A 288,358-nucleotide genomic window follows, 5' to 3' on the forward strand; every position below is an offset into this window, starting at 1 on the left:
GGAATACCTGATATTAATTTAAACCACTTTTCATAGCTGTTAAAAAACACAGTTCTCACTGGTGGGGGAGATCAAGTTTACATAATCTCAGTGATTTTCAGCCTTTTACTTAATGCCTGAATATTCAAATACAAGCAACATAGCATCACAGTCAAAATAGCTCCAGTATCTGTTTTGTTGTAGGACAGAAGAGATTCCTAAGAAGCCCAAAAAACTCAGTGTGCTAAGTTGCAAGAAAATGTGTGCTAACTACTAACCCACTGCTCCTGAAAACTCTGCTAGGGATGGAAGTCTAATTAGAAAGTTTCTTGATTTAAGAGTAAGAGGGAAGGGATTCCCATTTCTGATATGCCTTTACTGAAAGTGCCTTGGGAGCATGGGGAAAAGGAAAATAAAGGTTGTGTGAGTTTTCCTTGGAGAAACAATTCTGGAGAACTGTTTGAAGAGAAAGCACAAGGCCCTGTCACAGTTATCAAAGTATACACATACCTAAGGAGTGAAGGGAACTTGTATTTAGAAGTCTTAGAAGAATATGATAACAAAAGCACTGCAAACATCTTAAACGAGGCATTTCCTGACATTGTGGTGTAACCTCTTCGGCTGGATAATAATAACCTAGGAAAGAAATACTGGTAAAAAGGTACATAAAAGGTAGCTTTAAGATAGTATGAATTTGATTGGTACACGATATTAGCAACTTTAGCTGTGTTTTCAGAAACAGCATGGTTTTGTACTCACCTCTGCAATAACAACACTAGTGAAAAAGGCAGTTTAAAGAAAAGAACATACAACGCCCATGAAGAATTGAGTCTATTTATTTTATTCCATCTTGCATTTGTATTGTTAAAGCAAAGCATTCTATACATATTATTTAGCTATTTACTGCTGTTATACACCCATTATTGACCTACTTGCAGAAAGACAAAGGCAGGGACAAACTTGTTAAAACGAGCATATCGATAATGCTTCTCTGACAAATATTTATTTAGAAATAAGCTACTGCTCATGGGTTTCTTTTATTAACAGTTAATGGCTCAATTCACAGAACTTTGAGACACCATGGAACATGTAGCAAAACGCAGTGCTGGTAATAGGCAACATCTCTTCTCTTCACTAAACATTCTTCCTCTGTTATGGTAACAGCTGAGCTACTGATTCAAATACCTAAGTGAAAAGAATCTGGCAAGTGATGGATGACAGCTTTTAGATACAAGATGATCCCATATTTATTTATGTAAGCAAAAAACCTCAGTGTCACAGACAAAGAATTATTATCTGAAAAAACCTGTATTTTAAAATAATGTGTACCAGCTTTATAGCAGGCATCATAGTATGCTTGCAGGTTAGATATAGGAAAGATCTGAAGAAAACAAACAGTTAATCCAAATGTTTTGATCTGTTTCAAAGCCAAATAATATTGCAATGGCTTAAAAAAAAGAAAAAAACCTATAATTAATTTTTATTTTGTTTCTTAACACTAGCTTTAACTGTGCGAAATCATACTACTGGAGTATCTTTAAAACCACTCCTGTGAGATGTGGAAAAATGAAAATGAAATAATAGTGTGAGTCAGAAAGGGAATTTTACTGCACAAAAAATATCTCAAAACACTGCACTAAAATATTTTAATAGATCACTTTGTTCTACAGCTTCTAACAGATAAAGTGTATGGTCAGCTGTGGCATCTATTGATAATACCCAGGGAAAACAAAGTGTATCTACCTCTATATTGAAACCAGTTTAACTAATCTTAATGTCTAATAGATTCTCACTAATAGGCTGATTTAAAACAAAAAATTGTAAGATTTTCAATCTGAATACATAGTTCTTCCATTATGACTGTCTACTAGGCTGGCTGCTTCACTATACCTGTAGGAATGCATGAAAGAAGAGTTGCATGAGCTAAAGATGTTTTTTCCCTCAACATGTATCCATTATTTCCCTCTTACCTTTTAAAAACAGGAAACACTTTCAAGTACTTTTGGAGCTCTACACTTACTTCTTGAGGAACTATTGCTATGGTAAATTGTACAGAAATACTTCAAAGGAGTGTTATAGGTGCCATACTTCCAGTCCAAGACATGCAGGTGTTGGAACTAAAGCAAAACAACAGAATTTTAACAGACTGAGTATTCCTTTACAGTTTTGCAGATAGAGGCACAGATTTTAGAAGATTCACTTTTGCAATTCACACACCGAAAATGATTTTAAAGGATTTCTGATTGCTGTGTACAAAACAAAGAGGGCGACAGAATTCACTTGCTCTCAGGAGCACATGGCACTGACAGAACAGGTGCAGGCCACAGAAATGCATTATTTGGAATAACACACAAGTGGGCACCTCTGCCAGCTGCAGAATTCCAGGCTCTTGGCCCTTTGCAACTATGTGGCCTTGAAATTCTTTGGATATGGAATGTATTTAACCAAGTTCAGTTGTGCAAGACATATTTGAAGTGGCAGACTCACATTATGCTATGCCCCAAAACCTTACCATTAAAAGTATGTTTTGCTGTATAAAACCCAATTCTGTTTAAAATTTCGTATAATTTTAAAAAGTCAAACCACACAATCATATAAAGTATTTGAACAGCAAATAAATAGGCTTCCTGAAACTCAGAGAACATGTGCATTCAACTATCATAAAAACAACATCAGGTATTAATCTGTAATCTCTAGACTATGGTGGAATGGTGAGACAATGTTCCCAAACTGACCCTAATCACACTGGAAAGTATGAACATTTCTTTTAAGCAAATTTAGTGCTATAATGCTGCTGTTTTTTCTTTTCCTGCTACTATTTTCTTCAAAAACATGGGTGAAGCTGAAAGAAAAGAAAAGTAATAAAAACACATCTTAAAATTAATCACTGCAAGTCACAGTTACATGAACAAAGCTGTGCTCTTTTTAACCTAAAGAAATATTTTTGAAAGCATCTGGAACTAAGTATTTTTCTCTGCAGCTTGGGAGCTGTGGAAGGGACATCCTCCTCTTGGAGAAAAAAAACTGGAGAATCAAATCCTGTTCCCTCTGCAGTGAGGGTAAATACTGCCAGCTACTACAGGCATGGGTGGTCTCCTTAGTCCATCTGAAAAACAGTTTCCTTCAGCCCTATCATTTAATTTTAAAGTGGAATTTGTTTTATCCTGCAGACTAATAAGTACCCTAGGAGCTTGATTGGTTGGTGCTTAATGAAATTGCTTCTGCTGACATTAGATACATTAGGATACTGATTAAAACACTTAATGATCCCTCTTGATTTTAAATTGCTAGCTTAGATTTGTGAGATGCCATCAAAGTATCTTTTTCCTTCCTTTCCTTCATCCTAATCCTGCTTCTCCTTGCCCTTTTTCTGTTCATGATCCTTAAAGGTTGTGGCTCATTGGCAACAGCACGGTCACAAACCAAATGATAACACCATGTTGAACACTGCATTGTTTAAAATATGCCAAACCCCAGAACATAAACACTGAAACACAGTCATCCCTAAAATACAATTTCCTGTTTCAAAGCTCAAACTATTCTTAAATGTGGCAACAATGAAGATTATTAGTATGAAGGGAAAGTCAGAGTAAACTTTAACTTTGTAAAATATTTGTTGAGGAAAGATAATTTTGTAAATGTAAAAACCAGTATAAAAGCATTACATTTGAGCTTGAATGTGGAAGACAGTAATACATTGTCAGAAATGGTGTTGGAATGGCATTCCTATGACAACAAAGCTGTTTTTCATGCTCTTAGACAAAACTGCATACCGTATCACCTTCCAGTGGGAAACATGTATGTATTATGGGCATAATGACAGCTTATCCTCAAATATTATACACTATAAATACCAGGTTTGGAAACTTTACCTGAAAAGGGGGGGAAACCACAATAGCTGTAAAAAGTTCCATTTTCCTCAACAAATCTTATCAAGGCTCTTGAGATGAAATTACATTTACAAAACAAAATTTACTTATATACTAAAACCTGCTGTGTCAGAAGCTTTTACGAAAAAAAGTGAGTATACTGAATTTTATGCTTAATACAAACCTTAAGACCACAGAAAATAAGAAAGTAGAAGTTTTTGTACATTTTAGCACCATTATGAAGTCAGACTCGAATGCCGGTTCTGTCACTGCGGCTGTACCTTGCAGCTGGTGGAGCTCATGTGAAGCTCATTGACTTCAGCCACCTTTCAGAGAAGAAAAACTGGATTTGCCGACCACAACAAACAATATGCTTGCCATTTTTTCCTTTTTTTCTTTCTTTTTTTTTCTTTTAAAATTAATTTTGAACTTGATTTTTATTGGGCAGCCAGAGTGCATCTCTGTCAGCTAAATCCAAGTCCAAGTCCTTTGGGTCTCTGGATGGCTCGTATGGGCTCCGCTATCCCTTTGCCGTCTGGTCCGAGGCCTGTGCCTGGGGTCCAGCCCATACTCTGAAGCATTCTGTTTCCAATGTTGTTTTCTGGGATTGGTTGGGTGTTTTCACCTACAAACCCTGAGATTAAAGAAACACACAGCATTAATCAGCACTGCCTGCCATGTGGAGAAGAGCAGGATAATCTCCCGTAAAGCTTTAAACCTTCTTATTCTCCTAATTCATCTAACAGGTTTCTAGAACAGGCTGTCTTTGCACATGTTGACCTCTTGACTGCATATGATTCTAAATAATACAGTCTTATGCTTTTGTTTTCAATGGTTTTGAAGACTCAGCCCATTTTTACACATAACAAATATTGTCACAGATCTTTTATATTCCATTATGGTGGATTTCACATTAGCCTCAAAGAATATAAATCAGCTGCAGGTGTCTACCAATACATTGTCAAGAACACCTGAATTTCTAGTCCTATGCAGTTACTAAGCAGAGACACGTCATAGTAACATGACCATCACAGTTCTTAGTAATATTTATCAATGATCTCCTTCAAGAAAACCCAATAAATAAGTTCTGATTAAACAATTATAGCTGTTAAAGAAACAGTACAGACAGGTGTTCAACCCCTCTGAAATTCAGCTGTACATTTACTCAGTTTCTCTTTTACTGAACATTGTGAGATTTGATACGTCCAAGTTTACTTTTGATGTTTTCAATGTTGTTAAGTGTTGTTTACACTCTTCTCTCCTTAGCATCAAGACCTCTCAGAAAAGCTGCATACACCACAGAAAAGAGCACCAACATTCCAAGTGTTAGTATATGTTTGTTAGTATAACATTTTCTTATATTTTTATTTTCTTATATCTTATATTTTCATTTTCTTAATAGTAGGGGTTTTTTTTTCCCATGAATGCATAATTAAAAAAAAAAAAAAATACTGAAGTCAAGATAACAAAGCTGTTTTTTCCCCTTCAACAACCAAACTCCCCAAGCCAGAGTTTGGAAACAATGCATGGATAAGCCTTCTATATATAAGTATCTTGCATGAGGGATATTTATTTCAAGAATTTGTGTTAAAATTCATCAAGTTCCCCCATATAAACAATTTTAAAAAGGGCTGAAGTTTTTGAACACAAGCAGTTGCAGGTAGACAGCTGGATTTTGTTTTCAGCATTATTCAACATCTCCCTGCCCCAACAACAGAATAAAAAAAAAAAACCTTTAACGTGCCCAGCTTCAAAAACTATCTGTTTAATTTTCTACTTATTTATTCTGCCTGCTACTTTTTGAAAAATACTGTAGTAGGAGACTGTGGTTTTGAGTTTTTGGAGACTATAATATCTTCAGCCAAGAACTGACCATTGACAAGCAGCTGGCTTATCATTATACTAACTTACTAAACAAGAACGCAAAGAAGTTGAAGATGAGCTTCTAAAAAGCCTCATTTATTGCACACACAAAAAACCCCAAAGTCCCACAGTGGAAACTGCATACACAGAAATTCAAAACGAGGTGAACATTAAAAACCTCAGGATTATTGTGATGATGAATTTACAGTACAGCAGCATTATCCACTATAGATCTGTTCATAGTCAGTAAAACACTGGCTACATAAAAGGCAGACTGCTTTCTAGTACCTCAGTTCCTGAGTCGAAGCAAAAAGGGAGTGCATTGAAGGAAGGCATCCTTTAATACTGGTTTGAAGCTATGCTTAATGCTAGGCTTAAAATAAAGGCTTTTAAGTCAGCAGCCTGCAGTCCCCGAGAGGGTTCCTCTTGAACTGACCAGCACAAAATTCAATGGCCAAGACTTCCTTTCTTTTCAGACCTCCACAGGCAGAGGCAATTTTCATACAGATGAGTCCCTGGCACTGCCTGGCATACACAACACTGGCTTTGCAACCTTCCCAGTTATACTTTCTAGCTCAAAATAAAAAAAAGCAAAAGAAGAAAGGGTACTGTTTAACAACATTTCTGGTAAGCCTCACAGGCAAAACCCTGGAAGTGTGTTTTGGTCCACTTATTTTAAGAAGTAATGGTAAGAAATGAAGCATCATTCCAGTAAATGTTTGTGGAACAATTAAGGGGAAAACTTCAAGGGGAAGAAAGATCCAACAGACCTACCAAGCAGGAAAGAGCAGGTACAAGAGTGTATTTTATGACACCTAAAAACTGGAAACGTTTAACCATTCATAATGCTGCCTAGGCAAAGGCAGCAATGCTGCTGGAACAGTATGCAAGGCGTAGCCTGAGACAATGTAAACAGCTTTTTTGTTTTAGTCTGTTCAGGGAAAAACCCACAGACCTCTTCCTGTAACAGATGTACCTTTCTATATGAATTTCAATTCTCGAGACAGCCAGAGGAACCTCACAAAGAAGATATATGAAAGAACACTCTGTACCCTGACACGTTATTTAGTAAACTGGTGCTTCTATTTTTGATACCTTTTGAAGTAGTTCAGTGTTTTTTCTGTGACAGGATAATTGGAATAATTTGTTTTTAGAGACATATAAGTACTTTGAAAATGTGTATATGATAACTATTTTTCCCTCCACTGTACATACTTTTCTATCTCCTATTAAAACACAGGCTCTCCCTAAGAGCTGTTTTACTCTTGCATATCATCAGATTTAAAAAGAAAAAAAAAAAAAGAAGAAAAAAGAAAAAGGAAGAGAAGAGAAGCCACCATAAACTTGGTTTCACAAGCCACTTTTGGGCAAACAATCAAACAACATACACTGTCCAAAGGATAATGTGTTTGGAGGCTTTGTATTGCAGCAAGAATGAAGTAAAACCAAAACCCCACCCATCTTGCCTATATTACTAATTGACTAAGTACTCCTTCTTGTAAATGAGGTGAATACGGATTGCTTTTACTTGAATTGTGAAAAATATTTAATAGACACTGGCCATTCTTTCACAGTATAGCCAGTTTTTATATGAATACTATCTATGTCTGTCTTTAGGATTCCTGCAATTTTCACCTATCACTTGAAAAATTTATCTGTAATGCAACATATTTTACTTGAATCTAAAGAATACAGATAGTGGTACTGCCCTCTTCCTCCATTTCACGTGCAATCAGCAAGTTGGAAAAAAACCCCAACATTTGCATTGCTGATTGACTGCATGACGGGAAAGAGCTCTTAAAAATCGTGCTACACTGTGTGCTATTCCCCTGACCCCCATTCCTGTGCTTTGGGCTTTTATTTTCTAATTAAAAGCAGTAATTGTCCTTGCAATATTAATCTTCAAGTTTAGTTTTTAATTCATCCCTATGGCACTTCTTGGACTAGCCAGTAGGGCCTGTTAGAGAGAGCGGTCCAAGCACATGGCCTTGAAAAGGGCCGTGCTACCTCTGGGACGTGTTCAGTCTTGACCCACCCAGGAGCAAGAGCAAAACCAACCCATTGTGCTGTCGCACAAAAAATAACTAGGCAGAATCAGATTACAAAAAAAAAAAAAAAAAAAAAAAAAAAAAAAAAAAAAAAAGTGGGGATACATTTTTGTAAACTTATTGCTGTATGAGGTTTCCTGGGGTTCCAGGAGTTACGAGAATGTCTCTACAGTAATAATTTGTAGGAATCTCCTGTGCAGTACCTTTTATTTCTACAGACTGAAAATGTTATTAGCAACCCTAACAACTGGTTTCTGATCTACCAGATGAGTAGTCTGCATGGAGAAGTGGCTGCCATTATACAAGGGAGGAGCAAACATGAACGTACAGTAACTTGTTTGAAAAGACAGCGCTGTAAAATATCCTCAGCTTATGCTCCTTCTCTCTGCAATACTGCCAGCTGAAAGAAAAAAAGGCCAATCCTCAAATCTTTGTGTATAAGAACAGAGACACTCCAAGGTCTACATGTCTTATGCATATGACCTTACATACATGGAATATGAAATCGATGAGTAGTAAGTGACAAAACTGGGAAGGGGAAAGCAAAAAACTCATCACATTTGTTTAATTCTGGTATGATATTTATGATGGCATTAAAGGCAGATTTCAGTGAAAAATAAAGGTATGTAATTTTTTCTTAACAGCTGTTGAGACAGGTATATCCTGGTTAAACAGTACACTAGCATTCAGTGCCATACCCTTGATTTTACAGTGATTGCCATGAATTAATTTAATTCCATCTGTAAGCTAAAATCAGATCAGAGGTCTAATGCTGCTGCGGGCTCCACATCTGTTTAATCATTTTTGGATACAGCAGCTTGCAAAAGTTCAGCTTTTAAATTTGCTTCATATTTAAGAAACAATGCTACACCAGCTTACAACACTGTCAGCAGGAAACAAATGAGCCTATGAAGAGTTTTGATCTGACAGACCCATTTTATTTGCAAAATGCTTCTACAAATTCAAAGCTCACCATTGAAGTTATCATTTATTATATAATAATAAAGGAGTAGTGACCTCATAAACCACTATTGTGAAAATATTTATTTGTATGGTCCAGTTGCTGGATAAGACTAACATCAAGCATGTTTAGCTTATATTGGGCTGAATAAAACCAGAATACAGCTAGGATCAAGCTCCCAGATAACCCTTATTTAAGAAAATGTGTGCGTTTTTTGTTGTGTCTCTTTTTTTTCCCTCTCAACCCCCCCAAGCTGCAAGAAACAAATGAAGGCATTGTGAAGTAATTTCATCTCTGGCCACTGAACTATTTCTGATGTTAAGAAAACGGGGTTTTAAACAGTTCTGAGAAAATGACACTGTACATAAATATAGTCTTGCCCTTTCATCTTTCTTTTATATGATTAAGACTTGTGAGCAGAACAGCGCTGCCTTCGCAGAGCATACCACAACTATTATTTCCTCTTCTATCGCTCCCAGCAGCCTTAAATCCTTTAAATCCTTTCCTAGAAGGATCTCTTTTTGCTTGGGTAATTTTTGCAATGCATGGCCTGCTAACCCTAACCCCCTACCCTGGATCTCACTTATGTCTATCACAGCAGAGCCAGTCTTTCTACCTCAAATCTTCCAAGGAGCATTGTGGATGGTAATTCACTTGCGTAATTGGCTCAAGAGATGAAAATCTTGTATCTGCCTCTCTTAGCCACTAATCTATCCAGCTGACTGCAAGCCTAATTGGCAGCTTGTTTAGTAATTTGGCTCCTAAAGTGTTGTATTGATGTTGGATAAACAGCCAATGGAAGCAGAAATGATACATGCTGCTTCTCTTTAAAAGCTGGTGCACTTTCCCCCTCATTTTCTGAAAACATTTAATATTTCATCTATTCTTTTTCTTTTCTAACTCCTCACCAGACAGATGAGCTCAGAAAAGTAGGGACTGATCCTGATACATAAGGAAAGTAATCAGAATAATACATTGCTGTAGTCTATCTTTTTATGCCAGCTCTCTCTAACTAGCAAAATGGGAATCAGACTGCCTGGATGTTTATGTTCTTAAAATTGTTTTGGGTAATTGCACAGACACAGCTTCAGAAGTACAGCCAACAGCTGTATGGTGATTTTAAAACTCAGTACCTGCAGTGGTTTTCAAAATTCAGTACAGGATGGCTTTATATCTATAAAAATCCCCCACAAAACACCAAACCAGAACTAAAACAACTCAGCTAAGAATATGCTACGAAAATTATTTAGCTAATATTTGAGACTGCATTATTTCACCAGACTTTTACACATCCCTCACACTGAGCTATCTAAGACTGCATGAAGAATAACCTTAGAATTATTATATTCAGGTGAGTCTGCTTGCATTGAATTTTTTTCTAGCTAACAGAGAGATAAGAATAGGAGAGAGGACATAGCTATGACTTCAGGAGGTGCTGGAAGTCTCTGTATTTATCCTGTATCCACAGCAGAGTTTTGTTGATGTCTGCACTGCCATAGTTTCATTCCTACTACCCCATCTCAAGGGGTATTAAATATGGCCTGGGTAAACACACCTTATCTTAAGGCATAGACTGTAGATTTAAATCTATTTTCAACTCCTCTGAATATATAAACATAAATTCACACACCAATGAAGACTGTGACACTGAATTTTAGGTACAACTGGTTATCCAGAAACATGGATCACTTGGAATTGGATTTGCAATTGGTGCTCCTCTCCTTCCATTCTTTATTGGATTACACTGGGTGTGGAGTGAAACTTCATGCCCATTCAGTCTTTGCTGCTATAAAATTGGTTGGAAGAGTTTGTATTTTTAGACTGTCATTTATCCCTCTGTAAAGGGAATCTCTTGAATACCCAAAACTGTCTTTTCACTTGAGTCCAAAGAAGGTTGTTTTGCCTTTGTTTTACGCCTTGTCTTTGATGACAGAAACACTGTCACTGGATGGCACTTTGGAAGGAGCATTCTCACTGGGGGACATTCCAAAGCTCTGTTTAAACCCCTCAAAATTCAGCAAAATGGATCCCATCTGATAAGCATTCCCTCAGTTTTATAGAAAGACTTGCAGCCATAGAACGAAACCCAGTGGAAATCCAAAGCAAAAATTTTCTTCATGAAATCCAGAGTATGTACAACAGATTTTATCAGGAACTTTTCCACCAACTGCAAAGCTTTTACAGAAAGACAGAAATCCAAACTTGCCTGCTCTGGAAACCTGATCAATGAATTTTATTTTCTCACATGTTAAACAGGTGTTTTTATTCCTCTGAAGTGCCAAAACCTTCTGCATAAAGCTATCCAGTTTATGGACAGACCTCCTCCCTTATTCAAAAAGTGAATCATGTTTTGAAAAACCTTTAAGAAAAGTGTTTTTTGCATAATCTATACCAGAGACTGTTTGCAGCTGTGCTCCCTCTTTCCTCTGGAGAAAGAAAAGCTAGTCACCATCAACCAAGAGCTTGTTGTGGAGAGCTGGGATAACAAGTTATGTTGACTGAGGAAAAATTACACATTTTAACTGCCAAACCATCCGTGTTTTAACAAAAATCCTTTGGTATTACCAACCTAAAACAGACTGACAGAAACGCCAGGTACTTCTTCTATTGGTTGAGTTCTAGGAAAACTACAGGACATCCATCTGCCCATCTGAGGAAGGTGATGGTTCTAATAAACTGCACATAAAAAGGAGGTGGCCCCTCTCTGTGGGGAACCACTTTATTATGGTATCTGGCAGAGAATGTGCAGAACTTGCAGAGCACGTAACTGACCTTGAGGATGAGTCTCCCTACTGACATCTCTGTTTCACTCAAAGCTAGTCCTCAAGTGTACAACGGTTTAATGAAACATACCTTTGGAACATGAAAATAATGCCTGGTTTAGCCTTTTTTTCCCACAATTTCCACCATATTAAGGGTGCTCTCATTGGTTATATTCTCCATTAAGCTGGTTTATGGTTCCTGAGAGTGATGTCCAAAAAATCTACGGAATCATAGAATATCTCAAGTTGGAAGGGACCCATAAGGACTGTGAAGTTCAGCTCCTAGCAGAGGCAATTTGAATGGTTTCTGCAACCAGAAACAACTTTCTTAGGAAAGACTCCCAGAATAATTTGGGGAATTGTTTTTGAAGCTTACACATTTCAGAAGACAACAGCATGTAGAAAAGACAGGTACAGTCATCTTCTACAAATCCGAATGTTTCTTCTTGACTTTATAGTGGCTGTTTGTACAGCCTGTAGAATATTGTCTTCTCTCTAGATCACAAGAAATCCATCAGCAATTTTCCAGGACAAGCTTGCTCTGGTTCAATTGCAGGTCTTCTGAAGTTTGTTACTGAACTTTCTGAATGCTGGTGCTTATATGTAAGACACCTTGCCTGAACCAGCTACCTCAAGCTCAACACAAAAGGCCTTTTGCTCTGAAGGGACAGCAGCTTCCAATACTGGATGCTGCTATCTATCTTTTATCTTTTAGTTTAGTGCGACAATACAGTAGAAGAAACAAAGAAACAGAAAGAAGTCACTAAAATTTAACCTGCTGCAGATACCAACCAAAGAAAAACAAGCGTCCATGGGCTGGGCAACCAAGCAGGCATGAAGCATATGCCAGGAAGGACTTCGGCAGACTAAGGATAAGAAATGGTGCAATGCAATAAGGGAAAGTGTTCACAACATGCCAATGCTGTATTGCCCCGTGACAAGGGATTTCTGCTATAGAGTTGTACATCTGGTAGACAGAAAAGCAGTGAATCAAGCTAAAAAGAAAGTAGGGTTATAATAGTTTGTCTAGAGCTTTGGAAATTTACGGCCAGCTCATCCAAGTATCCAAAAGTTTACCTTTCCTCTGAAACTACTGCACGAAATTGACCTTCACCACAAACTTAGCCTCAGCCACCTCTGTTATCACACTGTAATCACAATCTTTTTCAAATCATCATTTTGGTTCTGCAGATATTCAGGTCTGATTTTTAATCACTGACATATTAAGCATCAGCAAAATAGTTTGCTTAGCTGTTCCGTTGGCAATTTTTAAAAAGGAATGAAAACATGTACCCTTTTGATTACCTTGTTAAAGTGAGTCATGATGGCATTATAGCAGTGCTCAGAATTTCTGCTGTAATTAAGAAACTGTCATATTTTTCATTAAAACACATTCTTTAAAATGAGACTTTTAACTTGGTCATTTCAATCAGGACGAGCCTGAAGTGTAGCATGTGCATGCAACATGCCAACTAGATAAAGAATATGACATCTGAAATTTGTTTTTGCAAAAGGTAAGTATTAAAGTGCCCATAACATGCATAGTAATTTACCTATTTTATATACACATTTTCTACATTTTAAGTATAAAATAGCTTTCTTTTTTTTCTAATTGTTTTTTGCAGGTTTTTAACACTGCTCCAAACTGTAAACCACACTATGTAACACCACAGTAAAAAGATTGTTTTGAAATAAAAATAAATGGCTATTTACAAGGCATACAAATATGAGATGTGAAGCAGAATTTGATGATTTTCCCCCAACATTTAAGAATTAGAGGTTTGTTATTTAAAAAAAAATCTAGAAGATTTCAGGGATTTAACAGGAGATAAAAAAACCCAAAAATCTTCTACAGAAGAAGAATCAATTGGAAAGGATCTGGGATAAATACATATTCAGTGTATGGCATCTACAATTTTGTAGCACCTACTGGTTTGATATGAGACTTAAACTAGATAATCTGAGACTGAAATAACTGCAACTACTCCCAGTGCATGTGTTTCAAGTACTAACAGTACCTTGCAAAGAATGTTCTTTCTCTAGCATAAAATTTTGTTGCTGTAGTTGCTATTTTGCTATTATTTTCATTACACTGGACCCAGCTTTGGTAAGGCTATTTCCATGACAATGGATTAGTTTCTCTAAGAGGTTCTTATACAAACTTCAGAGCACTGTATTGCTGCAGTGAAATATGTCAGGGTGTCACATGAAATAGCTCTACCACTCAGGTAGTCAGAGGGGGCAGAAGGTCATTGAGAATGACCTGGTCCATATGTGAACAGACTCACTGGAATAATATTGGTTTCATCGAAGAAGTAATGCAAAGGAGTATTTAAAATGTACAACACCTAATTCTTAAATTGTAGGAAGTAATCAATTTTTACTAGTATCAGTTTTTAGTGGATTAATTAACTATCTATGTTCAATACACAGATGGGATATATGAAACATCCACAAAACAGAAAATTTATCTTAGCAAAAAAGACAAAATATGGCACTCCTGTATCAGTACTGTCAGTTCCTAACCATCCATGCCTATATCACATCCCATTTTCCTCACTGCTTTTCAACACATCTTTTCTTCACCTTTACAAATGACATTTTTGAAACTATAAAATGCTCTGTGCTGCTCAAACTTTCTTGCTTCAGTAGTTTCTCAATGCTGTACAAGTAAAGCTACATCCCATGTTACTAATATACACAAACCTATTGGTATGTGACTTTGACTGCAAGCTGAGAACAGGCTATAAATTTAGAAATCAATATCTAACTCTATCAATATTCATTTTACTTTTTCAATACAAAATACAAAGGTGAAAGAGCAGTAAATAAGCTGGAGTACTGAAATAAATTGGGTGTTCTTGTCACAATTAATAAATGTTTAACCAATCACACTGCTTGCTACAGAAGTCTGTGGCTTTGTAAGGTGTCTGAAAGTAGCAGGTGCTACCCTTGTGAGACTCAAACCCAGGCAAAATATTTTGATACCTTGTTAGGGTCACCAGTCATTCTCATCACTACTACTGAACCTAAAGGTATAAATGACCATTTCCAACACTGTGCAGATTTTTACAAGAGTTAATTTACCAATGTATTTTTTTTTTTCAAATGCAGATGAGAATTTAGAAAATACTGTTATCAACACATTGGCTCATATTAGGTGAAACTTTGCAAATTTGCAGTCCATATAAAGAAAATGCTTGCAGTAAATGAGTCATTTACAGACAGCCTTTCAGGTTTCACTATGGTATTAAATACAATTATTAGGAGAATGCTTTTTTCATTTCCAACTTCTGTTCATGTGAACACCTTCTGTCCTTATTTTATTTCAAGGAAAAAGTTCACATATTCTTCTACATAAAATCGAGTCCTTCTATTCCTATATCTTAACTAACTCGAACTACTGAAAGAAGAACAATCAAATAAATGACCTCTTATTTTAATCCAAATTTCCAAATGTATGTTCATTCTAAAAGAAAACCCTGTTTCTTTCATAAAATCATATGGAACACTGACAAAAACCAAGGCCTGTGATGGATAAACAATAATTTAGCTGTAGGAAGGTTAGCCTTTGAGAAAACTGTAATAATCTCTAGAATGCTATACATTACCTATACATATGTACAAGCTTATTTAATGTTTACCAAAGTTTCTATTTGCTTAAAAACTCACAAGGATGAAGTGTATAAAAAACTTCCATAAGACCACAAAAAAAATTCTCAATCCTCCTGATCAGAACAAAATTTAAAAGATTACCTTGAACTTGAAAAGAGAAAGAGGCACATTAGTTAAAAGGTACTCATATGATACCTTTATCTACCATTATTCTCTGTTGCTCTTCATATAAAGGCAAACTCTGGGGCAAAACAATCTCTAAAACTGTGACTACAGGGACACATAACATTGAATGACCACATATTTGCCTTAGTATCAAAATATTGGCTTTGCAAAGTTATGCAGAGGAGCCGGCTTGTAAAATAAAATTCTGAATGCTGAAAGCCCAAGGTAAAGTGAATAATAAAATTAATTTCACTATACTTGATAACCTCTCAGTACAAAATGACATCCTCTAGTACTTGAAAGTTGTGAAGTGAAAATTACCTTGTAGAAATAATTACATTATTCTCTCTTCAGCCATTAAGTATTTTTCTTTCTCAGTTCACATATGTTCAGAGTCTTAGAAGCTGACCCATAGATTCTCTTTTTTTCATACTGCTGCCGCCACTAAGGTGCTTTTATAACATTCTTAATATTATTCCTGGTCTGTTTCTGCCACTGAGGTTTGAAACAAAGAAGTTTCAGGAGGGGGAATTCAGTTAGAATACAAGTATTAGGCTTCTCTAAAGACATCCACTTGAAATATATTCGAAGAATTCTATGTGTTGCAAATGTTGCTGCAGTAGTTTATGTATGCCCAGGACATGCAATCCAGATTTCTATATTAGAAATATATATAAAGGCTCACATGGGTACACATACAACCTAATCCATCCAGTATGCACATATATAATTAATACAACAGACTGATGAGAGTTCTATAAATCACTGCTAAGTATTGAAAAAGTCATTTCACAGCTGTGACATCAGCAAAATGCATCCAATGGTTGTGACCTCATATCTGTAAAAATCTTTCAGAAATGTGCTTGCAAGTGCTTCCTGTTTAATCTACAGCACTAATTTTAAAGCTGTGTTCCACAGCCTTACCACCACACTTTCAGTCATTTACCCAAGAATTCACATCCTAACTTTATTGTGCAGGGTATTTAGAGCATTCATATGCAGAAAAAAAGATGCCTCAGGTCTCCTTCCCTTGTAATGTTTGAAGACATAAGCAGTAATCTTTGCTGTCTCAGTACATGAAAAAAAGATATATTGTCTTTAAAGAAGTGCTGTGCTACAAAGGACTGGAAATTGGCAATGTTTGCAGGAGAATGGAGAAAGCCTATTTATTTCTTAATCTTTATTAATAAATAAGGATGGGACAAGTCTGAATATATTGGGAAGTTACTGAATTTATCAAGCTTTTCCCCAGGTCACTGACCTACTGTTTTGTATTCAGAGATTTAACATCTTGTGGTTTATGCTCTGTCCCAGGGAAATTGGTTACCTGTGGGTCCTGGCAGGGGAGCAGCTTTCCTTCTCCGCTTGATGTCTCCCATGCACAATGATCCTAAATGTACACTGGTTTGCCTGCAAGTAATTATAGGAGAAAACTATTAACAAAGGAAGAAAACTGCCACATAAATACACAGCTTGTATAATCTGAACCTATATCAAAACATTCTCAACCAAGATGAAGCTGCACAGTCAAGCCACCAATCTTGTTTATATCGAAACATAATTATGTTTGTTGACAAGCGCTCAGTATCTAAATGCAGCATCATAAATTGTTACTGGAATGAATAAATATAAATATAAAGGGAATGCTTTTTAATTTTCAAAACCGGCAATCTTTCTAGCTCAACATAAAACAAAAACACTGTTGCTCCTGACAGGAAAATAGCCAAGATTAATTATCTAAAGAGATCACAATGCTGTTTGTAGGTTATCAATTGGCTGGTAATGCTTGACTGTCAGAGCAGCATTTATTACATGGAAAATATTATCAATTTTTTTTAAGGTAAGATGAAGAATGAATGAGAAAACATGAAACAGTAAACTCTTCAAAGGTGCATAAAATAAACTTGTAGCATAACAATTTATCCTCTTCTAATTCACTGGCAAGTTGTGAGAATACCATGGAAGCACAGTATCTGATAGGCTCCTTGAACAATATGAGCTTGCACTTGGAGACTGGAAAATTGATGGAGATGCAGAGGATGGCAAACAAGCAAATGCTACTGTGTTAAATCCAGCTATTAGAAGTCAGATACCACAGCAAATGGTAAATTTGGAACTTTCAAGTGTTGACTTTTGGAATAGGATCTCAAAGGACAATTACAGTTATTATTTTTCTTGAAGTAATGTACAATGCCTGCAGAATTGAATATATGTTGCTGACATTTTTTTTTTTCAAAGAACTAGAACAAAAGGGGGAAAAAAGCAGTAATTTCTGAACTGCACAATTTTAATATGTCTCTATAAATGTTACTGAGAACTGCGTTTGTTGCCACGTAAATGTAGTGAATTTTGATAACATTACAAGCTGAAAATTGCATCTGACAATCTAGTGCAGCATAGTAACACTATCACTCATGGGATCTGGTTTCAGTGTGGATATATGACTTACCCTTTACTGCATTTATAAACTTTTTAAAGCTAGGCTGCTTCTAAATGAATAACAAATGGTCACATACTGTTGAGAGACCTCAGATTTGCTCAATAATGTAAAAGAGTGACAACAATGCCTTGATGAATAAGATGACAATGTACAATCTTCTGAATATTTCTTCTAAAAAGACACAGCAGATTACAAGTACCACAGTGCTTATATTTAAATAATAAAATATTCCAAGAAACTTACGTTTCACAGAGATGTGCACTCTAGCTTCACCTAGTGAACCCTTATTTCAACACTTCCTTTTAAGACATGTTTTCCTAGCAATTCCAAGATGAAATTTCATCCTATTTTAATATCCAGAAACTCAACACAGTTGAACTAGTTAACTAACAGGATGATAATTTTCAGTTCTGAATTTAGAAAGAAATCATGAAGTGTAACCCTTTAATAATTGATGGTATGATAAAGAAAATGAGTATTTAAATACAATATGGGGAAACAATTATTAGAGAAAAGATACCTGAGATGTTTGATCATCAACAGATCAGTATTTAACACTGGTATCAAACATGCAGAATAAGTTGTGTGATAAATTATATGTTCTACAGTGTGAAACTCTTGTTTTCTGAATGAAAAAGGGAGAAAGTCTCCAGGAATACAAGTAGGATGAAAGATAAAAATTAATAAAGTCAGGCAATTGAACCTGAAGACCTGAGCCACAGCAGTAACAGTGAGCAGCGTTTGAGTTATTTTACCAGAATTGATTATCTGTTACACTACATTGAGATATCTAGATTATTGATCTGTAAGATTATGGTGCTGGGGTCTCCCCACTTTTCCTCCAGGCACACGGAATGGAGTTGCAACAAATAACACTAAGTAAGGACTACTTTGTTATTGTTGTCACCCTTCATGTAGAACACAGCAGTTACTTTTTAATTTAAAATCAATGAACGTCTGAGAGGCAGCCTTGTTCCTTCAGCATAAATGAATCATTTGCCTTTGCCGATCACAACAACCCCATCACCAGCCAAGGTGAGAGTGGATATTTCTTTGTTGTCGTCAAAAATTCCCTACACCACAAATAAATAACAATATGCTGGAGCACCAATTAAGCTTTGTCAAACCCAGTTTTATGGCCACTACCATCAAATGTTCAGCCAACTTGCGATTGTGAAGTGGCATTTGCCTTCATCAGGGCTTAACATTTGATATGCTCTGCCAGTGTAAATCACAGCAAAACGAAAAGCTCTTATTTATTTATTTATTTATTTAGAGAGGACCAGACAAGAACTATTACTGCTGTGGAACTGGCAGGTTAGACAAAAATAAGCAGAGTTGTGAAGCTGCACAATACATTTTGAAATGCCTGTAATGGGGGTATTATAAAGTAGAGAGAACTCTGACCCTCAATCAGGCTAAGTTCAGCATTATGTTTCTTAGCATTAAATCACAAGAGCATGGATTACAGAAAGGAAGAAAGCTATTTGCCTGACTTCTCTCTACTTACCCCTAGCTTGCTTCCAGCTATCATTTATAAATAGTGCTCTGGAGGGAAGCTAGGCATTTTATTAGGGAAAAAATAAAACTTGTTAAGACCACCTTGCCTGAAAACCTGGCTTTTGACGTGCTGGTGACAGGGACTGGAGCAAGCAGTGTCAAATGGAATAATTTTTAAGGAAAGACAACAGGAACTTGTCGCCTCATTGTATGCATTTACAAATAGAGGCTTTTCAGAGTATTAGGCCTAGTTAAAGCTGCCCTCTGGATAAAAAGTGTTCCCAAGCAGCCTCAGACAAGCTTGGGAGACAAACAGATGTGACTATGGTCCCTGGCGTTTGGCAAGAACACTCACTGTCAATAAGAAAAATATGAGCATGGACAGGGCATCAGCTGCACCACGGCCGAGCAGGCCTGCAAGTGTCATAGCAGCGGCAAAGTTGTGGCAGAGGGAAATAAGAGGGCTGCAAAAGCCAGGCTGGTGTGAACTTACACTAGCTTGCCAAGAATTTTTGTTGTTGTTGTGTCATGCCTCAACGTATTAAACAAAACACTAGAAAAGCTGCTGTCAATTTTTATTCATTTTTCATCTTGCACACAGTGTTTAGATTCTCCTTTCTACATGGTAAATAAGAGCCTCAAAAACGAAGACAGACTGGGAAGGCAGCAATAACAAAAAAACCAGAAAAAAGCTATCGAAATATTAAATAAACCCCACAAAATCCTGTAAATAAACCCCACAGATTTGATACAGCAAACGCTTTTATAGAAGCAATGACATGCAAAGCAATTCACAAGCATCTCTGCATTTTTGTGAAACTTTTCCTCTGATAGAAATTTTGCTATTTCCTCCTTAAATAGTTGCAGTCTCTTTATCATTTATTTTTCTCAAGGTAATTGCCCTTACTACAGTAAGATGTCTAGAATTGTCTCTTTAAGCTCCCCTAACACTTATATCCATGCCTATACAACACAATCTCTTTTTCTGTAATTTTCATAGCTCCACAGGCAAATCTTTCTGATTAATTCCCTTTCAGCAGTTACACACATTCACCTCTCCAAGACGTTTGCAACAGGCCATGTCAGATTTTTATCTACCTTGACCTCTGTAGTCCATGGACCATGTGGTTACTTTCTCCAAATATACATCTTGCTCTGTGGGGGAACCTACAGCTGAGCTGCTTTAAATGCAATCCACCTTCTGAGGAACTGAGGATCCACCAGGGTTCTTCACTCTATCACTGGTAGATATCACCCTTGCCATGATCAGAGTTGAAAGTCACTGAGAAGAACACCATAATAAAATGGCTGTAGGACAGCAGATATTCCTGAACATGTGTTCTAGTTCTCTGGTTTATTATTTGCTTCTGCACTCACTATCATCACAAAACGAAACTTACTAATGAAGGCAGGTGTGAAGGAGTGTTTTTTGTTTAACAGTTTTTACCAAATATCTGTACACTAACTTGGAAAATCTGATGCAGCATATTATTATGACGTAATAATATTTTCAAGAAGACTGATTTCTATTCCATAATTAGATGAATTGGTAATGATCAATACTTGCCTATCCATTATATTGCAATTAACATCTCTCACCTGAGGAAGAAACACACAGTAAACAGTGACACTCCGTTCTGCCACAGTATCAGTGCATTCCTGCAGATGGCTGTAGAACTCTGCAAGTTTATCACTACTGAATGCTTCAGCTAATGCAGAGGCTTGATGAAAGTTTTTAAGTCAACTTCTTTCATGAGACACCACAAAAAGACCAAAGTTAACTGGTTTGCATTTTAGAAGGGACTTGAGAGAATTATTTTGAAGGGGAAATCTAACTGAAACTGTCAGTTCTCAGTCTTAAAACATGGATAAAAAATACATATTCATATGGGAATGATTGTAGGAGAATGCAGTAGGGACGACAACTCACTTTTAAGCTTGAAATTCCTGGGCAATTTCTTACAAACTGAAATAGAGTAGGGAGAGTGTGAAGCAATGTTCACAGCAGCAGTTAAAGATGGAAAAAACAGAACTCGATTGTGGAAGAGAGAAACAAGCCAATAAAATGATTAAAAAAATGGAATGTGTGGAACAGCTCAACTTCATAAAAATCAAAAAATACTCTGTTATTTAAGTACCTTTCACACAAAAATATCACATAAATGATTCTCCTTACACAGAATGGACCTGTAGCACAGCCTATCTTGTTTTTACATGGCTTAAAATGCAGACACTGCTGTATCTGGTGTCCAGTGGAACACATCCACTAGTGCTGCTTAAATAAGGGAGTTTGGAGGAACTTTAATTCTTCCTGTACATTCCGAAATTACCACAAGTGACAGACAATGGCTTCAAGAGCATCAGAGTCAATGGAACAGTTTATGATAAGTTTAGAGGTAAACACCATTAAAACCCTATTATATATGTCTTTCCAAACATCTCATAACACTAATAGCTAATTAAATTAAGACAAACATAAAATTCTACATTTCCATTTGATTGAGTCTCCAGAAGTATGGATTACATTAAAAGGTATCACTCCAAATACATGTACTAAGCGACTGGGGCTGTAAATTTGGGAAGACTACTCTGTATTATCTAGGTATAACAAAATACTTAATCTTTGCCTCTGGCATGTGTATCAATCTAACCACAGAAAAGATGCATGATGATTTCATAATATTACACTGAAACATGCAAGGCAGGTTTGTTTCTGAGGAAAAATACATAAAAAAAATGGCTAAGGAATTTTGTAAGGAAAGATGTCTTCTTTCCTTTGTGGTACACAGCTTGTCAAAACATGAATGCAGCTCCTGGTGTCTACTTGAACACCCAGAGAAGGGTAGCATGTGCAGTAATGCATCTGCCCCATGGACAGTTAGAGAGGGATGGTTCCTCGTCCATTCTAAAGAAGGCACCTGCCTTCTTTTGCTCTTTTGCTTTCTTGTCACTTTTCTCAGACAATATGAAATCAGTTCCATGCATGATTCCTCCTCACCCTTTACAAACAATAAAGCTTTTCTTCAAATTTGTCTAAAGAATGACATCATCTATATAATAGATTGCTTCACTTACCTCTGCTAGTGTGAAAACCATTACACTAACCAGAAGAGCTATGCACTTTATTTCCCTTTTATTACATCTTAAAAAGATGTGATAAACCCATGCAACTCTATCAAACTCCTTTCATACAATGTCAATCTGTTCACAACATAACTTCAAGCATAAGGGTGACACACCTGTATTATTGAAGGTCCTAGTGCAATCCTGTTATGACTAGAATACAATCTTTCCCTGGCCCATCAGATTACCTCATCACTTAGTAAATACAATATCCTAGCACACTCCTTTCTGTTATCTTTAGCAGCACTTTTGTCGTTCAAACACAGTAGTTGTCCAAAATTTATCTGAACACTAAAAATCGACACATTCAACTTCACACTGGCATAATTTTAGTGCACATGATGGAAAACAAAAACCTGCATCACTACGTATGTTCTGACACCCATACTCAAGTCACTTATGCACTTTATCTGTGAAAAGAGACCCTAAAAAATAATTCTGTAGTAGAGGCCTACTGCCCTAAGAAAGGATAATGCATTGTTTTTTCTTGGTTCTAATTAGTAATTTAAGCATATGTTCAGCATTTAACTCTAAATGTTTGCCTTTTCCCCAAGCTCTAAGACAGCTGTCCAAGATGTGAATGCCAGAAAACATTTAAATATCAACATCTGTTGAATTATGTTAATTTAGTGTAATATAATTGGGCATGAGTTGGAATTGATCAAAAGTATATGAATTACACAAAGGCAAATCCAAACCAATATCTTGGTGTACAAACAAGTCACCAAGGAACACTGAGGAAATAAACCCAAAAAATACACTTCTGTCAAAAATTACACAGCAAAGAACTTTCAGTTTTCTTCAACAAATGACATGATTTCACATTTTCAATACAGGAAATTAATATTTATACTAACTCAGAATATAAATTTCATATTCATTTAGAATATTTCTAAATATTTTTGATGGCAAGTTCCATTATTGTTTTGTGTTAAGCAGTACATGATTAAAAAAATGCTCCTATTTGTGCAATGGTGAAATGCAGTTTGAAAATAGGTCACAGTAACAGACTGTCATCCTGTTACAGGACAATATTGTTTCACAAATTCTAAAGCAAATATTCTTTGGTTTCTTCTTCATCTTGCAACAACACTGCTGCTATTTGAGAGATATGGGCCTCGATCCTCCACATCCAGAAGTGTTTTAGAAAATATCTTTATGACTTGAGCAGTAAACATGGATTTGAACAGACACTTTAATGGAAGGACTTGATAGTGTACTCAGCTACACCATTTCTTCCAGGTATTTCTGGATACATATTTGTTTACCAAGTATGATATTCACTAAATAAACTTAGCATGGGACAAATGTATTTTGTCAAAAAGATTTTAAAAACCACATTTTAAAGTTCTGGATTACAGTCATATAGAGTTAGGTTAAATTATTGCAAACATTAGTGTTGCATTCAAAATGTTTTATAACAGGTAAGGAACAAGAAGCAACATTAAAAATCCAAGTATGTAATACAGTAGCTCAAAAATGGAGGACAAAACATGAAAATTGTATGTAATTTGAAGCAAACTATCCAAATTTTCATCTAAACTCTTTCTCTCCTTACACAAAACCACAGTCTGGATAAAAGTCAGTGTGCCTATGCCTCAGAATTTTAATGAATGTGCACCAGGGGATACTGATTTACACATATGAGATTCAGGGATCCTTTTTAGTTTAGTAGGAACCTGATGTAAGACTCGCACAATTTGATGTGCAATAAAACCAGAAAGAGGGAAGCCCACCCTTCCTTCATGCACACCTATTCATCTTCATCCTTATGGTATGCAGCTTTAATGTGCCTTTATGGTGGAACACAGAGACACAAAACCAAATTTCCCATGGTGGGGGAGACAATGGGACAAACGAGTAGTGGAAAACCAGAGTGCAAAACAACCTCCTTGACTGCAGTGCTGCCTAACCACAGCTTAAACAGTTTGGGGAAGGACAGTGCAAGTCCCTGTGCACAGCTCCTCCTCAGACCTTACACAGCAGGAGGGGTCTTCAGACCTCTGGAGCGCAAATTAAGTTTATCCTTATGCCGTTAGTATTTTAATAGGTAAGCTGAGACAAGCAAAGTTTGAGCTGTGGAGCACAAACTTATGCAAAAAGACAGCAAGACAGAGTATCTAATGCAGGTGAATGTGAGAAACAAGCACACCATGTGCTAAAATTTGGTTACTTCAAAGTGAGAAACTTGCTATCAGTTCATTCAGGGGAAAAATTCAATCCAGATAGTACATGAGGAGGATCCAGAGGTACATAATTTTTAGAGGTCATCTGATTTTTTTACTGTAAGTGTTTTTAAAATCAGGAAATATTAACTTCCTGTTAAATACATGCTCTTCATGTACCTGGAATTCCATTTTAAATGACAAATTTTCAGTATCATTTAGCAGCTTGTTTATGTACCTTATTATAAAGTATATTAGATTCTAGTGCAAGAACAACAAAATTCAGCTTGTGGTTTTGTACCTAATTTTGCATTAAAGATGCCAAAGAAATTGCTCTGATGGAATTAATGGAAAAACGTATTTTCATAACAGAGCCTGGTTCAAAATTTCTTCTATTTTTGTGAAGTTCTCATTATGGAAGTCCAGTTAAAAGGCAACAGTTTAAAGACATTAGGTGATTAATAGCTATTTATTCAATAGATACTTTAAATCTATCCATGAAACACTACTGAAGCTCAAAGATTTCCACAAAATTAAAGCATCACACATTGGCTACACTTTGAAATAACAATTAAACTCTCATCGCCCTGTCCTCCTCTCCCAAGTGAAAATCCTTCCAGCACCTTAAAAATAAGGCAACAGTACAGAAAACTCAATCAGGAATTGCTGTCTCCCAAAACAGCACCATCTTTTATCCTTTCCAGAGAAGAAAAATACTAAACTGATGGAATAATGTTGTCCCTGAGGGTGACAGCAAGGGAGGGAAGCAATGTGTCCTCAAACATTCACATAATTTAATCTGGAACTGCAAATATTATTAAGCAGCAATCATAACAGCACAGTTACTGCTTCATGGCACTCCAAAGAGGAGATAAAACTGCTTAGTTGTTAATTTCTAATGATGTAAACACATTTGGATTTTAATGTTGTATCTGAATCTCCTGCATTATTAGCTCTGGGGTTACAAGACATTAACTTACTACCTTTAATAATTTTACACTTGAATTAAAAGGTGTGTTTAAATATGACTTTATTTTAAAGTATTTTTGTTGAGAATATGTGTTCATGTGATAGCAGAAGCAAATCTCCTAATAAAACAGCTATGCATTCCTTTGCTTTTCTGCAGTGTAAGTATGTGCACGTGTTCGTGTATAATTTTCAAAAACTGGCTGAATTTACCTCCTCTGGTATTGTAATTTCATTCCACAAAAGCTACATTAAACAATTACAGTTCTTGTAATTAACCAGTAGTCTAATGTACAGTTTTCTTATCCCAATCCATTAACAGCTGCTCAAAAAATGTAGTAATTAATGGTTTCATTTATTTTTGGCAACCTGCACCTCGACAAATAGTTTTGTATCTGTTGCAAATTAGGACTCTTTCCCAAACAACAGATGACATGATGGGAAAGAGGGAGCAGGCAGAATCCTTGCACATCTTTGTCCCTTTAGAAGATCAAATAAAGAGCAGCTGTAATGTTATTTGTCATATCTGTGTAAAAAAGTACCGTGTTCCATATCATCAGATGAAAATGAACAAGTGCTCTACAAATGCACGAATAGGGTTTATTCTTTAAAACTGGGACAGACAAAAAGCTGCAATTTTAACCAAAACAATTACAGTCTTTTGTAAAGCTCTCCTCAGGTTTGGTGCCATTTTATCTATTACAAGCTTTCTTTAAATACTAATTCCCAGAGAACACATTTATAAGAAGTGAAAAGACGTGAGAGTCGTTCTCTTGTATCAGCACAAGCACAGAATTAAACTGGACTGAGAAAAACTAGGGATAGGAGAGAAAGCAAGAGTTGCAAAAACCACAGGGAATTTCCATCAGTGTTGTTTACCATGGCAGGAAAAGACTTCAAAGACTTCTGGCCAGCTCAGGTGATCACTGGAGGACTGGCACACAGTCCTCCTGCCACACTACAGTAAAGGCCAAGTAGGGAGCTCCTGCTGATTTTTAAAGAAATATCAAGGTACTATCTCTACCTCAAGCTATGGTCTACTTTGCAGCCACAAGAATTGGCTAACTAGCTCATGCTAAACTGCTGCTACATAGATTAAATTCTTAACACAGCCTCAGTTAGGTAGCTGAAACCTGACATGTAAAATTCTACTCTACCTTGAAACCACTTTCATGAGTACGACTTAATCTTCTTTCAAGCCAGGAATGAACTGCATAGGAACTAAAAGTAGATTTTTTTTTTCCTCTTTTAGACATCTCTGGGGAAAACACTGGCATGTGGAAAGACAACAAAGAATTATCAAGATTCAACCCAAAAAAATTACTAAGTGGTAAAAATTTGGGCGCTATTTTCCTTTCAGTTTCTCAATTCAGGCACGTATCAAATTACAGTTACAATACAGTAAAAAAAAAAAATACGTAGATGAAATAACTCAGGTACTTAACAGGAGCAGACTACAAAAGAAATATGACACAAGACCTCTATGTAAAGGAAATGATTCCACAACAGTAACTTATTCAGAGTCCACTGTTTTCCCAACCTGCAATTCTCTTGCTTCTAGTTACCTAGTTATGGCATTGACTGTATGACCAAAGGCAAAATATGAAGTTGGTTAAGTATCCTGCTTATTCTGTTAAATGAGGATAAAAGTACTTCCCCTCTTCATAAGGGGGCTGTGAGGATAAGTACATGAGGTATTTAAAGACAGAGAGATAGTTGTGTGATGGATGTCCCCCCACATAGTTAACAATGCAATCACATGTTCAAAATCATGTTACAGCAGTTCAGCAAAATATCCTTCAACACTGTCCCCGTTGCTGATCAAAGGAATCTTAGCCATGGGGAATCTCCTTTAGGTAAAACCCTTCTTTTGTAAAATTTTAAGGAAGTGACTTAAGAAAACGTATTTTACCTCATGAGGGGAGCAGGCAAAGAGCCCATGATCAGCTCTGGCAGTTCAGCTGCCAAGCAGCAACTTGTTAACTCCCCGTAACTCAATCATGTTTGCCCACTGCCTCGGGCTACAGACAGACATTTGGTCTGCTAACAACTGCACCAGATGAAGACATTACTATCCCAAGCTATTTGTTATCACGCATCTGCTGGAGATTATCAGCTCCACAGCTCTGCTGGAGGAAGAAATCGTGTGAGCACGCCTTCATATGGTTTGTACAAAACCAGCCAATTTAATTTAAATAGGTGAGTTGAGCTAACCAGGCTGGTTTTGCCCAAAGCACATTAAAAAATTCAGACAAAAAACCTTCTCTACTGGCAAAAGAATAGGGGATGAAAACAAGGAGCTGGAAGAATTATCTATCCTTTAAGCAGTGTAGCTGATTTGGAGAGGAGACCATTCCCATCCTAATGCAGAGAGATAATATAAACAGAGAACATTTTCCAAGGCTCTAGAGGAGAAAGAAATGCAACTTTTTAAAGAGCCTTTTTCAGTACTGTTAATAATCTAAATAATGAATGGGAAAACTAAATATTTGCAGATTAAATCTTACCTGTATAGGTAGCATAAATAGATAGATATATTGAACTGTATCAGTGTAATATAACCTATCCAGGTTCTAAGTTTTGTAGTGCAGGACTGTCCCCCACATCTGGTCTGCCAGTAGCCATATCAACAGTTCTCTACAATCTATCTTGGCACTAGCAAAAGTTCATGTTAGTTTGTACAGGATTAGATAATTATCATTAATTTTGACAGAAGAAATCTAAGACATTAAACCCAGTACAGTAAAGCTCATCCCAGACAGTATGATTCCACCACAATGCGACAGCTGCAGACCACTGCTATGTTTAGAGCTCCACACCTTTCTGATGTATTTACACAGTAAATTATTCCACAAGTCACTGATCTAATGTAATAAGGGTATTTACATATTGTCTACATGCTGAGACAAGAACTGTGTTCAGTCATCCAAAAGGGGTAAGAAAAGTCAAGGCAAGCATAGAAAAATGTGTGTGTACACATCTCAAGACACATATGAAAAACAAAAGAAAGGTCTACCAGAATAGCAAATGAACAAGAAATGCCATTATCTGAAAACGATACAAAAAAAAAGACCCACAGAAATTCAGTCTTGCAATAAAAACAGCTGTATTCTGGATAAGTACAATAATTTTATAGAATGTCCAAAACTTGTCCACTGCTGCTGTTCTCTCACTGCATTTAGCAACAAAGAGCAAGACAATTTAAGGTCAGAGCCACTACTTTTTGTACGCCTCTTTTTAAGGGATTGCTCATCTGAAGTAGCTGGAAGTGTCCATATATGTTTAATATATACCATGTAAACAAGACTGTATGCTTTCATATTCTAAGACAGCAGATGGCCTATTAAAAACATGAGTTTTGTAGTACTTTGAATTTTTTTTTAAGTCACTTCAAGTTTCTATGGTAGACAGAGAGAATGGTGGTTTTCTGAAAGAGCACAAGTAATTATTTTGAAATAACCTGACTTATTTGGATGAATCTGGACTGCGTACATCATGTACCTTGTAATACATTGTAACAATAGTTTATGTAAGTGCTACTTTAACAATATGGGTATTTTTTTGAAAATGCTAATCTTCACTTATCTGGATTTGACATGTATTACTTCTACACAAAACTGCCACATCTTTATTGGGATAAGAGTCTATTAAGGTACTGTTGACTGGACACGAAGAGAGGTTGAAGATCACTTCATGTATTTAATGCCACTTTACAACTCTCTCTTCTAACTGCTTGTGCAGGTAACAAACAGTTCCCAAGAGCTTCATTGGCCAGGATAACATGTAAGTTATGATTCTGAATTCCTCATACTCTGTTTTATTTTGCTACAGCATAAAAAAGACCCTAAAATGACTCTGAATATAATCTGTTCCTTACTGCTCACTTTATACCCACTTTATACTCTCAAGTTTCCTGTGAGCACTCTGATAGTAAGAGTGCATTTATGGTGAAAATTCTATCTAAAGTTAACTCATTCAAAAGTTTCGAGTGAAAATATCATTTACAAGTGCACTTGCAAGAAAATTATGCAGAAATTTTCAGAATTTTAATATAAAAGGTTTGATAGACAAAGATAATCAAAATTTCTATAGATGAATGACTGACACTTCTGTAACCTATGTTTGAGAGCATGTAACCAGAACTTCTATACAATGAAAAAGATTCATATTTAATATGCATATTTAAAAAAAAAAATTGGTCTCCCTTTCCAGGTAATCAGCAAGGCAAGTATCTAAGAATATTAAAATCTTTGGTCTGAGTGACTGCATATATACTAAAAAACAACTGGTTGACAGAAAATTGTCTCAAGTGGTACCATAGAATCACATGATGATATAAATTTATTACAACTTTTTGAAGAAAGTAATTTAATGGCACATTGCCATCTTTACAGGACAACATAAAAATTGTGTAAGGTGTTGTGCATAGCATGGGAAGCATTTCTGTAGTTTCTCATTTGAAAAAAATGCTAAAATTAAAATAATTACTTGGTAGAATGGATTCAGCAGGTGACTTGCACATTAAAAAAACCCCTCTAGAAACAGACTCCTATATCAGTAAGTTCAGTCTTGAAGTTTTTGTCTTTTGAGGGGAAGGAAAGAAGATGGAGATAGAAGTAGATTTGTTTTTATTAAGTCTTCACAATGAAATGTTTATTGTCAAAATATACGAACAATTTAAGTGTTACAGTATTTGAGTTATCTTCTTGATTTCAGATATGCATAATATAATTTTATATGTTTCCAGCACTTAACTTACATGCCAGAAGCACAAACCTTACTTTGGCATCCATTTAATTCTGATGTTCTAGAGATTAAGTTTGGCAAATGCAGTTGCATTATAGTCACCAAAAAAGGTCAAACACTCATACATAAGGCAAAGATTATGCCATTCAAAAGAAATTCTTGAAAGTAAGTTACAAATAAACCCAGGAGACCTTTGAAAATACCCCAAAAGAATAGTGTAAGTTTTATATAAAGATTTGAGGAATCACCAAATACATCAAGTGTACTAAAGGCAGCTGTGCCACATTAACTTACCTGCTGGCTGTTTTTACAGAGCTGTTCTTCTTGTGTCCCCTCTCCGAGCGGTTGTCTCGCAAGAGCTGAAGCTGTTAAAAGAAAACATGTTCAGAAGAGTCTCACAAACAGTGCCTTCATTTGCTTTTTAGAATTTTTATTCTGACAGTGCAGTTATTTCCTCTCTTGAGTAATCTGTCAATAGTTTTCACCCATGACTTTGAGATGGACATTAATAGAATTTTACAATAGTAGCTAATATGTAAATATATATATCCCACCAATTTAAAATGCCTGAATAATTGAAAATGTAAGAATTAAAGCATTTTCAAAGCATATTAGAAAGCCATGCAATCACAATTTCACAATTAACTTATCTGTAAAATGTTACAATTTTCACAATTTCAATTAAAATTTTTGAAGTCATATAATTAGAACTGTTTGGAGGACACTTAACTTATAAAAAAATTGTTCAGGTTAGCACTTGTATCTAAGCAGTTATGAAACAGTTGTAAACTCTTCTAAGCCCCAGGAGCTTTAGTAATTTGCAAGTTGCAGAATCAACAAAAATACAGTATTAAAGCTTCCTGTAATAGTGAGGAAGTAGGAATAGTGAAGGATTTGTTTAACTGAAACGGTGACTCAGCTTCTGAAACAAGCTGTGATTTATTTTGTTTATTTTTAGACAAATAAAGGAAGACTTTTCATTCAGATGCCAACACTCAAAATTGTATTTCCAGCATTATGACATTTGTCAGACAAGTCAAGGCACACTGACAGTAAAAAATAACATGTACATGCATGAGAATGCTATACTAAAGAAATTGAAACTGGACAGTATAAAAACTCCACAAATGTTGTTTGAAATGTCTCATATATTGAAGAAAAATTAGAATGAAAGACTGTTTAGAAACAAAGGAGAGGCAAATCGACCTAATATTCACAGCAAAGACACTTGAAAATCCTGTGGAAATTAGGAAATGATCAACTTTAAGACTTGGACAACCAACCCTTAATGTTGTAGATGACCATGGACTCCAAAAAATGCCACCAGTTTGAAAAACTGAACAATTTCTCCTCAACTCTCTACAGCTTCCCTCTTGTACAAGGAATGCTTCTTGTAATTTCAACTATCTAGTTCTCAGACGCAGTAGTTTACTATATAAATAAATTTAGTGAGAATTTTATTGGTTGTCAAAATTACATTACACCATCACACTCATTTCTTTTCTTCCTCTGTCTTAAAAAAAGCTCAAACCCATTATGTACCAGTAACATCTATAATTAGTGACATTAGCTTTACTTCACCATTCCTTAGTAATCTGTAAATTACAAATTCAGTTAACTTCAGATAAGCTCTGAAAATACAGCTCTTAGGAAAGATGGAAAAACCCACATAAAATATAAAATTAACTCAAATCTGCTATTACAGAAAAATTGATTAATTCATCAAACTCATGGTAACCTAGTTTTTTTTAGGTGATCCTTACACTAGAAAATTTATTTCAAAATAATGAGAGTTAAATGTGAATTATATAAAGCTGTCTATTTAGAGGTGAAGTGTCAGTCAGCTTATTGTAACATGCTGGAATCACAATTTACAGCTAAAACTACTGTGCTTTATCCACTCTGGCAGTTTTGGGTAAGTAGTATTGCTTGCTCTGGAGTTCAAAAGAAAGGGGAGGGAACAGGAAAGGTTTAAACTATGACTTACTGGAGCTACAAGAGTTCATGATGGATCACCTGAAGATGAACCTTCCAAAGACTCTTCAGACTTTCTTTCCTTTTGAAGTTTCAAATCTTATTTACATTTGCAAAAGTACCAGCAAACTGGCACAGATCTAATGCAATCAACTGTTAAATCAACTTTTTCCAACTTAAAAAAATGGAAAGTTTGTGTTAAATTTCAATGTATTAATGATATTTTCAGCTACTTTTATTTAGCAGTTGAAGTTAACTATACATCTATGGAATGAGAGCAGATTTATTCTCACATTTTATAGTCCTGGACAGTATGTTCTGTTTAGACCTCACTACCATCCACAAAGAGAGGTATTCCTCCATGTCTGAAGACAAGCTAAAGAACTAAGTGCCATGTTGCTAATCAAACATTAAATATGGCTTCACATTCTTGCAACCACATCTCTAGGCTTGGATCTCCCAGGGACTGCACTGTAGGGGCTCAGCAGACAACATAGTAAGGTATTTTCACCAATATCTGCACCATGATGGAGATGTAACAGTTCTTTTTTTTACTGCAGTAGGCATTTTAACCAATGAAATGCAGAAAAAAGGAATTGAAGATCATCCTGTAGAAGGCTCCCCACTTGTGTAACTGGTTCTGTATTTCTTGATTTTGGGAGCGAAACATTTTGCTTTCCAGCATTTTAAGAAATGTAACATTTGGAGATACCACAACTGACAAAATCATTAAAAAAAAAAAATCAGAATTTTCATTTAAACACTAAAACCTCAAAAACACTTAAGTGAAATTAAGTGACTAATTAAAGATTTTTAATTAAGAGGATTTTGGAAATGCACTGCTGTTAATATGTTTGCTTAAAAGAAGATATGAAATTATACCTGCTTTGTTTGCAATGTCTTAAAATATTAGCCCACTACCTCTGGAGTAGAGGTAAAGTTCTTTATACATCTCAAGTAAACTGTTCTTGATCAAAGCAGTTCTTACCTGGCTGTGTTCCTTTCTAGCCCCAGGGCTAAACCAGTGACTGTGGGAGAAAAAGAAAAGACAGGTTTAACAATATAACTAACAAAGCACATGCTATCATATGACCAGTCTGTGCATGCTTTTGGGTATTTTATTGCCTGCCAGGAAAATACAGCCGTTGGCTATGCTTTATTTTAATGGGGTATTTTTATTGAATGCTTTAAGTTTGTAACAGTTCTGAAAGAATGCATCACAGTTTCACTTCTGAGCAGCTGCTGGCTTTATAGGTAATTATATTTTGTCAAACAAGCTAAAATAATACGTAAATGATGGTATTTTAATATACTACAATGCACATGCTATAAACTAAAGTAATTCCATATTTAGTACTGAAATGGTACTTATTAATGATTATAGCTGAAAAGACTTTAAAGCAGTTTGGACTACCTGATAGCTGTTAATGTATTATTTCACAAACTGAGGTCTGAATTTGAAACTAAAGTGAAATGCCAAGTCTGTAGTCAAAACCTAGTGGCTTCATATCTCCATACAACTGCAAAATTATGACTATTGGTAGCTTTATTTCATAGAGATGGAAATTCAGAGTAAGATTTTGACATACAGGGATGTCACAATGTGCCTCTTCCCTCAACAGCAGTAAAAGCATAATAATACTGGCTCACATACACACTGTGGTCACACAGAACTGAATTACCATCTGAATGGAGCTGTAGCAAGCATCATACAAACCTGCACACTTGCAAAAGGAAAAGAAGAAAGAAAAAAACCCCCTACAACAAGGGGGTCTCAAGTTACATACATGTAGTATCTACACACTATTTGTGTAAGCAAGCAACAGGTTTTGGTCAAAGGATAAAATAATTCCATCCATTGAAATACTGCACAAAAAGAGCATCCCACTATCTGCTATTATGCTTGCACGTTCCTCTAGAAGTGTAACCAAAGATTATAAGCTTAACTTAGCCATGCTTTTTCTGAAACAGTTCCATTCAATGCAATTTAGCCCCATTTTCTCCCCCAAGCAGCCACATAATTACACTTCAATTTTTACTTTAATTAGTATACTGAAAAGATTCAGATTCCATGGAACTGTCTGGTTTAAATCCCTTTTAATTTTCAAGTCACAAATCTGAAAGTTTTGTGGCTTTTTGTCACTCAACTTTTCTGAGTTTGATAATGAGCAGCCAACCCTCTCATTCTTGCATAAAAGACCAGCTGTCACCCAAACCTCCATACTGCTTTTTCTACTTTTAAGGTGATTAAGGAAAAGGAGATGGAAGTGAAAAAGGAACAACAGCAGTAAAGTAAAAAGTATAGCTTGAGACAAGGTAGACATCTATGTATTTTGGACATGCAACATTCATCAATTTTACTCAGGAGTTCAAAATCTGGTGAAAACTGGGAGATTCCATGTACACACAACTTTGACACTGATTTTTACCATTTTGTCCATTCCCTTAATTACAGTATTATTTGTTTGCTTGTCTTTTTAAGTAAAATAAGTAAAAGTAAAACCCATAAAATAACAGTTGAATTACTGGTAGAAATCGGTAGAAATAACTTACAAAATCACAACCTCTTGAATTTACACACACATTATCAAGTTATGAGATGAAACAGAGGTGGATTAGAGGTGTAAAACAGTTGGTACTGAGGAGCTGATGTTTGTAGTACCCCTGGTTTGGCAAGTTTTGTTTTAAACTGTGGATGATGTATCTAGTAGCAGTTAGAACATATAAATATATCTCCAAATATACAAATTATATATAATTTCCTCATCATGTATGTCTATGTTTTAGAGTTTTGTTTTGAAAAATAAAGGAAAATATTATCTTCCAAGTGTTTAAAAGATGTAACCAATAAATAATGCTGCTAATGTTGTCAGCGGAAGAGAATAAGAGTTTACAGTAATGACACACTAGTGTAACTAAAGAAAGTGAATTACATTCCCTATTTACAGGTGTTTAAAAAACGAATTCAATATCTTTTTGTGAAAATTATTATGAACTTCTTCCTCACACGATACATCATGTGAAAGACTCGATATGATGCTTGTGTATTTGCATACATTCAAGCTTGGCATTTCTGAATTTCTCTTTAGAGAAAAACAAAACAAGTATTTTCAAAGAACCCATTTTTGCTATCCAGCCTTAAACAAGTTTGCATTTTAGGAAAGGATACTTAGAAAGTTCATAAAAAGACATTTACAAAGACCTGAATTTCATGTTTCCTTAAGAAACAAAAAATGAAATAAAAAGGATTTTAAGTACTCTTATTAAATAAAGACCATCAGGTAAACTGAGCTGCAGCTCTCATCACATTTGTGCAGTTGTAAAATGTGGCTTTGAGACAGAGGTACCATTGTAAAGCAAACCATAGCAAAAAGTTGTAACTCCCATCACTGGTACTCACTCATGGTGAAGAGAATCCTGGGACAAGTGAACTGTTTTCCTGCTACCACCTGGTCCTGGAGTTATCTAATGGAAACATAAAGGAAAAATGTCTTTGAATAATGGGGCAGCATATGCACAAAATGGTTGCTTATTAAGAAAATACATCACAAACATTAAACACAAAATAGATTATACTAACACATTGTACTAAATACAGTAAATGCAATTAGCAATATCTGCAATTTTAAAGTAAAGCCTGAGTGCAGAAAGTGCTATATGAGATTAAGCAAAATCCTTTATGTGTAATTCTGATTGGATGTCAGACATAAAGACACAGACATCAAGGACCTAAGTTACTTTTCTGTAAAGTCCATGAAGTACTTTACTTCCAAAAAATGAAAATTAGATGTTTTGAAAATCATCGGCAATATACTGTCCTTATTTATTGCTCATACAGCAAAAAATTTATTAAAAAACCCCCTCCCAACACAAAACTTTTGAAATTCAAGTTGACAGGGGATAGAAAGCAAAGGTTAAATAATTTTTACCACACCGTACTGTAGTCCTTGTCCAGTGCTTTATATAAGCTGAAACCTAAGATATGTGATAGTGTCAACTGAAGAATGATCTTCAGAATGCACGAGAGCACACGCAGACTTTTGCTGATGATGACATTCTGATATTGCTCAAGAATGGATTCAAACAGCTTTATTCTTATTTTTGCAAAATGCTTAATTCATGCCCATGTGTAGATAGGTAAAAGCAGAAGAGTAAGAGACAACACATGAGACACATGCTCAAGGAACTAGAGCAGCAGGCAAACTCTTCCTGATGGAAAGAATGAAGGAACAAACTTTCAGTTCCTTGGAGACAGTTTTATAATCAGGAGATAACCAGAGGTGGAATGAAGTCAGATGTTGGGCCAGTTTTGACAAGAGACCACAAAAGCTCAATGGTAATATATTTACATGGCTCAGGCTTGCCAAAAGTACGTAAGCTGGAGATTCATGGATAAAAGCAGCCTACTCGTCATTAGAAGAATAATGAGCTCAACTCTTAAGTGAAAATATCCCTATTAATGTGGTTTTGTAATGGAGAAAAGGCAGGGCAGTCAGAGCTCCAAGTCTGGAAGACTTTCAAAGAATGCTCGCTGAATAATTTGAGAGCTCCAAGTGGTTAAAGTATTTGAACAAAATCTGCTTCTTTGACCTGAAGAATGATGTCACTCTAGGCTGAATTGAGAAACAATAAAGTGCTGTCACTTTTCTGGCTGACGGGGATTAAGAAGAATTGGTAGTATCTTACCACTGAAAAATCTATGCAAGCATACAAATCATAGTAGAGGAAATCACGGCAGCTACCTGGGAGAACATCACCTACTGCTTTATGCCCATTTGGAATTTACTGTTTTACTAGACTGATCAAGGCCTTACACAGCCACGGGATGATAACAAAACATTGACCAAATGCTACTGTTTCAATGTCATGGTTCATCTAATAATAAAACTGAGAAATGGCCATTCACAAAGACAGACATGGAAATATAAACCAACATTTTAATATGTAATTTCCAAATTTTAAGATTAATAACTAAACTGTTACTTTAACACTACAGGTAAGCATGCAGCTCAGCTCTTGAGAGTTATATCCTGCATTAATCTCAAAATGAGGTTTTCATGCTATTCCAGTGGGTATCCCTGGAATATAGTAATCCATTTTCTACACTGTGGCTGTAAGAAAAGCCGACCGTGCCTATGTCATGCTTTGTTAGAGGTTCATGATCACATTATCTCATGGTGGACCTGACACTTTTATTCAGTTTACAGTATGTTCTGTGTACAGGCAACTTATTTCCTTTGCCAGGGCTGCTGACAACCTTTTCCACACTATATTAATCTTGTTTACAGACTTTATCTTGGTACAAATATCAGAAAACTGAACTTTTTATCTCAGGGAGAAAATAAACAACATGTTGACAGAAGCAAAAGCTATTTTCTGGACTAAAATTGGTTGTTTACCTGCAGCCATACTTATGGAAACAAGTTTAAGTTTCCAGCTTACTCAAAATACATAATCTGGAATTTAATAAGCATGGAAATTTCAAGAAAATTCACTTGATAAATTGCCAGTTTTAAAATAATACAGAAACCACAGAAGTATGTTTTTCCACCAATTTATATGAGAATATGAACTTGCTTGGAATACAGTTACAACTGATCACAAAGTACAGAGTTCACATTTCTCCTGCACACTCCAGATGGCTTCAGCTACCACACAGCCACAGAATAGCTGTAAAACTAAACTCATAAGGTACACACATACAGACCTTTGCATGAAGCTCAGTGCTGATTATTGTAAGATTCCCAACATGTTAATACAAATTAATTCCTGTTTGCAAAACTTACCCAGGGTGTAAAAAGCTAAACCAAAACCCACTGCCCACCTTCATCTGCTACCTCCCTGTTACAAAAATCTCCAAAGATCTGCTGAATGTCCGCAGAAGTGAGCGCCAATGGCTCCAAAGTGACAGCAGGTTACAGGACACTAAAATCAAAACAAATACCCTCTCCCCTGTTCAGATTCTGCATTCATGCAAAAAAAAAGCTGTTATCTATCTGTTCATCTGTTAGATGATGATTTGTAATAACATAAATACAGTAGATTTTTTTTCAAATCTTTTGATGGATAAACTTTTGTGGAAAAAAGCCATTGCACACTTAAAAGTGTGCACACACAACATGAACAGAATTCTGACTTCAAAAGTTCCTTCCTATGAGACATTAAAATGCCTAAGAAATTCCAGTATCTTTCAACCTTTTTAGTAGATTTTTAACTACTTAACAGACTATTTAACAATCTGTGTATCTAGAAGTCACACTACCCCATAATCAAACATAATGATAATACTGGGACGTAGGTAACTTAACTAATATAAAAAGTGAAACTATTTATAACTTTTTCTAATTTAAGACTAGCAGTTTTTAAAAAAGATTATTAGCTGTAGCAAATCACTAGGAATGACATCCTAAGGGATGAGGAACAATATTGACCTCTAAAAAGTGCAAAAGACACAAGTCTTCACACAGACCAATTGTGTTGTACCTCTACCACGGCTTAGTTACATAAAGCCACAATAAAAGTAGGACTGCAAACAGAAATCAGGCAAATGTTTGAGCTTCCTTGCTTGTCATCTTCCTCCTGGGAAAAAGTCTCTCCAGGAAGAAATACTGCAAACTTACAGTTAATGTAATTGTTTTAATATTAAAAAAAATTAGGGTTATTTTTGGAACACTTAATTTCTTCTGGCTACAGGTCCTTTCACCACTGCTTGAATAAAATGACAAGGTGATGGCTGCATCCTGTTTACAGAATCCCTGAGACACAGGTACTTCAACTCAGAGACAAAGTACTCCTGGTTTGCAAAGATTGCTTTGCCTGAGAAACTATGACCTAAACTGATGGACACAGAAAAATGGAACAGTATTTAAGTTTTGCCTCAGAATACACAACTCTATAAACTGCTGCCCAAGACCACAGAATTACAGAATCACTACGGTTGGAAAAGACCCCCAGGACCATCAAGTCCAACCTTCAATTGAGTACCACCATGCCCACTAAGCCGTATCACAAAGTGACATGTCTACTCATTCTGTGAACACGTCCAGGGATGGCAACTCCATCATTTTCCTTGGCAGCCTGTTCTAATTCTTAAGCACTCTCAGTTTTTTCCTAATATCCAACCTGATCCTCCCCTGCCAGATACTACACATGACAAACTTCAGAAGTGATACAAGGAAAAATGTTGGGATTAAACAGAAAAACGACAAGAAAGGCAGAGGATTTCACTTTGCAAAAATAATATTGAGCACCCCAACTTTTATTTTAAAATGCTAATAATACAGAATAGAGTATTTCAGCTGGAAGGAACCTACACTGATCATCTAGACCAACTGCCTGACCAATTCAAGGCTGACCAATTTTGAGCGTGTTGTTAAGGGCATTGTCCAAAACCACCAACAGGTTTGGGGCATCAGCCGTCTCTCAGAATCCTGCTTCAGTGTTCCATCACCCCCTTGGTAAAGAAATGCTTCCTGATGTCCAGTCTGAACCTCCCCTGGCACAGCTTTGAACCATTCCCACATGCTGCATCACTGGGTCCCAGGGAGAAGAGATCAGGCCGTCACTCTCTATTTCCTCTCCTCAGGAAGCTGTAAGAGGTCATCCCTCAGTCTCCCTTCCTCTAAACCAGACAAGCCTGGTGTCCTCAGCCACAACTCACAGGACATGCCTTCCAGCCCTGTCACCAGCTTTGTTCTCTCCTCTGGACATGTTCAAGGACCTTCACGTCCTTCTTAAACTGTGGGGCCCAGAACTGCACGGGAGGGGAGGCTGCACCAGTGCTGGATACTGCGAGATCATCACCCCATTTGAGTGGCCCACACCACTGAGGGACAGGGAGCAAAGAGGCCACAGCTCAGTCACGGGGTGCTTGAACACTGCCACTTTATATGAACAGGCTAAAGGGTGTCCAAGACTGGAGCCTGTACAGAACATTATTTCATAAAAAATAATCGATTTACTGGATCAATTTATGCATCTTCTAATTGAATATGATAGTGCTATTTTAATTTACATGTGCTGTTTAAAGTAGTAGTTTAAAGAAAAGGTACTACTGTGCGCCAACAAAAACCCACAACACGTTAACACAAAACAAAAATATGCTACCTGTTACTTAACAATTCTGCTTCTCATTTGAACTGTTTTAATGTTCAGTTACTGAATTGCCCCAAGAAAATCATTAATTATTTTTTAAGACATCTATGATAGAAAGCTCCCAAGTATGGATGTGTTCAAGACTCAGTATTCTCTTAATATTTTAAATAATATAAACAACCCTAATATGCATACTCATCCATACTTCTTGTGCCTTATTTTTTCCCATGTTATCACGCAATCAAGTGAGCAAATACATTCCCTGTTTATAATTTATGTTTATCATAGGGCATAATATTTTTGAAAAAACACAGACTATGTCCTATTCATAACTGTTCCTCAGGTATATTTTCCATTACTGAAAAAGTAAGTTTCTCACAGATTAAGTAATTTTTAAACACTGAAAGTGGTATTTTTGCCTCTTGAATTAGATTTTATGCCAAGCTCTCTGTAGCATATGCAATGAAAAGATACTACTGAGCTCATTTTTTACAGGATGTTATTTCCTTGCTATGATTTGGTGGACTTGGCAGTGCTGGGTTTATGGCTGGATTCAATCTTTCTTACAGGTCCTTTCTAATCTAAATGAGTCTATGATGTGCTTAAAAGAGCCACATAAATAATTATGGAAGTATTTGACTCGAAAGCTTAGCTTAGTCATCACAATTATGGCACATTCATAGGAGGCAAAACCAGTAAAATTCCAGTAAAATTTTGCTGGACACTAATTACCCAAATAAGCTAGCTGCTTTCCTAAATGAAAGAACAGGTTCCTTTTTCTGCTCTATAAATTAACTGCTATGATCAACTACAGCTTAAAAAGTTGTATAGAAAATAAAATTTTCTCAGGCAGGATTTTCGGCAAAGAAGTTGTTTTCCAAAATGAAATGCAATTAAAATCAAATTCTGGAGAACAGGATTTTGCAGAAAATTACAGCATGACAATGTCAAATTCATAATTCACATATCTGCAATTGTCAATTTATAGGAAATTAAATCAAACTATATCAAGGGAAGAAACAGAGAAAAATCTATTCTCCACATTTTATTGCACTGATCAAGAGCAATACCTATTTATTTTCAGCATCTATTTAGCATTACTCACTTTATACCCCTTCTTCACTAGGAACCTTAGAAAGTACATGCATGTAACAAAGTTCTGGATTTAAAATACATATTTTAAAAAAATATAGATGCACATTTGACTTAGAGCAATATAGAAAATTATGAAAACAAAAATAGCTATCACAGTATACATTACTGGAATATTACCATAACCCTTGCTTGACATTACCATTACATTTTTATTCCCTCTGAAAGCACACTCTTGCTGAAGGGCCCAAACTGACCATTCCAGAGAAGCATCTCTTTAATGTACAGATTACCTTTAAGTGATGCGCAGTCAAACTCCACGAAGTCTCCATGAAGACATGGCTCACTGGCAGAATAGTTCTATACCAGTTTCTTGCTACTCTAGTCATATTTCTTTAAAATTAACCTCTTACTAACACAGTCTTGCAAAAGTCAATGGATCATTGCCATTCTGCTTGCAAAATACATGCAAGTGATATGGAAAGAAAAAAAACTATAAGAAAAATAGGTCAAAAGACATGGACTTTAATCCTAAAATAAACAAGCACCTCCCTGTACATGTTTTCCTGTTTTCTCTTAATGTATTAAAGAAAAAGAGAGAAAATAAGAATCAGTAAGTTTCTTGGCATGACAGAATATGTCCCAGCTCCCCAATCTCTCCAGTGATTCCACACACCGTTAAGAGTTTTCTCTACATTTCTTCTCACACAACTGATCAAACTGCCTCTATCTTCTGATATACAGCTTTCAACTGAATGATTAACAGATCGAAAAGGAATACCATGATATCAGAGACCAAAAGAAGAAAACCCTACCATTGAATCTAGTTACTTCAGAGAAAAATGGAAAATGTAAATCCTATGTATAAAAGCAAAGAAGGGAATTTCTTTGTAAACTTTTGCTATTTCACAGTTTTTCTCTGCTACTTTTAAGATAAAACCTGACTTTGAAGTTAAATAATATAACTTTAAAACAAAAAGGTACTTTTTGAAAAGAGACTGGCCTGGGTATAATTTTTCTGGTTTTTTTTAAAATTGTAACATTGACAGAAAATATCACACATCATGTTTTGTCTTAAATCTTTGGGATTTAAATCAAAGGGACCAGTTTTTACATACTATAGAATAGGGAGAGTAAGTTAAGTGATGCACTGCAATAATATATATATTAGTGCATTCCTGCTGTTTTTAGGTCTGTAATTCAGTAACACTGGAGGAGCTATTAGAGGAAACAATACTAGTGTATAATGTAACAAAAAAAATTGGTGTATGGAGAAAGCATCACGTAAACTGAAAATTTTAAGTCTCCCATCTGCAAGGAAGTCAGTATGAGAGTTTCTTCTGAGATTTCTAATATTTCATATGTAATAGTACTACGTGGCACTATTGAGCCAACAGCAGCTCACAACACTGCAAAAAATGGACTGACTTGTAAGTCTCGAGAAGAAAATATAAACCAGAAATTCTCAGTTTTTATATTTAAATTAAATCAACTCCTTGTAAAAAGGCAAATGTAAGCTCCTCCTGACTGCAAAATCACACTAGACAGCACCACTATTTCAATATTTTATATTAGGAAAGGGGAAATCTTCAGGGTAGCTGTGAAACAAAACAATGGCCAAAAGTTTGCTACTTCGGTACTCTGTAAATAGCTAGTATTTAACAAATTTCATTTTAATCAAACCAGACTTACCTTATTTGGGAAACAGAGCTACTAATTAAATGCTGCAATAATATGCTGCATAAATATAAATATATATATATATATAAATCTTTATTATGATATTTTAGCTGTCTGTTTAGACATAAAACTTATTCTTAGGTGAAATCTTCACTAAATCAATGCAATTTTGATTTCAATAGTGTTGGGACTGTACCCTTTTTAGATAAGAATAATCTAAAATGCTGAAATAATGTATTAACTTGTAAAATTATCATCAATAAGTAAGTTACCCACACAGTCATATAGAGGGGAGGAAGGAGCAGAGCAGTGATTAATTAGGCTGCTAGCCTTGATCTGGGAGATGCTGGTTCCATTTGGGAAAAACAGGAAAAATATTTAAACAAGACCCTCCTTTCCCTTCCCCCAAGCAATCTGTAACAGTATTTCCTCACTTTGTTAAAGTAATATAATATAATGACAGTCAAGATTGTACCAGCAACAAAAGATGTCATCTAAGCAATTGCTTTGAGTTTGCTTGAAGTACGAAAGGCGATTTTTATTCCTGCTGCCATGGGACTTATTATAGGAAACAGAAAAACATCAATATTAAATGCATTTACATATCTGAGCAGAATTACTCCTAGCAGAGCCCTTTGCAGGTACCAGTTGTACAGTGACAGCTCATGGCAGCCTGAGCTGGCTCGGCGTGGATTCAAACCCCAAGCACACAACAAAACCCCCAGTTTCAAGTCGCCGCCCAGCTTCAGTCGCAAGCTGTGAGTGGCCTCTACTGGCTGACCAAAGGCTACAGGAGCCACCAAGCTTTTGCTCTGAGTTACAGCTGAGGTTATCTAGGGTGGGAAGAAATGCAACAGAAAGAATACGCACGTCAGTGCTAAACTATTCACTTAGGCTGTGGCTAAAAACAAACGGCAAACATAAGATGAGCGATACAACAGACAGCGGGAAAAATGCCTTTAATATCTGTGCTCCTGAGATTTGTCCAAATACATGCTGCAAATAGATACAAGCAGTAGTCCAGCTTCTAAAATCACAGTGGAATTCAGCAGGATGTACTGTGCTAGCTCTAAAGGTGGACACAAACCTGAAACTCAAGTAGTGTATAGTCTGTTCATAAATTACATATTTTGTATGAAGACCGAATAACTTCAATTGTGGTATCAACAGTTTGATTCAGATGCAGAATTAGAAAGCTTGCTGCATCATCTGAGACATAGGAAAACAGAGAGCACATAACTATTCTCTTCAGAATAGTCAGTGAAACAGATTTGGCCTTTTCCTTATATAGAAAGTTAAAATCAGTAAAATACGGAGTAATAAAAAAAAAAAAAAAAAAAAAAAAAAAAAGGCCTGAAGTATGAATGTGTGTCTATTGCCACAAAGATGACCTACAATTTCCTCCAAGTACAAAAAAATCATATTTTGTGAAGAAGAAAGGAGAATAAACTATAAATTCTTTTTAAAAACCACAATAAATGGGGACAATGTGCCTTGGAGAAAAGCTGTCCAAAATATGACCCCAAAAAAAAAAAAAAAAAAAAAGGGCCAGTAGCAAGGAATTTTTTTTTTTACTTCATTTTTCTTTTTTCTAGGAATATGTACCTGATTTGCCATTCTCTCACATCTTAATTGCAGCTTATCAAGAAGGATTATTGTCAAACACAAGTGACTACTGATGCCAAAAGGTGACTGCCTTCATGAGCAGCCGCATGGTGCTCATATGCAGCCCTGTACCCTGTGATTTCCAGCTCCTGTTCTGAATTCTGCCCCATTTCAGAGTTCTACCTCATTTCAGAATTCAGTCCCATTATCTCCACTGCTCCAAATTGTTCATAGGGTTATCTAGCTGACATAGAAGATAACCCTCCATCTCACTAGACACCACTGGGATATGACATGCTGACCCACACTAAGCCCTGATTATTAGCTTGAAACATACACCATATAAATGGAGCTTTGAGCCAAATAATTTGCTTTAAAGTCCTTCTATTTTACTTACACCTTAAAACTCACTTTAAACATGCTGACATGAGTTCCATTAATCTATACACTCATAAACATATTTAGACACATTGTTGTTAGATTCCATCATCAGAAAACAAATGAAAAATACTGACAAGAATACAGCCTGCAAGTAATGCCTTTTTATTTACAAAAGAGACAAGGGATTTTAGTTTATAAACGAAACAAATATCAAATGGCCAACCACTGCAATCAAACAGAATGACCCGTTGCCTGCTGTGCACTGAAGCCCACAGTCTTCCAGAAAAACGAGTTGCAGTAAACAGAAGAACAGCGAGATCCCATCTTTTCCATACCACTATACTTCCAGTGACTGGGAAACAGGTGAGGATCAGTAACCCCTGACAGATCTACTAGGATAATTCTCATCTTCCTCTCAGCCACCAAATGGTTTCCTATCAAAACACCTACAGTCCTGCATGGTTTTAAAATCTTGAACTGTTACAGTTTCATTTTCATGAAAAACTTGTTACCTTTTGTTTTTCCCAAGGGGCACCCAATGAGCTGTATTACAGCCTGGACAACAAAAACCAGACAGTACCTGAGCTGTAATTATCAGGAGAAGGAGGTGATAAGAAGACTGACCACAAGAGAATCCTGATAGCAGTGTACCTCAAAATTTCCCATGTGAAGAAAATAGTTCAGGGATCAGAAGACTGTGGATTAAAAGGTTACATTTTGCTAAGACTTGGAATAAAACACCTTTCAAAATCCATGCAGTTTGATCAATAACAGATGTTATAGAATTTACACATTTGAACTGCTAAAATAAAAGCACCACCTTTTGCCCTTTAGGTTAGGTAACATTTAAATAACTAGTGCCCACAAAACAATTTTTCCTCATTTCAAGTTAAATTCCCACCAGAAGGGCTCACAACAGTGGTAAAACAACAGGAAAAAGGCTATAGGGGAGTCTCAGTCACAAACTTGGACAGTTTTACTGTTGACAGTATGTATGTGGATGACATTTCTCATTATTTTGAACTGGTCTGTACATAAATGTTTCACAGTACAAGCTTACACAACTAACAGATTTTAGAAATCCTTCTGTATTCGCCATTTTTTCTGCCATCTGAACTTCTAATACACAATTATAACCATTGTTTCAGATTGTAAATGCCAGTAGAGATGAACAGGAGAAGCATGCAGAAGCTCAGAAATCAACTTTCCATCGGGCATTTTTAAGGTCAAGCTAAATTCAGGCTTAAGATATATTTTCAACTTTTCTCCCCAAGCAAAATGACATAGAAATAAAATGCATTTTAAAACATGTTACAATAAATATAATTTCTCTTAGCAAGACATTCTCTAGCTTTTCCATCACCTTGTCTTCAAACATAAATAATTCATAACTTCTACTACAGAAAAAATGGAAACAAGGAGGTTCTAATAAGAAAAAAGAAAATCAAAAGTGGGAATTCCACTCATACATTTTAAAAGAAACTCTCAAGCTTCTTAGGTTTAAAGCAGTGCTACACTAGGATATCAACACTTGAATAAGGCTGCATTGCATTTCTTCATTTCTAATACAATGCAGATCCCAAAGATATATCCTTCTGATTGCTAAGCTCATGAATGGACTGTGCAAAATCATCATCAACTTTGATTTTAAGACTAAACTGTATTATCTTACTCTTAAATCCCTCCTTATCAGTGAGAGCAGTCCCAAGTTCTTTTTGTAGGATATCAAGCCCTGTACGATGTAAAACATCACAGTATGATCCTAAGAGAGCCTAGAGTTCCTTACGGTGATTTAAACTTGCAATGCATTACATTGATAACTATCCCAAAACATTAATTCACAAAGGAAGGGAAGCCTGTGCTCCTGGAGCAGAATGCTGCTTCTATCTGCTATCCTCTCCTTCAGCAAGATGAAGTAGCATTGCAGGTTTTGTGCTGTAAACAGAATTTTACAGTGTTTCTGTCAGAAAGCTGTGTGCAGCATGTGAAAAACCTTTTCTCTTAGAAAATTTAAAACGATGTACAGAAGACAGAGTTTAAGTACTGCCTAGATGTGTGCTGGTGTGAGTGACGACAGAGGCCGAGTCTGTTGCAGGACAGAAATCAGGGCACTGTTCTCATTTACAGGCCCTTCCCTGTTCCTGGAAATTACATGGGGGAAAGACAATTCACTTTCCCCAATGACTCTGGTAGCATCAATTTTACTTTTCTGGCCAGATCCATGAACACAAGTTTTGGTCACTCTGCAACACATTAGTTGCCTTAGGCTTCTGAAATTCCTGATAAAACCATGTACAGGAAATGTTTTCCCAGAAAAACCATATCTTCTACTTTAAAAGCATCACTGTAGAAACAAGAACAAAAGGAGTGCCTGGTTTGTCGGGTCGTGATGATATAGAGGATGAAGTAAAGAACATTTTTCCTTCTGTTGCAAGTGTTTAATGTGTTGCAGGCCATAGAGAACAGAACTGTTTTTCAGACACAAAGCTGTAAAGCACATTTTGCCAGGTCCTGGAAAAGACTGACTTTCTACCTGCCTCATACATGATAGAATTCTGGCCTGTGGTTATCAGGAACTCCTATCAAAACTCCAAGGAAAACCTAAGTTGCTCTTGAGGAGTTAGAACATTATTTTCCCTGTTATTGAGGGATGAAAAAATCACAAGGCAGCAAAGAGAAGATCTTTGCCACAGAGAAGATCTTGGTCAAGACCCCAACATTTTACGTTTTTGGGAGCATGTTACTACAGAATCACCTAGAGCTATCTTAGTCCCTAATAAAGACAAATTGTCCTTAAAACTTACAACTTATACAACACTATGACATGACTCACCAAAACAACATCCAAGACAGTGAGATGGAAGTACATTGTGTTCAGCTACTTATGAGTGACAGTTCTTGTGCTTAAAATTTATACAAGTCCAGAAGCTTTCACAGACTATTCATGGCATGTTCTGATGATCTCCATGATGTAAACTCCACCTTCAGTCAAGGGAAATATTTTTACTACCAGTACAAAAAAATAAGCATTCTCCTATGGGATTCTGGAATACAGATTGCATTTTAATTGGGGAGGCAAGGAATAGGAAAATTAACCAGAATGAAATTCATGTGGAAATATTTCTATAAAAAATGAGAGTATTTGGAAATGTACACCTTCACAGAAATCTTCAGTAAGATAAAAAACTAATGGACTGTTGAAAGATAATAACTATCTCTTCAAGAAAAGGTGTCTGAGGACTTCTTTGAATCCCTCTGTTTTGTTCAAGGCTCAAAGATAACAGGTCAATGTAATCAGATTCATGTTCTCTGCCATCCCCAAAGATGGCTGAGTAAATACCACCAAAACAAAGCCTTGCTGAACTCACTGCTTGCCAGTCAAGTTGGTTGTGGTACAAAATTTTTAAAGTGAGTTATTATGTTTTTATTTCATTTGCTGCCAAAGCATATCTGTGATGTTTGCTTACTAAATGTAACTTTCAGCATCAGTACCTTTAATTTAGCTACTGAAGCAATACTATGTTGATAGACTATTCCATTTCCTACCAAACACCTAAAAGTTTAAACAGCAGAATACAGGCTGAATTGAGGTAACTTGGCACATTATTAAGCCTGGTTTAGTGTGCAGGCAGGCTTAACACTAGAAAACATGGTAGGCTCCAAACTGTTAGTAAGATGCGCAGATTTCTCCTAGAAAAATCAAAATTGCTGGTCAAGATAAAGCTCACCTATTAATTTATTAACTGGACACTAAAAGCATAAATACTGCATTCCACAAAGTTATCTGGAAACTGTAACATTTACGAAGAGTTAGAGGAACTCTGAGTTTAAGAAGAATTTATAAACAGCTCAATTCATGGGGGGAAGAAACCAGGCACATCTGCAACTTTGGCTGAATCTCTTATGAAATTAAATTTGATGGCAGCATTCAATAAATTGTGTATATTGGCAGAGAACTCTGCTGTATGTATCATATGCTCGATAGCATTAAATTGTGTAGGTTGCCAAGAAGAAAAATTTAGGGAGACAGTCATTTGAATTTGGCATTATGACCCAGAAATATTTAAGTAGAACAAATCAAAATAAACTTTGACATTTTATAAACTATTTTAAAAATAATAGAAGTACAGTGATTAATTAAGCAGAATGCTGCCAGCAAGAAATAGATGTTCACTGAAAAGGTGCCATAAGTGCCATGAAATATTTGGGAACATTTTCAAGTTCTTTCGGCATATAGCCATGTACTGAGGAAAATATGGAATGGAAAAGAGAAAACTTACAGAAGATTCTGGAAAGTTATCAAAGCCATTCATATTCCTAAGGAATGAAACATCTTACTATTAAATTAGAGGTCACCTGCCCATTGGAAGATGGTGCATACTGAGGGAGTGCCCGTTCCGTGGGGTGGGGGAAAATATGGCATTAATTACATGGTTCAAGGCACCTTCCTGGAAAAGCAACATTTACACACAATAATCTTTAGGAAAAAAAAAGAAAAAAAAAATCTTTCCAACTCTGAAATTGAGGGATGCAGGCATACATCCTTTGCCTAGCTTATCATCCATAACATCAACTAAACAAGGTTCAGACATGATGAAGTATCCCGAACCCTGAAAATTTCATATTCATCTAACTTGACACACAAAGAAATCCTCTGTTTTCTTTTTAAAGACACCACTAAAAATACTTGCCTCATCTCCTTACACAGCTAAATAGTTTATCTCTGGTACATAGTAAATTACTATTCCCATGAAACCTTTTCAGAAATGTATTTGATTTCAGTCTACTGCAGGAATTAGGAGTTATTTCCTGCTTTTACTTGCAGATCTGAGATCACCTCTGGAAGCTTCTGCTCTAACCAAATATCTAATTATTTCTATCATAAGATGTGGGGAATATACTATTATTTTCATTGATTCAAAGTGAAAGCCTATCAGCTACAGAAGTTTTCATATAAAATGATTCAAGAGATATTTTGTGGCTAAATTATCAAGAGTGTATTTTCCATTTGTATCTTAAGTTTAAAATCTCTGAAGTTATTTCCTATAATTTTGTATGATCCACCATTATAGCACTTTTTTACTGTGATGAAAAACTCCTCTTTCCTATTGTAGGATTTTTCCACACCCCTGGAATTCTTTGAATAGGCTTCATTCATCTTTAGGTGAGATCATAATTTACCATGTAGAAAACATATCTACTGAAAGGCAAAATAAATAAACAACACAATGCAGTGCTCCAGATTGATTCAAGAATTATGTACCGTTGTGGTTTGTTAAACCTGAATATTTGTGCCTTTTCTGCCATTTAAAAAATATTTAGGAAGACTTCAAGATTTAGTGTTTGAAGTCAAAATGGTAAACACAGAAACAGAATAGCAGGGAAAAAAATCCTTGATACATGAAGACTGAGACATGACATCCTTCCAGTACATCCTCAGGCAACTGGAGTATGTTTTCTTCATCATGCAAACAAGCTTAACATTTTACAATTTAAAAGACCAAGGGTTGGGAGCAAGGGTCGGGAGGACCAAGGGATTCGGATTCTGTTTTGACTCTGCAGGTATATCTATAATAATAGTTTTTCAAATTATGGTTGGAAATTACTTCAGTTTAAATAAAGGAGCCACTTTTAAAACCTAAACGTTTCAGTGTCTGTTCTTCTTCCACCTGACAGAGCCAACCAATGAATGCCATCATGCCAAAACAATAGTCTTCTCTGTATGAATAATATTTTCTCCCATAAGTGCTTCAGGATTCTGATCAAGACAGAAGTAAACACCCTTTTTTGCATCCTCTCAAAAGGTTTTGGCTTCTATTAAAAGACACTTATTTTTTTAAACTAGGTAAAATACTGTCAGAGGTCTATGGCAGAGTTACAAAATTCTTACTGATGAAATTAAGTAAAACATTACAAATATGGGACCTCAGTAAAGAAACTGGACACTTGGGATGAGTGTTAGTTTCCCATTGCCTTCCAATTGAACAATTCTGGAAAAGCAAGTTCCCAAAAGTTCAAGTTTGCACAGTTCCTCAGGAATCCTCATTAAATAAATGTCTACCAACTTTTGAGCAGAATGAAATCTGACCCCTAATACAATGGAGCTCTTTCCTTTCAACTCTGGAATACATTTCCTCACATAGCAAAAACATAAACCTACAGACAATAGTGCCGATAACAAGCACTGCAGTAGACTAAAAAAACCCAGCAAATCCCAAACAAAAAGCCCACTAATTTCCCCAAAGCTGCACCCATTTATTTTAATAGAGCACTTAGGTTTTCACCAGGTGTCTAAAAGAGAGTAAAAACCAGAGATGAGACAATATCCTTCACAATTGTTTTTAAAGTTTGTTGACTTCAAAACCCATAAAACTTGAGGCTGATTAGGACAGGATGTACTTACAACCCTTTGCATGCATTAAAGCAGTCCTCATCTATTATTGAATCATCACTCAAATTTGGCTCTTAGAAGTGAACCTGAAGTTCCAAACATGAAGTTTTAAAGATGCTGCACGGTAACAGAATAATAGGGTGGGTAATCTTCAACATACTTGAAAATGGAAAGCCCTAGGAAAGCCTAAGCAGCAGTGTCACTTCTATTTAATGTACGATACACATATCTTAAAAGCTGGATTGATCCTAATAGACAAAAAATGCAATTCCACTACGAGCATTTAATTTCTCAGCAATATGACTCAGATCCATAAATAAAAATGCCTCCTTTGAACAGTAATTTCCTAAAGCAGACTTTGTTGGACATCTTAAACAGATCTGTACTATTTTAGGAGGGGAACAAATATTAACTTTATTTTCTCAAACCTACCCTTCCTGCTGGATGCCTGGAGTGGCTTTAGGCCAAAGTGTTGCTACTCACATGTCAAGACAAGCCTCTTTTCATACCAGAAATGTTATTTCATCTCCACTTGGCTCTTCTTTTAACTGAATCGTTTGAGGAGAGAGGTAGCACATCAACACATTCCCAACATACCAAAGTTTCAACCAAGGCATTTTCTGATGAAATAATTGATTATAATACATATTTTCCTTAAGATTAAACTTAAAAAAAAATAAAAAATCAAGTAAGACAGTAATAAACATACTGGCATTATCACTGTGGCATTTAAATTGGTGCGTTTACTAGCTTTAGAGCAAAAATACAAGCATGCAAACAACAAATGTCTTGTTTTACAAACAGCCTTGTACATCGTGGCACCCTGTTTGCAGACCTGCTGTTGCTACCTGATGAACAAATAAGGACCAGCATTTTATCAGAATTTAATTACTTGAAGTCTACATTAAATATAACAAGTTTATTCCAAACCAGAGGGGAGATATCTTTAAGTAGTAAATTACATTCTCACACACTAATACCCCAGACTAAGCCCACAAAACTGCCAAGTCCAACATTTTAAAGTGTAAGTTGCAGTTATTTGACAAAATCCCCACTTTTAGCATTTCACTAGAAAGTGAACACTACTACAGAGACTCTGTGTGGATATGGCATTTCCAGCTCTGTTACTTCCAATTTCTTTCACTTATTTACTTTTCTGAAGGGACTGGCCTTTCAGCTGATATAGATATGCACATTAAATGAGCTACAATTAATTAATTGATAAAGCTACCATCCTTCTACTAGCTGAGGAGTCAATTCTAAAATGTACATCCATAAATATTTAAATTTTCAGGACAGCAAACTTCAAATGGATTTGAGAAAGGAAATGCCAAGATCCAGAATGCCACATCTTCTTCCACATTGCTAGATTGTAATATTTGTATTTAACAGTTAATTATATCATGAGGAGAAAAGGCTTATTGGTTTCCTTTTTTGAAGTAGTTAAATGTATTTAAACTATAAATATCTGTTTGCTCTTCAGCAAAAACAAACTGCTACATATTTTAAAAGGGCAGCTGCCACATTGTTCCCTGGGTGCAACAATGGCAGGTCAAACTTTTGTTCCTCTTGTCCTACAAACAATTTTCAAGCCCATGCTCAATAAATAAATTTGGTCTCAGCACTCCCAATCAGGGCAGCACAATCCCCTCAGTAGCAGACCTATGATAAATGGACTTATTTTCCCAAATCAAACACTTGAATTTAAATTCAGATGAGTTAATGCAAAGGTCAACATTGTAATCAGTTCTTTTGATCTTTATAGAATTTCTAGAGTAATACATAATAAATCTGAAACAAGGCAATTTGCAGCTCTGTATGTGTGGCTGGTAATAAAAATCTTAACGATTAGAGCCTTTATGTACTTAGGGAACGTTTTATAGTAATAGCTATAGTGAGAGCCTCAATGCATGGGGAATGATGGCAATAGATAACACTGGAAGACATGATTGCTTGATTCTTTATATAGTTTATACAGTATGTATAGATTATACATTATAAATTAAAGCACAATGTATCTGAAGAGTCTCCCAATGTTTTTCTAACATTCTATTTCAGATTTGTATCCTCCACAAAATATGGCCTTGATAAAAACTTGTGAATTTAACAACAATCTCATATATTGAGATTTTTATTGTTTCATATACTAGGATGTCACCTCAGTTAACTGTAAAAAAGAAGAAACTAAAATGTTTAAAATGTAAAAGCGTGTATATATGTCTTTTTATCTTTTCTCTAAAAAGAAAGATTCCTTTTTCTGAAAGTATGTATTCAGATGTAAAGTATGTTGTATTCCTTATGAACAAAAGATTATTATTAGACAAAAAATATTTCCATTGAAAACTGGAACATGCAATTACAGAAGCAGACTAAAATCTCAGCAGTCATAAGAGAAAATACTTAAGAACAAAGGGGTAATTTTTTTTTTTTCAAGTCCCTAGAAGTTTTTTTTGATAATAAAAAGGTAACTACCTAACCACTAAAAGCTGTAAAAACTTCTTCTTTTACAGTATTCATAAACTGAGACATTTAAGAATTGGTGTCAGAGAACACCTTCCATAAACATACAATTATGTAGTAGAGTGAAAATAGGCTCTAGTTTAGGAACTGAAGGAAGAATACTTTTTCAGACAAACTAAGACTAAGCAGCTGTCAGCAATGACTGTACAGGAAGGACCAAAAATTCATCCATGGAAACTGTGACCAAGGATCTCACTATCAGGACGTATCACTTGTCCACAGCCATTCAGTGAAGCTGAGAGATAAATAAAACCGATCATTTGTTTACTCCCCCTACCCAGAAGTCCCCTATTCTCACAGAACATATACACATCTCTGGAAAAAATAAAACTCTTCTTTATCCAACTCCAAATTCTCTTAGGTGTTAATTATACAAATTAAGCAAACACACTATCAGACACAGCATTACTGATACAAAATGGTGTTTGTGGAAAAAAAAGGTGAGGCTTATTGTTTGGTTTTGGTGTGAGACACCATCTCTTAGGTAACAAACAGAGCTGTGACAGTGATCCTCTTGACATGCTTGGAAGAATGTCTTAAGTCTCATCAACAGAGATAACGCAACTGTTTTAAGGTGACTACACCTGCTGCATTATATAGAGGTTATGAAGTACAGCTAAGTCTAAAGAATCCTCTAAAGAATCTGACTTGATACTCCATGACAGGTCTATTAAAAGTTATCATTAGTCAAAAATCAATACGCCACACAGCATATACAATGGATTAAAATCACAGCTGATCATCTTCAGAAATAATTACAGATGGGGAATCTTTTTCCAATAGATACACTCCTAGCAGCACTCCACAGTCTGATTAAGATACTGAATAGCAAAAAGCTAAGAATGCAAAGCTGGGGAAAAAAGCCCAGTAAGTCACAGCAACTAGCACACAGGCAATCTGTGACAAGTGCAAACAAATCAAGCTTTCACAGCTCTAAAGCTGTCCTTTTGAAAGAGGCTGCTGGGTTTTGGTGACTCTGAATTATTTTGTTGAACTCCCATCTCCCCTCCTGGGAAAACACCGGTTTATCAAAACTGTTCAAGGGTACGGACTGACATTTGTAAAACTACCCCCATGAGCGCTTTCTCCAGCCTTTCACCATTGTTTCTGATAAAAAGCAGTGGAAGCTGTGTGCTATGGAACAACTGATAAATTCACGAAGAGGACATCATTCTAGGATGACCCTCCTTGAACAGGGAGGTTGGGCCAGATGACCCACTGTGGTCCCTTCCGACCTGACCCATTCTGTGCTCTGGGAACACACTGACTGAACAGTGGTGAAAGGACTTTGGTTCCTCGTACCACAACTTCCTCACACACCGTATTGCACCATATTGGTGGCTCAGTGTGAAGAAAACAGAAGGAAAGAATGACATACATGCCTCCAAAGACAGTAAGAAACCATGTATATTTTAATCTCTGTTAATGAATGAATGAATGAATGAATGAATGAAATTCAGGATTGGAAGAAGGTAGATTTAGATACACGAAAAACAACTTTCCTAGGATAAGATCATGGAACCATGTGGCAAAATGCAGAGGGAGACTGCAACGATGGAGGTTTTTCAGCTTTATAGAAAAACACCCAGGAACTGTTTTATTTTGAAACTGAACGTAAAGTGACAATACAAAGAAGTATGACTGATATATCATCATATTGGAGGAACTGGTTTTGCTTTTGCTTTAAGATGTCAGTTTGACTACATTCATTACTGGAGGAAACTGATGAAAGAAAACACAGGAAAATGAAATTATAGTCTTAGTACCTTGTACATTGAGCTACACAGCACAGCTGACAAGAGAACAACAAAAGAAACAAACCCCATATAAAAGCCCTAAAATCTTAAACTACATTTTAAACTCAGAAACCTTTCCGTACTGGAGTGCTGCCTGCAATAAAAAAACCTGAAAGGATCTTATGAAAAAGAAAAGCACCTTAAATTTGGAAAAAAAAAAAATTGGGAAAGGGAAGGCAGTGGAAGGATAATACTGGAAAGACATTCAGCTAAGAAAACCACCTTTGTCACCACATTCTAAATGGATATAAACAGGCAAAAATGATTTTGTCAAGGCTAGACAAGAAACTGTAACAGAAAATACAGAAAGATGGGAGCCTGAGCAAAAGATTAAAACTGTGTAGAAAGACAGAAAAAGAAAGGTAGTTTCTTTAGCAAGACTGCCAAATAACACGATTTAGAAAGAAAGCTAAGTCAAAGCTGACACTCACTATTGACTGATTTGACAAAGGCTGGGAGCATTCTCCACAGTGATTAAATAAGCGAGTGCCATATATATTAAAAAAATAAAATAAAGTAAAATAAAGACAGTCCAGATGGGATACTGAAATACTAGAGGTAAGAGTGAAGGACTGTGTGATGTGGGTATAGGCAGTAGCTATGGACAATGTCTTGTTGTAAAAACTGTTTTTCTTTGTTCTTTGTTATAATAATTAAACACCACTTCTGCATACTAAATTCTTTCTACTATACTATATCTGCTGGTATACCCCTATTCTGTCATGATTATTTCTCTCAGACAACCATTTTGTTATTTCTGTTCAACCTGAGAACACCACAATAGTATACAATCTGTTTTTTTTTTTTGTAGGATGTATTTATTTTTAACAAAACTGTGCTTGCAGAATACAAGCTACAAACTTGTTTTCAGCTGGCAGATTAGAGTCTCCCCCACATACAACTGTAATTTAGTAATTAAACATTTTGGTAGCATAATTAGTGCAAATATATATAACTTGTTAAGTAAGAAATACAATAATTAAGATGTGCAATTATACAATTATCCTGTAATTACACAGGCTTTCTAAAAATTTTCCTTGAAATGATGAACGACCATTTTAAGAGATTCCAGAGTCTTTCAGAATTTATATTGTGGATTACATCCAAATAATCAAGCTTGTATCTCAGATTTAAATGATGGAATGCTTTTTCTCTAGAATAAACTGTCTGCAAATATAAGTAGTAGAAATGGTAGAGCAGTTACGAAATTAAAAATATCAGCAATGATATCTGAGTAAGGAGTCTGAACTTTATAATAAAACAAGCTTAGATTTTCAAGTCATTTCCCAGTATAGAGAAATTGCTCTACCATATTAATCAAATACTAAGTTGAGCTGCAATACATCTGTACATATTGGGCCAAATGAGGTACTATCATAACTCTTTCTATACATTCTTTGGTTAAAATTGTTAGCTTTCTAGAGACGAAAACCACTGGAACAAAATAAACAAACAAAGCAAGAGTAGATCTGTTTGAAGATTCTTGGATTGCTATGATGGTTATCACATTTCAAAACCCTGAGCAATTTTTTTTTTTTTCAGTATGATGATCAAGCAGGGAGGAGTTGAAAAAAATTGAGGTAATTGCTACAAGCTTGACAGTATTTAAGTGTTTAAGTGTGTATTTTGTACCACCAAGAACAGACTAAAAAGACTTCTGTTTCCACTGCAACTTCTGTTACACAATAGGCTTCTATGAACAAAATTACAAATTCATAAGGTTTTCTTGTACTAATTCTTTATATAATAAAAGACCTGCTGGGTAAAAAGCCAAGTAACTGCAGCTGTAGAAGAGAGAAGAAACATCATTCTAGTACAACAGGTGATAAACACGTTACTATAACCACCAGTATTGGGCTGATCCTGAGGATACTGACAGTTTACACACAGGTTTTCAAATCCATCACTGCAGTATCTCAACTCCACTGTGTTAACAAGTGAGTTAACAAGACAACTTCACCACAAACTAAATACACTCACTGATTCAATTAATAAACAGTACTACAGTTCAGTGCTCTGATGACAGATTAATTACAGTATTTTAGAGGCGGTTTTTCTGTTTGTAGGCTTTTGGGGTTTTTTGCTTCAGTTTTTCAAAAAAGAAAGCCTACCCAGATAACAAAAACGTGCACGGTTATCAGAACACTGGCTATAGGAAAGCTTGCAACTCCTTTAAAGGCATTAATCCAGACTACTTTTATTTCTCAAATTTGATATGAAGGGTGCTTAAAGGTTAGTTGGAAAAGAACTTGGGAATTTCTTCCTATCACAAATTTGCACACCTCCATGATCATAAGCCAGATATTCTGCAGCTACACAGACCCTTTCCAATTCTTCAATTAGTGTGCAAAACTGCAATATTTATCAAAACATATTTCTTTTACCAAAGGATAAATTCAGTACAAATTTATGCATATAAATGTACAAACAGTCCTATGTGCAGATTCACACATTATAAGAGAGAGTGATTGGAAATAACCCCTGAAGTACTTCAAGAAGGGAAATCTAAGAGTTCAAACAACAGTTTACATCCTTGCTTGCTTTGGCTCTTGCCCACAGGCCCTACTTTCCATTCTGCTTGGTGACAACAATCCTGGCTCAAATGTCTAAGCTCAGTGCGAAAAACTGGGTTTTAGTCATACCTGTGTATTTGCTAATTCTGTGCATTTCTGTTTGTGATTTCTTTTTGACCTGGCATTGAAATGCCCAATGAGCAACACATGCACTGAATATGACACTAGAGAACAGAAAAAATTATTTAAAAAAAAAAAATCGTATCAATTTTTCTGCAGCAAGCAGAAGCCAGCAAAGTATTTACTGGAGTGTAGTTTGTAGGTGTTGACATCTTTGCCTTGATATCCTCTTGGTAAATGAGTCTGTCATTAGTCAAAAGAAAAATAAACTCATCTTTTTGAGACATACTGTTGATAAAACCCCCCCATACTTCATCTTCTAATTAGCACAATTAAGATTTATTAGGTATGGAAAACAAAGAAGACACCAAGAAAAAAAAATAGGGAATTAAGAGAATTACCCTTCTGCAAAGATAAGTTATTTTTAATGTCAGTTCTTCTGTTTGGTTGGACACAGACTTTAAGAAGCATAGGTATACGGAGAAAGATCTTTTAACAGTGTTTAAAAGGTGACTATTAGACAACAATAATAAGCATTACTTTACTATTAGTATTTATATCACTTCACAGTTCCCAGTTACTGTTAAGTCTTAATATCAGCTGTATCAGTTCCTACAGGAAAGAAAAACAAAAGCACTTAACAACTTCCCTTCTTTCTTCTAATTTATTTCTATTCTGTGACCTGTCTCAAATTTCTCGCCATTCTCTTTTACTGTCTTTCTTTTGGTTTTCTCACACCAGCCCCTTACTGTCCTTCCTCCTTTAATTTATGCTCTCCCATCCAAAAAACAATAGAAAATAATGACCCCCATTACAAACACAATATTGTTTCAGTCACAAGGTATCAGTACTTGGAGTTAATATTTTTGCATCCTGCTTCTACTTTTTTGGGTATTTAAAACTGCAAAGCTCCCTGGGTCTAGGACTGTCTTTGCTTTCTATTTCTGTATTGCCATGCCCAATGAGAACCTGAAGTTTTGGGGTCTCATGACAGTTATGGTCATCAGGAATTAGCTTATTTACTAAAAATTCCAAATTTGATTGACAATTTGTAGATAAAATACACACAAGAAATATTCTTACTACTGTTAAAAAGAAAAAGCACAAAACAACCCTGACACCATGCTAGACACACTGATGAATTCAGGTTATACAAAACTAAATAGTACTCTAAAATACCTGCCTTGGGAGCCTGTGTATGGGGTTGCATCCATGTCCAACAGAGGATTTCAGCTGGACAATGATGAAAAGTCCATATGTTACAGTGCCTCCATAAATTATGTTAGAACGTATGGTCAGGCCACAGAGGAGCTCCAAAAATAGGTTAGAAGCAGCTCTCTGACTGAAAACAAATTGCCTAAATTCCAATATGAGAAAACAGTGTTCTTGACATATATTTTCATGTGCCTACCGCTGTTTTGAGCTAAGTCTATGGAGATGGAATACAATATGCCACTACTTCAAATTTGGAACTTGTTATTCTGTCAAGACACTAAAACACAGAGAAATCTGCATGGGTCTAATGCCTTCAGGCTTCAAGATTTATTATGAAATAAAGAAAAAATGAATGATGGTATGTCAGTTGGCCTGGACATCAGTTACTGAACCTGCATTATAGACTTTTAATCATCACAGACATTAAAATGTTTGTAAAATAACCACTATCATGCAGCTGAGGCTGTATAAAATGTTACACTTCTGAAATACAAACAAAAAACATACAAGCTTGAAAAAAAACTTTCCCATCGCACTTAATACTTTTAAAATTAAAAGAACACCTGACTCTACATATCTATAATGCATCACTTCACAACTCTGAATCTTTTAAAGCCAGGATTAAGCTTTGTAAGAACTACCCTGAATGCAAAATAAGACAGCTCTACAGAACAAACTGCTGTTAAGCAGCTTGCAATCTAGATACTATAAAATTCTAACCTCTAGTAAAATCACCTTCATTTTAAAATTATGACATCTGATGGGCTTTTTTTCTTGCAACTAAGTATCTTAAAAGTACAAAACAAATTTACGAAGTGCAATTATATTGACTTCATAAATTAATATTCGATAAACTCAATTGTCTTTTGTTGAAGACGTGTTATACCTCTAAGGCAGGGTGAATCAATCTGGGATTCGCTGATTAACATGTTATGTTGATTAATCCTATGATCTGATTGAAAAGTCTAAAGATCAAACAAATATTAGATAAGCTGCCATGTTAAACTAAGCAGTATTCAGTTTTCACACTTTATTTCTTGTGTACAACATTTTTGGAAATAATCCTTCATGCTTGTCTGATAAATTCATTTGAAAGCTACACATGTGATGTAAACCCAGCAGAGCTGTACTTAGCAGAGAAAAGTATCAAGTTAAGATGCATTAAGACAATTAGGATTTATAGTAATTACAAGAAACTTGCCAGGGGCTAGGCAACCCTGCTACTTCTGTACAAGCATTTAAGACGATTTTGCATTTCCGCCAGTTTCTGTGTTCTAATTTGGTATTTTCAGGTACTCTAAAGCATGTGACTGGGAAAACACAGACAAAAAAGTCCATTGTGCATGTATTCCTAAATATTTTTACATTACCTCTTTAAAGTTTTCAGTACCCTGGTATTGACTAGTCTCACTTGACTTCCTGAATCAAAGAAATAAAAAGCTCTGCTAATGTAAAGATCCCTTCTTAGGATCTCCTTCGGCTAATGTAAAAAAAAAAAGCTTGAAATAAACGAAAAATTTAGTTATTTTAATTGCCATTGCTGTACCAAACAGCACAAAGCCATATTGTCCCACAGCATGAAGTGATCAGATATCTGCCCAAAATGATGGACAGCTCTGGCCCAGTGAACAGGCAAAAAAATCCCATTTACTCTCTGCCAGATGGGACCTACTGGACGCTTCAGCGCAAACAACTCATCCTTCTTCAGACCTTCTTGTCCGACTCTTGAGCTAGCTCCAGCTGATAATGATGGATATCAAGGCTACAGTAAAGTGGGTGACAACAGCAGCCTTGTTATAACTGCCAGTCTTTCAGTCTTGTCATTATTACACATTGAAGATTTATTTGAGTTTATTGTTGTGCACCGGGTCTAGCCATTTACAATTCATCACCTACTACAGAAGGTTCAAGATAGTGGCCATAGCTATAATTGCCACCTCCACCTGCTTCTGGAAATTATGAGGTCACAAGTGAGGGCAGCCTCACATCCTCAGAGCTCTGCAAGTCCCCACAAGCACCTGCAGAGAATACCACCAATGTTATTCCTGGCATATTAGGAACTATCTTGGATGTTTTGGAATGTCAGACTTAGTTTGTGGTTATGGAATACACATGCCTCAGAGCATCCTTGAAGTTCTAATTCTATAACAGCATAGCAAAACTTTACACCTGCTTCATAATCCATTGAGTCAGTGATGGAACTCTGTATTTGTAAACTAATATTTACTTTATGTATCTGTAAAGAAATAATTTTATCTTAAGTACAGCGGGAGTGTACCTTTCAGACAGACTACAAAAGAACACGATGAGCAATGTGCTAATGTTAAGCAAATAAAAAATAAGTGGCTTAAGAAAATAATGCCATGCAAAGAATCATGTACTTTTACCACAGGTTCCTTATTACATAAATATTTTAAAAGGGGAAACTGGTTACTCACTGCTGATGTTTTCTTCAGTACTGGTAAATATTCAAGTAGACAAATGCTGTCTAAAATATTTCCTGGTTTTATTATAATACTCTCAATACTCCTTTTCCATTATTAAAACAATTACCTTTATCTAAAGTGAAAATCTTGTGAAGCATGGATTTACTTTCTATTAGCAATCACGGATATATTATTAAGAAAACCTGACAATTTTTCTAATGTCCACACTATTTAAAAATCCCTAGAACTCAGTATCTGGAAACCAAGAGTAATGCTTATACTGTTCATGACAGGCAGTCATTTAAGGCAGAAAGGAAAAATTCAAGCTTTTAGTCAAGTAGTTTGATGAAGGAAAAAACCAAAAATTCTTTTCAGGCTTAAACTGGGCTGAAGGTCACGAGTAAAAAGAGTTAACCAGAACCTCACAGTAAGTACTACATAAACACAGCAAAAATGTTTCTACCTGGAAGTCATTCAAAAGATGCAACTTTCAAAAAAATAAAATGTCATTCTGACTTGGTAAATGGTTACATATGTTGCCTAAACCCAGCAAAAACCTAACTTTTCTGGCACTGTTAGACCAGCTGTATCCTTCAGTTCCTATGATAACTATACTGCATGAGAGAGAACTGTGCTATATTTATGAAGAATTTAATAAGTATAAATTTACTATACACTCAGATTTATAAAACTATCACATGAACATTGAGGTTATTAAAAAAATAGTTCAGGATTCAAGTCAGTCATTAAAAAGGTATTTTCCAACAAAGTCTCATACAGAAGTGCAAACATACACCAAATGATTAAATTATTCAGAACTCAACATGACCCAGCATTATTAAAATATCACCGATGGATTTGCACATTTCACTTTCAAGTAACTCCTTTCATCCAGGAGAAGCTCTCTGATTTTTTTTTTCCTCCCTTCCCCTGATGTCAGACAAGCAAGAGACAGAATTGTCTTGGAGTAATTTCTTTTTTAAGCTGCATCATTTAATTTCCAAATGCAGAACGATCTAATAAAGTAAAATGATTTAAGGTCTCAGTCATGAGGTTTCCAATAAAAAAGAGTATCTTTTCTACCCTAGAAGATACAAATAATCTGGAAAAGAGTGTCAGTATAAGAAAATATTTTTTTTCATCTCAAAGTTTTATTCTCTTACTGCCTAATATACAGTAAAATAAAAGACTTTAGATAATTTTGCATAATTATGTCACTTGTTTAAAAGCCAAGTCACAGCTAAACTTCATGTCCAGTGAAGAAGAGTATCTACTTAAAATATAAATCCACATATTTAAGTTTAATAAAAGATCTGAGAATCCTGAGTAAGTATAGGGCCTTAGCAAATAAGAGAGTCTCACATTATTGAGCTTCAATCAGTTAGAAACTAGGATGCTTTTATTTTTGACATGTATGTAATGCAACACAAACTGAGTTGATTTTTACATTTTACAAATGAAAAAGTTTTCCTGTTTTAAATTTGTTCTTAAATACTACTTAGACTACAATCAAAGCCCTGGTAGTAGTCTGACTACTCTGAAACACAAGACAGTCATCATAAGGATATCAAACTTTCCAGGTCCCACTTTAATACAAGTTGTATCTGCAAGGGGAAAGTGAGCAAATACAGTAAGATGATTTCAGACGTGCCTACTGTACTTCCAAACAATGCAATGAACAGTACTTCCAAAAAATGCAAGAAGTTTATGAAGGGTTGTAAAAATTGTTTATTTTTAAGCATTAGCACCAGATTTTGGCAGTTCTCTTTTTCCAAGCATTATCTTAAGGCTCATTTCACAGATTGCTTCTATAGCTCAGCACTGTTGAGCAAGAATATGGAAATCCAGGTTGGCTCCCTTATATTTGTGGAATGTAAAATTGTTTCCATTTTAGTTCTTGTGAATGTAGAGTCAAAAAACTCTAAGATCTTGGAAAGAGACAGCACTGCACGTACAGGTAAAGCAGAGACTAAACAGACCAAAAAAAACCATCACAGCAATGATGTTAGGCTTTAGTTCTGCATTGACAAAGCGAAGTGGCCCTTGGACCATCATGAAGCTTGACCAATCTGACTGCCTTCTCCAATGAAAACTACCTGTATGGATGAGGGGAAAGCAGTGGATATTGTCTACCTTGACCTCAAGGCTTTTGACACTGCCTCTCATATCATCCTTATAGTCCTGCACCTTGCGAGGAATAACCCCAGGCATCAGAACAGGTTGGAGAGAGACCTGCTGGAAAGCAGCTGAGGAGAAGGTCCTGGTGGACAACAAGCTGTCCCTGAGCCAGCAGTGCCTGTCTCCAAGAAGGCCAGTGGTGTCCTGGGGTGCATCTGGAAGAACATTGCCAGCAGGTTGAAGGAGGTGGTCCCGACCCTCTACTCAGCCCTGATGAGACCTGGAATGCTGTGTCCATTTCTGGGCTCCTTGGTACAAGACAAACATGGAGTGAGCCCAATAGAGGGCTATGAAGCTGATAAGGGACTGGAGCATCTCTCTTACAAGGAAAGGCTGAGGGAGTGGGACCTGTTCAGCCTTAAGAAGAGATGACAGAGAGGGGACGTCATCAGTGTCTGTCAGTATCCAAAGTGAGGGTGCCAAGAGGATGGAGCCACACTCCTGTTGATGGTGCCAAGCCATAGGATAGGAAGCACCAGGCAGAAACTGATGCACAGGAGTTCCATCTGAATATGAAGAACTTCTTTACAATGGGTGACTGAGTACTAGAACAGGTTGCCCAGAGAGACTGTGGAGTCTCTCTCACTGGAGATACTCAAGAACCAGCTGGACACAATCCTGTGCAGTGTGCTCCAGGATGATCCTGCTTAAGCAGGGATGTTGAACCAGATGACCTAGTGTGGTCTCTTCCAACCTGACACTCTCTGACTTTGTGTCTAGACAGGTAATGGTGCTGCTATTTGACACAGTATTGTTGGGCTTCTTAGGGCATAAGGAAAATACATTTGTTAAGTCTGAAATTTATTAACAAGAATTACTCAGCAGCATTTCCAATAAACAAGAAAACACAACAGAAAGTTTAAGGAAACAATCTAATTGGGATTATGAAGTGCCCTTTCATTCATGATGATGAAGAGGCATGAAAAAGTAACCAGCACATGTCTCTCTGCTTTAAATAAAGGGACGGTAAGTAAATGGATAGCAAGAATCTTGGAGGAAGAATTAATTAATACTGAAAAATATAAATAAAATGGTGACAGAAATGCAATGCTACAAATTACTAAAATAGCTTTAAAAAGTTTTTTTAATGCCTTAATTTGACATGTGATAAAAATCATCACTTAAAAAAGATAACATTATTTGCAAATTGAGCAAGAGGACCTGATGATAGCTATATATAATCAGTTGTCACCTTGCAGCTCAATTAGCCCTCATGTAAAAATGAGGCATGTAAGGAGAAATGAGGTTTTGACATTATCTCTGCCAGCAAGATAATTACACAGCCTTCATTTAACAGTAGGGCAACACTACTGTAGCAACAAATTAACTCAGCTCCATTTGCAATTCATGGTGTGTTTTCTCATTTAATACCATTTGTCTTACCCCAAGTGAATGTTTCCATTAGTTTTCTCCAGCATAGCAAAACACTCTTTGACTTCATACATTACATCACCAACTACTTTAGTTCCAGTAACTTTCTGAAAGCTGTATAAATTTGATTAAGTGATTCCCCCCTCCCCTCAGCTTTAACTAAACCATTCTTTTTTTGGTTTAAAGCCAAATAATAATATAGCAGGTGCTTTTGAATTTAATGAGCAAGGACCTGATTCCTTTACATGTTCATTTCATTACTGTAGTTGACACCAGAAGCACCGGTTTCCTTTGTTTTAGGAAAAATATATAAATTCACATGTATCTGTTAAGTCTAAATGAAACTTCAGCAGCATTGGTAGCTAAAATGTTACACATTGCTAAATGGAAGTGTTATTAAATATAACAAGTTTGTGCACAAAACTGAGGCCCAAACACTTCAACCCAGATTGTTACGTCTATCTTTGGTTATTGTTCAGAAAACATGTACACACAGGAATATTTTTTTAATGCGTTCAACTTCTTAAATGGGATTTAAGAAGAGACTGTGGGGCAGAACTAACTTCCCACAAACTTGGATGTGCACAGACTTAATTTCTAGACTTACCTTAATTATTGCCAACCTATTGGAAGAGAACATTTGAACAAAGCTCTGAAGAGCTCCTTAGTGGATGTGCTAAACACTCATGTAGAAAACCTAAGAACACCCTTTCTGGCAGCAATCCGTTAGCTCTACATGTGGTTTCTGTAAGTCTGGAGAATAATCAACAATCACCTGCTGGTGGCTTCACTGCCAACTAAGCAGAAGGTAGCATAAGTGTCTGAAAATTGCCATACTTCGTGGCCTAGGAAGGTGTTTACATACTATTACATACCATTTTGTAAATACTTCAATTGCTAATCATCTTTATAAGGAACACAATTGCTAAACCCTTTTCTGAAAGCAACATGAATAGTTTGAAGTCTTTTCTAAATCTTTGAAAATCCCTGTCTTTTCAAGAAAGGTCCAATCTGCATCAGAATATCAATTACACTGGAACTAGAAAATGCACAAAGGACTGTCTGTCCTGTTATTCAGAAGGAAATGAAGAAATTAATTACAGATTTCCAAAGCCGATTTCTCAGTATCTTCATTTTCTTCCTCATAACCATGCCTTCATTATAATAAAAGCTTTTTCATTAGTTATGCAAAAATCTAAGATGATTTATAACTTCCTGATCTTCCCAAGAATTCTTACTATAAAAGCCTAAAACCTACTACAACTACAATTGTACTGACAAAAACATAGCGGAGGTAGCAGAGGATCGTCCATCACAGTGACAATCCATCACAAAAATAACCCACCCAGAACATATAGGCCTAAAAACTTGAAATGGTCACTGCAACCAGGACAAATTGTGGCAGCTTGGAATGGCCAGGTTTCTCAAAAGTAAGGTCCTTCTTTGTCTACTATTCCCCTCTGCATCAATAAACAAATTTTGAGAAGATATGCACTGTTTTTAATCACATACTGTAAAAGATTAGCTGGTTTTTGCACCAGTCGTAGGCCTGTTATCATTCCCATCATATTGAAAGCTTATCCAACAGATGCCCTCCTCTTACCCTCCAGTGGTTCTTTGTGCGCTCAAGATTAACACACTAACACAATGTTTTTTCTGTATTAACCAGCATGAGATATTTGGAGGAGTCTTTGTTGCTGTAAAATAAGGAAAGTTGCATTATAGGCATCCAAATTATGTTCACTTGCAGGGAACAAGAGTAAAAGACGATGCCAGCACTTTGTGCAAAGTATTCCATGCAAAAACTAATTAAAGGGGCTGAAAAACGGTATTATAGGTAGTCTTTTGAAACTTCATTTAAAATTGGCTACCAATGATATGCTGAATGTCACCTTTTTCTAGTAAGAATGAACAACCTCTCTGATAATAATCTAAACCACTACAAAAAGCATAACCATTTTTTTAAAGTATTTAACAAACATGAACTCTCTGCTTGTCAAAGGAAAGCAACAACTATTTTCCAAATTAATTAAATAGAATAACAAATAGAACTGACACACAGATGATTTATCTAACTAAAGTTCACAAGATATATTTAGCCTATAGTAAAAGAAAGGGTGTCACTTTTTGTTACATGATTTCAAGGTGACTGCTTATATTTTGAACTGCTAGGCTAATGCTAGCCTGAGCACAAATCTGTCTTTTATTTCATAATTAATTCTCAGTGTCAAAACCAGTAGATGTCTTTTTTTGTATCAACATACTCTGTCTGTTAATTATACCACCACAAAAATCAGGCTTGAAATCAGAATAACGTTGTGACAGTATGAAAGCACATAAAGAGATTGATGAAGGAAATACCAAATTCGGGCTCAAGCAAGCAAATAAGTGAGCTCCTAAACTCACTTGATTGTAAGACTTGGCTTCACAGAAACTTAGGTTTCTTTTAACAGAATAACTGAAAAACACATACAAAGTGAAACTGGTCATGCTGGTATCTTAACATGCAAACCAAATAGCACTGTTTTAAATCTACAAGGGTTGCATTTTATACCATTACTATCTACTTGTACAGAAAATGTAGAGCCCCTACCAACAGAGGCAAGTTTGTTTGGGGTAGAATGGTGACACAGAAAGGAAATTGCTGAAACATATGGTGCTGTGGGTCACTCTTAAAATCCCACTGCCTACCAAGTGCTTAGAAATTGAGGTTCCAGAGCTGAATTCTTAAGAGTTAGACCCTATGAAACAACTTCCCCAGAACCAGCTCCTCCACTACTGCTGGACACCATCTCCAATGCCATTAATAGCATGGCTGTGCTTTACATACAACAACCTGGACTTCCCTGTGACACAGAGCTCTATATGCCCATTGTCCTTGAACTTCCTCGAAGGCAGAAGGCCTTGAAGAAACGCTGTCTTCCCATGACTGGTCCTGTGCGCTGCCTGATTGAAATTAGAGGTCATTTCAATGGCACACTCAAAATTCTCTCTGAACAGTGCTTCAGCTACTTTCTGTTGCAGTGTAATAAAATGGAGAAGTACTCCAAGTATCAGCAGCGTTTACATCAAGCTAGGCCTGCATGCTGGAGGATGTTTAGCTCTGCAGCCTGAAAAACAGAGCAAGCTGAGGTTCTGCAGCACAGACCATCTGTGTTGATGGGTCTCCAGTGCTCGTCTTCCAGCTGTTAGCTTTCATCTAACACAGATCCCAACTCCTTTCCTGAAACCTCGCCCTGACATCTCAGCATCAGTTTAACACTAACACAGTTCTAAAAGAACAAAACAAACCCCCAATCACCTGCTTCTTGTTCTTGCTTCCAAAAGCTTTCAATAACCCTAGAGAACTGTGACTAGCAGTGATACCGACGGCCCAATCTTCCTTCCTTGCGTGCTATTCTCATCTTAGAAAAAAGTTCAGGTTTCAGATCCGAAGTTGCACTATTAGGTAAATTCTACCACCAGTATCAAGAAATCTAATTCATCATTTTTCCTGCCCCTCAGATATTTTTATCCATTTTATTTCATGCCATCTCCTCCTCTCTTGTTAGAGAAACCACATACCACAAATTTTTTTTTACTGTTTTTTTAATGCTTCTAGCATTAGCAGTTCTCTGACTTCTTCCTGTCTCTTGTGCACAGAACATTTTTCACAAACCCATCTGTACAGCTTTCACCCTTCCTCCAGTTAATTCCCTTTGGAAGACCCTCATCTGCCATGCTGCCCATGGGAAATCCAGCTGATTTATACTGACAAGTTAATTAAAAACCCCAACAGAACAGCTTATTCTTATTTACCAGCTAACAGTCACATATCCTGCTATACTATTTTCCTCAATCTCCTTTGCATGTATGTTTTTATGTCCTTGTGGCAGAAACAGTGGTTTTATATTTGGAAAGTACCTATTACTTTGTGAGAAACAGAAAACCAGTATAAGTATGTGAGACTTAAGTCCACAAGGAACAAAAATCCCAAGTTGTAAACATGTAAGAAATTACTGATAAATTCCAATTAAATAGTAAAAATTAGATCTGTCAGTGTCTTTGCTATCTTTTATAAACTATGCTAGGTCTAGGTTTCCTTTGTAATTTTCAATTCTTTTTTTTAGTGAAATGATTCAACCCACCCAAATGCTGAGAAGTGGCATGGGATGGTGCAAGCAAGTGGACAAATTCAAGTTGAGAAATTTCAGTGAAATGATCAACTACTTCACTAGCTGCAAAAGAGCAGGATCAACTAAGGATGTGCGTCCCCTTACCTTTCCCTCCTTTAGGGACTGCAAGCTGTTTTGAGCCAGTTTGGCTGTTCTATTTAACTTCTCCTTAGGATACTGAATAAATTGTTAACCTTCAGGGTACTGATAGGGGAAGATTACAACAGAAGAATGTTTCAAATTCTTTAACAAAACAAATCCTGTGCTGCTGACTTAACCTATTCTACCCTGAACAAGAAAGATGGAAACAAAACTTAACCAAAAGAAAACCTAATATATATTAAGGAAAAAAACCCAAGAAAATATTTCTCTTAAGAATGACATTATAAATAATTTTAGATGAATTATTATAAGTTTTCAATTCTTTTACACTACTGGCATTACTAATTTGAAACTATATTTCATAACAAATTTTTAAAGAACCTCACGCCTATTAAATAGTTTCATAGAATATACTGACAGAACGATGTTCAGTTTAAGGGAAAAGAAAGCTTAACTTTTACAAACATTAATTTCTTGACTTGCTAGCAATGAGGAAATACAAGTAAATGACATGCATTAAGGACATGTTTTGGTCACTTTACTGAAGCCCCAGTTACATTCTCTTGTCTATCTGACAACTAGCTGGATTCAACTAATTTAACAAGGGAGCTGAATGTATAATAAAAAGAAAATGGAGCAATGATGTGGCACTTGCCAATATTTCAAAAAAATTTTGAAGTTCCACTTGCTCATGCATTAATCATATGTTATTACACATACAACATTACGAAATGAAAATATTTCAATACAAAAATTTAGCATAGCTGTACAACTCTTATTATGAATTTAGACATTGAGGCAATTCACGTTTCTAAAACTATAGATTAACATCCTAAACTACTGGGTTTTTCTTCAGTTACAGATCAGTGGAAAACTTTAAAAAAAGTGTTCTTAAGCACAGATTACCATTTTTATACTTTCTGGGCTTTTGTCCCAGAAGCCGCAAATCAATATAATCAAGAATTCAAAAATTAATATGCATTTTTATCTACAGCAAAGCAGACTGTTGTTTTTTTAGACTAAAGGAGTATTTCCATAAGCACATTTCATATATTAGACCAGGTGTAATCATTATTCTGGAACCTTCCCTCACCTATCACTCACACCGAAACATTAAGAGGCCAAAGCTAAGACACTGGACAGACACTGTTAATGACTGAGTTCCCTATAATTGGTCAACAGCTTTACAGAGTGAAGGTTTTGGACAGAGGATAAAAAGAGCAGCTTTTAAGGCAGTCAAGCCAGGCTGTAGACTGTGGTTAATATTCCTTGCTGATTTAATAGTGGTAATTCCCAAGATAGGCATTGCTTCTGAGGTAGGACTACCAAAGCACTTGAATTTAAATGTTTCCCTGTAAAATTTAAGCACTTGGTCAAGTGCATAAATCTCTATCAAGAGACTGCATGCACCCTTTCAATATTGAGTACTATTCAGTTAGCCAAAAGACTAAGTGAGATTAAGTCTCTGCCAAAACTGGTTCTTAACCACTCAATTAAGTCTGACATGTTTTAAGAGACAAAAGGTGTTTAATCAGTTGTTACAGGTCTTTCTGACAGCTTGAGTATATGCACTCTACTCTGTTCTTACTCAAGTCAATCCCCAAAACTTCTGCAATATTACTTCAAGTCCAGGAAAGGCAACACAGCAGACTTCCCATTTCCAGATTGGACATACACTGGTGCCAAAACTAAATATGAAGCTTCAGGTAATAGGAAAGACAAAGTAAAGCTGGGTGGTGGTGTGAAAGATGGTCATTAGCCCGTCAAACCTACACAGGTTTACTAACAACTTGAAAGTCTCATTTCTCAATTCTAACTTACATAATTAAAAACTAAAGGTAAAATCCCACCAGGAAACAGTTTGTCCTAAATAACTCAATACTGCTAAAAGGGGCTGTCCTGCATACCCTTCTTCCATCTTGCTGCCACTTTCACATTCACATGTCAGAAATGATGTTTCTCTCCTTCTCCAGATCACTTCCACCTCACTAAGATGATGACAAAGTTAACCTCAAAAGAGAAGTCTGTGGTTTTTTACCACTGTTTTGGTGGATTGAGGCAACTCAGAAATCAGTTATAATTCAGAGCTCTGGCAAAATGTAGGACAGGAACCATACAGCCTAGAGCAGGTAGGTTAAGAGCTAGGACAGAAATAAAGAAAGCAAGAAACGAAGCAAGTCTTTGCCTTCCAGTGGCAGGAAACCACTGGATCAACTCAGCTACCCCAGGGACCTGACATTTCATATTTTCAGACATGTTTTCTTTAAATATTAGAAAGCCACAATATCCATTTCAATTCTCATTAACTGAAAGACTGAAATAACTTTGAAAACAAACAAGCAATATTTTGTTTCCTTCAAGCTTCCCACATAATTCAGATAATGCATCACAACCTGAAGAGGCTTACTGAGCTTGTGTGACCCACTACAATTCAGTAAACAATTCACATGCAGAACTGCCTCCCTTTGCATCAAATGAATTGTGTTATAATGGAATGAGTGTGATACTTGAAAGAATTGCTTACAATTGCACATACAAGAGAAAAAGATAGCTAAGTCTAAATTAAGATGTTGGCTATGAAGTTTCCAATAGGACCTTGACATGACTGTTGACCTACTCATGACATGATCACACCAGTAAGGATTTGGAATTCTATTAGTATTACCAGAGGAAAAAAGTCAAGGAGTCATCAGGAAAATAAATCTATATCTGCTACTCCATCAGCCAATTACTGTTGTTAAAGTGGAATTAGATGAGTATTGACAATGTGAAGGGGATAAGGATTAAGCAGATGACAGAGCATACAGCTAGCATTGCTGTTCTGGTTTGGTTTTTTTTTTTTTTTTCCTACAGAAAGCCTTAAAAAAACTCAGATGGGAAAGGAATATGCTATACAGAATCCAGTGTTGTAACTCTGATCATGTCCTGAAGTAGCAGTTATATACATTAGCCTTTCAGCCAATCACAAAACCAGGCCAAACCCTAAACACAGTATTGGAGTCCACTAAGGCAAGAGTTTGACATGACATTAACTTGACAACTCACTTCAACCTCAATTATCTGAATGCCATGAAGCAATGCAATTAAATTATGTTAGAGGTATTTTTCTTAGTTCCTAAGAATTGTTTCAATGTAATAAATGGAACCATAAAAAATTTTCAGTTAAATGAAGCAGTCTTCATGAAGTCAGTGGACTTTTGACATTTAAGAAGCTAACTTCACAGCCATTTTGTAAATCTTTTTAAATACTCCAAGTAATGGGAGAAAGGGCAGACCTGAAATTCTTACTGATTATTTATTTTGGCTGATATACCTATCAGGCTGCAATCTTGCTTTAGCCTTGGCTACAATCCCCATTAATTTATTTTTAAACACAGACACACATCTAAAGAGTGTATTTCTATATGGAACAAACATCACAAAACCTTAGCAAACAATTTCCTCCTGTGGTCTAGGTTCCCCAAACACTCAACTTCTTTAGTATAATATAAAGGACATAAGACAATCAGTGTGAATGAATGGTACTGAAGCTGTGCGAAGGTAATATAAATTTTAATGGTTTGTAATTCTTCCTGAGGATGCTAATAACACTGAAAAATATGGGGAAAAAAAACCCCAGATAGATTGTTTCAAACTCTCTTTTGAATAAAACCCTTATTATCTCTGAATTTCATTGTTTTTAAATAAAACAAAACATTTATTTTCAGCAAAAGTGTTAAATTCCTGCAGAATTACACTGCTATAACATAGTTTTCCTCCACGATCAGAAGTACTGAACCATGAGCCCTGTCTCTCTGCAAACCAAAGGAAAAAACTTACCATATTCAAGCAACTGAGTAGCATTGTATTACTCAGTTTGCTTATTTGATCCAAATAGACATCAAGATTGGCAGCTGACATAGTACAAGGTAAGGGGATTTTGGAAGGAATGAAATCACCAAACTTCTAGAGACTAAAATTCCAAGTGACATATAAAAAAAGACAGCATGAAGATGCATGCACAGTAGTTATTTAATATTTATTAGTGCTCTTGGGTGTAAACGTGCTTTATATACAGTTCAAATTCAAAGAATTAGTCTGCTGTCATTTCTGTTTGCGCTTTACTTGACTAAACCTAGCAGAGACCAAATTCCTATTCCGGGCTACCAGAAAGCAAATGTCTGCTTCTACCTTGACCCATCATTCTTGGAACTCAAGGGACCTGCCCTTCTTGAAAATTTGCCAAGAATTTTCTTGGCATTATCTTTTATCAGTACCTCAGGGAAATGTAACCTTAGACACTATTAAAGCAGGAAAACACAACATTTTTAGAATATTCAGACAAAAGTTAAAGTCAGTCTTAGAGGTCACTACAGCCATAGATCTAGACACACACACACAAAAAATCAGCATGGTTTCTGTTGGAAAAAAGCTTCGAGTATAATTAACTGAAATATAAATAACATTGCCTAAAATAATTAAGGATATCAGAAGGTACTAATTACTAAACATAAATGACGTGGCCAACAAATCAATAAAATCAGTGCTTCTAAGTTTCTATTCTATCTCTACCTGTTCATGATGCATTCTGGAGGGAGATAAAGCAAACTGGGAAAAAAAAAAATAATCAAGCAACTCTACCGGGTTTCTTATAGCTTTACACCTGACATTTAAGTGACTTTGAGGTCTAACAAAGGCACAAACACTGATCAAATGTTGAAGCCTTTATAAGGTTACTCCCACATGGGCTTCTCTCATGCTAATAACTAAGTTTATGCCAAAAGCCTTTCCTCAAGGGAGTTAATAAATTTAGGTTTGTCACTTCAGCTGGCTACATCTTTTCACAAAACTTGAGGTATTTAATAATAATTTACATCTGAATGACTGTCAAACTTAAGTGGATTGTCAAATTAACTTGGAATTTTTTGAAGATATTGGAATGAGGCAAGAAGAAAGAAAGAAAAGTGATGACAGCTCACATTGCTTCCATAGAAAAACCAGGTAAAAAAGGCAATAAAAAATTTGCTTTCCACTAGAGAATGACAATGGATAACACACCTCTCTCCTTCTTCTTGACAAAACAGATTTATTACACTGGAAAAGATAGAGGTACCAATTCCACAGAAAGTATCATCAACAACAAAGGTTATACAAATCTAGATGTACATTTCAGTTATTAAAGAAAATCTAAGATAAGGTGCTTAGAAGTCCAAAGTAATGTCATTTGGAGAGACAAAGAAAGTTGTTCAATTTGTTTTTCTAAGTTATATTAACTCTACTGATATACAGGAGATCTGGACAAACTTTTTTTTGCCTGTGTACAGACTAAACACCGCAGACCTCACAGCATGGACCTCACATGTTCCATTGCTATGAGGCTCTGATAATTACTCTCAACTTATCCCTAAACACAGGAACTATTATACTCTACTTCCAGAAGGGTCTCTACATCGTGGCTGCCCAATGTCACTCAAATAAAGTTTTTTAACAGTACATGAAAATGTTTCTACAATTTTCCTTTTCTTCCCTAATCTATGATTTCTACTTAAACAAGCCATCTGTTATCATAATCCATTCTTTCAACTTGCTGCAAGCATTCAAAACCTAGTACTGTATTAAAATAGATATCTACTTTCAGAATTACATGCATGTTTAATACCAATAGATACACACTAGCCAGACCACACTGAGCAAGAATTTTGACCTTTTAAAAGTGAGAAGAAAATGACTTCTAATTTTTCTCCAGCATCCATCACTCCCAAAAAGAATCTCTTAGTGACTTTCTGGAGGTCAAGCAACTGGAATGACAGTACTTAAAACCAAAAAACATCACAACAGCTTTTAGGGAACTGGTCAGTCCCCAGGTGGATCTAACTGGCATTTGGCAAGATTTTTACAAACTTAAGTGTGACCTCAGTCTACAGACGAAAAACCACTCAAATTTATAATGTTTTCTTGATCTGCACCAGACTGATGTTCCACTAGCAAGCTTATGCCCACTAGATGTTATTGTCCAGCTTTACATCTCAGCTGCTTTTCAGATCAGCAATCCGAATACGCTGAGCAGACTGAGAAATGGACAAAGAAGTTTTAGCAAAGTAAGTCAGAGGATGCCCCTACAGCCTATCAACTACTACACACCTGTTGATCTGCTTACTTAGGACAAATGAATAGTTTAACATTCATGTGCAAGAGACCTGAGATGAGAAAGCAGCAGTAAGACTGTTTACATTGGTAACTCCTACACATACTCTAAAAACAAATGGCTATTGCACAAGCAGCTGGCTGATGACTAGAAGTGGACAACGAGGTTGTTACATTGCCCTCTCAAAAAAGATGCAACTGAAACATTGTACTGAAGAGCACTTACAGTAAAAACAGTAATTCTGACAATTCACTACTGTTACACCACCATTACTCTTAAGAGCTTTGATGCCGTGTTAAGATTTTTTTGGCATTAAAAAATAATACCTTTGTATTTAAGCATTTGTTAAGAGTTGAAAGCTCAGAGAGAAAACTTAAGAAGGGTCACATTTAAATAACTGCAACTTTGTATGAATTCAGAGTGCAACTGGCAGCATCTCTTCTCAGTTAAGGGACATTACAAATAACTGCAACAGTGATTGAGAATAAAGGGCAAAAGAGCAAGAACACACAAACAAGTAAAATGCAGAAATATAAACTTCAACCAATACACTAAATGTAACCTGTCTTGCCAGATCTTTTTAAACTTATTGGAAAAGTTGCTCTACTTAATATTGACAAAGAGATGTGTAAATCAATACATTTGGAACAAGCAATATATTTTAATTTAAAAAATGTTCAAACTGCAGCAGTAAATCTATGCACTTAGTACATACAAATCAGAGAGGTTTGCTTGTTGGGTACTTTTGACAAGATAAGACAAGATGGTATGCAAAGCTCAGATGCAAGTAACATCACAAACATTTTGAAAAATATACTAGCTAAAAGTAGGAACATGTTGAAATGAACTCTATTACCATTAACTTGAATTTACCTAATGAAGTCAAGGAAAAGAAACCATGGAAAAACTCTCAAGTTTTTTGATTTGCAATGTATTCCAACTACTTGTTACTGTCATAAAGTTCAGACTCAGGCAGCTCTCAGCAAAATGAATGTCAGAAGGAGAAAAGAAAACAAGTTATATAAAAAAAAATATCTAAATGTCTCAAGTGTAAATAAAGACTCCTTATTTCTTTCTTATGGTATAATACTACCACCACACATTCTCCCCATGCTGCTTCAACATTACCTCACCACCTTTCCTAATTGTTGTCTCTTAGATGTACTAAGTTTAAAAAATTTGCCATAAAAATACATAAATCTAAAACCACTACTCAATTTCACATTTTAACATGGACCTAGGTGTGCCATACCGTGAAAAAAATCCCAGGTATTATTGTTATTGTCATTAACAAACATACTACAGTAAAATAGGAATTTCTTTTCAAGTCTGCAAAATATACTTTTAGCAAATTTCAAAATAAAAGTTTGGTAGGAAATTATTACTAAAAGGGGATGAGGTAGGAATTCTATTAACTATGTATTGACAGAGTAATTACTTGAGAAGGAGCAGGTAAGCTGGGACAGTCTCAAGCTTCTCAAGTTAAAGAAGTGTTAATTAATGTCTTCCATAATAGTTATTTATGGTTCTCATTTTATGCTCATCACCATGGAAAGGTAATTGTGATAAAGGCAGACAAACCAGTCTTTAAAAAAAAAAAAAAAAAGGAAAAAACTGTAGAGACTATTTCGGAATAGTCTTCAATTTATGAAGTTATAATTGCCTATGTTAGAAACAATGATGTCACCTTCATTGCATACACTTGTATCGACCAAGAACTTTCTCGGCAGTGCTACTGCTCTTCTTTGTGTTTGCCCTACTTGCCATAGCCTAGAATATAATCAGAGTTTCAGCTGTTTCTGCAAATGAATTCATCAAGTTTCTAGTAATTTGAAACTGGACTACAACTTTGATCATAACAAATTAGTGCTCGTAAGGCAAACTGTTCATTCACCATGGTGCTATGCTAGATTTGTGATGAATGGTAAAAGACTGATTATTATTTTACTTGTAACTACAGTCAGCGAACGTTAGAAGAAAGAGCCAGCACAAATCATTCAAAGTGGATTTCAACAACTGGGATCTTAAAAAGATGAAGAAAATATTTCTCATTTCTTTTCTTCCCCACTTCCTACAAACACCAACCAATAAATTCATATCTAATAGCTAATCCCTATCCAAAGGTAAAGTTCATAAATGGCTTCTGGGAAATGATTGTGGATAACAAAATGAAACGATGTTTTAAGAATACCTTTTAATTCCACTGGAATGTGCAAACCCCCAAATATACTTATCAAGTAATAGAATTTAAGATTGTTGTTGCCCAGCAAACCAGTTTGATATCCCTGAACAAGACAGTGAGAAGTGTATTTAATATACCATGATGGTTCTTTAAAAAGGTTTCTCATGACATTTTAGGTAGAATAGAGGATTAAATAATTCAGAAAGAACATTAATCTTATCATTAAAAGTGAGAAATGCAGAATATCAAAAGTATGTTGAAAACAGCTGCACTGTTTTCCTGATTATTTGGGTTCTATCTTCAAAACCACATTCCTCTCTCAACCTACACACCCATCCCACAACAAAGTTTTCGACGTAATTTGAGTAGTGGAAAAAAACCCCTGACTTTTCCTGGTACACTGCCAAGGATTTTTATCAAAGTATTAAGAATTTTCCCCTTTGAATGAAAGAGGGTTGCTGGTTACAGTACTCTATCCCTTGCAATCCAAGTAAATCCCTTCTGCTGGGATGACTGTCTTGAATCAGTCTCTGGAAGGCCAAAGTTCATAATCCTCCTAAGCAGCTGTGGTGTTATTTTCAGCATTGATGCACTGCCAAGCAAGGCCTGTTACAGCTTTTCAGTCTTTGCTGTCACCACTCTTCAATGGCAATGCAGAAGTAAGCATTAGGCTTACTGTGACAAATAAATTTATTTAAAATGACTACCAAAACCAGTATAAACAGTGTGGTAAGAAAGGAAATGATGAATAAAGAATACTGTCAAAAAGACCCAAAGAGAAAATGCCATGAAAATGCCAAAGGAAAAAAAAAAAACCACAGAGAAAATGCCATGAAACATTTCTGGGAAATGAGAGTCCAGGAAACAATATATATGACAATACAGCAGCTGGTTTTCCCTGTATCCTCTTCCAGACATGCCCTTGCAGTGACACTAAGTGGCAGTCCCAGGCAGGACTGATGGAAGAGGGAAGGGAGGTTCTGGTTTATTTTTTGTCTTAAATAAGACAATTAAGAAAGACATTTTTTAGCTTATATTTGGACAACACAGAACTCTGAAGATTCTCATTACATATACGAAGCTTAATGGTCTGGGGTTATGCAATGCATGCAGTGGGTTACAGGATAGGAACCAGACAGAGCAGGATGGAGCCAGCCAGCTGCCAGTTCATGCAGTGCCTCTCTGAATGCTTGCTTCTACTCACATGCTTGTGTCCCCTGAGTCCTAAGGAGTACTACACAGATTTCCTGTGGTCTCTGCAATTCACACATCTAAGTCAGATAGAGAGAGGTGTAACTGGCCAAGTCTGGCAATTCTGACAGAATGCTGGGGATGGGAAGAAAGCACAGCACCTTGCTAGAAACACAGGTGATACTGACAGTGCAGCACAATCAATCAGACTCCTAGAAATGAGAGCCTCGAGCACTAAGATTTGAAACGGCTCTCTCATTGTTTTACAAAATAAATCTTTTACAATTTTAATTTTTTTAGTAAATCTACATAATACTTATATAATAAATACTTAAGTACAGAGAAACACTTTGCATTTGCTTTTGGCAATGAATACTATAATCTAACACATCAACAAGAACAACCTTTTCTTTTATCATATCCCCATTTAAAAATTCCTTTATTTAATAAATATGCATCTTTCTGCTACATGCTCTACATCAAAGATCTATCCTTGTTCTTCTTAAAGACCATGCACTATAAACCCTATTCTGCGCCACCGATTTTAAATTTCATCTATAAAAGTCATTTTACATATACTACAAATAACAATACATGCCCCAGTTTGAATATTAAAGCTGTAATTCAATTTCAAGGTTCTTCTGACAGTGTTCCAGTATCACACCTTTTTTTTTTTCCAAGATGGTACTTGAATCTTTTTTAGTAAATTCACAAACTACCACAAATCAGAGCTTAAAACCAGATATATTTCATCAAGAACTTGAGTAGAGCTTGTTGCTATCCATGCAAACAATACTAAGAAGTTGGTCCTAAAGTATAATAATAGCAATTAGCAGAAATAGTTAAAATTAATAAAAGAAGTTACATGATTCCACATTTATAATCCATACCCTAACACACATTCATTTCAACTTGCCATGTATTTTCTTCTTGCATTCCTATCGAAGAGAAGGGAGGGTGTTATTAGGTTTTAGACAGATACATGAAAAACCCACATGGAGATAAACACAGATTTACAGAGTGCAAACTCCCTCAAGTCTCTGTTCCTTAGATTTCATTAACTTTGATTACTCAGAGACAACTAATAGACAATACTAGGTTTGACTGGATGAAATAAATTAAATTTAGCTTCTATAAATCTGGTTAACAGTCTCAATAGAGTGTAGGTGGTGGTCAGGGACTGGCCTGTGCCAGTCACATTTGGTACCAGTTGGCTCCATGATGGAAAAATCAACTCACGATACACCAAAACGGAACCAGGAGTCCCTGCTGCTTCTGTGAAAAGAGTACTTAGGAATGGGAGGCAAAAGCCAAAAGGAGACATACACAAGAGGATGCAGAAGGGAGATGCCAGAATGGAACAAATGCTAAACAGAGGAGACGCAAGAGTGAGACCCACCAGTCTGTAGCTCCCCAGATGCTCCTTTCTCCCCTTTTTAAAAATGGGAGTGATGTTTCCCTTTTTCCAGTCACTGGGGATTTTGCCTGATAGCCACAATTTTTCAAATATTACACAGACTGGCTTGGCAACAACATCAGGCAGTTCCCCCATCCTTGGGATGCATGTCATCAAGACACATAGACTTGTGGCTGTTCAGCTTCATCAAGTGATCCTGAATCTACTCTTCACTTAAAGTGGGAGAGACTTCACTCCCTCCACATCCACACAGGAATCAAGCACTTGAAGCTGTGTTTTGGGAGACATCAGCATAAATTCAGCCAACTCACACGTGGAGCCTGGAACAATTCACACCACACATTGCCCCTCTTCAAACAGGCAATTTGGAGTTATTATGGTTGTATGCATGCATGCAGGTTTAAATAGCTATGAAAAGGGAACTGTGGATATCATCGGGAACAGAAAAAAGACTGAGTCAGGAAAAAAAGGGAAGGGGCGCAAAAGTTCCTGTGGCTAAAAAGTTTTGTCAAATGGCAGCATAAAAAAATCCTTAAGAAACGGAAGTTTTTTGAGATGGTCAAGAAAAGTTGTGTTTGCTAACTGCATTTTGTACACTGCTAACAAGCAAACATGGCATTAAATTCAATCTTCAACCTGTTGAAAATGCATGTTCAAAGTCTGCCATGTGCAATCTAGCATAGTAAACATATGCACTTGGTACCGAAAGTCCTAGAAGCAAGGCCCATTTTTCCAACCCACAAAAACAAGTCAGCGCTTCCTAATATAAGCAAAAATACATATGGAATTCAGAAACATCCACAGCCAGGAGAGGACACAAATTACCAATACCTAGCCAGAACATCTCTTGGCAAGACAAAGAAACACAAAGAAAACAAGCCAAGGACTGGTATAATCCATAGTTCTTAGGTCAACTTGCTCCACTTGAAAGAGGCTAATCAAATTATACAGAAAGCACATGGCAAGACAATGGGAAAATCTCAAAGGGGTTCTCCCCAGTCTCAACCTTTCACAACCTACCATTCTGCTGCACATGACAAAAACTCATGGCAATGCCTGCCCAAAAACCCTCCCTATCCAATCTCTTTTGTTTGACACCTTTCAAATTAGCCATTCCTGCACAATAGATGAGACCCTGCCAAACATCAGGAGACCCTTGATCAGGAATAATTGGAACTAAGAGAATTGATGAGGATTCCTGTTTTGGGTTAATTGATGAGGATTGCTGGTTTGGGTTATCACTTTTGTGAGAGAAAACTCAAAGTGCCTGGGGTTAGCCAGCCTTCTCCAAATTGCCTGTCAGAGACAAGTACTGAAGTGTATAGGTGCTGCTGCTCAAACAACAATATACAATACTGTTTTCCAGGCCACATATCATCTAGATCATACTAAACAACACTGGACATGTGGATCAAGAAGACTGATCTCTATAAAGCATACAACCATAAAATCTTTAATAAGATGGATGCACCAACCTGGACAAGTACCACCAGCTTCTTCGGAATGCTCAGTTAGAAGATGTATGCTAAGGAAAGCACGCAAAGCTTTAAAAAGTCTGCTCGGAGAGAATTTGTGCCAGGCATTTTGCCAAAGTGTAGATCATTAATGGTTTTGATGATCTCCCCTTGAAGAGGGGGCTGCCAAGACAAATCCTCTTAGTTATACTAGAGAGGTTAAGTGAGGTCAAAAAGTCCCACCTCTCCCCAGCTGTGGGCACTTCACCAGTTTGATAATTTTGATAAGGAAATAAATGAATGCTTTAGGTGTTTACATTGAATTAGTCTGATACCAGCAGAGTTTCTAATAACTATACTTGGGTTCATGTCTGCTTTGATTAGCTCTCTTAACAGCCAACCAGCTCTGTCACCCTACTGGAATAATCTATTTTGCGCAAGTCAAGGCCATTTGAGACCTCTGGGCTATGTGTAGGCTGACAGCATGGCTGGCCACTACCAGCTCCTCCTGCAAGACGGCAAGAATAAAGGGGGCACCAGATGTAACTGAATCTCCAGGCACTCTTCTGTCTCCCTTTAGGTTAAGGTAGACACAAGAGCCTGTTTATTTTTTTCTGAAGGTGTAAGAAATAGTTGCGCTTGGTAACACACTTTGAAAACCACGGTGTACAATACCTCAAGGATATTATTTACCTTCCAAAGCAAGAGTGTCTAAATATTTACCTGTTCCCTAAACACGTCTGTGCACAGGAGGCAATAATTAATCTCCTTTCAAGAATAATACTTCTACAGTTGTTCTCCATGGCAACAAAGGCGAAACTTAAAAGTGAATGGTATAACAACATTCAGTATCTCATCAAAACAGTTAGCTACCACAAATACTATTTGTAGCTATTCATTCAAGCACATTCTCCACATTGCAATGTTCCCATTTCAATTATTTTGAGATTAAGTTTCTCTGCTTTACTAATTTAATGGAAAAACCGTGGAAGAAATACATCCAAAAGAAATCCAAAACCACACAATAACATTAACTGAAAGGTCACCAATTTCTCTCAAAGAACCAGCAACAAAGAGTATGTCAAGACTGCAATAATATTGGGTAATTTTACTGAAAGTGATGCTTTATGTTTTAAATTTTCTATTTTTCAAATGCTGTACTGCTTAGTGTGTAACTCTGAAGTTTTGTGTGGCCTGTTAGCTACTGTTCTCTCATGCTGGTTAGACACAACAAACCTCTCTGGGTTTGCACTTCAAGGACACCAGGGCCCAAAATGTGTAAACTAAAGCCTTGGGGGGGGGGGGCAAACTTGGGGTAATTACATCATTACCTGAGGTTATGATTGGAGAATTTACCCTGATATGCAAATGGACCAAACTTATAAAAGTGTGAAGAACCTGTGACCCAGAGTCCATCTTGGGTGTAGCCTTTTGACTGCCTAGGATGTACCTTTGAAGGCTCTTCAAATAAATACCTACTTTTATTCTCTTTTTTTTTTGTTTAGCCTCTGTTTTTAAGCAGCCACCTCATGGCATCAAAAGCTCTCTTGGAAAATATTTTCTACTCTCTCATCACTACATGGTAAACTAGCAGACTACAGATACAATAGATGCAATCTACCACAATACAGCAGTATCACATCTATTCAACTAGAATGAAAATATCACAAAATGAGTAAGTGCCTACTTCTCCAAGGTCCCACAACATTTCAATACATCACCACAACTAGAAGCAGGTAGTCATAATGAAGTTTTCCGTGCTCACAAGAGATTTTGGGCCTGCTGCTCTCTAAGAGTGCTGAAGAGCTCTGGTCATACCACCTGCAGTAGTAACTCCCCTGAAATAAGCAACTGAAGTACGAACCTCCCTCCACAGAAAAAAACCCCCACAAAAATAATCCCCAACCAAAACCTTGAAAGAACACACAAGCAGACTGCGTTTTAGAAAGCACCTTTCCCCACCGCATAACATCTAAAAGGAAGAGCGTAATGGAACATCTAGACAACCACTGGAGTTTGCTACTAATGGATTATATTGACTCTGCTTCTGTTTTGTCATTTTGTGCTGCCTTACATTACACACCTCTCAATCCTTTTTTTTTTTTTCTTAGAAGTTGTGCTCACTCTTCTAATTTGGAAGAAAACACATTTCTTCTGAAAAGATGAGAATTCTCTCTCATGCAACATACGCACTTTTGAAAAAACTAAAGCATCCTGGCAGCAATAAATCCTGAGAAAGGACGGTATTAATGCAGTTCTGAGAAAATTATGTTCTGAAGTTAGAAAGAGTTTACACAAAGTTAAAATGATCACATGATTCTAATATGACAGTTGTTACATTTCAGAGTTAATTTGCAGCCTTGCTTCAGTTTACACCACTAAATTATTCATTATACACTTACTGATGCTGTTTCCTTATGCGCTTCTTCCAACACAGAAAAATGTGGCAAAAATAGAACTATTCTTGCAATAGATCATGCATCTTCAGTTGCAAATGCTCCTTCCAAAGACCATGTCTTTCTGGATCTTGCCAATTATTACCATTAGTTAAGTAATTTCCACTTCCCCAAGGCAGTGACAAATACATATTTAAAGCAATTAAAACAGACAACATTTATAGAGATTGGCTAAAGCACAAAACAAGCATACACAAACCCTCTGTTTTTCCTCTAATTCTATGGCAGCTTTCTCTGCCTTTCTCTTGTAGGCTGTAGTCCTACTGACTACATACCTTAGAATAAGAAGTCCTAAGGGGAGGCCACACAGATTTATATCACTGCTGGAAACTCAGCTTTGTTGCAGATGTTTTTGACTCCTTTTGTAACACATTATTACAATTAGAGTAGCACTGGATGGTTCTGAGTTTGACAATTTAAAGAGGCATTTTTCACTCAACTTACTCTTGAAGAGTGTTAATCCAGGATTATGACATATGCACCCCTCAGTAAGTAATCTGAGTATTAGATTTGTATTTGTACATAATTAGAGTAAGGCTTAAAATGTGGAAAAAAAAATCATACTTCCATGTAAAAATAAGGAATTAACTTTGAGATAGAGACATGAACATATTGACACTATTTTTAGATAAGCAGGTAAGACCTGTAATTAAAGCCTGATCTTTGCCTAAGAAAACATCTGTTTTCTTCACTGTGTAATTAGTAAAATTAATGAATTCCAATCCATCCGCACGAATGATTTTTTTAACTTTGAAATCAATCACTTTAAAGGCCAAGATGCTTTCAGCTACACAAATTTGCCAATAAATGATACTGTAGATCAAGTTCAAATTAAGACTGTAATTTCCTTATAGTTATGTTTCAAACATTTTCCAGCCTTCTTCCTCTATTCTGCCAATGTTCACATTTCTATTATAAACAAAACACATTTGTGCCTTTAAGAAATTTGAGATGGCTACATACCAGATTAACCTTCTTATACATAATTCTTGTCAGAAATCTGATTAAGATTACATTTTTAACTGGATCATAACAGGATATACACTTATTGGGAAGATTTAAAAAAAAATAAGAGCATCCCCCTCTGACACGTTTTATTATGTACAGAACAGAAAATTGCTGAACAGTGAACACAATTTCACAACGCAGATTAGAATATCAATCATTGGAGAAATTTCTTTTAAAACACTTTCTTCTTAAAAAAAGTGTTACTTCTAAGAAGATTCATTATATGGCAGATGACCACACTTGAAGAGGTTAGCACTGGATAATTACAGACATCCCAAATAATGCAGCACGGAGTATGCTTTAGCAATCACCACTTCTACCACTGTATTGCTGCTACAAAGGGACAACAAAAAGAGGCTTCTATCACACCATCTTTGGGTTCTCACTCACAAGGGCAATTCTGATTGCCCATATTAAAAACCTTTGACCAAAACCTACATATCTGTTCATCTGCTATAATTGTTTCAATCCTCCTCTTTGACTCGGGGAGATATGCAGGAAAAAACCAGCTAACAATCTCATAAGTACTTGTTTTACGAATCTGGCCCTCAGTCAAGAAGTTGAAGTGAAAAGTCTTTTAATCACCTTCTGATCAGAATTTACTGGATTGGATCTAAGTTCAAGGGTATTAAAATGTGCAAAGGAGACTATGAAAAAATGGCTGGGTTATAGATTTTAACTTCTTAACTAGAAAATTGACTCAAAATAGATTTTCTAATTTACAATGAATCAAAAGAAAAAACATTAGACCATAGCAAAAGTGGCACAAATGTATCAAAAAGCAAATGAATAAACATTTGAAAAGATTTATTATTAGAAATCGTAATAAATTTTGGAAAGATGAATCGATTTTAGTTAAAAGGTATAACTGACAATTTATTGGGCGGGAAGATGCATTATTTTCCAATTGTTATCCACCTACAGTAAAACTGATTTGTGTCCTATTGTATTTTATGGAAAAGGAGAGAGCAACTTTCAGTGATTTAGATTAAATGTATTAATCATAACCAGACACTGTGAACTATATATCTACTATTAAAGAAGATTTTTGACATTTAATTCTGTAGCAATATTTTGGCTCTCTACCACTCTTCCTAAATCCAATTCCTGCTACAGTTGGCAGATTTCTCCCTTTTAATTTTATGGGGCTTAAAGTAGCATTTAACCACCCATGCGGTAAATAATGCAGGATTAGAAATATTTAGTGTTTTGTTTCCCTTTGAAGAGTACCAATCCATCAACCCCCAAATATTTTTAAAATATTTTGCACATTCTAGTAATATTTAATATAAGATTCAGTAAAATACCCTATGTAAATGAAGTTGTTTTCCTGAAACAAAAAAAGACCCCACACTAAATCCTAAAGAAAATACACATCTGCCTCACTGATATAGGGGAATTAATTTAATAAAGATACTGTTTTTTGTACAAAGAAAACTTTGATAAAACCTTCAGAGTTTTTAAACTTGATAGTCACACAGTATCTAATACTTACTCTCAATCAGAAAAAATACAGTTAAATGTTCTCCTGAACAAGGCGTAACAATATATTTTATAATATTTATGCCCAACTTAACACTGAAATGGTAGCTTTTATTTATGCAAACCCTCCTCATCCTCTTTTTTATGCAGTCATTTCCTATCTTTTGCTTAAATGCTATATTTTGCTGCATGGAAAAGTGAGCTTAGAATAACTTTTAAGAGGCAATGTTCTTAAGAGTTCTTTTAGGTACTGCAAATAGTCTTAAATTGCCTTAGACCTACACCAGCATGTCCAGATTTTTAAAAAGCACTAACAACAGCTGCAGTATGGCAACAAAATTTCAATTGCCACATATGCCATGCTTTCTTTTCCATAGCACAATGGTGTGACAGAAAACAGGAAAAATGGTTTTCTCCAGTTTGACCATATTCTACAGGGAATAAAAATGCAGCCTACTGTGCATGTACTGTATGTATCTGTTTAGGTCTTTGTAAAATAAGCCTTTTAGAAGCCTTGTCCAAAGAAAACAGGTCAGGGTAAAGAGAAAATGGGGCACATTTTATCTAAAAAGCTCTTTAAAGTGAGCTACCCAGGTGTTTAAAGAAATATACATCTAAAGCAAGACAGCTGCAACAGAGTTTGCCCATCAGCTAACAGAAAGGAAAAATTACTTCCTAAATAAACAACTTTCAGTTCTCTGAACTGAGGGTACGTTTCTTCCTTGACCTTTAAAACCACAGTCTGCAGGAATGCTAAGTTAAAGCTGAGAAATAACAAAATAAGAAAGTTAGTCTCCTACTTGTGGATGCAGGTGTTTAAAACCACCTGCAAACGAGGGACTATCCAAAGTTAGCAGTGAGAAAAGGAAAAACTATCCACAGCAAAAATCAGATCAGGAGCAAGTAAAAGAGTCTGCTGAGTCTAATTGCAAGGGGCTGAGTGGAACAGATTTTGAGCTGTTATCAAGACTGTTGGACTGGAAGGGTTCACTTGATCAGTTACAGGCACTTCACTTCAAAAAGAAGCTTAAAAAGCACCTGCTATGTTGCAGCTGAAGGGATAGTAATTAACAGGCAAGGGCTAATACGCTCCTGAACCACTCCAGCTGCAAGTGCTGATGTTAATGAACCTTTTCTTCTTGTCCTCTTTATTCCCAGATACTGTATGTAAAACCGTAACTGGACAAATGGTTTAAGTACACACAAAACAATAATTATTCTGCTTTTGAAAACATCAAACCTAAGTTTTATGTAGGGTTTTCCCTACACAAGATCAAGATCCACTAAAACTGAGGAGCTTTGAGTTTTTCTTTTGTGACTCACCTCACAACTCACAGCTTTATTAAAGTACTGATTATCTTCGAGGAATGACCTTTCCATTCTAGGATTGCTTACCAGCATTTTATTTAAAGTTAGCATTGCTGTCTCTGATGCTGGATAAACGTGTTTTATAAAGTGTTCACTTCCAACAGATCTTCAAATTGAATGTGTCGCAGAAACATTAAACAAAGCCTACATTTCTGTAAAGAAAAGGTTCTGCATTCAGTTATGTGCCTACTTGCTATAAATACCATGTGGTAACTATCCAAAGAGGCAGTCCCTGAGAAGTTTTGAGTAATTTTTGCCTTCTCAAAACTACACTCTCAATACGCACATCTGATTTTCTTATTTCAAAAAACCGAACAGTAGCAAGCATGCCACTTTTCCAGTTGAGTCAGAAGCAAGGTAGGTGCAACAACTGTGGTTTGCTCCACTCCCTTCTGGTTGTATTTAACACATTATAGAACACTCTCTTTACATCTCAATGACTGAAGTCAGTGCAATCAAAGAGAATGGCAGAGGACGATCTCTCCTTTCCTATATAATCTCTCACATCAGAAAAGAAGCAGAGTAATTTTCTTGATCGACTCAACTTCAACACAATACATCATGTATGTTTCCTACTTTATTTTCTGTCCTGTATTTTGAAGTAATTTGATACATGCATTTCCATGAAGAATTTCTGGAGAGAATACTACAGATCCAATTTAATTCACTATTTTTACAGTACCTCTTACTCTGGGTACAAGCCATATGAACTCAAACTGAACATATAACCTTTCCCCCCACCATTTTTATGTTTGTTATAAACCAAACAAGATTAAAATATTCTAATTCCCCATCATTGCCTTATAGTAATGATTAGAAAGATGCTAATGCTATTGATCACTTCACACAAGATTTTTTGAATATGTATTACATAAACTAATTTTAGAACAGAACTAGTGAACAAAACAAATGTGTGCACCTGAATATAAACTGCTTATCTTAAAACAAATCTAGAAGGTCACTTAATAGGCTTAATCTAGATATCTAATAGAAATACTCTGCTTATCTCTAGACATCTAAAGTGGCTGTATTCATTACAGATGACCACCATATGAAAGGCAACTGAAAAAAGAGATGGGACTATTTTCAAGTTGTTCCACCTACCAGCAGCCCTGATGGAAAAACCTATTCATGTGAATAAGTTACTATGGGTTGAAATTAGCAAGAAATTTCCAAGTGTTTAGGAGCTGTAGTTGATCTTGAACTTGCTTTTTGTTAAAAAATGTTAAACAACGTGTTAGCTGAAATCATTGTCACGATTTTCATGATTTACTTGATGCTTATGATGTTATTACAGCATAAATGAGATGTTGCTCATCAGGTAAACCATAGTGTCTGTGCAAGTGTTCCTTGCCTATTACATTTGTTTTTCCTGTCTGTTCTCAGCATTAAATGATCAATTTCCCCAGCAAGCTCAATACAAGGAAATCCAACTCCTAACTTGACTCTGGATACAAGATGCTGTTCTACAATCAATTCTTCAAAATGCTGCTCCTGAGGCATTAAGAAGTTTCTAAAAGAGATACAACTGAGTGAAATTCTTGCAGAAAAGATATTAAATACAATTACATTTAAAGGCTTTTTTTCCCCCTTAGAATTGCACTAAAACATAAAACATCAAAGAACCCATAGGCACCAAGTCAAAATAAGCAAATTACAAATGTCTACAGAAGAAACATTTCACGCAGTCACACACTAGAAAGTGGGATTTTTTTTAAAGCTGCAGAAAACAAGAGGAATAATCATGTTGCTTCGTATTTTGAGGTCAGAGGTTTTTAAAATCATTATTATCTGTAAAGACTGCTGTAAAACTGTATTAAATGTGTTTTCAAGACAGACACTAACTGAAGAATGAAAGGGATATCACAATGCTGTTTGTCCTCCTTTAAAATAAGTGAAATTGTAGATGACAATCATTTGAGCGGTTGGGTTGAGGTGAATTACAAGAAATACTGCTTAGCCTAACAGTTCACAGCACTTGTCACCATGAATAAACCACAGAACACATTTAAAAAACTAAGCAGCACATTTGGCATTTCTGAGACTAACGCTGGAGGGCAACTATTTTGCTGAAGTGGGATGCTGGTTTTGACACTACTTGAGAGTCCAAGAAGAGACTAAGTCACCACATTCATTTCAGCTAGGCAGAAGTTAATCTTTGATAGTTTAAGGGTATGCTTTGTCACCACAGGTCAACTACACCGAGAAAAACCATTGTGAGCTTTGTGACACAGAGTATCTCTTTTAGTGGTTACACCTAAAAGATAACAACTGCACTTTACCAACAAAATGAAGGTATCTCCACAAGCTATTAATTGCCTGATGCATTTAAATTATTTTTTTTCTTGATAGTCTTAGATTTTGTAAGAATCAGAGCAGGACACAATTCTAGACTCTACACTTTAATTTGCAAGGTAAGTGGTACAGAAGAAAGAATAAAAAACACATGTGGCTCACCTTCACCAGTAACTTTTCTGGCTAATGAACTGCAGCTTCAAATGAGACAGAAATGCTGTGGTATTACTTGTGCCTCTTTACTGATTTGATGACACCAAGATAATCTAAGATTTTCATTAGACAATTTCAGGTGACAAAAATCACTGTCAGTCGAAGCAGTTTGTAAGGCAGACTTCATTTAACCATAGATCTCATAAGTGATAGGGAGAAATCAAAACCCTTCATAACAATGACATCAACACTGACAAACCTGATCTATTAATTGCAGCGCTCTGCCTTGAACAAACAAAATACAAACCAACAGTGCCTTATGTATGGATACCGCTGTTGGTGTTACTAGAGATGAGAACCCCTCTGAGAACTGACCTACCATGAAAAATGCAACAGGTATAATTAGGATCCTTTTGATGAGTAAGTATGCTAAACTATTATGAAAGTCGCTAAAGCAGCTTTAGTCCTCCATCAGGTGCTTCCATGGCAGATGGAAGTTATATTAAGCTGGCATCAGTGTAAGTGAAAGCTTTAGCAAAAATGCACTGGAAAATTAATTTGTGGAAAAAAGCAGCTCTTGCTATGCTGAATACACCGTGAGGATTATAAGGTGTAAGAACAGTGAGTAGTGCCTCCAAAAATGTATAGATACATGAAATTACGAACATCACAACATCCACAAAGCAACAACAACCACAAAATTTACATTTTATTTCAAAACCCACGTTGTTTATAATGGTATTTTGGTATTTCACTGAAGCTTTTTTCCCTTTTATTCATAGGCTTGGGTTGGAAGGGCTCTTAAAGATCATCTAATCCAACCCCCCTGCTATAAGACGAGGCACCTTCTGCTACATGTGAAACTATTGTTTTCTCATAAAATAAAGCTATTTCAATGTGACTAAGTTTTGAAGTCTAGAAGTGTGCCACTTGACTCATTCCTCAGGAAAACTGCAGCAGTTTTGCTAATAGTTACTGAACACTGGAAGAATCAAAGGTGGGGCTTACACTGACATCACAGCAGCATCTCCTCTCCTAACAACCACATTTTTCTGCCTGAAAAAAATCTATCCGCAGGAAGCACTAAGTGCAGGAAACCACCCATTCATTAAGGAAGTTTTATCCCTCTGCATTGTAAAACTAAGGTACTGAGTTAAAAAGAGGATTAAAAGAGCCCAACATTCACTACATTTTGCATAAGTAGATATCCATTTAAGGTAATTACAAACAAAAAAAAGGAAAAGCATATTGAGAAATGCTTTCAGTAGCTGAGAGTATTTTTGATGACAGGAAATCATAATAAAACCATTACAATACCAAAAAACCTCTACTCTCCTACTCGTTTAAAGGTAAATTCTTATGCAGTTTTAGCAGCATAAGGTTTCAAAACATCACCCTCAGACAGAGGCCTAATATTCCTCATCTTGAATGAACCAAAGTGTGAAATCCAACAAGAGTTCAGTTTTGTTATAATCTAATACCATCACATTTCCACAGAATTTGATACAGAGACTATCACTCCAAATGACAGAAAATCATTAACTGAAGAAAATAATTAATACTCCACAGATAAATTTTTTCATGCACCTCGCTGATACTGAATTGTTTTATCTGACTTTATACCACTCACCCTGATGCCATGAAGATTTTTGCCTTTTCTTTTATACCCCTGTTATACCTTTTTATAACTTCTGTATTCTTAGTGCTTTTTGCCTACATTCTTGGACTTGTTTCTCAAACTGAGAGATTAAACATTTCAGAAGCTTCGTAGCTGGGGATCAGTGTGCCCCAGACCCCAAGGTCCTCTCCAGAACACATTCTGTAAACCAAGATAGAACCACCCAGGGGAAGGTTCCTTGGGGACAGGGGCTCACTTGAGCCTCTCATTGGGGAATCTTTGACAGATATGCTAATTAGTAAAACCTATAATGTTATACCCAATGTTGGGGGGAGGGACAGAGAGACAGAGACACAGAGATAGACTCGGCAGGGTGCATCTCCATGCATATGACCTGGACCTGTGCACCTAAGGATCCTTAAAATAAATACCAAGGTAAAATCCCTTGTCCCCTTCTAACCATGTGTGACTCTTGATTTTAAGACCAGGAAAAGGCATCAACCCAATGTAAACCAATTCTCCACACCACCAAATACACTGTAACTTGAAAAACAGCGCTGTTCCAAAAGTTGCAGAGCATCCACAAAGAGGCTTCTAACCAATATCGTAAAAACAATGCCTAAATTATTCTTTAAGGAAATATTCCTTGGATCCATAGCATGGATTTTAACCAATAATATTTCACTTTATTTCTGAACTATTTTGACAAGAAAAAAGCTCCTGAAAACAGCTGGCTGTTCCTTCAGTTAGAAAGAACTTAGAAGCAGAAATGTTTGATTTGATTTTACATTTTGAAAGCCATTTAAAAAAGCACGAGTGCTCAATGTATCTTTTCTCCTCATGTCAATAGACTGTTAATCTGTAAACAAATTTTTGAGAAAAGCTCTTCTATCTTTGAACTTTTGAAAAAAAGTCACAGGATTTGACAGAAATACTCAGGCACCTTCAGATAATGGGCCCTGGAAATGCAGCTTTCACCCTTTAAGCACATTTTGAATAAATACAACTGTGTATAGTCAAGCTCAGTAGTACAGCTGTGCAAAAAAAAAAAAAAAATCAATCTACGAGTGCAAGATAATACAAGCTGTGTTTAATATAATGAAACCAAACCCCATGACACGAAGTGATGGATGGAAAAATTGGCAGAGTCAAAAGAAAGCATCTTTTTTATTGGTCATGTTTTTTGCACTTCAGCTCAGTGAAATCCCTTACCAGCTTCCAGCCCAGACAGGGAACAGAGGCAGGAAGAGACAACACACAAGAGCTCTCAAACAAAACCCTGCAATAGCTCTCCCTGTCTCAGGGAAGAAACAGTACCTAGAATCACACAAGGAATAGCTGAAACAGCAGCACACATTTTAAAAAACCTTCACTTATTTGTATGGAGGAGTTGTGAACAAAAGTCAGAATTTTCAGTTGAATACTAAGTTGGGCAAAACATTTTGAAGAAAATGAGAAAATAGTCATGTTATGTTTTCACTAACTATAATTAACTCTTATTTTCTTTAAAAAGGGTTTTATGCTCTCCCCAGGAATCCATCTGAGAAAAAAATGACAACCTTAATCATTCTAGGTAAAGAGGTAATTTACTATTCTACATCACAGAAAAGAACCTTTAAAGTTCCAACACATCTAAAATGTTAGATTTCAGATTTTATTCTATGAAATACCAAAGCTTCACATGCAATTTGCTAGAAAAAACACAGATATAGTACTAGAAAAGTGACATCTATATAAACTACAGGTCACTACATAAGTGCCAAGTATATAAACACACATAAAGACTGGAAGAAAAAAGCATTCCTTCTAAGAAATCAGTGTTTCATTCATAGAACACTATTTCTACACGGTAGGATTTTTGCCCATGCCTAACATAAAGCACTGTGAGGCTTGGGACTACTTGATCAGGTCATATATGACTTCAGAATTCAACCAATTCAACTCAACCACTGTTGATTGTATGCAAAAGGCCAACTGTATGCTCACATTCCCTAGATACAAATTACACATCCTTAGACTGAACACAAGATACAACGTGTGTCTTTTAGGTAGTGTATCCCCTTTTGTTTTCTTTTTAACTTTGTCTCCCTTTCAGGACTGTGTAAAAGCAGTGATACAGACATCAGACTCCTCGCTGTTAAAAAAAAATTAATTCACACCACAATTCTGTTCAATAAGTTGAGTCTGCAGTGTTCTTTCCTCAGGATATTAATCTTTCTAAAAGCATTCTTGCTCTTCTTCACTGTTACCATCTAATAGCAGTAATTACTTCTTGTTCTGTGTTATCAGATGTCACAGGTATTAAATGACTTTTTTTTGTCATTGGATTGAAGTATCTGAAGAAGATTTTCTTTAGGAAGCAATCACTGGCAAAAGGAAGCACATGAGCTCTGGTTTATATAGCCATGTTTGCAAAGACTGATGCAGCAGATGTGCCCACAAACATAAAGTCATTAAGGAGGTCAGAAAACTGCATCTGCAGAGCTAATAGCACATCCCTCCTGCCTAGACATAGTGACTCAGAAGCTAGATTCACATGCCAACCTACTTCCACAACATCATGCAAATGATATATTTAATAACTGGAGGTAACTGAATTATCAGTCTTTAGTAGACTGGCCTGGATTTTTGTTATAAAGGGAACTACCATACCATCATTATATATGGGATATCATGAGTGGAAGACAAAATGGGCTCCTAAGGACAATCCAGAAAGCGTAGCAGAAAATAAACATTAGGATTTTTTATTATATATATGCATTCACAGTATATCTTCATCAATTGAAATTTAATCACCTTTTTACAATTTAGAGGAAAAGGCAGGTTTTAGGGTAGTTAAGCCATGTATCATCAGTACCATGAAGCTAACCTATCAGTTATAATAGCTCCTATAAAATACCAGGGTGAAATTGCAATAAGCCTAGAAAATGGGCTACAAATCCCAGATATGCTCAAGCAAGCACTGAACCAAAAATAAAAATAGGTAGATAGGAAACCAAGAACTAGACAGCATTCATCTAATTCACGACCACTAACAGCAGAGATCACAGGCCAAGGTTTTAAAGCATCTTATTCAGCTCCAAATGGCAATTATTGGACAGGAGCTTCAATTACAAAACCCATGCCTCTTCAAAATGAGTTAAATTTCTAGCAGTTCCTTTCTATTCTCTCCACATATAATAACCCTTACATTTCTCAGAAGCAACTTATGTTGTTTAGGCAACTTAAATTTGAAAACATTTAATATTCTCATTAACAGTTAATAATAAAGAATATCCATGTTGCAGTATTTATTGTCCTGGCCTATGTTTATTACACCTGATATCTCCCACATTCTCTTCCTCTTCCAAACATTTTTCTTGTAAGAAAGGAATAGAATGGGCTATAATTAATACATTTTAGCATTTAAATTTAAAAAGTAAAATTTCTCTTCTCATCATGCCCTTCTCCAAAGAAAAATTCCAAAAAAATTTATTAGAAACTTATTTTAGACAGAAGTTGTGGGAAAATCCAAGTATTAGATTGCATAGAAATGCAAAGACAGGTGAAAATTTTTCCTCAATTATCAACATTGCTCCTAGGGCTGTAGGTACTAAAAAACCCCAAACATCCCATTTGTAGTTCCAGCCTTAGAACAGGCTGAGTCCAAAGAAATGCATCATGTCTATGGCAGGTGCATGGAGAACCTGCTTTAACTTTTTTTGTATATACCCTTTTCGCCTGACCACACAGATGTAAACCAAACAAAAGAGAACAGGATATATTTTTCAAAGCAAATTTCTGGGATGAAAAATGACCTGAATTGTACCACAATGCATCCTGGAATTTTTTTATTATCAGAAAAAAAATTGGTTGATGTCCATCATAAAAGTAAAACATGTTTTCATATATACATAAAACAGGTACTGAAAATGGTAACTTATATGCACACACCTGCACTGGAAACCTTTTCCTTCGCTTAGTTCAAAACAAGTACTGAGAAACAGTATGACTCTTTTGCAGAGGAATGTGTCAAAGTATTTAAAAAGAGCAAACACACACTCAGGCAGTGCCACACTCAGTGGCACCGAGTCTTACAGTTCCATTACCCATCTACAACATCAGGGAACAAGTATGAGAGGAATATGTTTTTTTAAAAACCTCTTAGAACAGTGCACATGAGCTTACAAAAATGACAACACCTACCAGTGCATTCTGGTTTCCTGAAGCCTTTTTTATGCTTCTTGCTGGCATTCCATGAAGATGACTACATCTACTCTGGAAACCTACAAAAAAGCAAAAATTGATTCAAGAATATTTTGTCTACCACAGAACCAACAAAATTCACCATTACATATCAATCTATCAATATGAACTCTGTAGAACAAAACCATCTTATTGGCAAACATTGTACTGGTGGAAACACAGAGCACAGAATGAGAAAAGCGAGAGAAAGAGTAAGTTGTCATGAAAATCAACATTTCTGCAGCTATTCTTACTGCCATCCTGGATCTATGCAGAGCTGGCTGCATAAGCAGAACACACTGAACTGGAACAGGAAAATGATTTTTGCATCCCTTCATCACTAGGAAACGTTAAATCTGGCCCATCTGCAGAGACCAAGTCCTCCAAAGCAATTCCAAGCATCTGGAGAAAAAGCCTCACAAAAGGATTCAATACATTCAGTTTAACTGCTCACAGAGAAGATCTGTAGTTGAATGTGAAAGGAGATCCTTGTGGCAGAGGAAGGTACAACAAAACTCCTGGCAGCAAGCGGAGGTCTGACAACTTCAATCTTTGGACAAGAGTGGGTTTCTAGCTGTGAATCCAATCCCAACACTGGTAGAACTTACTATTGGTTACACTGGATGCACAGTGGTTGAAAGTATTTTAGAAATAAAGAGAAAGAGTATTTTCTAAGTTACAATCTCAATCTGTGCTCTAAACAAACCCTTTCGTCTTCTATACAAACAACATGGCCTGACCATAAAGCAAAGCAGATGGTCACACTAGTCTTTCCAGACTTTGAATTAATGAACTTCTATAGAATTCCACAAATTACAGCAGAAGCCAGGAACAAAATGGAATATCAAATTTCATTTTAATTAATGTTGAAAAATTCTCAATGCAAACATCGAGACAACAAATAAAAGAGGAGGCTACCAAAATGAACTGTTTTCCACCTTTTGACTTTTCTAATAGTTGATTTTGAGTTATTTCTCTCTAATGATATATTAAAAATTAAACAATTCAAACTCCAAGATCTTGTCCATATTCTATATATTTAATATAATCCATAGATATCTTTCCACTGCACCAAGTGATTCTACAGCTTGCATTTGCTTGATTGCTACTTACCTCTCCTCCCTGAGCGGGACATAAGAGGGAAAGTACCAGTTAAGATACTTTCAAAGACTGGGTCAGGCAATTCTCTCTCCAGTTCTGTGGAGTCTTCTTGTTCCCACCATGGAATGACCCCCGTAATTCCACATGCTCCACCTGATTCATTTTCATGAAACCAATCACTCTGCTCATCATCACCTGTGTGAGGGCAGTGTCCACAAATCCCCCAAAAAAGAGGGAGGAGCAGAGAAGATAAAAATCAGATGTTACTATCAATAAATACTCTGACAGGATTATTATATCTTTTGTTTTATTGCTGTATAACAATTACTGCTATATAGCATTTTATTTGGAAAATGTTTCTCAATAGCATGACAAGCATTGCCATCAATGAAACACCATAAAATGTAATGTTTTAAAACCAATTTACAATAGTGAAAACAATAATAAACTAGTTAATCCTTTTGGCAATAACTGTGGGGAAATCCATTTAAGTTACTGCACTTTACATATTAAAAAAAAAAACAAGCTTTAATCTCCTGCAGGGAATTAAAAGGTATAAAACTGAAACTGGTTCTTTGCAGCTGATAATGGTATATAATTAGCTTAATTTCATGATTTGTATGGCTAGTAAAAGGGGAAAAACAATCATGAACAGATGTGACTAAATGAAGTTAAACTGATTAAGTTCATTTAGAAATAAGTTTTGAAAAAGTTGATTTTAAATGAAAACTGACAGTATCACATGATTGAGAATTATACTGCATTATAACACAAAGTTGGTCATTTTTACTGACAATATTTATCTATGTAGAATTTAAATACTTGGATTTAAATTAAGAAATAAGACAAGATTGAAAATCTGATCTTAAAATTAGCTCATAAACACACTGGCAACTAAAAATTAATTTTTATGTTTCTTTTAAAACGTTCTTTCATACACACCATCTAGTTTCAGAAGAACAGCAAGTATCTTTGAAAGACATGGGAAATTTCCTTTCCTCCACCCAAAAATTAGATTAGGTATGTGCTATACATTTTATTCTACTTCAAACCATCCAAACCACGCCTCATTATTTCTGCACATAAATTATTTGTTTGACATTTCAATTTTTATTTGGAAATAAACTAAGCAAGATATGAATGCAAGATTTGTGAGACACAGATTTCCAGAATAAAAAAGCATTTGTGGAAAATTTCATTGTCACTCATAGTGGGGAAACACAAACGATGAAAACCAAAGCAAAAATTTCGTGAAAAATAAAATCCAACACACTTTCTCCAAATAAATTGTTGCAATGTAAAGAATATTTGAGATCAAGCACAAGTGAAAATGTCTGTAAACATTCAATCAGGACAAGTATTTCAAGACAATATAGAATAATTAAAGCCCTTCACTGGTCACTTGCAGGTGAAATGGGATCCTTACACCTTTAATGACCACTACTAAAAGCAAAATTAGCAGAGGCTACAGAACAGGAACTTTTAGATGGAGGAAGGCGAAAACAAAGGTGAAAAGAGATACATAGGTCAATATAAGATTTAAATTTCTTTGCATTCCTGAAGCATTTCAGCCTGCTCTCCCTATTCACTCTAATCCTCATTTATAGCTATGACATTTCACAAAGGTATTCCCCATTAATTCTGTCCTCATTTTGTTACAGCCAGGTATGGGCTCTTTGGAGGAACTCTAAGAATACTTAATAGGGACACTGGTGGTGGCGGTGGAAGGAGAATCACACCTTTTAATTAGATTGGTCCATGGTTCAGAATTAAGGTTGAAATCCTTTGTTTTGATTTTCCAAACTTTTATGTTTGGAAACACTTTCTGAACTTTTATCGTTGTTAAACTTTGTCTTTATATTTTGTCATGAGAGCTCCAGACACCTTCACTAACAAGAAATACTATCAGGAGCTCAAAAGTAGTCTTCTTACACATAAATCATCCATGGAGGTAACCACAGAATTGTGAAATGGGGTTCCATGATGAGTTCAGGGACAGAAGCTGTAAGAGGCAGGCAGTGCAGTCTTGGAAGAAAGCTACAATTTAAAACTGGGGTGGTGAAATGTGCAGTAAGGCAAAGAGCAGCTACGGAAGGAAATTGGTATCTTTGCTATGTACCCAATAGCAGTTCTTTGGGAGAAAAAATATAAAATTACTTTTCCTTTTTGTGTAACAGGAATATTAGTATGTTAAGCAATTTTCTGTTAAGATACCTTAATTTTTATGCTATTATACACTTTCCTAAGCACTTATGTTGCTTACAGCCAAAGGCAGACCTCAGATCTGAACCTCTTAGTCTTTTTCCACAAGACAGCAGAATCCAGCTATACTTGGTTTTTAGGTTGTCTGTGAAATTAATCAACTCCGAATCCTCTGAATATTTTAAATCCTATTACAACCTTGAGGCAAGTATAAGCCTTTTACTACTATTCTTATCCAGGTGAGAGTGCTCACAGGCATCTTGCTTACCAGTTTCTCCACCCTGAAGGGATGCCATTTTCAGAGTCAGGGAAGACCACTGCATTTAACTAATTCCCTACCTCATACATATAGGCATTAAACACAGAGGCCTCCCCACTCAAGAGTTTGGTAACCAAGCACTTGGATTTTATCCTACTTAATTTGCAGCTCTCAAAAGGCAGCACAGTATTCATAGCAAATATGATCTTAAGAATACTAAAAGCTCAAAGCAACATTTTTGACTTCCAAAGATTCACTACACTGTCCTTTCCTCTAGGATGCTGATTCAGCACAGGACTACAGCAAATTATGACATTTTTCCAAGGTACAGGAAAGGTAGAAAAACCTCAAGATCTCCAAAAATAGAGCCATTGCATCCTCCTAAACACATTTTTGAAATGCAGCAAACTTGTTTGTGTAAGGCTAATGTTTCAAGGAATTACTTGAAAGTAATTTACATTGAATTATAACTGCACTGATCAGTACAACAGAGCCAATTTAAGGCTCAGGAATATCAACTTCAAACCTAAAATTTTCAGGCCAGTTTCTGGCTTAATTTATGTAGTAATTTTTAGGCTATCCCCTCCCTCCAATTGCTGTTTGTCTAAATTTCACTCTATATTATTATGTCTACATATTTATGTAACTACTGCTCCATGGTAAATTCCTTGACTTCTTCTTTAAGTAGTTTAGAAAATGATTTATGTGAGCTTCTGGTGGTTTCTCTGTGGACACAGACACCTTCTGCATCACCACCAGTTTCATGTTCAGAAAAGCTTCACCTGAATCTTACTTAAGCTAAAGCAGTGCAGTTGTACAACAAACTTTCCACTGCACACAAAGAGATAGAAAACCTCTTCCTGTTTTATTACAAAATGGCCAGACTAGGCTCAACAGCAGCCACTACATGTGCTTGCCTATAGCAACCACAACATACTTTGAGAGGTTACTGTGAAAAGTTTGGTGTCAATGTCCTACAAACACCACATGATCCTGTGCTGCTCCGTTATCCTGGTGGATAATGCACTGCACATGGAGAGCAAGAGTACAGGGCCTGTGAATACCCTGGAATTTTAGGCTCATTTCCAGGACCAGTGTACCTCTTTCTAGGTAAAAAAAACCCCACACTGCTAACAGCTGTAATAATCATTTGAAGATATTGGGATATTCACTGTAACACATGCAGGGAGTTTCAGGAAAGCAGAAGCTGAAGTTGCCCATTCACAGAGGAATACAGCATCTTGCTCTTTGTGCTCTACGGAGCTGCCTTTAAAAAAAAATATACATATAAAAGATATACAATATAAATATTTAGGATTTCAACTACTCAGGTCATATGCAACAACTTCATGTTATTTCTTTTCCACTAGCAAAGACTATAAACCTATTTGCCACAACGGTTCAGACCTGGTGTGATTTCACTTTGCATTGCACACTCCATTTCTCTTCTGTATGGACAAACACACCCTGTCACCTGCAGCTACTGACATGCTGTACAAGGTCCAAATTAGTTCCTCACCAGAATTCTTACACTGAATCAGTACTGGGTCATTTTCATAAAGGACACAGTAACGAATAAATGTTTAATCGTAAAATAATGAACAACTATCTTTAAACGTGTAGCCACATCCACAGTGGAACTCTGACATTCCCTGACCTTCTCCAATTTTAACTGTTTAACACTTTATTAACATAATATTCCTTCCTACTTGTGTAGATCTTAAAGGACATTTCAAGTGCTGCATGCCATGATTTAAGAGGTCTTAAGTCAACTCTGAATTTCCCCAAGTGTACGAGTAAGTGTAGATGAACCAGGAATGCAGAGTACGTTTTTTATTTGCTATACCGAAGCTATAAAGCTCATTAAAGAACATACTTGCAATTTAACTATTTCTTCCCCCCAAACAGGATATCACCCACTAGTGGCTGAATAACAATAGTTTTGTTAATATCATGTTGAAAGCTTAACTTGTGAAGTGCCTTTGTAAAGGAGACCTGTGAAGTGCCTTGAAACTGCAGGAGATCCTATTAGTTAGGCCTATCACAGAGTTGCATTTTACACTGCAATGCAAAACTAGACATTCTGGTTCAAAATTCTTCTTGTAAAATTTTTCTACACCAGGCATAATACTGTTTATCATTAAAGTTTTTAATAATTGAAAAGCAGCCATGAAAATACTACTGGGAACAAAAAGAAAAAAGAGGAAGAAAAAGGGAAGTAATAAGGATTTCTCGTAGATAAGCTTCAGCTGCTGGTCAGGTCTTTCAATTACTTTGTTGACAGACTCTCCTACCTCCACACTCAAGTACTTGATAGAATCACAGTATTTTGGTTTTCTTCCTAACTATTAAATCTTACCCCTAAAATGCCCAATTTGAAAACCTCTGAAGAAAATACAACCCATAAAAAGTCACTTGAGGTTTGTTAATAATTCAGCAGCTACCTTCTACCCTGAGAATACCTTCACTAAACATTTTCCACGATCTTTAAGCCTTTGCCGACTAATTCTTTGGAATATGCCATGTTTCACAGAATAAAAACATTTGCCCCATTGGGCCTGCCAACACTGAACCCAAATTACTTCTGCCAGAAGGAATTACCACAGCTGGGACACATCACAGCAAGAGACCTGCTGGTGCCCTCTCACATGACCTAACGTAAGCATTTGGATAACTTGGAAAGGAGGGCAAATGAGGCAGAGCTCAGATGAGGACTTCATGGGAACCAAAGAAATCAAACAAAAAGAAAAAGCTGTAAGACTGGAACAGAGAAAGGAAAAGAGTACAGAAGTTTTAAAAAATGTTAGATGGCACAGCATATATTAGAAGTTGAACAGAGGATTTTCAAGTATCAACAATTTTCTCTTATCATAGCAATTGATAAGAATTAAAATGTATCTAGCCCTACTCTAATTAAAGCTACACCTGGCTTTCTGGAATCAAATTATAAAACTTGAACCTCTTCTGAGAGTCTGTCCACAGGAGAGTATGTACTGTAACTGAATTTATTTCCATATCCTTTCTGAAAAAAACTTGGAAAATATTAAAGGTCACAAGGTCAGGCACTCCAAAGTTCATAACTAAATACTCAACTATTTAATTGACTGGCCAAATGCTCCAAGAAACTGCTGCTTTAGTCACTTCCCTGTCTAGAATGTCAGTCCCATAGGATGACTATGCTTTGGGAACTAATTAAAGTATTATAAAGACTATTTGTCTGCAATAAATGAGATGTGGTTCTTAATCTCAGAAACACATACAGAACAAATGTTGAGCAGAAGAACAGAAACCTCTTGTCCTCTGCTACCCAAACTTCTAAGTGATGGCAGGCACATCATTTAAACTGAGTATTTCACCAGGCAGCATTACTCAATCTCTGGTTCACCACTTGACTTAGCAGAAACCTGAAGTCAGAAGTGCAGAAAATTTGAACTACAAATGAGGTCAAGACACTGTTCTGAACATATATATAGATATAGATACATATATATATCCTGGAGAAGGAACACTGGTAGGACAGGAATTAGAGCCTAGCTTTATAACTAAAAAACAAAACCAACCATTTCTTCCCTTTATACATTTTCATCCTGTTCTCTTCCAGCTTTATCTCACCCAGTTCCTTTGCTTTTATCAGATTGACTTTCTCCTTCCGTCATTCTTGTCAATTTTGTATGTGTTTCAGTTCAGCTACAAATTAACTCACAGAGATAAAATAACCTCACTTTACTTAAGGAGAGTACAAATTACTAGTATTTACTATCGGGGGGAATAAACATTATTAGAAAATCAAGAATTTTGGTTTGGAAGTAGGATCTCTGATAGTACTTTCATGGAAAAGTCTCACAAAACCAAAGCTATAATGCAGATTTAAAAGTGTCTGAGCTCCAGATCGAAGCTAATGGCTTCTGATCATACCCACAAAACTATTAGTTCAAAGGAGAGATTGAAAAAATAATGTTTTGTCATGCCAATATCCTTTTCAGGTTTAATTATTGTCGTTCTTTTTATTTATGTTTCAGAATACTATTTCAGGTCTAATGCTTTCTGCTTGAAAATTGCAAACTGAAACAAGATTCAAAAATCAAACAGACGAAAATAAGAACTACAACGTTACAGTAAAGAACCAAGACTAAAAAAGGTAACACCACACCGGTGAAAAAATGCAGTTGGTCACTGATCTGTCCTGTTTTCTCTTCACACAAAATATATAAGAAAACCAGAAAGCAACTGAGATGTTTTCAGTCATATTATTCAAAGATTTAAATGATACAGTTCAGGATTTAAGGACAGAAATATTGATAGAAATATTACCAGAAGAGTACTGGGAAAACATATGCAATTAGGAAGTGTGATAGGTCATCTTACATATAAATATAGAGGACAAATGCATTAAAAATTCCATGTCAAAAGAGAAATTCCAATAGGGAAGTAAAACCCAATCTTTTTGTCCCAACTTAAAGACTTCATGCATTGATGCACTGAACTAAAAAGATCAATCTAAACTGTCAAAGAGAACCTAAACTCTTAAAAAAACATGAGTTAGGACAACTGTAAACAAGGTACTCAGACTGGGGAGGTACAGTTTGTGTAGCACAAGTTACCATTGAACAAGTAAGGTAACACTTCTGTTTTAAGTAGGAAAAATGCTCTCCCTACTGAAGACAACCTCCCCCTAGAAAACACAGAATTAGATATTAAAGAAAAGAAAAAAACTCAAACACTCCTTTAACCTAGATTTGTGGAATGGGTCAGGATTTGTTTTATTGCACTCACTCAAGCTGCCATTGCCACACCGTCTAAGAAAATATTTTAAGTACCATTAACTTGAAATTTCCAACGGAAAAGCAAGTCTTAAATACTTGAGAGACTATTTTTGTCTCATTTTTGTATCCTGTCAAAGACAGTGAGTTCCTACTCCATCATAGCATAATATAGGTAAATGTGTTGCAATAAAGACTAAAGCTGATAAAAACACCAATCTTTTACTTCCATCCTCAATAGTTTTATCACATAAAACCATGTGAGAATACTATGCATACTAAAGGAAAAGTTTCGATCTTCACTGAATTTCAGATTAGAGAAATTTTTTCAGAGGGGACATGTTAAACAGCTCTAATCCCAGTCTTAGACTGCAGAAAAAATAGTTTGTTTGAAATTACTTTTCAAACAAACTACTGAATGAAAAAGAACTATAAAATCCTGCCCTATTAATTTGGAGGAAAAGAAGGAAAAAAGCCACCTCAAGAATAGCATAAGAACCAGTACTACAATCAGATTCCTGTCAGAAAATTGGAGGAACTGAGGAATTAAAACTTAATATAGATGATTTTTAGGGGATGCTCAAGTTTTAAGTAACTTTATCATATTACAGAGGCTGCTTCTCAATACAGCTTTTGACTAAGTCATGCATTCAAGACACCCTCTGATAACATTAAAAAAAAAAAAATAGGAGGCAAGCTATACTTCCACTCATTAAAACAGTAATAGCAACTGAAATGCAGTAATTAACCTATGAAATAACTTGTAACGCTTACAGAATTTCAACTGATGTGGTTTGAGGGGTAGAGAAGGGAAAGATTGTTTCAATACCTTGTCTTCCCTCATCATTGGTAAACAAACCAGCATCACTGCTGCTCAGACTGCTGGATTCACTGTAATAAGAGAAAGAAAGAAACAGATCAAAAGAACAATTGATCTTTCAGTCGTAAAATTTTAAGGAGACAAGGCTGTGCTCAGATTGAACTTAAGCCCAACAGAGATCGGAGAGAAAATAGGATGATTTTTTTTAATCAAACTGCAAATATCCCAGTTCCATTAACTACAAAACGTATTATTTTTGGCACATAAAACCATGGGAATCTAATGGTACCCTGACAGTAAGCCAGATGTGACTGCAACGAGGTGCTGACACAATTGATGCATTTTATTATCAGCTTCCATCAAATGCTCACTGCTCCGTTCTTATGCTGTGCAATTCAGCTTGATCCTGGAACACCACTGCTCAATAAAATAGGAAAAGTCTCAATCAAAAGCAGCCTAAGCCTTCCTTCAGCACATGAAATATAAGAGTCTGAAAATCGAACTACCTTTCTGAACATCATTTGCAAATATTCAGGAAAAGACACTGCTTAAGGTTTCATGACACACTACTCGGGGAGAACAAAAAAAAGTTTATAACAAAGGTAGCCAATTAAATCAAAATAAAGGTCACCCTGAAGAAAAAAAGTATGATTCCTGATCATAATATCAACAACAACAACCAAAAAGCAAGGTACAGTTTACTTTTCTATGACTTGCAGTGGCCTTAAAGGCCTTTGTGGCCTTAAAATCAGAACGTGCATATACAACATGCACCCACATCTCTAAATTCAAAGACATGAATAGGTATTTAGCTCTTTGCTGTATGCACATTGTTACATACAATAATCCACATGTCCCTAAATAATATATCAGACTGGTCTTTTAATAACACAGATCACAGTTTGTTGACTTTCACATGAAAGGACTTTTTTGTAAACCCTTTATTTCACTTTTTATCAACAGAGTTGCTGTGTTAAGGACATAATATTCTCACAAAAAATTTTATCACATTTTACTTACTCTGAGATGTAGAACAATTTGAAAAAAACCCTCAAACACTTCAGTCCAGCACACAAATTCAAGTACATTTTATAAACACTACAGCTACTCTTGATGTGCCATACGAGCCACTCACAAGAACTTTAGGTCTGATAACCTTTGTACACTTATTCATATTACAATTTGCATGCTCCCCTATACTTCAAATCAACTGGATTAAATTATTTTTATTTTTTAATAATAAATTATTTTTATTTTCTACCAAACAACTAGTATACTTAAGAAAATTATTTCCTTTTAAATTCTAATTTCTCACAAAAGTAAGTCCTGGGTTTTTAAATATATGAATATATGAATTATTGATATGAATATATGAATTATATAAAATTTGCCTAATTCCTATTTAATTATAAGCACATATATGTTTTTAGTATCTTCCTTTGGGAGGCATCCCAACAGGATTTGAAACACAATATAGTAAGCAGGGGACACAAAGCAGCGATAAGGTTTTTTAAAACATATAGATATATGTATATATAGACACAGCTCTGTGTTTGAAGATGAAGTTGTCGCTGTATCTTAGGCTTATCCAAATTCTTGATCCATAAGCAACACTTACACTATCTCTTATACATAATATAAGCAGAACAGACTTAGGCACTTGCACAGTTGCCCTAAGCAGCAGAAACGTGACGTGCATGAAATGAGAATGGAACAATCCTTCATGAGGGAGACCAAGACTTGAACTTTCTAATGTTGCAAGTCCCAGTAATTCCCTTTTAGCAAGCATCCCATCCTCACTTTAATTATAACATAGATGGCTTTACTGCCCTTAGAGTTCATTGTGCACAATTTTACATCATCAATTTCAAAGGAAAAAGCATCCCTTCTTCATAGATTCTCCTTGTCCATTTATTGTTTAATTGCATGTTTTAAAATAAAGTCAGGAAATCTTTTCAACCCTGATATTGCAGCCACTTTCCCTACCAAAATTTCCAATTTTGAGAATAGTCTCCTTCCCAGCTTAAATAAGATATTTCAATTGTGAAATAATTCTCACTGAAGGACTAGTCAGTACATGAAACCATAACCACTGGATGTTTTTAAAAAAATTTAAAAAAAAATAAATTAAAATTTCAAGCTAACAGTGGTGTATCCATAGCAGCCACAGCATTCACTCTCCTCAGGCCACAGTCACATAGGGCAGGGATTGCAGTCAAGATAATTGCGACATGGCAGTCACTTCACTGAATAATTTCAAACCCTCTGAAATGAATACATTAATATCTAAGTACATGAAAGCTGTTATGATGGAATTTATTTCCAGTTTTAATATAATTTTGCAGTGTATACTGCTAATTCCTTTGCTGTGTAATGAGAATTCCACTCCCAGCAAGACTTCCATGACAAAGAAAAAAGCCAGAGACTCCGTTTAGTTCTATAAAATAGTGTGTGCAAGCAAAAATTTGGAGGGAACAGCTAAGCTATCCAAAAAGCTTTCACAGCTTTATTTTTACACTCATGGAAAGAAAAAATACTTGTCATTCACACTTCCTATGACTAAGAAGCTGTCTGGTCCTTGGTTTTATACAAGAGCTTTGTGCTGTCCCCAGGAACTGACCAGCTCCCTGGCCACAGGTCACTGGCTGGTGTCTCTGAGCTTCACTGCTGCTTCTCTTTCAGAACAGGCAATTGAGATTTCACCTCTCTTTAGTCACTTCAAAAAAAACAAGTGTCAAAGCTTGTGGGAATTAAATAACACCCAGAACACCACATACTGCTGAATTTGGCTGAAACTGGCCAACAGCTGAGCATTGAGGATAAGGACGGATAAGCTCTGATCACAAAAATCTAATTTCCAGTGCTTAAAACAATCCTCCGAGGAATTCATCTTTGGGATCATTTAGATGCTGACATTTCAAGAATTTGGAGACTTCTCCTCCTACTTCTGAATCATGCACTTAAAACCTGGTTATTGCTGTGTTTGGTGTATGAACACTCACACACAGAGATAAAAGATTGCAAAAGAAGTGTCACTTAACATTTTTAATGTGCACTTCAAAAACATGCTATTTTCAAATAATGTCATGTATACACTGAAACCTTCTGACTGGTTTTAGAGCCAAGCAATTTAACTTCCATTAAAAATTATCAGCTTCGTTTTGTTTTTAAAAAAACGAACTTCTAAAAAATTTGTCCTTTTTTTAAGAATTACTGAACTATTGTACTGAATACTACTGCACACATTACTGCATACAAAACAAAAGCAACTTTGTATACTTTTCATTCTTCCTCTTCCAGTAAGTGTTGCTGAAGTGCAGGATTATCCAAGATGCTTTGTCAGCTCTTTGTATCTTATGCAATCTCATGTTCCCTTTTAAAATCTCAGCTTTCACTTTCAGGACTTACTCTTAAGAGGAGTTTGCTGGTTCTTTCAAATTCTTCTAGCTAAATGATGTCTAATAAAGGCACTATTGCATTTAAGTAAAGTTAGATTAAAACCAGTTAAAATTATGCACATACAAAATATTCTGATACAGTATCACCTGAGAGGCTTAGATATGGCAGATTTCTAATCACACTATGAAATGCAAGTTTTTTCATTTTCAAAGCTTTTTGTACTGCTGATCATTGAAAGAAATTCAGTAGAATGACAGACCATCACTCTACCATGTGCATGAGCAGAAAACCCTACAAAGATGAGAATGGTTTTAAAGACCACATACTGGGGCCATAGACAAGCATTTGGAGTATGACTTGAGCAACTGCAGCATTTGGGGGTAACAAAACATCAAGCATTTTGAAGAGGAAGATCAACTTTTAAACAATAATGTTTCTTTTGTGAAAAGATTCAGACTGACCTGAGAGTAGCTCAATTCTGGGATTCTACAAGAGAATATTCTTACTGATCACTCTTCTCTCCATCTAAAAATCAGCTACAGAATTTTTGACTGTTACCCTTGTAGCATAACAAAGTCTTTTAGAAATAAAAAATGCTACAAGACTATGGAGATATGAAAATTTATGCAATGGTTCCTAGTTTGCAGGAGATTTTCAAACATCTCTCTTTAGGTCCCAAACTTGAAGGAGCAGACTCCAAGTATCATCAGAGAAGAGAGAAGTTTTCTAAAGGCTTCCTGACAGCACAGACTCCTAACCTGCATGTCAAAGGGAGGTGTCCAAAGTTACACTGGCTGCCCTGAAGGATGAGTTCTGCTCTAGCAATTAAGATGTAAGGAAAAATGTTTAAGGCTTGGAATTTATTCAGCTCTTTCAGCTGTTTTTTGTTCACAGGTAAGGGACAGAGCTGGTATGAAACAAAAAGACTTGGGACTTTTCTGACTATAACTGGAGTTAGTCACTTACCAACACTGCTGTTGTTACAGTAACCAATCTAAAATGCTCTGGTCAAAATCACTCTGCATCTCGATTCTACCTGCCCAGTAAGGAAAAGGCTTAACAGTTTATAGATAACATGCCTGCAAAAATCCAGGGACACTAGTGTCATCAAGGAACTGATCAAAATTATATCTTTTAACATGCCTGTCTTGCTGACACCTCTGCATTCCGAACCTGGCATGTGGAATAAACAGAACCAGGCTTACCAGGCCCTGCAGTTAACATCCCCTGTGTATGGTGGAAAAATGACTTACACCTTACTGTGTTGTCAAAATAGTACTTTGGAAACCATTACCACTGTACTATGACTGCTGTCTGGAATGGATGGATGAGGTGTACTGCCAAAGGGTCATCATTCCTCCATTTTTCTAATGGTAAGCTCAGGTGTTTCTGAACTGTAAATTGGTTTTTGCATTTCGTAAATGATGTATATCCTTGGCAACCTGCAGACTTTTTATGCCGATGACACATCAGAACATATTGTCTAAATCGTGACTCTAAACACTGACAACCTTTCTGATGAATAGAGATAACAATCAAAGCACCAATGTCTAGAAATTGGAAAAACACTAAATTCTTGTCTAATAACTGTTACCAGTTGAAATATCCAGAAAAGCCTGTGTTATTCATATGCATGTTTTGTTATTCTTAATCTTGAAACAATTAGAACATATTATTTCACGAAACTGTTTTCTTGGTTATTCCTCTGCTACATCACTCTCTATTTTATGCTGAATTCCTTGACCTGAGCAACTAATATATAAAAAGTAGTAGATGTAAAAAAATTAAGTTATTAAAACAGATACTATTGATGCTAGAATTTTAACTCTGGAATTAACAAAAAATCCAAAGATTCCCAATACAAGCAACAGTAATAAAAGCAAACAAATATTATCCAAAGTTTCCGTAAAAAGGAAAAGAAGGAATAACCTGTCACTCATGTTCTCATCTGAGCCTTTTTGCTCCTCATATTCCATTTTGTCCTTATTTGCTTGATTCACTTCTTCATTTTCTATAACCACTCCTTCATCCAAGATTTCTGGTCCCTGTCGAGCTGCAGATACTTTTCTTTTTTTCACTTTGCTCTTGGAAAACTCTTGGTGTTGGTAAGATTTATTGTTATTGTCCATTTCTTGATCTCTGCTGTTATCCTGCTGTTGAGTTATTGTCAGTGCATTAGAGACTTCTGATGGCAGATCTATTGCCATGCGTTTTACCTTTCTTCTCCTGCGCAAAGTTCTGTTCCCCAAACTGTCCACAGCCAAATCTGGTTCGTGCCACAGAGGTCTTTTGCCTCTAATGTTATTTAAGTTTGAGGAAGGCCTACGTTTAGCAACCAACAGCTGGTCATCAGAATCACTGTGGTCTTTCTTAGTAGCATGATTCTCCCTGTAGTCTTTGTTTGATTCCTCTAAACTGGAATCAGAACCTTCACTTAGGCAGTGACCAGTCTCCCAGGGATGATGAGTGGTAAAGGAACGCCTTTTCCGTCCCCTCCTCTTCCTTGCCTGTCTCTTTAGAAGACAAGACACACTTCGAGAATGATCTCCAGTATCAGCAAAACCTCCTCTGGCTTGCTCTGAACTTTCTTCCAGTGCCGAGACCAGATCATGAACCAGCTCCTCCATAGTCCTACTGAAATGCCTATAGATTCCAAAGGGAAAAAAACCACACAAGAAAACAACAAATGAATTAAAAGTGTTAAGCACAAATTACAACAACTTTATTTGGCAAAATCATTTTAGTCACTTTAGGCAAGGTAGAACAATCTTTATAGGACAGACATTGACTATTTCTGCCAAGACACAAAACTTTGCTAACCAGTCCTATGCAATTTGCAACTCATCAACATAAGTTCCTTTTAAAAGGTATCTTCCCAAACCTCTGTCTTGGAAAGAAGAGGCAGGTGGGGGGTTTCCCCATTTGTTTCTGGCTTCACTGTTATTGTTAGGTTTTAATTAATCTCATCACATTTATATGACTGTCAGGGATTCCACATTAAGGAGTCCTGCTTAAGACTTTCATTATGATAAAATAATTTTAAGGATAATTATCTCTTGATGCTGCCTAAATGCCAAAATGAAGTTAAGACAGCAATCCTTGGATAATATGACTTTTTTCCTAGTAGCAACTAATTCTGTCTTTCCAAATGGCTGATATTTGTTTGATGTTTAAAAAATATCGATTCAGTGAAGTTATATTAAGTTGAGAGAATACCCAGCTTCTAGAGTATTAAATGCAAAGTTTCCTACCACATGTAGGCACTTGCATCCATAGAATCCCATGCTTGCATAAGGAAAAAAATCCCTAAACACAGTGTCAGATTAAGGAACTCACCCTTTTAAATGTTTTGCTCCTTCCTCTTCAAATTTCACTAGCATTTAGCATGTCTTTAACTCAATATGCTTCAGTAAGTTCACCCATGCATTACGTGAATGTAACTACAAAAACATTAAATGATTGCTGCTGAACTCTAATCCTTCTCTGAAGGCTGTGAACCTTCTCTATAAACACAGCAATCAGACTCTGACATCAAAACATCAGAGGACCCCTTTCCTTGAGGTAAAGCAAAGAATAATTATCATGCTTGCTACTACATCACACTAACTGATATATATGGAAGACATTGTACATTCAGCAAATTATGTAGAGGACATTTAAAAGCAAGACTCTTCACTTTGTTTTACAATATAAATGGCTGGAGGAACCCATGGTAACAAGTTTTCTACACATACTCAGTGGTGCTGTAGATGTGGAGGAAACCTAGACAGATCACAGACAGCTTCTCAGCTGCCACTTAACACAAACTCCAACATCAAAGGTACTTAGTGGTGATGGCTGAATGGGCAGTCTTAAATATTAATGGAGGAACTGAAGAACATGTTTAAGAAGAAATCCAAGCTGCTCATGAAATATCTTACCTAAAGAAGTTACATATATTCTCTTTTTAAACCATTTTCAGAAATACTTACTTTAAGCATTTCAATTGCAAGAACAATAAAAGCACAGAAAGTGGTACAAACAGAAGCTTATTTTGAATTCTTGAAACTGCTGCGTCACTTGCATCATTTCTCATACCTCTTCTTCTGTCCTGATGTAACCTCTAGTCATATTACTCCCTCAGTGATGTCTTTGGCTCTTAGTACAGCGGAATTATATCGTCTTGTAAATGGTGAGACAGCTCTGAAGAGTGCTATACTTTCTCTGTAATCCTTTTGGTTCACAAGATGCTTAAATAGATACATTAGGCCATGTTTCTCCACAGCTATAGATGCAGTGAGCAGGACACTTGCCCCTTTAGCCTTCCTGTTAAACCCCCATGAGGACAGGTATCCCCAGAGGTGCATGCATCCGAAATGAGGAACCCTTGAGATTTAAGGGGCTTTTCTGCACTAGTTTAACAGAAGCCGTAATACTTGAACACACTAACTGCAGCACATTTGGGTTAATTTGAGACATCAATTCCCCCAAAAGCCTGCCCAGCCCTTCCTGCCACAGACTTTTGCATCTATGGCAAACTGATAGAAGTGGAAGTGCAACAAAACATGAACTTGTAGGCTTAAGCCCAGATTTAGCTCTCCAAATGAACAGATTTCTGCTAACCTGCCAGAATATGAACTAGCTTATATAAATCTCTTGCAGCCCACTCTCTTAGTAACCCTGCAACACAAAGCAAAAGGGAAAGAGAAGACAGGGACACTAAAGCCTTGCACCATAGTTTATGATAAATTCCTTCAATTCAGTATCCCTAATCTGTATGAGTAACTTTATCACTAAAATCAATGGAGCTCCTAGAGTGGACATACCAATTTACTCCGGATAATGGCACAAGTACGGTGGTAAAGTTGCCTTAATTCCACAAAATACTTCAAGATCAAACAAAATATATCCAGCTCTAATTTTTATACCTGAATGAAACTTGCCCTGAATTCCTCCTAAAATACTGCAATACAGATGGTGCCAGATCAAAAGATGAAACTCAAGAAAGGTGAACACCCTCAAGTGTTTTCGAAGTAAAGGGACAACAAGATTCTTAAAAGACTCTGAGCAGCAAAGGGACTTAATTTCCAGCAGATTATGACTTTGAATATTATGAACTCCTGCAATTAATCTTTTCTACTGAATATCAAGTCTTTTCATTGCAACTCCTGAACTAAGATTTGTACAGGGCAGTGACCTTATTTGCCCTAAAAATTGCAGCCATGGTCCAATGTATAATACAACTGTATTATAACTCCATCACCTCCTCTGCAGATCAGACAAGCTATTATTTTAATTATTTCAACATGTTTCCTTAGGATGATTATGAGAATTACTTATCAGTGTGGGACAGTGCAAGCTCCTTTGCAATATACTGAGAAGGCAAACACAAACCACTTCAGCTTTCTATTCACACTGCACTTTCAACATGCCAGTGGTCCAGATTAAAACTTGTTCTCCTGAAAACCCAAAAAATCTCTTTTGCTTAATTTTATTGGTGCTCTCATTTCTCCTGCTAAAATTTAAGAAAAAAAAGCCAAAGGCAGCAGCAGTCAGCTAGATTTCAGATTAACTGTTCTAGCTCCAAAATTCGGGACTGTATTTCTATTATAGCATTATTTATCAGACAAACTCAGTTTTGAAACTTTCTCTATTGTTCGCAACCAGCTGTCAAACTTGTATTCCAAACCTATGAAGCAATTTTAATCAGCGCTGCAGATGCTACTATAACAAAAATATTTGCATTTGAAACAAGTTGAAAAATAACTACAAGAAGTATTAAGGACATTGCCAGTGAGTATCAGCGGTGTTCAGTAAGATAAGAAATTTCAAAGGTTGTAACAATGAATGGAGAACAACATACTGAGGTACATAAAATATTAAGATGAGCCACAGTTTAGCACGACTCACATAAGGCTATAAAAATACTGTTACAGCAACAGCCCACAGCCAGCAATAAACTGTAATGTCCTCACTAGGAGAGGATCCTACTTTACTACAAGAAAATGTAGTTTGCCTACAGTGACCTTTACATTTATCTGAAGCAATTTGAATGTAGTTCACCAAAGGCTGACTCATTTCCTCTCTAACCCTTACCAGAACAGACCATGTAAGTCCTGTTTGCAGGAAGCAGCATAACTGCTTTCACCTGCTCCAAAACATATCACACAGCTTCTGTTCAGTATCTATACTGAAATTGAAGATCCTAATGGAAATAATGGGCACTCACTTATTCACTTAAGTGAAAGTGAAATTAAGTATCATTTGTGTTCACCTCTCACCTAAAACACTTAACAATGTAGAGCTCTGACTGCTCACAAAATATTTAACAAACACACACCAATGGGAAAGTTAATTTAGTTGCACAGCTCTTAAGGAGAGGCATTATCTCTTGCCAAACCAACAGCTGCATTTACGTTTACTTTCTAGTTCTATGCCTTTTCCTGTTAAATAGGACTGGGGTTTCTTGCAGCTAATTTATGCGGCATCTGTGCCTCATCAGTTCTGAAAAGAACCATGAGTTTTGCTTCTTTCACCCACCTTGATCACAAGCTAAAAGCACAAGAAGGATCAAATAGTTCCTTCAACATTGAGATTATAAAACCTGACTTCCTATAATCTTTTCCCATATGGATTCTCTGATGTCTTGTAACACAGCTGTACTCACAGTTTACCTTTATCTTCAGACAGGTACTAATTTGAATCCCATTTCTCCACCTCAGAAGTTATTTTCACAAAGTTTTAGAAACACTAGTTTTGAGATCTCTGCTTTATTAATGAATGCGACTGAAATTTGGATTGAAAAGGTACAAGTATTTGGGAGAGAGCAGTATATGATAAATCTCCCTGCCTTGCTTGAAGGATTCACGGATTCAAAAAAAGAGAGCTATCATGGTTCTTGGGACACACAAATGGGGAAGCAAAACAAAGCAACACAATTAAGTTACAACTATCAAAAAGCTAGCAAGAGATGATGTAGATTAGGAATCACTGATAAACCTGTTACATAGAAGCTCATATTTCCCTTCTCCCAGGTAACAAGACAAGAAGAAATGGCCTCAAGCTGTACCAGGGAAGGTTTAGATTAGATATTAGGAAAAATTTCTCCACTGAAAGAATTCCACCAAACTGCCCAGGGAAGTGGTGGAAGCACTGGTGAAAGTGTTCAAAAAAACTGTGTGGATGCAGCACCTGGGGACATGGTGTCAGACTCTGCCTCAGAGGTCTTTCCAAACTGAATGGTTCTATGATCAGAAACTGAAGTTGTGCCTAGACTATTTAAACTCCCCTGTCATTAAAAAGCCATCACTAAGAGATGGACAAAGCATCCAGTTCCACACTTATTTATGTCCTTAGTCACTACCTACTAGACAGCCAGGTATGCAAAGCTACACCACAAGCCACCCCTTCCATCCCATATCAACCACCACTGCAGGGCATAACAGCGACCTACCAAAAAAGCTCCATACTTTCCAACTTCTGAGGGTCCTCATTCCTGTAAAGACTAAGAGCCATCACATTGGCAATGCATTCAAAGTAAATCTGACCTGCAGACGAAAGAAACTTAATGCAAATGTAATTTTCATACTGTAAAATTTTAAAATGTTGACAGTATCAGAAGGGACAGTTACAGAAATTAAATGGTTTTTACTTTCATATGAGATAGGATGGACAGTTATAAAAGATGAGGACTCTTGAGACAAACCAGGATACTATGCTGGAGCACATCTATATACAAAAAGAGAAAACCAACCCCCAGATCCCAGGCTATTTTTCATCTTCAAGGTATGCCAACTCCCTTTTTTGTAATCTGTTACATATGTAAACAAAATAATAAAAGTATAGGAGAATTCTGAAAAAAAAATAAAATTTATGGAAGTGACTGGTCCTCAACTAAAGCGTAGCAGGTTACTACGCTTGCTGGAAATGTCTACAAACTTTTTCTATATCAAATATGAAGCTCCTATATATTTGAATGCATACATTTACTATCAACATTTTACTCCTCCAATCACACATTATACATTAATTCTTGGAAACAACTCTGTATTTGAGAAGCTTCTTTAGACAACTTCTGGAGTTTCCTTCACTTGTGCACCAGCACAGGCTCGGGTTGGACGTGCACAAAAGCAGCTCTGCAGAGAGGGACCTGGGGGTCCTGGTGGTCAACAAGCTGTCCCTGAGTCAGCAGTGGCTTTGTGACCAGGAAGTCCAAAGGTATCCTGGGGTGCATTAGGAAGAGCATTGCCAGCAGGTCAAGGGAGGTGATCCTGACCCACCACCCAACCCTAGTAAGGCCTGGAATGCTGTGTTCAGCTCTGGGCTCCTCACCATAAGACAGACATGGAGAGGGTCCAGTGGAGGGCTATGAAGCTGATTAAGGGACTGGAGCTTCTCCCTTCTGAGAAAAGGCTGAGGGAGCTGGGCCTGTTCAGCCTCGAGAAGAGATGACTGAGAGGGGACCTCATCAGTGTCTGTCAGTATCCAAAGTGAGGGTGCCAAGAGGATGGAGCCACAGTCTTGTCATGGTTCCAAGCAATAGGACAGGAGGCACCGGGCAGAAACTGATGCACAGGAAGTTCCACCTGAATATGAGTGAGAGGACAGGCAATGTCTTTACAAGCAATTTGATGGGTGAAGGTATGGGTGTTAATGTCTGCTAACTCTGGGCAGCAGGTTTGTTGCAGAGCCCACTCAGCTTGGCTCCTGAAACAGACAAGGGTCTGCACAAGCCTGAACTACTGAACTTTGGGGTAAAAGGGAGGAATACCTGGTAGGCGGTTCAGGAAGGCTGTACCTTCCCTGTACCTCAGCCAATGGGGAAGGGAAGAGGGCAACATGCGGCCGGGAGCTTAGGATAAAAGGAGGCTCTGCCCTCCAAAACCTCGAGAGAGAAAACCCCGCGGGCGTGTGCCCCAGTGGGCTCTCTGCCTTTATTCGAATAAAGGTGCAGGACTCAGAGCTCTGTCTCCTTTTTGAACACAAACCCCTGGCATTTGTGGATTTTCCTGACATGACGAAGAACTTCCTGACTGTGCAGGTGACCAAGCACTGGAACAGGTTGTCCAGAGAGGTTGTGGAGTGTCCTTCACTGGGGATATTCAAGAATCATCTGGATGCAATACTGTGCCATGCGCTTGGGGATGACCCAGCTTGAGCAGGGAGGTTGGACCACAAGACCCAATGTGGCTCCTTTCAGCCTGACCGTTTCAGTAATTCTGTCCTATACAATAAAAAGTATTTCAGGAATGATGTAATTTTATCACACCTATTATACTGCTGACCCCTCTAAAAATTAGGGCCAGGCTAACTTGCAGTAAGTACATCTGACTTTTCTAAAACTCCTGCTTATCTAAGAAGGCACAACAATAAATACTATCAGTCTACTCATATTTAACAGTGAAAAAGTGTTCATTACAGAGCAATGGCATACAGTCAGAAAGATGCTGACATGAACTATGTTTAACAAGGCTCTAACACAAATTAATTGGTCAGCCAGAAATGAGATTTGGAGCAATTTATCATGAGAGGGAGCAATTCTTGCAATCCCATTGCTGCCATTTACTGATATGCTTGCCCTTTTCAGAAGTATGACTTTGTTAATTAATTGCCAAGGTGCAGAATCACATGAGCTGTCAAATCGTGGTAATACGCTAAAGCACCACAGTCATTATCAAAAGAATCAAGAGTGTCCAGCAAGTATCCAAACTGCAAACTATTCTTATATTGCCACATGAATTCACAATTTAAATGAAAAACATTCTGCTTTGGAGGTGCTTTACCACCCAAAGTGAAAAATTTTACTCTGAACTTATTCACCTCTTTAGGATCTTAATGTTTTTAGAAAGCACAAGTTCTTAATTTTCTGCATCAAGTATTAGACACTGTAAAAAATATTTTCCTGCATCCCACTCCAGTGGGCATCCTTTAACAGACAGCTTCTGAAATAACTTATGTAGAAGAATAAGAGAGCAGCTCTGAGGAGTGGTCAGATTTGTAATGGAAAACATTTCGATATTTTCCTCTGTATTGAATTCCTCTGAGCAATGTACTTGCATAAGCAAAATCATTACTGTCTGATGACAATTACAGAATAGTATGCCTACACCTCATGCTGCTGAAGCCTACTCTAAAAGCCCCTGGAACTAAATTACTTTATGTGGACACAAAATAGTGAAATTTAAAGACAAATGACAGGTCAAAGAAATAGTGAAGACTTTCACAGAATACAGATACATATTTTGAATGTCTTAGACAATGTTTCTATTGTATACAGCATTAGTACTCAAAAATACTTGTGCCACTGGAGTATACCTCATTCTCTGAAACATTCTGAATTACACCAACAGAAGTTAAGTTATATTTACACCAGGCAAATTTGGATGCCTAGCAACACTAGAAAACTTGTTCTAGCAAATAATTATCAGCTGGGCAAATAAAATCTCTCTTTGAAAGTTTTCTCATTTAGAAAAATGTAGAGAAAAAATACCCACAGAGAAAAAAAAAAAAAAAAGGTGATATCAGAAAAAGTGGAGGAGAAAAGGAGTTTTCTCTGTAAGAAAATGAAGTGCTAAATATTTTTGTTCCTTTTCCTCCCCATCCCCAGAAAAGAAACAAAGAAAAAGATGAAAGGAAATATATTTCAGATCTGGGAAATCTACCAGCAGGTATCTGTATATGTAACATAGCTTCTAAAAGATGTTTATCAACATTTGAAAAAAACCCCACAAACAAAACTCCATCACAATCCTCCCTGCTTCCATTAATAAGTGAAACGAGTGAGAAGCTACACACACCAGTTGATACCAAACATATCACAAGATACTAAACATTTCAGGAAGAAAATGAAAGGCTTCCCAGCTGGTTGCTTGGAACATCTTGTTTCCATCAAGTCTTTCCACTACCAATCTTTATATCTCCAAGGCCTATGAACAAAAATGACGTTTTCTATTCTGTTACTCAGCTTTCCCTCCTTAGAGTGCTACAATAAAGACAATATAGCCTTTGGGGTCACTATGCTCGCATATGGAATTACATGAAACAGTAAATCTGTGAACTTTTTTGCAGAACTACCCACGCTCTCCCTGCTCGATGGCTACAGCAGCACTTGTTGATTCTTGGTTTGCAATAGAAAAGCTTTAGTGCAGGAAACACACCGCACTGGATGCTCACCTGCGCACACTGCAAGGGCTTTAGGCCTTAGAGAGCCTACCACTACTAGAAAAACCCAAACACACAGGAAAACCTAACTAAGCTTGGGACAAAAGTTTTGATTTATCTTTTGTCTGCTGTCCTTTTTTCCACAAGGCGTGAAAGTTTCTTCCTCCAGCCCACTGCTCGCTTATAGACGCTTATAGACGCGTCCAGCTGCTGAGACACGACAGTGACACTTCTCAGACCTCCAGCCCCTCGTTCCCCGGGGGCCCGGGGCGGGCACCATCATCTTCCCCCCAGCCTAAGGGGCAGCAGCGGGGAGGCCAGGCCGGAGCGGGGCCACCACTCGCCCCCCACGCGGCGCGGAGACGATGTTCGGATCCCCTGCCGCGGACAGCGGCCCCGCGCTCGGCCAGGGGCGGCGGACACGTGTGTCCCCCCGGGCTTACCAGCTCTTCCTCGCCGCCTGAGCTCGGGTCGGGGTAGGTTCAGCGACCCGGAACATGAACCCGGCGCCTCCCCCGGCCGCTCCCCGAGGAGGCTGGCGCCGCTTCGCAGAGACTGGGCGAGGGGAGGAGGGCAGGGGCCGGGGGCGGGAGGGCTCGGGCCGGGCGGGGAGGGCGCGGGCGGCCGGCTCTGCTCCTCAGTCCCCCATGATGAGAGCCCGGAAGCAGCCGCGGCACCGGAGGAAGCCGGACGCGACCACCTCGCCTCTTCCCCTTCCTCTCCCGGCCGCTGCCCAGGGACGCCGCATCCCCTGCAGCACCCCCGCCTCGGGTTCGGTACAGCTCCGCGGAGCTCCCGCTGCCCCCGGAGCGCTCTCCGTGCCTGGCTCCGGGGCCGCCGGTAGCAGCGACACCCCCGCGCCCCAGCGCAGTGGGACGGCCCCGTTGCCATGGCGTCAGCGTCGTGAGGGCGGGAGGAGGGAGGGAGCATGGCCGTCCTGGCCCGGCTTCAAGAGCGGCTGGCGGGTCTCCGGGAGGAGTATTTCCTTATGAAGAGGTACTTGGGCTGTGTTGGTGGTGGGGCGGGATATACTGCCTTATGCTGGGCTGGGGGGGATCCCCGCTCTCCCCCGGCAACGAGATGGCGGCAGCTCCCCTGAAAACTGTGTCCAGTTCTGGGCTCCTCAGTATAAGAGAGACATGGAGCTCCTGGAGAAAGACCAGTGGAAGACTATGAAGATGATTAAGGAACTAGAGCATCCCTCTTACGAGGAAAGGCTGAGGGAGCTGGGCCTGTTCAGCCTCGAAAAGAGACGAGTGAAAGAGAACCTCATCAGTGTCTCTAAGAATCTGAAGGGAGGGTATGACGAGGATGAACCAGGCTCTTCTCGGTGGTTTCAAGCAATAGGACAAGTGGCAATGGGTAGAAACTGGATGCACTGCAAGTTGCATCTGAATATGAGTAAGAAGAGCACTAGAACAGGTTGCCCAGAGAGACCGTGGAGTGTCCCTCACTGGAGATATTTAAGAACCGTCTGGACACAGTCCTGTGCCCTGTGCTCTGGGTGACCCTGCTTGAGCAGGGAGGTTGGACCAGATGACCCATCGTGTTGTCCCTTCCAGCCTGACCCGTTCTATGATTACGTGATTCTGTGAAACTGTTTCGCTTTAAAATCCCTCCCGAGAGCACCAACCCATCGCCTTGTTCCCAAACATTGCCAGAGCGACCTGAGGAGACCCGGTGGCCACAGCGCAGCGTCTTTAAGGGGCCCGTTTATACACTGAAAATACTGAATGTCCCGCTCTTCCCCCGCCGCCCTGCCAATTGTGAGGAAAAAAGCGCCTCTGGCAATTCCCGAAACGCGCCGAGCCTCGCAGGTTCCGCCCTCTCCCGCCTCGGGAGCCGCCCTCCTTCCCCTGGTCCCGCCTCAGGAGCCTCCCACCTCTGTCCTGCCCTAGCGGCGCTGTTTTCCCTGGCGATCTCTCATGGCCGCTGCGGGTTCCGGCGCGCCAGCCCTGAGTCCCTGCGCTCGTGGGTCAGATCCGTGACTGTGCCTGGACGTTTGTCCTCTTGCAAGGACAAAGGGTTTTTTTTGTTTGTTATTTGTTTTTTTGTTTGTTTTTGTTTTAAAGTTAATTGAAAGAGATCACATCAGATCTGTTACCCTTGTCCTCACCAACTGGGACAGTTAGTGCTTCGAGTTTTCTGACTCCTAAAATGGTGGTGGCCAACTTTTCCCAGACCAGGTTTTAGGAGATGAAATGTTTTAAGACTTAAGTATTCCAGAGGTTTGTCCTATAAATCCTTTCGTTCACTTGCATTGTTGCTATATGTGTAATGCAAAAGCTCAAACAGAAAAAAACCCCAAACATGTTTAGCATAGTTGTAATTTTTTTCTTCACTAATTAATGAATCATTTATTTTTGAATCTAATTACAACATCATTAGCATGAATAACAAAGCTCCTGAACATTGCTAAAAGTTACAGAGATCAAGTCCTGCCTGCATGTAAAGTGTTGTGTTTTTCGGTTCTTTCCCTGAACTTTCACTCATACTCTTGTGGCTGTACACACAGCAGTTCACTAAACAAACATCAGTGGCAGGAGACTATGCTTGGATTTCACGTATTTCAGGTTAGAAAGAGCAGTCCGAGCCAGACTTGGAAATCCATTGGAGGGCAGCATGCTTGATGTATGGGGATTTGGTTTTTTGGCAGAGCTCTCAAAAACCGAATTGTTTCCCTTTTAAGAATGGGCTGTGATCTGTCAGTTTCAGAAAATTCAGATTTGCAGCTGCGAATGCAAATGAGAGGATTCAAAGAGTCCAGCTCAGCAACAATGTTGCTGTTTTTGTATGTAATGTTTTTGTGTGTAATGTTTTTCTGATCTTAGTAACATTCCTGTTGTGCTTGATGCAGAACTCTTGTTTATGTGAGAGGTATGAGGTATCCTAAACTGGCTTTTTAGGGAAGGCACCTTTCTAGGGAAGAACTTGCCCGATGATGCCACAATGCAAAAATACCATAAGCCTACATTTTGAGAAATACCCTCAGCATAACGATTAGAATATACAAGATCCATTAGTTCATTCTCTTAAGTGTTACACAATTTTATCATTCTACTTGTTCAAGAACCTACTTTTATTTACTGTAGCATCTGTATGTCAGGTGCCTGAGTAGGCCTTTTTAACTTTCAGTACAGCCTTTGAGAAGTATTTGTGACTCTCAAGAGCTTGATTCAAGCAGTATGACAACTGTGCAATCTGATAAAAAGGGCAGATATCTGCTTGAGAAATTTGCACCTCAAAACGCTTCTGCTGGCAAGGGCAGCTGGAATTGTTTGCAGAACTGTCCTGTGAGAAAAACCAGTCTGTTGTTGGTCTGCTTCAATAAACTTTACAAGGACTTCTATCCCATCCTGGCCAGGCAAGACTGAATGCCAACTATAAAAAACCTAACAGGTAGTATAAGAGAGGAGAAGGCTTCCAGAAGACTCTTGTCATTGCCAAGTGGGTAGGACTGGGTTTGGAGCTGCCACCTCTGACACAGCCAGTACCACATCCCCTTCATTTCCAGGCTGTAATTGTGGCTGCCTGTCCAGGGCCATATCGCTCCTACCCTTTTGATCAAAATAATTTTCGTCAAAGTAAAAGCATTGGAAGGTGTCTGCTTCCTGTGAAGACAGGGAACCTGCACAGGAAAGGAGCAGGAAAACTCTAGCCAGTTTTGAAAACTATTCATTTTGTGGTTTTTGGTAGAAAAGCCTGTTTCCCAGGGCTTCCAGGTACTGAGAATGACTGATGCTCATCAGATGACAGTGAAATTTGTGTCTATTTAATGGGATTTGAGAGCACATGCTGCACCAGATGATATAAAATGAGTGGCGCTAATGTTTCTTGATCTCTTGTAGTAAATCTGCAATTCATTTAATTTTCAGAAATATAATGAGGATAATCCTAATTTATCAGATAAAAAATAAGCTTGTTGGTATTTACTGAAGCAATTAATGTTGACACGAAACTTTGTTAGGAGAGCTAACTAATATCAGCTAATTAAGAAAACTAACTAATAGTAACCTAGTTGTTATTTTTTGTCAGGTGTAACAAATTAAAGAATTTGGTGAGTATGTTCTTAATAAAAATGGGAAAGAATAAAAATCCATGAAAATTAAAATTTAATTTTAAGTTCAAAGATTTGACTGTAACTGACATTTTGAAACAAACAAAAAATGAATAAGTGCTAGAGGTGATCTCACAGCTGAGTTCTACCCCTCAGCATTAAAACGCATAATAGTAATGATTTCTTCCTGAAGTCCCTGAAAAGTCTCCTCCAGACTAATAATTTCTTTAATCTCTTTTAGATTAATGATTTTCCTAACATGACTTTTAGCTTTGTCACAAACACTGTAGCTACACAGTTTTATACAGTTACATGATTTTTGTTGTAACTCAGGCCTAATTATCGTTAAAGCACTATCCACATATTTCACCTACAATGGAAGAAGTCCATGTGACATGCTGACATGTATCTAGGTATTGTGTGGGAATAAGAAATACCCACTCCCAAAACTTACATCCTCTACGAGCTGCAATATTCGTTCTTACCTTCATACCATGCAACTAAGGTAAATTACATTTTTCTGTACTACCACTGAATTATGCAGAATTAAAAATGAAAAACCTGGTGAACAGGATCCCAAGCTGCAACAATAAAACATATTTAGAATAATATTTTTGCTTTGGTTCTACATTACCATGCTGAGAAGTATTACTACTTTTATATTTTCAGAGCTATAGATGAAAACAAAGTAATGAAGTACAAAGCTGCTGTCAAGATCCAGCGCTGGTTTCGAGCATGCGTAGTCCGAGCCTATCTGAGGTAGTATATTAAGCCTATCTTAATCCATGTTTCAGCATTGAATTTTTCTTCAAAGTTTCTCATGGTATTACTTGATTTTAATAAAATGGGAGCATTTTGAAAAAAAAAGGCAATAACTGCTATCCAGTTTTTCGACAGAATGAAATATATGCTGTGGCACTGTAAGAAATAATTTTTGACTTTCAGAACTGTCTACAACTAAAAAGGCATGATGCCAGAAAGCATGGAAATTATCTTCAGAATAGATACACAGTATTGTTTAAGAAATTTTGTTATGACTGGAAGAAAAAAGAAACAACTGTGTGTCCCTTGGATATGCTGTTTCAGAGACTTTTCATATAGAATCATAAAATACCCTCAGTTGGAAGGGCCCACAAGGATCTCCAAAGTCCAGCTCCTGGCCCTGAACAGGACCGTCCCCAAGAGTCGCATCATGTGCCTGAGAGCATTGTCCAAACACTTCTTGAACTCTGTCAGGCTTGGGCTATGACCACGGTCCTGGGGAGCCCGTTCCACTGCCCAACCACCCTCTGGGTGAAAAACTTTTTCTAATATCCAATGTAAATCTTCCCAACACAGCTTCAGGCCACTCCCACTGGTCCTGTCACTGGTCACCAGAGAGAAGAGATCAGTGCCTGCCTCTCTGCTTCCGCTCGTGAGGAAGTTGTAGACTGCAGTGGAGTCTCTCCTCAGTATCCTTCAGGCTGAACAGACCAAGTGACCTCATACAGCTTCCCCTCAAGGCCCTTCACCATCTTTGTTCTGGGAAATGCTGTATCAGCACTGGACTCGATCTTGGAGGTTTTTCCAACCTTAGTGATTCTATGATTTTATAACATGGATGTGAATTTCTTGGAAACTATGGTTGATCCATTCTCTCAAAAAGCCCTCTTCCAGTTTTTATGATCATAAGCCCAACTGGCCAAACTCACGTGCTCAAACTTTTGTATCTTCATAAAACTTAGGGCCATTGAGGGAGAGGGATTGTTATATCTTCTAGTTTGACCTGTTGCCTCTTGCAAGTAATTGTACATCATCCAGATCTACTGTATCAAACCTAAGGAATTATTATCTTAAATGAAATTATCTACCTAATGGCCAATATTTCGCTCATAGAAAGATAGACTGCAGTCATTATGGGCACTTAAGGGAAATGTACTTAAGTTGCACCAGAGGAGGTTCAGATGAGATATTAGAAAAAACAATTTCAATGAAAGAGTGATTAGGCATTGGAGTGATTTGCCCAGGGAGATGGTAGTGTCACCATCTCCAGAAGAGTTCAAGAGGTCTAAATGTGACACTTAGGAGTATGATTTAGGGTTGATTATTGTTCTGCTAGATCATCTTGAAGGTTTCTTCCAACCTTGATGATTCTGTAATTCTGTGGTTCTCTCTGGCTTACAGGCTCAATGTAGCCAATTCTCAATGTTCTGAGCTACCCAAAGACTTCCTTCACTGAGTGGAGTGCAAGGCTTATAAGTTTGATGTTCATAGTTTGGTGGTATAAATGATCTCTTAGTCTAGTCAGTCCCAAAGTAATAATTGTATTATTTGCTGCAAAAATGGTGTGAGACATCAATTATGAAATTTTCAGTAGCAACATATATATATATGTATATATATACACATATATGAAATAAGAACAAAGTAAATATTTACAATTAAGCTAGATGTAATTTTGTAAAAGCAAAAGGATGTCTAAAAGCAAATATAGTATCTAAAGATTCAAATATCAGTGGATTGTGTCAAATAGTTAAAAATGGTATAGCTGTGAAAATGTTGCATGCAACATAAAAAAATCTGGTCAGATTTGTTGGTTAAAAACATGAAAATAAAACAACCTATTATGCAAATTAAATTTGTAAGGCTTTTTCATTAAACTTTTCTAAAAGTACGCAAGTAAGTTTGCAGTAACCCATGTTTTCCAAAAAATAAAGTATGTGTGTATGAATAAATATATGTATATAATGGTCTATTAGCGTGCATATGTATATGTGTACATGTGTATATATATCTATATATGCAGTATATTTGTAGTGGTCATCTGTATGATGGATAATACACTGAATGTTATTTTTATTATTATGAAAAGTTAATTTGTCTGAAGTCTGAAAAAATCATTATTTTGTTAATATACTTCATTTTAGACGTCTGAGCAAAATGGCGACTGTGATACAGAAGTGGTGGAGAGGTTATCTAAGAAGAAAACACTTCAGAGAAATAGTGGAGGTAGAAAAATACTATTTAAATTTTGTTTGTTATTTGTAGAATACGTATGAAAAATTCATTCACTCATCATGAAATTAAAAAGCTGAAACTTGATCCTTTATACACACAGTCACACACTTCACTTTACTGTAATGAAAAGCACCATTAATTTCAGTAAGCCAACTCATAACAGTCAAGTTAAGTCAGTGTTTAAGTGTTTGCAGCTCTGGAGTATTGGTCCCCAAACCAGCAATGAGATCTGCTCATGCAGAAGTCTGCCCACATGATGCTAATTGCAGAATTGAAGCTTTACAAGATGCTTTTTTTTTTTTTTTCTGGCAGAACTTTTAATTTTGAAAATAAAATAAGCCAATGTGTCTACACATTGCTGTTTTATGTTTTAGTGGTTTAAATTTCTTACTTAATGAACCTTGAAGTATTTGAGGTTTTGCCTTAAGGCACAAAACAGATCACAGTCAATCTAATTCCCGTGATGGACCTGAAGAGAGCAAAAGTGTATGATAGCACACAAGCTAAAACCTCTGTTAACACATTTAGGGGACTAAGAAGAAAATAATTTAACATAAAAAAATCAGATTTTTAATATGTGGTTTACGTCACTAATTTATCAATTTATGTTAATGTTTTACAATACTGTTAAACTTGTTAGTTATTTATTCTTGATTAATTTTGTTAAATTGCTGTGGTTAAGTCAAACCAGACAATTCAAGAAGTTAAAAAAAAAAAAACTATAATAAACCATATATTCCAGACCAAAGTTCATACTCCCTACTAAACTATGTTTTCAAGTAGCAGGACTCATGTACCTGAAAGGTAATTTATTTGTTCCCCAGGTCTGTCAGTAATCTATGTAAAGATTTCCTCTCTTTGAACTTACTTAAGCGCTAAATTATGAGCCATCCTTTTAGTCTCTGGTTTTTAATCATCTTCTAAAAGTAATTCTTGAATGTAAAACAGATAGCTGCATGGTTGCATTTGGTTCTATTTTGAAAAAGTAGGAGCTGAATATTGTTCCTGAGTTTAAGGAAGGTTTATTGAATCTAGGAAAGCTTCTGTAGAAGAGAGACATGATAATGTATCTTAAAATTTGTTAGTGAAAAGAAAGGATCTGTGCAGTCACTGGGACAAGGGAAGGAGGAAATCAACATGATCAAGCAGATTTCCTGTGATCACAAAGCTGAGAGAGCTAACATCATAAACTCCCCTCAGGTTTCCCTGCTCGGATATATTTCTGAAAAGTAAGATAAAAAAGTCTTTAATCAATAAAGCCTTGTGCATATTTAGTTCTTCAAATAGACATAACTGAAAAACTCTTGCCAAATCTGAAGTCTGTGGAACAATGTAGGACAAAAAATTCTGCAACTTAATACACGCATTCTAAATCAGGTCATGAATTCATCCAGGTTCTGGATTCCAGTACTTATCCAGTGCTAGCCAGGGTTCTAGAGGAAGAGAATCTCATCAGAAAGCTTACAAATTTTACAGCAATCAGCACAGGAAATTATCTTTTTCCCTCAAGCACCTCATTTTGTTCTTGCTATCTCTTTGATTGGAGAAGACTAAATAGGACAGTTTGATTGGAAGCCAACCTGAAAACTACACAAGTATCAGATAAAAAGGCATATTCTACTCCCTTTGGACTTCTGTGTATTTTGGGGTGGACTTAAATATAAAGTTTGAGTTAATACCTTATATTTTTTGTTTTACTATCTTTACTAAATTAATGGCTGAATTTGGAATATATAAAAAGCAAAATCTCAGCAGCGTAACATAACTTTCAAGTTAAAGGATCAGATAATGTTTGCAATGAACTCTTGCTAATAAGTGTTGTAATGACTCCTGACAATGAAATACAATGATACATTTACCATGATAGTTCCTTAAATACACTGGTCACTTTAAAATTTGTCTGCTGATAATGATTAGATTGGTATCTGCTGCCAGCAAACAAGGCAAAGCATATGCACAAAATACCCATGATTGCTTGATAATAAATCATTTTAATGATTATATTCAAAATTGTGAAATGTGAATGGTACTGATGCGGAAAATAACAAAGGCTGAGGCTCATCAGATTGGCTGTCCATATGTGCATCACCACTAGTATTTCATTTGCTTCTCCTCTAGTGCCTCTTCCTTGGATTGCTAAGATACATTAGGTAAAAAACCCCAACACCTATTGATGGCATTTATATGATTAAAGTTATGTGCCTTTCTATTCTAAATACAGGTGGTTTGATATAAGGCTTTGTTTCCTAATTAATCTCAAACTAAAATTAAGAACTGCTCTCCTACAGTTTTCTTAATAACTTGGTTGCATTGGTTGTGTTGGATTCTGAAAGTCTGCATGACCTGCAGGAAAATGTGAATTTTAGAACCGGGCAAACACCAGAACATGAAACAAACTGTACATCATTGTTTCTTTGTTACTGTTTTCTCAAAGCCAAGGAATCACTTGTTAAAGCAAGGGGAATTGTAACATTTCATTGCTATGTGAAGTTGGCATGCATGATGGCCATATTTTCAGTTTACTTTGGAATGAGATGCAGTTGAGAAAAATATTTTATGTTATATAGTTTGACACCACCCTAAATGATTTAGCTTCAACTCAACAACGAGTTTTAAATAGTTTCAGTCCGATAGGAATTAGGCAAATGCCTATTTGCTCTACAAAAAACCCCAAAATACACCACCACCCCATTCCCAGTTTAGACCATGTGTTGCTTCCTTCTCTCAACCTTGATCCCAGTCTCAAACTCATTCAGATTTCTGGTTCTCTTTGAATTTGTCATTTTGTATTAACTCTTCAAAGCAAAAGAAGACACCAATCAGAGCACATTTGTAGATGATCCCCAAGCATGTTTTTAAGTACAAAAGGAGAAAGTAATACAGCAGCTTAAATATAAAAGGCTTCAAATATGTTTGGAAAACCTACACTTAAGGTAAGCTGGTAAGAAGGACTATATATAAACATCCGACTTTATGACAAAGACAAAGACATCCTGTCTCAGAAGTAGAGGTGGCACATGGTTGAGATGGAAAAGTAATTCTTTCCAGAGAGTCAACCTGGCAGTATCACCTTTGAATTGGAACTCAGTGAAAAAATGAGAGGCAATCCAATGGGCACAGACTGAATTGCAGGAAATTCCACTTAAGCATAAGAAAAGAGTCTTCTGGACAAGCAGGCCGCAGTTCAGGAAAGAATTTTTTGTTTATTAGAAGAGCACATAAACATAGACTTGGGTTGAAGCACTAAGTTATGACTCTGCTTTTGTGAATAGGGATGAACACATTCTCCATCATTTGTAATAGCAGAACTTTCTAATCAGGATTAGAAAACAGAGGCCAAAATCCATTTGCTAAAGAACCTAGATGGTGACACAGCCTTTGGCTTTTGGTGCAAGAATAAAGTTGTAAGACAGTTGCATGAGCAATTCTGCATTTGGGAGACTTGTGATTTAGAGCAAGGGTTGTGTAAAAGCAGGAATGTGTAACTTCCTTCTTACTGTGGGTGACTCTTAAGTGGTGGTAGGGTAAGGCCTGGATTCCTCACACCTTGTTGGGGTGTGCAAGATCAGACATTAGTTGCCATTGACTATTTCTGTAAATAGCAGACAAAGTTCTTCAATACTTGGCCAAGCTCAGAGGGAACGTGGTCCCACATTATCTTTCAGTATTGATGATATAAAGAGCATTAATGATGTTAGGTCTCCAATTTAGGTTCTTCAGTGAAATGGGATGTATTGAGGCCTAAGTGCTCACAGCCTTCAAATATGAGAAGAATAAACAGAAAGGTGTAAGATTGTTTAATTTAATCATTGGTGGACAGAAATCTGATGAACATTTTTAAACTTAGGAACTTCCATTAAAATGTATTTTATCTATTTGGTGGTGTGGTAACTCTTATGTTCCCTTCCAAAGAAAGAAAAGATGAGTTGCAGAACAAAATTTTATCAATTAAATCAAACAGTTTAGGAATATGCTTGAGTCAGGCAACCATTATGTCAATCCATTATTAGCCATCTACAATTAGTATAACTCAGTAAATATTTATGGAGACTAAAGGGGAGAGAATCATATATATATATATATATACATATATGTATATATGTATATAGATGTATACACATCCACACATACACGTGGAACTTCTTTGAACTTTAAAAACTCTGCAATTTTCTTTCACATAAGAAATATCTTTTGTACTGTTTCCATTATTAGTAGATTGGTATGATATTAAAGTGAGCATTTCAAATGCACCTTAATTAAACTGCAGGAATTATGCCTTGCTTAATGTAATGAAGAAAGAGAATTTAAAATGAAGTAGCATCATTGTGTTCATTTGTAAATAACATATTGCAGCCAACTGTTTCTTAATTGCCCAGACTGTTGATAAATAATCCAGTCCTGCTGCTCTCCACAGACAATTTGCTTTGGATCAGACTAGGCAATTCAAATAACACTAATTACAATGAAACCCTTTTATAGTGAATTCCTGTTTGCCATGGGGGAGAAAATCACTATATCAGGGGAAAGCACTTTTGCCTTTGATTTGTGTCTAAAACATGAGAAACACATAAAAGCTGCATGTTGTGCTAAATAAAGGACATACTCTTGCATTCAAAGTACTTATATTTTACTTTTTATGATACAATTGTGAATTATGTTCATTTTGCATTTGTAATTAGAGGGCGGAACAGATGTGAAAGCTTAGTTTAAAGTGATGTATCCATTAAAATAACCTATGCTGCCAAGTGATTGCTTAGTATAATAGGGGATTCGTTCACTATGAGAGGAATTCTACTTTATTGGAAGGAAACCAGGACTTCAGGAAATGTTTTCTATATCAGGGGATTCACTGTAACATGGTATCATTGTATTTATGATTTTATGATGTTAAAATGAATATTAAATGAAACAAAATTCCCAACGATTACTCGGGAGGCAGCTAAGTACATAACATTTAGTACAGATGGTTGGAAGGCACAGTTTTGCTCCATCACTGCATCCATATCCTTGAACGATTTCGACTGAAGACAGCATTTCTCTGAATTTTTCATTAAACCAGACGTCTTGAAATATGAATTCCTTTTATGTTTCTGTGAGTTTTGGCTAAAAGAACCCCAGTGAATAAATCATACAATACTACATGTCACCAGCACTTGTGAATATTTCTGCTTTGTTATTCTACTCTCAGTAGAGCACCATTGATTATCAAACTCAGCGGAGAGCATTTTATGATCATATATCTCCATTAGCTCCTAGTTTGACTACCATAGATTTTTCTGGTTAAGGCTGCATTATGTATTAGGAAGCCTATCTCTTCAATACAAAGTTTGATTTTATTCTCTCTAAGCCTAGAACTCTTATTATGTATTATGTATAAAGATTCTTATCTTTTATATGTAAAAATAGCAGCACTGTCTTTGTGTAACTGAAATATATGCCATCATTTTTTTTCTTGATTCACAGAGAGCATATTTTATTAAGAAGCTGAATTTCTACAATCAAATGGCTGTCAGGGTAAATATTTCTTCACTTGTTAAACAAATGAAAAGTCAATTGTGCTCCGAATTTGCTTTTAATAAAATGAGCAAAGCAGAATAATATACACTTGATTGATATGCTGATGGCAACAGCAGGAAATAGTACATAGTTAAAAATTAAAGTTACACTGAGTAGTCAGGGTGGTATTTGAAAACTGTAGCTGAATTTAAGGTACCTGAATGTGTCTTACACCGTTTAAATGTTCATTGGACCTGATCATATATGATACTCATAAAACCCCCAAACATTCTATGTGCCAGTGTTCTTACAAATATAGACATATATTTACAGTTCTGACAAACTACAGGGCTTTTAAGCTTGTTTATGTGGCTGTGCTTTTTCTCTTGCTGGTACATGACAGTTGATGTATTGGATCTCAGGAGTTAGATAGCACAGAACAATTTCATTGCTTAAACATATAGGTGGAAGTGAACTGATCTCATTGATGATGATATTATGAGTGAATTTTGCTAGATGAAGAAGAATATAAACAGACCTTGAACTTAAATGAATCTACAAATGAAGTTTGTTGTGGGTGAAACTGCAAAACATATTTAACTAGAAACTAGCTTTTCTTTTTCCTGAACTTTGAAACTGCACTTGAATAAATATGTAAAACAAATATGGGAAGAACATAAAATAATTTTTGGGATTAAGTCTTTTTATGTTACTTGTTTCTTTCATTTTGTGATATAAAACTGCTTTACTTTAGAGGCCTATATCTTTTTAGGCCAGGCACCTTACCTTTTGAATTCTACCAAATGTCGGAATATGATGACAATGGAGATTAACCCAGGGAAACTCCTGTAGGGTAAGAAGATTCTCAGAATGGATTTTAATTTTGTGGCCTCTCTGGGTCCAGAATAAGTCAGTCAAGAGATCTGTACTCATCAAGTGTTTTGCTTAGTTCTGGTTCTCTCAAAGGCGCAAAGTAGGATCTTACGTTTGGTGCATGCTAGAGAATTGAAGGTGTATAACAGCAGTTTAATACCTCACAAATGTACCTTTTTGTTGTTGTTATAGTTCATTTCTTACTTAGCTAGTTTGAAAGTATTCCACAGTGGATAAGTGCTGTTTACTCATGCAGCTGAGATCAGTGAGAAAACATAAGATGTAAGCCAGCTCTTAAAAGTTGCCTCTGTACTTTCAGAAGACATTTGAAGACCAAATTTCAGAGGTAATTATGTATTCTAGTCAAATGGAGTTTTGCATTTGGTCTTTCATTTTTAAGAGAAATTGAATGTGTTCCCATTCATTTGTAATGGAAATATAATGTTGAATCATTAGGTGATATAAATCTTCAAAGTACCATTTTTCAGTCATGTCCTTTTCTTTAATGGAAATTTAAATCAGTAGAAAACAATAGAACAGACCTTTATTTAGTTGCAAATGTCAGAATCTGGTTCTCCTCTATCTAAATCTTGTGCAGCCATATCTGCAGAGCAGACTTAAAATGCTACCAATATGAAACACTGACTGGTTTGGGGTTTTTTTCTGTCATGTGTTTCTTGAAGAACTAACCAAGGTCCAGGATAATAGTGAATCAGGCCTGTTGAGTTTCTGCATAGATGATGTGTGCTCAGACTTTAGGCTTCCTAAGCCAACAGTGCCTTTTATTTACACATCGTGAGTTTGATTCATGATTAATATAGCTCAGTGTTCTAAAAATATAACAATAACTGTGTATGTTTCTCTATTTAACCACTTAGTTTTGTCTCATAGTATTATTAAATATTTATTTCAGTTTCTAGTCACTCCTTAGAAAGGCAGTTTCAATTTTGGCATTTGAAGTATCATTGAGGGCATACACATGCTCAGTTTTGAAGCCAGTCTACGTATCTTGTCTTTCTGGATTGCACTTGGTTGTAATAAGAGATATCAGTTTTACCTTATAAAATGAAATCAGAGATCTTGTTTTAATCAGTTTCAGTTTCGAGGCAAAAAATGATTCTCTCTCTTAAAAGATTTAAAGTTGCTGCAAATTTTCAGCAACAAAAGTAATCCTATGGCAAAAAAAAAAATTCCACGAGCAGATGGCTTTTGATATATCAAGGTTTTGCCATTTGTTTTAGTGCTTAAAATAAACATTATTTATAAGACCACTTACATTTTGATGTTACTTAATGAGGAATATGCATCATTGATTTGACTAGCTTAAGAGGTCATTTAGAACTTGCCTGTTAACAAGCTGTAATCTGCTGAGCACACAATGACTTTGTTTAAAATTATCTGTTCAGTGCTGATCAATGACAATAATTGTTTTGTACCAATCACTGTTGAAACTTGCTAATTACTTTGAAGGGCATACACACACTTGTCTCTTTTTTTTCAAGAATTTTTTAAACATTCACCTTGGAATTAAATAGGAATGCAATTGTAACATTATACTTCTTTATAAAAGCAAACATTTAGAACTTTCACATCAAAAATATGAGCATCATCAGAAGCTTTGTGTAAAATGGTCTTTCCTAAAAAGATTAATCTTCAGTTTTGGGGTCTCTGACATACAGTATTAGGGAAATAGAAATCAGGCATAAAATAATTTGAGAGACAATGCAGTTTTTCTTACTTATGTTTCATTCAGTTGAAATCAGTGAGTTCATTCTGAACAGAAAGTGGTGTAAATAAAGGTAGAGTGCAGCATTTAATTGGTACACTGAGCCCATTGGAGGTAATTATAGCTTGATACAATTTGAGCCTTTTGTCTTTCAGTTTGAGTTTTGATCCTTTAACCCAGAAATATCCTGTTCTGCATTTATAACTGTGAGGTGAAGACTGTCAGAAAGAGTTTCAAAGGGACCATAATCCTGCATTAATGAGCACATGGCTATATGGGAGCCAACTTGCTCTTGCTGAGAAATTTTGAAGCCAAACAGAAAAACAAAGCTAAGATCCTTATTCACATGCAAAGGATTTTGCTTAATCCCAGATCTCTGAAGGCATACTCATTCTTTGCTCTTTCTCTCTTCCTTTTTAACCCAATAAGCTTGTGTATGAGAAAGTAGTGTTGCAAAGAATATGAAATTTACTATCACCTAGTGCAAAGCAGCATGTCTAGAACCTTTGTTGTTCTCAGAACTATTATTTGTTCATATCATAACAACATCTAGAGGTCCAAACCCCTTTCACTCATTCAAAAAAAAAAAGAAAAAAAGAAAATACCAATTTTTGAAATTAGGTTTGAGTCTTATTTGGGAAGGGAGGAAAATACATGCTGATGCACAAAGGGGATATAGAAGAATATATTAACAATGGAAGATTATGTCCTCTTATTCCTAATGACTAACACATATCTCAAAGAATTACTGGAAGCTTTTCTGTGATTCTTGTTAAATCTTACATAAAAAGACAATCATAACCTGTACCCCAGGGTGCCATCAATTGAAGCCAAATGTTGATTCTTACTTTGAAGAGTAGTGTTTGGGGGTTTGTGAATGCAAAATGGCACCAAAGTATGAAATATTCAGCCCTGCTTTAGTTGGTCTCCTTTTAGATGGCTCCAGTAAAAGTCTGGAGGTGGAAAAATTGCAATAACTTTTGTCAGTTGTCACAGTGCTACAGAATTGGGCTGCACTGGAACTGGTAGGAGTAGAGAGAATTTTCCCTGTTACTGAAGAGCACTCCCAAGACTTGATGATAAAGATTCTGAAGTTACTGAGTGGAAAGGTTGCTGATAATATGGGCAATGGACAGCTTTTTTTTCTTTGCCTTCTTCCCGAATCAAGCACAAAACCCATGACATTCTTTCCCCCCCTGCCCCCTTTTTAAAAAAAAGTGCTTATTTAAAAAGAGGTAGGCTAAGAAAAAAAAAACCAATAGCACAAACACATGGATTTCATTCCACTTAAAAAGTCATCCCTTGGTTCTGGATAGAGAAAGGTTGATGTAAAGGAAAAAAAAAGAATAATGTTCCTTATAGATACACTGAAGTGTTTAAGTTCTTGAAAAGTCTGGTAGCTAGGGGCCCATAGGCAAAGGAGAGCTCTTAGTACCTTGCAACACTTTTCTCTTCTATGCATTTAGTGAAGGGGAGTAGCTTCTCATTTGGAGTTGCTCCTGGATAGCAAAACCTCCAACTTCTTGCTTTTTAAGTGTAGATTCTGCCTTCTAGAAGTTATGTCTTTTAAGATTTCAAAGCTATAAAGGTCAAAGAGATGGATGTTGGAGCAAATGAAGCTACTGCAGACTGGAAGATAGAAATTGGGAGTTTAACTTAGAAAAATACTGAGGAAAGAAGGAGACAAAATGCAATAAAGGAAGTAAAGAATATTTTGCAAGAAAATGAATAAGTTCAAGGATGGAAGAATTCAAAGATGGAGGAACTAGACACTGGGAAGAGAGGAAAAGATGGTTACGCTGTTTTTCAGATGCAGAGATCTTGAGTACACTGACCTCTTATGGCAAAGAAAATCGGGAGCAAGAGCAGCCCTCAGCATGACTGAATAGAGCAAGTTACATCTTCCACCTGTACATGTCCTGGCATAGGGATAAACATAACTCATCAAATGGCAGTCCTGATAGCTTTTTACCTAATTACAGAATCACAGAATTACAGAGCCGTTTAGGTTGTGAAAGGCCTCTAAAGTCATTGAGTCCAACCTTTGACTGATCAACACCTTGTCAGCTAGACCATGGCACTAAGTGCCATGTTCATTTGTTTCTTGAATACCTTCGGGGATGTGACTCCACCACCTCCCTGGCAGCCCATTCCAATGCTTAATTGTCCATTCTTAATGCTTACTTTCCCATGCCACAAAGCAGATAGCTGGTAAACAGGTAATGATTTCAGAAACATCATGATTAGAATTTTCAAGTATCAGGGAAGTTTTAAACACATTTGTTGAAATCAGTTCTTGGGAAAAGTTGGGAAGATTAAGTATTTTTTTTCCTCCTCTTTTACTTTTTTCTTTCTATCTTTTTTTTTTTTTTTTAACTGATGCTTTTCAAAATGCACCAAAATATTAATCCTTTTTGGTGAAGGATGCTACCTAATTTCTATTTGTAATACAACTTTATAACTAGCTACAGATAAAGAGCTTTTCTTCTCCAGGTTGGGCTTTCCCTTTTATGCAAGAGAATAGTATTTTGTGATAAGATTGAACTAATGTGGGACAAATAGACATGAATCATTTTGCATTGGAGATGGAAGAACTGCAATTTGTAAATGAAGTTTCCAGAAACTGTGGTTCGTTGACTGGGAAGGCTTTTATTCAGTTTACACTTTTGCAGAGCACAAAGGTGAAAGTGTAGCAGGAGATGTTGGTGAGGTGGTGACTCAGTGCTACAATGTGTTACATTCTGCCCTAATTTTCTTCATTGAAACTTATTGGTGCTTCCACCAGGTATCACTTCTAAGGAAAGAGGTACTTGGGGTATACTACATGTATTTGATATGCATGCAAACTTCTGATTTGAAATATACTAAGCAACTATTTATTTCCTCCAGATCCAGAAAATGTGGCGAGGCTATTATGTTCGGAAGTATAACCATAATTTTTATGCACTGAAGAAATACCTGAAGGCTGTTTCTGTGAATAACGAGCTTGTCAGGTAAAGATAAAAGCTCTATGTGGCAAAGCATTCATTTCCTCTTCTTTTATTTCTAAAAAGTTTGTGGCACTAATTAAACTATTTCTTTGAGTGTAGGTTCCCCTCCATTATCAAATATATATATATCAGTCATCATTGTCTTTATTCTATGCCTATTCATGTTGCATCGCATTCTATTCTCATTTACACTGTTATGAATTCAGAATAATTTCTTTGAATTAATTAGGTGTGCTCTGGGTTTGTACTAGTTTAATAAAAATGAATTTGGCTCTTCACCTATGCTGAGAACTCATGGGTTATATGCCCTAAATAGCGTTTGTTGAACTAGATTTTTTTTCCCCAGTATACACAAGCTAACAAAAAATTTCTTTTCGTAATTTATTTCGAATATGGATTATTGACAATGAATGCAAGGGCAGATTTGGATTTAAGTTTCATGCATGAGCCATACTATGAATATTAATTAGGAAAGATACTGGCGTGGGTGGATACAGTGAAGCAGATTCTTTTCATAGTTACAGAAGAGAACCAATAGCCTGTCAGATTTCTGTCTAGAACGGTTGTTGCTGTATGTTCTTACTCTATTTCTCCTATCCATCCATTGTCTTTCCCTGTACTTAAGCTGAAACCTCTCTAAAATAGAGGTAATTATTTTCCTCTGGTGGATTCGATATCCTGATCCATGACCGTTACTCAGATAACAGTGGAAACAAACAGCCAAAATGCTGGGTGATGATGCTCATTACTCTCTCATTGTAAATGAAAGCTGTTGGACAAAATCCATGCAGTGTTTGCAGTTCAGAACATCTGGGACAAATCTTTGCTTTCTCAAGCAGAGAAATATAAGGGAGTCTAGTAAACCAATATTTCTGGAAATCTTGTCTAAATCACATGGCAAAGACTGTTACATACAGCAGTGCATGCAAGTTATATATGAAAAAAACATAGGATTATCTAACTTCTTTGTATGCTGGTTATTAATGATATTATTCTTCTGTAGTACAGCTGATGCTACGTCCTCTTCATCATAACATTATTTCTTGTGCACTTGTTGTTACCCATAATGAATCATATTGATAGTCATCTTCCTCTGATCCCTCATTATTATTCATTTAAGTATATTCTATGCAGAAAGTTAGGTCACAACTCAGCAAAAACAGGCTTAAAAATTCTGTTATATCTTCAATAGTATCTTCTTGATCGGAAATCCTTGAAATATGCTCTCTTCTTGAAAAGGTAGAATCCTAGGAAGACTAGACTAAATCTTGGAAAATAAGAGAAGCCATAACTTCCTGGTTTAAAATCCATATAACTGAATGAACTGCAAAAACATAACCTGCTTCTCTGTTCATAATGATTTTATCACTCTTCTCCATTCCCTGCCTAAACCTGGACCATGGCTCATAAGTTGTTAGATTGACTTTTGCTGTGTGCCAACAGAACAAGGTAGCAAGTGGGGTTCCTGCTGCACTATGATCATGGACTGGTTGGAGCTTTGTATTTTATTTCCCCACACCCACAATACATCTCTGCTGGGTATGCCTAACTTTGCAGTACTAAAAAAATATTTGGTTGTCAGTGCTTTTATATGTTGATCAAATTCCCTAGTACTTAGTTTAGGTTATTAAAAACCGTAAAGCCTATGGGCTGCATAGGTGTTTTAACCAAGAAATGCTTCTGTGTTCTTCAACAGGTGAGTAGTAGGACTCCAGGTACATCACAATGTGTCAAAGCTGTGGCTGTGTGAGCTCTTAACTGGCAACTGATATATTGATAGTTTGCTAATTTGAGTTCTGTCTTCCAGAGTTGATGGAATACTTGTCTTTTAGGTGAAAAAAATCCATCTTTTTGGTTAAAAAAAAATTAAAAATTAATTTTTGCTTTAATTTGGACAAATGGATTTTATTCTTTCAGTTTTAAAAATGCATCAGTTCCCAAGTGCAATCAAGGATCACTGCAGTAATCCCTTTACTGGGGTACATTTGAAAACTAATATGTATATCATCTTCAACATTCTTCTTATGAAATCTAACAGATGTTTAGTGAAGATTAGGTGTAGGCCCTCAGCCAAACAGATTTTTCCTGTCATTGGGCTAAGTTGCTGCCAACTACTTTGGCCCCAAGGTGGCCCACTGTGTTTCTTATGTGGAATATTTAGCCAGGTGGAAGAAAGATTCTCCTCATATTTTCATCAGCCATCACATTGGCTCTGGACAAGTATAACCTCACTGTTCATAAACATTTTTGCATATAAAAATTGTTGCAACTGTGCGCTGTAAAAAACACAAGGCATTGCCTGTAGTAGAATGAATGCATTTATGAAGCGGCTGGGTTTTATTAAAACATCAACATTATGGAAGCTTACTTGTCGATGGACAGAGACACTGATATACTTGTGCTCTCAGGTTAGACTGCCTTTGAGTGTTGTTTCACATCTCTAGAATACCATAAAGCAGCACAACATGGGATGTGAAATAATGCATTTCTTATTTGTCTTACAGCTATTTTCATCAGAATGTGTGCATTAGCACAGTGTCAGTGCTAGTAAAGAAACCAGTTTGTCCACAAATAATAATTGAGCAACAGTAAGGCTGATTTTAAGAACTCCAGAGTGATATAAACTTCCCCTCACCCCCCCAAAAAAGGCAAAATATATTTTTAATTTCAAAAATTGGTTTAAATTGCATTCTTTCTAGAATTATGATGTAATTCTAAACTGAACTACACTGTACAGTCCTGTCTTATCTATTCTAGACTAACACTGACAGAATTTTTATTTGTCAACACCTATCTAAAATCACATTGCAAGTCTTCCTATCTTTTGGACACCAGAGCCAGGGTTTGTGCTTAATTTTCTCCTCTTTCATTAAGGAGGAGCATATATCAAACCATCCCTCACTCATTTCTAAGAGAAGTTTCAGGGGAAGTTGTCATGAAACTTTGGACATTCTGGTAAGTTTCTTATAAAAGTATCTCATAGGAGTTATTGACCAAAGTTCATTTCCTTCTTATTCCTCCTTTAGCCTAGTTTTTTTTTTTTAATAAAGGACACATGTAGTACCAAGTGTTTTTCTCAACCAGTAGCCACATCTTTACCATTCAGCTTTAATACAAGCCGTCCTTATTTAATAGCTGCCCTCATTTAGTAGCCAGACCTTTATCATTTGTCTTTACTGTGAAAACCCCAGGAGAAAGTAAACTTAATAGAAGCTGCCCCAGTTTAAAGCCATAGAGGGATGTAATTAAGTTTAACAGAAATTGATTTAACAGAAATTGACCTAAAATATAATTAAATAATAATAGTCATATTATGTGTGAGTTTCCACTCACTTAACAGACTGGTTATGGCACTGTTAGACTTAACAGACTTAAGGCACTGTCTTTGTACCAACTGAGGATCACTCCCGGCTTTAGCTCCCAGACTGGCTAAATTCCTCCAGCATTCCTATTACTTCCCACTACTACAGAACTACTTGGTCTGATGGCTGCTGGTGTCCCCAGTAGAGTCCCTACGAGTTAGGGAGAGAAGTGCTTGAAAGAATCCCTTGAGAGATGTAAAAGAACAAATTTGAACCCTAAACTCTGTCTACATAAGGACATACTCAGATTTTTCTTAACATTTGTACAGTTTAGGTTCAGTGTAGGGATGAAATGGTTTCATTAGTCCTGAGTTCTCTTTTTCCTAAAATATTTAGGAAGTTCTTAATGAAGCAGGTAAGAGACATGTTCTTAAATATTTATTTTACTATATTTTGTTATTTATATTTTAGTAATAAATCTTCATCGATAGCATCCATTTTTATTTAAGTACCAATATATCCTGTATTCTATCTGAATATGGATTAGTTGGATGGTTTCATTTATAAATATATGCATTAGAGTAAATTTCATTACTTCTCAGTGCAGTTAATGTATTTAATTTTAAGGGAAAATACATTCTTTTGAAACATTCTTAAAGCTGCATTTACCATCTCTAAGAGCTGGCTAAATGGTTACAAGGGGAAATATGCCAAAAGCAATTAGCATAGGCTGTAACTCCATATGATGCATTAAAATTTTGTTTTATGTGAAACAGTTTCCAGTCCATGATAAGCAAATGGACATCAGTTCACATAAATTAGCATGCTGGTGCCATTATATCCGAAGAATTTATGGATGATGTCAGTTGCCCAACTGTGTGATTAACTTGCAGTTCTTTGCCTAAGGTTATCTACACACTGGCCTTTAAACTATAGTAAAGCAACTTTGCTATATGTCAGGTGTGCAAGTAGAGATAAGATTTTGGGATGTAGCGTTCCATTTACTGATGAATGGCACCATTTAAATTTTTCCCTAGGCGCAGAACTGGGCAAAGATAGCAGTGTCAGAAAACTAACAAAGCAGTGGCAAAGTACTGGCATTGGGGTTCTTATGTAATCAAGGCAGATGGTTCAGCTTTCTTGGCTACTGAATGAACACTGACTTAAAGGTAGCAAACTAAGGCCTGAGTCTACCTTTAATAAGCATCATAGTCTATATAAACATTGTCGACTTTATAAATTAGGAATTTCACATACTTAGAGGATCAACACCAAATTCCTCTTTCCATTGTTGGTGTTAGTAGTGAGTGGCCCTGGAGAGTGTGGCTTTGATCCGAGTTTGACTGGCTTTTCTATCAGCAGATTTAGTTTCACAGTCATCATTAAAACTTCTAGGTCTTCAGTGCATGTCAGGAAATAGATAATACAAAGCGATAAAAATCACTTCCTTGGCAATATGTATATTCAGAAATCATTTGTGCAGCTTAATTTTTTATAATCCTAATGAAGAGTGAAATATAGTACTTACATGTTGCTGGTGATGTAATCCAATGTTTAGTTATTCTGTAAATATGCCTGAGAATGCAGTATGGAAAAAACATTATCTATCTTATTCTTGATTACTAGACCATTACTGAAGTGTATTTCCTTTTAAGATGGAAAGTACTTGGCTTCTTAAAACTTTTGAGGTATAGCTATTTTCCATGGAGTGGGCTTGAAATAAATCATCTCTTGTCATAGTAATATGAGGAGAACTTACTCAGTCTCCACCTTTCTGTTCCTTTCTGATAAAGGTAAGTCCAGGTGATGGCCATCCTCTCAAGTGTCAAAGTGTTTTGAAGAATGTATATATTGTCTTATAATTCAATTAAAATGTTCCTCATCATTAACTGCAGAAGCAATTGATTCTGTGGTCTATTTTCAATTAGTGCCAAAGCCTTTCATACAGCTCCTTGGAATTCTTGCAACAATAAAACCCTAATTTTTGTAATACTGTCTTTCACTTGATGTTTAATTAACTACTTTATCTTCAACCCATCTTTTTTTACTTGTCTTCAAAGATATGTAGAGGAAATACATTATGCTTTTTAACTTACTTACCTGTAATTTGAATTTTCTGAATGTAAACTTATACTGTCAGCTTTCTCTCTGAGCTACAGAAATAGAGACAAGTGCCAAGTATGCTTTCTTCTATTTAAATACTAATTTGGAGTGGTAGGTCACATAATTTAAGATACCTATGCCTTTTCCAAAGGATTTTAAGCATAATGCTAGATTTCTAGGAATCTTAAAACTGTAATCCACTGAGGATCCCAGAGTACTTCCGTAGCCACAAATCTGATGCTGTTAGGATAGGTAAGATATAAAAAATGAGCTTTTGGGGTCGATCATGAAATTAAAATGGAGTGTCTAAACGTATAGAGCGGGCAACGGGCCTGTTTTAACTCCCTGGGAAAGCACTTTCTGAATACAGTGAGGTTAATGTAGGAACCATTATGTTTACACAGTAGGCTGAATTTCCAACACAGATTCAGCTACACATGCCTCATGAGCCTTATTCTGTCCATGTCTCTCTTGAGCAAGGGGTGGAAGCGGTCTTACCATGTTTTTAGCTAGTTCTGGTTAAATAGTTAAGTTTTGCAATAAACATGAACACTGTAAGTAATGTAAGCAGCTGCTTAGACTGAAGTCTTCAACGACATGAAGGCAGTATTTTCTCATGTATTTTTATATTGCACTAAACACACCATTAGGATTAACAGATTAAACATTAAGCTTTATTTCACTTGTATCCAAAGAAAATTTTTTGTATCTGAATGTGTAGAAAGAAATCTGAGATCCCTCTGTACACTCATTGGACCAAATAATCTGTGGTGTATATGATTAGTTTTGATGAAGGTAGAATAAATGATTAGTTTTGGTGAAGGTAGAATAAAACAGGTGTGAAAACACAGTATCATAGAATAACAGTAGTTCTATACCTGTGAGCTTTGAAGGTGCTGTAGTGTCTGGATAGATTTTTTTTATTTTGTAATAGGTCTGTTAGAATTACTGACAGCTCATAAAACATTTTCTGTGGACAAGGATTGACTAATCTTAGCCTTTTAAACTGTCTCATAGAGATAGACTTCACAGTCTTCTATTTTGTCTGAAGTAGGATCTTCACTGTAAAACAAGTAGAAAAGGGGAAGAGGTACATTTTCATTAAGCTTTTACATATCATTGACTGTCAGGTAGGTCTTGTTATGCTGTCCATCCTCATTTAACTATCCCACAAGATCTCTTAATGAAGTTAAGCCCCAAGTTCACTCCAGTAACTCTGTGGCAAGAGTTTGTGCAATGTAACAATTCATCACTTGTCAGGAAGGCACTTTTAGTTTATACATTTAATAAGGGCATCCTCTAGCTTGGTTAATTAGAAGTGAACAGTTTGCATATTTACTAAATGCGGAGTGTCATTGCCACCACGGCCTATTGCCTACATGAATTATTTCTCTATCTGCAATAAACAGCTGGGTAATTATTACTGCCATAATCAGATAAATTCCCTCTGTAAGGCTTTTCTTACATGGCAATTCTTTGAACTCATCCAAAGCTGAACAAAATTTATGAACTCCAGCAGCTAGACCACTTTTTCATAGTGTAGTGTCCCTGTTCCCTATTTCAAGGACATGTAGACTATCATAAATATTGTGTAAATTAGGAGGATAAATATGATTACCTAAAGATTACATATTAATAAACTTGATTTTCAAAATATAATTTTCAGGTTGTAACTGATTACATTATAGCAGTTCTGGTTTATCTAATTGTAGAGATATGACAGGCCATCTATATACAGGCTATACGAGGTTACCAGGCAAGGGCTCTACCACTTGAAGACTGAAGACTCCTGAAGAAGTATATAAATATTTTTCATGTGCCATAGTCACTTCAGCTGTTTAGGTCATTAGAAGTATGACAAATTTTATGTGCCATTTACTCAACTCACTTAGAGCAGCTCTGTTGTTATTAAAATAAGGTGATAATTCCTTTTATTGTGCTATTTTTGGCTTAATAATGAAGCATAAAATTTAAATGCATTCATTTATGTGTTACATAAGAAAATTAGGTATTTCTTTTATTTGTAGGAGCACTTTATATAAAATTATGTAACTAAGTTTGCTCTGTGGTACCCAAGTATTCCAGCTCATATGTGAGTGTATCTGCAGGTACTCACATCAGTGAGTACTTAATTTACACATATGGATTTTCCAGAACATGCTATAATATAGCTTAATTTTGGGATCTCCAAAGAAACAAAAAACAAATCAAAAGACATGAATGTTATTTTTCTTAGTTAGCACACAACAGTCTATTTGATCTAGCATCACTATTTTGTTTTAATCGTAATGTAAGGTACTGTGTCTGAGTGCTGCTAGAAAGTTGCTGGTTACTGTTCCCATACTTCATAACTCTTTATCAAATAAGTAGCATTCCTCACAATTCAGCAAAATGCTCAGAGATAGCAGAATGTAAAGGCCAAACAAAATAAAGTGTTCTTTGGCACTACTCTAGCCGGTGAAAGGCTTTTGAGATTAGACTCCTTTTATAATTTCCCATTTATGTCAGAGAAATAGAAACTACAGCGTTGAAGACCTTTAAAATGAGCCGCTCACAGTCGTTTTTGTTATTGGAAGTGTGGTGATTTTGCACTGTGTTTTTCCAAGTTTGTGATTTTATTTTTGTCTGAGGATGTAAAGGCTTATTGATCTTTCTTTGGCATTTCAGATTTTTTTACAGTGGAAAATTACAGTCCTTTGCTTTATATTGGTGTATCCTGTAATGTCCCTTGAGATATCATAGAATTGCATGAGATGAAAAGCAGTATACAGTCTCTCATGAGCATGTTTTTGTTTTGTTTTCAAGGAAGAATGTCCAAAATGGAAAAAAAAAGGGATCAAGAAATTGTTTTAATTAATAATTTTTTTATTCTCTAAATCATTATAAATAGACTTTTCTATTATCTAAGGAGAGTCAAGTCTCTGAAGTGGTCACTCAGAGAAGAAAACAGAAAAACTATTTGTCTTCTATTTTTACAGTCTAGAACAGTAGTGAGTAATTACAAGAAAGTGTTGGTTTTTTGTTCTAGTAATAATGAAAATAATGTTATTTGGAATCGGACGATCTAGTCTGACTTCAGATCTATCACCAATATGATGTCTATCAATATCAACTTCATAGCAATATCTATAAAAAGCACATTAAGCTTTGGCTGAACAATCTAGTCTTGATTTAATAACATCAAAAGATAGTAAATACCCTTTTTATTCTAATCCAGGAGTTAATTACCTTTGGTGTTCCAAGTATGTCCTGTATTTCCCCACTGAAGCAGTTTCGTTCTATCTTTGAACCATTGCTTCTTGTTATATTCAGCTCTACTAGACTGAAAACTGTGCTAGACATAAACAATGGAGATCACTGAAAGTTGTTGTCTCTGCTTAAAATAATTTTTGTGACAATTTTGGACAGACCTTGAAATGTCCTTTAAAATACTATCAGCATCGTAACTCAGCACAGTTATGATGCCTAGGAAATTTTTAAAAAAATCTTTTTTTCCTTCTGTTGTATTGTCAGTTTGTGCATTCATTTGTATGAATGCTTTTTATCACATGAACGAGCTTCTTCATGTCTATGAAACCTGCTCAGAATACCTCCTTTAAAAGCCACATAATTCTTCATATTGTGAACATGACTTTTCTTAAACTGTGAGAAACTTTTGCTTATTATTATACCCCCTTCAAATTCCTCAGAGTCTTCACCTTGTAGGGATAATGGCAGGAGTCCATTAAGTGGTTTATCCTTGATGGTGAAGCTAAATCCCAATGTTTTACCTTGAACTTCCCAGTTCCTGCTACCTTCAAACCAAATGAAACAACAAAGTGTTTCAAGGAAGCAACATTTGCCACCTCTCTTCTCCAAGAAGGCTATTCTTTTCTTGTCCAATTAACTCACTGTTTGTTAAATGTTTACAGCCTCCTCTAACAAACTGATTTGGTCTTTCAGCTTGTATGACACCCAAAATGATGCAGCACTCATTTGCCTACTTGTACTTGGTCGTGACAGACCTCACAACCATCTATAGCATTGTGCTTGGCCCCTTGGGAAAGGATGCAGTACTCTGACCAGAAGGTTATGTGCTTAGGTATAGAAGATAGAATAATTTTTTTTGGATGTACTCTTTAGGCATGTATAATTGGATGTCGAAATCTATAATTAAGTGTAGTCTCATCTATTAGGTAGAACTAAAATTTCAGAGAATAGGCTTTTATTCTTAGTGTAATTTCTTGCATGGCATACTGGAAATGCCTGAATTTTTTTTTTTTTTTTGGTGTTGATTGCTTCAATGTTTTCAAGACAGTAAGAGATAAGATTTCCTAACACTTCTGAAAATTGGGATCTAGTTGATATTTTCAGTTTGGCAATGAGCCACTGCTGTGAAATCACATTCTTACAAGTAGCACTGCTGTATTAAAAGAATGTGTCAGATCTCTCCCAAAATAATTACAATTGCTATGTAATAAAAATAATCATTTGCTATGTCTTTCATAATGTTTTATGCTTCAATAAAAATGACATCATAGATGCTCAATGGTAACACCGCTCCATGAATAGGAAATTGAGAAAACCATGAGGTACCACAAAAATCACGATGAAGTTGTGAGACTTGGCATTGGTGCTCTGCTATACATAATGGATCATTACATAAAAGCTCTCCCTGCCTGTTTAATGTGGACAAAGTGTACCATTTTATTTACAAGTGTATGCAGACTTTTATGTGAAAGTAAGTGAAAGATGTGAGTTAGTGAGTAGACCTCAGTCAAATTGTTTCATAATACTCTGAGAAGGAAAATCAACTTAGCTGATGACCTTTAGAAGCTATAACGTCATGTTTGCTTTCTAAATCACATAATGTTGAATATTGTAAATATTGCCAAGTACTATATATTAAAGTAAAAGAAGTACAGATATGTCTACATTGTACTGCACTGCAGCAGAGAGATAACAGTTAGCTTAAATGAGTTCATTCTAGTACTGGGAGCAGCTTAACTGTAGCAAAACATAGCAGTGAGCTTTCCTCTAGTTATTACTGTGCAGATGGTAGCATATGTAGTCTTCTGGGAATTGCAGTGCCAAAAGATAACAGATACTTTCACATGACATTCACTAGAAAACTTCCAGTGGTATTTGGCTGTGGTTAGACATCCTCTTTTATATGTTGCAGGAAAAATTAGGAGCATGACTGCTCTCTTAGCAGCTTAGCAGTGACACTGTGCTAAAAATGACCACTGCTGCTAAACTGCTGTCAGAATAAATTGTGTTGGGGCTTTGTTATCCATTCTGGGCCAGATCGGCTTTGTTACCCTCAAATACTAATTTCACTGTTTAAGCTAATCACCAAATACTAATTTCACTATTTAAGCTAATCAATCAGGCTGATTTTTCATGAAGGGGTCAATACCAAACCGACATTGAGTGAAAACATTTTTCCTGCTGTTAGGTTTTTCAGTATAGACTTGGGGATAAATAAAGCTGAACTATTTTCCTTGATCTGGTTCCTCTGCCAACAGAAGCTTCGGTGCTGAGTTACTCTTATGCCACATCTATAATGGGTGGGGTTTACAGCTTAATTAAATCAAAATAATTAAGCTGAAAAATCATTGTTTAGATTGGACGTTTTACATATTTTTTTTTAACTTCACAGCATTTTCTGCTGCCAGTGAGGATAAAGTAAATTTGCCTTAAGGATATATGTACACAAGGGAAAAACATTTGGACCAAGAAGTTTGCATGTTTTGAGAAAATAGAATAATCTTAAGGGATTATATATGACAAAAAATTAGGTTTTTAGTATACGTGAGGAAAAATTCTGTATGAGTTGTTATTGAAACCATAACTAGAAGAACCTGCATAATGGATTAGGAAAATACTCTGGTTTTAGTTCTAAGCTGCCTCTGCAATCAGTAGCTTGCAAGGCTGTTGCACTCTCTTGAGTAACTGTGCAGCAGTGGAAATTGGAAGGATAAGAAGGATGCATCAGTCTGTTCTTCCCTATCGTCTGGTACATGCTGTGCCCTGATCTCCTGATCTGCACAAGGCATTCATTCACTGTGTGCCCTTCACCACTATGTTCATCAAATTTCCTACGTCGTGTATTGATCACATTGTGGGCCTTGACAGTGGAACTGGTGTGTCACTTAATTCCATTGGCACTGTACACTATGTGATTAAGGGAAGATGGACAGACTGTGTGCTACTATGCACAAATTATAATGGGATTTTAAGGTGTTCTGAATTTCTTTCTGTAAAATTAATAATAATAGGAGATACAGGGTGTTTTCATATGCCTACACGTTGGCTTTATTTATTTTAACTTTTTTCATCTTAAGGAGTCATATTTCCTATTTGCTGCACTGCAATGACATTCACTGCAAAGCAATAACATTCCTCCAGATCTTGAAGAGAGTGTCATGATTAATTTGTTGAACAGATTCATGTAAACATTCACATTTAAAATTAGTGAGAATTTTGGACATCCATTTGTGGTAGATCTCATAGGCAGTAAGATACCTTGTACCACTAATAACTGACTGCTGCTTTGAGCATCTATCTAACTGCAACTTGAGATCAAATATTTTGGTCAAGGAATTCTGTCAGGATACACACAGGACTATACATCATGGTAGACAGGAGAAGAGAGTTACAGAGCTGCCCTGATTTGCTTAGCAAATCTGAAGAGGTTCATTCAAAAAACCAGAAAAATATTGAGGATGACCAAGCTGTCTGATGGTACATAGCTAACTTAAGTATGTAATATGTGCATTCTGTTAAAACTTTACCTTCAAAGTACAGAGTTCTCTAAACTATTTTTACATCCTAGGCTGGTCTATAGATATATTTCACTGTTTTCCAAATTTAATCAATTAAGTCAAACAATATTATCATGGCAGGTCATATTCCATTCTCACCTACACCAATGTGATGTAAAATCAAGTGGCATGCAGTGGTATACCAAAATTATTGTCTCACTAATTTTATTTTCACTTCCGTATTCTGTATTTGAGCAGGGAGAATGATATATAGTCAGAAAGATTAAATAGATTTAGGTTATCTCTTTGTATGCTAAGGTTGCCTACTGCCTCTGTTGCAGGAATTTTATGATTCAGTGTCTGAACTGTTTAAAATCAAAATAACTTAATACTTTTTCTGGATACTGTAGGCAACTGTACTAATTATTAGTTTTTATTGGATGCCCTTTAATTTATATAATAATTTTGTAATATTAGTTGGCCAAAGGACCACAGAATGCCAGTGGAAATGTGAATAGAATGCAATAGTTTGATAAACTTAAGAAACATAGGTCAGTGTGAATTTGTAAAATGATACAGTTCTATGCGGAATTATTAAAATCTGTATATTACTGAAATCATCACTTGAAGACCTTCCCAAAAGTGCCAGGAACAATATTATATGTGTATTTTTAACCTTTATACAGACAGCAGGAGCACTGTCAACTAAATTTGCATCTCATAGCAGGAACCAACACCATTGCCTACTGCATAATGAAGTATCAGAATAACAATAAGTTACCTTGTCAGATGAAATTTTTAAAATTTTCAACTATATAGACAAATAATTTCATCATTAACAATTCAGTAGCTACTTAACAGATTTGTTACACAAAATCATTTTTAATTGTGGGGTTTGAGCACATATGTTGATTATCCTATGCTTATTTTCAATTACCTGAAACATTTTCTATGACAAGGACAATACACTTTGTGTTAGCCAAAACCACTTTTTAGTAAAAAATTGCATCCTAAACTTGCAGTAGTAAACATTGATATTCCTCTGATTTGTTTAATAATTTTCAGATCATGATAAAACACTACATATGTTAAAATATCCACATATTTCCTCTACAAAGCTATTCCATAAAAATCTGTGTGGGAGAAAGTCTGATTGGACTAAGCTTATATGGGAAGCCAGGTTTTTAGGAAGATGCAATAGATGCTATTAATATATTGAGATGAGCTTTAAGATAAAGAAAAGATTATGTGCTAAAATAATTACCCAATTTTTGAGTAATAACATTTTAATAAGCAGTACTATTCCAGCTATGAACCATGCAACAGACAGATTGCTTACAAAAACAGAACAAGATTATGAAATAACCTAACACATGTTCTGCATTTACAGAACTCTTTTCCTTCTGCAAAATTTATTGAAGCTTTAAAAAAGCGGGCCAAACAATTTGCCTTCTTCCACTTCACACTGAACCAGAAAAGGTTCATCCTGAAGCAAAGTTGGTCCAGAAGCCACAGCTAGTATTCATAATGTCACAGAGAATCACCCACGTATCCCAAGAAAAGATTGCTCAATGAACCCATCATATTTGTGAACAAAGAGAAGGCTGGCAGGAAGTGTAAAGATTTAATCCAAAAATCATTTCATTTCAACTGATTTCCAATTGACTTCAATAGAATTTGGATTTATTTTCTCTGGGAAGGCATACATGTACAAGGTCCCAAGCATGAAACTTCTCAGTGAACACATTTTCACGTAAGCTGTGTGGAACCCTAGCTCCATTTGGAAGCCTAAGTTTATGTCTTTAGTATCACTTCTCCTTCTACACGTTATTCTGTATGGTAACAGTGAAACCCCTGCACAGTGCATGACATGTTAATATTAATCTGCTCATGTGTGAAATAGTATATTCATATCTAACTGCTTTAGATTCTCTGCTTTTGTTGCTCCTTCTCAAATGCTTGAAAGTATGGTAAAGGAGATGAAAGCTTCAGGTTCAAATAGCTTTAAAATAAATCTATATTTATGCTAAAACATCTATGTTTCCAGTCAAGCAATGTTAGGACTGCTACATACAACTTATTTTGTACTGCCTCTCAGGAGAGAATCATCCTGGGAGCTATTTTCCCTGTGACAGAATTGTTTGCATGTTCTGTACACAGTATAATGCACGATAGAGATATTTTAGAACTGACAAAATATGTAGGCTGCAAAAGTATGTTGAAAATTATTTGTAACTGCTTAAAAAATCTCAAACTTTTGCATGGATTATTTTACAAGTATTTGTGAGGGTATATGGTAATCAGGAATGATCATGATGGTAGCACTGTCTAAGAAGATCACAAGTTAAATTGAACTTCAAGTATTTTAGACTACATTTAATTTCAGCAAGTAATGATTATTAATCCTTCATTAAAAACAATCTGGTAAATTCCCATTGATGACAATGGGAAACATTTTGCATCCCATTATCATTATTTCTGGAAAACAAATCTATACTTTTGACATTATTTGTGCATTTTAATCACCACTTGTGCTCTAAATCAAAAAGCCTCCATATTCACTGTTAGGAAGAAGTACCTCAGTATATAGGAACATGAAGAGCCTGTAGTAATATGTTGAGAATTATTTCATCAGTTGTAGATAGGGGTACTAAAGCTGAATAGAGGGGTCTGTGATCAAAAAGGAATAGTATTAAACATGTAAACCATGGATCATGCACTTTGATATTGAAGGTAAAGTGGCATAAAATAAAAGAACAAAGTTAATACTATATGTATTGTCTATTTATTCATTTGTATGTGATTGATGGATATAGAACAAAGAGTTTCCTAGTAAGAAATGCTTATGTACCTACATATAGTGACTCTGAAATCTGTACCTTGAGGACAAAGAAAGGTCGCCAATCTCTCCAACTCCTAGTTCTTTGTCAAAAATGGACACAGTTAATGAGGTTTGTTTGGTACAGCACAAATTCTCAGACACAGATAGAGATCCTTTCAATGGAAACAAATTTGTTTGGCTTTACCAGGTTACTTAGCGATTAATAATAGCCTTGAGATGCAGGTCAGAAAGGTCATCGTCCCTGCTTGCCAACACAATCTAAAATGTGCAGCTACTCCGGCTCTGCAGGCTTTGAGGCCCCGGAATGCTATGCATAAAGTAAAACAGGCTATTTTCCAACTTCTTTTTTCATATTAATAAGCAATTTTCAAGAGAAGGGTGGCAAAATGGGGGCCATGCCACTCTAAGTAATTCATTTATTTTGCAATTTAATCTTATGTTGGAAAAAAATTACACTGCTGCAAAAGCATAGCATGGTGATTTTTAAACGTCAGTGTGCTTCATAAGTAACCTTGTATGAAATATTGTATTAGCAGCCTTTAACAGTAAACTGCAACAAAAAATATTTGCAGAGATTCAAAAATACCTATGCATCTTTTCTGATCTGTATTTCCTTTTCATTCTATTTCACTTTTATAGTTAAAATAAAATGTTTAATTACTTAATACTTTACTTATTTTAATTGATAAAATCTTGAAAGATAGCATGAAACAAATAAAAGTTCTACACTGCAACTTGTATTTAAGAATCTGATGTCATAGTGTTCGTATTTGTAAAGCAATTATTGCTCTTTCACATATTTTGATGAACTAATTTAATGATAATTAAAATACTAAGAGTAAGTCTGAGTTCCAATCTCAAAAACACTTTCAGGAGCAATATGACTTTTCCATGGGATTATTCATATCAGCAAACTTATCCATGTGCATATTTTGACACAATTTGACCCATGTCCTCACAGTGTCTTATTTGACACTCATTGAAACAACTGAGACTATTAATGTGGACCTCTCTAAATAATCTGTTTTGCAGGAATATTTGAATTATCTAGTTATGTGAATAGTATTTTTTTCTTTTTATTTTATCATATACGCACATACTAAAAAAAAAAAATACTAGAATTTACTCAATTATCTTTTTAGCAATCTAAATGCTTGACTGAATATGCTTGGTGTCTTTGGCACACAGGTTAATTTGAACTAGCCATTTTCTAATAACAAAAATAACAGATGTTAATCAAACTAACCTTTTTTAACTGGGTCAAAAAATTCTATACACGTGCACTGTGCACAATAGCATGGAATTTTGTTTCTTATAGAGCATTAATTCACTCTACAGTTTGCATAATTTGTGGCAAGCCTGGCTCTGAAAAAAAAAAGCCATTGAGGAGTATATCTATGCCCATTTTCTGTTCAAGTTTTTCTGTAAACCTTCAGTTGAAATCATGAGTTTTCTCCATTCTTTAAAACCTGGTATTAGGTATAGTTCCATATTTCTTTTATGATGAAAGGGTTTTCTGCAGAGTCACACATTTAGATGTCTCTTTGTGTTCACACGTCTGTCATGAAGTGCTTCATGAAGCAGTTTCATTCCTGGTTCTTGTGGTGGCCTGTACAGCTCCCATCAAACCAGAGCAGGAATGAGCTGTGCAAGAAGCCCAATGCCACGGAAACTCCTCTTAAGGACAATGTATGCATGAAAGGTTCCCATCCAGTTTCCTCTGTGCCTACTTTCTCAACCTTACAAAAGGCTCAAGGATCCAGGAGTGAATGTCATCTCTTATCCCATGTCTACTCTCCTCCCTCATTCCATAAAATCACCCCTGGCTGCAGATCAGGAGGTGGTGCAAGGCACTAGCTGAAACATAAGTGAAAAACTTATGTTTTGAAACCATTTTAAGGAAAATCACTGTATTATAATAGCTTCCACTTAGAGAAATTCAAAGTAAAAAGACACTTAAAGGCAAATAAAAGGACATATATGGATATTATTTTATCAAGCTGTAAGCACTGTGAACCTGTTATATATATACTGTTCCTACTTTTGATCACTTTAATCCTGTTTCTTCATAGCTATATCCATGTAGTATCCTACTGCTGTGGAACTGAAAGAATAGTAATTTTACATTCCAGTGGTGTCAGTACACTGCTAATATATAGGAACAGAACACTGTGAAGCTATGAGAGGGTTAAAGTAAAATAGAACAGTAGCACATCGTTTATTGTTATAATATAGTTAGCAGACGTATTTTATTACAGGAGTGAACTTCAAGAGTATGCAGAAATGAAGGAAAATGAAGACAAAATGAAAGACCTAGAAAAGAAAGAAAAGGAAAAGAAATACCAAGCCCGAAAGATGCATTACCTCCTTAGCACTGAGCAGGTTGGTAGACCTATCCCTGACAGCTCATGCAAACCACTTGGGCCCCCAGCCTGACAGAGATAAACTAGCAGGCTGAATGGGACATGACTTGTTGAAAAGATATCACAAAGACACTACTTCGAGTTCAATTTAGTGCTTTTCTATAGGCAAGAGCAGGTACCATGACTATTCTGTGACAGTAGCTCATAGAGGCGGCATCAGCACTGCTGGCAGAAAGAGTCCAAGTCAGCAGTTTGATCTGCCACTGTGATAACACAACATGAAGGGCATAACCTCGCTTTAAAAACTCATTTTGACTGGCTTATTGTTGTGTTGTTGCACTTGTCAAGAACTAACAAGTTATTAAGCTGAGAAGAGATTTCATTTTTTTCCCCCTTTTTTAATTGAGCTAATGCTTGGGTTGGTGCAGTGTTCTGCTTGTTTTTAGGATAGATTGTAAACGTGGGTTTTCAGATAAAGCTTGTCTTAGACCTTCCTGAATCAGCTTATTTAGCATGATTGTTTTCACTGAAAAATGCCTCATAAATTTTAAATATTTATTATTAATTTCTATTGTATCTATATAACTGGTATATTATTCCAAGCTTTCTTATGCAAGCTGCTTTAAACAGGCAGGTAAATATGCCAGTAGATATACTTATGTAAAATTGATATGATTGGTAAAGCTTGTGGGTTTGCCTTTTCATTAGTCCTCTTTTGTGAACTTTCATAAAAGCAGAAAATGATTTTGTCTCCAGAAGTATTTGTTAACTGGTTGTTCTTCATATGGATATGGAATTAATATGAAATGTTAGTGTGAACTAAATGCTTGCTTTTTGTAAGTTGTTAATTATAATCTGTGCGTAAGAACTGCTAATCCTAAAGAATGCAGGAAAAATACCATGACACTTAGTGACAAAATATTTAATCTTCCCTTTTGTTTGGGAATCATTTGTGATCTATCCTGTAGATAGAAATGTGGTTTGATTAACTGGATATCAGTTATGAAAACTCAAGGTGTAAATCAAGTTGTTTTTTTTTTTAAGCATAGTATAATATAAGTAAAAAATAGCATAAAAATGTTCCCAGTGGCTATTAGACAAGGAAGCTAGTTAATGACTGAAATCAGCTCACTCTAATTTATTTTTCCACATATAGATCTAGGATATTAAGAATAATCTGCACAGTATCTTATATTATTTTAAACTGTAGAAAATTGGGAATTCCTGTTTTGAACAGTACAATTTGTGTAAACAAATTCATAAACATTAATATGCTTACCTGGAGTACAAAAATTGTCAGGTTAGAGACACTGAATGACTTGTGGTCTAATAAGATTTTAGTAAGCTCAGTTCACCTCTAATGGTACAGCCTTAGCAAGCTGTAACGCATTTTAAGGAATGGCAAGTAGTTCCTCATTTCAGCCATCCACCTGGAGGACTGCTGGTAGAGGGCAGCAGTAACTGTTACATTCTGATGAATTTGGGTTACTAATTTTACAGAATTAGAATTAGCTAGCAGTGCTTTTATCTAGCAGAACAAAAAAATGCTTGGTTTCGCTTGCTGAGATGGTTTGTGAATACTGAGACTTAGAGCCCACAGAATTTTTTATTTATCACAGAACTGAGCTCCAAGAGCCATCTTCTTTTGCAGGTAGTATTTCAAAACATAAATAAGTGTAAATCAATGCAAAACCTACAGACAATCTGAAAACCAGCAAAGATATATTTGAAGTTAACTACTTACTGCAGTCAAAGTCCATATTCCACAACTGCACATAGTTGTAGAATATGATATCTTGCTAAGATACAGGGCAAATTATTTCCGTGCAGAATTTACTGGTTTGATGCTCTGAGTCTGACATTTTACTCTCTAAATGTCTGGTCTTGTGATCTGACTACAGCTACATCTTGCTGTTTTCAAAGGATGGTTAATTGGATTACAGAGCAGGGACCATTCATGTCTCAGTAGAAACAGGCAGCAAAAGTCAACACTTTTGAGTGAGTTAAGGAAAACGTATCATTTGTAAGCAAGGCACATAGCAAATGAAAAGAGGACATTGATGAGCTGCACTCACTGTAGTTATGCATTACCTAAAGCCCAGTAAGTTACAGAGATGACCTGCTAAAGTTTAGTTCTGCTCCCCTTCCTGCCATACATAACGAGGTGCAATGATGGAGCTGAGCCACCCCATGCATCAAGGTTTCAGGTGTTCAGGCAGGTTATATGGACAGCATTGCAAAACCTGTATTTGCAATAATGGTTTCAAATATATCCTGCAGTTTGGAATATTTTTGCTTTAATACAGGCAAAAAGGGTGAGAAAAGGGTGTTTACTTATTGACAGAAAGGAATTCAGGAGTTGTTGCTCCTCAATTTTTGTAAAGAAAGGCATGTCAAGTTTCATTCTTCTCTCCCTACAAGCTGAAGCCCACAACATCTCAGAAGTGTGTTTATATATCTATATCTCTATATCTGTATCTTTATCTGTATCTTTATCTATGTCTATGTCTTTATCTATATACAAGGTGTTCCCATTCCTGATTGCTAACATTGTTTTACTTTCAAGAAGTAAAGCTGAAGAATGTGAGTGTCAGAAATATACAGGGGTGTCTGGTATGGACATAATAGCATGGCCTATGATTAAGTCAATGTTTTGTCCTTTTCATGAAATAACTTGCTATTCAAGCATTTATTTCTTTCATAACTATTACCTTTATAAAGAAAAACCACTTTCTGGTTGCTTACTGCAAGAGAGTCCAATGTGAAATACAGCAAGAAATAAATCTATAAGATGGCAACTTTGGGACTTCCAAAACAAATTCAATCTTAAAAATATGATTCTCTGTACTTCAGGTTTTAAAATTTTTATATAACACAATTCTTTTCTTATGTGTTTTTACCTTATCAGTCTGATAAATTTTGACTTTATGATGAACATAATGAAAAAGATATATTTAACAAGTGTTTGTTAAGAATATTTCTTATCATTTCCTATTGGTAACACAATTTGTTTTCATCGTTTTTACCTGTTTTATGATGAACTGAATTGTGATTTCTTATTGAGACATGAAACTTGCAATAATTAAGTTTTTCTTATTAGTCCAAAATCACAGTATGCTATTTCCACTACAGTGGTAATGATCCCTTTTTTCAAATTGTCATTAATAAATTAACTACTTGTTAAATGTGGTTTTCCATTATAAACACGTTTACCTATGCAGATTATTATTCTATATCCCTGTAGTTCCTGTTTTTGTGTTAACAACCTTCACTATAATTGTGTAGGTTCTTACTTCTGCTCTTTGTCATATTTTCAAGGCCAACATTTGTAGTAAGGGCCATCCCCTGCCAAGTGCTGACAAATGACCTTTAAAGTCAACTATGGAGAGAAGCACTGAATATATTCATAGCACTTTGTAAAAATGGGGTTGAAGAGCCCACTTGTGTTGAAATATGTGGTTGCATGATTCTGGTCCTTGGTATTTCCAACCTTTCAAGAAATTTTACAGTTGGTCTTTGTCTTACAACAGTGATTAGAGTCAGTACGACAGTCTAAATCTGGAGATCCAGTATCAAGCTAGAATGCAGACCTGTATTGTTTTCAGTATCTGCTGACAGAGCAAGCAGCAATGCTGAGGTGATTCTGTGAGTGGGAGCAGGTGCATCAGCACCTGCAAGTCCACAGTGGGATGGGGAGCTGAAGCCAATGGTAACAGAAATACAGAGCAGAAGTTGTGTATGCCTTGTAAAGTACTGAGTTCATGAAAAGAGCCCTATGGAAACAGTGTTCCAAGTGCCGCAGCTGAAAAGGCCTTCTGCTATTACAGTTTCTCCTGTCACTGAGAAAAGGATTGGAGGATCAGCAGAGCAACAGATCTTTTCCCTGTAGTTTTTTACTGTATAGCAAACAGTTCTGGGTGAGGTAAAAGAGAATTTTAATTCTCTTTTCTCCATTTCCTCTGTTTCTAAACAGATAAACACAATTACTTTTTTTCAGACAAAATAAATGTACAACTAGTCCAGGAAGCCAAATTTCTTTTGAGCTGCAAAAGCTTGAGAGCTTTGTCACACGATTGCAGAACGTATTTGTACATTGTTGATAGGGGGATGTTATACATGCAGCAGTTAAGCTTATCATTGCTGCGGCTGGTGGACTGAGTCACAGCCTCATTTCTAAACCTGGACCTCCTGCTCTGTGATAAATCATGCTGAGAGTAGATCAGCTAATACTGGTCCTCTCTTCTCTGGGAGCTTCTGTTCTATCTGAAAGCTTTAACTATTGAGACCTTAGAAAAATTAGTCATGCTGTTACGTGTGTATGTCTACTCTGGATTTTTGTATAGCATTTTCTTTCTGTTAGCCCCTGACTAATTAGAAGACCTGATTGAGTTATACTGAAGACTCCTCTGGCCAAGCATTCTATCTTTGACAGTGGCCAAAAGCATGGCCTAGGGAAGAGGAATAAAATGGAGCAATGGGGCAATATAATTACTATCAAGAATATTCTCTCAGTTTCTAGCAAACAGTAGTTGAGGGACTTGTAGTTCTTAGTTGTACAGCTTTCTATTTTTGTAATATTTAGATTTTAATTTTTTGCCTCTGTATTCCTTCAATTCCTGCCTCTCTTAATACCCAGAGAAGGAATAACCTAGACAGGGAGAGTGGGTTAAGAGATCTGGCACTAACACTAGCTCTCAAGCTGTGCTTCCTTGGAAGACCAGGTTCACTCATTCTCCTTGCAGTGTTGTTTTGCTCATTCATGTTCATTTCACAGCTTTGCTGTCTCTGGTGTTCTGTCACAGGAGCATATGCAACTGTGGAGTGCCTTATTCCTTCTCCACGATTTCATCTGGTTCAGGGGATTGCCTCCGCCACTCCAAGCAACACTGAAGTCCATCACTTTGCAGCCCTCTTTAGCAGGGTGACAGTTTTCCCTGCTGTCCTTTGGCAGTTTGTGCACAGATACAGCTCATAAGCTCCTGGTAAATTAGAGCTACAAGGGAAGAACAAAATCCATGTGTAATAATAGGCCCTTTTCATTGTAGAAGTTTTAGAAACTATGACATTCCTTTTAGTAACAAGACACAAGTTCTGGTTTTGGATCATAGTAGTTCAGTTTTCAGTGCCTACTTGACTGTGTCGCCATCTCTTTCTTGAGTCCAGGCTAATGCATGTAGGTATGTGGCTGGTATTGGCCCACATCTGTTCCCATTGAAATAATGCTTTGGAAATGATTACTTGTAAGGATATTATAGCTGGTGCTATAAAATAAGAAAGTATTTTGAATGGAACTATTCTTGACTGAGATGATCCTTCCCAGGGAGACATAAACATGTGAGAAAGTAACCCTTTAATAGGTTAGCACTATAGAAAACATTAAAAAAAAGGCCAAACCCCCCACCTTAAGAATAATGCTCTGTGCGAAGGAAGGAAATATTTGCTGTGAGTTACTCTCAAGTGAGTAACAGCAAAAACTTCTAATGTCAGCAACAAGAACCAAGTTTTTCCATTTTTACTGTCTCTATGTATCTCCGTAAGCAATTCCACTTTAGGTTAATGGGAACCATTTAGCAAACTTCTCTGGATTCTGCATTAGGGCTTTTGAGTATAAAGGAAGTAAAAACATGCCCCAGTTTTTAATCTTTTGTTTCTAAGGCCAGTTTCATTTTGATTTTCTGTAGTTATTGTAGAACTCAAAATATCACTTCTATAATTTTTTTCCATATCTATTCAGCATTTGTCAGTTCCTAAGGTAAAATACTTTAAATTCAAATTCTATTCAGTGCTAAGGTATTCTTTTATTAAATTTTTCCTGTCAACAGAGATGGCAATTCATAATTGTTACACTGACTGCCTTTGTCCCCTTTTCACATTACTGGAAATCAGGAGTTAATTCTATTGAAGTTACTGCACTTATTCAGGTCTAAATGTCTAATGTTCTAAGTGAGAAAGAAAAAAGGCCACAAAATCCTTCCTGGAGCAGGATAATGAATATTCAGGAGGCACAACTGATTAATATGCTTCTAACCTAATGTGCTGTCCTGTAAGAACTTGAAAAACAATTGGTCTAAAATGACACTGTTTGACACCCACTCTGTCTCTGGACAGCTGGCAGTTTTATTCTTATAAAGGCGAGGACTCAGTGGATAAAGCCCTAGCCTTTGATCTTCAGAACCACAGTTTAAGAGACAAGGCTGCAAGTTTGGTCATTTGAGCTTAGTCCCGAGTGAACAGTCCACATCACAAAATGATTATACATAATTTGTTACTATTGGCAGTGTCTGTTCAGGAAAGGCCAAGGACTGAGCTAGCATGAAGAATGAATTAGCTCTTACCTTTTACATTTTATTTCCTCCCTCTTTACTGTTGTAATTTTATTATCCTGTCTCTAAAACATTCAGGGGATGAAATTATCATTCATTATAAGTACTAATACTTCCTGAAGATGAACTAAAATAGTCAATTCTTTTTTTATTCTAGGTGCCCCAATCAATGAACATCCCCACCTATCCATGGGTGTTTAATATCCACTCATCACTTCTCTGCCAAGTAGTCAGATGTTTCTGAGTACTTTCCAAAGCTTGTACCATAAAATATCCTATTTAAATTACAGAGGAGAGAGTGAGCTTTCTTACTTGTCAGACAGACTTGCATTTGTATGTGAAGCACTTCATGCTGCAGTGTTCTGTTTTTATAAAATAATATTTCCAAAGGGTTCACAATTTACATATGCTTCTGACCACACTTGTGACAGCTATGTTTGATCAGCAAGATTTCTTGGTGTATTCACTTCCCATTGGAAGCCAGATATATCAGTCTATTCACAGGTATTCACTCTAGGAAAATCATTCAAATCTTGTGCCTCATGGGGTATTGCACACACAATCTCAGTTCGCTTGGAAAGGATTTCGGTTCATGTTGCTCAATGTTTCTGTCAGAAAGAAGGACAAAGTAAGGTAAACTGAAAGAAGCCAGCAACTGAGCTGTTTCTGATGCTGAAAGACATTGTACCTGAATGCCAGCTCTAAATTCCAAAAATTACATTTAAGTGATTGGCACACACAATCAAAAATCTCTAGTTCTCTTAAAATCTGAGTCCGTCTCTTGCCCTTTGGGATAACTAATCTTGGGGACACTCAGAACTGTAATTCTGATACTCAACACAGTATCATGGTGATGTAAAAAAGAGGACAAGAGCTGGAAGACAAAATACATCTCCAAAATTTATCTGGTGCACATATCGCCAAAATAATTTAGTGCCAAAATTTATAACTTCCATAGATCTTCCATATTCTTTTCAATCAGACATTTTTGTTCTCTAAGAAATAGTGGTTATCTCCCTAGGGAGGACAAGTACAGTCAAAGCCAAAACTAAGATGGTGAGCATGGTGGTCTTCATGCCTGGAAAAGGGTAACTGTGGTTAGAGGATGGAAGAAATGCTATCTGCTGACACCATAACCTATATCTCGTATGCAAAATCCATGGCTGTGCACCATTTCAGATGTATTTCTTCCCAGTGTCAGTGAATAGAACTCCCCTCCCATTCACTCTTCTCTAAAGTCTCAGCCTAGCTCAGGTGGTAAGTAAAAGTGTTTCCAACAGAAATCAATAATTTCTCCTTTTGTCCCAGAAAACAAGACATTCACTTCCTATTCCTTAAAGATAGTCAGTGAATGAACTTTTAAGTTTTATCTATGACAGCATTTTAAACTCTATTTTTCCTAAAGGCTGCCTATTACAAAATCATTTCAGTTTGTTTGATAACTGGTTAACTGTTCAAAGAAATGAAAGTTTGCACAAAAAAATTCATCTCTTATTAGAAAGAGCTTAACACACAATAAAATATAAAGTTTGAGTGCTGTTTTCTGGTTGATCCTATGCAAGCTTAGTTTTTAAAGGTATGTCCATGTAGACATGGCAATATTTCTCAGAGGTTCTTCTAAATAGCTTGTTACTAGCCATGTCACACAAAGCTTGATATTATAGCATAGTGACATTTCTGTATCTACCATGAATTATAGCATTGAGCATTTCAGCTTTAGTCATTTAAAAATCCACTAGCTAGAAGGTCCCTGCACTTAAACTGTCTTTTTTAGCATCTGAATTGCATAATCCCTATTTGTGGTGATTTTTTCTAGACAACAAACTTCGTGCTCAATTCCTGTGGGCAGGATTAATGGCAGAGTTTAAAGGACAAGCTGTGTGATCTATCAAAAAGTGTGCATGCTGAGATCTTAGAAAAACATGACCACATTTTGTGTATTACTGTCAATTGTGGTGGCAAAAGAGTTGGATTGCTGCAGGGTTAGAAAACTGGTAAGACTGAGTTATATATTGAATGCTGGCTGTGGGTATTATATGGTAAAAACATTGAAGAAATAATCTATATTGCAAGGAAATCGCAATGCAGCACAACATCAGCTAAGTAGTTCACAAAGCCACATTCAGAAACAGTGGAACTCCACTGACATTCTTGCAATAGTTACTGGTATAAATTTGGTTGATGCATAGTAGTCCATCTGGTGTTTAACCAAGTTTGTGTGAGCTATGGTCTTGCTCAGGTAATTTTTTTCTCTTGTTATACTAGGAGAAGTGCATGCTAACTAAGAGATAAGTGGGTAAGAAGAGAGGTTAGGAATGGTGTGGGAGAAGTCATGAAGATAAAATACCATACATGTCTCAACAGCAAACCTTCCTGTTGATTAAGAAGTGGCACTGATGGTATCCTTGCTTTAATGAGACTTCAAGATGAGTGATGTACATACCAATTCTTTTGTTTTTCAGCTCTTTGGCAACAGAATAGCATAGTAGTGAAGTTCTTTAACTTGCACTGTTTATTGAATATTCAGTGCATTTTTTTAGTGTCTGACACATACTGTTAATTTGGGAGTTGTGTCTGTCCTGCAAGGGACATGACAAACACTGTACATCTCCCTCTATTGTTTGCTTTGCTTTCAGTTTTTCCATTTCAACAATCTTTTAGTAAAGTCTTCATTGTTGGGGTTTTTTTCTGATTATGTCACTCTTTTCTACTAATTTCTGACTACCTTTACTAATCAGATGAACATGGTTTTGTTCCCTCATTATTCTTTCTCTTATACAATACTATAACTGTTCATTAAGCCTTCCCCTCATTGTTTATTGGCCTCATTGCAGACTGCTTTGTTAAACATTCTGCCACAATCTGAGTTTTTACTCATTGCCTAATCCTATATGTTTACTACAGCAAATTGTTTAATAAATCTGTCAGAATATATGTCTGTGAGGGAATACTCACATGTAAGCACAATGCAACAGAGATAAGGCACAAGGAAAAGCAGTGAAATGTTACTTTTTTTTGGTTGCACCTATGCATTTTTGAGGAGTGAAACAATTCTCCATTTAGCAATTATTTCCTTGACAAAGGAAATCTCCATATGATTTCCATCCCTACCTGCTACAAAGAGCTTCTCCTCTCTTCTGATATGTTGTTGCAGGTAAATTCTGGTGTTACAAATTCAAAGATTCTAAGTGGTGTAATTATAAGGATTTTTCTCAATCCAGTTAGAAAAGGAGTGAATCTCAAGTAGATTTTTTGTAAAAAGCTAATCTTTTCCATTATGACGATGGCAGCAGATGGAATTTTAATTTTAAAGACATAAGTAATATCACATATGTAGGTATGTGTTTTAATGCTATGAAAACTTCTCACAAGCATACATATTTTTAGCCTCAAAATAGCTCTGTAAAGGAAGAAAATACTGGTTTTGTGTTTACAGGTAATTATTGAGACACAGAAGAATAAATTCACCTTCAGAGATTATTTTTCAGACTAAGTTCTCTAATTCCCACTTACCCAAGGTGGTTTAGAAACAGGTTTCTTTTCAGAGATTCTTATAATTTGTATATTATCCCACATTCAGCCTAGCGCTTCTTACAGAGAAAATAACAGTAACAGAATTTCCCACTCCTATTTTTAAAATAAAGCCATTCAGCAATTAAGTTGTATTTTTCTGCTTGTTTTGAAATCAGAAGCCAAATGAGAAGACAGTAAGAGAACTTTGAATGTACTGTCCCTATGTTGTGTCTTCATGATAACAGTATTGTTTCCCATGCCATCACTCAGTCATTCAAGTTATTATTCCTGAAATAGTCAAGTCATCGAGAGCCTGCGTTGGAATTAGATTTGACAGAGTAAGCCTCAGTCAGAGAGACAATCAATGAAAGGTGGATGCATTTTTGGGATGCCTCTGCATCTGCTGGGTTGCTGTGTTTTGGATATTGTGCCACAATGATTCATGCAGTAAACTATGATTATATTTCTCTTTTATCTTGGCGCCTAAATGCCCAAGCAGTTGGTACCTGTTTGGAGACTCAATTACAGTGTTGTTTCCTGCTTAGTGCCTTGCAGGTTTAGAGGTTGGTTTTATGGTCTGTGGCCAGGATACCAGACTTGAATATTTCCTTAACACCTCATTGTATAGTCCATAAAATTGCTGCCTGGTTTACTTATACAAGTGCATTTAAACTGTGATTGCATTATTATTTTGATATCAAGCAAACATTTCACAGATGAAAAGGACTGAACCAAGCTTTACAGTCTGAAGGCAGAATAACAATAATTAATGCTTCTATTACTCTGTTTAAACAGAATATATATTAAGCAGAAGACAGGTAATTAATCCTGCTTGAAAGAAAATATGCTACTCATCACTCATTTATGAATTCTTCAGTCTCTCCATAAAAGCAGTATCTCAAAGAAAGGTAAAATACCTTATGTGCAATAACAGGCTAGGTCCTCCAGTTCCTATTTAGATGAAATTCCTGAGAGTATATTTTTTAGGGATTAGAGGATCAGGCCTGAAGAGCAGCATTAGCTCAGTGGGGACTGAACCTACATTTATAAAGCTGGGTGACATTTTTCCTATTGTCAGGCATGGTAAAGAAGTTTTATCTCAAACCAGAATGTTAAACCATACTATGGTATTTTTCCAACATCTGCATAAACTTGACAATGTATTTCTTAATTGTTAATACAGAAATCTGTTCACATTAGTTAAAAAATTGCAGATCGTTGCTAGTAGAATGCATTGTATTGTAGCTTAAATATTTTGATGTTTTGCATTTGAGTTCATGGACATAGTTTTATTATGCTTGGTGCTAGAACAGTATTTACAGATTTTTTATAGATGTTCTTTCTACAATAAATCTCATATTAAATATTGTCCTTTTATTCTCACTAAATATGAAATATTCTGACAGTCTGTAAAAAGCTAGTTATTTAGAAGTTTACAATTCCTTTTCTTTTACAGGCATGTTTGAAACATTATATAAACACTTATTTCCTTGTGAATCATTAATGTTTTAGGGTATTTCTTTTCTCTCCTAGAAAAACTATATCTGGGGATTAACAGGATTGTTCACTGGAATTCACGTGGAAGCATAACTGCAGTAGCTGAGAAATGATCATGTTTCCTTTTAGTTCTCAGCAAGAGTAATTGAATGTTGAATATCTTACTAAACGCTGGACTGTGACAGTGTGTTAACACTCCGACTATCTCCTAACAGCAGGGCAATTATTTGCTGAGTGGGATTTTTATAAATCCCCTGGCAGTAGTATGTCCTGATAATTATGATGAAGTGCACTGGTCAGTGTTGATTCAGCAATCCCATCTCTAGCAAATATTTCATTCACAGCTCTCCTTCATGCTTTTACTTTTATGGCTTTTAAAGATCTCTTACCTCTCATCTCAGCTTGCTTAGGTTTTCTTACAAATTACAATGGAGCAAGAAAGAATTTTCAAGTTAAGTCCCTATTTTGTTGAAGTATTTTCTTGCTCATTTAACTCCTCATTAAAAGACCAAAGTGAGAAAGTAGCACTTTATTTAGGTTCTTATTGTGATAACCACTTGCACAAGCTTCCTCCCTCAAAACTGTTTTTTTCAAGATGAAATTACTGTTAAATGAAACATTTATATTCATGATATATGTTGATTATTTCAGAGTGGATATGAAAAATTAATTAAAATACAGCATACCTTTATTTTTGCTTAGTTAAATTACAGTAAAAATATGTAAATATATTAGAATACACTTTCTATTGACTTAAGGCTTACAATTTATCTCCAGCTCAACTTTGTCAGTTTTTAATTTTACATATGTGTAATTATTTGTGGCACAGTAGCTATGCTGTATCTTAGAACATATTTGGTTCGCAATTTTTTACATAAACTTAAAAAGCTCAGCCAAGATGTAGGAAAGAAGACTAAGAAATAATTAATTTATAAATAAAAATTGCAGAATCTAAACTTCTCAGGATTTATGATACCACTTGGGGTCACCTATCTTTTCCGAGGAACTGTCTGGCTTAATCAACACAGCCTTGTCTTTCCCTTTCTACCTGCACTTTTTTCTTTCTTCTTTCCTTCTTTCTATTTCTTTTGCTGCTGCCTTACTTCATAGTTTAGGTTTCAAGGCAACTCCTTAGTAATTTTTTTCTTTTATTCTGAAAAAAATTAATTAAGACAGGAAAGAAGTTAACTCTTTCTCTCTGTATTGAAATGATAAACAGGAAAAGACAAAAATGGATATTCTTTAGCATTGAGTAAATACAGCATTAGTGGAAGCTGTGGAAGCAATTCAGACTATAAAAACCCCAAATCTTTTCTTTGCTAACGTTCATTAAATTAATGTTTGTTTCCCTATGATTTTTTCTTTCTTTATATGTGACCATTAATTATAAAGATAAGAAAATGATTGGGAGGAAACTAGATGATAGAGTGTTAGAAATGCAAAATGATTCAAAATATTAATGTAATGCTAAGGATGACTGGGTAACAAATGGTACATTTGCCAGTATGCTTGACCTGACACAATTAATATTCCAAGTCATGCTTGGGTTTCCATGATGGAAAGTCTGAGGCAGAGAATTCTAGGGGAAAATATATCTATTGTATAACTCATTTCTCTCTCTCTCTTTTTTTTTCCAATTTTTTTTTTTTTTTTTTTTCCTGACGAGTCAGAACCATAGTCTTAAAAAAAATGTATCTCTGCTTTCACACCTCATTTGCCATATTCACTACTGGGCCACCGTTCACCAGAAGGGCCTGATGTAAGGAGGTCAGTAAGAAGCTATTAGCAGAGTCCCCTCCTGAGATTTCCTTGGTCTTATTAAGGTGGAAGTTAGCATGACAGTACTGCAAATAACCCAGTTGTAAGTTTTTTAACAGTTAGCACAGATTTCCCCATAGTGTTTGTCACTTTAGAAAATTGTTCCTGGAAATGAAGTCCTGAAAGCTGGCTTTGACAGAGTCCCTTCTTAGTGTTGAAGAGCACAGGTACAAAAAATGTGTCATTCTCCCTGCAGAGCAGAGGTACTTTTTATAATCGACGATGATATTTTGTAGTGTTACATATTTTCTTATGGAGTAAAAGTGGGGAAAATATTGAAATCATAATATGGAGTAATATCCAAGACAGATACTTTTCTACCATTGAAAAAGCAGTATTAAGTACAATGGTTTTGTAGTTGAGAGAATATTGTATTAAAGTAGGGAAAAAATGTAGTAATGCTTTTAATACATTGTACTTGTCTCAAGAAGATATGCAAATATATTAAGTACCAAAGGCTTTGATCCCCCAAATTCTTAGATTTCTGTAGATTGCCAGCTCCCTGCAGAGGAGAGAGTGAATAGGGCATTCATCATCACACTGCACAGTGCAAGAAATTCCAAAAACAAGACCAAAATTTGTAGAGCTATTTTAAAAAAAGAAGGGAAGCAATTTTTCCAGAGATTGATCTGAACTGGAAAGTAGAATCAAACTCATCCCCTTGTCTCTCCTACCAAACTTTACCAATTTTAAATCTAGGCCTAACCTTACCACAAACCTTGGGGAATTTAGAGTAAATTAGTATTAATTTTATCTGTCTAGATACTAACTCTGTTGATTGCTCTGCCATGTGTCTTGTTGAATACTTGAACATATATAATTAAAATGTAAAGTAATTAGCAAGGATTGCTTGAAAAATCATTATTTAAATATAATCAGTTTTGACCCAGATCTTACAAGGAGTTTCATCATTTTTTAGAAGCAAAAACTTCTAAAGTGTCCAGCTGGCCTCCCTAAACTCCAAATCCATTTTCATAGTTGGTATAGTATCTGTATGCATTTAACCTGACAGTATGTAAAAAAAGAGCAACAAAAGATGACTCTTTGTTAAGACACCTTTTCAGCAATAATAAATCAAAAGACACTGAATCAATGGATTTGCACATCTATTATAGCTAATTTTGGTTTCATTAAAAGTGCTAAAAGCCAATTCTTTAAGTGCACCTGGAGATATTCCATAGCATTTCACAGTGTTTGAACCTTTTATGAACTATAGTTTTTTTGTTACTGCCAAACATTTAATCAAAGAAGCACAAAGTAGAATATGTACAGTATTTTAATAGAGATTGCAAAATGCAGTTTCAGAAAGCCATTTTACTCATGGAGACGCTTACACTATCTCTCAGTGTGACTAAAAGAAGTGCCCAGGTAGCACATCAATTTAAAGTTATTCTTGCATTTAATTCTTCAGAGAAAAAGCATTTAAATTATCTCAGATATTATATTTTTCCACTTTGGAGAAAGAAAACCCAAACCCCAAACCTGTGCTATGTAGATTGAAATAATCTAATATTTTTTTTTATTAAAAAAAATGAAAATATTTCCTTCTCAATTTGCTCTTCAGCATTTTTTTTTAAAAATTTTTTTAAGAAAAGGCTTAAAAAGGGATGTAAATTTTGGGCAGATACAGCCCTGATCAGAATTTGCTACTGATCAACAAATCCATGTCTGCCAACTTTAGAAAGTTGTTATTATGCCTTGGTGTTTTCTTCTGGCTCACCCTGATTCTCAGTGATGCGCATGGAGATGCTTTTCTTCTGGAAAACATTTACATTTTCAGTGCCATTATTACTTTCTATAAAATATGTGTTTCACAGACCTACCATGAGAGCAGTATCTCTCACCCAGTTGGGAACTTCTGCACGCTTGTGGCATGGCTAGAACACAATCTCCACAGCTGAGTACGGATGGGGCAGGAAGGGGTGGAAAAATGAAGCAACAATCCAATGAGCAGTTCAGTGAAATATGTAACAAAGGTAGTTACAGGCTATTACTTGGATATTTACTGTCATCAACATAGTGAAAGCAAAAAATTAATTGGTCAGAATGTAGGCAGATCCAAAGGCTGTGATAGGACTAATGAGTGAAGAGATATAAGGACAGTGGCATAGAGATTTTGCGTATCTCCAGCAAGGGATCTAATTTGCATGAATCTAATGTATTCCATTTGTATTCCATTTGTATTGATTGTGGCATTTTATATTTGAGAGAACTTGTGTAACAAGTATATGGTGTGAATGCATTCAATAATTGTGGGAGAGTGCAATAAATTCCAAGACAAGATGTGGAACTTGTCTTTATGCAGCACTTACAGGTCACCAAGTGTTCACAAGCAAAACTCTACTGGGTTGATAAGGAAATTGCAATATAACAATGCATAAAGTACTACAAAAATAATAACAGCACGAGGAGAATCTGTAACTTTATGAGATGTTTATGTGAGTAAGAGCCAGGCTTGCAGAACCAAAGATTAAGTTGCAGCTGGACTTTGCAGATCATAGAGATGGACCTGGAATTCCACATTCACTCCAGTGATTCTGCTTGCCTGCTGTTTGAAGCATGGATCCCTGCCATTCTAATTTGGCATCCTGAAGAGCTGGAGGAACAACCAGTGGCTGTTTGGCATACGTTTCTACCATTTACCTCTATTCGTGTCTTCTTTCCCACTGTACATTTAGTCCATTAGTGAAATTATTTGTAGGGTTTGCACTAAGAGGGGAACATATAACAGAGGAACAAAATAAATTGTCATTAGATCCATATCACTTAGAGAGTTGAAGAATGTAGTCCATAAAATTTTGAACACCCCAACAGTGTTTTGAATAAGCTGCCATCTCTGAATACTTTTGTCCATTAGACAGTATGTTTTATATGTGCCTTATTTAATTGTTTTGACACAAGGAACTGGAACTTCCCAGTAGGATATGTTAATGAAAAATGCATTAGAGCTAATTGGGGAGTGTTCAATCCTCTCAGCCCCAAGAGTTTAATACTTTATGGGCAGGCTGATGCCCTACATAGTTTTCTCACGGGTCCTCAGTAGTGTTCCAAAGGAGCAATACAAGATTTTAAACATTTACTCTTTTCCTTAACTTCCCTGCATCTTGAAACTGATTTATTTTCCTACTATTTTTATTCAAGATTTATTAGTAATTAGAATTATAATAAAAGCAAAGGACAATATATTTTAACTGAGCAAGTCTACTTTAAAAGTTTTAGTATACCGTTGTGGAAAATATAATTATCTTTAAAGAAACTCAGTAGCTTTAAATTAATTTTTGTGTATTTTAATCATACATTATATGTTTTATAGGAAATTTAGTGGCTTTGTGCAATATGGAATAGGAATTCTCATATTTAACAGTTCATAATTAATTCAGTAAACTCACATATGTCTATTTGGGAATTGTTTATATACAACTGATAAAATCCCTACATATATAGGTATGATTGGGGAACAGTCTGTCACATAATTGTGACTGTCCAGATACTCACAGATTGTTAATGATGTAGATTACTGGAACAGAATTTGAAATGTGTGTTTTATATTAGTAATTGTTATATTGTATTACACTAGTGATACAATTAGTAATGTAAAAAAAAAGAAATATCAAATTCAGTGACAAATGAACCTTTCAATTTTTGTCACAATTTAGAAATCATTGTGCAAAATTTTTGTTTTTCACATGTTTTATGCCATTAAGACCAAACACATTGTAATAGTTATTCAGGAACTTATTGTGGCTATTCTGTTGGGAAAAAAGCAATTACTGGGTTTTGGTATTCCATAAATTCTCTTTGTTTCTCCTTAACTAATGACCGTTTTACTTTTAAAAGTGCTGCAGGTGCTACTGTCTGACTTTGTTCCTAGTGTATGTAGAAATTTAAATGAGTTGAAGTCAAAGATAATCCCATCTTCTGCTCAGATTCCAGGCATCTACAATTCACCATTCAGAAAATCCCCAGATCCAATGGAACTGCTGCTACGGAAGTCAAAGCCACTGACCCACAGAAAACAGCAAGCGAAGAGTCCCTTTGCCTATGGGCTCAATGACTGGCCAACTTGTAAAAAGCCTCCAGCTTTCGTCACAGAACTGCCTCTGCTACCTACTGACAGACAGAAACCTCAGGTAACAATTTCCAGTGACTCTGAGGCAGCTTTTGCTCACATCTTTTATCATAGTCACAGAATATCTCAAGTTGGATCACCAGGTCTGAAAATCCATTTTGTGGATTCTTTTTTAAATATAAAACTAGTGCTTGCATTTAAGATATAAAGTCTTAAACACAGATTTGACTTAAGGAAAAAGAAATCTATGTGTTATGTAAAAACAGGGAAATATGGTTCTTTATATATTGTTTTTGTCCTTTTGGGATAAAAGCGTAATTTATGATGTTTCCAAGGTATGACCTAATATAACAGAGTATCAATATTATGATTCATTATAGCTAGAAATACTAATTTACAATCTTAAATCAATTTAAAAAGGAGAAATGAAAGGTGGTAGGACAAATCAAGTAGTTGTGATAACTTTCTCCTCTGTTTGCAATTGTTTTCCATATGAAGACTGAGGCATCCTCTCAGTTCAGAATAGTTCCTTCCCTCCCGTGTCCAATAGGTGTGTGCCAGCTGTAATTGCAGCTATTTCTACATGTTGTGCTCCATCATAGCGAAGTTGCCCAGCTTCCATTCTCAACCATGATGGTCTCAATTTTAATTTCAGTTGATGTCACCATATGTTGCAGGTAGATTTTTTTCTTTTTTGTAATGTAATGGACATCTGTGAGGCAATGCACCAGTGAATGGTTCACAAGATGGCAAAACAGCTTTTGCCATGTTATTATCAAAACTTGCTGGGAATGTGACCAATATATACAGCAGAAAACCTTTTAAGACCTTTGTGTTCCACACTTGATGACAGTGACATTTAGCTTTTGCCAGTCTGTGCCTGATAACCTTTACTTTTGGGATAGGAATATTCTGTCTTTCCCTCTATTCTGAAGAATTTTTTAGTTTGCCCAATCTACTGAATCTTCTATTTAGCTCACACATACACTTTCCATCTGGTTTCACTTCAAGTGACAGAACCTCTTCAGAACCTCTGACACTTTTCCTTTTTGTACTTCATTCTATATTTAAATTTCCTTCCCTGTGTCTTGCTTAGAAAGGCAATGCTTCTAAATGAGTCCTTCTTAGTAACTTTGAGTGAAGCTATCACCTATCTGCAGACATGTAGCAACTTGAGCAATAAGCAATGTATGTATATCTTTAATGGTGTTTTACTCGAATCAGTATCACTCAACAACTCTCTGAAAGGAGGTTGTAGTCACATGGGGGTTGGTCTCTTTTCTCGGGCAACCAGTGACAGGACAGGAGGACATAACATCAAACTATTCCAGGGATGTTCAGGTTGGACATCAGGAAGGATTTTTTCACTGAAAGGGTGGTCAGGTATTGGAACAGGCTGCCCAGGGAGCTGGTGGAGTCACCATCCCTGGAAATGTTCAAGAAATGATCACACATAGTACTTAGTGCTATGGTTTAGTTGACAAGGTTGTGTCTGGTCAAAGATTGGACTCAGTGATCTTGGAGGTCTTTTCCAACCTTTTTGATTCTATGATTTTAAGAAGGTGCAGGCCTGTGAGAACACCTCTGGAGAAATAGAGGTGAGCCCACTGCTTCTAACAGTAAGAATCAACTTCAGGGCATTTCCCCACATTTGTCCTTCCCTCCTTGTGTTCTCCCTACCTTGACTGCTTGAGCTTCCTCATAGAACGACCTCATTGACTCACATTAGAATTGCGACAAAGAGTGAGCCAACAAGCAGTTTGGGTGATCAGGGAGTTTGCAGTTGACATAAACACGACATTATAGCTTTACCTTCTGGGACCAAGGGGGCTATGACAGTCCTTGAGCAGGATATGACTGGTTGCATTGTCTCTCAGGAGATAAGAAAGATTTTGCCTTGTGGACATGGTGCAGGAATCAGGCTTTTAAATAAATAAGGAACTCACAGTTCTTCCATTGTTAAGGTGCTCTTGCAAAACTGGTTTACTGTATACAAAGTATCTTACAAGCTTCTGCTTGGATTTGGAATATTTTATAGACCTTTCTAAGTTCAGACTCATGCACAGCAGTCATGCACAGATAGCCTTTTAGAACAAAACAGAAGAGTTCTGTTTATTTTCTGCACCTCAAAGAGGGAATTTACTATATAATACTTTAATCCTTTCAGCACCCTGGGATGTACACTGTGGGGTAAATTTTCAAAGCACAGCGCGTGGATTTAGCTGCCCGACTCTTATTGATGTTAATGGGAGTCACACGGCTAAATCCCTGCACAACACTTTGACAATTTAGGGTTGTATGTCTAAGAAAAAGGACACTGGTTTGAGCTGATGAAACAGCTGGAAAGGAAAACCCATCAGAACACACCATCCTGAAAGTTGTCTGGTGTGACAATAAGAAATTTAATTACTAGATATACTTGTGTCCTAGTTCTTTGTGGTAACACTTTTTGGCACCAAGCTTCTTTTTCTAATATCTGTCTGGCTCACTGTGAGCCACTTGTTACTTTCTTTCAGGTATCTAAAATTTTTATTGCCCATAGGTTTGGATATTTTATATGAGGATGTCAATTACATATGTTTAAAAGAAAAAAAATTGACTATCTTTCAGTTTTCTCTTAGGGAAGTGGATATTTAGCATTTAATAGGTAAGCTCGGTGTGTGTAAGATAGTGTGTTTAAAAGAAAGGTTTTAATGATGCTTATACATAGTTAGATCTATCATTTTTATTACTGAGTTAACTAGAATTACAGTTTGATAGAAACACGGATAATGCTAAAATTAGTCATCTATTCTTTAAAAGGTATTAATAACAGAATGCACACTACCATTTAGATTTTTTGCATGCTATTATCTGTTGTGGAATAGGGACAGTGAGGAATGCATAATTTCATTCAGATTGTATTTTTTATCATGAGTTTCTGATGTTATGGTAAAGTACCAAGAATGCTGATCTGCTAGCCTTTATTTGGCAAACCAGTGGGTATCAAGAAGATTTATGCTACTCAGTACAAATTCCAAACATAGAGCGTAGAGCTGTGTGAGTTTCCTTCAGTGTAAAAATTGTTGGTTGATTCCTTCTCTTCCCTTCCTAGCTTGACCTCCCCAGGAAGATTTCCATTTTGAAGCAGGATGCCCGAAATGCTTGCAAGCATTGTCAATTTGAAAAATTTTTAAGCACCATTCTACCACAGTTTCCACAAGTCTTGATCTTGTAAAATGGAAATAGACACGTGGGTGTTTTAGAGGTCTTCGTTTAAGATACGTTCCTGAGGTCCATATTACTAAGTAAATTTCTTCAAATACATGACTCAGAGGAATGGAAAAATCTCCAGGGAATGCTCAGAATTTTCTTAGTAGTCTGATATATATACCCTGCTTTCATTAATGATGACACAGCCGTGTTTTGATGGACCTTTGCTTAGTTACATCCTTTCCCCCTCTCCTTCTATTAGTAGTTGTAATTTTATTTGAACTATAGACTCATATAGGATTTTTTATGTATCTAACTCCTAGTTAGGTCTCAAAAATTAAAGATGGGGAAAACCCCTTGCTTGGATATCTGATTTGGCTCTTATCCTGGAGGAATATGAGTCAATGTTTTCCAATGAAGAAAAAATACGATATTCTGAAAGACTACTTTTAAAAGCAAACATATCTTGGTATTATTTGGTAGTGTACTTTTCTTTCTTCCTTCCTCCATATATCCACTTAATGCAAACATCTTGTAACAGCATATTCATTTTTTTATTATAAATTTTAAATGTTTTGATGACTTGATCATCAGGTTATGTATTACTAGAACATTGTTGACTAGTTTTAATGACCTGTTCTAATATTGATTATTTTCTCATGGGTGGTAACACTTTTCATTCTGTTTTTAAAGACTTCTGTTTTCTTTTTAATTGAACATAGTTTTTTACTCAGACTTAGAAAACAGAAGAAAGAAAATACCTACAAGAAGTGTAAATATGCATATTTGCTTACTGGGACCTTTAAAAAGATCTCCAAACCTTGGTGCTGTGCCTTTAAAAAGTAAAGTTCCAATAAAAATCCATTAACTACTTTCAAATATAGCAATCCTCCTGTCCAGCTGTGAAAAGTACTAGATGATACTTATTTGCCATTTGTGTTATTTACGGTCCATGACTTTTATGGTAACTGGTTCCTATTATTGGTTTCTATTAATGTAAAACATAAGTGAACATAAATGAGGCGTGAATCATTTCTTTTTATTAGCCCCACAGTCTTCACTCAGTGCTTGCAGTAACTCCAGCTGTGACTTGTTAGTGATAACCTATTTAAAGAAGGATGTCTTTAAGAAGAAAGGCTGTGATTAGGATTCTTTGTCTGTTTAGAGTTCCAAAAGGTTTCACTAGTTCATTGCAAGATCAACACTGATGAAAATAAAAATTAATTAGTAATACTTCTAAGTCCAGGGTTGCCATTAAACTGTCCTGAGTGGCACATGGCACTAATTATATTCCAGGTAAGTTCTTAAGAGTTAATACTAAAAGTGAGACATATAGGATATGTCACTTCAGCAGCACAGGAGAGGACTTCCTGCTGCTATTTATCCACGTTGTTAAATGGTAGATACTGATACAATTGGTTATTAAACAATATACTCTGGAGAAAAAAAAAGACACATGTATTTTTTAACAATAACAAAGTTCATGTGAAATTAGACTTTCTGAAAATGGACTGTATGCCTATACTGCTGAAGTCATGAGTCTGAATTCTGTTAGAAGAATTGTATCTTAAGTCATGCATTAAGTTCCCTTCTAGGTAGCTTTATAGTTACATTGAAAAGAGCATGTTCTTTAAGGTTTATTCTACGCAAAGTAAAATACTTAAATTTTCTACTTAAGAAGAATTTAGATATAGTTCATGCTGGTTTTTTATTTCACCACTATTGTTTTGTAAGGAAAAATTAAGTTTTCCTAATCAGTTCTAACAATATATTTTTTAAAATACTAAGTATTTACTGGTAGTTAAGTAAATTGGAGTGCACATTTCTCACTCTCTTTGAAACTTTAGAGTTTGTTATCAACCTTTATGTTATTTGTAAGTCTCTACCAAAACGAGCTGCTTTATTTATTTTGGAAGAAGAGTCTTGCTACACTTCCCAAACATTCTGTGTCTGTTTCCACAGTGATGTGCCATGAATAAAAGAGGGAAAGAAAAGAACTGTAACCCCCAAATAAAACATTAACATTATCCTACACCTTTCAGGGGCCTTTCCGCAATCCTGCTGAAGTGGCGCGGCAGCGCTACAAGCCTTTGGAGCCAACCCTGCGGGTAGCAGAATCAAGCAATTCACCACCAGCCAAGGCCAGAGGGGAATGGAGAAATCCCATACATGACAATGAGTAAGTTTTTTGGTTTTTCTTATATTGTTATTAGTGTTTTCTTCATTCCATCGCTTTCAGAAACCTTTCGTGCCTGACAAAATGAAATGTCAAACCTGACAGCTTGCTAGAAAACATTTTATGTATATACTTCTAAATTCTGTGTCCTTAGATTATAAACTGCTGGGGGCAGAGACCCTATCTTTTAATTGTGTGACATGTGCCATCCATATCTATGAATCTGTAGAAGAACATGTAATAATAATAATATGTGATGCAACAGATGGCTTTAATGGGAAATAAGAAAACAAATGCAAATTCTGTCTTGCCACATGCACCTTGCCAAAGAAAAAATACTGTTTGAGTTTTCATGTTCTGGGAGCTTACTGGTTATGGGAGGAAAAAATGGTGTTGCATGCCAATGAGACTTGTTTTCTCTCCCAGAAGTGTACCACGGCTCACTTGGAAGCGGAGGGAGCATATGTTGCACGTTAGAACATGATACAAAAACTGGAATCATCTTTGAAGAAGTTTGATTTCCTAAGCCATAGCATCTGTAATAGTGTCAGACAGGCCAGTTCTTTTCCATAAAATCTCAAATACAGGCATAATCTATCGCAAAGGATTAAGGCATCTGAGCCAATAGATCTAAGGGTATTGCCAAAATATTTCCTTCTTTTTGTTTTTTTTTTTTAACACAATGGACTGTTAAACTCTGTTTTATCCTATCATAACAAAAGCCTGCTAAGTCACCTTATCTGTCTTTGTAGTTAACTAGAAAAAGAATTATGTTTTGTCACCTTTTTCCTTGAATTCACTGCTCTTAGCAATCCTTTGACTCTTCAATACCAGAATTTGAGAGAGAAGGAAAACACTTTTCCTCATGAGCAGCCTGTGATCCACTGTTTCACTGGCACATGATGTTTTGCTATCTTTGATCTGTTTCATGCTTTTTTATCAGTGCCATATTGCTATGTGTCAGCTTCAGGACTGGGACAAGAGTGCCAGAATCAATTGTGTTTACATGGTTTAGCTTCTATGTTTTTATTGTTGGACCATTTCCCCTTATTTAATATTAATAGTGTCTTTGAATGAAAATTCTATTCAAAACCAATTTTGAAATTAAAAAAAAATATTTTAGACTACTTCTTCACTTTTGGACCATGTTTTTGGTGGTCTTTTTTTTTTTAAATTTAGTTAGATATAGCACTTTTTATTCCTTCATACCAAAATCATTACTGAGTTCACTTACAAGTACAAATATACTTCCCTTTTCTATTCCTCTCTGTATCCTTTCATGTACTGGTGTGAGGAGGAAGCAGCTTAACTTTCACATCTCACCTTAAATTCGTGCTTTTTTTCTTTTCATTTTTTTAATCTAACTTCTGCTGGTGAAATTTAAAAGAACCCCTATCAGTAGGTAGTAGTTAATATTCTGTCTCTCATTTAAAGTGTTTTCTTCACTGAATTAGTTTTGGTTGATGCATTACAACTAAGGATAAATGATGTCCTTCGTTTATAGGCATGACTACATTGCCTAGTCTTTATTTGATGAAGTTTACCCCAGACATCACTGTGTCAACAGTTTCAGAAGGTCAGACCTTGTAATAAATATTTCACTGACTCTTCAGTGAGGGAATTGTGAAAATTTGGTCTTGTACAGTTTAAATTTGGAGCCTCCACCTTTGGTAGATATTATTTGATATGGAGTCTTTATTTAACTTACGGGTAAGGAAACATTTAGTGCCATCCTTAATGCACAGAAGCAATGTCCTAACAATCAATGATTCTCAGCTTCATGCACACTAAATGCAGAGTGTATTATACATTTTCAGGCTGTGATCATTCCATTTGTGCTTCTTATTCAACCAAGCATGCGAGGGTCACATCTGTAACCTTGAAAAGGTGATGACAGAGCTGCAGGTCATTGCCAGGACTAACGCTCACTAGTAATGCTGCAGCTGCTGTGTGGGATGTTGGTCTCCAGGGAGGAGCCAGCAAAGGGTTACTCAGATTCTACAGTAGTTTTTTTCTCAGCAGTGTCTATTATGAATTGACAAATTTCTGTCTCTTGCTATGTAATTGTGTACTTTGGGACTTTATTTCTTCCTGGTAGTGCTTCCTATGCTGATTATTCTTCTGTTTTAGAAAGTAAGGAGAGAATGAGCAGCAGAAGTATGCGGCATTTGATGAGAAAGCTTGTGTTTGCATGAAATGACAGACTGAATCCTTGATATGTATATTTCCAGAGTGAGTATTGTGTGGTGTCTTTTGAGACTGAAAGATTGTTGGCGTGGACCTGAAATTTTCAACAACATTCAGAATTCCCACACACTTCTAATTATCAGGATTCTTTAAAGTGGTTGTTTACAGGATGATAGGATGAGTGTTGCAAGCTCTGAGAAAGTTCTTACTTTTGATAAAATGCAGAAAAAATTTGGAAAAGCTGTGAGAGAGTTTGAGGCAGGCAGAAACAGTACAAATGAAACCAAAACAGAATACTATGCTTACTTAAAGCAACTGATGGAATTTCCTATTCTGTAACGAAAGAGCAACTGGGTAATCCAGCCTAATAAGAATGATTCCTTTTTCTCATGTAATTGAAGCTGTTACTACCTTATTGTGCTATTTTTCATACAAATGAAGTGATTTCCCCCTCCACTTGGATAGGAATGACAATTGCATTCCTTTGGGATGGCCACTTAATATAGTGTCTAGTCTGAGACACCAACTGCTGGATCCAGCAGATTTAGACGAAGCATAGAAAGTTCTTTCCTCAGTTGCGTGCAGCTGCCTGCTGGCCTAATTTTCCAGAGAACAAAAATGTCAATTATTTTCATTAACTTTGATGAAATCTGTCTCTCATAATATGCCTCATACTTCAAAGTATACTATTAAACATCTTTATGAAGTCAGCAAACATCAGAACGAGATGCAGTGTGGTGATAGCAATAGTGTAAGGCTTTGGTTTCTATTGTAGTCTTCTGGTGTGACATCAGAAACATCATCTCAGCTTCTGGCTATGTCTGTGCTCAGTGCTGTGCTGGAGATGCACAGCCTGGTCCTGGTCACACTGGTTCACTCTTTTTTGCACCCCCTGCCTCTCCCATGCTGTGTGATTACTGCAGCACCCAGATCCTCATGGGCTTATTCTCAACAAGATTGTGCTTTTCTTTATGAGCAGCTGTGGTGCTGCTGTGCTACCCTGTGCTGGGCATGACAGGTACACTTGCAGAGAAATCAGTGACCTAAATAAACTCTGTACTTGGAGAGCATCGATGTTATGAGCTGCCTGTTGGTAATGGTAAGAAAACTTAAAATGCAAGTTGCTTTAAGATTTAGGATTTTAAAAAATCCTTTAATTTCTAGAGTTATAAAATCTTTTACTGTATTTCTGACTTAGCTGCAGTGAAAATGGCTACTACATTTTATGTCATACAAATACAACACATCTGAAAACTTTTTTCAAATTATACTTAGTTTGTCATATGCTTTGCAACTTCAGCAATTTGCATATTTTCCAGACTGTTATTGTATTATGATAAACAGGGATTATCATATATTTTCAGATAATGTTTTCTTAACAATTCAACTTCTATTTGTAACTCTTCCATTTATTTTAATTACTAGCACAGTGTGCAACATTTATTAATCAGCAGAGTCTTTTTAAGTTAAAATACTAAATTAGCTAACCCCATTAACACAGAATACTCCAAACAAGCAGTAATAGGAGAGGTAGTTACTGTGCAAATCGTATTATACATGCGGGTGCTCTAGGGCACAGTTAAGCATGATTACCCTCTTTTGATCCAGTATTCCTCTGCTTCTTCCAGCTAATTTCCACTGGAAATTTGCGAAGTAGCGCCTTCATTTTTCCATCTTAATTTTTCTAATGAAGTTCTGGTACTTTATAACACTGGGGATGCAGATAATAAGTCTGTGTATAATTAAGAAGTTCCGGAATTTGCTGCAGAAGAGATCTCTTTTACTTCCTACAAGAACTAGGCTGTGCTTTTATTTGCCACTTTACATTATCACAGACAGGGGTTAAATAAAAATGGCCAGAGGATTTTTAGATTTACTGATGTTACAATCAAAGTGATTGATACTTTTTCAATAAACCGTGTATTTAGTATATTACCAGAAACAATATTTGTACTAATGCACCCGAGTAGGTTTCTCATGGCAAAAATAGTGCACTAAAGATAAGGGGGCTAGATATGTTAAGTAAAATATTCCATCTTTATTCTTGTATCTAACACTTTGATTTTAATATACATGCATTATAAACTAAATAATGTCTGCCCTGCTGCAGTTGTTTTGCTATGGAAAACCATTATGCTTCCTTCTCAGTTCCCTAAGTGAAAAGATACACACTGTTGGATTTGATGAAAAAATTGCTTTAGGTTTAATCCAAATTTGAAAGCTTAAAATTAATGTCATTTTTTATTAAAGAAAAAAAAGATAAAATATTCACAGATTCCTGATAGAGAAGCATGGCTTGTTTGGAGCTAATTGTTCATGGAGTTCTTCAAAGTGAGATAAAATTGTCTTATTTGAATTAAATCAATTGAATTGCTATTGCATAAAAATACTTTAGATAAAAATTTAACAATGTCATAGAGTTAATATTTTGCTGGCATCTTTTCTACTAAATAACAAAGATGTAAGGTACATACAAATAGGAAAATTTGAAAAAACACATAAGCAGTACTTGGGGTTTTATATTTCTTACTGTGTCCTTGCAGTGCCGCATGCATGGAAGTCCAGCAGTATATCTGGCAGTTCTTTCTCAGAAGCCTGGGTATGTTTTGAAGCATTTCTGGGATCAGGATTACCTGCTCCCTCTGGTAGACTGCTGGGATTTTGCCTCTTGGGCAGGTTCAGAGAACACACTGAAGGACCACTCTGTTTTTTTGTTGTCATTTAAACGTCAAGAAAAGGTCACTGCCTCTGTCCTGTGTCCTGTTGGTAGGTACCATATAACATTGGGACACTGCTGCCCAGCAGTCAGTGATGGACCTGGGAAATTCTACTTCCTGCTTGTGCTGCTGTGCTCCTCTCACACTGCCACAGACACTAGAAACCAGCTCCTGCTGCTGTTTCTGTCATCTCTGCCAATCCAATTGGAAAACCTTCAGCATGTAAAAGCCTCTTCCATCTCCTGTCAAAATAGTGAGAGAGATTGCAATAAAAGAGACAGAATAGAGGGAAGAAATAGTAGGTGAGGAATGCAGGAACAAAAGTCATGGAGGGGGAGTGTAAACATGTGAGGGGAAAAAGGATTGGAAAGATGAAATTAATAGTTGAGGGAAGGTATAAGACAGGATGAGAGGAGAGATAAAGCAATTTTTGTTTTTGCTAGCAACAAATATCTAGTGCGTCTTTGAAATTTAAATACACACCACTAGCAGCTGTCAGGTCCTGGTCTGGCTACTAAGCAAAGGCTTCTAGGTCTTTTTATGCTAATTAGGTTCAGTATAGTGGGGTCCTGGCAGCAGTGCAGCTGGCCTTCATCATCGGTGACATAGCCACCCTTGGTCCTTCTCAGGTTATGTATGAGTGAGTAATACAGCCATTTGTAGATTTCCATTTTTGGTTCCAACCCTTTCCCCATTTTGAATGTATTCTTTGGCATATCTCTCATTCAGGCTGACATGAAATGATTTTTCATTTTTCAATATATTTCTTTAGGGAAAGTTCACCTTCTGTTAAATCATCATCTTTTGGGAAGTCTCAGCTTATACTGACTTTCCTAGAGCACAGTAAAACATCAATACAGAATTTAATTCTTCTTTGATTGGTACCTCTGTCTCTGTCATGCTTATTGAAAGCCTTTAAGAATTTCTGAATTTACACTGAAATCACAGGGAAAAGCTGAAAATTAGATGTAGGGAAAATGAGTGAATGTTTTGAATTCTAAACCGTTGAAATCTAAACTTGTACAGTTGATAATGGTATCCTATCATTGTCTGAATTTAATTTTCTTCTTCCATCACTGTCTTCTGTCACTTTCAGAGCACATACTGTCAATAATTTTGGGAAAAGCTGTGTCAGGTGTATACAAAGAGCTATAGAACATAATACCATTACTGAAGTGTTCTGCAGTGCTATTACTTCTTACTATTATTGTTGGTTGGGGGGTATAATGGCTTTTGTATTGCTCCCATTAATTTGGTTACCCTACTTAACATGAAAAATTGTTGTAATTTTTTAATTACTTATTCACATAATGAAAATTCTCACTTACTTTAAACAGCCACTGAATTTACAAGCATATCATCCTTTCTTGTAGTTACAGCATCATCACTGTAAGGATCTGCCCCCTGACTCTGAGAGCAGAACTGTAAACAGAAGAAAAAGCTTCTACTTGATACCATTATACCCTATTATATTTTTGTTCTTTCATTTAAATTTAAGTATTTGTCATTGTCCAGTGTTCTTCCTCAAAACTTCATAGCTGATACAAGTTTTTTTACTCAGCCATACACATACATTCCAAGCTATATGGCACATATTCCAGCTAATGATCTTAGAGGAGATATACAGCAGAGTGCAGATCACTTTTGTGCTTAACTACATGTAGAACATACTGCTAGTTGTGTCTTGAAGTGTTAATGTTGGGTTGGCTTTTTTTTTTGGAATCATAGTAGAACCTACATGACTCTCAGTATTTTTTTGCCAAAAAGACAAAGATTAACTGATCCACAGTAAAATCAAAACCTCTGTCTAGAAAATTTTAAAGGGAAAACTTATAATAATTTACTTCTACTTCACTCAAGATTTTTTAATCATTCTATGTGTAAATTTTACAGATATGGTGTTCATATTAAATTATGAATGCTGTGGCTTAACTAAATTCTGTGCATATATGGACAAATCCCTAAACTTCAAGCCTTGTCTTCTCAGCTATCCAATCCCCTGAGAAAGCCAATTTTCTTTCATGTCTGAAGAAAAGAAAAATGTACTATTAAAATGCAATTCAGAAGTGATAAAATCTGCAAGTGGAGCAGCCGGCTCACAGCACCTTCGATGTATTCTCTGGGACACTGGGGCCACATTAATTTTTGTGTGTGTGTGATGTCCATCCCATGTGCAAATTAGCATTACAAGTACCCTAATCTGTCTTGTGTGAGGGTGTCCTTTCCCATGGGGATACACATGCTACTATAGCTTTTTATGATTTAAAACTCTGCTAACTCAGGGTTTTTCTTTCACTAACTTTACATGACATTTGTTTGTGGCACGTGATAGGAGAAGTTGATACAGCTGGAAAGATTCTAAAACAATTTCTTGTTGGAAAGAAGGTGGAAAGAAAGAAAAATAATTTAAGAAAACACTCAAACAGTTGCTCATAAATCAGTTAGTCAAAATAAATAATTTTCTGCATCTGTATCAGCTGAGAGACAAGGAAGGATATTTTAATCCTCATCTTTATCAAAATCTTGTTTGCCTAATTCTTATAGGGACTCTGATTCTGAAAAGCTTTCAGCTAGGGGAGGGTTCTAATTAACTGTATGGCAGTTTAAAGTGATGTTTTAGACTTCTGAAGCATGTATTTCTAATTCTACTGAGTAATATTTTTTCCTGCACTTCTAGAATAAAGAAGGCATGTTGATTTTTTTCAGAATAGCAGCAACGATAAGATTAATTCCCAATGTTTTACTTTATAGTAAAATGTACTTACTTGCTCTCATGACTCTCTTGGAAACTGAAATAGATGGAACTAAGGCACGTTTGTAGGGTGTCTTGCAGATCTTTTCTATATAAGATGTTTTTCACCTTCCTCCATACAGTGTGCTGTGGAACCTACCCAGAAAACCTGTGGCTGTCCATGACAGTTAGGGACATCCATCTGACAACCCCTTCCAGCAGGTAGCTGGAGCTTCACTGCTTGCTGGCACTATGTAAGCAGCAAGTCCATCATCATTATGACCAAAAATGAAAGAATCTGGCTCAAAAAGGTTGCTGATTAGGACATAATTATAACTTAAGAGTAAGGTACACAGTCTGTGAATTCTGTAGAAACAATTTCTCTGTTTTGTGGTTTAGCATTACACGCAAGTTTCTGCTCTTTTAAATGAGATTATGGTTTATTTAGCTTTGGTTGTCAGACATCAAAGGATGCCTGTCTCCATAGGTGGTCTCTATCCTTGTGCATGGGCAGTTCCTGCTCCTGACAGCTGGCACAGGCTGCACTGCCTGCCAAGACCTGAGTATCAACATGCACATCCCAGCAAAGAGAACCCTGATCATCCTGTACTTCCCACCAGTTGTTAGTGCAGATACAGACAAAGTAATAATCAACTAATGCAAGTGAACCAAGTTAGATCCTTGTGCACAAAGTCTTCATTTTATCCCGTTGAAACTTACTATCTCTTTGCTCCAAGTTTAATCTGAAAGAAGCTGCAGGAGAAATTGCAGTAATCCTCTCACAATACTGAGGGGGAACATTAAGAAGGTAGTGAGAAATAGCAGGAACATGTGTCCATGTCATCTCCTGCAGCATTGCTATCCATTATTTACATCAATCCTGTGGTGTCTAGAGAAGAGCATAACTGATTTTAAAATATTCTTGAATTTCAGATTTCTGCCGTTTTCATCGTACCATAAAAATGATGAAAAGTATGAGCCATTACTTCATAGGTCAGGCAAATATGGCCAAGAAGCTTATGGAACTAAACATTTCAGAGAAGTGTGTCCTAAGAAGTGGATAGCAGACAAGGTAAGTCACTGCAAAAATCAAGGATTTATTTACTTTTTTAGATTGCTATTTTATTAGAACTAAGTGAATTTCAGTATGATCCAGAGATCATGGAATCCAATGGGATTCTTTCTAGCATGTTATAAAATCGCATAGTTAGAGCTGTGATGAGATGTCAGATTTCCTTGACTCTCTGGTAAATCCAGTTTGAGGAAATTCAACACCTTAGGTCCTACAAGATCAGGATTTAAGACCCTGATTAGGTAAAGCTTCAGTTATATGCATTTTGCTAAGTTTCATTCTGTTTGTATTGCCTTTTCTGATTTAAGAGAGGTTGTATATTTACTCTTGCACATTAAGATAAACTTTCAAGAAATTATAGCAAAAACTGATAAAAGCAACACAATACTTTACTGCTTAAATTTTTTGGAAAAATCTTAAAACTAGTGAATAGCTGTTTTTTATTTTAAGATCACCTCATTAAATTGCCTGCTTTGTCAGGAGCATCTCATAAATTTCTGGTTTTGTAGTGTTGCCTGAGGTAATTTTTCTCAGTACATGAGTTTGTGTAGTGTTTTCATTACTTCTATTTGTATTAGCTATCTTAATCACATTAAAATTTCTGAGTACAGAAAAGATAATGGACTTTGGCTCTGTGCTGCACTCTCTATCAATATAGTTAGGGGACTGGAGCATTTTTTGTAGGAGGAGAGGATGAGACAGCTAGAGCAGTTCAGTCTGAAGACAAGAAGGCACAGGGGAGATATTACTAAGGTGCATAAACACCTGATAGAAGTGAAGGAAGAATAGGCAGCCAAACTTCTCTCAGATTCTATAGCGTGCAGTGACAGGACAAGAGTCAATGAACTCAAGGGAAGCTCATGGAACTCCATCTGAACACAAGAAAACACTTTTGTTTTCCTTCTTTTTCTGTGAGGGTGACAGAGGACAGGCACGGGTTGCTCAAAGAGGTTGTAGAATCTCTGTCCTTGGATATACCCATGGTCTAGGCAACCTGCTCTAGCTGAGCACAGGGGTTGTAGGGGTGATCTCAGGAGATCTCTTCCTACCTAAACAATTCTGGGATTTTGTAAGATATGATAAATTACTTCCCTGAAATCAGGTTAACCTTTGTAAATATACAGCAAGTTCCAAGGCACCTTAGTTTGAGAAGGAGCATTTTTAAAAGATATTTTCCTCAAAACTTCAAGCTTTAAAAATGAGCTCAGAGTAAAACTTTGGTATTTCAACGTGCATTAATTATATCTCCTTACAAATAAAACCTTAACAATCAAACAAAAAGGTCTGAATTTGTCTTTCAAAAGCAATGAGTAGAAGATATGACTGGCTGAAGTCCCACAGCATAAGTATGATATACAGAAAGGACCTAAATGTCTTATTTCTGGTACTTATCTTGTCCTGTAAAGACTTGGTTTTCCAGTTCTTAGCAGTTCTTGCTCAGGCTCAGATGATGATATCAAAAATCTAAGGATATTTATACTGTATATCATATCACACATATATAAACTATGGGTTTAGCTGAAAAAAACTCACTTTACTTGTGATCTTGGATAGTTATCAGCCTAAATCTCTGGAGGTGAATAGCTGTATACATTAACCCAACATGACACAGAGCCTTCCAACCCCAATTCTAAATCAATATGAAGCTTCCATTAGGAGCCGCTTACTCCAACAGAGAGATAAGAGGAGAAAAGGGCCATTTATGACATATCTACTGCTTTAATGGGTCATTATTATCAGGAAAAAAAACCAAAAAGAACCACAAAACCTTAAGCTCCTCACTGCAATTTAATGGAAAAAGGCCTGTAGGCAGGTGTGAGGTCATAATTTCATAACTGTTAAATTTGATAGAACTCTGTCACTTTCTCATTTCTAAGCTCTATGAAAACTTTGAATATAGCAGTGCTATGAACAAAATTATCCTGCTCTAATAAATCACAAGACTAAAGGGTGTGTAACAAAATATTAGAAAAAAAAAATCAGATTTTTTCTTAATAGTTTGTCTGCTGAACACAACCCTCCTTTGAGTCGCCCATGAGGTTGTATCTCTGTGGATGCAACTTCTATTACAACATGAATGGCTGATAACACTGCCATGATCTCAACTGAGTTTCTGACAGTCTTATGCTAAACAAATTCAGTGTACTGTTGCTGGTAAGACTGTGTAAGTCCTTTCAAGGAGTCAGGTCAGTGGTCAGTGGATCAGTGACCCCTCTGAGCTGCTGAGGTATTATTTGATGCTAGCTGATACTAGCTGGCTTTTTTTCATATTATGTATAAAAAAGTTTCCTTGTGTGTGTGTGCACGAGTATGTCCTAGTTGTATTTTCCTGAGGTTTTCATATGTTTATTACTATGCAATTTAATTCAAGTCACAAAAAGATTAGTATGTAAATTATATAATTACTTTAGAAGCAAAATGAACAACAATGAAAAATATTACCTTGTTACATTTCTTCTGGAAAATGAAAGGGTATTAGCATAGACTTCCTCTAAACATAATAATTACCATATCTATGTGAGGAAAAGTTAATAGTTCGTTTTTCATCTAGTTATAATCTGAAAATTTTTATCTCACTCTGTTTACATTTCAAAGAAGTTTGAGTTAAGGGAAAAAGTGTTCTGTTCTAATTCTTCATTATAAACAAACAAGGAAGGGAAATACTATACCTTTAGTGAAACTGAACCTAGTCAGTTTGCTCAGTAATTCAGTATAAAACATAAAAATGCTTACACATTTTACATTATATATCTGAATACATTGGAATGCGTTTGATAGAATTTATGTGAGAAGTTTCAATATAAAAAATTTACTAGTCACTAGGAATTTAATATACAATGATAGGTTCCAATGTAGATGGACAGTCAAGGGATCAAATACACTAACTATAGCCTTTCAGCTGTCAAAACACTCACATATGTTCATATTTGCTGAGGCAGAAATGATAGCTTACAGTCTTTAATCTGTATTGGAATTAGTTTGCATATGCATTTTAGAAAACTGACTTTAATGACAGCATTTAATGTTTTCTTATTCGTAAAATTCAGGAAGTGATAGTTCAAGATGTTCCATTCTGATAGAATCTTCCCTCTGATGCCTTATTATAGGTGAATTACTGTACAACTGAACCACGGTTTCATTATTTGCACAGGCATTTTGGCCCTAAACAGGATTTTATTATCTACAACGCATAAAAATACCCAGGACTGCAAAGAATCAATTTAGAGAACCTAAGCATATTGCACAGAACATAAAGTTGACCTTTACCGTCTACAGCTTTTGGAATGGAGTGGGATGTGGAACACATCGTAGGTTTAATGTGGCACAACGCTGTCTGCAGAAACTTGGGTGGGACTGTGACTGCCTGCCCATTGCACCCGATGATTGAATCTGCTGTCACCAGCATCCTGATAATAATGAACATTCAGCTTAACGACCGTGATTATGATTATCATAATTGATGTGCAAGTGCAGTGTGTGGGGATCATTACAGCTGAACTGTACAGCAGAGAAACATGCCTTAGTTATAGATAATTTTACTTTTATGCATTGATTGAGATAAAATATGCCTTTCAAGTTCAACGGGCCAGCTTGATATAATTTTAGTAAGATTTCTACATGTATGAATTGATGTTCATGAGCTTCCTGCAAAACAGTCATTCTAGCTGTTTGTTTTGAGTTGTTTCATTCCATTAATAATGGGAAATAATTAAATAATTAGATGTTGTCTAGTGGAAATCACTTATAGAGTACTGCCAGTGTTAATCAAATATCAACATCAAATAATTATGATTATCATGGCCTTGCCTGGGCTAAGAAAAATAGCCCTTCTGATTCACCACCAACACAATTCTACTTTTGGTGGAGCAGTAGAAATAGGGCTGTGGTCAACCCTGCTGGCATTTTCACACTGTACTGTGTAGCCATTAGAGCAGGCAATAGTTGTTCCATCTATAGATTATATCACTTCCATCTTTGTCACCAGAGGCAGAGAGTTAAAGGCTCAGATTTAGCCAGTGTAGATAAAGGCACAATTAACAGCTTCAGTCGATTTTGTTGAGCAGTGATTGCCTTCAACTGCGATTGCACGAAGTTGCAGAAGTAGTTAATTAAATCATGACACATATAACAGATAAACACAAATAGGAGTGTATATTTCAAGCCAGAGTTTATATAAAGAATGTTACATTATAAGTATAATGAAAAATATATAGTTTCATTGCTTTACACCAGGCATAAATTTGGCTCTTTGTCCAAGAACTGACAGATTTTCAATCTGGGTTAATAGAGAAAACAGATGATGGAAAAAATTCTTGTGGAGAGGGAAAGTGATTTTTTCTGTTTGAAAATTAGTTTTATCTCTTGTAGGGCCACCACATACAACAGTCATGGCTAGTGGATGATGTCATTATGAGGCAGAATTTTTGATACACTATTTGTGCTTTCCCATCCCTGACTATACGACTATACTGAAATTTACTTAAATTCCACCCCAACTCCATTTTTGTAACGTTCTAGTGATTTGACTTTAGAATAGGTATAATCTGTGTGAAGCTTTAATTTTTTTCTTGCTCAGACTGTGACTTCATTTTTGTTAAACAATTTGATTGTTTTCATTTTAATTAGGAAAAAAGATTATCCAAGAACATTTTTTAGTACAGTGTAATACTGGCTAATGAACGTGCATCTGAACTGTCAGCTTTATTACCTTTTAAAACTTTAAAGGCCATATTTACCAGTGTGCTTTGTGACAGAAGTTACTAATGTGCATGAGAAGAGCTAGCACATATTTTGAATATCAGATTCCTAGTTCCCCAATCCAAAGTCAGTGTGTTCTCGCAGGCAATGCAGAGCTTACACAATGTGGCAGCCAGAAGGGAATTATTAGACGAGCTGTAAGGGTTTGCTTGTTCCAGCACCGGTTTCCTCATGAGCCATGTCAGGGATAATAAGGGTTGTTGCCAAAGTGGGATGCAGTCCAGCGATCCCCGGCCAATGACGTGGCTCCCGTATGGTTATTACTGCTGGCATGACTTGATGTATCTACTCAGATGCTTCAAATGGACCCTTAGTTTGAGTTATCAACTATCTACTTCCAACAAAGCACTGCTTTCTCTCACTTTTTTTGCTATCCTGAGTCCTGCATCAAACCAAATCATTTAAATCCAAGGATCTGCTCCTACAACAATACATCCTGTACTATTCACAAAAACTCTGTTTTTTGTACCCTGCAACACATATTTTCTGCTCTCAGAAGAACCAGTTGGAATCAGAATGCTGCTGCATCTTCACATGAAAATCAACCAGAGTGATTCCCTGCCTCCACACAGGGTGATTCCCACAGCAGCATTACTCTTCAGAGCTATGAGCTCCTTGAAGCTCAGGTGTTTGGCTACCTGGTTAGACAGTACAGAAAAAGAGCAATGTTGCCCAATTTAATATCACAGAACAACTTAATAAGCAGGTGGTCTCTGAAACTGGGTAACAAAAAGTATCTTTAAGTCACTTTTGCAACTTCTACTTCTGATCTCTTTCTCTATTTTTCAGTAAATGTCATAATGTACTGTAGCGAAGGAAAGGTATTAAGGAAAGCAGGAGTGTGCCATGTCCAAAAAATGGGAACACCAAACATTACCTCTCATTCACAGGACTAGAATGAAATATCTCTTATTATAAGATGCACCCATTCAGTCTTCCAGGAAAGCAAATGACAATTCCAACTATTGACAATTTTTAATGATCTTTCCGGGTTCTTTATGACTGTGTCTTAATTACAACAATACACTTTGTTATGAAGATCGCTTTCAGTGCTCCCACTGGAAAGGTTCTTGAGCTGTATATTGTTTCCTTTGAGAAATCCTTAAGATCACCACTGTTGAGTTGCCTTGGAAAAATGCTATGCTTGATATACGATTATTGAGGATTATTAAACATAAGTGAGATTTCAAATTATTTTCTTAGTTGTAGAAAGAGGGTAAACACCATGAAGCAAATTAAAAAACATGCAAAATGTATCCTTGGCTACTGTTTATCTAAGTGGAGAAAAGAATCTGTGGATAACTGGAAGGCTGAAAAAACTTTCTAGTGGAGGTTAGTGATGAGTTACAGGGTCTGATTTTGAAGGAATGCTACAAAGTAATGTCTGAGAAGAGTCAAACTATTCAATTATTTGCATAAGAAGAGATACTGTCACCACTACTCAAATCAAATCCATTCTAGTGGTTATTTGTAAGGGTTTGTGGGCAACTAGTTGAATATTTTATAAAACCTGATTTTCAGGTCTGTAATTTCTCAGCGGGAAAATGCAGTCCCTTGATGATGATCCAAGGCTTTGAAGAATAAATTGATTCGAAAGAGAAAATTAGATGGCACTTATTATACTGTCTAACTAGCAATCCCGTGTCATTTGTCTGCTGGATGATAAATGTCTTGCTTTGCCTATCTTCCTCATTTAATAATGTAACTTGCATCTTAGTGGTATAGAAGAAAACCTTGCTTTTTTAGTAAGAGTTAACTTTAACCAGTATTTCTCTGAGGGAGATGTATATATGTTTAAGCTTTCTAAATAATGTCCATTGTACACATTGCTTAAACATTTTAAAGCATCTTATTTAATCAGAAACACTTTCAAAATAGAGTATCTTGCCCAATTTCTTCAGTACATGCTTAGAGTACATTACAGTAACTTGTGGCACAGTTTTAAATTGGAAAAAAAATCAGTTAATCTAGAAACAGTAGATACTGGAGTTACACCTAATTTATTTTGTTTATGTTTGTTTTAGGCATTGACTATTTTGATATGATTTTCTTTGTTGGAATTCAAAATCCATACACTAAACCAGGAAATCCCTGGCCTTGCCTAGTCAGTTTTGGATAGGCTATTCAGTATTCTTGGAATTAAGTAGAATTTTTTATATGTATGTCAAACATAATGTATTTCAACTCAATTCAATTTGCCACAATATTGAATTAAAAAGGCTATATTTCGAAGTCACTTGAAATTCTTTATGGAACTTATCTGCAAAAGCAAGCTACTTACTATTTGATAATACTCACCAAGACCTTGTTTGTGCTTGTTAAATAGAGTTGAAATTAAAGTAACCGAAAGCTTTTCACAATCCTCTGAGAATTACATGGGCCATACAACTGTTGAAACCTGCAGGTTTGAGAGCTGGTCCTGAGCCGTAGCATACTTGAGATATATCCATGGAGTTAGGCTAATTGGCATCACGTAAGGATCTGGCCCGTAATGAATATCAGCAATATGTAAATACATGCCATTCAGACAGAATGTTCTAGGAAAAATGGTGTTACCTATTTTCTCAGAAAAATAGACTTTTTTAATCTCGTCTTTAAATGTGCATTGCTGGTGAGTTTGCAAAATTGAGGTCTAAGATCAGAGACACATATTTTGATGACTTTCTTGCAGCAGATACACTTAGAACTACAGACTTGTATCTTGAAATGATGTCTGAGATAGAGATTTTGTTACACTGACTCATTATGATTGTATAGTTTTATAATTTAAATGCTAATAATACCTATAGGTGTTCTGGAAGAATTTTAAGATATTATGCCAGGTATGAGCCCAAGTTGAAAGAAAGGCTGTAAGTTTGGGGGGTTTTTTGTTTGTTTTGATGCTCTCTCCAGAGAGCAAATGTACATTATTCTCAGAGCTTCATTGCAGAAAAATTAATTTCAGAGAAACTTACATTCCTTGAATAGGAAAAACCTCAGTAAAAGCTTTGTGCAGTTATGTTGGAGTGAATGAGACATGGAAAGTAGTACAGACTGCTTATTGTCTTAATGGTTTGACATAAGTTTCTACTACTTCTTTCTTTAAAATTTATATTATGAATCAATTCTGAACTCATTTGACCCATTTTAAATCACGTTATGATATTCACTTTGGAATACAGTACACTGTTTATTCATTTAATGCAATGAAGAGCTGGTCTCAACATGCCCTTTACAAACTCAGGATAAAAGGATGTTCCACCATGATATACTATATTATTTCTTCTCTTACAGTTTTTGTTGATCTCAGCATAATACTTTAGAGAAACTGAAAGGCATATCTACATAAGGAGTGTTTTTATGAGTAGCTGTATTGCCATGTGTTAATGTTCTAGAATAAAAGGTATGGAATTAGTCAGGACTAACCTTTGCACTTCAAATTCAGACTTCACTTCCATATAAATAACTTTACAAGCTTTGATGAGTTAATGTATAGTGGTAACCACACCTCAGGTAGAGGGGATAGGGTATAAAGACTGAAGCACACAGTACCAGTTTCACAACTCTATTGGTTTTGTTTCTCATAACGAGACTATTTGAGAAGGAATTTACATTTTGACTGCAATAATAGGAACTAATAACATTCCCGGCTTGTAGCTTTGAGACATGTCAGGATTTCTCACCTGTAGTCATATGAAGGAATGGCAGCATATGTGGTAAGTGCTTATCATTGCCAACCAAACACCCTGCTCTTTTAAAGAATAACTTGTTAGGTATGAGAGTCTCAAACGCAGGGGGGGAAAAAGGAAAAAGAGAAACAATAAAACATTGCACATTAACAGACTTTGTACACTAATGCAAAGCTGCTTGATTGAGCAGTGTAGTGTCAACCATGTCTTTCTTCTAATGCTAAAAGTAATGCACATAGACAGAGTGACAATCAGAGTACAGCCTCCCATCAGCTGTAATTAATCTTTTAGTTAACAGAGACTAGAAAAGCTTCTCATCAGCCTCTTCTGAAGTCTGAGGCACCCTGTTTTTTGATGTTTGCATTCTGAGTAAAATTGTCCCCACCAGTTCTAACAAATTGAAACACCAGGCTAATTATGGCAGCTAATGAAGTGTGTGGAATGGTCACAGCTTGTCGTGAAACTGTTCCTTCAGCTCAGATTAGAGTTTCATCAATCACTTTTTTAAACTGATCCAGAATTGCTTCTGCCCAGTGCTTGGCATTTTTAATGCTGTTTCTGTAATTGGTTTTTTCCCCAAAGCTTAGGCTATTTTTTGAAATATTACATTCTCAGGACAGGACTTACAAACTCCAGTTTATAAAAAAACATTTCATTATTGCCTCTATCAGCTGATCAAGTGCTAGAAAGCTAATAAAAGAAGCAGAAATATAAAATTTGATATATTGTTTTTAATCCAGCTAAAGGTAGCAATAAAGCATATACACATATATGTATAGTAATCATTATTACTGTGGGCTGGATGTACACTGCAATCTCATGAGACATGGTTTGTGGGCTGGATGGTTTAAATCCCACTGAAAGACCTAAATGAAATGAATGACTTCGTCTTAGTTTATTTCCTAGTGGATTGTGGTCTTCCATATATCACTCAAAGAGTTTGACATGATTTGTAGTTTTTGCAGATGCCCAAGCCTTTGGCAAAAGGAAGACCAAAATGTGTTGCTATTTAAAGAATTTCCACACTTCAGTTCAAATCTGAAGTCCTCAGAGAAGTATGGGAAACTTTACAGTATAACTTGTATTGCTACTACACTGTCAATGAATAAATTAGCATATAAAACATTGTAAAAATTCCCAGTTCCTCTTCATTTATAAGATATAATCATACTCAGCTATACATTGAAAGTTCTGTATAGACATTAAAGGTGTAGATGTTAAAGTCTCAGGCTAAATTCTTTCCTCAATGTGGCCAACAGAGTGTTGAATTTAGTTCAGAAGTTGTCCAACTGAAAAATGAAATAAACTTTTGCTTATGGACTACCATAGAATATTGCAGCACAAGTTGTTGCATTTAGTATATACATAACATGTATTCATATCAGAACCAATGCAGCATGGTTTTAGTTTTTGAATTAGTCAGCAATCTATTTTTAAAATTTGTGCTAGTACATGTAATCCATATAATTTTTCTGAACAGTGTTGAATCTGAAACAATGTTTGGCTATAAATACCAGCTGTTCTTTTCCCCAAAGCTTCTAATCAGCAGGTTTGTCAGAACTGACTTTGTGCCAATGCCAAAACAAATCTGTGGCACCTGAGTGAGTAATCACTGTAGCTGAAGCTATTCCTGAACTGTATCGAAGAACTGGCAGATTTACACAGAAGAAAAAGTGCCATTGAAAACATGACATATAAAGAAGATATGTTATCACGTATGCATAAAGACAGAAAAAATAGCAATAGGTATTAGTCTAAAAGCTTTTGTTCCTTTTTTATTGATAATTGAGAACACTTGTAAACACTGAATGGGAGATGAGTAGTTTCTCTAGTGTTAGCCCCATCTGCAAAGTAAGCTGCCTGCAAAATTAGAAAATATTCCTGTTTGATCATTTTTGTCTCTTCTGAAGGTAGCATATATTTCTGGCAGAGGAAAGCTGGTTTTCTCTTTAGCTTTCATCAGTGCCAGGGCACATTGCTGACTCATGTTTAGCCAGCTGCCCACAAGGACCACCAGGTCCTCCTCTGCAGAGCTGCTGCCCAGCCCGTCAGTCTCCAGCCTGCTTTGCTTCTGGGGCGAATCTTTGCCATTCCTCCAGCCTGTCTGCATCACTCTGAATGATAGCCCCTGAGTGTCTCCATGGTACCCATTACTTTGGTGTTCTCCAGGAACCTGAGCAGAGTGCCTTCCATCTCCACCTCCAGGTCTCTAAGGAAGATATTAAGATAGGCCCCAAGACAGCCCGTGAGGAAATATGTTGGTACCCAGGTTCCAGTTAGACGAGAAGCCATTCATTGCTACCTTTTGAACCTGAGACTCCAGGCAGCTATTACATCTATTAGTCTGCACATCTAGACTATAATTTACCAACTTGGTTGAAAGGATTCTCTGGGAGATTGTGTTGAAAGCCTTGTTAAAGCTCAGCCAGACAGCAGCATCCACAGTTCTCCTTTGATCTATGTATCTAGTCATTTCATCACAAAAAGCAACCAGGTTAGAAAGTGTCATCCAGAACCATGTGAAGCCAGATGATATCTAACTGGAGTACTGGTTTTGCTGCATATCAGAAGCCAAATAAGATAAAAAATATTTTCACTTGAGGATTTAAACTCCGATTTTTTCCTCCTTGACTCCTGGTGGCAAGATTTTGGCAACTTAGAGAGACTTGCAACTTGATCTTGGCAGGTTAAACATTTTCTGGCTTTAGTCTTGCAGGTTAAAAGTGGTTCTGAGCTTGTCTTGGCAGTGAGCACTTGGCACTGGCTTATTTTCAGCTGGAAAGAGAATGTGGTAGTTGAACAGATTAGACAATGAAGGGGCAGCTTACAAATGGCATAAGTCAGGATGTTTATCCCTAAGTGCAGTAGTTTCTCATGCAAGTCCTGTTGCTAGCAGAGTGTGTGTGATGGGCGGGACAAGAAGTTGGTTTAAAAATACAAGCACTGTGGTAAAAATATGTCCTTTATTTTTTTCATCAGATGCTTTTTAAGTCTGTGTTTTTCTGTACACAGGAATGCAGTGTTAGGCATAGTTCCACCTCAGATTTAATAACTTCTTTAAAGGGTTGTATATTTCTCATTAGAGTGTTTTCATTCTTGACAATGTTATTTATACATCTTAAATAGATTAAGATGAACTCCTACTCCCCTCTTCAAAAATATTTGGTTAAAATACACTCTAAGAGGTAGGCATTTGCATGACAATAGCAAATAAACATCTCTTGGGATTCTGAATACTTACTGAACTATTTCAACTGCACATTTGTTTTTTAGCCCAGATTCAGTAAAGTTCAAGGGTATCCAAGTATGAAATAGCTTGCGGAGAAATTCACATTGGTTTCTTAATTTAATTTACTTGTAAAAAAAAGGCTACATAGTTGAAAAAATAGAGTATTATCTTTGGCAATTTTGGTTCATATACAGACATTCAGAATAGAATTTGGGTGATGTTTCATAACATTGCCTAAAGTATGGTACAGCATGCACTGTAACTTTGTGTGGCAAACTATACTTGTAATATTGATACCAACTCTGAACAGGTCTAAAAGTACCTGAAAAGTGTCTACATCAGGGTGACTTATTCTTCTTCAGTAGATGAGCTTTACACACATAAAGAAATTAATTAACTGAACAGTTATTTATAAGGGAGAATGTATTTCTTCCTAAAGCATTGCAAAGCTAGTCCATATTTGAGAGGAAGGACCAGACAGTGCCTGGCTTGCAGATCATTAATAAATGGAATAAATGAATGTAGAGGTTACAACTGGGAATTCCACCCTTCCTTCCCCTTGGGCAACAACAATGACTGCAGGGTACTAAGTAAATGTAACAAATGCAAATTTGGACCACAAATGTTCATTGCTGGTTATATTACACATGACAAAAAGGATAGCCTAGTTTCAGATCCCAGGTTAATTTTACAGAGGCAACACTTACAGGAAAAAGTAATTTACTGGACCAAATCCTTGCCCTTTTTTTTCCCTTTGTCCTTCCTTGCACAAAACTTCCATCAAAGCCCAGAGATAATTTGCCTTTGCTTGTGAGAAAGGACAGTAAGGGTTGACACATTTGTAATCCTTAATGAACACAGCAATCATAGAATATCTTACTAGTTTAGGAATAGTTGTGCTTTCCTTGTACAATGGCTCAAACTATTGCATTCTGAAGAGCAACATTATTTTCTGTCATGTCATAGCTTCATTTGTGCAGCTATGAAACGGGATACACTTTTGTTCCTTTGTCCAAACTGCTACTAACCATGCAGGAGCTAAAATAGGCTCTTTTCAAGCCTAGAACACATCCTCTCCTACCTTGCACAGGTGATGACAAGCGGTTTTAGAACTTGATTTTTGTCAGTTGTCTCCAACTATCTCCAAAACACAAATTAGCACAATTTAGCTGCTGAGCTATGAAAGGAAACTTCAGTGAGCACAGATTAGTAGCAGAACACTTCTCCAAATACTACAGAAAGGGAGGAATGGAGTTATAATTTCCATGTTAGGCTGTCCCAGGGGAGCACACATCGCTGTGCTGCTCATACTTGACACATCACACAGAAAATATCTAAAACTATGTGATTATCAAGTCAGTGCTTTTTCAAACTCATAAGCCATCATTAGAAATCTTTCGTAACTTCTAGCAAGCTCTGTTTGAGTTTGGTTTCCTCATTTTTAATTCATAAAAGATAAAACATGTAAGAGTCAGTGATAGTTATAAATATCCATGAAAAATTAAGTGTAAAAATAATGAAATGTTTGTTACATAAATTAAGTAACAATTAATGTTTTCTCTTTCTGTTTGGAAGATAGGATATTAAAATAGTGTTGTTAAATTTCCTACTGTGAACATAATTTCCTGATTCTTTTCTACAACACATTATCATAATGTCAATAAAAGACTAAAACTAACAAATAGAAAGAAACTTGCCTGATGTATGCGTAACACAGAAGGTTATAAAGTTGTCTTTTATGATGGCTGTACAATATAATTTTATTTTAAGATCTAATAGCAAGTTGATTCAAAGGTAAGACTTACAAAGTCATTAAAGCAAGTAGAAAATTGCCTTCTACCATAGTCACCCAGTCTTTTTAAATCAAAGAGTTTTATTGTTGGTGGTGATGTTTGCATTTGCAGGAGGTAATTGGGGAATGAGTTAGACATCACACTCAGAGTCCTCAAGCTTGTCAACAAGAACCATAAAATTCACTTGAAAAAAAGAAAAGTCAGTTTAGAAGGCAAATTGCAGAGAATAGAGGGAAACAGAATCATAATGTTTTGACCTCTGCTGTGTCTATCCACAATATGGAGAAGCTACTAAAATATCCTGTGCTTCCATGAAAACTTTATTGCTCCTACCAGAAAGAACAAAATGTAGAGGTTTTCAAATGGGTAGCAGTAGTAGACAGTTGAAGGAGGAGGTACATGTTGGTTCCTTCTCCTCCTCTGCATTGTGCTGGTCAGCTGAATAGAGAAAGGTGCAATTCTACCCCCTTCATCACAGCAGTGGTCCCTTGTCAGCTGTGGGGCAGGGAACTCTGATTAGGCATGCTTTTCCCTGGAAGTCAATACCTCTGTGCTGACACAATGAGATCCAGTCCCTGAGGCATGATCCAGGCTTTTGTTATTATCTCTTATGGGCTGGTTGACCCAATTGGTTTACACATTAGCTTTTCAATTTTATAGCCTTAAGTCATGGAAGACCTCTTCCTAGGTTTTGGTTTTTTTCTCCACAGCAGAAAGTAAAATTGGCAGTCTGTGCCCACCAGCCACAAAAACAGAGTTATGCCAAACAACTGTGTCCTGAACTTTATGGCTAATTAGCTGTTGAAGCTGTGCCCAAGAAATAGGTTCTGTTGCCCATGGGAAGAAGTGTGAAGCCACTATTAATGTCCCAGCTCATATCTCTTAGTAAGTCTTATGAGCAGTGCTGCTTAAAGAGACTAAATGTACAACAGGGAATTAAAAATTATAGTACCCCTTTCACTGACTGAAATATTGTAAACTTGTTACACTGGGGCCAGGATTGGTGTCAATGTACTTTGTGTGAAAAGTGCAATAGAAGCATTAGTATTTGACAGCCCTGGTTGAAATAAGTGAAATTAATGGAGCTCTTTTCATATACGACAAGGCCATGGCACCCCTTTCATGCTGCTTACAGACAGAGAAAAGTCAATACTTTTTTATTACTTGATGCTGACCTACATTTTGCACTACAAGTGCCAGGCCCACTAATTGGTTTCAGTTGTGAGAAAAGTTTGCCCCAAAGAAACACTGGAGCAGATAAATCAATCTTTTTTAGGGTAGCTTAGTGGGTTTTGAGCACTTGAAATGACATTTGTGTTGTATTGACAGAATGGGTTGTTACACTCATTTTGTCATGTCAGAAGGCCCTGTACTAGTTGGAAGTATTGTTAACCAGTATTGATAAATTTGCTGAGAATAAAAGTTAGCTGGATCAACATTTTACTTGTCTAAAAGCTTGCTGTTTCTGGTTTGCTTCCTTGTTAGAGACTTCTGTGGCTATTAAAAGGTCAGGAGGCTTACTATGACAGCTCAATTTAAGACTCTAATTTCACTATTACAAGCATTAGGATCATAGGAAACACTTAAATATGACCACTTAGTGTTAAACAGGTGGGGTTGTGGAGTATAGCTCTACAGTGACACTTGGCAGTACTGCCTGGTTTCCAAAGGAGTTGTGCATGTGGGATGTTTCCTGGCTTTGTGGGAAAGCTAGATTGCTCAGTGGCTTACCCTACACTAAGAACGTACCTGCTGCAGGGACATATGTGCAGAATTTCCCACTGCATCCTCTGAAGTCTTGGTGTCCACCTGTGGGGTATTGGTTTCAGAGTATTGTTTCCTGGTTTTACTACTCAGTAGCATGAAGATAGAATTATGATTCCAGCAGCTGTGCTCATTTTTCAGTTATTTCTTCTGCCATTAATTCTTAACAGAATTTATGTTTAGAATGGGTGTTTTATATAGAGAAGAACAGAAGAGACCTAATTCACTACAGGAGCAACAGATACAATTCCAGCACTACAAAAGAATTTTTCTGAGGTCCAAACTTTTCATGGATTGTTGACCTTTCTCACAGCACATGGTGCCATGGTTGCCATAATGCATTTATACATTGTCTTTAGTATTTTTAGATAGACTCAGAAAAGGATTCTGAATATCTGCTCTGAATATCTGCTATTGATGGAATGCTTTACATTACAGAGAATACTTTTCATTATACAATCTATATTTGACACTTCTGCACATGTTGCTTCTACTCACCTATGAAGGAAATCTATATTCGCACAACCTAACACAACTTTAACCTCCATTTATGCAACCAAATCCCTGCTTATTCAGCAAACCCAAATTTTGTCATTACAGAGAAAGAAAAGACTATGCTATACTATAAATCAGATAATGTGTTTATTGTATGCTTATTGTTCCAAGTTTATCACATGCATAACAGCTTCATAATTATTATGGACTTCAGAGATTTGATATATGAAATTACCTGAAGTGTGTGTGCAGAAGCTGAGGATAAGTGGTAATAATAGTGCTCTCTGCCTTACAATCTGTGAGTAGATATGCTACTGCTGTTTGTCTATTCTTGCTTTGGTCTGAGGCAGCTGACTTTCTACTTCATTACATTTCCAAGAAGATACTCAATTGTAATTCCTATCTCATTTTGAACTACATTTTTATATTACAGGATATTGTAGAGTACTCTCAAAATTGCTTGGAGAGAAACACTGTTAGTACAAATTTGTTTCTAGAATATCACAGAAGGCATTTTCAAAGGCCTCCAAACCAATATGAAGGTCTACAAGGTCTTGTTCATTTGCCAGCGTTTGTACGTGATCTGTATTTATGTAAGTCTGCATAGTCAGATGAAAAATGTCTTTGGAATTTGCTTTAATAACATTCCAAATATAGACTATGTAACCATTTGGCAAGTCTCATTATGACATCAGAGTGCTGATTGAGACAAATCTTTGGTGGCTTTATGCCACCTTTTTTGACTCCATTGTTTCGAGCTGATGAGCTCACAAGCTCAAGTAGTCAAATGTATTGAAAGGGTCCATAGGTTTTGTTAAGCTCTGTCAGTTGAACTTGAGTCACTTAAAATTTACTAGAGTGAAAGGAGTCAAACCTGGACAAGTTTAAAAAGGAAGCATTACAAACAACTTTGTTTGGGAATTTAAAAGTAGGTTGCAGTACTGAGAATTACAGGTCTCCGATGCTGAGAATTATATGACATGATTTAAGAATGCATTGTGGAAAAATTCCATAAAGCTCAGCTCCATGCTCCCGTGATCCTGAGAGTGCAAAACTATAGGGTCAAGCTCACCAATATGTGTGAATTCATACTGGTAAGCCTATTCATTCCAGCTACCAACAGTGAGGAACTGATGGTGAAACTAATTTTGAAGAAGCTAGTTTTTCTCCACTCACAACCTATGTTCTTCAAAAGGATTATTTACATAACTTCATAACTTCTATGCCATGTAGCAAATAGCTTAAATTCAATATGATTCCTATCAGAATCAATGAGCAGTGCATTGCTGGACTTCCCTGCATGTTTTGAGTTGTCGTTTCACCATCACATTAGATGGACGTGAGAACCTGGCTTCCAATTCCTTTCCCTTTATGCTGCTACAATGGTACAGTAACACAGACTCTCTTCAGTTCTGTGAGGTAGATCTTGCAAGGCCAGGTGGTGTTTTCAGGCCTTACTTTATCTCTCTGTCGAAATCTGGTTAAAATATTTATCTTCAAATACAGAAACAACAGAAACAATATCTTTTTCCTAAAAACATATTTATATTTTATATTAATTCTAGCATAACATTTATCTAGTATACATTCTTAACTTCTTTGATTAATGTAACTCTAAAGTCAGCATGCTTTTATTTATCCATCAGACTCTGTAATGTTTCCTAAATGTGGTCAAACATAACTGCTGTCGTCATAATCAGAGCCAGTTGTTTAAATGCTCAGTTGTGAGCATCTAGTGGAATAGTTTTAAATAACAAGATAAACAGTACAGCTGCCAAACCAAAGTAATCTTACACTGCGGGGGCGTGTGGCACAGAAAATTTCCTCTTTGTCATTTTGATTTGAGTTTGAAGCTGGACCTGGGCTTAGTTCCAGCTCAAAAACACTGTTCACTTCAAAGGCTCCTAAATCGTCCCAAGGAGGTAATTTTGGCAGCCAATTGTTTTTGTTTGGCCAGGAATCCTAATAGCAAAAGCCGTCTGCTCCAGCAAATGAAGATCTCTATAATGCTCAGCCTTCCCATTCCTGATTTTATCCTGATATGGGGGGTGCACAGGTTTCACTGGTTTCCCTGTCTCACCCAACGCTCACCACTTGTTAAACTGTTCACGATTTGTTAAGCTCTACGTAACTGTCCTGCGCGTTAATTAATAAGAGACTTCCTATGTTAAAAATAATGGATATCGTGTTCTGCTCTGAATTACTGCTTAATCCTAAATTATTGCTGGATTATCTGCTTGCTTTCTCAGCAACTAAAGCTGGTTTGTTGATTTTTCCATTCCCATGAACAGAATTAGTCTGGTTAATTTACTGAATTAAATATAACTAGCTTCACTTTAGAAGAAAACCATTTGCAGTTGTGTTGGAGATACTATAATATTTATTATAATAATTATATGGACAACTTTTCCTGCAGTAAGAAGGTGCTTGTGATGCTGAACAGACACTGAAAATTAGAATATTGTGCCATGCTTAAAGTTTAATATGAAAATAAGCAAGTAGGCTGTTTCTGTTGAATAAGAAATTGGCCAGTCAAAGGCATAGAGAAAGATTAAAAAGTAAATCTTGTGAATCATTTAAGAATGGAATAGTCAGATTATTTAATTTTGAGTGTATATCTGCCTTGCTATTTTGAGATTTATGCACCAGAATTTTGGAGGAATCATAGTTAACAAATTTAATTATGAGATGTAAGAAATGATATGGTTCCATTTTGGCAACGTGCAATGCAGATGAAATGCAGGTGGGACCAGTCAGTGTTTGCATGACGTTTACTAGAATTCAGAGGTGCTCTGTTTGTAGAGATGCAGCTGAACTGTTGTTTGTGAAGCAGCTAAATCCAAATTGTCCAGGGAGTGATAATTCTGTTTCATGTCATTAAAAAAAAAAAAAAAAAAAAAAAATTATTCTCTTTTTAAGAGAAAATGAAGCCTTTCAAATTGGGAAATGAGTTGAAAAGATAAAACTTCACTTTCATTCACTTATGGCCTCAGACATCCCATGAAGATGTTTCAATTTCATCCGCTTCTGCAGAGCTACTTGTTGTCAATAGAAAACAGTACAAAGTATTCAGAGCGACTTCTTAAAAATGAACCATCAAATCCTAAAAAGCTGAGAGTTCATCTGTGGCATGTTACTTTCTAAAAGTAAAAACCATTTTAATGTAAACCAAGTGTTTTCTATTGTTATACTATCCTCAGTATTTCAGGTTCAGAGAAAATAATTTTATTAGGACTGTAATACCTTGATCCTAAATACCATGGACTTGCTAATAATTTACCAGGAGTATTTATTAGTAAGTAGACAAATAAAATATAGTTTACAACACTTAGTTTGTTTTACTTTCTCGTTTGTTGGCTGAATTGACATCGTACTCTTAAGGCATAGTTTCATTTGTGTTTCCCTTATTCAATTTAGATTTTTAAGCATTTGCATTTAAAAAATTAAATGTAATAAGTAAGAACTTTTCCTGGGAAAAACACATGTTCAGGGATCACCCTGCTTCTCCTAATCAATTTGTTGCCATTAATATTTACGTAATATATATTAATTTTTTTTTACCATTTCTTATGGAGCTGGTTTAGTATCCATATTTCAAAGTTAAGCAAGGTAGAAAAGTTAAAATATAGCAGGGCTGTTGTGCTTTCCTTAACCTGCTTGGTTGCCAGGGAGGAGAATAAACTTTTGTTTACCATGATTTGCCAAAGGCTCTAAAATCTAGTTTCTAGAGCAGGAAATTTCTGCAGTTCTTATAGTGGCTGAGAGTTTAAAATACATCTTTTCTTGCAATTAAAAATGCTTGTGCTCCTCTTCAAGGTAATATTCATATAATGTAAAAATGTATATTTAATATCCACTGTTTTGCATAATTTACATTCTATCTTACATAATAAAATGTAACTAGAAGACAATATTTAGAACTCTGAAATACCTTAAAAAAAAGGCAAACCCATTTAAGCCTAACATCATTTTTTTGTCTCTCTTCTCTCTAGGACTTTGAAACACTGTTTTCATCGATTGCTCTCTTTGAAAAGTTTGGAAAAACTTACTCCAGCACTGGGCAAATAGTGTAGTTGTCCTGGAAACTACAAACTATAAGACACATGAAAAGTAGTCAATAAATGTATTTCAGCAAATATACAGCAGCATGTTGACTGAATGTCCCATAAAATACACCTTTTGTGATTTGTACTGTGTCTGAAGTAATGTTAAGTGATTTTGCTTGATATTTAGGCAATATGGCTTCCAAGATTTATCAAAAAATATTTATTTTTTAAAAAAATTTATCTTAAGAAAATTATTTCTGCTATATTTTATTTAGTATTATCAACTTAGGATACAAAACCAGTGTCATCAAATAAAATACTCGGAATCACATTTCTTTATTACACATTTGTAAGTGAGGTTAACTCTAAAAAAGAAAAAAAGTTTAGAAATTTGTATCTCTTTTTTTTCTCACAACTATAAACATATCTGGTTCATCAGGGTTGTTCATCATCTTCAGTCTTGTTGGGTATCCTTAACCAATCTGTGACTTCAGAAGTGCAGGATAGGCATCTACATGGAAGATAAAATACTATTTAAAATCCTGTTAGCATTTCTGTGGGTGAAAGAATTTCAGTCTTGGAAAAAAAAAGAGTTCTGAAAACATATATACCTTATTACTGGATCAGTTTTTCTATTTCCACTTAATTTCCTTTATCACTACCTGTGCATTTACTCGTAGTCCTGTATGCTGTGAGTACATAATCGTGTGATGCTTGGTCAGAAGAACACATTTGATGACACAAAACTGATACTTCTTTCCTCTGTCCATTAGCAAGCAGTCCTGCAAAATATTGAGTATCCTCAGAGCCCATCCACTTCAAAAGGCTCAAGGAATTCAGCATCATGGGAAGATCTCAGCATATCTAAAGATCAAACTATAAGCTGATTCTTAAAATCATGTGAGTGAATTTTTACAGGAGTTTTATGCTGAGTTTTCTATGATACCATATTTGCTTTTCATATCATTTGACTATATTTGAATCAAATATATCTGTTTATCTGTTATTTAGTGGTAGGCTTTTTATTACTAGTTTTTTTCATTTGATTCTTCTGGCCCCTATAAATGTGAAGAAAACCTCAATATCTGCTTGTATCAATACTTTCTGAACCTGGTCTAGTGGAAAGTGTGCCTGCTCATGGTATGGAGGTTGGAACTGGATGATCTTTAAGGTCCCTTGCAACCTCAGCCATCCTATGATTCTATAAACTAGGAGTCACAAATTTCCCTTCTCTAGGTTTTTGCCTGTCAGGCTATCTGAAAAAGTTTTACTGCTACCACACACCATAGTAAAAGCCCTTCCAACTCCATTCCAGCAGGTTGCAACAGCAGACACTGGGCTTTACTGGTATTACTTTATGGAGTTTGTTGTTTTGAAGCTTTAAAAAGTTTATTTGTATTAAGAAAAATTAAGTCTGGAAAGTGGGAAGCAGCCACCCCAGCTGCTGAGTTTCCCAGATAAGATTTAATCTGATCCAATGTATCAGAGTGCTTTAGTTGTTCCTGGAAGGGATTGAACATGAGACACTTGTGCAAAACTGTTGATGAATAAAGATGGCACAGTAATTTTTATATGTGAGAGCTATCTATTTGATTGCTCCAGCTTTAAGGTAGTTCATTACAGTAATTCACCCTGTGTTGCCTCTTTAACTTCCTACCACAGTTTCCCATCAGTCCGATTAGAAATGGCAATGCCTTTATCAGATTAATCTTTCTTTCTCTTTCTTCCTTTCAGTATCTCTGACCCCAGGACAAAGCAAAGCCTCCCACTCAGCCCTTACTGCAGGGTGGTAGTGCTCATAGCTGAGGGTCCAGAGCACAGAAGGAGGTTACACACTTCCAATGGGAATTGTTTGATACACAGACACCTTTCCTCCTCTTACCAAAAAAATACCAAAGCTTTTCTGTTTCTATGTAGATAACCAGAAACATTCTTACACAAAAACCAGGTCTGTTTACTTTATTAGATAAATAAGCATCCACAAAACTAATAAAGTAGCAAACGTATTACCTGTGAGGTTTGGATTTTGGGCATCTTTTGCAAATTGTATTTCACAGGGAACCCAATTTTCTTTATCTGGAGTTCAAACAGAATTTATGTCATTCATGAGCACATAGCATCCAAACTATTTTGTGTGGCCACAGTATAATCCCGGAATCCTTTTATTTCTCATTAAGTATATCCATCACTTTCTCATTTACATTTAGACAAACTATTTAATAATTATTCTAGAGGGGCCATTTTGTTTTGCTGTCTTGCTTAAATCAAAATGTTTTACAGTTTTAACTAAAGCCAGTTAAAGCTAAAATTTTGATATTTCTATTCACTGCAGTAATATAATGAACAAGACAGGAAGAATTTTGATGATGTCCTTATGTAACCAACTGTCTATCAGTATAAATACTGATAGTGTAAGTGGTTTTACTTTACTCCTGTACAACTTTCTTACTGATATAGTTTCCCCTTCTGTTTTAATTATCAAATTGCTTTTTCGAGTATATTTGAATAATGTTTTTTTTAACATTTTGTATACTCTGGGTTTTCCTTATTAATAAAATTGTTGGTTCATAACATGCTATGTACTTCAGAGAAGACATTTCTTTCTTATAGGAGATGTTAAAATCTATTCTCACAGTACAAAATCTTAACACACAGAATGGCACCAGAAAATGAGCTGAAAATTTGTAAGGACCTCCTGGACCTTGATGACCCTGCAAGACTTGTAGCCTCTTAGAAATGTAGTTTACTATGACATTTAGCAAAACTCTCACAGCAGTACCTGAAAATCAAGAAGAATCACTGTGATGGTAGGGAATTTGACAAATATCAGTCTTCAGAAAAAGAGGAATGTATTGAATGTATTTCAGTTAATTGTAGTTTAACAAATGTGAATAGTAAAGCATCCATAGCCAAACTACAGCAAAGGACCGGATTGCTGCTCTCTGCAATAACAAAATAGGGCCTTCAGCATGCAGCAAGACAAGAATGGCCCTTGCTTTTCAGCAGAAGAAAAGTAGTTTTTGTAATTTGAACTGCTTTAGTTTACATGTGCAGAGGAAAAAAAATACTGTTTAGATTTTTCCTGCTGCATGTCTGCAGAGGCTTAAGAACACCTTTAGAAAACAGCACATACTGGGAAGAACCCATCCTCTCAGTGCACTACCAGAGCATCTCATGGTGTGTCACTTACATATTTTTGTCTTACATACAAAAAGCCTGGAACCTAATACCTTGATGCCCACCTATATCTGAGCAATTTTTATAGATCATAGACCTTAATAATAATGATGTTTGGTTTGTATCAGATGCACTGGCCTCTCTCTACATGCCAGGTGCTGAGGGTTCAAAGCTGCTTTGCACCTCTTTGCTAAAGACCAATGATCTTTGGATTCAACCACTTGTGGGGATGGCAGTGCTCGTAGAAAGATGCAGGCAAAGGCATTAAAAGGAAAGAGCTATGTGCAAAAATTGGCTCACAACCTGTCTCATCCTGAGAAGCTTCAGGTATATTAGAAAATGTCTGGTAACATCTATTCTTACCAAAACTATCTGCTGTTGCTCAGTGGATTAAAGATCCTTCAGTATTGCTGCCCAATAGTTTTTTTGACTGCTACATAGCTGATGTAGTAAACACAGCAAAATTTCTTAATTTAGGTAATTTAAGAACTGCCTTCTGGGCTGATCCAAGATGTTCTCAACACTTGTGAGGGAAAACATTTAGCTTGCAATGCCCTCTAGAGGCAGATTTGCCATAGTAGTGGTGGTGCCTGCAGATACGCTCTTCACTTTTCTGGTCCTGTACTGGAGCTTTCAAGAAACAGGTTTGGAGTTTTTTTCTTCTTTTTTTCTTCTTCTTCTTTTTTTTTTTTTTTTTTTTTTTGTAGTTATCCACATGTCACATTTCTATAGGAGCAGAGATCTAGAAAGTTTAGGTGTTCTGCAACTGATCTAGATGCCTCATTCTGGACTTGTACTGCAGGGGCTTTCAAATGAGATGGGGCCATATTTAAACTGCAAAGCAACATGGTGATGCTTGCAAACAATAATGGAGTTTTACACATCAGTGCTTGAAATTGAATAAGACTCTGAAAACATGCAAATTAAAAATATTTCTAGCAGCTTACTGTTATTCCAAAGGCTCTGTTTGCCACAAGCCTTCCATAAACCCATGCTCTCAGTTGAATGAATTTAGAAGTTCTGCTTAGTCAAATGATGTTCTCTGTCTTTTCCTGGCAGCCATGGGCTCCTATACGCAGAGTAGCAGTGAGTGAAAAGCAAAAGAGGAGCATAATTTGTTAATATCAAAATCTGGGTTGTCCCATACTAAAGTAGAAACGCTACAAGGGAGTCACATCCATGTAATCTGAAACAGAATTTGCCCCTTGAAGCTTTTATTTGTCTTCATTCATAGAAGGATTTTTGGGATGAATTTTCTTTCACTAGTTGACAAAGCTTTCTGGTAGGCCTGGAAAAATGTCAGCAAAGAGGCTTGGGCAATGCTGGCTTGGCTTCATATTTTACATCTTTTAATAGTTCAGCTCATTAATGAGAAAATCATCTGGCTGCTGGCACAATCAGATGCAGTCACTTATCAGTACATTGAGTTCAGTTTATAGTACTCCGATTCATATTCATGATCAGAGGATGCAGTGGAGCAATTCATTTGTGCACTGCTGCATTAAGCAATCACTGCCAAAATGTGACATATTGAGAGTTTGCATTAAACTGCTTCCTTTGAGCATCTTTGAGGAAAGAAAATCCCAAGTGCAGAAATCTGTTGAGATAAATCACTCAGCCACTTCAAGAAAATTGTTGAGATTCTATGTATATAACAGTTAAAAAAAATCCATTTACTGGTGCTATTGTACGTGTGACATGGTCACATCCTCAAATACCAGTTTAGATTATTATAACAGCTAATAACATGTACAAACTAGATCAGAATTATCCCAAACTGAACCCTCTTTTTCACCCTTAATTTATTTATGCTGTCTAATGAAAGTTAAGGTTGTTCTTGTTTTGGCTGAAGATATTCAACAATGTCAAAACCCCAGCCTTTTACATTCTGTATGTCATGGTACAAATAAGGGGCACTTGTAGTTGCAGTCTGGACAAGCTCACAATGACTCAGTTTTTAGGAAGGGACAGTGCTAATAAATTTGAGAGAGATGCATCTTGTGTACTGTTGTGAGAAGAAGGTGAGGCTAGGTTTAGTCACCTTCTCACTTATTCAAAGTTTGTAGCATGGGATGGTGGTGATTCCTTGTCCACATTCTTCATTTGATTCCGTCAGATCATTTTCTACTGTCAACCTTTGTCATCTTTTCTTCAGGTTTATAAAGTCTGAGCTACTCAGTGGTAGGAAAAGAAAGAAAGAGAGAAAGAAAGAGAGAAAGAAAGAGAGAAAGAAAGACAAAAGAAAGAAAAGAAAGAAAGAAAAGAACGAAAGAAAGCAAGCAAGAAAGAAAGAAAAAGAAAGCAAGCTAGAGCTGTAAGTCTGTGCTCATTCATACATGAGCAAAACAGGTGCTAAATTTCCTCTGAATGTGCCCTTAATGTAGCTTCTCTGGCTTGAGTAGGATTGTTCTTTGTTTTTCTCATTGGTATTTTGATCAAAATCTGGGCCAGTGAATCACTGCTAAGAGGAGAAAATTCACATAATATGTAAAAAAAAAAATGAAATGGGCTGCTTATACTTTATGTTTTTGTAGCAATAATAATCTCACCTATTCCTAGTAATCACCTGTGTTTCAGCACTGACCAAACAGTCACTGACATGGGTCTCACTTCAGTTCAGAAGGCATTTGTTGGCTCCATGTTTCCTGTTTTTCAAATCCATGTAGGTGAGATTCTTGTGTACCTGCTAGGAATCATTCACCCCCATGGTTTTCTTTCTTTGAGCTTTGCTTTTATCCTCCCACTGGATCCATTTCCCCTGCATCCTAGGATACTTTTACTATATGTTAATAGTAGCATAAAAAGTCTTCAATGGAAATTAGTTGAAGATCAATTGGGAGTAAAAAGCTCAAATCTTTAAAATATTTGTTTGCAATATTTCTCTCCCTCTTAAGATCCTGCATCTCCTCCACCACCAAGTGTTGCCATCTGCAGATGAGAGGAGAATTGGTTTGCCATCAATCTTTCGCTCTAGGCAGCAGAGCAAATGGAGTATTCTGAAGCAGTCTGTGTGGCTCTTAAACAAAACCCGGACATTTATTTGAATCAGAGGGGTCCTTCTGACTTCCTCCCAGTCTCCTGAACACATCTTTGACAGTGCCATAAACATAATCATTATGCAACTCTTAGTCTGACTGAATAAGTTTATATCTTAATCCCACTCAGAATATATCAATGTATCTTATGATATATTTTCTAAAAGTTCGAATGATATATTTTCTAAAAGTTTGAATAATCCTAAATCCTCCTTGGTCCAAATGATTACTTAAATCATCCATATTGCTAGGCTCTGTTTCCAAAGTCTTTTACAATCAATGGGATCACCTACAACTCCCCTGAAGTACGTAGTTGTTGTAGTGTTAAACTAGATACAGAAGAGCAGAGAAATATATATATACGCATACATACATATATATACATATATATGTATATATATATATATAGTCTGCTCCCAGGAACTTGTGCTGTCTAGTGAGCTCCCACTTTTTTTTATGAAAAGCCCTGGAAGCTATTTTGGTTTTTTCCTGAATGGTGTAACATCCTTGTTCTCACACTTCCAAAGAAAGGGTGCTGACCTGAAGTGTGGCCAGGAAGAAGCATTGTTGTGACTGAAGCCCACTGTCCTGCAGCCTATAAACAGCAGTCCAAAAGGAGACCCATGGAGTTCTCCTGCACAGCACTGGCTGCCACCAGCAACCTCCCTCTGAGCAGGGCCTCTCAGAGCCAGGGAACTCTCACATTTGCTGTACTCAGAGGATCGCTGAATGATCCTGGGCTGACACCCCAACTCCTTCAGGCTCAGCCCTTCACCCTTCCAGAAGATGCAAAGTTATCCAAGGTGAGCATTTCACTGCCTTCAAGGGGAATTTTTCACAGGTACCTTGCACTGACTCTTTATGCCTGTGTGCATACAAGTGTGCAAATGCTATGGCAAATCTGGGAGAAATGCTGCTCTTTTAGATGTTTAAGTACCTTAGATATATAAGTAAGTTAGGCTGGTAAAGAAGTTAAATTTAAGTTATAAATCAAGTTTAAGTACTTTTGAGTGCCTTTAAGCCTTTAGGCTGTACTCGTTTTTGTCCTTGCCCTTTCTATCCTTTTGTCACACACACGCACACGCACATACGCACACACACACACAGTTCTCAGTTTATTTCTGTTTTGATGGACTGGATTTTGTTTGTTGCTTTTTTTCCCTCAGTGTGCCTTAACCATCTCCTAAGTAGCAGAGTGAACCTTTGCCAATGAACTCTGTCATGCTGTCGCTTAATATTAAATCAGTATTTACTGATCCCCTCGCCGGTGATTCTTTAAGTGAACTCAAACACTCATTTGTAGTGCTGGGACCATACTGGGGGCTACTGGGAGCAACTGGGAATGGCAGGTGTGTGCTGGAGGCAACTGGGACATACTGGGAGTGAAAGAGATCATATTGGCAGCAACAGGAACCATGCTGGGGCAACTGGGATGATTGGGAACGAGTGTGCTGAGAGCAACTGGGATATACTGGGAGTGTCTGTACTGATACTGGAGGGGCCAACACTGGGAACAACTGGACCATGCTGGGGGAAACTGGGAGCAACTGGAAATGACTGTGTCTGCACTTGGCGACACTGAGATGGTACTGGCAGTGACTGGGACTATAGTAGGGGCAACTGGGATCACACTGGGAACACACTGGGAGGAGCTGGGAATGACTGGGCCCATGCGGGAGGCAACTGGGACCACACTGAGAGTGACTGGGATCATACGGGGAGTGACTAGGAGCATGCTGGTGGAAATTGAGACCCCGTTGTGGGGCAATGAGTATATACTAGGAGCAATTGAGATCACACTGAGGGTGACTGAGAGTGGCTGTGAGCAACTGGGATCAGATTGGAAGTAACTGGGAGCAACTGGGAGCATGCTGGAGCAATTGGGATATAGTGGGAGAGACTGTATACAACTGAGATCATACTGGGAGTAACTGGAACCATATTGGCGGTGACTGGGAGATCACGCTGGAAGGAAATGGCATCACCCTGGGAGTGGATGGGTTGATATCGGGAGCAGCTGGAACCACGCTGGAAGCAGCTGGGATCATCCTGGCAGTGAATGGAACCATACTGTGAGTGGCTATGATCACACTGGGATCATACTGGAAGAGACTGGAATTATAGTGGGTGTGAATGGAACCTGACTTGGAGTTATGGAGAGCTACTGTTTCCACACTGGAAGCCAACTGGACACAGGCTGGGAGCAACTGGCACCTACTGGGTCCACACTTAGGGCTACTGGAAGCAATTGGGAGGGACTAGGATCATACTGGGAGCGACTGGGACCAAACTTTAAGCTACTGGGAACAACTGAGAGGGTTAGGTCTTAGGGTTAGAGTTGGGTCAGGGTTAGGGAATGGGTTAGGGCTAAGCTTATGGTTAGGCTTAGAGTTACATTTATGTGTGTGTGTGTGTGTGTATATTTTTATTTATATATTTATATATTTATATCCACACACACTTGTCCAGCTCTCTGCCCATTACATTTTTTCAGGGGTCTGTTTTGGGGATAGACCTTGGTATGGTTTCACAAGTTTTGATGCATCTTATTCAGAACAGATCCTCCTATTTGCTGCCCCTTTTTCAGATATCAAAAGGAAAAGAAATTTAATACAAAGGCAAAAGAGAGTGCAAGTTTGAGAGCCATGGGAAACAGGCAAAGAAAGTAGTGACTGGAAGAACCATAGAAACCATCCTGCTCATGTAGTCCAGCTAGTGACATATACTGCGAGTATTGGGAGCACTTTATCCAGGCTTTAAACAGGAAAATGGAAGGGAAAGGGCTGCTCTGGGCAACGGCATGAGTTACTGAGGGCTTTGTGCAAGGCAGTGATGGCAGTAGTTCTTCATCTATGCACAGTGACTCAAAGCCAGATCTCTGTGGTAAGGAATTTGCTGTAGACCCATGCTGCCTGTGAGAAGGCAGGAATTCTGACTGAGAGCACTTTCTATTGCCTGGTACCACAGCTCCTGCAACCTGTTAGTTCGTCACTTGCAGTCTAATGACAGTTGTGGAGGATGACCGTGACAGACAGCTGTGTCTGTTAGCATCGAGAGAGAGCTTATGTCTGACCTACTTCTGGCAATGATTAACACATGATTTAGCTCTCATTCATTTCTATTCATGGTCATATATCTCACAGCTGTTGCTGAACACCAAGAATCGGGAAAGGTTTTTGATGACTCCATACAAATGCATCATCAAAGGGTGAGATCTAATCATTTACAATAACAAGTTATGATTCTTGTTAAAAAACAAGAATACTTGCTCCTGTTGCTCTGAAGTTTTTATTTCTGTTTAAGCACCAGCACATTCTAGAAATGTTAAAACAGTGATGGTGTATTTAATTTCTCATAAAAACTATCAATATGCTTATTTAATTTCTCACAGCTCACAGTGTTGAGATGAAACCACCAAATAAAAATAAGTTTAATAATCATCTTTGAGATGTTTGAAAGATTTCCAATTGTACATATTCTTGTTCAACATTTTATTTTTACAGTGGAGACTGCATGATTCCTTCTCCAGTATAATTGTACCAAAAGGGACAAATTGCTTTTGCTGCCTCAATATTTAATCCACTTACATCTCTGTCAGGTTAACAAACAAGTTACAAATCTATGGCCAACTGGGAACTAGCAGTGCTGCAATAGTTCCACATGCATGGACTTAGAAATTCACAGCTTTGTTAGGAATGGCATGTGGAAGTTCATTTGATGTTCAGTAGCAGTCCAGTAGTTGACCACATGTGGACTGGGAGAGTATCTCCACTGACTGAAAATGTTTCTGGCAGGTTTATTTATCTACCTATCTATTATCTAAAAATGTAAAGAGGCACACTGTGCAAGCATAGCCCTTTTGTGGGAGGTTTTAGAAGCTCTGAGTAAGGGTGGGTATGTATGAGGGTTTGTACACTTAATAATTTGCTTGAATTCAGAGAGCATTACAATTTTTGAAAATCTCTCCCACGATATCGTCTTGAGATCCCCACAAATGACTAATGTAAAATCTGGCTCTTGAGTATCTTTATTTCTGTCCCCTATAATTTCCTTTCGTTAGTTTGGTTCTTCTTCAATAATGATTGCTCCAAATATCAACAGATTTTGACAGTACCTGCTCACGTCTCACTCGTCTTTGCTTCCACTCTGCACAAATCTGACTGATATAGACAAACTTCTAAAGGTGGTCAGATGCAAAAGATTTTCACAGCTGTTCTTGTTGAGGGCATTCAAGCTGGAAAAATGTGTTCTTACATCATAGTTCTTTTTTAAGAGCAGATACAGAATTGGCAAAGAAAGTACAGGTATTTATTTACAAAGCTGATTGTATTAACAGGTGAAAAATATTTTTCTGATAATTTAAGAAATTAGAAAGAAGTGAAACTTGTGTTTCAGTCTTGTGAATGTTTGATGTAGTTTTGTTATTCACAGATTTTTCTCAAAGTCCAGCAGCTAGCCAGAACTAATAATTTACTTTTTTGAAAATATAATGGTAGGTTTATGTCCACTTGGGAAGAAAATAACAATGTCTGTGCCAATGATTCTTGAGAATTCTTTCTTCTGGGGAATCTCAGATTCCATTATAAATATGAAGATCTTATATAAACAGCTGAAATTTGGAAGACTCAGATTTTCTCCTCATTATGTGTACATAAAGATAGATGGAGAGAAGATTCACCTTGAACAAGTCACTACTAACCTTCTGCTGAGCTTGAGAACTAGTATGCTGCCCCAGTTTTTACACTGATAAAAGGAGTCTAGCCATGCTGTTTTCTCAAAATATGTTGATAAACTGTCTCTTCACAGCAAGAACACATTTAGCTGATACATCTGTTACTCAGATTGTCACATAGAATTAGGAAATCAATTCAAATATTAAGTATTTTATTGCTATCTAGGAGTTAGAAGCAAGGACTAGAGGGATCAGTCTTGGCACTTGCTATGCAGAATTTTTAAATGAATAATCTTAGAAACAACTCAGTATATTCTCTAACAAGAGAAAGTAGTTACAGATGGCAAAAGGATTTTGCTCAAAATTTATTTTTATTTTACTCAAAATTTTATAAGTAGAAAAAATGGCTTTACAAGAGAGATTTAAAATCTAACTGAGAAGTCAGAGTGATGGGGCTAACTCTGGTCAGGGTCCTGGCTATGGGCCCAATCCAGCAGTTCCCTTGGTTTACTGGGCTATTCAGACACTGTTTGCTGCCCCTTGCTGTGAACCACTCCTGGGACCTCAGAGGGAGCAGGTGTGTGTTTTACGGCTCTTCATCATAATACTTTGATGGGTTGCTGAAAGTGTTTGCAAAATTGGATATGCTTAACACTTTGCAGTTTTTGACAGAGCTGACTGTTAAAAAAGTGCACCTAAACCCCAACATTAAAGAAGGGCAAAAGTTATTTCTATGTCAACTGTCATCAGAAGCTGAAAATACTTTATTCATCCTTGTGATCTCAGTGATGCCCCTTCTGATAACAAAGCCTGCTTTTATTTGTTAGTCAGTGATGGATTCTGAGACAGATACCATCTCTGGTTTTATGTAACAAAGAAAATTAATCATGTTGATTTTTTCCAAAATATAAAATACCACTACTGATGCCCAAATAATCTGAATCTTTACTTGGAGACCTGAAGTGGAACCTATCAGATAAGAGTTATGTGCAGAGCAGAGAAAATTTTTGTGTGGATCTCTGTCTGTTCCATTGAAAAACTATGGCAGGGAGCCTCGAGAAAAGATCTAGTCTTCCCTTGGCCACAATTTATATATTTTCTCAAAAAAAAAAAAAAAAAAAAAGAATAGGCAGGAAAAGTAGTGATGCATGTCTGATATTGATGGAAAGCAAGTATGTACCTCATCCATTGAAAACATTGATCAAGGCCACTTTGCTCTTTTTTAATGATGGCCCCATAAATCTGCCAGTATCAATGAAAGTCACTGTTATCTACTGAAGTTCTAAATGGCTCTGCTAAGGAAGCTAAGTCGTAGCTAATGGTTCTTTGCATCCAGGAGCCAAATTGTCATACTCTCCCCTTTCACAACTCTTCTGCTCCTTGTTTAGTTTTTGTTTCCTTGTTTGGCTGTGTTTTTCAGTAAACTGCACATGAAGAAAACCAGGACATGCTAAAAAAGAGGAAGAAATTCCACATACTCATTGCAATTTTTAATGAAGGGGTTTTAATGCTGAAAAGCTCTTCTCTTCGTGGGTTTCAGTCAAGAAGGATGAGAATCCAATAGGATGTGGCATTTTTCTGAGAATACAGTCTATAGAATGTGATTGAATAAAAATCAAATTGAATAAAAAAGGCCTGGAAAAGTGATATTCCTGTAACATATCAATGTATAGTCTGTGGTTCAATTCCAAATCAGATATAGGATTAGTAAACCATGGCATTTGATTTGACTATTTAAAAAGGCCAGACACCATATGTGGGTGCTAAGAAGATCTGAAGGAATGAGCAAGGAGGTGGGATCAGGCTCATCATAGTTCACAAACTGTGTTTAAATATATGGGCTTGCTCTGCACTGCTGTGCGGTCGGCCAGGAGCACAGTTCCACATCTCCCAGTATGTCAGGGATTCCTCAGCAAGACCAGGGTAGGCTGAGGAATCTTTCCTGGGTCCCCCAGTGATTATGAAACAGGGTTTGCCATTTCAATATTTTATACTACATATGTTCAGGATTGAAGTATATCCTCAGTGGAGGACTTCACCTCACACAATGGGAAGCAATAAATAACCCTTCTCTGAAGAGATGATGAGAACACTTTGAAAAGGAAGTTTAATTATTTTTTGCCTCAAGAATATCAAAGAGATTCTCTAAACAGATCTGAGTGTATCTTAGTTATCTTTGCAATGAAATCCCTCCTTAGCCTCGCCCCAACACACATTCCTGTGTAATATGTACATGAATCTCAGAAACAGATGGAGTATGCTTTACCCAGAATCTAATCCTAGTGAGGTAGAGAGGCCAGATGGTCTCACTTTCCAAATGGAAACTTTCAGAGAATCTTTAAACTAAGCAAAGATTTTATTAACATTGATGGCTGGATATAGTGTAATACACAGCGAAGATTAATTAGAAACCCTAATTAAATGTAACAGTGTAAAAGAACCAGAGCACTATTTGGCATCAAACAGCCTTTTAAGATTCTTGTTGAAACCTGGAGTCCTCAGCATGGCTGAGCTGCAAAGTGAACAACAGAAAAGCAGAAACAATGAGATTTACTAAAAGGTGCCAAACTCAATTCTACATGCAATCATTTCCTGTATTTTTTTATAGAATCATAAGAGGGCTGAAAGGAACCTTTAGAGGTCGTCTAGTTCATCCCCCTACCCCAAGGCAAGATCAGCTATACCTAAATCATTCCTGACAGATGTTTGTCTAACCTGTTCTTACAAAGCTCCAATCACAGATTCCAAAACATCCCTAGGCAATCTATTCTGGTGTTTAACTATCCTTGTTGTTTGAAAGTTTTTCCTAATGTTTAACTCTGAATCAACACTGCTCCAGTTTAATGTTGCTATTTTTTTATTCTGTAGACCAAGGACATGGCGAAAAGTTTATTCTTTTTTTTTAATCAAGTGCCTTTTACAAATAGAAAGATGACTCCTATGTTTCTCTGCTATTTTGAATATTTTTTTTAGACCAAGGAATCCCAGTTCTTTTATTTTGCTGCTGTTTAGACTTCTGACCATTTGTTTTCCCTTTGTTAGGACCATCTCGCTCTCAAACGTGGCATTGGAAACTGAACATTGCAGCTCCACTCTTAGCTGTGCCCTGCAGAATGAAAGGCCTGTATCACATGTGTTAAGGACAGCCTTTCTTATGTGCTAAATTCAGGTTCCTTTCCTACACAGCTCTTGCCACTCATTGCCAGCTTGCTTTCAACAGAAGTTGATTGACTATACTGGAGAAGGGATTTTTTTTGCTGTTTTTCACTGTGGACAATTGCAGAAAAGGAGTATTTATTTGCATGAAGATGTTATCATGTCCCCCAAGCAAATGAGGTGAAAGAGTCCGTTTTCTTCAGCCTGTTAAAGGAACGCACATCTGGAAGGAATATTTTAATTCTCAGACATATGGAGTAGGGAGCTTGAGGATACTAGCGTCACACATCACTTCTCCCTTTAAATTCTGTGCTCGTATCTCTGGTGCGCAGCAGGAATTCTTGTGGATCATGGACAGTAACCAAGAAAGTGTTGCCATGTTTTTACAACATCCTGACCTCTAGGCTGTTACTTAGTTGATTAGTTGGCAATACAACCCTACAAGGTTGTACCATCTTACTGAAACCACTCTGGATCTTAGAGGTGAACGGCATACGTAGGAAAAGCAACTGCAGGTGGCCAATGGCACAGAGAAGGACTTCCAGGAGCCTCCTCCTGATCCCGTGCATCAAGTGTGCTCCCATTCCAGCTCCTTTGGAAAAGGCTGCAGTGAAGTGTTGTAGAGAAGCCCAGGAAGAGGCATCTGGACCCCGACTGTTGTGAAGGTTTGCTGAGACAAACACACACATGCTTATGGCTCACGGAAAAGGGAACAGATGTGCAGATTCAAGGAATTTTATCCCCCCCAAATGCTGCAGTCACAGCTAAAGAAGAAGTAAAAATAGATGCAGTTGTGGGAGCAGCAGCAATGGCAAGGACTAATGCTGAGAGGGTGCAGAGAGAGAGGAAAGGACAACTTATCACAGAAACAAGGATAAGCCAGGAGGGCATTAATTATGGATTGCCCTGAATAGTGACAGCACCCAAACTGCCTTCCTTAACAAGTTTCCTCTTTTGTAGTTTCCCAGCATCAGCTGCATACCACCCTTTCCCACTACCAGTGTGCAGCACATATGGCTGCCTTGCAAGAATCACACAAATCATCCAGTAAGTTCATTTTTATTAGTAGCTTCTGCTTAATTAAGGGATGCATCATGCTTCATCAATCAGCTTCTGTGCAGACGAGTTGGTCTCAGCCACTCTGCTGATGCAAACTCCAAGCAGACACAGTCTTGTGCTGTAGGCAAGAGGCTGGTTAGCCTGAATTTGGCAGCCAGGGGCAGAGCTGTATCCCTGATCATGAGAGGGAAGTTTCATACCACAGCTAAGGCAATGGGAGATCCACAGTGACTTTCTGCTGTTATGCACTGACAGACTGAAGCACAAAGCTAACGGGAAGAAAAACACAGAGTTAAGACAGTGAAAAGCATAATTACAGATTGAAAGCTTTGGTTTGTTTACAAATGTGAAGCATTTTTAGCTTTCTGGTTTTTAAAGAAACCAGGTAAATCAGTTCCTGGAGTCACCACTGATTTACCCTGGTACATTTCAGCCCTGTAGAAGAAATTCCTGCAGATGCACAAATCAGGCAGGTGTGTCCAACAAAGCACAGTGCAGTGCAGTGCCAAACAGAGATGGCATGGACAGAGTATGGCGTTGCTTCCCAGAATGGACACATGAACCCACACTAGAGTATATGTAACTAAAAGTGCTGGGTCTAGCCAGCCCGGGACCTCTTCCTGGAGCTACACAGTGAGATGTGTGTGTAACTACAGATCATCACATTCTCCGGCCTCTCAGTTAATGGTAAAAAGGGCTCTCTGTTATCACCAGGCCATTACTAGCTCTGGAATAATGCTCCTAGCATCAACTCAGTGAATTATTTTTTATTTGCTTAATAACATTAAAGGCGTAATTGGTCAGATTGCAGTTCAGCTTTTCCATTGCAACCTGTTTCATGGCCTCAGACACACTTACCGTGGATTCCTCCTGTGCAGGAAAGATTAATTCTGATGAATTATACCAAACTCCATCATAGTTTCCTGATTGAAAGATTCATTAAGAAGTGGAACCTACCAAAATCCAAATAACTTACAGCCAAAATCAAATTTGGCTTCAGTCTTCTGATGTGAAATCTTGTGAAGTAGCCCACCAGGTTACCTAACCCTCAAATGCATCCTTTCAATAACCTGTTTAGTGAGTGTAAGTAACACCATAACATACAGGTAAGACACTTCATCTCGAAATACACAGGTCACCATTTTCCTCTGCAATTTTCATGGTAGCTTGTCCTTTACATATTTTATTATTATTTTTATGATAGCTATTAAAAGCCCTCAGATGCTCTATGGATTGCTGGTGAAATAGGGTATGTACAGTATATATGTTTTTTAATAGTGTAATTAAGGTAGATCAGACAGTTCTACTATATTATTATATACATCTCTGCAATTAGCATATTGTAAGTGCCTACAAAAGGTTTATATGATTTTTACATCTGCAATGCTTCACTACACACCTCTGTAAGTAGATTTCCCAGTGGCTGTGAATTTTAGGCTGTTCCTAGCTGCCTGGTAAAAGCAAACCTGTGTGAAACTTACTATTTTATCTGGGATTATTCCAAGCCCTGAAGCTCAAGTGAAAGAGCTTTTAAAACTATATTAAAGAAAATAAAAGAAAAGTACCAATAAGCACACAATGTTTATTCTTTCATCATCTGTAAGTTGCAAACCTGGGGCCATTCAACAATCTTTAGGAATAACTTGGCACTAGAGAGACTTGACCCGAACATATTTCCCAAACGTGGCATTAGAAGGGACCCTTCATACAAGCTTCTCACAGTCGAAAGTGAAGATGCAATTTCCACCTTAGCTCAATTCCTTAAATATCCTAACCTGTGAGGTGGAGGAAAAGCAGAGAAATCAAGCTACAGACTGGGGAAGACAGCCCAAAAATACTTCATGTAAGTTCCTTCCATCTGCCTGATTGACTTATCACAGTGGGCCTGGGAAATCAACCAGGGGATTTATAAGCAATGCCCAAGCGCAGTCAGGCTGCTGGGAAATAGCTGAGGTTTCAATGGCATCAAAAGACCTTCACAAAGAGTATTCTGACCTCGCAGAAATTTTTGGGAGTTTTGGGAGTGGGTTGGTACTGTGGCAAAAGTACAGAACAGAAATTTCAGGAAGCATTTTTTTTCCCCCTTAGACCTCTCCTACACATTTCTCCTTGAATCCCCTATCAGTCACTTCACTGACTTACTTGGTTACAAATGCTCAGAAGAAAACTAAAGCGCTCAGAGGGGTTCCCCCAAAATATGCAGGAATTCTGATTTTCATCAAGTTCTGGACTTGAAATGTATCTCTCCCTTATCAACAAACAGATCATTAGGTAAATCTAGCAAAAGAATCATTCACAACTACATGATGTCAGAGCACATTAAGGGCTTTGCTTTCAGGTAGTTTTTCATTATTAGGCCTTTCTGCTGAAACATGACTAATCTAATCCAGGAAAAAGAGGAAACCCCTGGCATCAAATGTATGTTCCCAAATGACTGACTGATGTATTCTGCCAGGGAATCGTGCTTAACATGTAGGGATGGAAAACAAGTCCCCGTTACTAGCTGTTTCTAAGTGATTCTGGCTGTGTCGATAGATTTGTTCACAGCTCTAATTGTGTTAATGAATTGAACATAATTAAACTTACAGCGTGTCACAAGCTTCCTCTGGCAACTCTAGTAGGTTTCTTAAGTACCAGTTCATCAGCAACCATACTGCAACTGAATAGGTAACTACAGAACCAGCCAGAACAGCTTAGTAACGAAACAGCAAATAAATGTAAAACCGGACCTTAATATTACTGTTCATCCAAACTATTGCATGAGAGGCGAGGAACTTGGATTGTGAAGGTAGAATTGCCCAGGGTTTTATATTTTTGGGGTCCCTCTTGAGAAGCACCCATCTCAAGCTGTACCCCTATTAATAAAAAGTACTTTCATAAAGGAATCTATCTTTTGGCTTATGCAGAAACCTCGAGTCAAATCCGGTTATGGTGACTGGCATACATCATTTTCATAACATTCCACAAAGCAAAACTCATCTGAATTCTGAAATTTGTCTTAAAATGCAACTTTCACATGGTTTTCAACATCGAATATGAGATTATGTGAAATGTACTTCCTTCAAAATAGAACAAGGTACAGTGTTTAATCCATTTTTCACCAGCAATTTAGCTGGGATGATAAATAACTCATTGCTCACATACACACAGGTAGGAGTAACAAATCCTGTTGTCTATCTCCATTGAGGTTTTGGGAGTCATCCTCTGTTTGGCTACTGTACTTTTAAGTATTTAAAGAATTGTAATAATTCATGCATTTTCAAGCTATTTCATTTTGATCTGTCTTGAGTATTATCCCTTTGTTCAAACCTCAGACAACAAAAATCTTTTATATTTTCATCCTAGAACTTGGATCTCCTCTTTGCTGTACATACAAATATTTACAATCAATAATTGGGCAATATTAACAAATAGAAAAATACTATTAATCCTTTTCTAAGTTATGTCATCACTAAAAATCTATCCTTAAACTTGTATCTTATGCTCATGTTTTTCTTCATGTGAACATTGTTGTCTTAACAGGTGTAGAATTTATTTTTCATTTAAAACATAAGCAAGAAGTGGTGACTATTCACAATTTACTGGTAACAGTCTCATTGTTGAAGGAGCAATATAGGATCTGTAGTCCCAATAGAAAAAAAAAATAGCATATATGTGTTATTTTTTTTAACAATAGGCTCTTTCTATGAAAGCATTGATTCTGGTTCAGTGTTTTCATAAAAGCACAAAGTGTTGTAGGAATTACTGATGGTGCAGAACATTATCAGGTGCACACAGCATGATGCTTGCACTGTTTTCACGATGTAATTTTTGAAGAAACTCCAGCAAACTAAACCCTTTTGATGCAGCACTAGATAACAATATGGAACAAATAAAATGATCTAGGAGAAATGTTGCCTCTAGCACAAATGACTGAATCTCATTAATATCCATGCAGTTATCTGCAGACCACGAAAAATGCATCGCTATGCATTAGCTAGCACAGATACCTCTGTGCAGTACTGCCTTTAGGTTGTGTAGGCATACACAGAGTATTTTCTGATTAAATTAACCTGTGTCAGGTTCTTAAGGTTATGTTTTTCTTTCTTGTGCATTTGTATCTAACCTGAGGGTGAGCCTTATTTTCAGCATCTGTCTTAATATAAATTTTATGGTGATCCTCAGCACAAAGAATTTCTCCTTTAAATATTTTCATTATTACACCGTGCTATGTAGACCAAATAGTAGCAAACTTCCAGTGCAACTTAGCCTTTTTTCCAGGACTGGGAGAAGGCTGGCTAACATCTTAAGTAAGTAGATAAGCACAACACAATCAAACTTGTAGGATACACACGTACCATGTATGTGTCAGAGACGTTTGTGTGATAAATTACACAGACCATGTGGTAAATTGCAGTTTGTGCTTTTGACTGCCTCATCTACCCTCTGCTTACTAATCCATCTCCACTGGGACCACTTCTATCATTTAAAAGATCTGATCAACATCAAATAGCTTCCTTAAAAAAAACACAAAACAACTTGCCACTATACATAAAGCAGGTTTATCTAACCATAGTAAATGCTGGATATGTCAGCAACCTTCAGCTAACCTATTTCATGGCATTTTAAAGGGCCATAAATGGCAAAAAAAGAGTGGAACAATACATGAAAAGGCCTTTCCATAGCTCTTAACAGGAATCTTACTGTCCCTGGAAAAATCTGTATGATAGGACTGAGAACAGAGGTAAGGCTTGCAGCATAATTCAAAAATAGTACTCTGTACTAAAAAAGAGAATCCAAAGCCTAAACAAAATATAGTGACAACAAAAACAAAAAAAAAAAAAAAAGGGAAAAAGACCCCTCCCCGGTTCCCAGAGCAGTTCTATGAACTCTCCAAGCCCTAAACCAGAAAAATAATCTGACATCTGATACAATATTGAGACTAATACGCTAATTCCATATGGTTAGATTAATCCATTAATCACTGCTAAAAAGAATTGTGTAGGTACCTAAATTAGCTGAATCTTTTTTTATGGGAAGAAAAGAAGAATAAAAGGCTTTATAACACTAAAAGTAATTCCTGTGACTGATAATTTGCATTGTGTTTAAATACTCATCCTTACTCTGCTGCTTTCCCTTGAAAAAAGCAGAGCAATGTCCTCATCTTCACTGAACATGGTATTAGCGCCTCAGAATTGCACTGCTCTGGAGCCCAGACTTAATTAAATAACAAGGTTAGGATCAGACAATATATCAAGGTTATAAACTGGAGCACTAACCTTCTGGAGGGGAGACATTCTCAGCTTTCCAAAGGAAACAGGGGTTTGTGTCTATATTTGGAAGGTCCTGAGAGAACAAACCTTAGCATCAGCATAAATTAAGTACAGCGAAGGTAATTTAGGTACAGTTAGTCTCTTACTGCCTGTGCCTTGGTTCAGGACTGGAGTTCCTGAGCAGGCAGTGGCAGTGCTGCCACAGATAATAACAGCACCAAAAAGGAAAGCAGGCTGATTTCCAGCAGCTTTGCCCAGGCCCTGAATACTGTCAGTTCTTTAGGAAGGAACTTCACCTGAGCTTCAGCTTCAGCTCAGAGTCCTTTCTGCCTTCTTCTCTCTGCTCAGCACTAGGTTTCATTGAGTTCAGTGGAGCTGACAGCATCTGGCTCCAGAGCTCACCCTGACACCAAGGACTTCTCTTAGATGTACTGTAGAGACTCCAAAAATGTGCATCTCCGCAAGAAAGAAGGTGAACATAGGCCAGTGCCAAACGGGAAGGGAGAACTGTCTTTTCTGAAAAATGTCTATACCAGTAGCACGCTGCCCTTTAGAGCAGCGAGGTCTGTTCACAGAGGAAAGCACTGCACAGAGCAGGCAGAGGCTTTCTGTGCATGGAGAGACAGACTCAAAGGGTTAGACTGTAAGTGTTCAACTGTAAGAAGGGACATTGTCTGGAGTACTAACCCTGTTTGTCTGATAAGAACCAGGAAATACTACACATCAGACAAGTAATCAATAGCATTCAGATTTCCAAGAGAACAATATAGAATAAAAACCTCAAACTCATTTAATTCCTGGAAAGTTTCTCTCTTCCAAATTACAAAATAGCTTGTTACAGTTTTGTAAAAAATATCCTTTGACTGTGACTGTTTTTCTAAATAGAAGATAAAGCATCATTATTAAATTTTCATGCAAACTACTATGCATGGAGCAATTTATTATGAAAGAACTATTATATTTGCAAAGTCAATACTTGAAAGGTTAGTAGCACTTCCCTGAAACAAAGGTTGAAAGATAGATACAAAGTAAAGATACATAGCCTGAAGATACAAAGTGAAAGCTTTGTTAAGCAACAAGTAAGGGAGGATGAGTTACAGTTGCAGTGGTCTGTAGGGTGGATAAACCAGAAGGAAAAATGATTTTTAGAAAACTACAGTAAAGTGCAGCAAGGACTACTGGAATGAAAATAAGAAATTGAAAATTTCGACTAGGCAGATCAAGAAAAAATTCCTATTGGAAAAATCTGTTACATGGCCAAACAGCCTCACAAAAGATATTCTGGAATTGCTGAAATTCCCTGAAACAGCTAAAATGAACCTACATACAATAGAATAGACCATAGTGGCAAGAGCAATATCAGGATTGGTGCTGAGGAAAGGGTGTCAACCTATGGTTACCTGCTTACATCACTTCATTTCACTGTCTTGACACTGCAGTGAAAGCCCCAAAATTTAGGTGGGAGGAACAGAACAAGCAGATCAAAGGAAAAGAAAATCCACATTTACATCATTTTTTTGCCTGTATATATATATAAAAAAACCCCCCCGAAATTGAAATGCCATCATAGGCCTCCAAACAATATGTGAATTATACAAATGTGGCCCCTGACCAGCCCATGGGGGCAGAAATTCCACAAATAACTGCTTTTAGTTCCACATCAGTGAGTTTCCAGGCTGAAATGGGTCTCTGTCTGGCAAACCAAATTTCATGACATCGGGTCAATTTTTCCTTTCCTGAAAGTCTTCATATCCTTTATGTGCACCCAGGCTGAGGTAACTGCCTCATGTCATATTTTGTTGGGAAAAAGGTCTAGTCAATGTAGGATTCCTTTATAACCAAAGTTTCAGAAAAGACTTTTTCAGTGTATACCATTTAGTATGTTCACTTTATGACCAAAGTTTTTTCCCTTCTGATAGCAACATTTGCTCATTCCAATTTACTCATTCAAGTTCTGCCACTGAAAACCATATGCCAATAAATAGGATACCTGTGGATTCCTCAGCTAATAGTGCTGCTAGCCATGCACAGCAGTGTAACTTTTTAAGAATAGAAACTTGGGCTCAGGCACACACCATAGCTGCTAAGAAAAACCCCAGCTGGATGGTGAGGTTGCAGTTATTGGGGAACTGATTGAAAGAACTGAAAGTATTTTGGGCTTGGCACAGGGGTAAGAGCTGAAGATCTAAAGGAGGAGGGATGACACTGTAGGGAATGACTCTTCAGTTCTCTGGTGGCTTCATGTCTGATCATGTGCAGGAGCACTTTATTCCTTTGGCAAATAGGGAAATGCTTTCTTTGAGTTAGGAGCTGCTGGTTCTATCAGCAGAATCTAATACTAAGGACGTGTTCCCAAGGCACGTGCTCATATATCTACACACACAGCTATGGAAGCTGCTGAGGAAAACGTGCTCAGTTCAAGAAGAAGCTGTACAGCCAAAATGCAGAAGAGGCAGAAGAGCCACCAGCATTGTTCTTCACTCAGCAGGCCAACCCCATTCGAAAAACAGCCCGGAATTAGGAAAAAAACCAAAAAGGTCAAAAGGGAGTAACCATCCAAGGTGGTTCTTTGATTTCTGCTTCTCCTATGAAGAGAAATAAATGTGAGTTTAAACTGGTATGGAGCTGGAAAACATAGACCTCTGATGAATGGCCATTTTCATATCTGCCAACAGGATTTTAATACTGAATTTTTATTTAATACCCCCTTCTTAGTAACTGGATCCCTAATACCACTACTATTTTGATATCGGGTACTTTATGATCTCACATAATGATAGAATCAGTCTGAAGTTAACTCTAGTTCCTGATTCTAGCTCTTTATGTGCCCTGATGTTATAATTTTTGGACAACTGTATAGTTATATTTGTTGTCAAAGGTTTGTAAAAGTATTGTATGATCTTTTTCTGGCTGAAAAAATAATCAAACACCAATATATCAGACAAGCAAATTACTGTATAAGAAAAAGCCTAGTAATTATTACTAAAAATATATATATTTTTCACTAGTTTGCAAATGTACCCGTTCATGGAAAAATCACCCTGCCTATTTTCAAACAGTAATACTTGATCTAATATTGACTACATTATTATTAGACTGGAACTAATAGTGTCTCATCACTTTTTGGCAATTGTATGACTGGTGTTATGTATTCTGTTGCACTTTGAGAATAGAAACACTCCCAACTTGTTTGCACCGAAGTATATTTATCCTTTATACTGCTATTCAGGAAGGATCTTTTCATAGAGACTGGTGATTATCCTTCAACTTAAAAATTATCCCTTACTTTTATGGAACCTAACGCACATCCAAAATGAACCTGACACCTCTCTGCTCTTGAATGATCTTTCTCAATTATTTTAAGAATGAAGTCTACCACTAGAAAAATTATAAATTATAGAATTCTCCCACTCCCAGGTTTACTTTGATTCTGTGCAAATTTGCCAGTATGAAAAGATTACATCTTTAGTAATCAGGTGAAAAAAAAGTACATTGAGGTTTTTTAAATTAAAATATTTCTTTTGACAAAGGGATTAGCCTAAGTTTGCACACTCAGTGTAATTAGTGCATATGGTCCAGCTGTGAAGAAATAGCTGAGGACTTCTAACTTATTATTAATTAGGCTCATTAAAATGCAAGTAAGAGAACGATGCCTAGATAAACAATACCTTATGTCATAAAGTCATTACTTGACAAGAGCTAGTCTTGCTAACAGAAGTCATTACTGATATTTTAAAGGAGCTTTTTTTTTTAGACTCCATGGGTGCCAGTTAACTACTTTTGACTGACATGAAGGACAGACATGCAAAGCTGTAAGGAGCCAGCCGTACAGCACAGCAATTCTTTTCACATCATTTCAAAATATGTCTGGCTGAGGTCAAAGGTTGACAACCAAATGACAGGCCTTCTTCAATTGCTGTGGTGTCACAGCAGGAGTGTGTCAGGGAAATTTTCCTGGGCCCCTCTGTGAATTTTTACATGTTCACATTTCTTTCCTTGTCTTGTAAGTGGGACAGGATTGGCAGATTTGTGATTAACACCTCAGAAGGAGAAGCGTAGACACCATCCCAGGTTGGGAGCTCATGGTAACTGCAGCTAATAATCAAAAGGTTCTCCTTCCACATTAGCAAAGTACAAGAGACCAGCCTTTTATTTGTGTTCATTTGTATTAGGAAAGGGATGTGAGATTAGCAAGGGCTTTAGCTGTGTACATTGGTAGGACTTAGTGCATTTCTCACTATCAAGACATCTCCCAGTGATATTGATGAGACGAGAATTGTCCTCCAGACAAAGACAAAAAGAAGATCTATGCATTAAACACCAACAAACCAGTCACCAAACTGCTTTCAGAGTTTTATAAATGTTTCTCTTTCTTTAAAGTCCTTACATGCTAACTTACAAATAGCTCCACTGAAACAGCCTCGGCTGAAAATGCATCAAAAGCTGCTATTGACGGGTGCTGAAATGAGGGCCTGCCTTTAACACAGGGTCAATTGATAAGTGACTGACCCAGACTTTTGACTGACATGAAGAGCTGTCAGGCAAGGTGCATCATTCTAAGTGGTGAGTAAGCACTGAAGAGATCTGAGCCACTGCTGTGTTTGGTAAAATAATTTGTGATAGAAAGAAGAGGTGAGAATGGGACTGCAATAAATCATGGAATGTAATTTTACTTGGATTTAGACAAGACTGACATAATAGAGACTTCCCATTGTCTGTTTACCAGACCCATAAAACGTTCTGTCTGATGAATAAATAAAAAAAATCATGTCTCGAGTGTATCTGAGAACCACTGTAGATGCACTCTTGGCAAGAGTTATGCTGTGCTTCAAAAGCAAAACCAGCTTTGCTCTAGCCACTGGAAACTCCCATGAACTTGAAAATATCCTGTCCCAGTCTTATGGCATCTGTTTTCACTTCAGAGTAAAGGGAAGACAACAAAAGCTAGACAAGACCATCTTGGCTCATTCTGCCTTTGTTTACTCTAAGCACAGGTGGAGAAAATTGATAGGACAGAACAGATAACAAAGTACAATATGTTTGAAGATGGAAGTGAGGAATTAGTTAAAGGTGAAGATAACACCAAAACCTGGCAATTAGTGCAAAGCAAGAGAAATTGTACTCAAACCGTATAATACATTTTTATGCTTAAATTCTAAGCATAAGAGGGAGAATCTTAATCTGATGACCTGTAATTATCTTCCCTGCACTCTAATACATATCTCCATTACCTACAGAGTACAAGATTTACATATGAACAAAGTGAAAAGAGCACCTTCAGCATCAAGAACCTAGAAAAATGCCACAAAGCTGCCAGTTCCTGAAACGTACCCTCTTTTTCAAGCTGTTCCATTGTCTGACAAGACCTTCCTACTGTCTTTTGGGCAATGTGAGCATGCAACCTGATAGCACGTAACGTGGCTGCTATAAGATCTGTGGTCTTATAGGTATCTGTAGGTCACAACCTCTATGTCAACAAAGCACAGCCAGTTGCTCATGAAATTATTATCTAATGGGTGCTCCCCAGCACATATTAGACCATGTGTAGAGCACTCTGCCTTGTCTTGGTGGCCCTCAGCTCAAGACCCCATGAGCTGTAAACCAGCCTTGGATAGAAAACCAAGACTATTGCTATGTGTATGAAACAGAAGACAAAGAAAACCGGAGAGGAAGCTCTTGATTCTTCGAAATGGTCAGGAGGAAGTGCAGCTTCACAGGCTGCTCTTGAATCCATCACCAACCACATGGTCTGAAGACGTCACAAGTGACCAAATCTGTTCTGGCGGCTGGGACTTTTATTTTTGCATAGCTAACCCTTTGTTTTCATGAAGAGTTTAATGTGAGCATTAGATAACAAAAACCAGAGTGCATTGATTAGTTTTGCTATAAGTCTGTTATAGAGTCCAGTTGTGAGAACACTAATCTTTAGAAACAAAAATTCTGCTTTCTAAGAATACTTCACAATATCCTCTCAAAAGAAGTTGTTTACATACACAAGCTAATTCATAATCTTACCTGAGAAATATGTTCATGAATAAAGTAAATATATTTTAATTATTTTTTTTTTCCAAATGCCTTTTTTCTAAATATTTTAAGTCTTCATCTAGGTAATGCTATTCTAGAGTTGTCTTAAAGAGTTATCTTAAAGAATCCAAAGACTCCTTATTACAGGAGAATAATTAAGGAAACAGCAGAGAGTGAAAAGCCAGCTTCCTTGTACGCTTTAGAAATAACTGTATTCTATATACATATATATGCAGTAAATAATTGTTTACCTGAACAAACAACAGTAAAAACAGAGGAAGCAGTGACTGTCCCCAGCACAACAAGAGCTTGCGAGGCCGGAACTTCAGCCCGTTCAGATGTGTTCGCAGTACTGTGGGAACACTTCAGCAAATACTCTGAAATGCGATCAGGAGCGCGAAGCAGAGACGAGGATTGCTGAGCAGCACCTGCGAGGAGCCCTGACTGAGCAAACACTGAAAGAATTAGGAGCAGTCGCGCTGCGGCAAAGGCGCCATGGGCGGCCTGGCCAGACGCGGCCATGGCGCAGCTCCTGCACGCTGCAGCACCGCCCGAGCTGGCTGCTGGCCCCTGGGAAGCTGAGCCACACTCGAGTCCTCTCCCGGTGTCTGCAGGGACGCGGGCCGAGGGGCGGCGGGAGCGCCGGGCACACGCCAGGCCTGTCCCCGGGCCGCGGGGCCCTGGCAGCCGGCAGGAGATGCCTTGCCCTCCATTTCAATGCTGCGAGCATCCTCCGTGACCTTCCCTCTCCCTTCCCAGCACACGCTGACACATCCAGCCTAAATTTGCGTCTCACATCACCTCAGGATACTCATGGCTAATTTCATTATTTTGGAGAGAAAATGCAAATGAAGCCAGACAGCTGGTGCTTTCCTCGTGGCGAGGAGTGATGGAGGGGCCTGAGGCCTACCTCATCAGAGGCTCTCATACCCGTCTGCTCAGACAGGCCCTGGCGGGAGGAGAGCGGGGAGGCTGCGGGAGCAGCGGGAACAGATGGCAGGGAAGGTGGGAAGATGGAGAAGCGAGAGGGGCCAGAGCCGTTCGGAGGCAGCGGCAGTGTCAGTTACCTGTGGGCTGAGGCAGCCTCACAGGACAGGTCGGCATCTCTCAACCTCCCCTGCCTTGCAGAGTGGTTTTAATTCGATGGGGATATGAACGGTGGTCGCCGGTCAGGTGCTGCACAGTGGCCTTGGATTCAGGATATTTTAGGGTCTGCTAATACTGCCTTAAACCAGCAAGGACCTCAGTTTGCTCCTAACCCTGGCCGATTGACTGCTAACTCCTCCTGAAAACACTGTAACTCTGAATCCAGCAGGTCCAGAGGCTGTTTTTTAAATCCCTTTTCAAGAGTAGGCAAAGACTTAGAGAAAAAATATTTTCCCCAGTACACAAGAGGGAGAGATTTAAAATCAATGCCTCCGATTATTCATGGAAGAAGGAAGGGAAAACAAAATCATGCCTGTAAAAAATCTGTCAAAACATTGTCTGATAAAGCACCTTTACAAGAGGCCTGCAAGAGTAATGCAGCTCAGCACAGACTGCCCAGCATTTCACAGCAGTTCAGCCCAGCTTGTACCAACACATTCCACAGAAATGTTCCCTGACACCTAAAAAGGTAATGACACCAGGGACATCTTAGTTGGTAGGAGTTTTTATATTGCTATTTTATTATTATTATTCTTATTTTTAGTGAAGTTGTTTCTGGAGAGGTCTGAAATATTCTTTCATTTGACATACCTGCAGGCAAATAGCAAGTGTAGAATTTTTAATACATTAATAGGAGAGGTGGGCGCTTTCTGGGGAGCAGATCTCTCCCTCTCTCTTTCTCTCTCTGGGTGGTATAGGTAGATCTTTTTAACAAAAGAATAAAAGAAAAGAGATTTGAAGAGGTTAAATCTAATAAGCAGCATTTTCAAGCATTAAGAAGGAGCTAGAAAAGGCAAGAAAACTAATGTCTTAAACATACATAGCCCTGTCCTCTGAAACATTTTAACAAATTACCTCCCAAAACTTCATATGGTATCCTATGTTATAAACCCCACTCCAAATAAAACCCCCCTCTACATCTGTAACAGAGTTCTCTTAGATTCCACTGTTTAATAATTATTCAGATCTGGCTAGAAATTGCAATAATATACCAAATGATTATAAAACCTAATCACTGATTCATTAGGTGAGTAAGCAGAAGGTCAGTATTATCACTGAAGCAGATTCATAGACTTCGGAGAAGATGACTGATGCTCTCCTCACAGACCTATTAACTGGTGTCTGGCAATACAACTAATAACACAGGATTCAAGAGACTTGGTTCCCAGTGCTTTTAAGATACAGATTGGAAGTTAAACTGCTACTGTTAATCTTGTGGCCATCAGAGATATCCAGGCAAATACAAGTTTTAGGTCCCACTTGGTGCAGGGTGCTAAGGGTGGTTGGGGGCTGTTGCCGAGGAACAAACCCCTTCTTCCCTCCCTGTTCTCCACCCCTCACTGTTTTCCATACAAAGGCAGCCGGTTTTCCACCCACTTAATTTGTATTACTTGTGCATCTCTTCCATGTGAATATTCTCTCCTTCACTCCAAGTTTCTTCTTCTATCTCTTTCTACACAAGGTTATCCAATACCTTCCCAGCTTTCCTTCCTTTTGGTCAACAATGCTGACAGGCACAAGGGCTCCTCTTCAGGACCCTGCCCACGCTGTTTTTCTCACAGATGCGGTGTTCCAAGAATGTAAAAGGCTTTTCCTACTCCACTCCAACCTTTCCACCGTGTCCTTTCTTTTTTCATACAAGGCTGCAGTAAACCTTTCTCTCCTTCTCAGAGAGAAGTCTGCTGCCACCAGTTGTTTCATTCAGTTCCTTCCCTTAGTTCTCTCTGATTCTGACTGACAGCCTCTTCTCTCTTCTCCTGCCATCTTTCTTCCTCTCACACTGCAGCATCCATGATGAAGGATCAGCTGAACATCACCTGTGTTTCCCTGTCTTAACATCTCTCATTTGCACGTGTTCTCCTCTCACCTCCCTTAGTGTAGGGCTTGGGAGTTCTCTTTATCCTTGCCTAACTTTTGCAGAAATTTAGGTTGGTTCTCAGTCACCACAGAAATTTTCTGTATGCCTTTCCTCTAAATATTCTGCCAACCTCTTCATTGAAACATAAATCTGTCACATATTGTCCAAAATAAAATCGTGGATTCTGTGATTTCCCTTCCCAAGTGTTTAATGATAGCTTGAATTTACTATGAAGAAAAAACCAAACTTTGTTAAGTTATGACTTCCTACCCGGACTTCCTTGCTTTCTGCCATTTGCTATTATCAGTTGTTCTGGTGCATATCTTTGGCATTACCTCCTACACAGCATAGATAGAAGACTGTGTCTAAGCCTTGGAGATATTTATTGCATAACATCTCCATTATATAGATTTTCATGTCAATCTATATAAAGATAACTCTTGGATGGTATCTGCTCACTTCATATCCTGATTATTGCAACATCATTTTCTCTGTTGTGTCAGATTCATCACTTATGCTCACTTCCAGAATCTCTCCACAAATTATCCATCATCTCCTGATAAGTGGGAAGCTCAGTCCCACATCTGATCAGTTTGAACTCCCGTCATCCCTTACATACTCGTATTTCACTGTCTATTTATTTCTCATTTGCAGCAAGAACAGAAACACAATGAATAGATTTTGGATGTATGTACACCATAAGCTCTGCTATGGGTTAAAGATGCTTCATTTCTCAGGCTGTATTTCCGTTCTGCTTTTTCTGTATCCACATTTTGTCTCGGCTTCCTATGTTGAGACTGAGATGCAAGAGTTGGGAGAAGACTCTGTTTTAATCCATGCATTCATGGATTAATGGATTCACAACTCTTAAGTAAAACCAGCTCATATGAGCTATGCTAATGTAAAAATCAACACCAAAAGGTGAACTCAGAGAAATAAGCAATTTTACTCATGCATCTGCTTATTGATAGAAGAAAAGTGTGGAAAATGTCAGAATCAGCCTTGTCTTCTAGGGGGGTCACCCTCTACCATCCTACTGACAAGTCCTTTCCGTGAGACAACTACAAGTCTGCCCAAGAAAAGAAATGGGATTTTCCACCTCAGAGATAAGGATCATCTTTGAGTCTATTTTCCAGGAGCAATTATGAATTTCAATTCCACAGTCACTAAAAAACAAAGAAGACTGACCAACAAACAGTCAAAGGAATACATCTGGCAGGACTTAGTTATTGCATAGGTACTGACGTGTTTAAATCTTGCCAAACTGGAAGCAGTTTTGGGCAGAGCATCGACAGAGTGGTAAATACTGTGGGAACTCTACTTGTAGACACAGGGGCATGCCAGCTCCAAGCAGAAATGAGCTGCATTAGCAATCTCTCTGCCAGCTCCCAGTGAGGCTAGGGCATAGCACAGCAAAGCTCTGTGCAAGAGACACTAGCTGAGGACTAAAAGTTTTTAAATCTGATCTGCTCTACAGTTCCAGCTGTGCAAATAACACTCACACAGGACCATGCTGACAGATTTCCACTGCTTCTTGTTCTGGAGATAGCTTAACAGACTCGCTGTGACTCTGCACCGCCTTGCGTGGCAAGATGTAGCATAATATTGGACACTGAAGATTACAGCTCCCTAAAGAGTTGTGATTTTTTTTTTTTTCAAAAAAAGACTCCAGAGTTAGAATATATTTTCTCTTTAAATGCCCTTGTTCAGGAATAGGGTCAAAGTCACACTTGGTAATCAATCAGGATTTTATTGATTGAGCAAAAAAATTATCTGTTAACATTCCTAAGGTACATAGAAGCTTCTTCTTTTTTTTTTTTTTTAATCACAGAGACACTCTGTTTAGCCATCAGCATTTACAAAAACAGCAGTGCAGACATGTCAAGTTCAACATGTTTTCATTCTGTGTTCCCGAGCTCAGCAGTTAGAGCGTTCATTAATTTCCCCTTCTCCTCCACACACCGTCTGTGCGCCTTATTTATATTCACCTGCTGCCAGTTTAACACCCTGAAGAGGCACACCTGCAGTGGCAGCAGCTTCACATTACTGCTGCTGGACCCCATGCTTTACTCCCTTCTAGGAGAGCTCTTCCCACGTACGCCCTGACTCACTTGAAACCCACACTGTCTGCACAGCTTGTTTGGCTTGCTTGAAATCTTCACCCAGCCCTGAGCTGGCTCCTCTGGTTTCTCCAGCACTGCACAACATTTTACCTTCTGATTTCACAGACCTGTGTTTATGTCAGGAAACAAACTATCCTGGCAGAATCTTAAATAAAGTGTGTGAAATAGAAAACAGCCCTTCTTTTGAATCACAGAGCTGTTGACAAATGGTTTCAAATCATGTTTCTTGCAATCCCTCCCTTCCATGTCCTCTCCATGCAACCTACAACATATGACAAAGGCAGTGCTAAACATGCTGTTTACCACGCAAAAGAGGAAAGGAGGAACTGATACACAGATCAGCTCTTGTTCTGTCTCCTTGGAGCTTCAGTAGAAACTACAGGCTCTGGAAAGGTAGTTCTCTTCCTTCAGGCAAATCCAAGGTTCAATTTCTTGGATACTATGTATAGCCAAAGCCCCAAAGGTAGAAGTCCATCAACCTCGCTGTTTTGGAGCAGGAACACATGTCATAAAATTAGAAAACGGAGCGGGTTGATCATGTATCTTCTGGTGTTCCTTAGCAGCAGCAGTCGCTCCTGCTCTGAGTCTGGGCTCAACTCCAGTTGGCAAGAATTCTTGTTAGCAAATTCATGGACTTGAGTATCACCCGAAGCTTCAAAGATCAGGATAACAACAATTTCTAAACCAAATTTATTTTGTCAACTAGCCCCACCTTCAGAGAAGAGTCTACTAACACTACATGCAGCAGAAATGCACAAAGGGCAGTGTTTATTCATGTCAGCACTTTGGGATGCACAAGAAAGGAAATACACCATAAATCCATGGCCACAGCCCCTTGGGCAGAAACTGGAAGATATATATGACTTCCCTGTTTGTTAGATTGTTGGGTATTCAGAGGTGGGTAAGGCTGTTCTCAGCCTTCCCAGTGGTATAAGAAAAGTGGTGAAAGCACACCAGGAGAGTAAACACTGTGTTGTTGGAGCCACATGTGCACTGTGAGGTCTAGCTCAAAGTTCTGGCCTTTATACACTAGCAAACTTTGCAGATGAAACCCCCTAGTCAGTGAAGTAGAAATAAAAAGCCCATTCTCTTAAATGAAATCAGTATTACTCCAGGCTCTGATACAGTAGTGTGCAATCAAAAGACTTCTTGAAATTGATGAAGTCCACAGATTAAATTGTAGAAGTCACAGAAAAAAAGGTTTCTAGTTTAAGTGCTCACAGTTACAAACATGACCAGAGCATTATGTTCTATGTAATAATTAAAATTTCGAAATTGAATGATGAAAGGGTAAAGCACTGCACAGTGGTACCTGTTTAAGGATATTTATGAAAAAAACAGAGAAAAAGGTCTTTAAATACTTAGCTATTAAATAGAAGCTAGAAGAATAGGTTCTGGTATTGCTTCCAGCTACAGAGAAGAACATCTTCCCCATTTAGGCAAGAGTGTATATACTGCAGGCACATGAGAGAAATCTAAAAAGTAACCAATGCTATGTTGGTTCTGAGTTTTTGTGACATTTATATTTTCACTTAAAGCAGAGATTGCATATTAATTTCTATTTTAATTATTTCTTTTGAGCTGCTTTGCAAGGAGGCTGTCATACAGAGCAATGGCTTATGCAGTGTGGTATTGAGTTACCTGCATAACACTCCTGTGTACTCCTTATCTACCTGTACGAGTAACCAGTGAAGGCATCAGAAATTCAGACTATTTGAACTGTTTCCTTCTCTAGCTGTGCACTGCAATGCACATATAATCTTGCAAAGAGTGAACTAACTTTAGCTATATGAAAAACCCCACAGAATTTGTTTGAACTGCTTGTGTGCTAATCATTAAGCCATGTTTTAATAACTGGTTGTAACAAGATATCCATTATCACCCTTCCTCATACGCTGGGCTCAAGGAAAGGAAAATACAATGAAACACAAGCACTTTCATTTACAAGTTAAATTAGTTGGTTGTCACCTAAACCAACCAAGAATCCCCAATTTTAGATGCAAACTTTGTGTATCAAGACATACACACTGAATTCATCCATCTGTCCAGAGTCTTAGTACATCAGGAGTCAAGACTCAGATGCTTTCCTACAGAGGAAAGAGGTTACTGACTCTGGACATAATTTTGTCTCCCCCCGTCAGAGATCATTTTCACAGAGAAGCTGAGGGTTTGCAGAGGAGAAAGGAGAACTTTGAGAACCTGGTGCTGTTTGAACTGATAAAGGCATTGAAATGCTGAAATGAGAATGGATGGGTGACATCAGTCACAGGAGGTGAAATGGTGAGGTCACATGAGTTAGATGGATCATGGAGAGTAGATGTGCACTTTGTCCTTTGTCCTCTCCAAGGTATTATTCAAATACAATTCCTCTGTACATTGTGTGACATTTGCTAATATTTTAAGACTGGTGCTTTTGAACATTAGTCTAGGAGAAATTATCCTGACCAATATGGACAGGCATTTCCATAAGCTATATTGTTACTTTAATGTTGTGTAAATATTAGCAATATCCACTAGTGTGACCTTTCATTGTATTTTACACTTTATGCCCAATATACAGATGATTTAGGGAACAGCTTTGCTGACTGGCCTAAGAATGTATCTTAAAAGATATTAATTTTAGACTATTAAACCTGCTACTTTAAGCAAGATTTTCCATTTTTAGAGAAGAAACACAGCCAGAAACAGACTTCTTCATTTCTGTAGATCTTACTACGCACTCAGATACATTATAGTGGTTTCAGTTTAATTTCCACTAAATTAGTTTATCTTGTGTTAAAATTTTGCCAGAACATACTATAAGAGACAATTTAGACACTGTAAGGATTAGGCATTACTTCCATAGAAGTAAATAACAAGATCATTCTGCTTCTGAAAGCAACAGACCACTATTTCCCAAATGTACAGCATACAAATGCTGAAAAATAAAATAACAGAGAAGAATAAAAAATAGGAGATAAGGTGTATCTTACCACATACATCAAATCTTTCTTGAGAGATGAAGGATGATTCAGTTGAAGGGTTCAATAAAAGACTAAAATTATTATCAAATTTTAAAACCATTTAAAATACATCTAGAAAGACAAGATTTCAGCCAGAAACCCCTCAAGCATTGCTCTGTGTTCAGCAGATACAGCAACACAACCATATGAATATCTATTTGAAATTAACTTTCTCTGAATTCCTTTCACACAACTCTGGTCTCTAAAATCTTCATTCTGTTTTGACCGCTGTACAGAAACTGTGATTTGATATCTCATTCATAGCCCAGCTGTGCATGAACTCTGTTTAGTGCAAAGCTTTGCAAAAAGGAAAAAAAAAATATCTTATTTGACCATGAACTTTAGATGATCTAGTTAGCGTTACTGTCAAGCATCCCGCGGTCTTTTTGAAAAGCAGGACTTGTCCATGTTGCCCTCTGGCCAACTTCAGTGGGATTGAAACACTAGCGAGAGCCATCAAACTGCCTGACAGCTTGTCACCAGTGAGACTCCATTAATTTACACACATTTTCCACTGTTTGGCATTTACCATGATAACTCTTTTCTTTCCAAGCAGCTCCTGTTTGCATTTAACACTTGGGTTAATTTTCATCAGAGTTTAAATTTAGCCATCAGTTATTTCAGGGGAGCTGTCAGCCAACATATGGAGGAAAAAAATCCTTTTGAATTTATAATAAAGTGGAATCTGTTGAATGTGAAACAAAAAGCAACTGCAATATACTGCAAGGCCCCGATGGGGGGACCAGGGTCAGCAAAGAATAGCAGAGTGGATTAGTTGTTCTATTCACCAGAGTGGCATCTGAGCACCTCAGGAGCTTCTTGATATATCAAAAAATGATGGAAAGACACAGTTCAATTTGTCCCCCTTTTATAAAGGATAATTAACCTGTCAGTCTTGCTACTTTAACAACTTCATTAAATTGGAGCCGAAATGGGTGCAGGGAGCCCCTGTCTTTTTCCAAAATGAGCACAGGGCACTTGTTTAAATCATTGAACAGCCACCTTCTTCCATCTTCCTCTCCCTTAGAATAACATGATGTTATTTAGGGATTTTTAGGTGAAATTTAACACCGTTCCTTAAAACATAGAACTAAGCTGGCTCTCACATGGCCAACACTAGGAATCGTCTTAACTCCAAAGGATGAAAATAATCAGGCATGTAAACAAGGAAAACTGCATCAATTAAAGATGGAGCTTATAGGGTTTCCATAACACTTCCAGCATACTGTGATCCATCTCAAAGATGAGATGACTTTCCCAGGCAAGACAGAAGGAAACAGACAAAGTCCCTGTTTCTTCTGAAAAAATGTGAACTTTACAATTTGTGTTCAGAACCAGATTAAAAATTCTATCTGTAAACTGAAGGGTCTGCAGGCAAGTTTTTATAAAAAAGATGAAAAATCAAATTAATGTGTGCACCTCTGGAAGACACATGTAGGATTTAATAAATAATAGTCCTTATAAATAATTAACTGGATATGGGCTAAGTTACTGGTCAGTCCAAAATCTTCATCTGGGATTTAAGTGTACTACACAGTTCTGCAAGGTACTTTTTTTGCACAATATAATATTTTGCTCTCCAGAGAAATTTAAGTGCACAAAAGATTTAAAGACATCAGAGGGAAACTATTTCCCAGAATATCAGCTTTCATAACAACAGGAAGAGTGAATACTCTCATATAGTACTCTGTAATCTTGCATTCTAGAAGTCAAACATTTTCTTGATGATTATTCAGAAAAGCCTGCTAGTATTACAAGAAAAAACCCCAACCAAACCAAACCAAACCAAACCAAACCAAACCTAACCCCCACCCCTTGTGCCTAGTTCTATGTAAAGCATCTCATCAATTTTATCCAGAAGATAAACTTTATGTAACATGGCCAAATCTTCAGTTGAAAACAATTATATAGATTCACTTATTGCAGGGGTGACCTGAATAAATAAGTATGCCATAAGCTAATTATAAGTTGAAATTATAAATTAATCAAGTTAATGGCTTTAGGTTTTGCTTGCTTGCTTGCTTGATTTTAAATGTTGGTATACATTCCACCATATAAATAAAATTCCATGGTCATTGACAACAGAACTTCAGCACCTTAACAAACCAAAAGGAACATAATTGGAAGTTACTGCCACCAGAAATTTCCTGTGAAAATAGTAAAACTTACTCTATTTGTATGAATTATTTTTATGGACTCTTTCAGTATCTTTTAATCATAAGTGATCTACTTATGAAATAATGGGATTACCCTCTAATTCTGTATCTACAGACTCATAATTGCAACTTCATTTTAATATTAAAATTCTATTTTTAGAATTTTATACAGATTTGCGACTACATGTAGAAGTCACTTTAAATTTAGTATTTTAATTTTAATTTTAAAATTCAGGCACAGAGATTGAAGATATTAATGTGCCAGAGCAGATTAATGTGCCACACTGGACTTCATTTTAGCTAGATAAATATGCACAACTGGTTTGCCCCTCACATGAATAAAAGCATAAAGATAAGTTAGTTTAAAATAGGATATTATTATTCCCAGTCTTATGAAACAAACTAAATACCTACTACTATGAAGTTATGGGAAGTGTTGATCCACACAACAATATAAGAAAGTTCTTTGTACTTCAAGTAATGGAGAAGCTTAATTTTCTACTATTTACTGATCTCCCTTCCTTAGTAAAAAAGCAGCTGCATACTGAAAGACTGAATTTAAACACTGCAACATCAGGAACCTATTTCACAAAACACATGCTTGATGTACACTTTTAAATAAACACTTTTGTATTATGAAACTTTACAAACTGATAAAAGGCCAAAATTTTCCTTCAGTCATTTGTTATCTTTTCTGGTTTTATTTATAACATTTTTAAAAGAAGATATGTGGTGGGCTTACAGCCTACATTATATAGATAAAAGATGTGCAGCCCCAAACTTAACATAGTAATTGATTTGGCATACTTTGCACCATTCCAACACAGACCACTGTCTACCTGCATTTGTAAACAGAAATTAAAAGCTTGTTAGTCTCTTCCACAGTGTTACTGGGAGAGTCAGAGTGAAATTCAAAATGGCAACTGCTCTTGCCACTGGTGGTTTTCCAACTTGTACACTGCCTCAAAAATTGGGGTTGCAGACATGGAATGTCATTATTTCACCAGAGCACTGACATCTCACTTTTTTATACAACTTGGCATGTTTGTTAGCTTTTTCTTTTAAAGAAAAGTCCAGGGGCCAGAAAGAGAGAAAGAGTCCTGCACTCTGTTAGATGAACAAGCAGGGATAGCAGGAGAAGCATGGCAGGAGAGGAATAGCAGTGGGGAAAGGAAATGGCTCAAATTCCTTGTGAAATAATGTTAGAAGATCAGAAGTGTTACAAAGGCAACAGAAGGGGAAAACTATCGGTCAAGGTTTGTTGGACATCCACTAAAATGAAACGAGTACAGCAGGTGTAAAGTTTGAGAAGTGATTACACCGATCTTGCTCTGTATTGGAAACATAGGGGAGAGCCTCGTGGTAAGGTTTCTATGATGAAAACGTATCAATTTCATGCCTAATTATTCAAAAAAGTATGGATATGTGTGAATATATGGATGGATGGATGTGCATGTGCATATAAATCACTGTTTATATAAATAACTTCATTTCCCTTCCATTGTCCAGCACTCTTTCTCTCTTCACCTGCTCGGATTTGATGATTTCAGGCACTTTATAGTATTTTTTATATCAAAATCTTACCCAATGATACTTCTAGTTTAAATTTCAGCCTCCTTTAAAAGATGTCCTATAAGAAAATACACTTATCAATGTAATTTAGTAACATGAGATTTAGCGTTCACTAAAGAAAGTGTTTATGAAAGTCTAAAATAGGGAATTATTACTACTATGGTAGTAGGAAACCAAGAAAGCTCATCTAGCTGTGGATTGAAAACACACATGGATACCAGAATGGACCTTCATGTTTAATGAAATGCTTAAATTGTCTTAGATTTAATCATTATAATTTATACATTTTAAAATCATGGGTTAGCCGCTCAGTAGCTGCAGTGTCTTTATAAACACTAGAAAATTTTTCCTTTAATGATTGTATTTTAAATTGCAATTCATTTGTTTCAGCCTTAAAATGAGAAATGCAATTAAAAGAGAATGAGAAATATAGCACTTGCTGTCCCATGTTTTGAATGGGTATTAAGATTCACTAGCTATCCTCATAAAACCATATAAATCTGACACCATATTAACATGGGGGTGATTAGGGGTTGTGTTAACATCTGAACTATAGGCCATGTCAATTTTGGGTCAAAATTGAAAAATCTTAGTTGATTTTTTTTTTAGTTGTGGTTTCCATGTCCCTCTTAGCCCCGTGTTCTGCACTGCAAGACAAAATAAAAATTTAGGAGTACTTAGCACAGCTGGGCTTGCAGAACAGGATCAAGAATCACATCAATGCTTTGGTGATCGTTCCTTCTCTGGAGAGAGGAAAAAAATCTCTCCTGATATAAAAGCAGTCAGATTGTTCCAGTGGTGTTATAAAATTCCAGCCCAGAGGAAAATTACTGGTAAAAGTCAGAAAATACAGTAGTGTGGGTATTCTTGGTACCATTTCATCCTATGTTGCATGAAAGTTTTTCATAAAGCCGATACTAACCAATATGATCTGACCTGATCCTCAATGTAAATTATTCCTAATTCTAGTGAAATACCAGGTTCAAATATTGATACCTTTTCTCTTTTAGACCCCTTCCATATTCACGCTCCAAGTTTCCAAGCCCCTTCCCAAAGCAAGTTGGATCTGGTGAACCATCTAGCAGAAACTCAGTCAAGTGTGATGGAATTATAAATCAGTAAGTTCAACATACAGAAATGAAGAGATACTCAAGACCTATAAAAGCTATCAAATTCATCCTTTTGCCATCACAATACCAAACATAAAAATATTTTCCCCAGAATGTTTTTACAAGACCTATTACATGATTTCCACCACTTCACTTTTACATATTTAGACTAAAGTTTCTGCCTCTAAATTGTTCCCTGTAATATTTAGACCAGATTTATCACACTATTGAGCTTTAATCCCTTTTTCTCCTGCTGTGGTTGATGTTCATGATTACTGCTTGAAAGGTATCAATAGGATGAGACTAGTGACATTTTGCATTGAGGAGTCAGGGTCTGAGAGAGGCTTAATCCTGGAAGAGACTGCAGAGGAGGGAAGAGAGTGGTTCCTCTGGGCTTGCAGAGTCAAAAAATCCACACCAGTTATACTAGGTTTTTGTTAGGACTACGTCATTTAGGCAACATACATGTAAGGCACCTCAAGGATTCCAGAACAGAGAATGAAATTTGAATTTAGAATAGTTGGTAAGTAAGATGCAGTGACAGATAAGAGACGAAGGTGTAACCACGTGTCTGTAGGCTTTGCTTTTCTCAGGGACTTTCAAGTTTTCTTGGACAGTGCACCAGACCAAGCACATGAGAACTTGAGAGAGCTGACAACTCCTCATTGTTTAGAGAAAGCACTTTGAGCACTTTTGTAACAGATTTTTGACATGATCTTTTAAGGGTGTAAAAGGCAAATATTTGAACAGATCATGGTCTTCTGACCCTCTTACTTTTAACGGGCTTAGAGAAGTTAGAGCTAATTATTTGGTAACTGTCAAATTTTTCTCCACCGTAGCATGAAATCCTGTTGTGATGAGCATGTGATAACTGACAAAAAATAATCATCTGCTATCAAGCCTGAGGTTCTGCAGCTGCAAAAAAGAGCAGTCTCATGAAATGAGCAGTCCCATAAAATGTCAGTGATGCTACTCACTGGAGAAAGATTGCAGCATCACAACCTCACACAGCCATCTAAAGCAATAATGTGATGCTATAACAAAACAAAGTAGACAGTATAGATGGGAATGACAGCCACAGTATAAATCCAATCCCTTACTTCCGAGAATGAAACTGACTTTCTCATTGATGTTCTTTTTGAACACATTAATATTTGCTTTTAATTTTTTGTGGATGTATATGCATGTAGTGTGTACAGTACTTTTGCTACTAAGCACTACAGAAAGATCTTTTATATTTTTAAAGCATTAATTTTTCAATTTGAATGCTTTTTCAGTGTTTGTAACTTTTATTTTTACCAATATCTATGCGCAATTTCCCGTTGTTGGGGTGTGACACCTACTCTGGCACATGCATTCCATTAGCTGTAGTTAAGGAAAAGTAATTTTTTTATTGACATGTTAAGTCCCAACCACAGTGCAAATAAATCCTCTCCTTTCATAAAATAATTTTACATGACAGATATTTTATTAAAAGTGCTGTTTACAGCTGTGATTTATAGTACAAGGTAAAAATAAGAAAAAAGCAACTGTATATTTATGCAGAAAAAAAGCATTTATATCTCAAAATGCATTTGAGATTCAACTGGTATTTCGATGACTGATGTATCTGCATGCATTTAATATAGGTCCTTTTGTCAGATACATGGTCATAGGGAGACAAAAGCTTTATTTTCCAGCTAACCAAAACAAGCAATCCCCCCTCAATTCTCATTTTACCCAACTCTGCATCCTAACTCTGGATTAAATACCTGGTGAAATTAATACCTGTTGTTGGCACAGTTCACTCAGCAGAGTTTTAGCATCAGGGATGGAAGGAACTAAGATGAGTCAAAGAACCACATGGGCCACTGACAGAACTGGAAAGGTAGAGATGATATATTGTTATCCAGTGGTCATGTGATTAGAAGGAGACCACAGTTCACTTCTCTTTCCCAGGTTGCTGCAGAAGCCCATCCCCTTCACTGAACTCCCTAACCTCCAGACTGAGCCCTTCTGTTTCCTGTCCAGTAAATATGACAGTTTTCTATGTAAATAAGCAAGTTTTGGTGGGAAAGAAAGAAAAACCCATCCTAGATTTGTCTGGAACCCACTGACAATAAATTTTAAAAGGCCTGTTATCCTGCTTCACTGACTTAAAAGTGGAGGAGAGAAAAGCCTCTCTGGGGGCTGACCTGCATGAGGCCAACAAGATGATCCTACTGCTTGCAAAATTCAGAGGTAATCTTTCAGGAGAGTGAACTCAGGGTCTGTGTTCAACCAAGGAGACACAGCTGACTTGCCTTTGTTTAGATTTTTCTAGGGGTCTGCTGCTAATGCTCAGAAGGCAATGGGTGTCTTAAATACTGATGGGAGTGTCTGTTCAACTCGTCGTCATAGAATGAAGTTAGTCAGGCTAAAAGACAACTGAAGTTTTCAGCTTAGGTGCTTTGCTTGTAATTACTTCCACATATCCAGGGTTAGGAGTCTGTGCCATGGGCCAAAACAAAATCATGAAACAGCTCTTCGGTGGTCAAGTAAGCGATAACCTAGCAATGTACATTTTCAGAAGCTTTGGAACTGCAGTTGGCAGACACACCAACAGCAGTTTAACCCTCACTCTTTGCTTTGGTGTGTCGAACCTATCATGTTGCTTTGAAATGACAATTTCTTTAGGTTTATGCACATGAAGGAGCTCCTGAGCAGCTATCAAAACAGGTTCAAGGTACTGATGAAGTGGAGCACAATGCTGTGCTAGGTTCTTTGTGTACGTAATGTACTATATATGCTTTTGAGGCAGGGAATATCTGAGTGTCTACTGTATATTTGTACCCCAATTTCTATGCAAAAAAAATTAGCAACCTGATATAACTGCAGAAGTTGAACCATTCCCTATCCCAGTGTACACCACATAGCTGTGGAGTGTTATTTCTTACTTAGAGGTCATTAATAGACTCTTGCATAAACCCCATCTTAGGAGGATGCTCAATGCTCAAATCTATTTTCAGGTAATTCAGGATTCATTTCTATTTCTAAACACATTATGAAATTGGAAATCTATGTAGGAATATATGCCTTTGGAGAGGATAAAATCAAGCAATTCTAGATAGCTCTCCTGGGAATTACAGAGGCAGTAATTCAGATACAAAGGCTCTTCTAATTCCTTTGTCCCAGTGGTGTTCAACAGACCAGCCTGTGTGAAGTGCTCTTCTTGTCAGAGAGCCCTCTTGTCTGGCTTGAGAAAACCACTGTAAAACAGATGTTAGAGAAATGCGTCTCCTATTAATCAACAGATCAGATAGGTTTATTTCCTCTGCCTAAATCTGGGAGCCCTGCAACAAAGAGCTAACAGTTCAATCATGAGTTTCTTCACTGCGTTTCTTGTATAAGAGTTAATACAAGACAGGCAATTTACAAAAAAGATTACTATAACTTATTCCCATGCTATTACACTTGTAAGCACTACAAGGCAATACATACTTCACATATTTGTATTCCACTACATCAGATTTCTGTCTTCAGCAGCTAGTACCTGGATATTTATGCTGTGCACTGATTTCTTTAACTGTGAGTGCATCTAAATGTAAAGAGTTGAATATAATTTAATCGTATTCATAACTCTGTGAACACGCAGTTACAGTTAACTGTGTGTGCACAGTTAAAATTATTAATACTATTAAAATTTATTCAACTCCTTATATTTAGATGCAAGCCTATTAAAAGCCTACTCCTGACAAACGAAAGCTGTGTTCCAGGTAACCTGATGCTGCATATTTCCCCATATTGTTGCTGTCTCCATTTGCTGACAGAAGTAATCTACACACAATAGATTAAGTCACATATTTCAGTAACCACCTCTGTCTTTCCAAGTGAGCGACCCACTATGCCTGTGTATGGGGAGGCTCTGGGAAAGGCACCTGTGGTGAGGAATGAATATTCTAATGTTTCTGAACCTTTTGGTGAAGGTGAAGGGGGCTTGTTGAAAACATTGCTGTGAGCAGATGGACCCCTGAAACCATCTGCTATCGAAGCAACTAAATGCTCAATGATGCATTACGAAATTATTTAGCTCTCAAAGAGCCTGAAAGTAGTTAGTAATGATGGCATCTGTACTGAGAGCAAACAACCTATTTATATATGATCTATCACTTCATAAACCGTTTGGAGACCATCTTTCCTTAAAGCAGCAGTAGTCTTGTCGACTCCCAGAATAAAATACTGAGTTGTGTGCGTGAACTTGCAAAATCCTAGCTAGTTCATTTTTCCTACTTGTAAGAGCACACTCTTTGCTGGGATGTACTGGAATGCAAGCTTGTTTTTTGGATAGCAAGAATTGCACTGCGTTCTAGAGCTTCTCTCTCTTATCAGCACACAAGCATAACAAGTGCAAAAAACCCACCCCAAAACAGCGATGTTTTAACTCAGTCTTAATCAAATAAGGACCTTATGTTTGCCTTTCCTGTGAAAAATTTCATCCTATTTAGTTGCATTACTAAAGTAATAGGTATTTAGGAATCAAGGCTTCTAAATATGAATTCATTTTTTTATCTACTTCGGTGATTCATATACATTATATAGTTACCATGGGAACTATTAAAACTTGTTTGTGTGGATTTATTTATGTTCCATGTATGTAGGCAATTGCTTACGAAATATATAAAGATATACATTGTATTATAGATGTTTTTGCACCTGAAAAGCACCTGAAAAGCACCGTATATTTAATTATTATTTTGTTTCACATATTTCTACAAGAAATGAGATTTAGATGAAAATCTATTCCAGCCTAAGTGATATTACATTATTTTTCTACTCCAGATAATCAGATCAGAGGAAGTTATTTCTTTAGTTCAATTTCTCTCAAAATTACTAAGCATATTTAGAAACTTGCTTAAAAAAATGATGTCTCATCTGAAAGTTCTTTCAGCTGTATAAGAAACCTGGATTTCAGTAAAATGTCTGTATATAAATATGAGGAAGTGCAGCTGGTCCAATATCTTTGTTGAGATTTTACAAGTTATTTTAGTTCTTTATTTGGAAGCAGCAGTCCCAGTGCAGAAAGCAAAGAAGATTTTGCCCGAGGAAACACATCAGACTAAAGTGAAAACCATAATTAAGCAGACTGGATAAGGCCTAACTTGGGCATAGACAAATCCCTTTGCAAGCATGGACTGCCCCATTCCCAAAACCTTCACTGAGGCAAAATTTAGCCCCCTGCCGAGGAAAAGACATATTGCTAATCTCTGGAAATTGAGGAACAGTCTGCTAGATACTATTGACCATCTTGAGCTGTGTTCCTGTTTCTTACTCTACTCGCTCATTTACTGACCTTGGAGTCTTCCTGAGAAACTGCTCCACCCTCCCAGCTTAGAGCAGCCCCTACTGCAACCACCACCTCAATGGGATGCTTTCGAGCCTTAGGATGGCACTGCTTAGTGACTTAAAGAGACTGCAAGCTCAGTCTCTAGCAGAGATCCCACAAACCTGAGCAATTTGAAGCTTTGCTGTGATAGCCCATTTAAGTGCTGTGGAAAGGCAGAGCAGCTCCCACCCACTCCCATGGCGCACACTCCTCTTAGAGACTGCACATGGAATGTTCATGATGCAGCTCTATGAGATCCAGCTCTGGAAAAAAGCCTTTGCCATGTGCTTGCACTCCCAAAAGCAGTTTACTCTATGCGTATTTAAACCTGAGAAGAACAGGAGGATGGGGAGCAAACCTTGCTCAGAACAACATAGGCCTAAGTCACTTTAATTTTTAGGGAAAAACAAATACTTCAGTCCCAAATATTTTCTTATGGACCATTGAGAGGTTAATTTGACTTTATTTTTCTATGTCCTATCAGTTAAGCTTCAGTACTTCAATTAACATATAGAAAAGGTGTTAATAAACGGTTAAAATGTTTAAAGTTGTTATAAACTTAATGTGACAGAGCATAAATTCATTCCTTGCAGCCTTTGGAAATGTGAGCATGTGGGAAAGGGAAGATAGGACAAAATATCTTCTTTAAATTGCACCTTTCTCGTAGAATTCAACTGCGAAGGTTTGCAGGAGTCTAAGTGTTTGGTGGAATACTCTCCCCACTCTCCTGTTTCTCTCTGCAGACTTCAGGTCTACTTGACATGGAGGCTGCAATGTGAGTAGGACTGAAAGAAAAATTGCCCCCCTGATAGCTACACACACCACAAAAATTACAGGACTGAAACAAAAGGTTGGCGGGTCTGGCTGACACACTATATCCCTTTCCTCTCTACCACCTGTCAATCAATCACCAGTCAATCACAGAAAGCCACAATCAGCCACTTAATGACAGCCAGATGGCATCTACTTCTCATGAACTGTACTCCTGAAGTCATACTCACTCCCTGTAACTAGCAGCATTTCCCATCCCGGGTAATAATGAGGTGTTTTTTGTATTCAGACAAAGCCACTGTGCATCGCACCTCTGACAGGACGCCCCTGTGAGCAGAATACGTGCTCTGCCAGATGTGTTGTTTTGCTTTAGTGGAAGAATCAATGCTGCTTTATCCCTCAAACTTTGATCAGGGACAGGCTCACTGGTTTGTGAATAAGAATTGAGAATAACTTGGAAATTTTAGCTGGCATTCATTCTGCTTCCCTTATTTCTCTGCAGTCCTGACACAGGGAAGGAATCCATACAGAGACCAATGTGATCTTCTTCACATCAGTTTACCAGTGATTTCAACCTTGACCCAAAGGGAGCACTTCTTCTGGAAGTGACAGGTAATTTAGCTTTCTTGCTTAGTTCTGGGGCTCTCTTGTGGTGAATTATGTATAGTGCTTCTGTGATATGGACCTTTGTCCATGAAGGAACCAGATGAAGCTGTTAAACTACTTTTAAAGGCATTTTATCCAGAAACACCCAGTAGTCATGAGGGGTTTTTTTAACAAAAAATTCCTGCCTCAGGACAAAGTGGCAAATTCAGTTTTGAAGTGACCAGGTTTGGGCCCGTCAAGCATGAGGCTGGATTCAGGCCCTGCTGGCAGGGCTTTTCACTGAACTGAGGGGGGGCCAGAGTTTTTTTTCTGTTAGGTGATGGTTATTCTGTTACTGCATTACGGCAGGTACATTTCAGTGACATAGCTGAAATTACAACTTGGCCTCTAAGGAAAGTAAAAATCTTCAATGATCACCCTACACTCTCTGAGCAATACTGTTTGTTTTCTGAGATGCATCAAATCCAGCATAGCAGGAGAGGCTTATTTATGACCAAACTGGAGAAACATGATTCTGGTGCATGAATTTTAGCCTGGGATAGTCCCATTACTGGCCAGCTCTGCAGCATGCAGCAGCTCCCACCTTCTTTATTAAAAACTGCTTGGGAATGGCTCTGTACAGCTGAGAAAGATAACTGTTTTTTAGTGAGGATTAAGTATGGATTGGCTGACTTGCATGACTGCATTTCATGGGACCTATAAAAGTGTACAGGCTCTTTACTCACAAGGAAGTAACTGTGTTTGTTGCTCAACAACACAAGACTAGTTTGTTCAGAGTTCTTCCAGAGTTTATTCAGTTCTTTCTGGCAATTTCAGCTCAGATGTATCCCTCCAACTCACTCTCCACTCACTTCAGGAAAACTTCTGGCTTTATCAGGCAGGTGCACAAGACCTTCACAAGAAGATTCCTCCCTGCATTTCTCCTGTGCTTACATTTGTTGCCATACCAAAGACATATCAGTGTTAAATATATAAATCTTTTTCTTGGCAATTTTAGAAGCTTCTCCCTCAAGAAATCTTGGGAGGCAGATTCCTTGCAACTCAAGGACGGGCAGATTTTATCCATTAAAGATGGGATGTAAATGGAGGCAACCTTCCACAGCATCCCCCCCTCCCCACATATACATACATTTCCAGCCTGGTTTCTGGAGTGCAGACAGAGAATCTCATTAGGAATCTAATATAATAAGGGCATGTAGATACTGGGGTTGGGGGTTGGAAATCAGATTAGCTTCATTACTTTATTCTGCACCTCGCAGCGCTTCTGCCAGTGGACAATTGCATTAGATCAGAGAGGAGATCAAAAGGCAAAAACTCCCCAGAAAAGCTGCTGCTCGTTGTCTGAGAAAGGAATGGGAAAAGCACGCTGTTGGAGGACACAGACCCACGGTAGATACCAGGCACATTTTCGAAGGGCAGTAATTTTTTTCCTTGAACTTTGCTTATGGAGCTTTTGGTGTTTGCAAGGCTGGTCTGGATTCCAATGCACAGAGACATGATGGAAACTAGGCAGCTTGTTCAAGTGTAAGCAAGTGGACACCCAAAGAGCCAAGGGGAAGATGATGCTCTAAGTGCCACACATGTCCTACCTGCTTCAGTCACCATTACCTTTTCCATAGGCACTTCTTTCTGGACACCTTTTGGTTTGGAAGCAACAGCTCAGCCAAGTACTCTGCTTCAGCAGGGATAACATGAGAAAGGAACACAAGGGAATGTGTGCCACTTGCCATATAAAACAGAAACAGCCTAGTCCAATTCAACATCCTCCAGGAGCAGTCTTTCTGTACCAGTTCTGACAGGACACAGTGACCACAAAGGCAGATTAACTGGCTGCCCTCAGTTACTTCAGTCCACACATTCAAGGTCTGACATAATTGCTTCAGTCCTGAGACTGAAGGAAACAACCCCATCTCATATCATACCTTGCCTGGCAGTTGTGGAAAGTGGGCTGGATAGGACCTCTTGGCACAAGAAATGCCATGTCCTCAGTGAAACACTTTAACATGCTCCTGAGCGGCACTGAGGGACTGGTCACTGTGGATTGCTGCTGTTGTAAGCAGAGAACAGGGGAAATTATCTTCAGCAACTTCTGTTCCATATCTCTAGCTTCCCTTTAAAGAAGTCCAGACATCTGAATCTTGATCAGAGAGCAAATTTGAAAGACTGACTTGGATGAAAGCGGAGTAAGAAGTCCCTGGAGCTCAGTCAGGGCAGGTAGGCCATGCTGGTTGTAGCCAAGAATGTTGGATGCACTGTCAAATCCCAAAGCATTACTTCTATGGTATTTTTTCATTTGCTAGCATTGTGCATATATCTTATGCACGGTTGGTGCTGCTTTTACTTCCACTGCCATTTTCTTCTTCATTACTCCTGATGGAAGTTCTGCAATTTAAGCAAGAAAAAGAAATGCTTCTTGTTAAATGCTACTGCTGTGACAAAAAGTCTACCCTCTATGTATCCCAGAAAGGCAAATAAAAGGGGAAAAGAAAGTTGAGACACAGGTGATTAGATCAGAAATATAAAGTGGATATACTGCTTATGTTAGAAACTAAGTATTGTTTATGAAAACATCTTGTAAGGAAGTAAAAGCACTATTAGCCACGTAATGCTCACAGAATCAGCTTACTCATACTGCCATACACTTGGTGAAAGTGTTACAGAAGTCCTGAATTCTATTCTTATGATTGCTCCAATATTTAATCAAATGTCAAATTCAAAAACATCTAGCCATTTGTCCTAGAAATATAGAATTTTTAATACTCCATTTTGTGGTTCATATTTCAACAGTCTTCAGTTTCCAAATAAAAGGATCACAATCTAAATCTATAGAAACTTAAAAGTGCTGTTTACATGAATAAAGAGATCGTGCTCTTTATGATTTCTATTTACTGAGACTATAACTTTCTCTAGAATGTGAAAGGAATACAAGTTTTCATAGGTCATGCCAAGTTCACATATGCTACAAAATTGCTTGATAATTCAGTAACATAAGTGAACATATACTATAGTAATCAAGTACCCTTTTGCCTCATATTCTATGCCTTTCAATACAATTTTACCTGGTCCAAAATTTTTTCCCGAATTTCAAAATAAGTATGTTCACTTAGAAGTTTTATTCATCCAGCAAGTACCCAGAAAGAACATCTGTTTGTCCCAAACCTTATATTTATTCCTGTCAAATTCCACTTCTGAGAAATTAGAGTTCAGTTCTACAGTTGTAGGTTATTGCCATTAAAGGTACACCAGTAAAGATTTTATCACCATGAGTGAAAAATACATCTGCTTCTTCAGAAACATTTGGAGATGACAGAGAAACAGAAGGTATTAGAAAAACACAACGAGAAAAAAACCTGAGCACTCAGGGGTACAAAGAGACTAAACAAAGACAAGTTGCTTGAGGCAGTCAATAACACAAATACTCCAATAATAACGACAGCAATAGGAAGTGTTTTCAAGCTGGTTTTTCACAAGTCTGTACAGAAAAATCTATACTGCAACTTTTACTGTCAGGGGTATCTCTTTATATATTATTCCATATTTTCAAAGGTCTAATAAAAAGCATGCTTTAGCGTTTCCACAGGCATCATGTACTTTATCCCTACTCTACAAACACCAATCAAATAGAAAATATTTTCCCTTAATTCTTCTCATGCTCCCTTCTTGTTTCTAGGAGCATGTTGCAAATACCATAATTTGCCTGTGTGTTAACTTCTGAAGTCCCAGGAAGGGCTCGAAGGCAAGCTGTACTGATAAGGAGAATTCCTTTCTTAAAAGCTCAAGTCGTTTGGCAGCTTTAATTAAAAATTTTATTGATTTTTTTTCATTGCTTTTAATGTCAGGCACTAGTCTGTGACTTCCATTGTTAGCCATTGACAGTTTAAGTAGTGAAACAAAGGGCACTTATACAGCACTTAGTGCAAAATTATGACTGATTAAAAAGTCATTTGTCTTGGTAACAGCATCTGCTTAGACTTCGCAAATGTTTAAATGCAGTCCTGCACGCGGTGTGTGGGAAGGTGTGGTACCTGCAAGTCTTCACAACTATGTCCCTCAGCAATTTAAATGCATTATTAAAGTGCCATGCAAGTCACATTTTTTGAGCAGCTGTTAGTTTCTCACAACATTTGCTTGAAGAAGTTGGAGCTCTGCTAAAGCTTCAGTGTTCGACCACACAGGGAAATGTAGTAGCAACCTAGGCACCTGTAGTCAAACCTTCCAAACATGTTACAAATCTCAGAAAAGAATCCAATATTTAACTGTGATTTTAAAATAGTTAACTCACAGTTCCAGTTCCTCTATATTCCTGTCTTTCCCAAGGCAGAGTCCTGCTTCCAGACGTGCCAAGGGTGCTTAGCAAACCAGGATGCAGAAAGCCGGCTTCGTTAAAGCAATGTTGCTCAAGTGCTGTCAATAGACCACAGTTACCAGCATCCAAATGCCAATCCAATGGACATACAAGCAGGATTTAAAAAATCATCTATCTATATTAATTAGTAATACTATGTACAAACAGTAATATTGTAGTTCACATACAAACATCTACAGACTGTGCACTGACAGCTGCCATGTAGGGCAAAGCTGAAAGAGATTTGAGAAATTTGAAGGACATTGAGCATAGAAATGACAGTGGGTGGAATTCGAATATTGCCCTCAGGCCAGTGTCAAATTCTGGGGCAAACAAGCAGTCTGCAGTCTTATTCTTCTTCATGAGTACACAGAGGGTTTTATATTTGTTAATTCCTTTAAAAGAAGCTCCAATTGCATATTCTAGACCATTTCCTTTGCATCATACACATGTTGGAAACTTCAGTCATTTCCTGGAGGCATTTACCCACCATAAGCTGAGCCTAAACATTATTTCCAGAGATGGTTGGTGTGTTTCGCATTATTTCCTATCCCTTTGTCTGGAAATTACTGGGAAACATTTTTTTCAGAAAGATCCACGGTGTTCATTGTTCCTGGCTTCTTGACTGCTGTTTCTAAGCAGCCATTTTTAAAGGACTCCAGATCAAGCTCCGTAAAGTACTTTGTCTGCAAATATATGCATATGTATGTATTTCATAAATTTGCATTAAGTTTACACTAGACATGGTAAAAACGTGCTCCTACTTCTATTTTCTCATACCTTTTGCCCAGGTTTTATCTTTTCCTCTTCTCAGAGGGCTACTGTAGTATTGGGTCCTTCTCAACCTTCATTTAAGATCAACTTCTCTAATAATCTAATTTTGAGGAAAGAGAGAGTCTTGTAGCTCAAGAATTTGAAAAACACAGGAAGAAAGAACACTAATAACCATAAAGCACAATTATTCTTGTGCTGACAGTGAGGTAACAGGGTATATATAGTCAGTATAACTTCTGATAAGACAATATTAGCCCTCTAAAGTACTGTGTGGAATGAATTTGAGCCAACAGGGAATACTTCTACTAAGCCAGCCTTTTATGCCATACTAACAATGAGGTTTTGATTTCTAGTCAGTCATTCTAGAGTCAGTCTTATTTTACAGAATTTTGTCTAGATATCATATTCATTAGTGTAGAGATAGATAGGCCAACAAGGAGGTGTTTTCTCCCTACCGTCAAGGACCTTGATTAATATTATTTATAAAAATATTATACTTCCCCTTCCTCAGAGGTTACAGATAGAAATTAATTCAGCTGCTTCCTTTGCTGCTTTATATTTTTAAAATCAAACTGCCTCCTACTCATAGTAAGTTGTTAGCAACTCCAAATCCATAAAAAGAGGGGAAATGAAAATTTCAAGTGGCCAGTGAACATCACATTAATTTGTTAGCAGCAAAGGCATGGTCAGACTCAGAAATATTTGGGTCTGTTGTAACACCTGGAAATGTTCTCTTACTGTTTTTCCCCAAATCTGATTCCTGAGAACGTTTTTATTGTGCTCTGGTCCTCAGACAATTTACCTGCTAGAGTCTCTGCAGATTAGAGAAGAACCAAGATTTGTCTGAAGTTCATAGCTCTCTTAAAGGTGGGTGCATTTCCATTCCTGACAAGACTGGCCTTAAAATTCCAGGTCAGGTACAGTTTCTCAGTGGCATGATTTGTAATAATTTCCAAGATATAAAGTATATTTTTCCTTATTAATAGGAATTGAAATAGCTGAATTATTTGGCTAAGGTTTTCTGAAGCCTTTTCTGAGCTTTTAACATGCATCAGAAGTGTCAAATTTTAGTTGTTTGTAACTAAGTCAAATGAGTAACAATCTCAATATTTGATGTGGTTGCAAATAACTAAACACTGAGTTTTAGAAGGATTAGCAACTATAATACCAAGCAGTCATAGCTGATTCTCCTGCAATCTACAACAGATTGTTGCTTGAAAGTTTTCTAGAAATTTTGGCCTAGATTTTAACTTAATGGTAGCTGAATTGCGTGGCATAAAAATTCATAAGATATGTAACACAGCAAATGAATCCTTTGTAAGTGAACTGTAATTATGTATATTTTGTATGTGGTGAAGAAACTAACCATGTAAATGATGACAGCTAATTATATACAGCTCTCCTGGGCATCAGTATCACTCTCCCTGACAGCATACTCCTCTTTAAGGGTTTTCCTTCTTTGTATATAGGCCACTATTTCTGAACATTCCTTAAGGGAATTGTGCTGTTACCTTTGCACTGGTTAAATGAAAACTAAATGTTTTTTATCAAAGAAATCCTTAGTGTAATCTAACTAATTTCTGCCTTATTGTGCTAATAAGTCAAATCCAGTTCTTCTTCTTACTGGTGTCAAGCCAAACTAATTCTAGTGATTTCAATGAAGTTGCTATGGATTTACACATGCAAAGCTGTCAGTAGATATTTGGCTGCTGGTTTTGCTCCCCTGGGAGAGCTGGAGATTACAGCCTGCAGAAGGAACAGTGAATGATATTGGGTCAGATCAGGGTCTGCCATGGAGGGGGTGGGGGAATGCTACAAGTGAAGAATTTGTGGGAAGTAAACCCTTTAAAATCTCCTGTGGAAGAATTCCTTCTGGCTTCTTCCGGATTGAAGGAAGGGGGAAGTGTGCATGGTGAGAAGTGGAAAGGAGGCCAATGCAGGGATGAAGAAGGTCTCTTCACAAAAATCTAACTTGCAAGAGTTCTTGCAGAATTGATCAACATTTTGGGATACTTTTGAAAAGGTGTCTGGAGACACTGTGTATGGATGGCCACAGCCATTTTGACACCCCTGCATCTTTGGAGCACTGTTAATTTCCAAAGCTGTTCTGACTTTTCACAGTCAACTTTCTCTAGGCTTTCTCTAGGTTGAAAGTATGTGGAAGAATCTACACTGTCAGGGATTACGGGAGGAATAAAGACAGCACAAGGAAGTGTACTTGTGTGGAGATTTTCTGTGAACTTCAAAGGTAAAGGTTTAGATTATGCTCTCTTCCCTCTGCCCTGATCCTCTTGAATTTATGGAACTGGACTGAGAGGAGATGGGGATCGCCTGTATTACTTAATGGTTAAAAATTGCTCGTGCTGATCCTGGTAGGAAACTTCCTCTCATAGCAATTTTGGTGATCCACAAGGAGAAGATCTGCTTTGAAGCATTTGCTGAGCAGTCCTAACTGGAAATACACTGGACATGCAGGGCAGGTAGTCCTTTACACAATTCTGAACCTTACTGTGTTGCAATAACACATATCTGATATAACACTCACTAGTAACACATGAGATAAGAATTGAATGGATATGAATATACATAAATACATGTGAATGCTGTCTGCTGGAGGCCTTGCAATTTCTGAGATTGCTTGTCAGAGACCCTGCATTGCCAGCAGATTGTCTGTTTCTCTCCTTGAGCCCCAGAGGCCTGTGGGGAACCCAGACACCTTGTCTTCTTCTTGCTAGAAATGCAACAAAGTACATTTCTTTTTTAATGAATCCCCATGGTAAAACCAAAGCAACAAGTTTGATCTCTTCATAAAATTGTTTTGGTATTTCCAGTATTGTAAAGGATCAATGATTGAACTTTGCTTTCTCCTCTGCTGTCAAAGCCACTTCTGTGCTGCCCAGGCAGCCTGTTCTCTTCTTATGTGCAAGACCAAATCTTGCCTTAAATGTGGTTCCATTCTAAACTGCCTCCAGATCCTGCCACTTTCCGTAAGGCAAGCCTAGTGATACAGTTCTTCCATTTGCTCTTGTTCCTACAGTCTTCATAATTTCAGACTTTGTACGTAGGATGTCGCAAAACCTTTGGAAACACTGACCCAGTTAAATAATTATTTGCCTCAGAAGCTCCTTCTTCTTCTCACGAGCACACATATGTTCTTACCTGATACTCCCACCCCCATTTTTCATAGCAGGTTACCTCATTAAGCAGCCATCAGTCCTATGAGTCCTCAGACGTTTGCCAAGGTCACATAGGTAGTTTTCAGCCGAGTCAGGAGAAGTTCCCATCTCCCAGTTCCCAGCCCTATGCTCTGGCTACAATTTCTTTGGAGTGATTTGTACACTCCAACAAGCTGTACATTCACAGAACAAACTGTGCCTCTTGAAAAACAAATACAAACAATTGTGTTCAATAGCAAGACATTTATTTTATATTTATATGTATATCTTATTATTTACAGACTAACTTCTTCACACTTTATTTCAGTCTACACATGATCAGCCTTTACGTAGAAGATTAAACTTGTTTCTTAATTTCAGGAGAAATATTTAAACTCGGATTTCTCCTTTCTGTTATAATCTGAAACAGGGATTTGTTGCTGCTGTTTTTTAATAAATAGAGAGGTTCAGCAATCTCAGTGGATGTAAATCAGGATTGTTGCTCATGTACCAGTGGATTTACACCATTGGTTCAGATCTACCCAGAATCTTAATGTGTCAGTGTCCCTTGAAAAAATAAAATTAAAAAATTACTTAAAGACATCAGTTAATCCTAGATTTGGGATATAATGCATATTTGGAGAAGGTTAGAAAAGGTATTTAAAAATTAAAGGAAATTTGAGAATGGCAGGAACGCTGTATATAATCCCTGTATATAATAACATTTGAGGGAGAGAGATGCATGATTCTTACAGTAGGTGCTTTGTTTTGTGTATAATGATATCTCAGATTAATTTTCTTTGATGTCTGCATCTTTTTTTTGTTTCATGTGAAAGAAGATTTGTTGGGTTTGTGGCATTCACTATAAACACAGGTGTCTTGGGAGAGCTGCAGGTGTTCACCCTCCTCAGCTTATTTTAGTCCCCATGGGTATGGGGGAGGGTGAGAAGGGAACTTGCCTCACCAGAAAAATATTTTCTGCATGACCTTGAAAATAATGTGTAAAGCTCTGAAGCATGTGATTATGCCTTGGCATGTGAGCAGTACTTGAACAGTACATACATGACCTGAATGTGGTTTTCAAGTGCAGACACTGGGCTTTTCCTTTAGCATTTGCATTTATTTGTTATGCTTTTTGCTTTACTTATGGTAAAAAAGGGATTTGCACATGTGTCAGTGTTCACTGGCACCTCCCTTCTCTAATCAGGGAAGATTTCTTATACCAGCTCATCCCTTGGATATTACAAAACAGTTTAATAGAGACATAGAAGATGAAGCCTGGAAACTTGGCTTCTGTTTTACTTCCTTTGGCACATCCTCATTCTGTCTTGATGTCCCTATGCAGATAGAAAATGAAATTTTGCACAGAAAGAGAAAACAGCTCCTTTTCTATTCTCCATTCATCAAAGCCCTTTGGCCAAGTAGAAACAGAATAGGCAGTTTTGCTGCTAAAACATTGAATTAGGATGACTTCTGAGCTGAGAAGGCAGCTAACCTATGACAAAATTCAAGCAATGCAGCAGAAGACAAAATCCATCTGATTTTTCTTGTAATGTCTCTCTTGCACATCCTTCTACCAGACACCAGGTCTTCCTCTGAGCACTGCATCATTCAGAAGGAGAGGTAGGTGCTGGAAGCAGGTGAGGAGCAGGGTTCACAGAGACCTGGGCTGCTCCTGGGATGTGGACACCCCAGAGAGCAATGCCCGTTTGGGGCAGAAAGAGGAAGATTCCTTTCAGAGCGTTGCTAATGATCTGCAGAGGAGCTGCACAGCAGTCATTTCACAGATAGGATGGCAGGTCACTGCGACAGATGTTCCCAACATATGTGGAGAATTAATTACCCACTAGTAAACAAAATCTGTGATGCGGAGAGTCATTTTGTCCAAATTTCTTTCGATTTTGCTGTTATTAGGAGCTTAATTTTTCTTGATCAGCCAGACCCTCTTGAATTAAAGTGTTCCTTAATGGGCTGTACTGAACATTTTCTGAAGTGAAGTGCGGAGGAAAGTGGCAAGGAGTGGATCAGGGGAGAGGAGTTACCTGGAAGAGTTGATTGTGAGGCTGTACCATAGTGAGTGATTAGTCAATTATTTGATTAAAAGGTTGGAGGCCAGTCATATGTTTTTTTTAGAAAAAAAATCTAATTGTTAACTTGCATTCAACAGCATTTATACTTAATTTTAGAACATCCAGTAGAATGCCTAAACCTTCTAGGGAAAGGATAATATTTTGAGAGAAAGAGCTTTTGACAAAAGGTTTTATTTTCCTTTTCCGTCAATATTCTGAATGCGTTAATGTCTCAGGGCCATATTGTGCCATTGATTTTTAAGCAGAACTCCCCATTTAAATCAATGGCAAAATCTGCTTAAAAAAAAATCAATGGCATGATATGGCTCCAGGACATTAGAATGAAATTCTTATATTCATGACCCAGATAAAAAATCAGAAGGCCATAAATCCCATGCTGTTTCTTAAAACTCATTCAGTCCATCAGTACTTGTAAACTAAATAGTGCATGGAAATGAACATACTTTAATAGAAGGATATCGAAGATCAAAGTATTTAGCTATTTTTGGTTGATGGTACTCTCATAAATTATCCCCAGTGTCTCAGTTCTTGACACATTGCTTAGGATTTGAGCTCGCCTCTCTCTTTTGATCCACAAAAGCTAAATTGATATCACTGTCCTGCTGCTTGTTCTAAGACATTTTATGTTTCTCCATTTTCCACAATTGGAAATTAATTATCTTCATGTCTGTCAAATTTTATAGTATTGGTTTTCAAATGGATGTGATGAAAGACATCTCTCTGACACATTGAAATTGGCATACTTTGTACAGTCTTGGGCCCAGAAATAAAATCTCTGATTTAGCTACATTTTTATTTTAGTCCACAACATAGAAGTTCATCACACTACCATTGGCAGATGAAAAAAAGGTAAAATGGTATAAGAATAGTGAAGTCCCTTCCATTTGGCATTAAGCAGTAATAGTTTTTTAGCACCACTTATTCCTCAGTTTGGAAAACTGGAAAAGTTTATGAGACCCATGAACTGCTGCTGAATTTCTCAGCCACATTGACAAACACCAGGTGCAGAAAGAAGCTCAGGATCCAGCAATGGAGAGCATTAAACTGCCAGAAATTTGTCAGAATAGAATAAATGTCTGAGCGAAATCAAGGGGCACTAACATCATTATCCAGAAAAGAGTGACTGAGGATTAGTGATGTAGCATCAAGTCTTGATTCTGCTGTGAATTTCAGTTTTATTAAGTACTTGAGCCTATATTTGACTATCCTTTTCTTTACAAATAACATTTTTCTATCTTATTGCTATTTGCAAAGGACTTTGAGAAATTGTGACAAATTCCCCACAGAAATCTAAATTGTGTTTATCAATCAATTCAAAAGAACTAAATTACACAATAAGTTGTATCCACATTCTGCTTCTAAAGTAACATTTGTATACATGCACATTTTTCAGATGTGAATGGGCTTGTATTTGAACTTTAAAAGATACTAATGCTGTTGAAGGAGTTATATTCCCAAGGGTTACCTTTGCTGCAGTGTTAGATGGAAATTTAAATCCTGTGTGGTCCTTAGACTACTCCACATAAATCCCTCCACACACACACAGATCTCTTAGGTGCAAGGGCCCACACAGAAAGGCACAGACTGAAGGTGAAGGGCTGCAGATAAGCCTGTAATGATGTGTGGGTTGAAGCTCTACGTTTGTAGGGTAGAGATGAGAGCTCAGTTCAGCAGAGCTCACGAGCTGGACTGGTTAATTACTGTGCTGGACCAGTCACTCCAAGTAGATGGAGTGCTGCTTCACACCCTGAATCACTTGGATTAGGACGTCTGGAATGCAGTACATCTAAGAGACAACTAATAGAGGGAAGGAATTAATTCAACAGTTTCAGAGATTAGTGTGGTGGTGGGTTTCCCCTCTCTGCAGAGGGAGATTTCAGCTGAGCACTGCTTATGCACAGAACAAGGTTGAAAATAGTTCAAATGTTTCAATTGGAGAGTGTTTGTGTCACAAACTAGTAGCAGAAGGTTCATGAGCCACGCTACCCCTCAAGTCTATGAAATATAGAAATGCAAGTTTTACTCAGATGATTCTCATGTTCTGATAGATCTTACATGTACCAGCACGTGAAACCTCTGTGAAGTATTATCAGTTCAGAATAACCTTGCAGTGAATTCTGTACTCTGCTTCCTCTTCTTGGATCAAAAGTCTTCACAATACATGCAGAAAATATTCAGCAGCAGGCAGAGGTATGTCACAAAATGCTTACATATGTCAGTGACAAAGACAGAAAACACCCTGCCTAAAAAAGGTCTACTTTTTATTTCATTTCTTACTCTACGTATTGATTTTCTGACTATTTTTTCTACAGAGCTGACCCATCACAGGAAGTGCAGAACTCTCTGAATAAAGGTACATGACATATGACTACAGCTGGTATTAGTTTTCTGAGACCAGTATTCATATATTGACAGCTGACTTTTATCTAGGTAAGAGCTCTCCATGTTACATATTTTCCTTTCTTCAATATACTTCGTTTTCCAAAGAGCTGAAGTCCATCTGCAGAGAACTGTGCTGAGGGTAACTGAGAAATCAATTTTCTCTTTGAAACAGAACTTGTGTGTTTATGTGTGTGTGTGCGTGTAAACCTATTGGTTTTAAATAAAAAGAACCCAATGGTACTTGAATCACTGATCTGAAATAATGGTTCATTAATTAAAAAGTGAGAGTACATGCACATGTAAAGTGTAAGCTTGCCATTTGCATTCACATGAAACCACTGGACACACTGGAGTGAGGAGGGTCTACTCAGCTGACTACAGGTTATAGATGTGATCTGTGAATAATCAATTTGATCTGAAAAGTAAAGTGACCCTAAGAGAATCTTCAATGCAATTCCTGATCTGTCACAGCTACAGCTTCACTTCCTACTCCCATATTTGTAGAAAATAAATGTTTGATGTGTAAAAATCTTATTAGTTGGACACTCTTCAAATCACAGTAAAATAAGACCTCAGAACTTACCAAACACTGGCACTACTGCTGCCTGGAATACCCTCTTCATCCCTGAAAGCCTTCCCTCATGATACAGAGTTCTCTATGTGTGTTTATTTTTTCAGCCTGTCTTCTGCCTTATTAGGTATGCAGTAAATAAAGGTTGTGTATTTTATGGTCCTGTAAGCATATAAGTGATATTTAGTGCATAATGATGCTTCTGAAAAAGTGCAACATCAGTGAAATCCTGTTTTCTATTGATATTTGTATTTGAAGTGGCACAGCCTAACCTAGCCATGATGACATCCAACATATAATTATCAAATAATTATTAAAGCACGTATTTCAGAATTATTATCTACGTATAAAAGTCATAATATATTGGAATAAAGTTTGTAGACGATTAATTATCTTTGTCCAGAGTCCCTCTCCACTGTAGAATTTTACCATGACTCCATTATTCAAAATGCCAGCTAATAATATTAATATGCCTCACCACATTAGTTCCTAATATTTGCTTACTCTTTGTGAATACAAAAAAGAAATTAAATGTTAGAGACAACGACAAACCCTCTCCAATACTTTAAACAGAGCAGTGAGGACTTAGAGACCAAGCATATCGCTGAATATTCTTACTCACATAGGTTGTTCCTCTGAATTTTCAGAAATGTCTGTGATACCAGACTCACACTTCAACAGACAGCAGTATCGACTTCATCTGCGTTAATTTATTATTCCAAGCAAAAAATGATTAAAACAATTTTCTGATTAATCAAAACTGTACTTTGTAATCATCCGCGTGAGAACAGAATTTTTGATCACTCTGCATGGGTTGTAGCAATATGAAGATGGAGATTGAAAAATCTATTTTACAAGAAATATTTAGCAAATAAAACCTAAATCTCATTCAGAGCTAGAATCACTGTGAAGTATCAGTTATTCCATAATTGCACACCGGAAGCTCTTTTGCTACTCTCTTTGAAGTCTTTTCTTAGCAACAGAGAAAGTTTACTTAAAATTACTACCGGTCCTAATCAGTGTGGCTGTTTCTATGATGTCAAGACCAACAGACAGTGATCATCCTCTCATGACTGGAGCTATGAAAGGAGGAATCAGACACAACAGAAAGGTTGAGATGATGAGGTTAGATTTCAGAGATCACAGTATGCTGTGTGCTGTTGAACCAGTCACACTCTGATGCAGTTGAGGGCTCTGGCCTCATGGCCATTCACACTGCAGAAGTCATTTGCAGTTACTCAAGCTGTGATTAAAATACACTTCTGCATATGCATTCTGTTCATGGTATGAACATAGTGGGATACCACCTAAAGATGATGAGGCCCAAGATGATGTCTATCACTCCCTATGTGGTTCTTCAGCCAGGGAATTTTCCCAGCAGCAGTGTGATTAAGCAGCAGCAGAGCTGGCACAAGCTGGCTTCATAAGAAATGTAAAATGAGCCCAGATTTAAACCACAGGTCCTGCAAGACTGGCTTAGTAATTTCAGGATTCGTGCTGTGGGTGGCTAGAAGTGTGTCATCAAGACAAGAAGGAAGAAACGCCTCACCTTGTTACTCTCGGTGCTCGTACCTGTACTATGTCTGTTTGCAAAACAGCCATGGCTCGTTTGGAAGCCCCACTAACTACATTTGTGACAACATTATCAAGAATCACAGGGCATATTTGGTAGGGCAGCAACTGGCAGCCCTGTAGACTGACATAACCCCACAGGAGTGCCTAACCTAAGGTTATGGGAGCCAGAAGCTGAGTTTTGACCTCTGCTTCTTTTAAAGGAGCAGAAAGTACAGAAAAGAGACTGGAATATCTAAATCCCTGCACACATCTTGTGAGTGTCACAGTGAAAGCAATTGAATGACCAGCTGCTTCCACACTAAGACTTGGTGCTACAAGGGTGCTTTGAGACTGGGGATAGCCACTACAAGACAAACCTGCCATCTCAGATTAAAGCACTGGAAAAAGGACTATTTGCATTTGGAGTGTTAGAAGTGCAGTGTTTGGGTGAATGTGGTAAGGAATGGTTGAGGAATTAACTAAGCTGAGACTAATAGATCTCGAGTATTCCTTACAAAAAGGAAAATGTATTTCACTCCATCACCTGAAAAATGTACAAGTACTGCTACTGCAGGTCTTACTTCTTTAGTTAGGTACTGTATAATTAATCTATATGAAAACCTGCAACTGTATCTAAAGTGCACTGGAATTAAACCACTGTTCCTGCAGAAAGGGATATTATTTAGCAGCATTACTGTGTTAATATTCTTTTATAAGGTTGAGCTGTTAAATCATAATCAAAATTCCAGCTCAAATTGCAGAATTACTGTAAGAAATCATTCTTAAAGAATCTCTTAAAAAAATTCCATAAAGAAATTACAGGCAGAAGAGAGTCTATCTTTTCTGTACAGTACAAGATGACCCTTTACAGTACTTGATCAATGACATTGTCTAGTCCCATTTAAAAGTGTACAAGAAAAGAATATTCAATAAAACACTCTGTTTAGTTGCCTGAAAGTTTTACTCCCAAATTTTACCCACAGGTGCCCATGTCTTCGGGTTTTTCTACTATGGAAGCAGACAAAATAAATTTGTAGGTAACACATTTGGTTCTTACTTTCTACTTTCAGTTCTTTTAGATTGAGGCTCTGGAGCACATCCAGAGAAGGGCAATGGAGATGGTGAAGGGTCTGGAGCACAAGTCTTTTGAAGAGTGTCTGGGGAAGCTGAAGTTGTTCAGCCTGGAGAAAAGGAGGGTCAGGGGAGACCTTATTGCTCTCTAAATCTGCCTGAAAGGAGGCTGCAGGCAAGTGGGGGTCAGTCTTTTCTTCCAAGTAGTAGTTAAAGGATAAGAAGAGAAGGCCTCAAGTTTCACAGTGGCAGGTTTAAGTTGGATTTTGGGAACAATGTCTTCACCAAAAGGGTTGTCAAGCACTGGAACAGGCTGCCCAGGGAAGTGGTAGAGTCACCATCATTTCGAGGCATTTAGAAGACATCTTGATGGGGCACTTGGGGACATGGTTTTGTAGTGGACATGACAGAGTTAAGTTAATGGTTGAATGTGAAGATCTTAAAGGTCTTTTCCAACCTAAACAATTCTATGATTCTAGCTTAGTCTATTTTCTTATTGCTGGTAAAAATTTGGCTACAAAACAAGCCCATGAAAAACCTTGATGTGTCAAACTTCAAAGGAATTAATCATGAATGTCTGTCTTTTCTGTTCATAATTAAAAAAAAAGAAGGCTTAGGTTACCTGAAAGGATGAAATGATTTACAGAACAAGTTACCTAATGGTAGTACAATTTTCTAATTAGTTGCAAGTTCAAATGATATCAGTATTGGTTTATGCTTCAGGGCATGAACAGCATTGAATTAACTGAATAAACTTATTATAAACTGGTAATTAATGATAATTATAAAATGGAAAGAAGAAGAGTGATATGATTGGCTAATAAGAGAGGTGAACGCTGAAATTAATACAACATAATTTCCTGCTCAGTACATGTTAGCCTTGTAACTGAATTAACATAAGCAATTTTCAAGCATTTTATAAGAAAACTTCGTAACTGCAATGAGGCATTATGGCGCATTAGTTCATTCCTTGTTGCATTGATGGTGATCAGCTGGTATGAGTTTATGCTTAATGTGTTGGTTGAATATCACCAAAAAATCTAGATGTGAATGAATGCACACAAAAATCACGTTTAAGGCATAAATATTCTTTTTTCCCATGTATTAAAAATCTGAAAAATTAAATTTTGTAAATACTGATAGGGCATCTGAGCTCATAATCAGACAGAAGAGGACAGCAGCAAACTAATCAAGGTCATTAGCTAAGTACTGTGGCTTCACTAACTGAAACTGGGAAAACATGGTGACATTCCTGCCAAATCCTTTCAGAAGAGTGACAATCTGGCAGAAGCAGGAAAGTGGAACAAAGTTTTGTACACATTTGATTTTAGATTTTATATCCCAAGTCATTACAAAGCCATGCATTTTAAGTACCAAGAGCAGGTATTTAATGAACTGTAAATGACTTATTTGCATACACTTTTCAGAAGAATAAAGATATCATTAACTTACTGCTAACCAGCCACCTGAGGTGAGTAGGAGAGAGATCTTGATGTGCTGGGTCAGTGGGCAGTTCTCATAATTGTGGTTTTTACCTTAGTGCTTCATTGCAGTATTGTATTGACTGCAGGTTCATGTTCCACTACACAGCTTGAGTCCTGTCTTTTCTGCTATAGGACAAGAAGAACCATTTGGGTTGCTTCTGGGGATATACTCTCTCCTCAAGCATTGTCATGGTCCAAGGAATCTCAGGTAGAGCAGAGCAACAATCAGAACATTTGCTGTACTGAAAAACATCCCTTCTTGGTGCCAGGAACATTTAGTCAATTTGTACTAATTTCTGACCATTGCTACTGCCAAAAACTAAAGACAAATAAAAGACCTCTCTTTAAAATGAAGGGTCAAAATAGTCCATTTTGATATCAGAAGCAGATGTTTCAAAGCACATAATTTTATTTCAGTGCTTTCTATAGGAAGCTGCTCCTCTTTCAGTTTGAAGCAATGTTTCAGATAGAAACAAGCTTGAACTTTCTATGAAAAAAAAAAGTAAAAGTCAGAAATGAAACATTTTATTAATCATAAATTGACAATTTCCCACTTTTTGATTCACAGTTATTATTTTTGAGAAACATTTTATGCAATCTACACAAAACGATTATTTACATGGTTCTAACTCTGATTAAGAGATGCAAAAAACAACACTTCCAGTATACATCATATTACTCCCAAGGCAGCTTTATTATCTCCACTTCACTTGGCAGAGGAGAGGCACAGACATTCCAAAAATTGTGGCTTTTCTCTCTTCAGCACCCTGACCTCCAAACCTCAATGGAGTTACTGGGAAATCAATATATAAAGGTAGGTAACTTAGCAAATGCCACATAAGAAACTTCAGGAAACCTTCTGTAGTCCATCTCCTCTGAAACACAAAGCTGGCATTCTTACAGGAAAGGTTTTTCTTAACAACACTCTGATTCATCCCCAGAACAGGTTCCCCATGAAAGGAATTGGAGGAAAACTTTATTGCACTAAAGAATTAAATATTAGAAGATTTAAATAAAAGACACTGAAGTTAGATTGCAAGAAATCTTATTTCTGCAGTTCTAAGTTTGAGTTCTTTGGTTCACCAGCTTCGTGCCAGGTTTCTGTATGGCTCAGTATTGCACTTCCTGTGTAAGGTGTACGCCAAAGGTCTGCTTTTTCTCTAATCAACTTTCAAGCAAGTCTTACACATAGGATCTGCAGGTGAGTATGTAAATTCGAGGTAACTCTGCAACATTCCCTGTGTTTTACTGTGTTCAGTGCTTGGGTCTCCTGTGCACATTCAGTTGTGAATGTGCAGATCATGCATGAGCCATTTTAGAGACTGGGAACCTGGCCTCTACTTCACGACTAATTAATCTCCCCAGGGGCTGTCACTGATGCACAAAATTGTGATTTAAAAGAATTTATTGCAAGTAAATGCATATCGAGACACTGAACCATCATGTTTTTAAAGACTTTTTGAAATCTGTTGCAGGAGAAAAGACACTTTAGGGTTGAGCAGTGAAAAAAGCAGCACTGAGAATATAGGTCAAGACATTAATATAAATTTGATCACTTCCTTTTTATTCACCAACATTCCTCACAATAAATCAGATCACCTCCTCACCCGCACACCCCCCGCACACTTCACCCTTCCTGTCCTGATTTCGGATCACCGAATGTAAATCTGTGACAAGGGTATCTATATATAATATTAATGGTGCTGAGGAGTGTTGGTGTGAAGCGTGAGTACTTGCCAAGTAAGGAGTGATCAGAGCAGAGCTGTTCATCCTCTGCAGCATGCTCTACATCATCTGCAGGACAAATGTAGCATCATTAGGCAAAAAAAAGGCAGCCATTCTGCAAGGAAATGGCTAAGTTGGAGGTACCAATCAATCTCACCAAGCGAGGTTCCCTGTGATACTGTCAGAAGCAACAGACAAAACAGATTGCAGTGTAGATCACAGGGTGGCTAAAAAAAAAAAAAAAAAAAGAAAAGAAAAAAGAAAAGAAAAAGCTCACAAAACCCCAACCCAAAATTCCCTTCTCCTCTACCCCTTTCCCTATTCCTCATCCCATTTTTTTTAATATTAACTCATGTAACTAGTTGTCCCTGATCACAATGCATTTGCCAGACATCCAGACTTGGCTGCTTTATGCTTAAAAGCATAGGAGCATAGGTCTAAGCACTGATGTTTAGCTGTTAATTTGGTAAGGTATAAAGCAGCTGCTGAGGGCAGGATCTATCAGTATTGCAATGGGTTGTATTAAAGTCAATAGACATGAATTGTGAGCTTAAAAGAGTCATTAACAGGCTCCTGAAAAGAAGTAACAATAAATAAATAAAAAGTAAGCTAAAGCAGTTCCAGTGATCATCATTATTTAAACTCAAATTGCAATTAAATCATTTTCTCAGATATTTACAAGACTTATTGATGTTTTACCTTGATAAATGTCTGCTTTTAAGTTACAGTTTTCTCCATATCTAGGGCCTGTACTTGAACAAACTGAAGCCAAGGGGAGTGTTTCTGCTGTCTGCAGTGGACGGTGAATGAGACCAACCATGAGACCAAAGGAAGGCAATAGCAATTTTTTTGTGTGAAACACGTTCAACTTGCTTTGCTGGTGGATGGAAGGTAAGTGTGACTGTACAGATTATATAATGAAATGTTCCCCCAAGTCTTCTGTATCACCTAAAAAGATATTTATAAGTAAATAACCGGGGAGATAGAGGGCATTGATTAATTTCCCACAAATACCCTCATTTAAAAAAAAAAGGACTTATATTAATATTCACAGGCTGAAGTTCTGCTGTTTAACCACAACTTATGTTTCTTTTGTCAGGAATTTATTTTTAGAATCAGCAAGGGTTAAATCTAACATTTGCTGTTTCTGTTCTTGTATCAAGGTCAGAATGAGCAGGTAGCCCAGTTCACAGTTTGCAGGACTAATAAATCTTTCCAAAGGTCAGCATCTGCAGTCATTATCAACTAATCAGTTTTAATTTGGTTTTTAATATATAAACACTTGGGATCATGTAGAAAACATCATGCATGTTGTTTAAATCTGATCTTTTTTTTTAAATATCACTTATTTTAGCCAGTTCATTAATATTTAAAAAAAGGAAATCGATAGGCTCATTAAAGCTGCTTACCTTCAAGTCTTTCTTGTTTTCACAAAATATTAAAGATAGTAATAAATAGGTACACTTTTTTTTTCCAGTGAGGCTTTTATTAGAGCTGCTGCCTCTCTTATGAGACTAATCAGATCAACTGCAGTATAAATCAGGATACATCGATTCACTTGAGAACTGACTTGATCCAACTGACTTTCAACTACTGCAAACACACTGTTTACTGTTTAGGCTATTTAAATCTAGAGGGGTAAGGGTAAATGTCATTGTACAACATTTCCAGAAAAGTGTTTGAAAATCTTTTAAGAAATGTATTTTTACACCACAGTGTTTGAAGAGTTCCAATTTGACTTATTTTGTGATGTTAAATATTACTACTGTTGGTCATGCTTTCTCATCAGAACTAACCTCTAAGGATTCAGTGTAATGTCACCGTGTGACTCCTTACAGCCAACAGGATTGCCAGTGTTAAATTGGAAAAGGATATCACTCTGGTATGCCACTTCATTGCCATGGTATGCACCGAAATCTAAAACTTAGTTTTTCAAAAGTATCTGCCTAGATGCTAAGGTCCTAGAGGTTCTTAGATTTGATGTTCCTGTTTAAATGTTAAGCTGTCTTTCTCTCTTGTGCCTGTACTCACACACCCCCTTGGAGTCCCAGGGCTAGGTGAGAGTGGGTGTGCAGGTGATCACAGCTGCTAAAGAGGTGGATTTCTTGCTATAGCTGTGGCAGATCTTGCAGTCACTGGCAGCTACTTTAGCTGATGTTATTTTGTGCTCTTTGCCTCCACATCCACCACTGTCCCTTGCCCGTTTTCTCATGCCTGCCTTACCTTTCACAGACAGTTCCTCCCTGTGTGGGTTGTGCGAGGAGACAGTGCCCTCTCCCTGGAGGAAAAGTTGGGGTTGCCAGGCAGCACAGCTTTTCTGTCTTCTGAACTTGTAGCCTGGTTTGCAAGTGGACACACAGAACAGCAAATTACTTTTCTGAGCACAGACTGCTCTGAAAGTAGGGTGGCTTGCCATGTCCTAATACTATATAAGTATTGTAAAATTCAATAATTACTAATAGAAATAATTAATAATTATTTCTTAAGAAGAATCTACTTCTGACATTTCCTGGAATAGAATAAGACTGCTAAATGAACTCATGCATTTTACTTCTTCTCCAAATTTGATTTAGTGCAAACAAGAGAGTTTTGAAATATAACATTTCTATAGTACACCCAAATATTCTAAAGAGGGAGGTTTTTTTAGCCCTATGTTGATATTAGATTTTAATGTGTTATAAACCACACTGGATAATCTTCCTCCATGATTTTGACTTTTCTAATCTCTTTTCAACTGAAAATACTTCAAATAAGCATTGTCATCACAACATTTTATAGTGGATTACAGTCTACTGCAGAAACAGTGGATGTAGCACCTTGAAACTTTTAATTTATTAACATTGATGAAAATCTTGGACCTTGGTAAATGTGTATCTAACTAGATGGGAGTTAAAGGACTGTGCCCATAGGACGTATCAACCACATATGAAAAATGGAGAACTTTTCCTTTTGATGTAAATGGGAAAATTGATTAGACTGTAAGATTTTCCCTAAGTTTCAATAGTGTTTGTATTGCAATAGGCCTGTCCGTGGATTCCAGAGATACTAAGGAGTGCTCTGTGGTATTGTATATGATCAGGAATTGCTGTATTTGTGAGATATCAATTACTTGAAGTCCCCATTTAGAACACAGAAAAACAGCAGGGGCAGTGAAAATTAAAAAGACTACAATGTGATTATAATGGCAGAATAATAAGTATATCAATAAGAAAATAATGAGATTTTAGAAGAGCTCTGCAGCTACCCATATAAGGCAAACACTTCCAGAGAATGCTGGAGCCTTCAAGGGCTAAAGCTGATCAGGACTTTGTTTGATGAACACATGGAAAAACCAGTGTCCTCAGCTGCACAATGCCATTCCCTTCCATCATTTTAACAGCTATGGAAGAAAAGCAGCAGCATCCAAATTTCTGGGACCATTTTCTGGGTCAGCATAGAACTCTTGCAGAGGTGTCGTCTAAGTGTTAAACTTTTCAGATTCATAACTTGCCAAGGATAATCAAATAAAATATAGCTTCAGAAAATGGTCATGCTTTCCCAAGTTGTATCATTCATACTTTCCCAGTTTGCATTGTTCATATCTGTAGGGATAAAATACTTCTTATATGTTATTTAGACAACACATGTCACGAATGGGCAGCAGATGAACACTCACTGGGGAACTTAATACTCAGGAAACTATAGATCTGTTACATCCAGAGGGAGCCTTAACTTTCTTTAGCGAACTGGATACTTACTGGCTCTTTATATGTGCCAGGTATAAGGCAATTTGGCAAATTCAGTTCAAACAGTATACGAGTCAATAGGCTTTTGAATGAGCTGCATGTGTCACTAAAGTCATGAAAACCTTGAACCAGTAATAAGTGGGGTTTTATAATGGTGGAAAAATTAATGGAGGAACATATTAGGACAAGTTAGTGGACATGTAAGTGACTCATGAAACTTACTGCCAATCTTCAGACAGAAGAACACTGAGCATATTTTATATAGGGAGGTATTTCCAAGGTTGATTTTGAATAATTTATCCAGAGGGATGGACTTCTTTTTTTTTCAAAGTCATTGAAGGCAGAAGACTTGACTCTGAAGAATTATGAGCAAAGATTAAAAGACTGTGGGCCCAATCTTGCTCTTATTGAAACCAACAGGAAAGTTTCCATTGATTTTGGGGGATGGATCAAGCTCTTTAGCCTTTGTGTATGTGACCTTTTCCTTAATGCTACCCCATCAATTTGAATATCTCATTGGGAATAAATGAAGGGAAATCCCTAGTGTTGACTAGAGAAAAAACAAGTGCTGTTTTTGCTTTCCAGTGGAAAAGCAAAAATCTTTTCACATTACATTTATTTGGCCATAAATAAAATCATGCAGATTATGAATAAAAGTTTATTGATATCGGGAAGTTGCTTACTTTGTCTTCTCTTGACTTTGGAACAGTTGCGGGAGACCATTTGTTAAAGGATGCAAAGCTAAAGCATTAAAATGCATTTCTACCACATCTTTTGGTCAATTTTACTCAAAGGCTCCTACTAAAAACAGTAAGAGCAAAAGAAGCTTAAGGAGACTTTTAAATGTGACAAATAATAATAGACTTCTGGACAAAAAGAAGCCAAGAAAGCTCAAGAAGGCTGCATGGTTGCTCTAGTTCAGCTTTTGGCTCGGAGCTGTAACCTCAACTTTGGTAATCAGCCATAGCCAGTTGCTTCATGAATGAGGGCTTTCACCTACTTTCTTCTCCTTTTTTCCTCTTGGGGATAATTTTGATTCTATTTAAGCAGAGTCTTTTCCATCACTGTACATGTCACTATAAATCACTATGTTACTTAAACTACTAAAACTGTACAACTACACAAGTCCTTGAAAATGGGTGCTACATTATGTGTAGGGGTTGTCTTATCACTTACTGTACAGTTTAGAGATAATAAATCTAATTGATTCTCCCTTCTGTTATCTAAACACCAGAGTCCAGCACAAACTGTGCAGCAATATTTAAATGACCACAACACAAAGTCAACATGATGCTGTGGAAAAGAATAGAGCAATATTCTTAATTCTGAAAACCTGTATTGGTAATCAATTGAAATGTTGGAGCAATTGAAGAGCTGTCCAATTTTCAATTGCAGTATAAGTTGGGAAACAATTTGAAAATAATGGCTCATACAAAGAGTTTTTGAAGCAGTCAATATGGTCTTCATGTGAAGGACAAATAAGAATTTGGCAGTCTACCCATTGTTTGGTCTTTGTGCATTAGACATTATCTGCAGGACTCACTGCAGTGGCCCAGCTGAGATCAGAGCTTGCAATCTTTCAGTGTGACTCCCATGAAAATGTACTTAGTGGGATATCCATTATGGAGACATATCCAAAGAATGTGTCATAACCTTACTTTGAGCGTTGCTGCTAACATACATTCTACAAATACTTGCTTTAGTGAGCTGATGCATATTTGAAATATTTTATACCTGTGGTTATGTCTTTCTTATGTTACTGTTTCATACTATTAAAAGTAAGGGGTTTAACACAGTGTAGTTCACTGCTGTCAAAATAAATTTTCTTGCACAGCAAATATTATGATTTGGAGGCAGTATTTATGCATCTTTCCTTTGATGGAAATGGTCACTTCCAAATGTTGGCTTTTCACTGGAATGAAGACATAAATATGTCTTTCTGTCTTCTGAGTTTCTTAAAAAAATTATTGAGGTTTAGACCAGCAGTATTCCAGTCTGGGTTACTTTCCACGGGAACCTATGGCTGCAAGCCAAGTATTTTTCACATGACATCCTACTGATGGTTGTCTCCAGTGTGACTGAGGACTCATTTGACATCTTCAGCCTCTTACCTTCTCTGAGATAGTTGATGTCCATCACGACAAACTGTGCCTTGACACAGAGACTCCAAAGGCAGGGACCAACATGGTAGAGCAGGACTGAGCATTTAGTAAGGTAGTATTACACGCATTAATCCTTCTTAGTGTTTTATTGAATCTGTCCTATGAAAAGGACATTTTTAATAATGAAGATGAGGATCTAAGCTTTGGCAGATGCATTCTGGTAGTTAGACAATTCTTTAATTTTTACTACATGAAAGAGAACTCCAAGAATACTGTCCTGTCTTTTCCTTTGAAAAAGGGAACTTAAAATAATTAAAAAAAAATACGAATGAATTACAAAAATCCCATGAAACAGTTATTTTCTGGACCTCAAAAAAACCCTGGAATTTTTTATATTTGGAAAACTACTGGTGTAACTAAGACCTTCGAATTTTTTGGATAAGGGTGTTGTATGGATGTATAAATACACATACTATGTGCCTACATCTGGAAAGTGTGTATATTTTTACACCAAAAGAATCAATAAGATCTAGTTAGGTGTTTTTCATATTCACTATATGCAATTCTCTAAATGTGTGAATTTGTTTCATTTATGATTGTACTATTTAAAAAATTTCAGCATAAAAGACTGTACCTTGGCAAATTCTGCCTTCTCAACATTTACATTTACCCTATGGCATTAGTTGAGGGTTTTTTTCCTGTTGAATGCAAGGCTGCTGTGCAATCTTGCCTGAATCTGGAAGAAAAGGGTTTACATGTGCAACTAGGAAATAAGGAAAGGCAAATAAAATTCTCAATTCTTTTATGCTGCATTTGTACAGAAATGATTGTTGTCTGCTCTCTAACAGGGAAAGGTCTTGGCTGACGCAAATAAAAATATGTTTTTGGTACTCAGAAGAGTACAGGAGCAAGGTAGATCTTGCAGGGATGCCTATCTGCATGCTCATGGATCCCCCAATAGCAGTGTGCTGCTACTCTCAAAGGGACAGGAAAAAAAAAAGCAGATTAATGCTCTGGGTTTGACACTGCTGGGTTCTTTTTCAGGCTTTCAACTCCCGGCTGCAATGGCAAACATATAAGACCTGACAGTCAGGTCTTGGCAGTGGGATGGCTGGACCATAGAAACCTTTGCACTTTCAGTGGAAGAGTGCCATGCTCAAATTCAGTGAAAATATCAGTCTATCTGTAAATTCATTTTTGCAAGACACTAAAACGTGGTCTATGATTGGTGGCATAGACTCTGCAAGGTTGTTCATGTACTTAAAACTGGCATGCATTTCTAACCTTTGCTAGATCAACTTTTATTTACCCACCTATTAAGGGTATTCTTCAAAATATATTAACTATGGCTATTCCCCCTTTGGACTCAAGAACATGTTTAGCTTGCAAAACTCCCTTACTTGCTCCATTTCTGAAAGAGAAAATGCTTTTTTTCTTGGTTTACCTTTAAAACCATACAAATTTTCCATAGAAAGCCTGGATGGACTTTCTTAGCTGATAGCCTATGACATAATTTTTTGACAGTTTGGCATCAAGAGAGGATATGCAAGTATTACAATAATACAGAAAATTGTAAAAAGAGTTAACCTAATGAGATTTGTACCTCTGAAATCTTTACAATTATGAGAATAAGCCTCTAAATAACATACTTTTAAAAAATCGTGCTGTTACATTAATCTTTTAAGATGGAGCAATATAAATTATTCCACATGCTAGGGAAGTATTAACAACTTAATTGCTGTTTAGCTAAAAATTTTGTGCTGCTCGAAGTCCAAAACTAGCAACCTTTGGACACATGCATCTTTTGTTGTACAAGCAAAAGAGAAATGTAAAGGAACATAAGCCAGTGACGTGCAAAATTGCAACGGGTCAGTATTTAAAATTCTTTGCACAGCTACTTACATCATGTCTCAATGAGTAAAGCAACGTCCAAAAACCTTTTAAGGTATTTTTAGCCCTGATTATTTTACTGTCGTGCTAGCCCAAAGCAGTACAAAGAGCTCAGATCGATACTAACACAGGGGGGAAGCCAGGGGAGGGATGTGGGGGTAACCCAGCACCAGGGCATGGTCTGTCCTGGGAGCAAAACCGTCCTCTCCATCCCCGCAGCCAGCGCCGTGCGGGAGGGGCTGCCTTGGAGAGTCACGGGCTCTGAGTTTTTTAAGAGCTAAATCCACCGCTCGATTGCTGCCCTCTCATGTCCTGTGCTGCAGCTCGTTTTTCTCTCCCCTCTCGTCCTTCTTGGTTTGCCTGTGCTAATTTCTGAGGGGAGCCAGAGAGAGCAAGGCAGAAGAACATGTTAGTCCACAGCTGCCTATCAGTGGAGGACAGTGGGTTTGATTAAAGGGGAGCTCCCTCCTGGATTTCACACATCACATCAATCACATTGATCAGCCCCCAGAAAGGCAACATATTGTCTGGGAATAAGCCAAGGAAGGATATCAATTTCACAATAACACTTATGTCTTTCAGCCAAGAACTGGTTTATTTTTGGCTACTGAAGGCTGAGACTCACTTTGGAGCTCCATTTATGTCCAAAGATTTTCACTGCTCACTTGCTATTTCACTAACAAGTTATTACAAACTTTTGCCTGAAATTTGTAGTCCTATATGTGATTTCTACATAGAAAATCAGCTTCTGCTTCCTGCACATGTACAGCAGTGGGACTTCCTAGCTGTGTCTCAATTTATTTCTTTCACTGCTACTTGAAAATGTAGAGTCTTTAGGAGTGCTCACATTTTTTATGCTTTTTCCTATAATCTTCAGGGAAGTGTTCAAGTCCTTAGGAAAAATTATAAAGAAAATACCCTGTATTATTCATCTACATGATGTGGTAAAATATGTCTATTGTTTTGATATACCATTTATTAATTCTATTTGCATAAAAACTCTATGAAAGGTTTCCTATGTTGCAGTAATGGTATCTACACTTCCTGGTCCCAAATATTCCAGGTTTATGGATATGTTGCTTTTTCAGATAGAGTTTTGATTAATTATCTCTGCCTGTCACTTTAAAGAAATCATTGTTATATATTGTTTTATATCACACTCCCAAGGAGGTTTCATCTAGCTTGTTGACATAATGAATCCTACACCCCATGATTAATTTCTTGTATTATGTTATTATGCCAACCTACATTTACCCTGGTTACTTTCTCAGTAATTGTTGCCCTGTAAATGTATTTGAGAGTGCCTCTGTGTGTGAGAGAGAGAACTGGGGCTCAGTTAAGTTGCACACTGCTGCAGTGAGTGTAAGAATTAACAAAATGATCCCTTCTTCATTAAAAATAAGGACTAGAAATAGAAAGAAAATTGCCAGTATGGTGTTCTTCTCACAGTAATTCTGGATGATTTCACCAGTTTTCTAAAATAACATGTATTTCATAAAATATCTTTTAAGGCTAGTTATCATTTACTACTCAAATTGCTATTCTCCCCTCACTATCACTACTTAATTATTTAGCTCATGACAGGGTGACCACAAGGATCTTTAAAAAGGAAGGTGCAGCCTGGCTGCTCCTTTGCTATGCTAAAACCCCAATATTTTTAAAAGAGCTATTTTAACTTGTGCAGTGCTGCAAACCCTACCAACTTCACAGCACTCCACAGATTTCCCCCCCCTCCTTTCATGTTTGTTAAGAAGTCAGAGAGAGATTATCTCTGTCATTTAATAGAGTCATTTAGCTAATTTTATTTTTCAGAGAGACACTATGCAGTTAGCTAACACATATTCTGGAATCCCGCAAAATACCCTGCTATGTTTCTTACAGCCACTTCTACATAATCCAGTCTCAATATACTGTTTTCATAGTCTCTTTAAAGACATGATACAGAAAATTAGGGTACATGCAAGTTTTAATTATGTTTTGTAGCAGAGCAACTCAGACTACCTTCTTGAGGTTTTCCATAGTAAAGACAAAATGTTTACCACAAGTGCTGTCATTAAAAAATATCACCAGAACATTCCTTTTTCTTTAGAGGACGCAACCCTGTTTCCAATTATTTGAGCTGACTACCAGCTATGAAAAGATGTTATTGTCTTGCATTCTTGAAATTGGTGTAGTTACATGTTTTTTTTCTCTGTCAGTACTACCATACCACAGACATGAGGGGCTTTGCTTGTGGCAATCTTAATTTTTATTTGTTTAAAATGGTTCCTGAAGTATCAGAGATGCTGGTCAACTTTCCAGTGCTGTGATCCTTAATAACTTGTAGGGCTTTTCAGAAGATTTGTCGTTCTCTTTTCATCTCTAACCATACCAAAAAACTGTATAATCTTGATATTTGCATTATCAAACAGCTTAATGTTTATTGAGCTTTGGGATGAGGTCTTTTCCATGTTACAATTTTAACAGTATAGTTTTTATAAAATGGGACACAATTGCATGCACATATCATCTCAATATTCTTATTAATTCTCTTAAGCAACTTGGAAGATTGCATTTTCATTAACTTTGAGAGTAAAATCTGTGACACTTTCTTGCTAAATTTCAGGATTTTAAAATTTAATTTTGCTTCCTCAGCACCCCATATCAATGTTTTTTGTGTGACTGACATTATCTTTTAAAAATTCTTTTGTACATTGAAGATTATATATTTATTTTAACATCATTAAATATACTAGTGAATACTTCTGCAGAGTGTTACTAATGTGTAAATAAAACAGTTATAGTAAAGAATAATAAACGGTGTAGATGAAGAAATATGAATTAACTACATCTGCAGAACTAAAATGTACCTGTGCTGCATATGGTAAACTCCCAATGTCGTTTTTTCCCCCTTCCAAATACCTACTTCATATAAATAATTTTAAACAACAAAACAAAACAAAAGAAAAAAAAAAAAGCACCAGCCGTGTGGTATCAGAAAATGTGAAGTAAAGCTATTATTTGCTTAAATGAGTTTCAGAACCTTCAATAATTTATCATCAATTTCCCCGAGTTCCTTGACTTTCTTCATCTTAATCTCTCCTGTTATATATACCCACCATTTCAATATGTAGCCAATATTATCATACTCCAAACCAAGTCAGCAGTTTTGACGTCTTCATTTCAATGTCCTTTTCTGTACCTTCAGCAATGTTAATGTTACAAATTACGGGAGGGTGTATTAATAGCCATACCCAAGAAGCAGAAAGAAAAGTGCATTTTTTTAGACTAAGTACTAACTTGGGATTTCCTGGGCCCATTGCGGAGCCGGCGGAGCCCTGGCTCCTCCGTTGTGATGATAATGGATTCCGTGTTGTTGGCTCAAAGGTCGACGGGTCACCGTAAGCTCCTTAATGGACTGTGAAATAACTTTAACTGCATTAACCTCTCCGGATCACATGGGTGGCACCAACATCCACTCCTGAAATTCTCATTCGCTTATAGAGACAATACCATTAGATTATTATATTTTCCTTTTGGAATAGCAATAGGCTCAAAGCAATTATGCAGCTAAGCGTTTCCATTAAGCGAATAGGGCCTTAAAGAAGATTAACTGGAGCTTCTCTGGCATTCAGTATAAAGGTGGAATAAGTCTAAAAATTTCAACAGAATTCAAATCTGCTAAAACCCCTATCTGTGATATCATGGTGATCTAAAGTATGAAGTCATTAGCTGAAACAGCAATGCTGTGCCCATGCTTGTAAAGGCAGGTATGATTGGGAGGCTGCCCAAACTGAGCCCCTGACTTTACTATGCATTTTCTGAGTGTTTGCTCTTAAGAAGGTTACAAATAAATTGGCACAGAAAAGAGCAGGAGGAGGGCTGGCTACCCACAATCACCACCAGCAAGTTATTTTTACCTATTACCTAGGTCCCCTCTTTTCTGAGGATCAAAAATTACACCTGCAAGCAGATACAACAACCGTCTTCAGCGCCACTGCAGGACCATTGCTGTTGGAGCTGGGATGAGGTGTGGATGCTCAAGCCTAACAGGTCTTTGGCTGGCTTAGGAGTCACTGGAAAAGCTGGGCGCAGGCCTGACTCCAGAACTTCCCATTTGCTTGTGTGGATTTGTAGTCTCCAGGCTGAGAAAACCATGACTCTATTCATGACAGCCCTATTCACAGACTATGCTCTGCTTAAACCTCCAAGTCAATTAAACTTGAGTGTGTGTAATGAACTAAGGGCTTGCTTAAGTGATGTGCTGAAGTGGGGTCTTTCATCCCCCAAATTACCCACAAAATCTGCTGATGGTAATGTCAGACTGTCCTTGTGCCAACTACAGTAAAAAGCATATAGGGACAACACCCTGAGCACAGCTTCCAGGTCATAACAGTTGTAGGTGGTATAATAACCATTCATTTGTTTTGTTTTACATAAAAAAAGCACTTAAGTGCCCATCCCAAATTCTAGACACTTTAACACATTAAAAAAAACTCAGCATCATCCCCTCAAGCACAGCAGAAATCCAGAAATCCATCTAAAGCAATTATGGAAAGTATTATTGTTTGAATATGATGAGAATTTGTCTAATTTTGAAAAAAACCCCATACTTGGAAAGGTTTAAAAACTTTAGGTAGTGTAAGATCTTATTGTCAGACTATTTGCTCTTAAAGTTGATTTTGCAGAGAAAATGGAACTTTGGTTAAACTTAATTATTTCTTATAAAACTATGACAAAACATTGCAATAATTCAAAACTGAAATTAATCCTCATACATTTTCCTTCACTACCAGGAAACTATTGATAATATAGCTTAACAATCTATTTCAGCATTAAGATGCGAAAAAGCTTTTTGTTACAGGTTTAAATATTTTTTCTTTCAATTTTATTTTCCTTGAAATGTAATTTGTTTTCTGTGGGAAACCAAAGCAATCTGTATCTCTAATTAGCAGTTCTGGTTATCAGTAAAGATAATTTTCTGATTTTTGTAGACTTCAAATTCTGGTTTTCTTGTTCAATCTTCATGCTAATAATGAAAAAGCAGAGATCATGCATTTAAAATTTTATTTATATTTTGCCTTTTGTCTCAGCAGTTCCCAGTATGTCTAGACATTAAGCTCCATACACATCTGCTACAATGGAACCATGGGAAGGGCCAGATGATCAATCAGAGGTAACACCTATGGAAAAGAGGCTATCTCACTCTGTTTTAACTCTCTTGGGAACTGAGTTTTGGTCTTTCCCAATTCTGTGAGCTGAGGGTTGAGCCCAAAGTGACTTGGGCTTTAGCAAGCCAAGAGATATATCTATTGCCTTGCCCTGTCTCTGTTTCTGTCCCATTTCTCAGGACCACTGACTGTATTTTCCTACTATCTCTGCAGCCCCCTGTGACCAGGCAGCTGCCAGCAGACTTGTCAGCTCGTACATGCTATGTGTGAAACTCAATATTTTTTTGCACCTCTAACATACCTGCTGTTCTTTCTTTCTCCCCTCATGGGTACAAATGGCAGCACTCTCATTTAATTCAACTGACATTTTAACCAATATTAAGGTTTTCCTTGCCTTTTTTTTTCATTTTTACTTTGGGGGAGGGTGAATGTTTTTTAGCATTTGTCATGCCAAGATAGAGATGTCAGCCAAAATCTAATGCATATCTCCACATTTTTGGCAGGTGCAGGGTGTAGACTGATTTGCTGGATGGGACCTTATTCTGAGCACCTGCAAGTCTCATGGAAGTTGAAGAAAACAGCTTAAGAACAGGTCTAGAGAGAGGAAGCTGGGAGATTGTTGTACTTAATTTACCCCGACACCTTTTGCCCACAGCAAGCTTAAAGAAATGACATTTAATAATAACCTGAAAGCTTGGACCTGTCAAGAATTTGCAGTAGCCCAGCAATGCTGCATTTTGGTCTCACCACTTACAAAACATGGTACAAGTGCAGCAGTAATAAGTCCTCAGAATGGCTATGTGATTTTGTACTTTTGGGGGAATTGGATCATTCCTGTTTTGAATAATACCAACAAACAAACAAAACGCCCACAAACCACCACAAAAACCCTGCTGTGATCTGGATTGGGAAACTTGGCTGTTTTTAAAACCATTAATTTTTGCTGGGTCCCTGAAGTCCATTTTCCTTGAATAACCCCAGGACGTTACAGCAGCATAAGAAAATGACTGTGAACAGGTTGGGGTGGGGGCAGAGGAGAAGCATCTTGCTTCCAAAACTAATACTCCAGCAACAACAGCCTAAGACTGGAGACAGCTGAAGTTATCTCTCTTTCTTATTAAAGCACAAATGATTTGGTTGACTCTAATCCTGCATGAAAGAGAGATTCCAGAAGCAGGAGAAAATCCTGACAAATGCCCATCCTCCATTGCTTATAATAAACCATGGGCACTGTCAAAACTAGGCCAGTTATCGTCTCACTTGTTGTGGTCCCCAAAAAGCACGAGAGAGAGAAGGAGAACAAATTTTAAATGTAATTTAAAAGTCACCTCTACAGGAAGTCCCTTGCCTGAGAGAAATTATCCTGTGTATTTCTTGTAGTAACAGCTGGGGAGCTTGGAGGATAGGGGGTGATATTCTCTGTGTTTTGTTCATAGGAAATATTGGTATCAGAAGAACCTCTCTGAAAAATATCTTCATGGGCTATAAATATTGTTGGAAACATAGATTTTATGAATAAATACTAAATATATCTTAGTTAAGTATTGTTAACTAAGGTCCTAAGCAAGAATCATATTTCAGAACTTTTCCAAGAGAAAACCAGTATCAATCCTACACCACTGTGTTCATTTTGTGAGCATATTTAAGTGAAAGATGCCCAGGAAAAGTCCTTATTCAGCAGGGAATACTCACAAAGAATTCCTGTCGTCAGCAGATTCTCTTTGACCCAGAATAAAATCTTCAAAACATTGCTTGTGGCTTTCTTGCTTATGGCAAGAATGCTAAAGTTTCAGAAAAATCTCGGGATTCTAGAAATGCCAGTTGACATACAAAAAAATAAGGACAAAGAAAAAAGAAAAGATCAGAAAAGGAATAGGATTCTATAGGCCAATCAGTTCTTTTCTATATCCATTTGAGTTATATTATTTGTAGGTTAATCAGTGCATTCTAAAAACGTGAGGGCAAAATAGTATTATTAAGTAGCAATAAATACATATTAATGTGAAGTAAAGGAGAACACAGTAATTAACAATGAATTAGAAATCTCTTCCTCTGTAGGATAAGTTGCCACTTATAAAATGAAACAGCTTCTTCCAAAGAAGTTTCAATTTGACAGTTCTGCGAGGTGCTATGAGACTAAAGAACAACTTCTTATCCAAAACTTGCTGAAATCTGCTCTGTTTCTCTTGCAAGAGAGTTACAAGTAAACTCTCTTGCAACAGAAACATATTTCAAACCATATGAAATGAGCTTGTAAATTCTGGCGCATGCCTAGAAGGCAAATAACTCCATCACAGAACCACCACACTGTTATCACAACCCCAAGCATTAACTGTTCACTTTCCCCAAAACAAAGGACTCAGTGAGTGCAGGCACCCTGAGAGGTGTTTCCAGGTCATGTCAGAAGGATATTTCTGTTGTAATATTAGAAAACTAACACTGTATCATTAAAGTAAATGGAGCCTTAAACTCTTTTTGCTGTCATAAAAAGGGATAAATGAGTAAATGAGTAAATACTTTCTTGAGTAAGGCCCATATATAGTTTTTTTGACTTTAGTGGAGCATATTGCAATGAGGAAGTCTGGATTTACTGAAACACTGCATGTGTGAGATGTATCAATGCCACAGCTCCAGCATGAGTTGTATATTGTGTATTACATTATAGAAATGGGACAAGGGAAGGACGAAATTGTCTATCACTTGCTGACACTAAAATGTGGCAATTGATAGATATTCATAGGATCTATATCCTTCCTTCTTCATGCCTGGCTTTGAAATATGTGCCATAACAATATTCAAATATGTCAGTGTTTAACACTTGAACTAATCTTAGTGTATGTACTTCAGGACATCAGCATCTGTAATTGTGTTGTTGTGGGAGAAAAAAAAGAGTAGAGAAATTCTTTTCCCTGACAGAAATCTGGCCAAAATTTGTCTTCCTTCCTGGTATACAAGAAAAGCATTTTATATTTGATGGCTAGATTAAGGCTTACCTTCAATTATTTGGCATATTTACTATATAATGGTGCAGGACTCATTTCTAGCAATTAAGTTGGTTGACCTGGTTATTTACCTTTCAGATCCAGGTGTTTTGTACCACGCTGATGGAAACACACACTGAACAGAAAGGCCACCTAAGTAATCAAGCAGGTTTACCTGAATTGTCTTCCAAGGCACTATCTGTTGGGCACCATAAATCCTGTCTCAGTGTCCACTGACAGTGTTGGTCTTTATGGCTCATTTTTTAAACAAGCTGTTTTGCTGTTGGCTTC

General features: G+C 36.9%; 2 protein-coding genes across 2 annotated transcripts; one reads left to right on the forward strand and one right to left on the reverse strand.

The window, feature by feature from the left end:
* Window positions 1-797: 797 nt before the first annotated feature.
* Window positions 798-121,411, reverse strand: GPATCH2 (G-patch domain containing 2). The gene is given in 12 exon segments (XM_032103009.1): window positions 798-4,482; window positions 16,590-16,672; window positions 30,497-30,567; window positions 33,165-33,204; window positions 35,577-35,641; window positions 96,748-96,827; window positions 97,900-98,082; window positions 105,938-105,999; window positions 111,257-111,970; window positions 120,910-121,040; window positions 121,042-121,338; window positions 121,340-121,411. Coding segments are annotated over 12 exon segments (1,953 nt in total). The 5' UTR covers window positions 121,397-121,411; the 3' UTR covers window positions 798-4,312.
* Window positions 121,381-209,541, forward strand: SPATA17 (spermatogenesis associated 17). Its single transcript, XM_032103010.1, has 10 exons — window positions 121,381-121,462; window positions 125,193-125,282; window positions 127,430-127,511; window positions 132,984-133,034; window positions 138,505-138,608; window positions 155,857-155,980; window positions 173,039-173,242; window positions 178,416-178,552; window positions 187,118-187,256; window positions 206,956-209,541. Exons 1-10 carry the CDS (start codon window positions 121,395-121,397, stop codon window positions 207,034-207,036), a joined length of 1,080 nt encoding a protein of 359 aa, XP_031958901.1. The 5' UTR covers window positions 121,381-121,394; the 3' UTR covers window positions 207,037-209,541.
* The last annotated feature ends 78,817 nt before the right edge of the window (window positions 209,542-288,358 follow it).

Source organism: Corvus moneduloides, chromosome 3, assembly GCF_009650955.1.
Source record: "Corvus moneduloides isolate bCorMon1 chromosome 3, bCorMon1.pri, whole genome shotgun sequence".
In the NCBI taxonomy this organism is placed as follows: Eukaryota; Metazoa; Chordata; class Aves; order Passeriformes; family Corvidae; genus Corvus; species Corvus moneduloides.

Excerpts from the sequence above, each read along its gene's own strand:
- SPATA17 (XM_032103010.1), top strand. The coding sequence starts at position 121,395 with ATGGCCGTCCTGGCCCGGCTTCAAGAGCGGCTGGCGGGTCTCCGGGAG. Across the intron at positions 127,512-132,983 it reads ACTTCAGAGAAATAGTGGAG|AGAGCATATTTTATTAAGAA; the intron begins GTAGAAAAATAC and ends CTTGATTCACAG. Across the intron at positions 178,553-187,117 it reads AATCCCATACATGACAATGA|ATTTCTGCCGTTTTCATCGT; the intron begins GTAAGTTTTTTG and ends CTTGAATTTCAG.